Genomic DNA, 288,358 nt, shown 5'->3' on the forward strand with positions numbered 1-288,358 from the left:
GATTTCTGACCCTGAGAAACTATGAGCAATATTGAAGATAGGAACTACAAATTAGATCAGTTTTGTCCTTGCCTCCAAAAGACAGGCACAACTATGGCTAGGGATAATAGGTGATGTGTTCTGGGCTTCACAAGAATCACCTTGATAAATGAGTTCAATGCACTCCATTTACCCTTTTCCAACAGGAAACAAAGGAAGAGCCCTCCTTCAAAACGTTATGTGTTTTATTAACCAGGAAGTACATAGATACAAATTTTATTGAAATATCTATTCACCACAGTTTTGGAGATTAATAACAAAAAGTCAAGCCACAGCAATAAAAAAAAATCCTGAATTTTTAACATAAAGAAAAATACAATAACTTGTCATAGATTCATATTCCACCTGTCATATTTGTGGTAGTCACAGGAGCTAGTAGGTTATTAGACTAAAAACAGACTTATCTCACAGGGTTTTTCTCATTCTATTACAGAAAAGTGGTATTTCAACTATGAATAAGTGCCACAAATTTCTAAGTTTTGAATAATTGAATACTTGGAGTTAATAAGAAAACTGTATCACTTTTAACTTGGTCCTAAGCTTTAGAAAAAATACATTATTCAATCCAGATTAATCTTAAGGTTTTTGTGTACAAATTTTGCATGTCACTTCACATCTCTCCTTCCTTGACTCCAATTTCATAAAGGCTGAAAAAACTATCACCTGCCTTATGAAAATAGTATTGGAATTAACATCTGTACAGTGCTTTGGGATCTTCTCATTAAGAATGCTATGAAAAGAAAGATAAATATTTTACTATTTTACATAAATAGAAACTGAATGTGTACAAACCTTCTAACACTAACTGGGAAAAGGATCAGGTACTTCTGACTATTCTCTTCAAGTTTGGGTACTATTCTGCCCCCACTGTGACCTCTGTCTCTTCAATGATGGAGTCATTTGGACCACTGAAGTCACATGCCCCAGAAAGCATGACCCCTTTGTATAGCAAGACAGATCAGAAAAAGCTACCTTAAACAATGCAAAGAAATATAAATCTCAAAGAAAAATGTGTTTTCTTTTTAGAATCTATTTTAAGTTAACCAAGATTTTCTAAAGTTTTTATTTTGTTGTTAGTAGCTCTGCTCATTGGTATGATTTCTGTAAAATTGCTTGCTGCCACACAAAAATTAAACTGTGCTCATTATAATTAAGGAGGAATAAGTTTCAAAAGAAACTTAGCTCATCGGAGGCCCAATCAAACATTTCTACTCAGTAACCGATAGTTAAAAGCACAGGTTTGTTCCCTATGAAAGGAAATGTTTACCAGTCTCTTGCATCTCTGTTCCACATGTTCTAATGTAGTCTTAGCTGCCTTCTTGACTACTTTTATTTTACATTTAGAGACACCTAGTGGCTCGAGTCTGATTTGCTCTGGAAAACAGAAATGATTTCTCATTTCTGAATGAACTTTGGATGTTTTCAGGTCTTATTTATCTCTTAAAACACAGTACAGTAAACATTTGACTTTACAAAAAAAAAAGTACTAAAATACAGAATTGTATTTCATAGTACACATGAAAAGTTTGAGATGACAAAAAATATTTTGTCCCTTTTTTCTTGATTTAAATACACACCTGAAGAGTAAATGTATCTAGTACTTTTTTTTAAAATTACCCTAAAAATGTACCTTGTTTTTTTCTTCAGAACATTCAATTTTATTCATCTTATGCATCAGATTTGTTACTTTGACCTCTGTCTCTTCCCAAACATACATCTCAAACAGATGCCATTTTTTATTGTTTCATGTATGTTTGTAAGCATACCTCTGAATTTGTGATTTAGTGGAGTGCTTGGACCTAGCCGGCTTTCTTGGTGACAGTGCAATTGCTCTAAATGCAAAAAAGGTGGCAGAATAAAGCCCCCATCAAGAAATTAGGTAAGGCTCAGTAATTCTTTCATCTCCACTCTTAAATGAAAAAAAATGTTGCTAAGCAAACAGACTAACAGTCTTAGTTTGACTACTCTGTGATTTAGCAGAATGTTTTCTAACCCAGTGAGCCCAGGTAGTCTTATGAGTCTACAACTGGCTACATATGCTGCAAATTTCATGTTCCTTTTCTCCATGCTTTCAAAAATTCTCCATTCTTGGGACACTCAATGATTACATTTAATTTGTATGAGCTCTGTACCCATATTTTTAAAATTGTAATCCTCTCTTCAGCTCACTTTAAAAATATTTGTATTCAAGAAAAGCCATGGAACCATAGCGGAAATGAAGAAGTATGAGATATCTTTATTTCCTGTATCTCTGTTTAATGAACATATAGGAAGTGCTTAAATGAATAGTTCTAAAATATCTGTACTAGCTTAGCACTTTCTGCCTTTTCTTTTAAAAAAATCACTTTATACCCTAAAGCCACACTAAATACATATTACCAGAAACCCAAATTATTTCCTATCCTGCTTCTGTAGAAAGACAGAATAGGTAATTTCTTGCTCCTGGATTCTCATGTCCCACAACAGTAAGAAGTGAGGAACTCCTAGAAACAAATATAGCTGCCATAATTGCCTACATTATATGGTCTTACCGGAGCAAGGATACTGGAAAAGGTGTGGTTATATACTTTTAAATTTTAAAATAGGGAAAATTTGTTGTGAAAACTCCCTTATCTTTTTTGCTTAAAAATATAACTTAGTATTCCACACTTTTCCTCAGAAAAACACAAAGAACAAAAACTAAACCCATTTTATGCAGATAATCTTGCAAGGCAAAAGTGTGAAGTGAGTAATTATAGCAAGGAAAAAGTCTTTTAAAATATTTATGAGAATGACAAAACAAGAAGGTTACTTCTAAAGCTTAAAATGTAGTTAAACTGTAATTCAACAATAACAGATCACGTTTTCGCATTCTACGCACAATTAAGCAGTTAATAGGATTTAGCTTTCCTCCCTGCTTTCACTTTGCTCCCTCTAGCGTCTCAAAGGGTATATTACATTCTTTTATCATTACAATAAATAAGCCAAAACGTAGTTGTTACTCATATTTTATAACTAATAATATTGTGAAACTAGCCTATTGTTGGACCTAGCGGCTACAGCGTTCTTATTTTCTGGAAAAAAGAACAATAAAGTACAGTTTGTAAATCCAGTAAGAAAGACATTAAGAGATTGAATTCTGTATTAACAAACACTGCCTTGCTTTAATTCCAGAATGTAACAAGTATAGACTTATCTCACCCTTTTATCCGATAGCAATTTGTGAAATTGCATTTATTCTCATAAAAGCACTGATTTAATCAACAGCATTCTTAAGTCTCCAGAAGTATATCCAATGGTGAACATACCCATAGCTTATCTTTGCAAAACAATAGCTCCATCAACATGAAACATGACATTTTTTCATCAATATTTCATCACATTACATATAATACAATAAATTCTCAGTACTTGACAACTATCCCCTAATGTAATCTAAGCTAATGCTGTTCCATATTTCAGTATGTGACATCTGTCAACAATGTTGCTAACCACTAATTGCTCTTATTAATCTCAAAAACATGCCTTGATTGCTAGTTGAGGCCAGATAAATATTTTAGTTTATTGAAGCTACTTTGCTGCCCATTCAGGTAAAGAGAAAAATCCTTAAAAGGAGCTGAAGAGAAGAAAGCTGGAGAAATTAATTATTGGATGACAATAATCATAACAGAGACAGAAATTATTGTATGGTCTGAATGGTTAATAAATTAGTGAGCCGACATTATTTTTTAGTGAGAAATAGAAATGTACACGTACCTACACAACCCCAGATCATAAGAAACAGGCCCAACTTTTTACATTTATAAAAGTTTTTTCAAAGTTTTTTTTAAAGTGCTTTTCATTAATAGATTTCAAGGCTTTTCATAATGGAAGTAAACATCATTTTTATTAAATTACAGTTGAGGAAAATAAAACACTGACAGGTGAAATTAACTGCACAATGTCTCTAAATAGACCAGTACCCAAGTCTGCAATGCAACATGGCATTTCTGAACCTAGCCCTGGCTCACCAAGCCAAAATAAACCCTCTTGAACAAAAGAATCTGAAAAATACTTCACAACACCTCATTTTACCCCTTCTAGTACAAACAATTATGTTTGGATAAAATGAGATGAAGTGGTCTGCATGTCAGAACAAAAATTAGGAAAAGAACTAGAACTAGAATGCAAACCTTCTGTAACAACATGTGAAAGTAATGCCCAAAGAATACAACTAGCAGCTGATGACTAGCTTTGACACAGAAAGTTCATTTTTGAAAAGAAGTCTTATTTCCTTCAGAAGAGATTCTTCCCATGCCTAAATCATTCACTGTCTACACCCTTTTCCTTTGTGTACATATTAATCTGTGAACTGACCTTGTGGAGATCCAACAGTCCAGATCTCCTTTTTCTCCAACAGAAAGAAGTGATCTCTGTTGAGCTCAAGAATGTGGTCAGTTTTAATTATCTCTTTGTGCATATTCTCCCTTTCTTTACCAGTTGTCAGCTGTGCTATCTCAACTTGTGATACATTGAACTTGGACTATGATTCATTACGGATTTCAATTCAAGGATATTCTGTAAACATCAAAAGTTATTAATAAAAAGTATTTTGAGTTAAGGTAATTCTTACAGTTTGTTTTCGTGTGCAAGCCCAGCTGATATCACAGCAGGTAGGTTGATAAGTCTGCGTTCATTCTGTTTTTCCCATAAAGCAGGTTCTTGCCAAGAACCAGTGCAACACAACAGGGAAATATATACAAATACTTAATCTTTGTAATTTTATCTTCTTGTACAAGTGTTGTCTTTGCCACAACACTTTTTTCAATTTAATGTGTATATGCACTTATATAAAAAAATATTAGAAGTTTTTACATAAAGAAAAAATCACTGAATGTCATAAAAATAATTAAAGGATCACATCTTTAACCTCACCTAATTACTTTTCATACTACTGCTATGGCCTATATGGGATTTGACAGCGGCACAACAGCAGCACCCAGTGATTCTCTTTGCTCAAGAACATAATGAGATGGCTAAACCAGGGATAGTGAGAAAGGGACACAGGGAGCACTTTGCAGGAAAAGAAGAGATAAACCAGAGTTCTGTGAATCTAATCATCATATCAACACTTTCAGAAATAACATGCAAAAGTTATGGTAATGATTCCAGTAGTTGGTTCAATCTCATACTTAAGGCAAGTCCATTATTTGGCATTATTCTTAAAATCCTAGATTCTGTTCTTGAAATGTGCATCAAAATCTCACTTTCTAATTTCGTAAAAGAAATTACGACAAAGAGTTCCCAAACCTTGAACAATGTTACCTTAAAAATCTTGTGATATCTATAAATCATGCAATTTATTTTCAGAATCAAATCATTATTTTTAAAAGAGTAGTGGTACATGAATAGTACAATTTTCAGCAAAAGACTTTTATTGCCTACACTGTGATTTGAAATCTGTCTTACCTGAGTACTTTTGACGTAAGTTACATCAGTTTAGCTTGAGATATAGTGATAAATCAATTTGGCTGTAACAGTATACTTTTGTTTGTGGGCATTTTATACTGGCATACATCTGGTTTCTAGCAGTTTGGTACAAGTTAAACTATTTTTAAGCAAAGTTAAATCATATACACAAAACTGCTGTAGGTTTGAGAAAACTGTTCAACATCACCCCTATTAAACTAGTGCAAAGAACCATACTTTATGTTAAGCTACTACTGTAAAAATGCTATTTTAATCATTTACCTATTTTAGCTCTGTAACAGTTCAATTGCTCTTTCCAAAATGAATTATTAAAATGAAAACTTTATACAAATATTACACAAGGTATGGGTGGTTTTATTTTTAGGTAGGACCAGTGCTTTAAAACAAACAAAAAAAAAAAAAGTAAAATTTGGGATGCTACCACATCCACCTTATATTAAAACTTTTTTCATTTACAGCAGATGAAAAGCTATGTATTTTTAAACACAATGCTTCATATTGTAGAGACTGGGAATGAAACAAACCCACTTATTTTTTGGGGGATAGTTCTTAAAAACTGGAAGTAGTATATATGATACATATAGCTTTCATAACCAGTATTTTTAATGTACATCTGTAAATACATTTAAATGGTATGTTATAAATATGTGTGCTACTTTTATGGAATGATTTATTTTACCAAGATAACAAATATGGTGTTGAAAGACAAAACAGAAACCACACAGTTTCATGACCCTCTCTGAGCATAAGATGCAATTAAGGTCTTTGGAGTGACCTTCCCTTTGTGTCAAGTTGTGCTAAAATGTATGTGACAGTTTTTCTTATGAAAACCTCCATCTATTGATGACTAAGGAGAGGCTGTCAAAATTATTTATTTAGGTTCACAGGCAGAATTCACATGAAGTGCCAAAAAGCACAAGCAATATCTAGTTTATCCATTAGGTTACCTGGTCTCATACAATTATTTCACTTTCTTGATAAGCATCTTTTGACTACAAAAACTTCAGCTGAGGTTCCAGGAATCACTATTGACTTTAAAGGGCCAGTGTTCATCTCTTCTGAGAAAAATAATATTATGGCTTTTAAAGTAAGTTGACTTGTATCATCTCATTTTGCTTTCAATATGATTACTACTAAAATGCCCAGAAGCAAGATCAGAAAAGAGGTACCTTTGTAAGGTTTCACCTAAGATACCATATTTCAGTGTTCTTCACTTAGCCTGATGCAATCTAGCCAAACATCACCCTTTCCATTAAAGTTCTATTTTCAGGGTTTATAACTTGCCTACATAAAGTTATTCATAAGGTGGTTTAAGAAGTCTCACCTTTAAAGGTTTTTATTTTGTTGTGTTAAAAATCTTCTGAAATCTGAACCACAGAACTGCTAAAACAAATAAAAACAAAAGTTTGGGAGAAATATGTTCTAAAAGTTTACAAACTTTATATACCTTTTTTTTTTTTTATTGCATTCACTTACCTCTAAAATGTAGCTCATAGATACAGACTATAATTACATTAACATATTTTAGAATATTACTATTCATCTCAAGGCAGATGCCTCAGGGAAATAGTCTTAGTATAAATGTGAACTCTGTAACACTAAAATAAAAACACCACATACTTTAGCTACCATACTTATTGTATTAAAATAGGAGAACCACAGGCACTAAAAATACACTTAGATCTCTTAACAACCTTCCAAGTCCCTGTGCATTTCAAAGTCATTTCAAAAAAATACCAGGCAAACAAATTTAAGAAGTCATGATTTTAGAGAAAATAACTTTTTTATAGTGATGAGTCTCATACTTTTGTTTGTAGCCTTACATGTGACTCTGACTAAGTATTTAAGCAGTTAAGATGAACTCACATGTACACTGTACCACCAGTTCAGCTTGGCTCCTCAGAAGAATCTTCCACAGAGCATAGCTTCTCTGGGACTAACCTTTAGAACAAAGAAGAGATAGACTGTTCAACAACTAGACACCACACTTCTTTTTCTTACTGTACTGATTCACTATAGTTTATTTATTATTTTCAAACAGAAATACTTGAAGTTAAGAAACTCACAACCTCAACACAAAGCCCTCACACCATGAAGCACCCAGCCCACCGGTTTACTGCCCTCAAATACAGACACCACAGCTGCTGCTGATTGCCACACCTGTGCGAAATCAAGCTCCACCCTCGGAGCACCTGGCTGGAGGCTTGCAAACGCCGGCCTGCACCTGGTCCACCTCGCCTTAGGAGAACCACCACCGCCTCATCCGCACCTCCGCCCGACTGCCGCAAGCGGAAATATTCTTTTCACCGTACTTAAAGCAAGGTGGATACTTGAAAAGTTTCCCGTGCCCCGTCACCGAGCAGGCAGTAATCTCTGAGGGAAAGGCTGGGCCTTCAGCTGCCCGTCCCAGCCGGGTGGGGTACAGCTCCGCCCCGGTCTCCAGGGCCGCGAGCGGGAATGCAGGGGGGCGGGCTGGCTGCAGCCCGGCTTTAACCCCGCACGCTTTTTCTCTGGCTCCTGTTTCCCCTTGGTGTTTCCCCCTGAGCTGTCAGAGCAGACAGCTGCCGCCCGAAACGTTTCCCTCGGTGGGCGCTGCAGAGCGCTGACAAGAGCGCGAGCTGCGGGCGGCGCGAGCTGCGGGCGGCGCGAGCTGCGGGCGGCGCGAGCTGCGGGCGGCGCGAGCTGCGGGCGGCGCGAGCTGCGGGCGGCGCGAGCTGCGGGCGGCGCGAGCTGCGGGCGGCGCGAGCTGCGGGCGGCGCGAGCTGCGGGCGGCGCGAGCTGCGGGCGCTGGGGAACGCGAGCTCGTGCCGGCCCGCGCCGCCCTTGCTCTGGCCGCCGCGGCGCGGGGGGACAAGGAGCAGCCGCCGGTCCGGGGCGGGAGCAGGGCTGGGCTGGGTGTAGCCGGTCCCGAGTGGGATAAAACCCGTCCCGGCCCCCTCCCCTTCCCCTCGGCGCTCTCGCTGCTGGCGGCTGGTCCCCCCGCCCCGCTCGCGGTGCCTGGGAGCCGCTGGAGGTAAGGGGCTGTGCGGCGGCCTCGCCTGCTCAGCCCGGCTCCAGGCACGGCTCCTCTCAGCCGCCTTCCCCCGCCGGTCTTTCTCCCCGCAGGCTTCCAGCCTGGTGCTGGCCTCCCCGTCCCGCCGGCAGGGCCGGGCTGGGGGCGGCATCGGCGGCGCCGCCACCGCGCCGGTGCCCCGGCGGTGGGCGCTGAGGCGGCGGCGCGGCCCGGCGCCCTCCTCGGGGGGAACCGCGGGCGCTTGGCTGGGGCCGTCCTTGTGCGGCCGGGCCGCGCGTCTGCGGCCGGGAGGCTCTGCTTCCTCGGGCGCCTCAGGAAAGCGGCTGAGGGTGGGTGCTAAGCCTGTTTGGCTGGGGCGGCGTTTGTTCCTTCTTACTTGGCCAACTTTCATCCAAGCTTCTGGGAGTTTTGTTTGGTCTTCTGTACGTTTAGCCTCAACTATGTAACTTCATTATATTTGAACTTTGGTATCTGATGTTAGATGTCTGAAACTTCTGATTCCAAGATAATCTAGTGAATTATATATATTCCATAAATTGTCTTAGAGTATACTTATTCACTGGACTTCTGGGAGAAAAGCAGCAATGTGAGAACACATCAGAGTTCAAAATATTATCTCACTGAAATGGGAAAATGCTTTTGTGTTATTTTAGTGATGCCTTATTGAATAGTTGCAAAGCCTTAGAGTAGAAATAACTTTACAGTTGTTTTACAGCAGTTCTGTTTTCTCTTGAAAATAGTTCTGGTTAGGGATTTTTTTTGAGACTTGCTCAATTACAGAATTAATGAGGATGGGTCACTTGGAGCCTTGTGGTGTTTCTGTCGTGATTACTTTTCTAGTCACTGCTAGGAACAGTAGTAGTGTTTTCTTAAAATATAATGAAATTTTAGCATATCAGTAATGCCAGTGGTACAGAACCATGATCTTTTGGGAATACTCTTTGCAAAAATGGCTGTCACAGTGAGCTAGTTCTGCTCAAAAGGTTTGTGTTGGTAGGATTGATTACATGACAAGAGCAGGTTTTTCTCATTAAAATTTTTCAATGTTAAAATTAGAAGTGTACTGTAACGAAAACTGCAATCCATGCATTGCAATGCATTGAATCAGTATTGGACTTTGATTCTGTTTCATAATAAACAGTGTCTTTCTACTTAAGCAGATTTGACTGTGTATATATAATAAATCGTTCTGAGTTGTTTACACTAAACATCTGCATGTCCCATAGCGAAGAACACTGCATAGAGGCCTGTTTGGTAATTAAGAGTATTCAAAGAACAAAATGGAAAAATAAGGAGTTCTTGTCAGAGTTTGGAAATCCTTATTATGATGCAATTGGTTACACCACTGATTAGTGATTATTCCATCACTATCCAAAAACTAAAGGCTAATGAAATGTTTTAGTTGTTTTATTTCCAGCATCAGATTCCAATTTTGTTTGTTATTTAAACATTCCAGAGTACAGTATAGCTGAACCAAAAACATCACCTCTCTGATCAATGGGGTTTTTTATCTTACATGAGTTCAAGGTCACTTAAGGAAGACAAAATGAGTGACTTAAAGCTTTGATACATATTCACAGCCTCTCAGTTTGAGGTTTTTGTAAGTTTGGTTTGTTTTTTTTGTTTTGTTTTTTTTTTTTTCTTTCTTTTTACGTTTCATGTGTCTTGACCTTACCAGATTTTAGATCTTTTGTGTTAAAGCAGTGTAAATAAGAATGAATTCTGTAGGCTTAATTATGGCTAGTTCGTTATAGAATCTGTGATATTTCATAAAAATGAAAGTCTATCAAAGCTCTTGTAGATTACATATGACTTCTGTTTGCATCTATGGGAAGTCTTGACACAGACTTAAAGTTTATTGCTCTCTAAACTTCCCAAGTTATGTAGGCCATAAACTTGGAGTTGACACCACCTTAGTAGACCCTGTGATTCATGTGGGATTACGTTGTGATCATTGACTCTTTAAAGGACATAAATGTCACTCTGCTCATAAGACAATTTATAATTAAGAAAATGTAAGGGGCTGTCTCTTTACTAGCATGAGGAAGCAGCACTTTCTCACGTGGAAAACCGTTACTTTCAATAAAGATAGGCATAACTTGACATATATAAAACTAAGGTTAAAAACCAATCTTTAAGTCAGTAAGATGCAATTTTGTAGAAATCAGAGCTTACATTCTGGAGAAACTGATGGCCCTTTTCTGTCCTGTGCTTTCCTGTAAGAATTGATGAGTGAATGTCCTAAGACCTGCTTAAAGCGTTTCTCCATTTGAATATGAGTAACTCCACTGAAGTGACGTAAGTGATACTATTTGTATGCTTAAGGCTTTGGAAGTGGCAAATAATTCACATATGTAGTTCTGTAGAATGCTTAAGCAACATTTCATTTCCTGTGGATAACTATTCTTGTAGTTGATAGGACATTCAGAAGCTGTATTTCAGGCAGTAAAAACAAACATGGTTGTTTTTTCTCTAAAGACATCTTTTATGGCTTCAAACAGGCTTGTATAATGTATTTCTTTTTCAAATAGACTTTGTATATATACAGGATCCTTGATAGGTGTGATTTAAAACCAGGTTAGCTAGCTCACATGCATTAATTATTGTCTAACATGTTTAAACAGCTATTGATTATTGTTGTTGTTCTTGAAGCCTTTAATGACGGTGAAAGAAAGTGGGAATTTATATTTTTGCAGGCATGTTTAATTTTTCTACTTAGCAAAAGAGCACCTCATGACACTTTTCTAGCACGATTAAAATAATGTAACAGTTTATGGGGTAAACCAGTAACTTCAGGGAGGTGAAGATTATTCTACTGTACCTTATGACAGTGTGTAAAGCATGAGTGTTCCGAGTTGTTGATGTTTTCACTGCCCCATTTTCCAGCTTAGGTGCAACATAAACTATTTTAATTAATATTTTGTCACCAAAAGGTTTTGAGATGGCCAATTGAATTCTGCCAAGATAGAGTCTTTTGATGAAAACATATCTTTATTGATTGTAGAAGAAGAAAATCATTCTTAAAATGAAATCCAGAGAAAAATCATATCCCTCAGAGAAAATTTCTGAGTGGCAGGCTGAGATTAACATCATAAAATTGAATTTGTGCTGCAAACCTTTGATGTAATCAGCAGCTGGGAGATGGTGTTGCCCTTACTGTGCTCCTCCTGATTGTGGTGAATTATTGTGTGGAATGAAATAAGTGTTTCTTGTGTCACTCGTTCAAGAAATACAAACAAGGTATTACTAGGTGGTTCTTGCTAGTTAAAATGGGTTGTATTGATTCCTGGTCCCAGTCTCATGCTCCCTTGGACTGCAAAAGCAGTACGTTCACACCCCAGGGGAGATCTGGGTGTCACTCAACAGTGACTCCTCCGGCCGATTAGGGTGTAGCCCTGACAAGTCTCGAGGGAAGGCCCATTAAATCTTAAACTGGAAGTGCAGTGGCAGACAGGCAGGGTCTCCAGGATGGAGCCGCAAAAAGCAAAGTAGAGGAAAAGATGTGGAATACTGAGGGTTCTGGCAGAATATATTGAAACACGAGGAAGTGGGGCATAGGATAGAAATGTTGATTACTGGAGTATTTGCTTGTTGCCTGTTACCTGATTAGATCTGTTAACTAAAATATTTGGAATATAGAAATATTTTTGTTGCTGTACCCACAGAGAGCAGGCTCCACATCTTAAAGGAGCCAGTTACTAGTTCTATTGTATGATGTGCTAAATACGAACTAGTTTTTAATTATCTTTTTAAAAATCTCTTGATAAATCTTTTATTGTTTTACTTTTTGTTATTAATTACTTCAGATGTCTTTTTGTTACCTTTGTCTTGCCTTGCTGTGTTTAGTGTAATTTCTTTTGTTGTCATTCCCTTTTCCACTTACCTAGCCCCATATATCTTTTCTCCTTTTCCTACATTGCATACCCTGCCTTCTCCCCTGTAGCCTCTATGTCTCCATTCTATTTCCATTTCTCTGTTAAGCATCTTTCTCAGCGTTGTATTTCTCTTTTCTAATTTATTCTGTTTCTCACACCTATACAAATGTGCATGTACCCTACTGCTTCACAAATTGCAAAGTATTGTTGACCTGTATTTTCAGATTCATGAACACAATAGGCTTCTGAATAGCAACTTATATAAATAGTAAATCCGCGAGCAGCATCATGAGCATCAATGTGGTACGTCTGCAGGCTTACAAAGACAGCACTATGTCACTTCTCTATCTTTAGATTTTGTACTTTAGATACTTTTATTGAGTATTTTGTAAATGCAATATATTTTATTATTTATGCCTCTTAGATGGAGATGGACTTGCTATATATTGTGGACAGTGGGTGAATATAATTTTTTAGTTTGGGAAAGGTTATATCTTTGCTGTTTACCAGAGATAATATACAGCATCCTTAAGGAGAGTGCAACATTTACATCATAAAGTAAATTGAGCAAATTGTGAAAGCAATACGGAATGGATCACCAGACTGCAAGTTAAACCTATTTTTAAAGAAAATTATTAGCGTTTTATTAACAGTACAAAAATATTCATAGAACTTGCATTTTCTTATAGAGACAGAAAGAGAGAATGTGTCAGATAAAGCCAAAGAATAAACAGGAATAGGAGAATGAGATAGGTTAGGAACAACAAACCTTAAGAATTTGTCATGAAAACCTACCAGGCTCTGCCTAAAATTTACTTTCTAACAGTTTACTGCAATGATAAATCTAAAGGGGTGTGTGGGAGGAATTTATATTGTTTTACTTGACTATCAAGAATATTGAAGCCTGGGCAAATAGAATTTTGCTGCTCTTATAAAATCGTCAATAATTGCTTTTAATCATTTTGGCCCATCTGTCCTGTTTTGGGTTTGTTTTGTTTTTTTCCTCTCCCAGATATTTGCATTTTTAATCCAATACATCAGTTAAATGCTGCCAATCCCTTAATATTTTCAGGACTGTAAGCCAATTTCTGTATCTTTTTTGTGCCTGTGCTGATTGCCACACATGTAACTGGACTTTGAAGCAACTAACTGATCTTGTATTGATGGTTTAGGATGCATATGAAACATGAAATAAGTATGAATATAAATGCAGAGAAGGATTTTTGGCAGGTTGACTCTTACCTGTATAGTGATCTTTTGTTGCACAAAGTCTTTCCTTCTATAAATAAGCTATAAAATCCTATTTGGTAGCTTTTGTTATGGGCTGTAGCTACGAGAAGGAGGTTTCTGTCACAACCAGTGTTTTATTATGTGAAATGTTTGAGATTAGGTCTCTGGGAAGTTCAGTACCTAGTTTTAAGGGCCTTGATGTATGTAAGAACTGATGAATTCTGAATTAATTTAAAATTCAGGGTATACATTTTCTTTATCAAGAAATGTGATTATTATAACTGTAGTTAATAGTTTAATATTGTTCAAGATTAAACAATAGTTTAATATTGTTCAGGTTTCTTTATGCTTTTGAGAAAACTCTGCATGTAAACGCGAGGACCAATAGGGAATGTGAGCTGCAGACTTCAGTGGGGGCAAAACAGAACCCAGATTTTTCTCTTCAAATCACTCTGAGCACATGTGCATGCATGCTCCTAAGCCCTAAGTGACCCTTCCATTCTAACCTATATGTTCCCAAACTACCTGCTTTAGGATTATAATTTTTATTTTGAGAGAATGCAGCACAGGGATGTGTGCCTGAGGTTAAGCAGTAATTATGTGGCAGTGACTGGAAGGTCTGAGATGAGCCTAATAGAGAAGCTAACAAATTTTTTTTTTCTTAAGGTCAGTAGAGGAGGCAGAGTCAAGATATGCTTACTGTATTGGAATTAGGGCTCTATGGGGAAAGCATATGTTGAGTTACGATGGCTCTGTTTCTTTATGGTATAATCTGACCTTTTTCATTCTACTCAGTCCATGAGCAGTCCCAGTCAAAAAAGCCAAGTGATGAGGAAAAGCCCTTGCATTAATATGTGCTTAGAAAGGCATTCAAGGTCAGACCTCTTGCTCTCTGACCCTTTAAAGCTTTTGACTAGACTTTTAAATACCTCACGGCTTCTGTAGAATAAAACGTGGTGTACTCAGCTTTTCAAATGAAACTTTAATACTGTACAAATGTTCCAAAGTTGCTAAAGTAGTACAGCCAAAGTCCTTGTAGCTGTGCAAATTGAGATAATTTTCCAAGTTAAGAGGTTTGTGGTGTGGTTTCAGTGTGCAAAGTGTTCATAGAACTAGAGACAGGATGGTATGTGTGTGACACATTAGTGGTGGAATGAACTGGTATGGTTTTACCTAAGAACAGGGGAATTTTTTTTTTTACAGTCATGAGGGAGTTCTTTTTAACAATGTGATCATAAGGACAGGACAAGCAAAGAAGTTCGTTAGGTTGTAAGCAGGGAGAAATGGGGAGTAGGACTGAGGAACTTGATTTAAAGTTGAATTATGGGTTAATACTGTGAATAGGACATGCTTGAGTGGGCAGAGCTGGAGGAATTTGACACGTGCTGATAAGCTACATGCAGCTCAGATATGCCTTGGGCAATATTTGACTTTGTGGAAACAGTTTTTATTTTTTTAAAGGAACAGTCTGATAAATATCTGTTAATTTTATTTAAAAAAGTTTGCTCTGGATGCCATCAGCATCATTAAATAGCTTTGATAAAGCTAAATATTGTCAGACAAAACGTGGATATGTGCATGTGTGCACATGAGTGTGCAGTGTTTCTAGGGAAGTCATGGTGTTCTTAGAAGCAAAGCTTTAATGCCAAATACTGATCTGGTGCATCAAAATATCTTGATCCAAAAGAAAAGTTAACCAAGAAGCAAGAGAAAAAAACCTTAAGGACTGTTGTATTAACATGGAAGTTCATATACCTTCTGTTTTCTATTTCTCTTGTGCTTCAGTTGTAATATAAAGGAAAAAGTACAAAATGTTCTTGTAACACTTCAGTCTAAATTCTCTTGTATAACCAATGTTTTGTCTGTGGTAGTAGCTGCTTATTAATTCATGACACTCATGGAAATCTAAAACAAAAATGTACAAATAGATCATCTATATGTTAGCAAATTCTAGCAATTTTAGTTTTTAACTTCTGTTGATCCTTTTTGAGTTCTCTGTTACTCATCACTTGCTCAGCAGTAGGTCTTCTGCTAAGAATATTGATCTTGATTCTATGCTTCTCTTACAAGAAAATGTAATTTATGACTTCATATTCAATGCAGTACAAACCTGAATTCTGCTGCCTTATGGTGTTTTACACTAATTGAACACTCCCTTGGCAGAAGTATAAATGACTACATGATACGCAAGAAAATGCATTTTAAAGACTCAGGATTTGGCTTATCAAACTGTTAACTTGGCAGCCACCATTTTATAAGCCCTATGAAAACAGTGAATTTTCTTTGTTTAGCTGATACCTAAAAACGTATCATTAGAGTTTGGCTAGAACAACTTTCATTTCAGGGCATAAACTGCAAGAGAAAAGGACTTCAGTGTTCACCAGTAAGCATAATACTTCGTATGAGTGGAGATTTTAAAAAAAAAATAAGTTTTAGAAAAGTCACATTCTAAAGCTGAGATCAATGACATCTCTCAATATTTTGTGATATGCCCACAAAGAGCTTTAAAATGAAACTAAATGTGATTTAGCCTAATAAACTCTTGACCTCAATTAATTTTCTCTTAGATTTCTCTTCCTCTGCCTTTCATGTTCTGGCTGAGGTTGCATGGCAGGACCTTGATAGTCTGCCATACCAGTCTTTTTAGCCCTTTTTCTCCATAGCTGAGCCCTTCATCTCCTGTTCTTGTCAGGAAGCAAGACCATTCCTCTAGTTCTGTGTCACTTAAGACTTTTATTAGTAGTAATGAAGATACCTCTTGTCTGCATCCCTGCTTTCAGCTGCTACTGTGCTGGATTTAGCGATAGTTTGTATTACAGTTTCTTTAAATGTAGCTTAAAAGGCTGCTTCTGTGCTCTGTTTCTGTCCTGTGGTCTTTTCTGAGTTACCACAGGAACTTGTCTTCATGTCACTTTGCATCATTCTTGTATTACTTCCTTTGGCTGTCATCTGCTGCCATGCATTTTGTTCTACTCAGTTCCTATCTCTTCTCCCAAGATTTCAGCTTTTATGTCTTGTCTTTTGGCTGACCTCTTCCACCTGCACTGTTCTAGCACCTTGTTACTGGCACCTGTTTCATTTTAAATATCTTTCCTAAAGAAGTGCTAAGGGCTCTGTTGTCTCCCCTTTCTCCAGGACAAATAGGAGCACACCTTCTCCAAAAGGTGAATTTTGCTTAGTTGCTGCAAAGCAGCTGCTCTGAAGTATCTCTTCAATGGTATTATTGCTGTTTGGATAAAAAATAGGTGACATACAATATTTTTAAGAGAATAATTAAAATATTTTTTAAGTGACCCTAGGCAATGGTGCATCTGAAGAGCTTAAAATCTGTTTCTTCTTGTTCACTCATGCTTGGGAATAACACGTGGATGTGTGCAAACATTTTTGACATTGCTCAATATCTGTCAACTGTCTGTCCATCACCTACATGCTGGTGGTAGTCAAAACTGCCCTCAGTAAAGTTTAAGAGAATTTCAATTTTCAGAGGAGTCACTTCACAGGCACAAGTCAACTTCATATCCTTCCCCATCCCTGACAACAGTTAGAAGCAGGTGACAACAATCTTCCGGCATTTTCTCTAGAAAGCTGAAATGGAAGGGAGTTAAACAGATGCTTCAGAAGCATCTGTACAAGCTTTCTGGAAAAATGAAGAACCACCATCATAGGATACAGGGAAGGAGTGCTGGAGGCTGTTACATACTCAAGTTAATAATGAGAGTTTTGATACAGCTGACTTGTATATATGGGAATTGTTTGCATTTGGCCTGTGGTAGACACTGGCAGCTTAGTGTGGGGCTCTTTCATGTAAAGACACTGATCCTAAAGATGTTGCTCATTTGTGTCTGTTTTTAGGAATCAACCATTTCACATAAGCTGACGCAAAGGAGACATACTTGTTGGGTGTGTTACTAGGTCCTCTGAAAAGTCTTAAAAAAATTCATATATGTCCTGTTAGGTGAGTTGACTAGTTAAGTGCCAAATTATTTATATTCAGATACTTACTCTTTTTTCATTTTGAAAGTATCATTGGGAATACTCCAGAAATATGGGAGACACTTACGAACATGTGAATTCAAACAGCAAACAATGTGACAGAAGGCTTGTGAGGTGATGGAGAAAGCAGTTTTCTCAAAGCTTTTGTTTGAAGCAAAACAAATACAGAATTCAGCTAGTAAGCAGGGGTGGTTTTAAAAGGAACAGATATCAAATTTAAAAACAAGCGAAGTAGAACTTTTTTAGAAGGAGGATTTTAGGATATTTTGTAAGTACTGGTGTTTGAACAGACACTGAAATAGTTTCCTGGAAATGCAGTCCATGAAAATCTATATTGAATTAACTAATGACCAGTAGTCATTTTGGACAATTCCATTAAATTGTTTTTTTTCAGTAGTGACTAAAATCTGTTATATGATAAATTTTTTGGACAAGGGACTCGTGAGTTGAGCAGTAGAAAGCGTCTGTTTGTTCTGCCTGTTTCCCAGCTTGCAACTCTGCCTTCACCTTTCTTTTGGGCCTTATCTCTAGGAGATGCCGCTGAATGGTTGAGGGTATAGTGCTTTGCTGTCCTGGGCATCATTTTTTTTTTCATCCCTGACCACCACCTGTTCTCTCCTTCCATCCCTATTATCTTTTTCTCTTGCGTTATCCTCCTAGGAACCACAGACTCTTTATTGACACCCTTGCTCCCATGTCATCTCAATGGTCCAGCAGTTAGCTGCTGAGAATGAGCAGCACTGCTGGTTGGAGGGAATAGGGGAGGCATGGTATACTCCACCAACCAAAATTAGGAAGAAGATAGAGTGACATCAGAGCTAAGCCAGGTTGTGTGGGGCAGCACACGGCTCCTGTTGATATTTCAGTATTGTGATCGTACTGGTCCCTGGTAACTCTGGTCCTGTTTGATACTGCCTGGATTTAAAATAGTGGCACATCACTGTCCTGCTGTATATTTAAGCTATTAGTGGATAGCTATCTTAATGAAAGTGTTAGTGTGATGTTGGCAACAGCTAGAAAATGTTTCAATGCTTCATCAAATTTTTTGCAGCAGTATTTTGTAGTTCCCCATTGCGGATGTTGATTAAATTGCCTTTCTCTAAGTTGGTTTTTTTTTTTACATTTCATGTTACTTGGAATCATCATGACTTGTTTCTGTTTTCAGGTGCTGACTATGAAGGTATCAGTACAGGCTGTGGCAGTGTGGGGGAAAACAGCTCCCGCTCACAGCATCACTGCTATTATGATTACAGATGATCAGCAGACTATAGTTACAGGAAGTCAAGAAGGACAAATATGTCTCTGGGATCTTTCATCAGAATTGAAGGTCTGTGTCCACTGTGCTACAGCCTGCCAAACAGACATATTGGAGTTTTATTATTAATGATGGGATTATCCAGACTTGCACTTACTTAGATTAAGTTTTAAAGATAGTGTGATATTTGTTATAGGAAACTCATTAAGAAAAAGTGTTTGAAATGCCTATATGAGCAGCCAGTTATTTGCAGACTTTCGAAAATTTTTTTCATAGATTATCGTGACCTCTGGATTATAATTTGAGATTGTGCTGTGAGTAGTGACAGCAAGTAAACATACACAATTATGATTCCTATCGTGTAAAGTCTTTTTTCTTTTTTCTTTTTTTTTAAAAATCAATTGCTGAGCATGGCCTGTCATTTAAGGAAAAAATATATATTTATAAAACTAGAGCTCTCTACCAGGTTAAAAAATGGAAAAATTTGTAGAAAGATGGAAGAAGTAAGATGAAATACATATTTTTGGTATAAATAAGATGCAAACCTCCTGGCATATTATTGCTCTTGCTCTGACTATTTCATATTTATTGTCCTGAGAATGGAACAGAGTCAAAGCAGTTCCAATTTTTTATTTTGCATTCCTAGAACTATGGTTCTGTTCTTTTTGGATTTGGCTGTCCCATTTGTGCTCAAATATAGCTTGAAACTTTAGTTTGCACTTCAATGGGGCTACCTTTTTCCATTAAGATCTTTGCATGCAATGAAGCTAAACAAAGGGATTACTTAAACATGTTGTTATGAAACACATGCTTAAGAGCTTTGCTATATCAATTCCCTACTTCACTCTGCCACTTTTGCTGCATGCTGTAGGGTGAAGGCCAGAGATATTCTGCATGTTGCCTGTTTTATAACACTTGACGCTCCATAAATTCTTCGGAAGGTGCAATTTTTAGACTACACTGAATACAAAGACTGTACTTTATGCAAACTGCATAATCCATCCACATCTTTGTAAATTCCAGAAACATGACTGAATAAGAATATAAAGCAGATTGACAATTACTCATTAATAGAAACATCTACAAGTAGTATTCTCTAGCTTTTAGATCTCTTTAGTTTATACAGAAAATATTATGTTTAAGTTAAACCATTGTATTATTCTCCTAGATTTCATCTAAAGAAATTCTCTTTGGCCATACTGCTTCTGTAACTTGTTTGGCAAAAGCAAGAGAGTTTGAGAAACAGCCATATGTAGTAAGTGCTACTGAAAATGGGTAGGTAACTGAATATTCAATTATTCATTTCTTAAATCATTAAATGTATGGCAGGTGTAGGTCAGATTCCGCATTTGGCAGAAGGTTTTTAATCTACTTCTTCCATGATACGAAAAGGATAACAGCTACTTAGGATAATGACTGTATTGCTTATATACAATAGTCTAACTAAGAGCTCATCTCTTGGACAACAGAAGAGTTTGGCAGATTCAGATATCCAGTTAGTAGTCAGTAGAATGACTTGTTCAGAGGGTCAGCTAGGCCCCATTCAAAGGGAGAATAACGGGCTATTAGAGGGAATCAGCAGGTTCAGAAGCATATTAATATCATGGTGCTTTTTTCTTTTCCTTCCTGAGCTCAGTCTTGAGAATTGAATCCGTACAAGAGGCTAATGTACTCTGATCCAGGTTATGTTTGCTCCGTGGGTAGGTATGGAAGCACAGAAAAGACTGCCCTTGAATAGAAGGCATATATGTTCCTTGTCTTTGTTTAAGTCTGACTTTCTATTTTGGAGTACATCCTTTTAGAGGTTTCTGATCTTGCAGCTTTTCTCCTATGTGTTTGTTGTGACCTGGCCCATCACTTGAGTCAAACTAATTTCTGCAGTTCTGCTAGGTTAGCATTAAAGAATTTTTTTTTTTTTTTTTTTTCCCTCTCTGAATATTTGATAATCTTTTCAGCTGGGGTCTGAAGCCCATCTGTTCAGGATTTCAGCTGTTGAAAGTAGTTAGGGCTAGCTTCTTACTTCCTTAAGGGCTTTCCTTAAACAATTTTGTCTTGGTGCTTAATGATATTCTCCTCTCATTTTGGGTTCATCTTTTCCAGTTAACAGGATGGCTCTGTTAAAACCTCTTCCTATGAAGAGTTCCTGTCAATTGCCCTTCTTCACGCTACACCTTCCAGTACCTTAAGGCTATTACTTTCTCACTGAGGAGCTTGTTTATCCTTTCTAGCTGCTAGGATCTCTGTCAGATTTTCTCACTCAATCATGAATATACAAGAAAGGGATAACTTGAACAAACTGGTTCAGGCTTCTTCATCTTCAAAGGTTAGACTGCCCCACTGGACAGATAGTGGTAAACAGTTCTGATTGTTATGTGCAGAAGGGAGGGTGAGAAGTCTACAGAACTGGTTTTGTATTGACCTCCTACAATTCTACTCAAGGATTCAGAGGTGAAACTATTTTTCATCTTCATTCTGAAGTTCTGTTAGTGCAGTACTGTTTCCAGATCATACTGGGAGGAAAGATACTGTATTTCCAAAAAGCTGGGGTGAAAAGCATTAAGAATCAAATGAGGTTTTTGCTATAGATACACCATACAGAGAGATGTTTCACATCCTAAAGGTTCTGCCTCTGAAGGGATCATCAGGCTTGCTTGGAATGTGTATAGGTAGGACTGAATAGTCTTCCAGCCCCTTTAAATGTTCACTTTTACCAAATTACTGCTGACTTCTCATCTGTATTATGTAAGGGCAAAGCATCCATCACTGATCCCTGGAAGGCTGCAATGTGAAGTTGAGATAATTACAAATAGGATGCTGCATCTTCAGGAGATGCAGTGTTTGTTGAACTGCATTTTCTGGCTTATGAATCATTCACTCTGCCATTTTCAAGCTTCTGTCTTCTTGTATTGAGGGTGGAGGAGGTTGTATGGAAGATGATACTCTCCCCCCATCCCGCTTCAGAATCTCTTAAGTGTTTGTATAACTAACTTATCCCAGAAGGATGAGTATTGAACAGTATATTTTTACTTTTTATATGGAAATCTATAAACTAATTCATAATGATGCAGAAGTTCTCACTGTCCTGTGCATGCATATAGCATATGCTGTAGGACAGGTTTATCAACATGTGGTATCACTTACTCCTTGTTAGTACACACAGTAAATTAAGTGCAACATGCAGAAGCTGAAATTATATTCTGGTCTCATTTGTGCATGTTTGCGTGTATGTATCAACTTTACTGCTTTAGCTATGTTACTGTAATTGTCATTCTGATATAAGCAAGGAGAAATTCACTGCCTTGAAATGTTTAACAAACTGTGTAAGTGTTCTGTTTAAGTTACGAGTTTTGGTCTACCAATTCTGATGCTACACTACAGAGGTATAGATTTCACTGCTTAGATTATCATAAAATGTGAAAGTGTGTAGATTAAGATGTAAATCATTAGGTAGTATTTCTGATATAATATTTTTTCCCCAATGTGTTCTTTAAGTCCTCATACAGAATGTCTCAATGTAATTTCAGAAATCATAAAATGGTTGTTTCAACTGTGGAAGTAATGATTGCTGTTTAAATGAAATCTAAAAGTATCAAAGTTTTAATATTCATTTGCTGAGCTACGACAACATACCTCATACATCCTCATTTACAACATTTAATTTGATTCTGTTTCTGTTGTACTCTAGTCCCATAACATGTTTAATAATGTCTAGATGAGGAAGACTGACTAACGCATCTTTCTCAAACATTAATTGTAATTAGGTGTAGCTAGAATGTTGCACAGACATTTAGGTTGTCAAGAGGGGAGTTGCTGTATCGATAACAGATTTCGGGAACAGCCTCATGGTGGCACTGTTTCTTCTTAACAGAAGTTGCGGCTCCTCTCAAGAACTGAAGCCTGATGCGGCAGATGCATTGTGTTTTTCAAAATGTGTGGTTTAAATTCAGTGAAATGAATCATTTTCAGGAGGATGTAGTTCCAACGACAGATAGTTACAGTGACGTGTTGACGAGCTGTAATGGCAGTATACCTACAATTTGTTGTAGACCAGAGTTGGCCTTAAAGTCAGGTTTGCTGCAAGGCAGCAGGGTGTAATTACCAAAACAGAAAGAAACAGATACTGTGTGTCATCCTCTGCTAATGACCACAACATTTTCTTACCCAGTAATCTGTAACAAAAAGCCGCATAAACGACCAGACTGCACTTAAGTACAGCACTAAAGAAAAACTTGGTGGCACAAAATTATTCCAGCCAGTTGAGTGGAAATGATAGAGAATAATATAAAGTTGTCTTTGGCAGGGAGATGTGTGTTTGGAATGTCACTAGTGGACAGTGCATTGAGAACGCAAAGCTTCCTTATAGGCATACAGCAATCTATGTAAGTATAGCAACTTTTCGTGGAATATCTCTGCTCTTTACAAGAGGATTTTTGCTTTATTAACATATTTTTCAGAAACATACAAATTTAAATGTATAGCTCATATCATACTTAATAGGAAAAAAAAAAAACCCTTGCAATAAAGTAGTTTTATATCTGTCATTTTTTCTTTTTTGACTTCCTTTTAAGAAAAGAACTGAGACTTTTATGTTCCTCTGAACTCCTTAATCAAATCAAACATTCTTTTTAAGCCACAAATGTCTGGAATGCAATATCAATTAACTTATTGTGAAGTTTGGGCACTGGGTAGCAAAGTGAAACTGTCTTAATCTCTATTCTTGTCCTGTGTTAAAATTGCATGGAAACGTGAAGTTTAATGTTTTGGCTTTTTGATGACATATTTTAGAAGTACAAGCAGTCTAACTAAACATCGTGAGACAGTCTGCTGAAGATCTTATTTTTAAACATTTGAAAGGTTTTGATGCCTAACTGCTGACATCCAAGACTCCTCTGCCCCACTTCCAAAAATACACTTTCATTCATCACAGAACTTGGGACCGATCACTTATTTTCAGAGGCCAAATTGTTTTAAATATTACTTCAGATAATTTCAAGTGTCTGCTTTGAACTCTATCCAGATACACTAAGCATCTAGATGTTGGAGTGCGAGGGTGTGTTTGAAATACGTGTGTGTATATGATTGAGGAGCCCAGCACATATGGATTTGATTCAGAGAGATAGCTTATTTCTGGATATATTAGTAGAAGAGCTCAGGGCTCCTAGGTTAATTAAAATGCTGGTTTTCTTCAGTGAGGAAGTCTAGGGTGGAACTAAGCCTCCAAATGATGGAAGTCTGAGACCTCAGGTGGCTCAAACTACGGCCAAATTCAGAATCCAAATGTTTTAAAGCTTCCAGAAGAAACACTGTTTTTCATGACACTGTTTTGGTTGACACGATGAATTAAAACACAGTTGTTAATGATAAAGGGAAGAGAAAAAGCTTGGGTAAATTACTATGTTTTACATATATATACACACACAGACATATATATGTAAAAGCATAGATTGTTAAGAAGTTATTCTTCTATAATTTTTATTTGTGTATATGTTTAGAGCGTATATATTCTTTTTATATATATATGTATATACACACAATACAATGCCTCAATTATAATGTAACAGGTGCGGTATGATGTGCTTTGTGGTATTGCTTAATTAGATTTTAATAGTTAAAGTTATGGAGGAGTTCTGCAGAGAAGTAGACAGATCTGCATTGTGGAGATTTTTGTGGAGATCAGAGGCAGAATCTTCATTCTTATCCTTCAAGTTAGGAGCACCAAATACTTCTAGAAAATTGTTACTTCTCTATTAGGAGAAGTGAGCTAAGTCTAATTTTGGTGAGATAATGATTTTTTGTTCTATAACTTGGACAAGATGGCTAAAGGAAAATAGGAACGTCTAACAGGAAAACTTTCTTAGGAAAAAGAATAGATGTCGCTAGGAGGGGAAAGGCAACCTTTATTTATATATATATATATATATAGACACACACACACACACACACATAATAAATTGATTTTTTTTTTTGTGAGGGTTTTTGGGGGGGTTGGGTTTTTTTGTTTTATTGTAGGTTTTGTGGTTGTTCCATGGGGGATGATTGCTTGTGGCATAATAGTACCTGAGAGAGTATAACTTCCTACAGAATGTTGTTGTCTGGGAGGTTTAGTGAACACTGATTTTGATAGCATCACCATTTAAAATCATTGCTTTATTTTTAGTTAATGTTTTAGTATGTTTTAATTAAACTACTAACCTATCTGGTCTAGTAGTGTCTTTTTGTTCAGTGTAGATGAGTCACCTATAAATGGCAGATGTCAAGTAGTGCAAAACGAATATTTGCCATTTGAAATGAAGTTTAACACCAGGGTCAACTCTTAACCATTTGTGGGTCTTAACCAGTGTGGGATTTTCTCAGAGGACTTGACTGACTATACAAATCTTCCAGTTCAAGCCTAATTTAAGAGTAACAATAATTACAAATGGGTCCTACTGCTAAGCATTTCTGTCTCTGATCATTCATAATATCTGTGGTAATACTTATCCTATTCCCAGTTACTTATGCTTCTTTTGTTTTCAGACTTCAATTAGTTAACTGATAGACCAAGAATTGTTATCTAAGCAAAGCTGAATGTACAGAAAACTTGCAGTAAATGAGGCACAATTTTGTGGGTCTATCTGATATTTTCCTCTGACTACATGATTCTTCCCTTTACTTTAAGGATACTATTTACTTGTAAATTCCACTTGAGGTGGGTGCTTATGCATTTGTAGCAATTATGTGTACAGTTACAGATAGATATTACACAAAATGCAAATGTCCTTGCACATATAAAACACCTAGCAAAAAAGAGATCTTCATAGTAACTGCACCTCTGTCATCTCTGTTCCTTAGTATTTTTCTAATTGTCTGGTTTTTCTTCTCTTTACATGATTGTTGAGAAGGAACAAATCCTCAGAACACTAGGGCATTTAGTTTCATAATGAAGGATATCTCACGGAGGGGAAATTCTTCCTGGGAAATAATGGAAAATTAATTATGAATCTTCTGCATTTTCACCTGATTTTTTCATCTTTATGTACCTCTTGATAACTGGAGCTTTATCAGATGTTTGGAGAGAGATGAGACCTGTCAGAGAGACAAGTCCCAAACTGTTTAGCAATTTATAATGAAAATTAACATCTTGATTGCTTCTAAAAAGCCTAATATTTAGGCAGGGCAGATACTGCTTTCAGTACAAAGTACCGCTTACTGTATGCCTAGATTAAATTGTTATAAATGTATGTGAAATGCTTGTGTCACTAGCAAAATTGTGTATGGTCTCACGTATGCAGTACATTTTTAGTAATGCTACAAGCGTTGATTACAATTCCAAGTATGACATGCTGAATGTGAAAAATATGTGTGCGTATTTGTGTAGCTCTGTGTGCTGACTTTCTTCTTTCTACTTGCACAGTATTACCATTGCTCGTTCCGAATGACAGGTGAAGGCTGGCTTCTTTGTTGTGGAGAATATCAAGATGTTCTTATTATTGATGCTAAGACTTTGGGTGTTCTTCACTTTTTATCATCATCTCAGTCTTCTGATTGGATAAATTGTATGTGTATTGTACACTCTGCAAGAATTCAAGGTATACATTGTAGATGTATTTATGTAGGCTAATAATGATAAAATATTTCTGTATAGACAGTACAATCCTGCTAGATTTAATATCTAATGTTTTACAGAGCTCTCATACACAAGATGTTAACGTTTCATTGACATGTGTAAGAAGCTGTTTTTAATACTCCTAATGTTGGTCATGATTCATTTAATATGTTTCTTAAAGAAAAAAACAAGCAGCCTCTACACTGATTCTAAGCAGCTCATTTCTTGGATATGAGCACAAATTAATTTTGTAATATCAGGGAAATTAAGGGCACAAAACCACTATTCTATGCCTTCTATTGAAATATATCTGATTGGTCAAAATAATTATTCACTACTTGCTTGCATGTTTTGTATTTCTATATACCAATTAGTTATTTTTGTGTAGAATTAGTATTTCATCTAAACAGTGTCCTCCAGAATCCTTGTTTTAGTGCTGTATAGAATACCAGTGTCTATGCCAAGGTTCTCTTTTGGTGTTAGGCACTGTTTGAACTTGGTTTCAAGTTGACTATATCACTGTTAACTTTTCACAGAAGACTCATTGGTTGCAGTGTCTGTAACTGGAGTTCTTAAAGTGTGGGACCTATCTTCATCTTTAAATAGCATACAGGTCAGTTTGTATGAGGTATGAAACAGTGGTTTGGATGATAACATGAATGTAGTAATATTCTCAAGTAAAGGATACATTTAAGCAGAATATGAATAAATTAGAATCTTCTGGATATGTATTAAACAGAATTGATAAATTTTGTCACAAAAATTCTGAAAATGCACCCTCATATTGCTATTCAAAATTAGTTAGGCCATTGGACAGCTCTTGCCTTGACAACTGCAATGTCTTTTGCTTAGGCTTCATGTCTTTCCACATTCCATGATGCTGAAGTCGTAATGCTTTCCTTCCATCCTGATAATGTCACTCTATTCTTTGAACCCCTTCACTCCTTCCTTTAAACTCAAAGCTCTTCAACATCAACCTTTGTACCCCCTCTTCACCCTTGTTACTTTCTTCAAAATGGTCCTTTAGACTCTGTTTTCCTCTGTCTGCCTCCCACAATGCTGTCTTCACTTGGAAGAGACTCTTGCTTTGTCAAGTGCCCTATTTCTCCATCTTTAAACTCACTTATTCTGTGCAACTTTTCTGTCTTAATATTCTCAGCAGGTGTCACTTGACATGCACAAGTATTAGAATTGGAATACAGTGTTTTGTGTTTGGATTAAACTGAGAGCTAGATTCGGAAAGGGACTTCAGTATTACAGCTAAGTACTATGAATCATCAACAGAAATGGCAAAATGTCAACAGTCTTCTCTGAACATCCGTAATACGTTACTGCCTTACTTGACAAAATGCAGAGCGTGCCGCAGCACTACTTGTTAATGGGTAGAATCAGGCCCCTCAGGAGAGCCTGTCAAGTTTGATACCATACCGGTGTTTTTGTGATGTTTTTGGTTTATCTGCAATGTTTTGGAGGGGGTCTTTTCAACATTCCTAGGGCAAAGAATACTGTCATGCTGTAGAAATTCCGGGGACTGTAACAACTGATTACAGGCATCAGAGAAGCATATATGGTATGGTGCCATCCTTTTACTGCTTGGGGCCTTCTTTTGTGAAGGAAGGAGTGCAGAGTTAGTAACAATCCAGCTACTTCATCTCTTAAAGAGCAGTATTTTAATAAATATTGTTAGATTTAATTGGAATTAATTGGAGCTGCAAGGTGTAGTGAGAGAATGGTTTGCAGTTTGATAGCCATGATTCCGTGACCAGCATACCTCTTCCTTGAGAAGTTTTGGTACTGGTGGTATCTTTCAAAACAGAAAACATCAGTTTTCAGTGATTTAATCAATAATTAATAAAAATAATTCCAAGATAATAATTTTGAGCATGATGGCCTTGATAAGTCCTATATTCACACAAACAGGATGAAAATACATATATTTTTAAAGCCATCCATACATTCAGCAATACAAAGCTAAGAAAATTAATTATTTTTCCACTACTTTTTAGAGGTGTTAAGTTCAAACAAGACATGACAACACCATATGTCTCAGACTGTCCTGGTTGCAACAAGGATGAGTGGGGAAAGCAGAATATTCATCAGCCATTCTGAATCTGATACCATCAGTTTATAGGTTGTTGTAGCTATTTTTTTGACTGAAGAATACTTAGCAGATATTCATTACAGCAGATGCTATCTATGACCTGCCTTTAGTCCTTCTCCATATTCATTATCACTACTTTAAAGTGAGATCAAGGTCTGAGCCATGCTGAATGTCTTCTGTTTACATGGTACTTGTGAACCCTGCTGTCTTCCTATCTCACTTTTAATTAAGAATTATATGTTGCTTTGCATTTTTAAAGTATATGTTAACAAAATTATTTTCACTGGTTTGTTTCTGTCCTAAAAGTAAAAGCTCAGATATCTAGAATAAATCTTAAGGCTTTTTTCCTCTGTGCTGTAAAGGAGAGACAAAGTGTGTGCGAGAAGGAATCAAAATCTCTGGACTGTATGAATTGTCAAGCAGTGCGGTTTTGTACTTACACGGAAAGGCTTCTTCTAGTTGTGTCCTCCACATGCTGGCAGGTACGTTATTGAGCATTATACTTTCTTTTTAATTTTATTAATAATTTTGAAAAGCTAATGTGATTTTTACATACAGATACTTTTTTTTCTCCCCAGTTTAAAGAAAAAGCGTTCACTAATCGTCAAATATAATAGTGCGCTGTATCCCTTCTCTGCTTAACTGCCTGACTGAGATGAAATGTTTATTTTTTATTAATGTATTTCTGCTTTAAAAGTTTAACGTGAAGCTGGCTGGGTAGAAAGGGGATTACTTTAAGTATTAGTCAGTTTTAGGGCACTGGGTGCATTATAGTCCCCTCCACAGTGCATTTCAAAAGGACACAAAGATGCACAAAAACTGTTTAAGTATGATGGAAGTAATCACAGTTGGCAAGTCCTTGGTAACCAGGGGCCTTTGTTGCATTAGGGCCAATAGCCCGGGTTCCACTGATGGAAGCCAGCAAAACTAAAGACCCCAGACTTTTTCTTGTAGCTGTAAGAAAATAAATGCGGTGTGTTCTTACTGAAACTGTTATTAGTTTATTTTAAAGTTTAGTTAAACTGAACTTTATTGTAAAAAATTACGTACTTCTTTTCCCCAGTGTTACGACATTCCTCTTAAAATAATCTTGAGCTATTAGTGCAACATACATATCTGATCCAAACACCCCTGATGGTGGGGGGGAGGGCAGAAATTTCACATACACCTGAGTCAACTTTGAATAATACAGTTGTAGGGTATCCTTGAGATTTCTCTTGGGCTATTTAAAAAAAGTCTGTACAAAAGCATTTATAAAGAAATTCCATGTATAGAATGTATAGGCTTTTCATGGCAAAAAAAAAAAATCTGTGTAACATGCATTGTTTTCTATAACATTTTTCCGCAAGAGGTGCACGTTTCTTGTAATATCTCCATTATGCATTTGAATATTTATATTTTACTGCTTAAAATAGTGTTATTGATACATAAGTCATGTTGGATTTTCAACTTCTATGTTTCAATGAATATACAGCTTTAAAATAAAAGATGATGATGATCTTCTTAGAAAGGTATGTGATATGTAGCACAGGAGAGATTCACATGTGTGTTTAGAGTGGCTCCTTAATCCACTTCTGTAGTAATGAAAACATAGAGCAAATTGGCTATAAATTAGCTAATGAATAGAAATTGTATAGGAATAGTTCATAGAAAGTCTCATTCTGAAATCTATTTCCTCACACTGCTGGAATAAATTATAAAAATGTGGCTATGAATACTCTCTCCATGAGACCACTAGGAATGTGAACAAGCAGAAAATATCCTAGGTTGCCCTAGTCATATCCTGTTTAAGCTTAAAATGGGAAGGTCAGAGGAAGCAAACAAGTCACGTAATTTTTTTACCAGCTCCAGAAATGGAAGAGAGAATTCTTGCAAGCAGAGGATTATATGTTCTTTGCTTTCAATTAATTTGTGAAAAAGAAAAATCTCTCTTGCTCCCCAAAGAAGAAAAGAAAAACTCTGCTTTGTTATGTGCTGTGAGTACACCAGCAGATCATCTTTTAAAGAATACAGACAGAAGCATTTATAGTTTCTATCAGTGTCTTCAATGTCATATTTATGTGCTCAATTCATTAACTAACTCTTTATAAGAAATTAATAGTCCAGTAAATATTAATAATGAATGCAAGGCAAAACAAATCCCATACAAAATCCTCTAATATAACTAAAGGCTCTAGTGCTGCTTTTTTTTTATTGTTGGTTTCTTTCTCTTTGAAATATATGGTTTCATTCTGACTTTACAGTAGTTTGATAGTATAAAAACTGCTTTGGCTTTAAAAGAGGTAGTCAAACTACAATGAGTCAAGCTAATGTTCTACTTATTGATCTATTGCCCAAAACCAGCTTGAATTACAATGAATGTGCCAATACTGTTTGTTTATATTATATTGTTTTTCTGAGCTTAGGTATATGATTATTGTGATTTCTCCTTGCTTTGTACTGAGTTCTGTAAAAGCGGTCAGTGCTTTGCTGGTGGAGAAGTGCTAGCAGCTTACAGACTTATCATCTGGACAGAAGATGGCCGCAGTTACATCTACCAGCTGCTAAACAGGTGGGCTCAGATGGGAAATTCACACAAAAAGTTCAGGTACAAGATGAACTTTGGGAGGTTTATTATGGAAAATCTCTGCATGCTGCAAATGATCAAAAACCAGAACAAAACCACTTTGGCACTCAAAGATTTACCCTGAGTTTGACAGCCCTCAGTCTTTGTTGGACACAGCAGGGGACACAGGAATAAGATTAGCCATGTAGAACTTGGGCAGCTGGTGCTGTGATTTCAAAAAATCGCTTGTAATTACTTAATTGGTAACTTTTAATTGAACTTGTGAATCTTCAATGTTACTGTTCTGCTTTCTAAAAATATGACTTTCTAAAGCTTTTTTTTTTTTTTTTTTTTTTTTTTTTCAAATTATGCAGCAGGCTTTCTAAAAGCATATATCCTGCTGATGGGAAGGCGCTGAAAGAAACTGTTTATCCTCATTTGCTCTGCTTTACTGATGTGAAGGAAAATAAGGTAAATTCATAAAGGTTTATAGTGAGCTTCAAAAGTTCATTCATTATTTGTTTGCAGTTACCTGAATGATGCCTAAAAAGTTGTTGAATTTATCAGCAGATTTAATTGTTCTGTGAAAACAACGAGTAAGACTTATTCCTTAATTTTTAAATTTTTACTTACAAACTTGGAGATGCTCATAGCATATTTTGGTCTTAAATTCTGGCAATATTTACTTTTTTCACAGGGGAAAAAAATTCCTGTATTTTCAGCTATAGATAGGCTAATTGTTGAAGTGATTTTTTTTTTCCTAATTTTGGCAAAAAAGGGAGTGCTTTTTTTTTTTAAGTTAAAGGTAGTCTAAAATAGCTTTAGAAGCTTTTAATTTCAAATCTGAAAAAAAACCCCAAACAAACAACAAACCAACCAACAAAAAAACAACCCACAAACAAAATGTAAGCAAGTTCCTCATTTCTTGTTTTATTAAGAAATGTATGCATGTTTCAGTGTAACTACATAAATAGGTTGTTTCCCATGTGTATCCATCCTAAATTGAAAGGGTTTGTATCTGTGACATTTTATCCAGAATACTGTTATCTTGAGCCTTCAGAGGCATAATCATATGCCTAACTTTCTTACACTGTGAGCAGAGACTGACAGTACCCACAGTGCATAAAATCAGACACATGTGACTCTCTTCAGAACCATGGTCTCTGCTTGAGGAAGCCTCCATGGTTAAGAAAAGAGGAAGCTAAAAAAGTAAGTGATCTTTATACTTCTGATTGAGAATTCACCTTTAGTAGAGCATGTCACACCAATTTCAAATTTAGAAGTTACTGCTTAGACAAAGTAGCTCAAGTGGACTCAGCTATGCTCAAAAACCTGCATCTTGACTCACTTTTTGAGTAGTGCTTTGTATGACCATAAAGAAATAGGTAAGGAAAAACAGTTAATTTAAAAAGTAGAAAATTGATTAGAATTAGGAAGTAGGGGGAAAAAAAATGTGACAGGGGTTCTTATTTGGCAAAAAATTGAACCAAAACAAATATAACAGATTTTTCTGTGTAGCTTTGGTTCTGGTTTTGTTGCTAAGTCTTACTGCTAATACTGTTTATGAAATAGCAGTTTTTGGAAGATGTGGATTTAATTCCTGCCTGCAGTTTCTTAGTTTGTTTGATATGTATTTGCATGAGAACTCAAGCAGGTCTTTAAACAGTTTCCAAAGATACGCAACACTGTCAAATATATACCTATGTGAGGTTTTCTAGTGTTCTTTTTTCTTTCTGTTGACAGCTGTAGGCTCTTAAAAGCATTTTTGTTGCATACACTTGCAAAGCCTGACAGATTTAATTTTCAGTTGAAGGGCAATAGCACAAGCCATTCAGCTTTTCCCCTAAATGCTGTGATCTAAAATCAGATAGGATAACTGCTGAAGGATGCCAAAGGGTCAGATATCGTGAGGGAAAAGAAATAGCCAAAACCCATGGCTTAGCAAATAATAGGGTTACAGTGGTAGTAGAAAGCTCAGATATGTTTCCCCCAAAACGTATGTGTTTTTTAAATAATGTCCCGTACCCTTTTCTAATATTTCTACTTTAATATTTACCTTACTACCTGAATAATTTTTATAACAGATTTGTGAGACAGCAAAACTGACTGTGTGATGATCCATTTTGATCTCCATTCTTAGATTATAAACTGAACCACATTACAGTACAGTTGTTTATTGTGGAATTTACTCCCAAACTTCAATGTTGTAAATAAAATATATCCAACATATGGGGATGTTATTAAAATGCCTTGAAAGAGCAAACGGAGTCAAGCTGTGTCTACACTAAGTAAAGGTGATGGGTGGAACAAAACAGTTTGTGCTGGTGACTTTTCATCCACACTACCTACAGTACAGGACGTGCTTTTGGGGTTTTTTGGTGTGGATTTTTTTGTGTGCTCCTGCACACATCTCCCAGTTTACTTTCATGCAAAAAGAATCCTGATTTGGTGCTCCAAGACAGCTCCACAACACAAACCTAAGCATTCGCTTCCAAAGCACACGCCTGGTGTAAACTCAAATATACTAATGTAGATGTACCTGGAGATTCCTAATTTTCTTGACTTTTGTGAGGGTTTTGAGCAACTGGAAGCTTCCCCTTAGACACCTCACCTATTTTTAATAGTTTGATACTTGAGAATGAAGCTTACGTAACAACTAAACAGGGTGTTCTTGGCAAGTCACCAGTAGATTATCACATAGTTTGGGTGTTACTGACGTGGTGATATAGAATTATCTGTGGCGTTATACCTACAGGCAAAGAAAACCTACAGACTTGTACTCTTAATGGGAGAATAAAAACATGGTGTGTGTCCGAGATAAATATACTGCAATAAGTTTTACTGTTGACTAAATGAAACTAGGTAGATGTTAGTAAGTCTGTTTATCAATGATATTATACCTCTGTAGTATCTAGCTTTTTCCAGATGACCGAATGATGGTGTTTTAGACTATTACCTATCTATGTAAAAGCATACTACTTATCTTTCATTGTTTGTAGTAATTTAAGCCATCATGATTGAAGCTTTGTTGAATTTGTTTTGATGTGAAGATTATCAATGTTTCACTACGCTTTTTTAGCCTGATCTTGGTGCTTATGCTGCCTTTTTTTTTTTTTTTTTTTTTTTTTTTTTTTTAAACACTGGTGATACTATAATAGATTCTCCATTTAGAGACTGTAAACCTACGGAGCTCTCCCATTCCACTTTTCCATTTGGGATGTAGGCTTAGCCAAGGATACTGGCAAAGCAGAGGTGATCTTTGAGGGGCTTGTACCAGGCAAAGTAGACCTGGTCTGAGCAGAACTTAGTGACAGGTGGGGGATCAACCATTATTTGTTTTATTTCTACAGCTTTTGATGTAACAACTTTGCATTTGCAATTAATTATTACATTATTTTATCACGTCTTTCATATCAGAATATTGATTTACTGTTATTTTTGGCAGAGCTTTCCTTTTGTTATGGGCTTCATGAATGAAAGAAAGGAGCCTTTCTATAAGGTTCTTTTTTCTGGTGAACCTTCAGGAAGGATCACTTTGTGGCATGTTCCTGATGTCCCTGTGTCAACATTTGATGGTTCGCCAAAAGGTCTGGCAATTCTGTGCTCTTGACACTGTCTTTTTAATTATGTCTTTAAGTCAATTTTCATGAAAACTTAAATTGTCATGAAAATATTTTCACACTAGAAAGTGATGCTCGTTCATTCATTGTGTAATGATTGCCTGTAGTTAGAAGGAGCAAGACACTAACAAAGATGAGTGTCTAGAAATTCTTCCTGGAACTGAACAAAAAAAGTTCCTGTTTGCTTACCACCTGCTCATAAATGCTTCTCTACCAAATATCATGAAAATTTACTTAGTTGGTCCTGCTTATGGTTGTTCATAGGGAGGTATAAAAGAGAAAGGATTTAGTGAGATATGATCTAGTATTGGAATAGCAACTGCTGACTTTCCATCACTAGGCTGCAGAAAGGATAAGTTAGGGGAAGTGATAAAGAGATGAAAATGTATGTTTTGCTTTGGATTTTTATTTTGTTTTGAATTAAAAAAAATTTAAAATTCCTGACTTTTCCCCCACCCTCTAGAGATCCCAATTACAGCAACGTGGACTCTTCAGAGTAATTTTGACAAACACCATTCAATGTCAGAGGGCATTATTGATCATCTTTGTGCGTCTAACGATGGAATCGAAAGTGCAGTTGTCAGTTCCTCTGTATACATACCCAGTCTCGATAAGCTAGTGTGTGGATGTGAAAATGGGAAAATTTTTGTAACACTAGGTTTAAAAACTGCAAGAGCAAGACTTTTAGAAAACATATCGTTGCTGAAAGGTAAGTTTTAACAATTTTGTCCAAATTCATCTCAGTCAAGCACAGAAGACTGCATACTTCTGACATTCCCTCCAGTGATCCCAGTAAAAATTCTCTGAAAAATAGGGGTTATGGTCAGGGATTGAATGAGGAGAATGGAAGATTATGATCTTCTGTCTCCATCTGTAGCTGATCTATTGGATCACAGCCTAGTACTGCCAAGGTGCTTTGCACTGTTAGGAGTCCTGGAATGGCTGTGGGGATGGAGTCACCTGGAAGTGAGATATGTGGGGTGTCACGATATGGGTAGTAGCATTGTGGTTTAACCCCAGTGGGCAGCTAAGCACCACACAGCCAGTTGCTCACTCCCTCCCCCCTGGTGGGATGGAGGAGCGAATCAGAAGGGGAAAAGCGAGAAGATTTGTGGGTTGAGATACAGACAGTTTAATACGTAAAGCAAAAGCCATGCATGTAAGCAAAACAAAACAAGGTATTAATTTACTACTTCCCATTGGCAGTCAGATGTTCAGCCACCTCCAGGAAAGCAGGGCTCCAGCACATGTAACAGTTACTTGGGAAGACAAACACTATCGCTCCGATTGTCCCCCCCCGCTTCCTTCTTCAGCCCCCAGCTTTACATGCTGAGCATGACACCATACGGTATGGAATAGCCCTTTGGCCAGTCTGGGTCAGCTGTCCTGGCTCTGCTCCCTCCCAGCTTCTTGTGCACCTGGCAGAGCATGGGAAGCTGAAAAGTCCTTGACCAGTGTAAGCACTACTTAGCAACAACTAAAACATCAGTGTGTAATCAACATTATTCTCGTGCTAAATCCAAAACGCTGCACTCTACCAGCTACTAACAAGAAAATTTACTCTATTCCAGCTGAAATCAGGACAAGTAGTCATCTGTCATTTTCCCTCTAAAAGATCATCCAGCTGAAGGAATAGTAGATGAAGCTCAGAGTGCAGACCTTTGTCCTCCCTTTTAGGAACATGTCCAAAATTCTTCAATCCCATGTAAAGGATTTAGTCTTTTGAATCTCCTGACTTTTAGCAAATGTACTGTAAAATATGGAAACTCTATTCTTAAAGAACAGAAATAATTTATGTACCATCTTGTTTCAGATAATCTACCTTATAAGGTTCTGAATGGTCATAGTAGCAGAGTCACTTGTTTACTTTATCCACATGATAAATCAGTAAGATTTGATCCAAGCTGGCTGTTATCAGGGGGCCAGGATTCTATCGTGATCTGCTGGGATATATTCTCTGGAGGCATCTTACAGCAATTTAGTCTGCAGTCTGGTCCAGTGAAAGAGCTCTTGCGATCTCCAGAGAACTACAAAGTAAGTAAAAGCATAATAAATGCTCAAAAAAAAAAAAAATCTCTATATACTTGTGTATTGTGTATATATATTTGTGAGAGAAAAAACTATCTGGCAATACTTTTATCCTGCAGCACTTTATCCTTAATTTACATTAATTTGTCTTGTTTGAAAGCTGCTTTTAATTTCAGGGGGTTGATTTCTTGTTAGTATTTAATTTCGGTGATTCAGAAAAACTATCCTAAAGTAATGACATATTAAATTCAAGCTTTTAACATTCTAGTCACCATTTTTAATATCGTGATTGTCAATCTGAAGTTAAAAAGTGTAATCAGTAAGGCTTAGGTGTTTGAACATAGTAAGAAAAGATTTGAACCAGTAGTATTTTAATCTAAATGTGTATGCTTGATTTTGGTTCCTGACCCATCCTTGTGGTCCTTTGCATATATCCTTTTGTGTTTTATGAGATTTAGAATAATTTTTTATGTTTTTCTTTAAGTGAATTTTGAAATAAAAATTTAGAAAATTTACTGTACTGAATGCTTTATGAAATTTTGTTGAAAAATTCTGTCCGCGTTGTATTCCCTGGGGCTGGGATTTAATCTTTTTCCTCTTAAAAAGCCTGTGAAGACATATTTCATACTTATAGTTGACTCAGAGTTCACTAACAAGCCAACATTAAGTAGTCCAAAAGATGTTTTGCAATGGCATAAGTTCTTAATGCTTGTAAGGCTCTCTTTAGCCCTTTTTCTGGAAACTAGGTAGGATTTAATGCCTGCTTCGATGGTGTTTCAGTTCTCTTTACAAGGCTGAATTTTTCCATAGGGTGAATTCCTTTGTGTCACCAAAAATTACTTGCAGGAAGGGAAGGCTTTGCAGAATCAGATCCATACAGTGTGAAATGAAATTGTAACATACCCAATTTTTTGTTAGAAATACATTGCCCTTGGCTTTTGTGTCATAAGACCAGACATAATTTTATATCACATGAACAACAGTTTGGTTTAAGGTAATTTCTTACTACTTTCTCTTCTAGGACAACTGCTACTGTATATTTGGATATATAATAACTGCTTTGATAGGCTAAGCATTGTGAATAAATGGTATTTAAATTATTATTAAAAAAAAAAAAAAAATCTAAAAATCAGAGGAGATTGTGTGTTTTCCTGTCAGGAGATCAGTTGTACACCTAGCCTGTTAAAAACAAGTTGGAGATGTAGGGTGAAATAAAACATCATTTCCTAAAATAAGTATGTTCTGGGAAAGAAATCAGTGGACAACTTTTACCAGGCTTGTTAAAATGATGTTGTTATGACTGTGGTTACAGTGTTGAAACTGAAGTTCTTTCTGTTGTGCAGTTGAAAGATCACAGCATAGTGTGCTGTGTGTGCAGTGATCACTCAGTAGCAATTCTACACCTTCAGAAGAGAGTATGTCTCTTACATGCCAGAAAGCATCTGTTTCCTGTGAAGAAGATAAAATTTGACCCTGTTGAAAATCTGCTAATTATTGGATGTGAAGATGATTCAGTTTATGTTTGGGAAGTTGAAACAGGTAATAACACAGAGGTTTTTTTTGTTCACTTTCCTTAAGTTTTGTTTGTCTGTCATGTGGTGTTATACAAACCTAATTTATAGAAGACCAAAGCAGAAATATTAACACATTGAATGTATTAATTAGAGTTTAAACATTTATATAAACAAGAAAGAAATAAAATTTTCATATGGTTCAAGGTATGTCACTAATAAAATACAATAGCTTAAGTCAGATCCTGACAATCAGATGGTTAGCTGACATTGCAGTGAATTGAGTAGAATATTTCTGGAAGCTATAAATAAAATGTAAGTTATTCTCTTTAGTTCTTACAAAGAATGAAATTCAATCAATCCCAAGTTAGAGCACAAAGTTCTGATTTCTTCAGCAAAATCATAATCTGAGAAACCTTTTGAGTTAATTGATAATCAGTTAATAGTGGAAGATAATTGCAAAGCTCACAGCTGTGTAGTCAGGAAAACTAAAGCTGAGTGTTTCAGGTTAAACTGTAGATTCCCAAGTGACTTGAGAGTGTAATGCTGATTCACAAGGGTAATAAATGTAGTTATTTGAACTTTGACCAACAGAACTGTTAGAAGCTGTAATGGTACTAGACATTACAGTGCAGTGTTTCCATGCAATTCAGAGATCCAGGGAGGACGGAAGTGCATAATGAGTCTAGAACCACTGAAATGCACGTCATATTAGTACTCTATGAAAACACAGTTTTACTAATGTAACATTGAGGTCACAATTTACTTTACAAGTTATTGCAACATGCTGTCTAGGCTGTCTGCTTTGGACAAGAAAGTGCCTTGTTTTAAAGTACAAAATATCTGTTTAATGAAGGACTTGGCAAAATGAGTACAGCATAAATTACAAGCCTGTTGTGTTAGTAAGCTCTTTAGTATCATTAAGCTACTGGCATGGGAAATGCCTTTGGTACTTATTCTTTTCCCAAATGTACTGAGTTGCTTCTTTAAAAAAAGTTTAGAATAAAATTAAGCTGAACTAACAATTATAGTAGTTAAAACCCCTTGTTTTACACTGGTGTTTTTTTCCTACAGCTACTAAAAAAATATGAAGTTATCTTATGAAGTTCACATATTTTTGCATTGCATTTTGAGATTTAAAAATTCTTTTAAATATTTTTGTTCAAAAATTTCAATAAAAAAATTAAGAAGAGAACATGTGACCTCACGGGAGACTGTTAGATTGTATATAGTGTTGTACTTATTTTTCTTTGCTGTCTTATTGTTGCTGAGTGACTATGTGATGGTTTTGCTTAGAATTTTAGATTTAGGTGCGCTGCTGGGTTGAATTTTCAAAAGTAAATACTAGACTCTGAGTTAGGATATTCTAAACTTGTTATCCTGCGTTTATTTGTTGTTTCCTGTGTAACTTTAAATTCTGTTTTCTGCTAAATATCTAAGATTCTTCTTATGTGTGTTCTGCTATTTATGTAGATGCATGTTATTACAGTTTTCAGTGCATTTTCTCCGGTCAGGAGGGGACATGGGTTTTACCTGTCTGCTCAATCCTCTTTCTGGAAGGTTTGTGGAACAGTACTGCCTTGGGATCCTTCTTCCTGTCTTGTCATTCCTCTAATCCCTTCATTTTACCTAGTCTCTGTCAGCACATCTGCAATATTGACAATGGTTACTTTCTTCTCCTCCCTGTAAAAGGAAGAATGTTTCCTCTCCAATGTGTTCTTTTCTGTTCCTAAAGGTATTACTAGATCTCATGATTACTCCCCCCCGTAATGGCAGCATGCGCTTTGTTTATGCAAATTGTATTTCTGTTAACAGTAAAACCTGTAAGCTATATCTGCCCCATACTTTAGCATAAAGTAAATAAAACACCAAAAATGAAAAATTAATTTGATTCTTATCATTGCCTAACTGCTTGTTTTGTAGCAATTGCCAGAAAGTAACCTTTACTAGTGGTAAAGTATTAAAGGTAGAAGGGAAAGATATTGTACTAGATCCCTGTTGTAACTAAGGGAAACTAGAGCAGGCATCTAAATGCTCAGCAATCATTAATAAATACACACATTTTTATGGAGGAGTTTGTAACGATGCTACTAGTCTCCAGCTGTTCTATCTACATCTTCATTGCTCTTTTAAAACTAATGTTGAAAACAGTTGAGGAAATTTAGATGGGGGAAATCTTGATATAGAATGTTCTCTTCACAGCTAAAAAGGACATTTTTCAAAAACATACAGCTGTAGGTAGGCTGTTTCTGAAGTACATATCAATTTGAGAGTGAGACATCCATGAAAGTCTTTTATACGTAAATGTTTATTAGCATTTCTTGTAGGGTCATCTTTTAACCAAAGAATTAGCATGCATTTGAAACTCTGCAGTAAAATTGAGCAAATAAATGTAACAAAGAACCACAGAATATTTTGTTTCCTTATAAATCTATTGTCGTATCTATCATTTTTAACTGATTTGCATCTGTTATTTTCTATCAGAACTTAATGACTTTGTTTAAAGAAGGAAATAGACAAGATATTAAATCTCCAAAACACTGATGTTGAGCATGCAATGATACTTTTACGATGCATTTTTTTATGGATCCATCATAGTCTGTGTTTTTTATATTTGTAGGATACAGTGTAACAGCTCCTCAGGTGCTCCTATGATGTGAATTAAGGTTAAAGCGCACAAGGTGGCAAGTCTTAATGTACCTCTTGGCAAGATATTGGATTCTAAGGGGACTCAGACCCCATATTATGTCAATGCAACACGTAATTCCCTTCTTAAAGAACAAAGAAAGAAAAAAAAAAAAAAAAAACCACAACCCAAACACAGAAACCCCTCAAACCAACCAAACAAAAAAAACCCTCAAACTTTAAGCAAAAATAACTATGCTAATGACATGAGAAAGAGTATAATTTAATCTATCAAAGTACAGAAAGTTACTTTAAAAGTTGAATTATTAACAAAGCTGTTCTTACAGCTGTAGAGGCATCATGAAAAAATACACTAGTTCATATCAAGGCATATCTTTAGTAAGACTTGTGTTGCACACGAGGGTCTGCAGGAGGATAGAAGTGTACAACAGAATTGTTCTTGTGTTGTGCACTAAGAAGGGGGGTTATGTGTTGTACTTAACTTTCACACTTTAAAGATAAACGTAAGATCTTTATTTTCTCTGTTTCAGATTTTTCACAGAAAGTGTGTATTCTCATAAAAAATTTTGAAGATTCAGGTATCCCACATAAAAAAAAAAATTGTGCGAGTTCCCAGCTTTTTACTTTTTCAGCCTTTCAGTATTCTTATTACTTCATGGAACATATACTATTAACTAGAAATAGTTCTGACACATCATAGGTATTCCAAACTTCTGGGGCTAAGTAAATAATTTCTAAATAATTCACTCTGTCATTTTTAAATTGAAATTTTTGGCTGTTGATTTAAAGAAGTCATCTGTGTAGGCCTGAGAAAAGGCAGTTCCATGGGTGGTGTTAGAGAAGGCCAGGTCTGCACTGCTCAGAAAGGTATCTTGCAGGATTAAATGGTACTTAGGCAGTGTATGCCTTTGAATTAACTCCTGACAGTGGGGATACTTTTATCCCCACAGTGTGGTGCAATGAAGTTCTTGGTTAAAAAAAACAAACAAACAAAACCCCGACCAAACAATCATTTCTTCCCTAGATTTCTGGACAGTAAATATTGTGGAGTGAATTCAGTGCAGCTGCTGTGTGTGCTTAACAACATGGAAAATGACTTGAAAATTACTTTGACTCATTAATTCTATAGAGATGCTAGGCCAAAATGCAAATTGCTGCACTCAACAATGTAAGAACTAATAGTTTCTATCACCATACAATGCCTAAAGCAGCCCGAAGAAGTTAAGGGTCTGGAGACAGAATTACATCTCAGATGTAACTTTATTTAGTACAGCTAGCTAACTTCACACTAAAGTATAATGAATTCTTTGTAAATCAGTGAGATTTAATAGCATAAGACTGTAATGGTACCATAGAGACAAAAATCGGAGTATATTTTTAACTCTCTCCTTTAGACTTAAAAATGCTGCCTATTTCAAAATTAAAGACGAAGTAAAATATGATTCTATGATGCCACTGCTCATGTATATTACATATTCAGAAAGGGTGCAGATAGTTAATAGTGTGGTTTTTAATTCCTGTTTCTGTATCTTTTGTTGCTAGTATCAAGCAAGAATGAGAGCTACAATCACCACCTCTTAAGGAATAGCTGTAACACAAGAAGGGATGCAGTTATTTGCTACATTAGCAATTAACAAATTAATTTATTTTTATTCCTGTTATGCATTGGTAACTAAAAGATGCCATCTAGGGTGAATACCTGGGAAAGCTTACCTGGATATACTGTAGTTCGTTTAATGTGAATTGTATCTGTGTTGTAGGAGAACATGAGAGGTCATGGCGTTGATTCTTGAAATTGGCCTGACCTAGATTAAGAGCTATGTAGGTGCTTCAGTGCCACTCAGGCAGACAAAGCATTGTTCAGACGTACAGGAAAGATGTATATGGCATCACAGACAAACCTCTGCAGAAACACAGCAGCCTTTCGTTATGGTTTTCATCTGTTGGCAAATGAACAGGCAGCCATGCATAGTACCACTTGCCTATACAGTTACCTGTGAGCATGTTCCCCGACTCAGTTAAAGAGGATAAAGTTTAAGTGGTAGCCTTGTGCTTGGATTCCATAATGGAAATGGACATAAGATAAAGTTTTTGTTGTTTCTATAGTCAAAAACTGTTTTTCTTTATTTTTCTTCTGGCTATGCAGTTAGCTTCATGACTGACGCTTTGCCTCTAAGTGAAAGTCAGTGGAGGACCTGATTTCATGTCAGACTCATATATCACTGTTTGCAGTTTTAAAAAAAATCTGAACAGTGTTACTGTACTAGAGGTAATGGATAACTGGGAAAACAGCCAGTCTGTTTATAATTTGAGGCTGTGGATTAAGGAATTTCCATGAATTTTTCAATATTTACACTGTTATAGAGTAAGCAATAGTTCTGTTGAATTTGATAGATAACTTTACAAAAGTTTAGGGGCATATAGTACCTATGACTGTCTTCCACTTATACTAGTTTAGCTCCAAAACTGTCCTTCCACCAGGTAATTAAGAGGATGACCCCTTAAGCAGAGGAAAGACTTCATTATGCATAACAGTTCATTGTCCAGTTTCCTATGACAGAGGCTGACACACTTCTTCAAAAAGCATTCTGAAGTTTTAAAAATATTTTAGTTGTCTTTTAGCAGGCTTTCATAAGCAGTTTTTAACACTTTATGGGGTGGGAGAAACATTGTCACACAGATTAAAATCTAAGCCAGTACTACTTCATGTGCAACTTGTTGCTCCCTCTCTTCATGAGATTGCCAAAGATACCTTATTTTACATGGTCAATGGGAAGTTGCCTGAGTACAATGGCCTGACTTTATTCCAAATAAATAGGCATTTCAGCATAGTTTATGCTGAAATGTGTTAAATATCAAGAGTATAGTTGACTTCAAGTGGAATTTACCTTATCTAACTTGAGACTTTTATCTATACTTAAGACCTCTACCTATAAGCAAGTAGTTCATGTTGGTTTTGTAATGAGCAGGAGGAAGTAGGAATAAGTAAAAGTCTGTATCTTTTCCTCATTGGCTACAAGGGGAGTCTAAAGAAGGGCAGGGGGGAAGCAAAGCTAATTGCCTGCTGCTGTTACAGGTCTAGAATAAGACAAATTGAATCCCATCCTTTTAGTCCTTTGGTTTACAGAACAAAGTAAAATTATTCTAAGTTTAAATGTTGTTATTGCACATGCATGTGAGTAGTGATATAGAAAACAATACAGAAGCCATGAACTAATATCTGTGTAGTTTAATGTATTTTGCCTAAATTTTAATATATGGATATGGCAACTTTCCATTACAGTGGAATATCCTTCCATGACAATAAATATTGATCTAATAATACATTTGGAATATTAATATAGCATGTGTACAGGATATGTTCCAAACTTGTGTGCTAGAAGACAAATATGAAAATCAATAACAAATTTTATTCTAATTAAACTGCAGAATATTTCTTCCAATAGCCACCACTTGAAATCCACTTCAATAAGGAAATTAGCTGTTATCTGTATTGCTTTTACATTTCCTAAGCAGTTGGTATCTTTGCTTTTTTTTAAAAAGGTAAATATCAGTATGATAAGATGTAGTAATAAAAGGATCAGTGTTCTGTTCTTTTTTTTTTCTTGCTGTATACAGCATATGGCTGCATGTCCACTGAGCCACATTTCTATCTAATATGTATTGAGAGTGAGGAAAAGAATGGGTAGATGTTAAAGAGCAATCTTCCTTGCTCATAGGTAACAGTCTTTATCAGAGGTAGATTTAGTCTTTCAATTAGTACTAGTTTAATATGAATTTATTCCTTGAAGTTCCTCATGCTTGCAGAATGAATCATCTACTAATTTCTTGTTATTTTCTTCTGCCTTGCAAGCCTTGTTCTGTTTTATTGTTTTACAACACGCTTAGTGTGAGTTTAAAAATAGAATAGCATCACTTAATAAAACTTTTTGTTCAGTTATCATAGTAATAGGGTTAACCTTACACTGGCTACATTGTATTTTTATACTCACCCAGGGAATGTAGATTTTTGAGAACTTCCTTGCGTCATGCTAGCCCCAACACAGAAAAAATTTGAAACATATGCCTAAAGAGTATTTCTGCTGAGGTCAGATCTCCTGTATAGTCAAAATTAAGTGTATACTTCCAATCCTTACTAGAAAGGGTCAAAACCATCAATAAATAATAGTTTGGATTTATGTAGCTAACCATGTTTTTAGAAGATTGTGTCCAGTTAAGTCATTCAGATGGCAGATGAAATACTTTGAATAGAGAGTATGCAAGATATTAAGGCACATGAATTAGGAGATGTGTTGGGCCATTACTGCACTTCGGTTTGAGAAGACGTGGTGGCTTAGTTGTCTTACAGGCTTCTTATCTGAAGACACTGGGGATTGTCTTATTGCGTTGTTATCTATGACACTGTCACTGGTGTTATTGGTAATATGCTATATTAGAATAAATTCAAGTACAGATATGGCTCACTTGCATTCATAGTATTGGTGTAAACAGTACCCCATGTGATGAGGGAAATCTGTCCAAAAGGCAGAAAACATTCTCCTTTCCTCTTTTTCAGAGGACCAGTAAAGGTGCTTTCACATGTTATTGTAGTAGTGCCATTACAATTTTTCACTACTTGTTTAGAAGCTGTTTTTTAAAAACGGTTTGTGAGCTCTGAAAGCGAAGTTCAAAAAACTTTGTGTCATATTCTGAGCCCCTAGCCTGGGGGATCTTGCTTTTTACATACAAAGGGCAATTATGTTTTTTTCATACACAAAACCCGATTTCTTAATTTTGCAAAAGCGCTGAATAACATGAAGGATGATCCAGTCCTTCAGGAACAAGAAACTCCATTAATTTTTCTGATTGAAACACATTTTTACAAAACACTTTAGATAAATTATTCATATATTAATTTCAAATTCAGTGCAGTTTTTTCCACATTGTGCTTGCTATCTGTACAAGAGCTGTGGTGATCGTGGTGATTTTTAGTATGTAATCTGTTTCTCTTAATGGCAGTGGTGATTTTACTGTACCTGCTTGAAATGTGCACTGGCTGGGAAATATAATTCATAAGATGATATTTGATTATCAATGTTATAATAAGCTTTTTATTAAGCTAATTACCTGCTTGACTTTTATTTTCCTTTCGATGACTATCCTCACCTCTGAATTGTTTATGGATCCTTATCTTTTGTGTGTTAATATTCTGTACCAGTTAATTACATACAGGACAATTTAATTAAAAATAAGGGACATAACTAAAGTTTTCTACATAAAATTGAGTTGCTAGAGATGACAAAAAAAAGACAAAAACAGATTATGAAAGTACAGTTATATAACTAACTACACTTAAGATATGTGTTTGAAGGAAAAGAAGTTTATGAAGTTCAGCTTTGAAAAGCCCAGAGATGTTAAGGTTAAGACCATTTGTGCAAATCTAATTGCACAAATCTAATTTGTGCAATTCTGCATTTAGTTTTCTTTTCATGTACCTCTTAACTCTTGAGGACAATTACTGAATAAATATTTATATAATATTTTGGTTTATCCCCACTATTTAATGTGGATTGCTTTCCCTGTTTGTGCCCTATTTGAACCCTTTTCTGAATATAATACTACTTCTTGTATTTTGCCATGTTGGTTATCACAGTATCTGAGTACTTAGTAACAATATTTTCCTGTCAAGTGCAGAAGTGTTATGATTGTCTTGGCTTCTAACTTCTGCATCTAAGCAAAGCAGGAATCCTAAAAATGACAGTGCTTTCTATGGCATTATTCTTAAACGCTCTAGGTGTTACATAATTTAAAAAAACACGTTTTGATGTATACAGTGCACCAGAGACTTGCATAAAAGTGCCTGCTACCTCAATTCAGAGACTTTCTTCGCTTTTACTACTTGTCTTTGCAAGCTTAGCATCATGTTGATACTTGTATATCATTTCTATGTGTTTATAGCTTGTTTTTTTTAATAGCGGCAAGTGAAAGACTATCACTTCCATTCACTGTAATAAGATTGACTTCTCTATGTTGTCATGTGGGGTGGATTCTGTATAGACCTCTCTTGCTTCAGTAAACAGAAAAGGTAATGGTGCTTCAGTTAAAACTGTCATTGTGGTGGGAACAAGACATCAGTATTGACAGTGAATTTCACAGAATTGTAATGTTCGGCTTTGAGTCCATACTTTAAGGCATGAAGATTTTCTGAAACACCCATGTGTTTCATGATTTTAACATGAATGATAAATGGTTTGAAACACTTTTGCTGAGAAACAAAAAAAATTCCACCAACTTAAAGTAGCTGTTAAGCATAGAAAACTTTAGCTCAAGCATTGAAAAACTACACAGGTATCAGTAAATTAAAACGGGCTTTTAATGAGATTGGCAGCCCCCATAAAATATGCAGTGTCTAACGTTAGTCAAATCCATCTGTATGATAACTTCTATTGCAAAAAAAATCTTTATAAAAAATAGACAGGAGTTCAGAAACACTCTGGAAATATTTCTTGTGATGTTAATGTCACATTGAGTAATTTAAACTGTTATATAAAACCTCTTCAATTTCAGAAGCATCCTTGCTGTGGAGAGTATGAAATTACTCTGCACGTAGTGGTGTTATAGATCAAACCTTTGATCATATTAATGGTCAAACATGCTGGAACATTTTCAAACACTGTTTAAAGATAATTTGTATGTAGTTATATATGCTCCAATATTTTTATAATTGATGCCAACCATAATAAGTCTTCTAAACCTCTGGTAAACTCTATGCAAGTATCACTGGAGTTGCAGAATATGTGGGGTTTGGTTTTGTTTTGTTTTTTAAGTAGACCCTCATTTAGTATGTCTGACAGCTCTTCTCATCTCTGAAAGAAATTAGTGATTTAAACTGTTTAAAAAACTAAGGTTTAGGTTTCAGCAGGTGGCTGTGAGGAAATGTACGGTTTTAATGAAACTTAGAACTGTATCAAAGTAAAGTCGGTCATTAATTACTATACATCTATGCCAAGATAATTGTAGAAAATTGACCCTTTTGTCCTTGCAAAATTTAGTGATTTACAGTCTCTTTTGATATCTCTTTCATTTTCCCTTTCTCTCCCTCTGTCTCTCCATCTTCCTTTTCAGGTCATTGGTCAGAATTAGATTTGAGTGGGTGAGCGTGGCCTAGCTGATAAATCCTGTGGTTGTGTTTCATATGCTGGAGGCTGTGGTATAGCTAGGGTCAAAGTCATTGCTGTCACTGCCTTTTTTTTTTTTTTTTTTTTTTTTAGCCTAAAGATTTGGGCTGATGCAAAACTCAGTTTTAGAGTCCTTGCTAACTACATCCATACTACATGCTTATTTTTTACATGCTTGGGAGCAAAAAAGCCTGGCTAAGAAAGTTTGCCTGTAGGATCCTATGCCCCTGGTCAGAAATCCAAGTCATTTATGTATTTCCAGGACTAAGATGCAGTAACTGTGAAACGGTTTTGTTAGGAAGGGGCACCAGGTCGATCTCTATGCAGTTCATGTGAGTAGGGCAATGAACTTCATCTTTAACCGATGATAAACCATAAATCTTCAAAAGTGCCAAATGGTCAATTTGTGATAAGTGTTACTTGATAGAAATGCTTATAGAGTTGTTTTAGTAAATGTTTGTTAGATATTTGGATAGTAAAATTAAACTTTTGATAAAATTGCCATAATTTGTGTGAATGAAAACATTCAAGGCTTTTGGAGAAACGCAAGTGTTTCAGGAAGAGATGGTATATGACCAATTGCTTCATTAACTTTTGTGGGTTTTTTCCAAGACACTCTGAGGTTTGAGTAAAATTTCTCTTGTTTCAGTCTAACCCTGTGCTTTAAAAAAAAGTGCTATCATTCAATCAGTCTTGTACACACACTCACACGTTCTACACATACTCAATTTACACCCACACAATATCTTTGCTTTCTTTTGTTTTAGAATTACACAATATAATATTGGTAGACAATTTGTTTAAATAACATATTCATCTTAAGTCAGGTACATCTGTGAGTGCACCCAGAATATGAGTCCTAAAGTCTGCCTGGTTATACAAAAACCCCTTTTGTGCATACTCTTTCTGATATTAGGACAGATATGTCTCATTTGATATTCCTAACAGTGATCTCTCAAACAGTTATATTGCACCTAATTTCATCATCCCTTGTAAAACTATAAAGAATAGCCCTTACAAAACTATGGCTCGAATATTAAATACCCTGTTGCATTACTAGGAGGAGTTAATTGAAGACTGTGAAAGACTTGTATCTCCCCTGTAGGGAGCTTTTCGTATTTGGAAAAAGGCTCTAGTGATTTAGCTCTTCTGTTCTTAGGTCATGGTCTGACCTTCAACATTAATAGTCAGGGCAGACACCATGAGGGCTGAGGTCTTCTTGATTTCTCTCCCCCCTCCACCTTCATGGTTAAGAGGCATCCTTAGAGAAAGGGAGAACCTGCAGGGAGTGAGCTAACCCAGCTGTGCACTATTGAACTGAGACAAGACAACTTCTTGGGCCAAGAGTACTGTAACATTTAAACAATTAACACTTAATGCAACATTAAACAATTTCTGATTTAGATGGTCTTTCTCTAAGAAAGTAGCTCTGTGAAGAAATTCAAGGTATGTTAAAGGTAACGTATGTGGTACAAATGATAACATGCAATAAGATGGAAGGTTGCCATTTTACTGTAGTTTCTCTGCATATCTTATGCTGTCACTTAAATCCCTTTCTAAAAGACACAAATGATGAGGAAATGTTTGTTAGCGTATTTTGAAAATGTGAATTGTTCAAAACAAGTCCTAAGCATGAATATAAAAGTGTTGTGGAAGTTTAGTGTTTGGGTTTTTGTTTGTTTGTTTTGTCAGCCTTAACTTAAAACTTTAACTAATGTTTTGCCTTTTCTTAAGGCATCTTATATTTTATGCATGTAAGCTTCGTGTCAGTCTGTAGCTTGCACTTGAATATTTCATAGTTACCTAAATTTCGGTCATTTTCAGTAATTTCTTATTGATGTAGAATAATAAAAGGTAGTGGAAAAGTCTGTCTCGGGGAAAAAAAAGGCAATGTCATCGTTTGCCCAATTTGCAGAAGCTAAGGACACACTCTTTTATACTGAGAGTAGTCAGGTATCTTTATATGTATACATACACATACATAAATGTATGTACTTTATGTATACGAGGTGGAACATGTATGGAATTGAGCTGTATGTGTCTGTGTTTAAAAGGATCAATTTCCTATGGTTGATAATTGATCTTCATTCTTACCATTAATAATGAAGTAAGATTATATATATTAAAACAAACAAACAATCAAAAAAACCCCAAACAAACAGTGGAAATGAGAACTGATTGACATGGTCAGTGCAGTCAGACAGAAGACTTATATCAGGGAGGGTTTTCATTCCAGACATTAAGGGACAGATTCTTATCTTCATTCCATGTGTCAGATGGTAATAAAGAAATAAACAGAAACTGCTCACATCTCTTCCAAGTTCAGAGCTGGCCACTTCTTTTGTTCAGCCCAGTTCAGCACATTTACAGTATCTCAGCCATTCCTGTTACAGGATTATTGTCCTTTGCTGTTTAGGATAGCTTAGATGGAGTCAGGGAGAGAACAGGGGAGTTTTAATGTTCTTTCTTCTGGGGTGTTGTGTCTGCAGCAGAAATCCTGAGATGAGGACTGGCTGCGTTGGAGAACTGCTCTTTTCACCTACATATGTAAACTTGCATTATATATGATATTCCAGTAGCTTTCTTTGAATAGTTCTTCATTGCTTTCTTTAGCTGAAGGATATTCTGATAATAGTTTGCTAATGCTATTCTGAAAATTTATATTCTGAAGAACGTCAGTTATGTATAGCAGTTGGACTACATGACAGAAATCTTCCAAATGCAAAAATCGTTATGGAGTGTCTGCCAAGACACTCTACATGCTCTGGTGTACATTGCTGTAGTCACAGGGCATCTCCATTGTTAATCTATACCTATATGTAAAATATCCTTTTAAAGATTATTAGATTTTAATAGGCTGGGTTTTGTTTGATCTACCCCATTTCTATTTGTTAAATTGCATTTACTTTTGTCTTGATACTGGTTGGAAGTACATGTGCTTACTTAATGCAATGTTTGTTCCATCTGTTTTGGGCCATTTGATATTAGAGTGGTAGCACTAGCAGTTAGGGGAAATTTTTTCGGTGAAGTGCTTGACCACTGTCTTGGAGCAGGATGGGTAGACTTGCAGAATTCAAGCATCTTCTAGTGAGGGACATAAGATTTCTGTTTGCCTGACTCTACCAGCGTAGAAGAAAGTGGGTGGGAGTTTCTTTTCAGATGAAATAGGTATTTATGGAAAGGAAGATCTTGACAGAAAATAAAACAGATCTTGACGGAAAATAAAACAGCTAATATTACAGATGATACTTGTTCTGAAAGGTGAGTTTTTTGTTTTGACTACTAGTAAAGAAAAGGATTTGTTCTTGACCATGTGCTCTTTTTAAATAAAATCAATTCTGAAACCATTTTTCATTCACAGATCACTGTTATGCTGTAAGATTCAGCTGAGTTATAGGTCACAGCAGCACAGCAATATTGAGGATTTTCAATACTTTAGCTGTGACAGCAACCAGAAAGCACTGGAGCCTGATGATATGGCAAGTCATGTGATGTCAGTGAATACCTCATCTTGAGGCAGGATAATATGCATGACCTCCCCAGTAAAAGCACATCATTCAGTAAGAGCAGAACCTGGAGAACTGTGTGGACAGTGCTAACACGAAGAGACACAATTTGTAGTACTTGGTCCAGAAGAATAAGATGTTGTAACAGTCTCTAGCCGGTCACATCTGGTGGTCCAAAGCTGCCCAGGAGAGTGAAATACTCCACTCTTGTCTGTTCCTGAGACTTGGTTGCCATGGTCACAGCACTAGAGAGATAAAGACTTTCTTTTCCTGTATTTTGTATGTATACTAGGGGGTCATAGCAGTAGTGTTGCTGCTACATAGAAAACCCTGCCTTTTCCATTTCATCTATTGTTATTTTATGCTCCCCAATCAAAAGCTTTTGGGCTCATTTGTGTTTAAAATACTTCAGGTTTGAGAGTTGTCTTTATTTCTGTCCTCTTTCCTATACTCCCATGTACAGGCTCTTTTTATTTTTATTTTCCTTTTAAAATCAGAGACAACATGTTCCTAATAACTGTTTCTGGAACAATAACCACCCTGCCCCAGTATTCTTTTGACTGTTTGCAGTGGTCTGAATATCTGTGTCACATACACATGTTTCTCTATCCTTCTCCCCCACCCCCTGTTTGTTTCTCTTAAATATGTATTCAGGAATCACAGAATACAGATATCTTCCTTTATTTTGTCTCTGTCACCTACTCACTCTGCAAATGAGTATTTTGGGCTCTTCAGAACTGTAAAGTACACTGGATAAAATAAATACTTTGTAATACTTTCATGATCACCCACCCCCTTCCATCACAGTCATTTTTCTATGCACTTTGTGCCCTTTTATTATGGCTCCAGATGTATGCACAAATCAGTACATATATATATACACAGAGATACAGAGATCCATGATTAAGAAGTATATGCAAGCAAGCGTGTTTTTAAGAAAAGAACCATCTTCTAGAAGGTGCTGCTTATAAGGTATTTGAGATAGCCGTTATGAATGATACATGAATGATTTAAAGAAGGAACTCTAAGTTTTTGAAATTGATTTTATGATATCATAGCCTTCTGTAAGTAAGAAGCTAAGCTGGTTGTCCAGGGCATTGTTTTCTAGTCAATGTTCCTGTCTATAAATGTGCTTTAAAAAAAAAAAAAAAAAGTAACTCCTCTGTGAGAGGCCGAGTCATATTTCTTGCCTAGTATGAACGCAGAAGGGATTTTTTTTTTTGGTTGAGAAGTTAATTTTCTCTTCTCCAAATGTACAAAATGGTATACTTGCTATGCCATGATCCTGACACTGACACTTAGAAAAGAGTTTGGTAGGTAGCAGAAGTGTTCAGTTTGCATCCATAAGTCTATAATATGTAGAAGCACATCTGTCAGCAGTTGAAAATGAAATGGGGGTGTGTGTGTGTAAAACATAAAATATTAATTTGCTTTCACATACATTAAGGCTACCTGTTTATTCCATTCAGGCCATGATCTTCAAAGGTGAAATGCTGCTGTCCCCATTTTCTGTAACTTTTACCACTTCTTCTGGTCTGTTTCTTTTTCTTTCAACTAAAGATTTTTCCTTCAATCAGAAGTTGAAAACTTGGCTCTGAAGCTGTTGCCAGGGAAGAAGCTCTGATATATGGAAAATAATGCAAGTCTTAAATATATTTTCATTTTTACTCCTAAGTGTATATGCATATATAGGAGGATAAAAAGTCAGGCAACTCAGATCTTTATTTTTGTTGGAAACATGGTTTTATCCTCTTTTGCCACTGTAGTATGATAGCCTTAATTAAGTGATTGTATTCTATTGTATATCCACAAGATTCTTCCACAGAATAGTCTGGCTCTGAGGGATGACTGGTGGTGAGGTGCTCATAGATGCATCTGGAGCTGACAAAACCCATTTTGAATTTTTGAAGTTCTGTCTAATGCTAAAGAGTATGTATAATAAGGTCTTTGAAATTTAATACCATGGCCCCAAAATTCTTGGATTTATTAAAAATTTATTGTAATCTCTGCCTTAGTTCCTTGACCATAAAGATAACATGATACCCTGTAATTTCACAGGGGTTTTATGATAACAGTCTTTTTGAAGCACTTGAGTACTCTAGTAGTGAATTGCACAGACAAAAGTGATACAGAAAACAAGGATGGATACGCATGTGTGTATACCTATAAATATTCCCTGCATAGTGGACTTGCTGCAGAAGGTAGTAGAGAAAGCTTAGTCCTTCAAACTTAACGAGGGAGAACGACTACTTCATTGGTGACCTTTGTTTATCTTCGGCTCTGAATGATGCAGGGAGTTCTGTGAGGAAACAGGACGTGCTTATAGCTTGAAAGACTACATTGGACATATAAAGAGACCAAAATAACATTAGCTGAGTGACTGTATTATTTCCAAATTTCTTAACTTTGCAAACACTATAATACTTTTAAGAATGTGTGTTTACTCATGTCTAGTATGAATTGTATAATACTTCCTTATAGGCATCTATTAACATAGTTGTGTTCCTGAAGTACTGAAATGTTGCAATGTTGGGAGCTTTGTAGTCAGTATTATTTTGAAGTGTTTGTAGACAGTCCGACTGTAAAGATCTTTGGGCCACTTGCTTTTCTTCCAGTAAATATTCAGTTCTGTAACAATCCCTGACACTGGCTGCAAACCCTGGGGAGGGATGAAGAAAATGACCTACTCAAAATCACTGGGGCTGATCCTTATTTTTTCAGTGCATTATTATAATGATCTATGGTATTCAGGTGATTTTGTAGGGGACAAAATCAGTTGCATTACTTTCTTCTGCTCTGAATTCAAAGACTCTCGGCCATATAAATAAGAGGTGATAGTACAGTGAACAGAAATGGATGAGTTTCAGAGAAATAATTTCAGATAAAGAGATTTTATACACACATACACACACAAACACTTATCGTATGAGATCCCTCAATCCCAGTCCAATATTTTTAGCAGGTGTTACTGATAGAACTTCACCGTTACACATTTTTTCTGGTAGCAGTGAAAGGGAAAATTCATGTTGTATTACTTGAGGCTACAAAGAATTCAAACTTAAGGGAAAAAAACATTTCATGTTATAGCAGATATTTAATACTTTTAAAATCCTTCACATGTCTTTTATCCCTGATATTTATAGGAAACATGCCATTTCAGCAATTTCTTATGAGTTTAATTCCTATAGGAAATGTGTAGTATATAATAGGAGCTCATTTCAAATACATTTAAGCTCAGTTTAGATATCTTTAATGTTAGTTATACATTAAGTACTATTACTAAAATTACGACTAAATAAAATTCTTACTAAAATAATATAACTGGGTATAACGGTTAAAGGAATCGGATTGCCTAGAGCCACATAAGTGATGAAATAGTCTCTGAAACATTGTATTCATATTCATGACTACTAAGCTACACATAGTATATTCATGTGTTTAAAAAGCATCAGGGGTAAAGATGGTTTTTAGGAACGGAAGGAAAAATTTGAGCTTTCCCTTGCTATTTGTAATCTAGAACACTAGAGGACAGCACTAAAATATTACATAAATGTGTTATTGTTTACACTGTTAATGATACATGCTCTGTGAGGGCTTTGTGAGAAGAAAACACATGACTGTTTTGAACAGAGTTAGGGCAAGTGGTATTCTTCTGAATTTCCTTTGCTCCTTTTGAAAACTATATCTGACTTCACATATTATACAAAATAAGTTTCTTGCAGTCTGAATCTAAGGTATTTGCTGCATTTTCTTTAGAAGTTGATTTCTTTAGAAATTAAGCTTTATTTTTTTAACATAGCAACACTGTAGAATACTCTTGTGTAAAATTATATTTTTAAGGTTCAAAAATGAGGAACGAGTTGGCTCATCTGTAAATGTTTCATGATTTATCTGCTCACGTGAGATGTATTATGTTAATACTATGATAATTATGCTGAAATATGAAATAGTATAGTTCCCTGAAAAAATTACATCTTCTATTCTGTTCTTCTAGGCACACTCGAACGACATGAAACAGGTGAAACAGCAAAAGCAATTCTTACTTCCATTGAAGATTCAGAATACTTAGTGGCAGATGCTCTGCTTCCTGTATCTCAAGAGTCAAAAAGAAATAAAAATGCTGGATACAAACCCTCTAGCTCTTATAAGCACGGCATGGTCTCTTACAATCTTACTCATACAGAAAAATCTTCAGATAAGGTAAGAATGAAGAGTAGAGCGTTTCTCAAGAGCAATGAATTGCGATCCAAATCCGTTACCCTCTCACCTTCACTGATGCATAGCCCTGTATAAATGGCGTGGAGGCTTAGTTTTAAGTTTATAAAGCCTTGTTCTGACTGGCTCAGTCTTTATGCCTTCAACCCCAGTTCATAGAACAAATGGTGAAGATGAGGGGAGTGCCTTATGCAAGGTCACCAGTAGATCATCTGAGAAGGATTTTCCTCAGACTTAGCACCCATAGTTAGATCCTATTTCCTTATGCCTCTGACTTATGACTGCATCTATTAGCAGTAGCCTCAGAACAATTGAACCCACCAGTTCTGATGTATATGTCTTGAGAAAAAGCACATCATGGCATAATGCTACTAGCCTTTCCATTATTGCTTTTCTATGAAACCACAGATTCCTGTTCTCATTCAATCGTAGTTTTTATTGGGTATTTGTTTTCTGTTAACATCATTGCAGAACAGAGTGCAAGTGCCTTACATTTATATTAGTGCAATTAAATTTGGCACCTTATAGGTTAAAAAGAGGATGGCGATGTTTCTTGTGGGATACTGGGCTGCAAATAGGTATGACAGTCTTCAGGAGAGATTTGATCAGGCACTGTACTTAGCTTTATGTAACAATTTTTTTACAGAAGTTGTTAAACCAAATAGTTGCAACTGATGGAAAAGATGTGCTTTCTTTGTTTTCAAAAAAATAATAGATGGAAATGCCATACTGAAACTAAAGTTAATGTGCTGTTAAAGGTGTGAAAATGAGTACAGAGACATCATATAATGAGAAGTAAGGTTGAAAATGCAATAGTCATTCTATTTGCTTGTGGCCTAGATATATCTATGTTTTTCAGTTATTTGTAGATATTTTAAAAGCCTATATTTGCTAAATGTAAAACCAGTTATTAAAACTGTCTCAAATTTAATACAATCTAAATTAAATGAAGTAGGTATTACCTTATTCGGATCGGAAGATAATGGTACATACACTTTTCTGAAAACCTTCTTTATGCATCAGGAGCAAATATATTCACTGAGCTCTTGATATGGGTGTATCTTAAGAATAGGGACTCAATGTTGTTTATTCATGTTTACCACTTTTTAATTAATGGGGTTTGGGAATTCCATTCTCTGCAATAAACAGGAAGTCATGTCTACTATTCCTCACCCCTGAATGTAGATAAAAATATCTTCCCACGAGTATAGAAGGTGAAAAATGCGTTCCCTCAACTCATGTGGAAACAGCCTTCAGAACGGTCTCTGGTCTTTTTCTGGCTTTATTAATTATGGTAAATGAAATACTGGATATTCCAACATTCTGTCTGATAAAGTGCAGCTTAATCCAAGTCCTCATTCTTGAATTTTCTTTTCTGGTCTTTTTCTTTATTGTACCTAAAAACTTGCATATAACTTTGAGGTTATAATGATTGTTGTTTAACTCTTAATATTTGTCTTTGACCTTTTACTAACCTTAGTCTGATTTCTCAAGTTCTTTTTGATCCCATTTTCTGAAAAGTCTTATTAGAGCGTAATCCTGCTGAGCATGTTGTGGGGCAGATGGTGCACTAGTTGGCCATTGACACAGAACCTGATCTCACTGTTAGTTTATTAAAAGGAATAGTTTTTTCTTGCCTTTTTAAATAGGAACAACAGAAAAAGTTATAGTAGTTGTGTTTGGAGTGTAGTTTTGGTCATACCTATTACATTGAAAATTGCATGGATTTAACAAAGTAGCTGGAAAGAGAATGTGCTGCTCGTGGAATATGGGAAAATAGTTTTTTTGCTAAATTTTAAAGTGTGGAGTTTAACATGCTTTGGGGATTACCATGATCTTAAATTGGAAGTAATATCACAATAGGCGGCAGTGGAGTTGTAATAATAATTTATAGCGCTTTTCTTGATCAGACATACATCTCGGCTGCTCTGATTTCTCAATAAAATATTCCTTTTTTCTTGTTTAAACTTTGTTCATTAATTATCTTGTCCCAATGAAAACTTTTTGTTGAGAGAATATTACTGATGTCTCTTAGACTTCCCTGTGACTGTCAAAATACCTTTTTTTTTTTTTTTTTTTTTTTAAATTTCACCTTCTTTTTGTCATTATAGTCATGTTATTTTAGTCTAATTTCCTAACAAATGAAGTTCTATACTTAGGAAACCACTTTTCATTCATCAAAAATCCGTCATCCATTACATCTGGTGCTTCTTCCCACCTCCATCCCCATTAGATCAGGTTCTGTAGATTGGTGTGGGAGATGCTGGAGGCTAAATGTATAGGGTGTAGCTAAACCTGGGAAGACTATAACAATGGAGGTCCCCTTAATGCTATTCCAGAAGCCCAATGTGGGCTACACAAAAGGAGCATGGAGCTCTGTAGCTTTTTTTAACACTGTTCTGTTACTGCTGAAATGAAGGCTTGTCATGAAGTCCGCTGTTTTTCTTAGTTCTTATGCAGGAAACTTTTTATTTCTAGTTTTTTTTCAAAAAGTGCTGTATTGGCTCTTCTGGGTTTTAGCTTCTTGAAATAGTCTCCTGAAATCCAGATCCCGTGAAATTAGAGAGAGTTCTGTGGCTATCGGAGAGTTCAATATTTCATACCATGTTAATATGAGTATAATGACCACAGAGATGAAACTTCGATGAAACTTCCAGATTATCAAAAGGTTTTAGTATGCATGTATACAATGAGTATTTCATTATCAATTTGCTTTTTTGGCAAATTGTGTATTGGAAATCTAACAACACGCTAAATTGTTAATAACATTTCTACTTCAAAAAAAAAAAAAAAAAAAAAAACCAATGTGGTTAACTTTAGCCTCTTTTTTAAGAATTCAGTTTCTGATTTATGTAACAGAAAAAATGAGGGCTAGCTATTCTGTTCTGTTGGTATTACACTTGTGAGTGATCCTTATTTTGTACAATGAGATGATCCACGTGAAGGTCTGCAAGTAAGATTCAGTATTTTTTCTTAATGTTTATTATTACATTGTTTTATCACTGATATTATATTTAAGACAAAATAACATTTGCAAAGTAATGGTCTCTCTTTACTCCATCCTAAGAAGAAAAATATCCTCACGTAGCAGTCCAGCTTCAAAGGCTTTTTTTCAAAACATTTGTCATCATGTAAATCACAGATACAAAAGCAGAATGCTTTGATTTCATGGTGTTTTGACCATTTTAATTCTTTTATTGTGCTGCACGTGCCAGTGGGAGTACCAATAACAGATGACTGTGACAAATGCAGTTAACACAAGATCCATATTAATGTTGTCAAATCCCCTTGATATATTTAAACAGATTTTAATTATTTTCAGTGTCAAAAGACCCAAAATATATAGCGTAATAGTTCTTGAAGAAAGCTTTACTTAATACGTGAATGTAAAACCTCTCATAAAAATGAAACTTTTATATTGGCCTTAGTCATTGACATAGGGTATTCATCAAGTCAGCAATTTGTGTGGCAAAGTGCCATTTGAATAGTGTATTGTTAGAATACTTATGGTCCACTTGACAAGGGCTCTTGCTGTAAATAGTGCAATTTGACTCCAGCTGTTAAAGAGTGGCTTTGACAGCAGCCAAATAGAATGGAGATGCTTTACTGCACCGCAGAAAAATCAATATTGGGTTCTTGTTCATAGTAACCTGTTTTTTTCTTTTTTTGCAGATTTATACAAGACTATCTAGAGTTCATTTGTGGAAGTTTAAATATTATTTTTTAAAGTGGGTCTGTTATTTTCAGATTAATGTTGGTGATGAATGATGCTTGTGTTTAGGAAAAAAAAAAGACAGTACTTTGTGGATACACATAAACAATGTGGTAATGTAGCATTATTTCAACTCTCAGCTTATATGGATGGATATTAGGATGTGGGTGCATAAGTTATGTAACTAATGACAAAAAATGGTCTTTCCTTCATCTCTGTATTTTTTCCTTTTTGTAGTGCTACTGTACTATCCCTGTCAATTTTCTAAGCATAGGGTTTTTTGAAACAGATTTCTTTGTTGGTCTCCCTGTTACAACCCCCACAGATGTTGACAATCTGTAGTGCCATTGTAGATTTTCCTGAAGCATAGTCTTGCTGGTGCTGAACAGTTTTCCAGCAGTATTCAGTGACACAAGGTTGCTATGATACCTGGCCAGTAGCAATAGGTATTGAATCACTGGTCTTAATTACAATAGACTACACACTAGATTGTGCGCTCATGGTGTTTATATGGAACTGGCTCTCATTATACCTTTAAGTCATAGTTATATTTGAAAATTAGAACTGTGTGAAAAGCTGGTTTAAGAAAAAAATAAAATGCTTCAGTGCATCATATGGAGATTTCATTGATGCACATAAAAAGCTGGATATGTCTGGGAAGTGTTTTCCTGATGTTCCAGAAACCTCTCTTGTTAGAAAGTTTCCTAGCTTTTCAGCTTAAATAATTTGGATATAAATCTGTGTTTATCATGCAGTGATATTTCTAGTGATTTCAATAATGTTAATTAAAGTTTCTTCTGGGTAAAAATGTTGGAAGAAGAGCAGCTTCTAAAATCTGTGCAATAATTGCTAAACCTTGGACTGCTGAATTATACTACTGAAGAGCTAGACCAGAAAAAGGAAATTTTTACTGTGTGTATAAGACAAACAAGACAGGTGACGGGGGAAAATGTACTTATTTATGTATGAACTTTTATAGGAATGTTAGGTATATTTATTGCTTGATATATTCACTCGACAATTTCTTAAAGTACTGTTCTTTGAGCATTAATGTATGGTGCAGAAAGTAGAGTCAAAATACCTAAATAAGGGTTTACACAAGATCTGTAAAAATTCATTTTGATTTATGCAGTTATTAGAAATAATTATGACCAAAGTATTTAAGTACCAGTTACTGTAACACTTGTAAATGCATTTTAAACATGTTAAATTGTCATACCTAGTATTAATTGTTCTAAAGAACTTATTATTCGCTTATGTAATAGCATACATATTCTGCTGTAAACAAAACATGTAAAGGCAAGATGCTTCTAAAAGAGATATTTTCTTAGTAGGAAAGCCAAAGTTTATATTTTTATAGTTGCTTAAAACAAGAAACAAGAATGTACAGAAATTATAAATAACAAAAGAAATATCTACTTTTATGTTGCTGCACAGAATAAGTAAAAGACAAATGAAAACTGTAAGATAATAGTAGTTATTTGTTTTAGTATCGTAAAGGATGCAATTTGAAAATAAAATTGTTATTGGAAGCCTGGAAAATCACTACTAGCTGAATCTTATTGATGGAAAAATTGATAGAAAAATGGCAATAAGTTACAAGCACAAATACAAAATAATACTTATCAAACATGAAATCAGGACTGGTACCGCAAACAATGGTGTGTAAGACATGGATTCCTTTTATTTCTTTACTTTTGTAATATTTAGGGTATTATTATGAGGAATTACAGGTCTTGATCATTTGTATGAAGTGGATTATTAAGAACAAAGTGAAACAGAAAGTAGTAGAACATTTCTCCTTAAAGTTGGTAACCTTTATGTTCTTGCTGCCAGGGTATTTCTATTTTTTTACTGGGACTGGTGTTCAGAAGCTATATTTAGTAGTATATGAATTAAGTGTAACAGGAAAATGAGTGAAGAAACAAAGGTGTATGTGTGTATATATATATGTGTATATATATTTCCTGTAACTCAGATGCAAATCATTTCAGTACTACATTTCCTGTGAAATTTCACAATTAAGTATTTTATCAAGGGACCAAGGTAGCAACATAACTACAGTGAAGTAAGAAGTTTAGAGTTATGAGATTAAATTGGTACTAGTTGAAAGGCATCATGATCCTGAGAGATATTGATAGCTTGGACCACATGTCAGCTTTGCTGAGAGTCACTGCAGTTTTCTGAATTGGTCCACCAAGTCAAGAATTTGTTGATCGCAGTGTTTTCTTCATTGATTACCTCAAAGCAAAATGAAAGCAAAAAGCTGCCATTGTGATATTGTAGCACATTTTACTCTTGCAGATGTGGATAGTAAGAAACACGGGCTGACAGAAATCTGAGAATAAGCCTTAACTATTTATTTCAATGCTTTGGACACTGTTTCTGTATACCTCTACAAACTTTTTTCTCTGTTGTTATACTGAAGGCGACTGACTCTAATTTTTTGTTTTCCCTGCCTGGACAACTAATTGGACCCTGTGCTAAAGCTAAAGAAGGTGTTACAGTGTTCTACTAGAAATAATTCTAAGGCTAATATCAATAGTCCTTGCGAAGTATTTCACATTGAAAGACCATTTATTGAAGCTAAGCTAGCTGTTACTGTCTTCATCTTCTCTGATGCCTCAACTGTCATGCTGCAATTCCCTTCTCTGTCCTTTGGAAACTAGCAAAGTTTGTATTTTGTTTTTTAGGGACATATCCTTATGGATAGAAACATATAGTTTCTATCCTACTGAAGTCCTGTTCGTGATATCTTATTCTCCACTTATGATTGTTTCTTTTTCTTCTGGATATGGAGTCATATACAGTTTGAATTTTCATATCTTACATTTTACCATTACTACTTTCTAGTCCCTAAAATGCAATTTCTTCTGTAGATCAGCCAAATTGATTTTCCTTCTAAGTGCTCTACCTAATTCTAATAATTCTAAAATAAATTACATCATCTTTGTTATAACCTTTATATTTTCACATTGTCCAGTGGTGTTCTTGAGAATTCTTCACCATTCATGACAGGTGGATGGTGAAATCTTTACACTTGTGATAATCACCTTTTCTATTCTAAACATTAAGTTCATGGCCTCTTATAGTTTAATTAGTATTATTTTCTTGAAGAAAAGTATCAACAGGAATTCAGATCTGTGAGACTTTCCTAGGTTTCAGCCTCACACACCTATTCAAAAAAAAGAGCAGTGACTTTTTCAGAAATGCATCTTAAATACAACTGTAGAACTAGGATTTGCAACACCAAACCTTACTCTGCAAAAGAAAGACTTGCTATCTGCTAGCTTCATTCTGATAACTAATTGAATCTCTTTTCTCAGTTAAATAGCAGAAATAAAACACTAAGCTAAACTGTGCTTCAATTTAAAACAAACAAGGCAACAGCAGTGGTTACATTTCCTTTCTTTTGATATGTTTTTCTACATACTAATACTCAAGTCTTAATTTGTTCTGGTGGTCAGATTTGGTTCTTGCAATACTTGTGGGACAAGATGAATCAGCCAACCAGATATGTCTGAGAATGTATGTTTGCAAATACTGTCCTCTTGGAAGTCTATGCAGTTCTACTGCCTTCAGTAAGATTGAACAGCTCTCAAGGGAAGAACAGTATGAAATCTATGGATACAGAGACTGCTGTCCTGATACATCCTAGAATGATATAGGATCTGATGAAAGTCCAACTTGCCTCTTCCTGAGTTTCCAAGAATGGCATTTTTCTAGGATAGACAGGATTTTAATATTTAAGAATTTAATCCCATGATTATTTTTTTTTGTTCTTTCAAGTCACTTGCTTAGGATTTGATCTAGTACTTTTTATGTAGATAAATTTTATGGGTGGGACTCTTATAATCCAATATGGGAAATGCACTATCAGAGCTGCCGAGGGCAAATATGTTATTTCAGTTGGAGTCAGCAGCCAGCCTTGGGTTGCTAACTTAATTTTTATATATATCAATCCTTCTTAGGACAAAGCAATACTCTTATGCTTTTACCCTCCTTCTAAGGTCATGTTGGCAGTATCTCTGTGTTCAGCATTATTCTCACATATTTGGATGTTCATTCATCCAGTAGATTGTTCAGTATAATAATTCCTAGAGCCATAAGTCAGTAGTCTGTGTTTTGTGGATTGCTGTAACATTGTTTGTCTAGTTGATGATGTAGGAAACATGTGAGATGTTCCTTCTTATGGCTTTTCTTCCTAAGTGCTGAGTAAGACTGAAAATGTTTTTGCTACCACCCATCACTGAGCCCTATATATTTCTAAAGATATGGTTAGGGAATTTACTTCTACGTTCAAGATAAAATAATATATTAAGATATAGACAGAGAATTTGAATATTGAGTATATAAATTAGTAAGACTTCATTTAAAAACACCTTATCCTTCCCTTCCATCTAAACTTTTCATAGTGCAGACTGTCCATGTCAAAGACCAAGCTTATTTTGAGATGAGTGGATCTCCAGTTCATTTTTATGTTCTTTCTGTAATAAAAATGTTAGAAGAGACTTTGTCAAAGTTATTGTATTTAGAATTGCCTTTCTGGTAGAATGTGCCCAGACAAGTAGTGATATGAATTCTAGAGCAAAGCAAAAGTTGTCTGTATAAAGTTGTGTGTGTGTGTTATATTTCTTCAAATATTTTCCTGAAAAACAAGATGTAGACTTTTTCCTGCTGTTGAAAACTGATGTGAAGAATATTCTGTATATTAGCTTTACTTACTAGTTCTTCTTTGATACCATGTTATGATTCATCTCTAGGATCACTTTTATATGTACACTTGCATTAAATCCAATGAAAAATTTTAAGTTCAGTATTTGTGATGGAGAGACAGACAGACAGTGTGGACATGAAAACAAAATATGAGAAACATTAAATTTTCATACTAGGTCTCTACATTGAGCAACAGATGTATTAGCAATTCTCCCTGAACAATTAAAAATTTGCTGTGCCCAGTAGATCCATCTGGCCAACAGTCTGACAGTGGTCTTCTATACATGATAAAAAGGTGGGTTTATCCAGTTGCTTGGTCTATTCATCACACAGCTTGAGCTTGAAGACTCCTTGGCTTAATTACTTACATTGTGCCACAGACTCATCAGGAGTGATGCCAGAATTACTGGTAAAAGTGCTGCAAAGATAGTTACATTCTCCACTGGGATTTAAAAAAAAAAAAAAAAAAAAAGGAGGGGGGGATAAAGATTATAGTGTTGGAAGGGGAAGGAGGTTGACCCTGCTTATGTTGCAGTTAAATTGATAAACGGTGATGTAAGCTCAAAAAATATTGTAGCGTTTTCTGTGTGGGAGATGGATTCTTAGGAGGATCTGGGCATCCTCAATAATATGAAGTAGTTGTAATGAATAATATAATAAAAGTAGTGTAAGGCAAGTTCAAAGCAGTTTCTTTAAACTGGTGGATATGGGAAAATTCATCATGAATTGACACCTTTGTTTGGGACTCTGTTGTCCAAATGATGAAACCTCAGGTCAAGTATAGATTGCATGTGAAAGCAAACTGGGGCACCACTATTGACTCCAGGCTTTTTACGCTTAGTTCTTTATATGTGAGTACTGAGGTTTAAAAAGAGTAAATGAATAAGAAGAAAAAGTTATGAATGCCTAGGATTCTCTATCCTATGACCAAGTGAAGTGTCTGAAGGTAAGGAATATGAATGACCTTGGTGTAGTAACACCTTTACTCTGTATGATCCTCACCCTAGGCATAAGGCTGGTATTACTTTGGAGAGGGTAGGCCTGACCTGTCTGCCCACTTTGGGAGGCTATGGATACTTTTAGTGTGAGAAACTGTTCACATGCTCCCTAAACTCGAAGCTTCAGGAGGCAGGAAGGGTTAGACATAGGAGTGTGCATGTGTGGATTGCTGATAGGAGCTATATTGGATTATAAGATGCATATGGTTTTTACATGGAGATGAAAGTGTAGCTGATAACTTGCATTCTTTCTTGCTATGTGGGTTCTTTTAGAGACAGTGTATGATGTATGTTTAAGAGCTGGTTCAATTATATACCCGCTGTTTGTAACTATTTTTAACTAAATGTATCTTTGCACATATCCTGGATTGTTCATCCTTTCAGCTGGGCAAGAAAATAAGACATCAGTGTATTTGTAAATGACAGTGGGTTCATTGTTAGTAAGACTGTTTTGAATTGTTGGTTGAATTGGGATGATATTAGAACGAAGGACTAAAAAGTGTTTTGAGGCAGTATTCCTATGAAACATCCATAACATCCTGCAGAAGGATGCAGATCAGAATTTTACCTCTTGGGAATTTATTCTTCTGAAAACCAAGCCAGGCTTAAAAAACAAACAAACAAACAAACAAAAAAACCAAAACCAAACAACAACAACAAAAACCAAACCAAAACAAACTCCCATGGTTTCATCCAATTTAAGAAATTTTCAACACTAAATCTAGTTAAGCCTGTATAACATTTGTTACTTAAGGTTATGAACTTAACAAGGCAGGTTTGCTGATGTGATTGTAGCTCAAACAAAAGACCATTCAATGTTATTGTTGAACAATGGATTATTTTTTTGTTACAAATACATATGATCGCAAGACTGCATTTGTGTCTATTACCAGTTATTCAAGCATCATCTAGGGAATTTGAAGCTTTCTCTTGTGTTGTATGGCAGTTGGTGCAGTAATTTAAAGAGTAAGGGCATTTAAGAAACTTAAGATAGGGAAATTTGAAATTAACGTCCAAGCCTTCTCTGAATGCTCTGTACTATCCAACTGTTTTAGTATTCTTCCACTGAATGATTTGTTTTATCATGTGCTGTATGGTGCTCTAACTGACTGTCATGGTAAGAGACTATATTAAATTTTCTTCTTGCTTATCTTTTAGTGATTAAAGTAATTAAATTAGGCTTTCTAAATTCAGAAGTGACTTTGTACTAACTAGACATTTAAGTTATATCAAGTTTTTAGTTTTATCTGTAGAACCTACAACAAAAACATACAATTTCCTAGTAGATAAAGAGGTGTTGTGTTCATGGTATAGGTTTAAGATGTGCTATTTGAAATCGGAGATTTTTGTGGAAGTTGCTAACAATATTTTATGCTCATAAACCAGTTTGAAGCCCCAAACACAATTTCATTTATCTTTATATTCTGAGCTTTATAGAGTCTGCAGAAGTGTCCATCTGTTCAGCTGAGATTGCTTCAAATAGTGAGTGGTCAGAGAGACTTAGCTGATAAAGGTCAAAGGAGCCTCTTGACCCTGTGATACTTGCCAAAGCAATTGGAGCATAGGGACTGATATACAGTTAGATATAGCTTGCTAACGCGATCTCCACTTTAATTGGTAATGATAGCAGGAATACACAGTAAAGTCATTGCTGAAAGAAAACAAAAAGTATCCAATATAGTAATTTATTACCAGTCAGTGGGTTTCACGCACTAGGTTGTTTTACCCCTGCAGTGGTCAGAGAAAGCAAAAAGGTACTCTAACACTTAACTGAAAATGGATGCCCTGCTGCTATCAGAGATGCATGGTGGTCAAATGATTGCCTGTGCCATTAGCTTGGTAATGTTTTCTCTATTGTAAACTCAGCTCCCCATGTTCTTCCTGTGCATCAGCTGCAGATTGAAGGCTTTCTCGTTTGTCTTCTATTTGTGCTGCCAATCATCAAGCTGCTGTCCACCAAGCACATTTCAAGGAGGCAATTTTTTTACTACTATCGACTACCATCTCTAGCAACCGAGGGCTCAGAGGATTTAGAAATGAATTTAATGCTTTAATTTGCACTGTGCCAGCCATTTCGTGCATTGTTTACGTATTTGTTTTCTGAGACAATTACAGGTTTCCTATTTTGCAAAACTATGCGTGAGATAGCACCCGCAAACATGTCCCCAAAACATAATTCTTTCTCTTGTGTATATTATATATAATGCTACTGTTTTCTTCAAAAAGGTTAAAGACAAAAAATATCTATGCAGGTAAAGACATTTTCTAAGCTATTCTATATTTTAAAAAAAAAAAAAAAAAGCAAACCCAAAACAAACAAAACCAAACACACTTATTGCTTCCTACCATCAAGGATAAAGTGTCATGGAGAATAGAATAGAGCTGTCACTGGCAATATAAGTTAATGTTTAAGACCCTTAGGTGTGGTAGCCATGCTTCAGCTACAACAGTTCTTCCAGCTCCATGAAGTACAAATGCAAAAGACAGGGTATGAGGAGCTAAAGAACTTTTACAAGCAGCTGTATGACATGCTTATTTTTTGTGAGCCTAGAGCCAGACCAATGATGACACGTGATTCTGAGAAAAGTTAGGAGCTCTGAACTTCTATTGACATCCCAGTGACTGGCATGATCAAGACACAGAAATTCTTAGACCTCAAGACATTTTGGTTGGCAAATTCTACTGCCCCACCCTCCTCTTTCATTTCTGTAACTGAGGTTCTTCACGTTTTAGTTTTTAAAAAAACAAGTAATCCCGTTTCTTGTCAATGTTATTGATTGCCACAGAAGTAATGGACAGTAAGTGATTGAAACATGTAAATACTCTTTGAAGTTTCTGTTGTCTTTGTAGTGTAATTAAAGGTCAGATTACAGCAAAGACATGACAAAAATCAGTGTTAATTTCATTGATAGAAGTATATTGATATTGTATTCTCAAACTTCATTGTGATATTTCAGACATTATCATATCGAGAAACTTCTTAAAGACTATAAGATGCAGTGGTTTTAATGATTCTATATTGAGGTTTGCTTAAAAATACTTGTTTGAAAGGGTGAAGTACATGTACTTTGTTCACAAGATGTCTTCATTGAAAACACATGAGCAGAGAGTAGGATGGTGGTATTTTACTGATTAAATTAGCAGTTTTCTTTATAGTAAGTATATTTAATAATGAACTAATTACTCTTTAAAAGAGGAAGCCTTGCTTATCAGACAGGCTTTTATCATGTACTTAAGTGCGCTGTTGTATTGGGCCTGTATTACAAGCCAATGATCTAATGACTATCAAAATAGAAAAGTATAAATCTGCCAAAAAATCTCAGACAAATAAGAGATAAAATCCCCCACCCCCAAAAAATCAGCAGCAGTGCATCTTCTGTTAATGAAAGAATCTTCCAGTCTTGTTTGACAATACTTCAATTAAGCTCACCCCCACCCACCACCACCCAAATCTAACTAAAATTTCACCTAAAAATAAGTTGTTCAATTTCTGTCTAATATTTTCTTGAGCCTTTGTGGGCAGCAAGTAGTCGATAAAGGAGGGGACTGATCTTCTTTCTGACTTGTTTAATGTTAATGGATCAAAATATACTCTCTCACAAGAGAAAGCTCAAAGGAACACAAACCCCTTGAGTATTACATAATTTAAAAAACTGATTGGAATCAGCAGAACAGCTCACATTTATGCTTTATACAGCATGATTCATTCTGCAGGCACTAGGAACTTTGGGGCCAATTTTCTGACACTTTCCTCCTATTACATTTGGGATAAAGAAGGCCAAAAGTCTGTAAGAAAAAGTCACGTTTAATACTTCAGGACTTGTTTTACATAGAAGTTGATACTACCCATGCTCTGAGAACTGAGCAATTTCTTTTCAGTGGTATCAAAGTGATAACTAAGTATATTTTGAGTCTGGTTTGCCTTCTAAAAATCTACCATGTGATTTTGCCACTTTATTTCCTTTATGTAAAATGAATGTCAAGACCATTCTTGTCAAATCTGTTTTTAGCACAAAACCCGCAATAGAATGCATCTGGTAAAGAAAGCTGCTGTGTGCAGAAAGTACATACATAGAGGAGCTGAAACAGTATGGGAATCCCTGCCAGCTAATGGAAGTATGTATTTTAAGTGAAATAGTGTTCCTAGAACAAGTTGGATCCCAGTGGAAAAAGGCCTTTAGAGCTGAGAAGGCAGCTAGGTAAAATAACGCTCGAATTGTACTTCCCATGAAATTTTTATGTGGTATGTCTGTCTTAAACCTGTTAAAGATAATGGCATGTATTTGGGGGGCACAGGAAGGATAGCCCCCTGCCTCCCCATTCCCATAGACATGGGCAAATTTTTCCTTGGGTGCTAAGGTGGTTTGGTAAAGATGTGTAAAGGGAGAATAAAAGAGGTAGAAGAACAGGCTTGTAAGTTATGGAACAGGAATGGATTCCATGCCAGAAGAAATCAATTAAAGTGAGTCTTCAAAGTTTGTTGCCCCAGCTTTAAGTTTGTTGCCTCATCCTTTAAGGAGGATATGAAGGTCCTTGAACGCATCCAGAGGAGGGCAACAAAGCTGGTGAAAGGGCTGGAAGGAATGTCCTATGAGGAGTAGCTAAGGACTTTGTGGCATAAGGGCTTATGCTTATCTAGTTTGGAGAAAAAGAGACTGGGGGGTGACCTGATTGCTCTCTACAGCTTTCTGAGGAGGGGAAATGGGAGGGAGGTGGTGAGCTTTTCTCCCTGGTATCCAGAGATAGGACATGGAATGGTTCAAAGCTGCATCAGGGGAGGTTTAGACCGGACATTAGGAAGGATTTCTTTACCGAGAGGATGGTCAAACACTGGAACAGGCTTGCTAAAGAGGTGGTTGACGCCCCAAGCCTGTCAGTGTTTATAAGGCATTTGGACAATACCCTTAACAACATGCTTTAACTTTTGGTCAGCCCTGAATTGGTCAGGGAGTTGGACTAGATGATGGTTGTAGGTCCCTTCCAACTGAAATAGTGTATTCTGTTCTAGCTCTTGTCTTGTCCTGGCTCAAACATCTTCAGTGGCAAACTAGGAAGCTATTACAGAGGTGATAGTTGCCATGTGTGGAATATAGCTTGCCATTTCAAGGCGTCCCTGAATCCTACTGTTTCCTGGATGTAGAAAGTTTGTTCTGCTGTGGGTCAGTCAGAGATGATGCACAAGAGGTTCATGAGTCTCAGGATATAGTTTTGGTCTGTAGCCAGACTTCTTGCTTCTTTAAAGCTTTCAGGTGAAGGCCTTGTATGGAGCCTTATCAAGCAGTGCAGATCTCTCTAAGCAGTAAAAATGTTCCAAGTTCCAGTTGTTAAACAGGAATGATAAGCAGAGAAATGGCTTTATTTTGAAAAAAGGAGTTCTAGCCTCAGTAGTAAAATATTCAGCTTCAGTGATTTGTTAATTCTAAAAAAAAAAAAAATTAAAGTGTAGGCTATTTTAGTTTGGGATTTGGAATTATTTAAGATTTAATAGTTACTTAGAGAAGCTTCATGAGATACTTATTCAACAGGTTTTGTTAGGGAATAGCCAATATTTTAACTGAAATGGCTGATGGTGCTATTAGATTAATTTTGAGATAATGCATGCAAACACAAAATAAAATTAAAAAGTGGTTCCTACTTCTCAGTTTCCAACAAAAATAAGTGGTAAGCTGTATAATGATAATAAACACCTGGTTTTATCCCTGAGCATGGCAATTTTTACACTTTATGAAAACTTGACTTTTATTACTAAAGTTTTCTTTCTTGACTAATGTAACTTCCTTCTCCTTGTTAGACTTACTGCTAGTGATGCACAAAAAAAGAGGTAGCACGTTCTGCTAATTTCCACAACTGAACTACAGCAGAGGACCTTAACATTTATAGTTATTTTAGATTCATACACTTGGATAACCACAAAGAGGACAAAGATCAGCTTTCAAAATCTGGATAAAATTACTGAAGCTGTGAAAAGTCATGCAGTTTGCCCTCTCTGTAATAGTTTCCAGAAGATTTTTTTTAAATAAATAATTAAAAAAAAATCTTTCCAGTTTTTCAGCTAAGTAATACAAGTAGATTGAACATTGGTGATCAGGGGAGACCTGTAAATAGGGAATCAGAAAGCTGGCCATGTAAAAAATAAAATTTAAACCTAGCAATGGTAAACTAGAAAAGATGCCTCTGTACTGTCTCAGAATTACAATTATCAAAATCTGTAGGTTGTGTTTAGTACATCATAGTGTGGTGATCATTTAACTTGCAGAATTGAAGGAAGCCTCTGTATTACTAAATTAATTCTTTTTTGACATGGTCATTTGAAATTCACTGGGAGAACAGTAAGGCTTGAATGGCTTGGTATTTGGATATATACAGTGCTATCCACTTAAGCAGTTTGGGTTTGAAAGACAATCCCATGATAACTGAGTCTGAGTTGAGCAAAAATTGTCAGAAAAGAAAGAAAAAGGGATCTTTTCATTACTGGGGCCTGTGTGTTGGCAACAGGGAGGCCTCAAAGTTGGACTGCGTGGTTCAGAGACAATTCATGCTTTGCTAGCATTATTAGCCTAATTTTTGCCACTGATGTGCTAAACTCTTAATGTGTACATTTGAAAAAAAAAAAATTAAAGTTAATGGCAATATTTATCTGAATGCAGTAGGATTTATTTTTGTGAAATACTTCCAGAACTTCAGGAAACGCACAGTACAGAATGTAAATATCTGTTAATCTGCTTTTCAATATCCATCATCAAATGCTATTCCCAGCTCTCTAGTTCATAGTTAGTTTTATGGGTTTCCTTCCATTTTCTGTCATCTTCTGTTACAGAGAAGAGCTTGTCCATATTTCCTAAATAGTGTTTTATGTCTAAAGCTTTAAATGTCCACCTTCTTTCATTGGAATGAAATGCCTATGGCAGAGAGCTAAGATAACTTGGTAGATGCTTTTAGGATCAATGTCAATAAGCTTTCATATTGCCAATAAACATTTATTGTGACTTCACACATAGTAGCATCACCAGATGCCTCAACAGATTGACATTGTCACAGTATTTTCCTTTGTTTAGATGGTGGTTTTCCTAAAGGTTTCTAAATGTTAATCAACCAAGTATAAATGTAGAGAACAGAGAAAATGAAAATGATATGCCAAGTAATAACCCCTGCTATTAATGTCAAAGCTAGCTTGTGAATTCCAGTGTTTGCATTCCATGGGGTTTTCCCTATGTATTAGGAAACAGCATAATTAAAGATTAAAATAATCCTAGTGCTTAACTACAATGTATTATTTTTTTAAAAAGGAAAAAGGGAAGGGATAAAAAGAAAACATGAACGAGCGGTTATAATCTCTTACTTATGACTCCCTATGGAGATCTTTAAATAAGATTATGTATTTAGAGTGCATCCTCATCTGGTGGGAGCATCATTCTCTAAATAACAGAAAGCCTAATTATATTATTACCCAAAACTAAATAGTCAAATAACTTACAGGTTATAGAGAGTCAATTTTTTTCCTTGTGTTATTTGTAATTACAATATTAACAGTTTAAAAATAGCTAATCCTATAAAATCATAGTTTGTACCATAAAAGGAATTAGGTAAAGAGTGGTCTTGAGAAAGATGATTTAATCAACATTGCATTCAAGTTAAAGCTAGCTGTTGCCCTGTTTACTAATACTTGATGGTTTCTTTTAAGATTCAGCTATTTTCAACAGAAACAGTTCTTTGCATTAGTGGAATATTTCTAATTATCACAAGAAAATTAAAACTAACAGTGATCGAGAAAAGTCTGTATCACTTGTGATATGGAAACTGGCATTGTGGTTTGCAAAAGTATCACTGGGCTGAAAAGTTGCTTCTTGATGCTATCTTTCTGCTTGTACATGCTTGCTTGTAAAGGTGAAATAGCTAGACTGAACATAGTGCTGAGAGTATAGGCTTGTGCAGAACAATAAAAACATACAAGTCTTAAGCACTTAAAGAAAAGGGCAAAAGCATCAATGAGGAATTTATACTCCCTCACATCTGCTGTTCCTCTGAAGGTAAAAGATACCTCCATAATATATGCAGCAGGATTCTGATATAAGATGTTGTGTCACAATCTCATAACTTTACCATTGGATGATCCTTCCAGTGCCTTCATGGAATGCTGCTTGGTAGTGCGGTATGATGATTCCTGTGAAAGAAAGTAGTTGCTCTCTACAAACTCATCTGGAATCTCTCAGACAAAAGTTGAGAGTTTTGTCTTTATAATGGAAATTTATTGGAGTATTCTTAAAGATTCAACTCTGTCATTTAGTTCAGTTTCCGATATGTTTTTTAGTTGCGTGCAGAAGTAAAAGGATTTTTGTTCCCCATTACAATTGGATATTTGTCATGGTTTTTTTCCTCAGAAAATGAATTCTGAAATACCAGCAGTTTCATAAAAATGTCAGTGACATGAAAGTCCGTAGAGCAGGAGGTTTGATGAGATGACGTACAGGTTTAATGAGTTGACCTTTTCTGAATTTGCAGATGTGTAAGGCAGGAAATCCACTCTTGTAAGTAGATCTTGATTGGAATATGAGGTAGCTTGCTGTGTTTCCTCTCCTTAAAGACTCTCAGAAATTAGCTGGTGCAGAAGGACAAGGCAGAGCATCTTTCCTGAAATATTCATGGGAAACTGGGAGTAGGTGAAAAGCAAATATGGAATGTTTTCCATATCTAGAAATATCCCAAGGGCTACAGGACAGACTTTGGAATTTCCCCCTCTTGTTCATCTTTAGGATCTTATTCCTGCCTGCATGTATCCTCCATTCACATGGCTTTATATGAATATTTTTCTTCATTCTTGTATTTATTCTTGCTCTTTCCTTCTTTCCACATGTTCTACTTAGAGAGTATCTAATCTATAGAGTTTGTCCTAATAGAGAAGACTTCCTTATCTTAGTTTATCTTCTCACATATTGTATTCTTTCTGTATGCTTAGACTACATTCTGTCTAAGATTCTAATGGCCAGGACAGATTATTTGATGGTCATTTGTGTGGGCAAGTTCTTCTTGATATCTGTATAAGGACCTGATTTTTAATGTGTCCAAAGACATCACCTCCTCAGGAGGTTGTCACAGTATAGTATTTACCCTATGCCAAGGACACTGGCAAAATAAAAAATAATTCTAATTCTAGAAGATGTAAACTTTTGTTCTTAATGGTGATTTATCATTTGACTAATGAAACTAGAAGAATAAAACTTAATTAAAAAAAAAATTTTTAAGATTATTTTGAACATTTCCTTATGTTCAGCTGACACTGTATTACAGTTCATCATAATTAGGTTACTGTTAACATAGTTTAATATGTCAGTCTAAAGTTGTACGTAACTGTAGCTGTTCTCAAATCTACATTTCTGCCAGATTTTAGGAGGATTCGTAAACTATTTTCTTTGGGTATTTATTAACAGCAGTAATCAGACGTGTATTTATACCAGCACGATTATCACATTAATATGTGGAACTGAAATGATACTCTGCAAATCTGTTGCCGTGAATGGCCTTTAAAGTTGGTGAAAAAGTATGGGGAATTTTAGAAAGATCTGGGTTGGAAATAGGGTGGCACAACATGAAGTCATAGGTTCACAAACGTTGTAGTAGCTCTGTAGCATTTATCTCTCAATTATTTTCATCTAACGTAATTAATTTTTTTAACTGGAGATCTAATTACAGAAGTTCTTTATTTTTGCTGATAAAGTATATACGACTTAACTCAGAATTAAGTAGCTTTAAGATAGTTTTGCATGTTTTGAAATGGCAAAAGGTGTAGTCTTTCTCTCAGACGTATTTCAAATTGCTACAAGGCATACAGATTCTCAAGGTTTGCAAGAATTTTGCAACATTGTAGGATTTGTTTCCCTAGCTTTATTTTTGAAAAAAAAAAAAAAAAAAAAACAAAAACCCAACTGTATTCTTTAAAACTTTCTTAAAAGCCTTTCAGCTTGAAATAAGACCCAGCAGAAGAAATACCAGCCTAGAGTTTTGGCAAAGATGTATGCAATCTACAGCATGGCTGTAGCATGTTGTTGGGGAGCCTGTATTATAGTATTTACATGTGTACATCTCTGTGTGTCTTAAGCTATTTAGAAGAAAATCCTTCTTCCTTAGTAAGAAGTGAATAAATATAATTAAGTTGAACTTAATGGAGTTAATGGATTTGGTCTATTCCATATGCAGTTCTATGTTGATATCTTGAAAATTACAAAATACTATGGATTTGTGTTTGGACATTTAATGTTTTTCTTTCAGTTAACTGATACCAGCTGCATCCAACAGCCCTTTACTATTTTACCAGTTAAGACAAAATGGAACAATGCAAACTTTCATGTTCTTTTATTTGATCTGGAAAAACTTGAGGAACTTCTGCTGTCATCTCGACTCAATGGATTAAAGTCATCAGATTCATTTCACACCTATGACACTCTAGAAAGAGCCAAAAGTACTACTGAGAAAAGGCCACTGACGTTAAAAAGAAATAAAACTGCTGGCTCCGTGTCTCCAGTGGATGGGCAAGTAGATACTGTTTGTTCAAACCAGGTCTGTAGGGATAACAATACAGCTAGGCCTTTGGAAGAAAGCGGTGGCATGAAAAGACAGAAAAAAATGAAGAGTTCAAGAAAGATTAGAATGCAGCCATCAGGAAACATTGATGTGAATGTCACCACTGATACAGCTAAACTGCTTTTGTCATGTCTCTTACCATGGGGTGTAGATAAAGAAATAGACAATCTTTGTGTTAGACACTTAGATATCTTGAGGCTTCAGTGTCCTGTTTCTTTTGGACTTGTGTCAAATGAAAACCACCTATCGCTAATGTTGCCAGGATGGAAATGTACTGATTGTGGTGTGCTAGAAGAACATGCAGTAATCAACTTGTTTTCAAAAAGAGTGCTTGATTTATCAAACAAGTACCTTGCTGCAACTGAAGGACAAAATGGAAAGAAGGATGGACCCAAGAATAATGTTTATGGAGCAGAGGGATTGGAAACAGTATTTTTATTTAGCAGAATAGCTTTAATCAACAGGATAATTACCATACCTTCAGCAGTTACAGTTGAAATTGAAAGGTAAGAACCTTTTCATTATGAGTCTTTTCTTCCTTTATAGTGGTTAAAAAGTGAAAAATAGGAAACAGTTTCCTTAAATATGGACTTTTGCAGTAGAGTTTACATTCTTTCTCTAGAGCTTTTCTATACAATGTTCTTTGAACAAAAGGGAGATCGGGATAAAGTTAAGTATCTTTATATTTTTTCTATTTAGCACATGAGAAAACTGATGAAGAGATTTTTTCAACAGAACAAGAACTTGAATTATCCAGTTTCACACCCTGTTTTTCCAGACATCACTCTTTTCCTCGCAGTTTAAACTAAGTAGAATAATGAGGTCTCTTCAGGCACGTTTTGATGTGCATTAGTGCATTTGTGCTGTTTTAACTTCCACTCTCTGTAAGCAATATATACTTCCTTTACCATGAAACCCTCGGCTCCACAGATAAATAAAACATGAGAGACAAGAACAGTCTGTCCTAGTTACACTGTCTAAAGTACAACCCCCCCAGTAACAATGGTAGCTACTGGGAATGAATGCCTCATCAGCCCTTATGTTGTGAGAACCATCCCAAATAACATTTATGTTACTCACAACAAATTTATTGACTAAATGCTTTTTCAGCATTAAAGGAAAAATAGCATGCTCAACATTATTTGACCAAGCCAAATAGAGCATACTAATCAGGCAATGGATATTGTCCGCAGACTTTTGTTCAGCAAACCCAGATTGGTCTGTATTTAGCATTTTAGGGACAATTAACTTCAGTGTTGGTGATGCTATGGCCCAGAGGCAGGAAGGGGGACAAAAATAATTGATCCTGATGCTGCAAATGTCTGTGCATCTTCCACAAAGCTCTAGGCATTCAGCATATCTTGAAAGATATGCACTATCCGACAGGACAAACACACATTTCTCAGTTACTTTTACTGCTAATCACATTGCCTACTGGTCCATATTCAACACAAGCTCTTATATGAAAGGTTGTTTCCAGGATTCCAGCTTGACCATGAATTCATTCTCATGCAAGAAAGGACTTTATGCTTGCATTGTGTCTTACACTACTCTGTTGGAAAGACATTGTGTAATTGAAGTTAGTCGTCGTACCAGAATCGAACATTTTTCCCAGACATACACGTTCTGGCTTTGGAACATATCTCCCATAAAATTATAAGTATTAAAGTTGTTGCAAGAAAAAATGCACAATTTTTTTCTAGTGAAAACTGTTCTATATAATTTGAAGTTTTCTCCAGAAAATATAAAGCTATAAAAGCTAGCATCTCTTGTAGAAATAAGTGAATTTTTGTACAAAACAGAGGGAAAAAAATTGCCATTAATTTGGGTTACAAAAAAGTTATTAATTTTATTCAAAGACTCTGAAATGTTTTATTTGGGATTTTGATATGGTTTGGTTTGGATTACCTCTTTTTCCAGAGCTGAATAGTATACCTGTTTATAGCTGTCTTGTAGCTAAGTTTTAGTTTGGTGCCATTTGTGATGCTCTAACATGGGCTGTTGCCTCCCAATGACCTCTTCTGGATAAGAGCACTTGAGTTGTATCCATTCTTTTTTTCTGTTTTGTTTTGGGTTGGGTTGGGTTTTTTGTTGTTTGTTTGTTTTGGTGGTTTGTGGGGTGGTTTTTGTTTTGGTTTTTTTGGGGGGGTTTTGGGGGGTTTTTTGGGGTTTTGTTTGTGTTGTTTTTTTTTTTTTTTTTTCTTTTTTCTGAGCTGTATATTTTCCTCTTGAGTTCCTAAGCAGCAACTGCAAGTGCTATGGGTCTGTACAGAGACAACACACAATTCTTTCCTGGCTGTACTTCCACACTCTTGCCTACTTTTGAGGCTGTACCTTCTTTGTTCTTCATCTCTTACACATTCAGGAAATAGAGAAGTAGCCACAATTTTTCTGTGTTATTGAAGGATAAAGTGTTCTTTCTTGGGGAACTTGAGCAGAACTAGACTGTATTTGCTGCATTTTTATCAACACAGATCTCAGAGGTTTTAGTCACCTGGACATTTTTCTGTTTACTGCTGGTGACAGGAAATTTTTTTCCTCATAGTGGCTCTGTCCCATAATACCACAGAGTTTATCTTTTCCCCTACCTTCCAAGAACTGTTTCAGAACTTTAGATGTCAGTCATAATTCACTTTTTATTTTTTCCCCAATAAAAATAAAGGTAAGAACAGTTGAGATATGTAAAGGATTTTGTACTGTTTCCTGACTTCTGTAAAACTGCAAATGATGTCCCACTGCAGTCAAGAACCACCATTTTCACGTAGAATCAAAGTTGTGTGGGTAGAACCAATGAGATGATGTTACTGTGGCAGCATTAGTGGGAGAAGTGAATTAGAGCCATGGGGAAAGAATTTCATGCTTCAGACATCTCTTTAAAAAAAAAAAAAAAAAATTGATTCCATACATGATGTACTTTCATGTGATAATGTTATCTTTGTGTCTGAGTATTAAACGCATAGTTTTGCTATCTGAAATTGCTATCTGAATGTATCTATACTTTCTGTATTGCCTCAAAACCAGTTATGTGTATGCAAAGTTATCTCCCTCTTTCCACCTAGGGAAGAAGCCCCTTTCCTGTGAAGTTTGCTTTCCCTCTTCCCCCTTCCCCAGTAATCAGCATAGCATGAATAGGACTTGTCCTATTTGCCATGATCTTGGGATTCAGCCTTCATTTCACCTCTTCCTCTTGCAAATAGTTGGGGTCTGAATGAACTATCATAATCTGTGTTCATTCATTCATTAAATCTTTTTATATGGTTTATTCTTATTCATCATTTACTCTGTATTCAGGGTTGGAATGAGTTTTCTTTGTTATGCTGAGCTGTTAAAAAAAATGTACTTTTGCCTAACTAAAAGTTTGAAAGAAACCAAGCAAATGCTATTTTGTCCAGTTTGCCTTCTAAAAGTCCAGTATGTAGCCACACCTGTTTGGGCAATTGGTTTAGTTAAAAGTACAGCATGCTCAAGGGAAAAAACTAGGTATTGAATTCTAATGTGCCACAGCATTTGCAGAAGGAGTTAGTAGGACAGCTTTCACAGCTTGTAAGGTCCTGGTCTCCTAAGTATTACTGCAGTACAAACAACTCTTACTAATTCAGTTACTAATATAGGAGAGAAAATACATTCTGATTTCCTTTCAGTAGCTTATCTGTCAGCAGAGCCATGACTGTTACTCCATCCTGTGACGGTTTACTTTCTATTAGCACACTGATACAAACTCCAAAGCTTTTAAACTTTTAACTTAAAACCAGCAGAAAGAATATCTGAACTGATTATCCAGTGACTAGGACACTTGCTTAATGTGTATATATTCATAGTTCTGCCTACTTTGATGATGGAGAATGGACTTGTATGCTTAGTCCTTGCAATGCAGCACAGTGTCTAATTACTGGTTTAGTAATAGTTTTGGGATTGTAGCTTTCTTCTATTAATGCTGGCTGACTTTGCATATAGCAATGAAATATTCACTGGGCTGTAAGGAGAATTGTTTTAGTGTCAGTCAGCTATGGCTTTGATCTGTGGAATGTGATAATAAAGTTTAAATCCCTGTTCTTTGTCGTATACAATGATTTTGCTGTTACAGGAGAGTGAAAGGAATTTCTTTTTTGTTAAATAAAATACGTATTTACATACTTTGGAGAGTCAGAACTGGAAAAATTCATTTGGTCAATTCATAGTCTATTGGTGATTCTTGGATGAATCTGGTATTCTCATTTTGAGTAGAAATTCTGTCTTTGTCAGCATGTGTGTATATGTATGTTTCTGCTTAAACCATGGGCTTGACAAATCATCATTCCCCAATGAAAAACATTTGATTGAAAACTCCTGACTAGTTGCTATCGTAAGTTTTCAGCTCATGTTTTGGATCAGTAAGCTTCAGGTTATAGTATTTCTGTGGACTGTTAGCTATTTGATAAATAAAATTTGTGGAATATGAAAATAGTGAACAGTGAATGACATACTTTAAGCACACAGTATCAGACCAGTACTAATCGGTTGTTGTTTGTTTGTTTGTTTCTAAAGAAAAAAAAAGAAAAAAAAAAAGAGTATTTTTTTAACATAATTTGAAAATTTGTCAAAAAAATGTTCATAATCCAAAAAAGAATAAAGTATGAAAAACATGGCTTTGGAAAAACTTGGACCTGAGTCTATAAGCTGTTGTTCATAAATGTATTTGCCTATCTGTTAGTTTTCTTGCAACTTCACCCAGCCTGTGAAAATAAAGGAACCTGCAGTAAAATGTGTCTGATTATAAAAGTATGACAGAAATGGAAGGAAGCTAGTAAGAAAAGATCTTCAAAGAATTTTTATCCTGCCTTTTCAGATTTGTATCTGTAACTTAAAGCACTCAAGCTGAAAACTTCCAGAGCTGTTTAGTATTTCAAAGCTTTTGAAATATTCTGACTTACTGTTGATTGTAGTGAATTTGGGAGGTGAAATATATTATTTTTAAATGACACCTAAATATAGCTTGTGCAGGGTCACCATAGCAATGTATTTAAAAGAATTAGTTTAAAATAATGCAAGGGTTTGGAGAGGTTTTTTCCACTTCCTTTCCCCTCCATCCATATCCTTTGTCTTCAAGGCTTAGGTTGCTGAGTTAGTCAGTGACAAAGTACTGAAGAGCGGTAGTTGTAAGCACTAGTCTCCTAAATTGTAGCCATCTACTGAAATCCCAGGTATTGCAAGAATATCCTAAATTATTTAACACTGAATAAATGGAAACCTATTAAATAAAACTGCTAGTTTCCCTTGAACTTTTTTCCTATGTAATAGAAAAAACAGCAGAAGTCCTTTGAAAATGATATTTTGATTCAATTCTTCACATATGACTTTGTTTCTTTAATACAATGTGAAAGTTAACTATAGTAAGTTTTGAGCCAAATATAAAATTCCTGCATATGGATGGTACTTTTCAGTATTTGTGTACATGTGAATGTTTCCGTACCAAGTTGTGGGCAGAAGAAGGCAAGTGACCTTTGAGGAGAAACTAAATTGTGGTTGATTAGTAATTGATAGCAGAGTACCTACTTTAAAAAATGTACCTTAAGACATAAGATTTTTGTAAGCATGTTCAGGTTTTGTTTAATAGTTTCATATTCTTTTAGTCTACAGAAATCAGAATCTGTACATGACAAATGGCGAAATACAGAAACAGTAACACCATTCCCCAGTTTTTATGCAGAGTTACCAAGCAGTAAGTATACGGAGGAGTGGAAATATTAGCTTTTAAGTGTTATTTTTTGCATGGTTTTGTTGCTAAAATACATCATTTAACTTCAATAATGAAAAAAAATTATTTATATTCTTCAGCGTTGAGCAGGTCCAGTTTGCAAATACAGAAATGGGATTACTCTGTCTTCTTCTGTGAATATCACAAAAGCATGTAAACAAAATGGAGACTGTTAAGTAATACTGGAATCAAGGATATTTTTTCTGTGATGCCAAAACTGAGTTTCTAAAGACATTTTCTAGCAATCTGAAAAACAGAAATGTAATAAGACAAACACTGTTGTCTTCCCCCTCCCCATCTCCCTTATCACCATTACATGCCCAATAATGCATACAGCCCTTCAAGCAAACTGTTGCCTTAGTAATATGAGAGTCATCTTGACTGTTCAATAATGCCCTTAGACTTTTGGCTTAGGGAGGAATAAAGTAATCTCTTGATGTTAATGTCCCACAGGCAGTTGTTTGCCAATCTTGGTTTTGCAAGCCAGTCTAAGTTTATTTTTACAGTATGCAATTAACCAAAGAATATTTAAATAAAAACCTAAATAGAACATGAATATTTGTCAGTATACAGTACCTAACAAATGTAGTGTTCCTGTTACAGACTAAGTCCTGTCTAGACTGATAACACAAATTCTTTTAAGTCAAATCTGGACCCTCTACTGTGTAAATGAGCCTTAATATCCCCAGCTAAAATCAGTTTTTAGTGTACTTTTCCTTCTCTGACTCTTATATGCGCCATGACTGTAGAACTTCTGATGACAGCAGAAATGCCTGTTAGAAGAAAGAGATGGAATATAAACTAAAATGACAATAGTAAATAAGTAGATAAAAGGCATGGGAAACAGCATAGAGATGACCAAAATGTTTGTGGACATAAAAGTAGTTTTACCGAGTGACCTAAAACTTCTAAAGTAATCTAACTCATATACCATATCTCTTAGTTCACGCAGTTGTTTCGATTTGTGAATTAAAATCTTATCTGAGACTTGCAGATCTCACAGACATTTTAGGAATGACCAGTTCTATAGCATCAAGGACACACTGGACAGCAGAACAGGCAATGTTAAATCTCGATTCTGCTGACATTTCTGGACTTTCTGTATATATTTACATGTGTGCGACCAAAACTAAATTAAAAAAGGAGTCTTTAATGCTTTTCTGCATACATGCACATGAAACTGAAGTACTGCAACAGAGGACAAGGCTAGATGATAGGCACCATATTAACTGTACTCTTCTTGATCAATGGGGACACTTGCTGAAAGACTGTTTTGTGTTTAGATCAGCGTAGCCTCAGGTTAGCTCTTGAGTCAGTAAGAACTATAAAAGCTATTAATTCAAATTGGCATTGCTTGAGTCTTTCCTCACATCCAAGGTTTTGGAGAGCTGGTTCTATCCCACAGGATTTCCCCCTAGGGGGAACTCAACTGCAAACTCAGTAGGTTTGTACTAAAGAAATTAGCTGTAAACTGGGTGGGGAGGTTTGAAAATAACAACATTGAGCTTTGACACAGCAAAGTTTCCAAAATGGCAGAAAAAAAAAAAAAGAAAAAAAGCAAAATTCATCCTGATCTATAAAGAAATCACATAAAATTCAAATTAAAACATGAGGAGGAGAGGTTTACCTTTGTATGATCAGTTCTGCCTCTCATTTTGTCATCCCTTTTTGTTTTTGTATTAGCCTTTACATTTTGTATTATGGCACATGCCATGTCAGCTATTAGAGATAGAGGATAAAATGTTTTTCAAACTTCAGTCTTTGCTGCAGGAATCCAACATTTAAGCGAATGACTATGCATTGGGTGATCAGGATACTTGTGAACTTTGGTGTTACTGAAACATAGTTGCTAGTTACAATTCAGTTTCGTCTTCTCAAGACGTTATATGGTACTGGCAATCAGAGATTCTTGTGTGGATTCAAAGGATTGTACAACCAATTTACCCAACTTACATGTCCGGCAGCAAACACTGTAGTAAAATACTGAGATGCCACATTTGTCTATTGAAGTCCAAATGAGGAAGAAGTGGACTAAACCAGCACAGCTGCCAGTTCAAACTGTGCCTTGCTTTGAAAATAAGCTGAAAAATCAGGATGGGTAGTAATAAAACTCACATGCAAATCCATAAATGTAACATCTTTCTTAACTGCAAGCATAACTGGTGAGCCACTGGCTGTGTGACATCTTGACTGCACACCAGTATTGTTGCCCTGTAGCAGAAAAGTAAATCAGGTGGAACTGTAACTATACAAAATGTTATTGAATGTATTTTTGCACAGACTGTACTACTGTTTTAAAGGTAAAGAAACACATATTCAAGTAGTTTCAGAATTTACGTAGTAAAATCCATAGTTAAGTAGTCCAAATCAGAAAGTATTCTCAATATCTTTAGAAAATTATGGTGAAAACATACTCTGTGCAATATCAGACCTCTGTTTAAAAAAAAAAAAAAACAAAACCAAACAACCAAAAAAACCCAACAACAAAAAACAAACAAACAAAAAAAAACCCACCACTAATCTGACTTAGGATAAGAATAAGTGTTCAAACAATATATTGTGTGAACACTTTGTGCTTATTGCATCAGATGAAAGCATATTCTAAGAAATTATGCTTTTTCAGGTCCTTTCAGGTATGTTGCTGAAGTGAAAAAGTTGTTAAATATCTTTCTATTGTGTTCTTCTATGTATATTGTCAGTTCATAAATTATGTATGTGTTTTTCAGGTAAAAGCAGATATCATTCCCTGGACTTCAGGAGTGTTTCATTGCTGAAACTCATTTGTTGTTGGAGTGACCAATCTATAAAGGTAGGAAACAGCCTGTGTCAGTTATTGCAATGTAATCCTTAAGTAACATTGGCTGTAATTTAGTATTTGGAATCTGTAATGTGACATAATAGTTATGGATTTATGGTGACATTATTACATAAATTGTGCAATTTGGATCTATGGAAAGCAGAGTATTATTTCAGTATGAAGTGTGGTACTCATGAAACTATTTTGCCTTACAGTACATGTTTACATATGGGAAAGTAACTGTACTACTAGGCTTTCATCTAGGTGATCTTGTTCATAGCATGCATTTAAAAAATGAGTTACCTGTTCTCTAACAACCAGATGTAATTTACACTACAAATGCCATTTTATGCTCCTGGAAAATAAAGGCCAAAATAAGGTCAGTGTCATATACCAATGTAGTATTATAGAAGAAACAGAAAATGCCTTCTTAATGGGATAAATAATTAATCCCAAGTTCTTTACTTATTTGAACACTCTTCAAGAATAATTTAGAAAAGTTATGGGTTCCCAGATCAGATGAAGCTCATGCCAATTGTTAGTGAAGAATCTGATGTCTTGACAGATAAATTACTGTTTATCGAGATGGCAGGTAACTGTGAAATAGTCTGAACAGTGAAATCTAGAGACCATTTTCCATTTTGGAAATGTGCATTTAAATAAAGTTGTGTGGTTGTTTGACTGAGTTAATGTTCAGGAGTACAAAACTCAAGACAGTATAGTATGACCACAAGGGATTTTACTCTGGAAAAGGGAAATACCTGTTACAAGTTTATTTTATGATGTTATTTTTAAAATTGAATGCAACTCTGTGCTGCATTTCAAGCGCAAAGAATACTTTCCACAGCTGAGGTGTGCAGGGGTACTGCAGTGATAGTTCCCTGTTCTATTCGACAGACAGTAATGGTTTCTGCAAATATTCGCATTCAATTGAATTCAACGTTTTATCTTGAGCTTGTCAGTTGTTTATTATATCCCCATGGTCTGTACATCTTCCATATTATTTCAGCATTCTTCTTCCCTTCCACACTGTTCCCCTTTCTCTTACAATAAGATTGTTTCCTTTTTTGAATCCTTTTAATAAAAAAAACCGAATACAGGACCTCAGTTTCAATAGCTGCAATTGTCATGTGAAATCCATATAATCTCTTGCTGATCTGGTCAGTCACTGAAACTCTTTATAGAGTAGAGGTGTATAGCCATGAAACTTGTATTTGTAGCATACCTGATTATGTGAGATCTATGTATTTATATTTCCAATGAATTTAGTGACTAATCAGTTCGTACAATGATAATGGTCTTATCCACCACAGGAGGATAAGGCGTGGAATAAGCTGCCTCACACTTTCTTCATCTGAAAAGACTTTAAATTTAAGACACTAAAATTGTCAAGTACTGCAAATACCATGCTATCAAAGCTTCTCAAATTTTAACATTTTTCAGACACAACTTTGTAGTTCCAATAAGCTTTGTTAACCTGCTAGGTAGTGCAGATTTTGGGTTGTTTGCAGCCAAACTGCCATAAACATTTTAACATTCAAAATAATTCATGATGTTGGCAGTAGGTATGGGTATTCAGCAACCGATGATTTATACAAAATTATAGGTTTTGTTGATAGTAGGATGGCTTTGTTAAAAGTTTCTTTATACAAATACAGATTTATGGTCAATTTATTAATCCTGAGCGGCATGATTAAGCACTCATGTACACTTACCCAAAACATCGCTAGTTATCCTGCTTTTAAAAACTTTTTTTATTGTTATCTTCAGTGGAGGATACTGACTCTCAGACATGACCCAAAGGACTTGCCATTTATTGATTCCTCATCTCCTTACAGTACTGTAACAGATTCTGTGCAAACAAGGAAACTGAAAAAACCTGCTGCAAATGATTGATCGGGGTCTACTGACTTGTTGAAGTTGAAGGGCTGACGGAGGTCTTTTTCTGTCTTAAATTTTAAAAATCTGTATATTTTTTTAAATATTTTTCTAGGATTTTTTCCCCAGATGATTTTAAAGGAAAGGTCATCTTCATGTGTTTTTCTGTTCTTTCAGATAAAATATAGCTTGTTGTTGCCACACTCTCATCCCGCCCAGAAATTACTTAAGTGTGCTTGTCTTTTCAGATAGATAGATATTAAAATAAAAAAAAGCTTGCCCTGAAACATTTAATATGAGGAAAGAGTGGCTGCATTTCTGCCCTTAATTGTCTTTACTCTGTATTTAAAATAGCTTGTTCCTCAGTTATATCTGTAATAGGTATTTGGTTATATTTTAATTATTTTTAATACTACTACTACGCTATTGCGTCGTATGGAACCTTTTTGGGCGAAAGAGTGCACGTTAAAATAAAACTTAAAAATAAAAGTTATCAGAATAGTCAAACTGCGGTGCAATCAAAACGTTTTGCCTGTTGTTGACTCTAGCAGATATAAGGATATTTTTTTCTGCCAGAAGGATTTCTTTGATATTATTTCCTTGCTCTTCCTAGCTCCTTAGTCTTCAAATGATAGATGTTGAAATGCCTTCTCCCTATACTCCCTACATTCAGGCATTTCAAGTGGAAGAATACAATAGGAAATAGTTTGCTTCCTTTTTTCCTGCTCTGAGATCTTTTTAAATCTCATTGAGTGAAGTCAGTTCTTGTTAGGTTGACTTTCTTGAAGACTGCAGTCCTTTATCTATTCACAAAATTATTATAGACGAAGTAAGCTTCCTTCTACAATATGTCTTACTCCCTGAGCTGGACAACCATTTGCAAAACAGAGTAGACGACCCTGTCTCCTTAGCTGCCCTCCTGTTTTCAGTGCTAATCTCAGCAAAGAAATTCAGTACTAAACAGAGCAGTGAGTTTTGCATGAAACTTCAATAGGTCGGTAATTCCACTAACAAAATGCTAAGTGTACAGTCTTCACATCTATTGTCAAGGATTTTAGTTACATGACAACACGTGGGCAGTCTGTCATACTCACAGGGTGCCTATGAGTCTATGGGGCTTCAGCGTTTTGCCTTTATGTATGGCAGTATCAGGGCTCTGTGGTGTGACATACCTGTATAGAAACAACTGAGCTTTACCAGACTTGTTACTAATGCCTTCGCGATCAGTAGGAGCCATGCATCTGTTCCTCCTAGTTCTGAGCTACCTGGACATGGTAACCTTCAAGCTCTAACCTTGAAATGGTCCTGTTGTATAGTGCCAAGGAATATATATATATATATATATATATATAAAATAAGGACTGGGTAGGCCCCCTCAGGAGCATTATCAGAAATACAGTTTATACAGCTTCAGCCTACAACATTTAGGTCCTGATTTGGAAGTCCTCTACTGCCATCCTCATGTTGCAGTATTCCTTTTCTGTACAAGAATATTTGTATCCTCTGTTATCAGCTAGCTACTTACCACAGTCTCCCCTTAGGAAAACTGTTGATGACCTATTTAGATCTCCAACGTAATCATCTGCATGAGGAATGTAGTTGCTTTAGCCTCCCTCTTTCACCAGTGGAAAAAGACAGACGCTGTGGAGGGACTGCTGAGATTTTAGGAGGAGTTCATCATCTCAGGACTTTCTCATCTCTTTCTATTGATTCCTGCAGTGCACCTGTTTTTTTTTGTTTGTTTGTTTGTTTGTTTTTTACTTCAGTTACTTCATTTCCATTAATATCTAAAATAAGGTGGGATGAATCTGAGATATATTACAAAGGGCTTCACTTTCAAAGAATAAACCACTTCATGTTCAGGCCATTGCAGAGAGTAGTACTGATAAGCTAATACCTTCTTTACTGATGCCCAAGTTTACAGTAATTTCTCTAACAAGCTCTGAATGCATTTGTTTTTACAGTGTTTCACTCTACCTGAAGCCAACTGACTTTGATATAAGTGTCTAGACAACTCTCCTGACAGTTACTATCCAGAATTAGAGGAAAGCAGACTGGATAATACAAGTCCTATGTTTTGATCTGTATCTTTTTGCTTCCTGATGTGACTGTGTTATGGAGGCATCTGGGAGGCAGTTTCTGCAATGCCCAGCCCTATAGAGGTTATGGCCTGAGTAATAACCAGGAGTGATGTCTATTGACTCCTCTCCTTAGACCCACTCATTATAAAGAGAATAGTCATCCTTGGAAGTAATTGATAAAGTGTAGAAAGGAAAGCCAGTGTAACTTAGTATAGATGTAACAGTACAGCTTGCCTCAACTTTTGTTCACTTGTCTTTTTGAATTGTTCTCTAGTGTTGCTGCTGGAGAGTCAGAGTCAAACAATTACTTTTCACTCTTTAATATCTGTATTTATAGTTGGACAGATGCTATTTATACTTTCTCAGGCATAGCAGAAGCATAATTTCTGTCATATTTCACAATCCCAACTAAAAAGCAGCTACTATTTACAACAGTGGTTACAATTATGGGGAAAAAAATGAACTCATATATTAGTAGCCAACAAGATAGCCAATGTATATGTAATCCAGAAGGATGCTAAAAATAAAGTGGAGACTATCAGAGAAAATGAAATGTGATCATGTAGATTTGTTTTGTGTTAGGCAAAGCTTTTGGAGATTTTTTAACTTGGTGATAATGATAGATGACGTATATGAATTCTTGGGGAAGATGCAGTGAGAGGACAAAACTAAACACGTGAAACCACACTGAGCATTGTGGAAATGCAGACTGAACAAAGTGATAGACTTGTAGCATGCAGAGATGTACAGGTGCCTCTACGATATCGTGTTGTGCCATTTGCTACAGTTTTTTATTTTGTTTTAAGATGTTAGAGCAAATTACGGTACACATGCTGCCTGGCTGGCATACACAGCAATGGTACAAGTAATGAATATCTGATCCATATTAGTGACAGGTTCTTAGCAGATCAGAACACCATGAAAATCACATAATGTGTGCTATTCTTTTGTGTATCTCTGTAAGAATTTTTTTTGTAAAAAATTTTCCCAGGACAATGACAACACGTCTGTTTCCTTCTCTTTCTTAATTATTGTAGATATATTGTAGGAGTCTGCTGTAAAGTCAGGACTGTAATACCCAAAGCTCAGGGTTGTGTAGATGTGAGGAATTGGAAACTGCCTTTGGTTTCCCCTGTAAAATAAAGTGCTATTATAACAAGATGGAGGTTTGTGCTATGTTAAAACACATACAGCTGGGTTCACTAGCTGTGAACTTTCACACTGTGGACCTGACTATGGTATACTTGTCTACAATAAAGGATTTTGTCACAAAGGACACCCACAGCCTTTGTTCTTAATGATTTGAATTTACAAGGGCAGCTAGAAATGTGATTGAGGACAGCCCACGAATTCACTGTACTTGATTAGTGAGATGAAACTCTCTCTCTTCCAGGCAGTTTGAGGGAGCCTGCTTATCAACTTCAATTCCTATTAAACTTAAATAATTTTTAATGGGTTGTTTATAATACACATATATAAACACAAAATGTTTATAATATAAACATATTTAAGTTAAAATTTACATATTCAATTTAAATTCATATTTAAGTTGAGGTGGAGTGCACTGTCCTGGAAACTTTAGATTCTCTCTGTCTTTCAGGAAATTTCTTGTACTTGAGAATTAATACCTTCCTGAGGGGGAAAAATTGTATTTCTTTTCTGAAGGAAATACCAAATGAAGAGAAGGTATGCATGCTGCCATTCTGCACCATGCTGAAATTTAGACTGAGTAAGGATTGTAAAAGTTTGGGTCCATTGTGTAAGGTCTTCATGTGCTTTCTAAGCGTCTTGGGTCTTTAAAATTTCTCAGTTCTCTTGGGGCTTCTCTGCTAAAGAGAAGGAAAGTAATAACTCTACCATACAGTCTCCACACTGCATTGTCTTAACACCCATCTGTGGTGCATCAGCTATTGCAGGTGCCATTTATAGGCTCTTCATAATTCTAGCAGAGGTTCCTTTTGGATAAAAGGAGTTTAAGGAATGGTATTTCTTTGTGTTAGACAAAAAAATCCAGTGTTACCATGTTTGAGGTAGAGGAATAGAGAATCACCACTAATAAAACATTCTTTAAGCTTTTCAGAGAGACTAGACACCAAAAATTCTAAAAAAAGTCAAAATACAAGGTCCTTATTCAGTCTACGAAGCATTTTTGCACACATCATGGAAAAAAATTAAGATATTCCTTATTAGCTGTTATCACCATGTGCTTTACTAACATATATTGTCAGGACCCCTTGAAAACAAGGAGGCAGTAGACAACTGATTCTAGTTTTGAGATGAAATAAAACGAATGTTTAATTAGTGGGAAGCAGTCACGATTGACAACTTGCACCATTTTATTGCTATTCAGTTAACATTTATTTCTGAATACATATGTAGGGACACATGATTATCCCTGTCTGAAAGTGTTGACTTTCTAATGACATTCACTGGAACAGTCTTAAAATTTTGTAGTAGTTATTTAAAATTGTCAAATGCTTAGATAAATAATTGAAGTCCTGATACCACCCAATTATAATTTGCATTTATGACAGATTATTGAGGCGATGCAAGCAGTGCTGCTGGCAGAAGTTCAAAGGACTATGAATACCTTGAGAGAGACAGCAATCTGCAGAGAGCCATTGGCCATAGTAGAGAATGGAAATGGTAAGTTGCAGACACTGCCAAAGACTAAGGAGAGGGATTTGCAATACATTAAAAAATGTTTCTTTGCCATGTAGGTGGAAAATTTATTGGTATATTCTTTTAGAAGAACTTTCTCTAGTACTCAGAACAAGTGAGGAGTATGAGTTCATAATACATTATTTCTGTGTAAGACAAGCCAAATGGTATATTTCTGACCTTATCAGGCTATGAGTTTTCTCATATGATTGTCAAGAAGTTAAAGGACTTTCACGCTTTCTCATCATCTCTGAACATTGAAGAAGAAAAGGTAAAGTTTCTTTGATTGTATGATATTTCTGGTATTGTAAAAACATTTGCAAATCAGGGAAGCAGTGTGTTTGAAATAGAATCAGTAAATCATATTGGAAGGAAGTTTTACAAATGTATCTTTTTCAATGACATCAGAACTTATACAGCACTAAAAATTAATTGCTTAGATTTTATAACTTCATAATGTAATACAGAATATTTTATTTTTTTTTTAGAAATAACCTCCCTGCAAGGAGATATCAAATGCATTTTACAATTAGATCATTTCATTTTACAAGAAGCTTACTCTTTGCAACTTTACAATGGTGCTAATGTTTATGGTAAAAAAGATTGAACCTGAATTTATGTTATGAAGTTATACTTTTTTTTTTTTTAGCCCATTAGCTGAGTCTTAAAATTAAGTGACCTAAATTTTAGATCCAATCTTATTATGAGCCTTCTCTTGGGGAAACTAATTTATAATCTCACTGAGTGAGTGTGTCTGTCATGAAAATTTGTTACCGATCTGCTTGTTCCAGGATACTAAAAAATGATCAGTGACGCTTGCTTCAGGCCATGAAACAAAATGGTGTCTCTATAATTTGGACTGTTGGAATATTGCAAAATTCCAAATACTTCAAATAATTGTCATATATGAGTTTATACTTTGCTTACACTGAAGATTGCTTTGAATCATTTTATTTTTATGTGGTTTGGGACAAGGTGCATTGTAACTAAAACATCCCCAGCTGTAAAGTTCATATATGGATTTGATTTCAAATTTCGTGAATTTTCATAGTGTATTTCAATGTGGTGTTTTGACATGGGTTACAACAAAAATGGGACTAACTGGAAGTTGCAAATGCAGATATCTGCAGACTCCAGATGTGTTTAGTTATTTGGGTTTGTTTCAAAACCTTCTATACTAGATGAAAAAACATTTCTGTTATGTAAAGAGTTCTGGAATGATTACAAGGGTCTAGTAGTCAATTGTTTAATTCTAATTAAATACTAAGGCTCACACAAGTTATGAATTCAGGGGAGTTACTTCAGCTTTCCACTCTCTGAGAGGGCGATCTGGTTGTTTGTATGTCTAGTGAAAGATTTTTTACTGTCATTTTGTTTTTAACCCTATTATTTGAAGGTCATTCAACAAAAAAAACTAGAAAATTGTTTTGTTAGAATGAGCGCAGTATTCATATGCATTTATACTGGCTAGGACTTTTTTTCATACTTCATGATCTGAACTACATAAATATAGCCTGTAAAGCAGAGTGGATTTTTGACATATCATTGTTTAGCAAAGTAATATATTCTGGAATAGACAGAACACATACAGGAAGACTGGGAAAGAGATGTTACACTGTAAGTATTTCATATCATATTAACTTTCTTTTTGTTCTCGCTTCCATTCATGTTTTAGCTTTTTGCATTGTTTATCACAGTATGTAAATAGCACAAATATTCTTGTTTTGGTTTGTATGATTTTCTAATAGGCACTGCAAAACTTGATGTGTTTATTGAGAATTGAACAAATTTTTTTTGTGATTTCTAGTATCTTAGAGTAAAACTATTTGTGGCATGTAATGATATGCAGAAATTACTAAAAAGCCATCCAGGAGTAAGTCTATGACCAGTGTAATTACTAAGTCAAGTAATTATGTCTGGTTTTAGTCATTCATCTGATAGGTATGTCATCTTATATCTTACTAAATACTCTGGTTTTGGGTTGTACAGTAGCTGTCATCTTGTGCAACATCAAGGTAAAGGTTAAATATTGTTTCAGGTTTAAGTCATAATTCAAGGCTGGGATTATGCACTCTGACCCGAAGTAAAAGTATCTGAATCTTGGCTGCCATAATCATTGTACTGTATTGCATTTTTGTTTAACTGGAATTAATAGATTTGATGTGGAGATGTTTAACCTCGTTTAACTCAACAAATTTCCCCTGAAGTCAATAGAAGTTTTCTTAAAAAAGACAAACAGAGCTTTCAGGATTTGACCTTCACTTTCTATTATCTTTAAAGTTTATAGTATATTATATAGTTGTTCTTTTAGAAAGCTCCTTAGGAAGCTCCTGCATCCTTACTTCATGGTTAAGGGTGATAGCATTTACAGAACAGCTTCACTTGCTGAATAATTTAAAATGCCATATTTTTCTCTGTGGTTCCGTACAGACAGAATTGTTTAATTGAATTAAAAAAACAAACAAACAAACAAAAAAACATAATATATTTTTCTGGAAACAAAGACAAGGAATTAAAAAAGCTATTCATGAAAAGCATGCCAGAGAAAGGGTTAACTGTGTTCTGTCTGAGTACATTCTCCCATTGTTGCTAAAAGGAAATATAAATGCAAACAGCTGCAATTTCTTTATGTTAATGTCAGAGATAATAATTTTGGACCTGTTCCAAACATATTGATAGCAATCTTACCATTGATTTCTACAAGCTTTGCTTCAGTTCCTCAAAGAAGCTGAGGTTTTCCCTATTTTTTTTGACATTCATCATAGTTCTGAAAGAGTATATTGCACTTTATCCCTTCTTGCCTTTTTCCTAAACACCGATAATCTCAGGTTAATGGCACCATTTAACAGGTTGTTGGTGCGGTATTGTTTTCCACTGCCATGTGAGTCAGAGGCAGTGATTTTAAAATCTTAAGAATGTAGTTATCGACTTTTATTTGTATAAACTAAGAGGAATTAAGTTTGCTGACGTTCTTCTTTCATTTTTTTCATTTATAGTATTTGATCTTATGACATACACACCTAGTCCATACCCAGCCATGTGCAGGATTTCTTTGAGCAGAGGAAAAATGGTGGTAAATACCACTGTTCTCATTTAATAGCCCAGTGATTGGATACAAAGAAATTGGATAGTCCCTCCTGTAGTTGACTTGAACCCATATCTTCCTCAACAGTAATTCATTGCTTATCCTCAAGGCATTCTGCAGCTAGTCATCTGCAGAAATTGTTTCACTTTTCATGGAAATCTCAAAATACTTGCAAGGGTAAGAGTTAGAAATGAGATTCCCTCACCTCCAGGTCTGTGTTGCATGTAGGACTGTGACCTCCTTTTAGCTACTGTACTAACGCAGTTTGCTATGTGCTGTCCTTGGACGTCTATTCTTTCTAATGCATAGGGAGCCAAAACTATCTTATCTGAAACGGCATTATAGCATACAAGTTCTTCTGCAATTGTGTGCCTCGATTTTTTTGTAAAATGTGAAGAACTAGATTTATTTGCCTTTTAAGAAAATTGTGAGGATAAATGTGTTTAAGATGTTCATGCTCCGATATTAAATTGAGGAACTGATGGATGTGATATTCCAGGAATGCCAAAAACTGGAAAAGTGAAAGGAAAGCATAGAGACTTTATTCCTAAATACAGAATATTATTTTCACTGTCTCTTAGATTTGTGAAAAATTTAAATGTGAAAAATCACACCACTAAGACTAGCTTGCAATAAATTCTGGTTTGCACTTAAAAATTCCTAGTTTAAGAAACTGCTAATGATTCAAGCTTTTAAGTATATTTGAAAGCTATTAGCTATAACCTCATCTTTTCTATGTGGTTTTGGAGCTCTTTAAACTATTCAATTAAATAAATTGGTTCTTGCAGGAAAAAAGCTTCTGCTGATAAATACCAGAGTGAAATTAATGGTGGCCAATTGAATTCCATAGGTTAGTGTAAAGAATTGTCAAAGACTTATCTAGAATATAACAATATGTTTTGTTAAAATGAGGAATCCATTCAGTAATGGTAAATCAATGAAAGGCGGGATATAACAGCTTCTGTTCACTAGAAGAGTGTAGTGACCTGCAGCAGAGGGTTTCAAACACTTCTGTTGTCTGGGTTTCAGAAATCTGTCCAGTTGCAGACAACTTTTTTTATGTCAACTCTTAGTCATTCTGTCACTGTGTCTTTCTGTATAGCAAATGAATCTTCTTGCCTGCCTGCAAAGTCTTAAGGTTTTGTCAAGGAAGTGCAGATAAGGAGAAGGGTTGTTCTGTCTGATATTTTCTTTCATATTGTCATCTTGTTACAACCTACTGCCTTTTCATATTAGTCCAAATATGCATACTGACTCTGTATTTAAACAAAAAAAGACCCAAAAGACAACCCTGACTATGAGTGTTAGTCTACTTGGACCACTGATATCACAAAGGTTACACAAGATTTTAATGAAAACTTGTTCTTGGTTGCCTGATTGCTGGGGAAATAACTTTTAGGGGTGTAAAATACATTGATACTCTTATTTACTGTAACCACATTAATGTAATTTGTATTGTTTGTGTTCTGGTGAAATACTACATGCCCAGAAAGCTTGAACAACATCTGAGGAATCAATTTCTGGCTTAAAATTTTACGTTCAGGTAAATGTATATCTGTCCTCATATCCTTACATTTCCCTTAATGTGTTAGTTTCAAGTTTGGATTTGGGCTTGTGAAGTATGTAATGTATTCAGTCCTTGAAACTGCTTGCCTTGCTGTGGCTGGGTTCCATATCCGACATGAATCAAGTAATCAAGCAAAATCTGGAAAAAAGTGTCCAGGCAAAATGTGCTGGAGTCCTAAAAATGCACATAACCAGAAGACAAAAGCTATCTCTGCAGCTCTAGGGAAATCTTTCTTCTCTTGTGGACTGACTTATTTGTACAATCAGGGATTAAGTCGGGGGCGGGGGTGGGAGGGGGGAACTCATGGGAGGATTTCTGATAAACAAAAGAAGAAAAGGCTAAAGAGAAGAGGAGAACAGGATATAAAGGAACTGGAGGTAAAAAGAAAAAAGTCTAGGAAAATGGAGAAGAAAAAAATTATAATAGAAGCATGGCAATGAGAACGTACAAAAGGTTACCAGCTTTCCAATGGAAATCACAACCAGGAAACTGGTTACTGATTAAAAAAATTCGAGAATATAATTTGATCCCATTTCTGGTATGATAAGGTTATGATAAAGTTGGAACTAGGAAATGAGGAAATGTTGACAGCGTGCATGATTTTGGATTGAAAGAAATTGAGAAAAGAGATCATTAAATGCACAAGCAGTTAAGAATCCACTTATCCCAGCAGCATGGGTTTTGAAGAGCATAAGAGAAAATGCTCCTTTTTTAGCACATTCAAATCACATGAAAGAAAAAAGACAATTCAGTTGTCTGGAAGAAACCCAAAGACAATAAGAAGCATCTTAGATTATGACAGATATCCTAAAGGAAAGCAAGTGAAGGGTTTGTGTTGGTTTTTATAACCTATTTGGTAAACTCACAAATTTTATTCGTGTTTTTTTTTATATGCAGATATTTCAAGGAACCTAAGGTGACTTACCCTGTGCAGGCTGTTTAAAGATTTTATTGCTTTAGAGGCACCAATAGTACTTCCTGCTGTTTTCTCAGACTAGTTCAATTTTTCAAGGGTATTGAGATTAAGTACCTTCAGTTTGGCATATGAAGATCTAGAGTATGTCTCCAGAGCTTATGTTTCCACTGGCCAAAAAGTAAGTGCAACAGCACTAATAGGTTGCACTTAGTAGTGATGAAATTACCTTTGCATGAACCTACCCTAAATTCTTTTCAAGAACAACATTTCTATATTATATCAATATTCTGTTTACAAAATGTAGTGAGAGCTGATCTGGTTAGGTCAAAGTAGAGTCCTGTTCATGTAAGTTGAAATCTGAATCAGGCCACTGTTGTCATGAGATAAGCATGGGTTTTGGTAAAAATGAGTGAGAATGCTGACATGAAGAAATCTTTACACTTCAGGAATTCTTTTCATACATGGCTCCTCTAAAATGTATAAACTGAAATGTCCTTCTGAGCCTCACAGTATCTGTGATGAAAACATGTAGTATTTCAAATGAAATTGATCAAAACTGTCCCTCCCTCTTCCTATGTGGTGTCACTGTGCTTTGAAGTATTTCCAAACTTTAGTTTTAGAGCAACATCTGAAGCAAATGTACGTTTGTATTTTCTTGCCATTGTTACTTTTCAACTGGTTTGACTTTTGGCTTCAGATATCTTTGTCTGGCATCTCTCACGTTTTTCCAGTTTAACCCTCTTCTCCTGATGCATGTTACATCTTCCACCTGGATTCTTCCAGCCTGTTTTATTCGTTTACATTCTCATTTTCCATTTCCTCTTTTTCCTGACAAACTAGAATGTTAAAAATTATCTGCCAAATGAAATTTCCTTTCTCTGCCCACTCCGTATTAGTGCAAACACTTCCACCAATAAGAAGAGAGAGTTTTTTAGATGGAATTGAAGTTTTGTGCTCTTGAACAAGTTCATGCACGTAACAAAATTCATTAAACCCTTAGACTTACTTAAGGCTGTTTTAAAAAATTCTCTAGCAGGCCAGTTTTGTGTGTTCGTGCATTAGCAATAAGCAGTGTAAGATGATTGTATAATCAACATTTCATCACTATTAATGAGAATTAGATTCATCTGTAATCTCATTTTAGTCCGTGAAACAGCAAACCAATTAATCTAGCATTTGTTTGATGAATGGACTTTGAGTATAAGCTGGTGACAGCAGTAGCTTTCCTCTGTACTGAATATGCATTAAAAATGAGTGTATTATATCCTAGTTTCATATTACAAATATTTCCAGTAAAAGAATACAAATCAATGTTATATTTTAGCATCTAACCTGCGGTTTAACTATACCACTGTATCATGTCCTATATATCCAATTAAAACTGTATTTTGATCCAGTAGTCTTTAATATTAGTGGTCAAGTACTAAAGGAAGTAAGCTTAAAGACTCATTCTAGAACTACAGCTTATTTCATTCTATGCGTCATATATTTTACCAGAGAACTCCTTAATGTAGCAGAAATCAGATTTGGTGTGTATTTTTACACAAAATCAAATTGTACAGGCGCCATCTCAGACTCCTCCAAAACATTAGGAAGGATAGGATTCACTGGTCAAGGAGGCAGTAAGGATGACATGTATTCTAAATTCAAATGCACAATATGGTTTGGACAATTTTGTTTTCTATGTGCTTTTTTCAGTGTTTACTAAATGGGAAGAATCTGTAATATACCTTCTATTTAGATCTTAGAAGTAAACACACTTTTTTGGGGCTGTTAATACAGACATAAAATCATCATTGGTTCATTTTTAGTCTCTACTGTTTATTTAGAAGTTCATTTGGTACAGGCAAAGTACAACCCAAGTCTTTCAAAGGTTTGAAAGCTGGTTCTGAGTTGGGGCTTCAAAATAACAAGTGGAGGAACTGCAAGTACTCCATGTTTAAAGCAGTGTCCCCAGCTTTTTTGGAGCTAAGCCTAGTCTCCTCTGTCTTCTACTGTTTTTTTGAAGAGCTGCTCCTTGTCACATCTTGCTTCCTTATTCTGAATGTCTCCTTGCCTATATTGTTGTTCTTAGTCAAACAGTGTTCAGACTTGCTAATAGCATATAATTTGTAATCCTTATAGTTTAGTTGGAACCCTGCTTTTTTATGACTAATTTAGTATACAGAGCCACGGGTCAAATAAACCTCCTGATGTTCCCTTAGAGCTGGAAGAGATGTCAACATACCATGGAAAATAAGTGTGTAAGTTACAATGTAATGTTTTAATATCTTGTGTGTCATACTTTCTTTTCATAGAGCTGTGCCTGTATAACATGAGTTGTGATTTCATCCAAAAAGGTAGAGAGAACAAAACCTATTGTTTTTCACCCTGGTTAGGTTATGTTTTGAAGTTTGTTCTTCTACTATTTTAACTTAGCAATACTCAGAGTCTTTAATGCTCAGATTCTCTCCTGTCCATTGTCCACGCTATTAAGTAACTCACAGGCCTTAATGGTGTTTTCCTGCACTCTTTATTGGTCCTTCTTCCACTCACCCAGTTTCTGTAAAAGCTTGTGAATAAAACAGCAAAAAAAGAATACTTTAGTTCTAAGTGTAACACTTCTAGAATTTGTTGTGGTAATAATTCTTGCAAAGCTGGAGATTTTCTGTTATGGGTCTATTACGAGAAGCAGGTGGGGGAGGCGGGGAAGTACTTCTATGTGTAGTGCATTATTAGTACTGAAACTTAGCCCTGTGGTAGTAGCCATAGAGCAGAACAATACAATATCAGAATACCTTGTTTATATTTATAACAACACTCCATCTAGAATTATTCTGGGCTGTATTGATGTTCTGTAATCTCCAGCCTCCTGATACTATTTTTATTAATTTCTTCCTATAAAATTTCTTTGCTGTTTGATGTTCATGTACAGTGTTATGGGTACCTGAAGGTCATGAAAGATTTAAATAGGTCCTACCCTAGAAGGATTAGAGAGCTGGATGGCTTTCTGAGAAAGGAGTGGTTCAGGAAAGGATGGATAAAGGCGATGATCCCAAGGTAGAAGAGTTTTCTTCTCCGTGTTATGTGATTATACTGCTGCCCTGCTTGAATAAGGTCTGCAAGAGTTTGGCAGTATTTTTTTTTCTTTGGGCTCTGTTGCCTGGCTTTTGCTTGTTGTGGGAAATAAAATCTTGCTGAGAGGTTTTGATTGCAGTTAGCTATGGCTTGTATTGTTTCGGGTTGTTGGGAAGCCAGACCAATCTGCAGTGTGCAGTTAACAATTTTTCCCAGGCTTTGGTTAGTCTTCTCTTATGTGATTGGAAAAGCATTTATTTAATTTTTTTTCTTAGGATATGTGAAGCAAGTAGCTACATACCTCCCAATTTCAAATCTTGTATTTTTGAATCTTTTAGAAGATACAGAATTGGTTCCTGAACCTAGTCTATAACTGTATTTGAAATGTTCCTGTCCTTGAATTTCAGAATATCTGACTCCCCTAACTCATATGAAAGGAAATCATAAAATTCAGTCAACTCAAATATTGAACTAAACAGTAGTACAATAATTATCTGGCAGTAAGAAAAGTTAAATGCTTTAATAATATTGCTTGTTTAAAAAAAAAATCCTTGCAGAAAGAGTGAAGTAACTTCAAACTACTGCTAATAGTTTTCAGTAAGATGGAAATTTTCCATTATGTGTTTTGTGAAAAACACATTGAAAGGTAGAACTGCTTTATTTATACAAGTCTTCATTATTAGTATTGAAGTTGAGAGTCTACCTAACGCACTCACCCAGCAGAGGAACGCAACTGAACAGTGCTTGTCTGTAATAATAAGAGAGCAAGACATCCACCTCAGCAAACAAAAAATGGAAATAACTCAAAAGAAGCCTTTCTTGCCTATCAAGCTTATCAAGAAAATATCGAACCAGTTGGAGGTACATATATATCCATCACTATGTAGAATGTATAGCAACAGAACTGTTAAATTTCAGGATGGAGAATGTGTTCAACTGTGTGCACTTCTGCACCTTCACACCTTTTTAGAAGCCTTAGTACATTCATTTGTATTTCATGTCTCTCATGTAATCCAGAATCTATTTTGCTTTTTATATAAAGATGACCTCACTGTTGTTTCAAAGCAGATAAACATTATTGATAGAAATGCTATTTCATATTTGGATGGTACATAGAATTAATCAGCACAAGATGACTTGCAAATGCTGAAATTTAATAAGTATATTGTTCAGTATTTTCTCCTCTTATACCTCGTTCATATTTAGTGTTTCAGCATATGCTTTATTTTAAGGCCTGAAGTTAGATCCACCAAGTATCCTATCTTGCTTCAGCATTATATTTTAGTTCTTCAATTGTACTTACTAGTAAAGATGGCAATTCAAATGTTAATACAGAAACCTTTCCAGTACATCTGAGGAAATTTTTTCTCAAATTCAAAGTGTATCAGCAGAAGATATTCCCCACCCCCTGGCTTGAAAAATTCAACTTGTATCACACTTAAGATACCTATCGCTAATTCCCTAAAGACCAGGTGCCTGTATTGTTCTCATATGATGGATGTTAGTCACATCACCTGCTGCACTACTAGAAGATGCTCAGATAGCCTAGTGAAGAAGGTGAAGTAGGACCCTGAATCCAGGAGGTATTTTCTGTAGAATAATTAATAGCTAGTCCATGTATTCTTTTCTTTTCTACCACTGTTATATCAGGATAGGTTTGGGATTTCCTTTTTCCTTTCCTTTTTTCCTTAAGCTCCAGAATTAAATTTAAATAGAAAGAAACAAAATATATCTGACATAAGTAAAGCATGCCTGCTCAGTTTTCTGTACTGATCAAGTTCTATTGCTAAATTTTCTGTTTCTTTTGGAAATGGAGTGCTGTCAAGGTTTTGCATCTCACCAGACTGGAGTGTTTAATGCTGACAATGAACATAAATCTTTGTCTTGACTGAAAAGAGAATCTATTTTTTTTTAATTGTTGTTTAAGTTAAGCAGGCACTGGTTTTAATTTGTGTTTTCAGGAAAGAATAGCATTTTTATATAAGTTATTTTTCAAATAGGTGTGTCCCAGATAATTTTAGCAGATTAAGGCCATCCTCAACCCACAGGAAAAAATTCATTATTTAATTAGTATGTGCCTCTTGGAAGGTTCAAAAGGACCCCCTTTCACTAGTGACCATTGTTATCCATGTCAAGGCATGATATATGGTATATTATATGAATTACACTGCTGGCAATAGACTATATTGTCTGTGCTTTTCTGTAATGAAATTTAATGGTTTAGTTGCATGGTTAGGTATGTTTTAAAATAGGACTTGTATGTGGTTAAGGACTTATGTCAGTGACAAGCAAGCTAGAAATAAAACTAAAGCATCAGTAGAAGGTCTAATCTAACAGGCATAGCAAGCAGATCTACCTCACATGTACAGGGACAGCAAGGCATGTCACAAAAAAGAATAGACTGACAGACAGGGCAGAGAGAACAACTGTTTCCAGTCTTCTCGTGATAATTCCACATAGCAGCCATATTTGCAAAACAATTTCTCTCATGTTTCATGGCTTATAAGGGAGTAATTTCCCTGCGCCTGGAGCAAGCTGTATTTTGTGAAGGGTCTTGAATGGTCAGCACAAATGTATGCTGCTTTTTAGTTATGCTCTAATATAGCTCAGAGATATTATAAGGCAGTGTTCCTTTTCACTCTTTGACTGTGCCTCTTCAAATGTGCCTTTCACCATTTGTGTTCTACTACCTAAGGATTTACAGGATTTAAGGGGTAGGGCTACTCTGGAATAAAAACCTCACTACCCGCCCACCCCGCCACCCCCTCCAAGTCCCACCAAAGTTCATATTGTCGTTTGAACCTTAACTGTGTGATGTGGATGCATTTTTCCAAAATTGATGAATGAATAACATGATGAACATAATCTACTTTATGGAGAAGCAAGATTGATAATTTTGGGATCAGTGGTCAAATGTATTACAGTATATTTTCTATCTTAAAAATAGATATTTAATGTTGTGTTATATTTATAGATCCATTAGATAGGAATATAATACAAAATGAAGAATTTTCAGGATTTTTCCAGCTGTCTGTGTGATATTTGCAATTATATATGAGATTTTAGAGTAGAATGTGAGGGGGAGCTGTCCCTCTTATAAAAGATATTGTTGTAGTGCTCAGTGCTTTTAGGAGTCGAGCAGTAAAAGCCTTGCGACAAAACAAAAACCCTTATGAACCTTGTTTATTGAATTCTGTTGGCTAAAACTGCCAAAAATAAATTAATAGCTGTTACCACTGCAGTGTTTTTTTTTTTATTCACAAGAAAAATATCTTGACATATTTTTTCATTTTGTGATTGGTGCACATTTCAAGGGTATAAATTAATCTTCAAAGGATCCTAGGGAATATCTTTCCTGGACACTTCACTTATACATCAAGTTGGCCATGTTAGCAATCTAATCACAAACCTGTAATTCAGTGGACAACAATTTCTTATTGTGAACAGCGTAGCAGCTTTTACTATCATTTAGGTCAGCCTAAGATTGCTGATGCACCATATGTTTCAGGCCATGGATGATGGATGGTATCCTCTGGTGCCCATCCCTAAGTGATTGGAAAGATTGAAGACACACAGTTCACTTAAGCTTGCTTACTATTACATCAAGTAATCAGCGTGATAGGCAAACCTGTGCTCTTTATGTCACACTGCCCAACTTTCTGCAGGGACATTGTGTCAAAAAAACAATCTAAGAACATTTCCAGATGACAGGCCAGTTACTAGAACAACCATTTAACAACTGGATTCATCTAAAAAGCTTAATAACATGGAAAAGTCAATACAGGTTTTTAAAACACCTTTATTTATATGAACCAGATGTGGTGTTTTGTTTTTAAAGGTTTTTTTATTCCAAAATTGAACTTATGCAACAGAAAGATGTAATAATGCAATTCTCACAGTTCAGCCTTTAGGATGTCAAAACATAGTGTTCCCAATATTAATCAGAGAGAAATGCTACTTTGAAATAATTTTAAATGCTTTAGAAGTTTGTTTAAATTTTTGTGGTTAGAAACACACAACATCAGTTTAAAGTTTAAGACAGAAATCTTTATTTCCCAATGCCTGTCTCTGCTGATAGCAGTCAATGTGATCTTCATTTTCCCAAACTCCATTGGACCAGTATCTAGCCCAGGCAATTGAGAGCATCTTCCTTTTTGTCAGGTTGTACTGTGGTGAGGAGTCTTTTATATGATACAGGAGGAAAACCCTAGATGATACTCTAAATCTCATTTTGCATAAAAACCCTGCAAGACTTGAAGCATGTATGCCATCAATAATAATAAGTTCAGCCAAATAATATCAAGTGAAGTGTTTAAAATGTTATAATTTAAAACTGCTACTGATGTATGTTATTGTATAAATGGGTATTTTTTCTGTTGTAAAATAACTGAGTTGAAAGCTGAGTACATAGGCAGAAGTATATAGATACCTCATAAACCATGAAAAAGGAGCTAGGCAGTTCTGTACATTCAAACTCAGTAAAATGTTCATATAGCCTGTCATTAATAAACATATTTTTGTATACGCTTTTTCTAATTAAAAAGCATAGCTACTGCATGTACTTTGATTAAATATCTCAGAGTTACAGAATGTTTTCCTGAAGTAACAGACACTGTTTATTTTGAATATTAAATTCTGCCAGCTATTCTGCTGCTATTTTTTAATTTTGTCTCAACTTCTTTGCCTTGACTTGATCAGTTACTAGTTTCACAGTTATTATATTGGCCTAGTTAGGTCACTGTGGCCTAACACCAAAATAAATACATTTTTCATTTTTGAAGTGTGCAGTTAGTGGGAAGTGCTAGTAAAAATAGTTTAAAAAACATTTGAAAACTAGCCATTCCAAAGTCAGAATTTCAAGGCAGCCTTCCTCTTGTCAGTCCTTTGATAGCTGAGACACTGAATACCATAACCAGAGATAATTTAGGCAGCAGCCTCTAAAGTAAATATTAAACTAAGGTAATGGAAAGAAAAAGCTATTCTGAGGAAGAGAGTTTGGGGAGCAGTGATTAACACTGACTTTAAAACCAAGGCCATCAAAGAGGTGTGGAGGAAATGTATTGATATTCGTAAGGTTTGTCACTTAACTGCAGAGCAGAAATTGTTAGAAAGCTGAATAAGAATAATTCTTTTAGATGTTGCCTGAATACCTGTCCATGTTAGAACTGTGCTTTTTGCAGTTTCCGATGCTTTGGTTGCTTACTGAGACACCTCCTGGGGAGAGATAAGTTTACTGAGCTTTACCGTAACTTGTTCTGATATGAGGATGCTCCCACTTAAACCCTTACGCTCACACTGGAGCACTAGAGCTGAGAGAGTAACACAAACTGAAGTGTACAAATGAATGCAAGGATGAATGAAAGCATTTCAAATATAAAATGCACTAGACTAGAATAGTTCAGCTGGAAGGGACCTACAACAACCGTCTAGTCCAGGCCACTACTTTGGCCTTGTCAATGAGACAGAGACCTATAAGTAAGGAAAAAGAACTTAATGCCTGAAAACACATTTTTCTTCAAAGGAGAGTTGATGAGAGTGAATGGGAGCCACTTCTGGAAAGTTGCTTTAGCAACCCCATAAGCCAGATATGCAATAGGAACTTTAGTTAAAGTAGGGCACAATCAGAGTCAAACTCATCTACTCTGAAAAAATATTTGTGGAATTCTTTGCTTTTCTAAAATCAGAAGTGTCAGTCAATGTGAAAATGCCTACAGGAGAAACAGTTGTAGTCCCCACATCTTTTCTTTCTTCTTTCCAACTCTTCTGACTTGGATAACAGTGAAAACATCCTGGTCATCTTCATTTGAAAGTACCCTGTAGAAGTTAAAACCAGCACCTAAAAGGGCATTGAGGTATCCAGAGTGAAGTGTGTGGAGAGAGAGGGCTAGAATCCCTCTAAACAGGGTTTAGGTATTTAAGCAGTGAAGAAAATCTCACTAGCCTCCTATACTTGCATTAATGTCGGAGAATAACATGGGGCTCAAGCCCATGCATTCATCTTAAATGTTGTGGTCTATGTTTGCTTCACATTATGACTATTGGGTGAGAATAGTGACAAGGATGGGCTGGAGTGGGAGAGCCCATGCCCAGCATGTAAGAAGTCTGGAAGTGACTGTGTCATAGCATTTGGCTCTAAGTTGAGGCTTTCAAACTAAAAAGGCAGTACAGCCTCAGCTAGCGTGAATCACAGACAGCTAAATACCTTTTAAAATCTGAATAAAATATCCTCAATTCCTAATGTAAAGAGAAGTCACTGCTCTCACCTGAATTTAATAGTGCCCCACAAGTCAGGATTGTTCAGGTGACTCTAAACACTTTATGTTGGTCAGGCAGTGTTGGCTCTTTTGCTTAAAATGAACGTTTCCTAGATATCACAAGCATAGAGATAAGCATTCAATTTCTGCTAAAAGCAAATGCAGTGTCATAATCCTCAGATTTTACAAATACGTATTCTATCAGTAGCATCGTGTTGGTGAAGAATGTAACCACACCTAAGTCATTAGGAGGACAGAGATTACATTTTGGGAAAAGTAAATAACTTCATTTTTGAGGGAAGCAGCACAGCAGGTAGATTCTGGCTGTTATGCACAATGGGCTTTTTTCTATATCTTTTAAATGAGACACTTCTCCCTGAACAATCAGCCCTATCATTGCAATAAGAAGCCTGTGATAAAACTGATTATATTTTTTCAGTCACTGCAGTTAAACAGAAAGGAGGCAAAGCTTTTAACTACTGCAATCTGCTGTCCCTTCTAAAATCCTGTAAAGATGGCAGACACTTATGTTAAACACAGTGGATTGTTGGTAAAGTTAACCGTGTGCATCCAAAAGTGGCAGAATATGGACTAAGGTGCAACCTCAATCTGTGCTGTAATAAAGTAGCTGTTCATCTGTGGTCAGAGATCGTCATGAAAGACCTTGAGTTCCTTCACTTTATTTTGCAGAAAGGCCATCAGACAGCTTTGCATCATCTAACTCTATCAATCAAGGACCTCAACCACTGCTTTCTGCTGAAAGCTTTCCTGTTTGGCTCTGTTTTTCACAGACAGCTCAATAACTTGTCTGTGGAGCTGTGATAAATGTACCATGTGCTTCTAAACTGTCTCTTTAACACTGAACTGAATTTCAACTTGTAATGCTTGTGACTAATTGTTTTAATCAGAAACATTTTATTTATTTCCAATTATTATTCCTTAGTCATGATTATCTCTTTTTCATTTATTCTCTGGCAATGGTAACATTTGAAGGCTGCCCTGCATCCAATGGACTGCTAGAAAACTAGATTTTACTCAGTAAATAAGCTGCATAGTATAAAGAATAAAATTAAAATGAACCTGTATGAACAAGAAGTATAAATTTCTAATCCTTTTTTTTTTTTTTTTAGCAAAGTACCTATTAAGCCCATTTTTAAATCTAAATTTTCTTGCCTCTGATTTGTGAGCCAGTCCTAAATGAAACATTTTTGTGGGTTTTTTTTCAGTATATATAAAACAGGGCTGGTATCACAAAACCTCATGCTATTTGGGCACAATTGTCTGTTTTTGCTGAGGAGGCCCAAAATAGAGCTATTACAGCAAATGAATAACTTCTCACACTGAAAGAAGGTGGTTCTTTTAGATCAGGTTGTAGGTCAATGGCAGGGCAGGGTGAGGAAACTCATATCGCAGCTGTCTGCAAATGAGCTTCACTCCTGATACAATATAAAAAGGACTTCAAAGTTGGTAAAGGTTAAAAATTGGATATTGGGACAAATATGTAAAATATGGGGAGGCAGAAGAGTTTTCATAGTTGGACACAAACTCCACAGGCAATTGCGTAGCTCATACATTTTTTAGCACTTATGATCTTACAAAATCCGAAAGAGAAGACTGAAATTAAGTGCAGTTTAATGATTGGGAAAGTATGATGATTTTTGGCAAAGAAGCATGTAAAATGTGTTGTGGTAAATTAAGGTCCTAATAAGGAATGCAAGTAAAAACCTTATGTTTTGAGTTGTTAGACATCTTGGAGTTTATGTGCAGATAAAATGTTCCTTTGAAATAAAAAAAAAAAAAAATGATTGCAGTATGCTTATCACCGTGATAATATGCAAGTTCTACGTAGAAAATTCTCAGGTGATTAGTTCAGGCAACTTGCAAAACTGTAGTATGAATTCAGCATCAAAAACATCTTTCAGGGGGAAAATGGCATATGAAATGACTTCTTAATAGAAAATAAAAGCCACAGATGGCAGAATTTGTTCTAGGATGTGAATGTGGCTCTTAACAAGCATAATTGTGCTAAAAACTAGCAACTAAGGCTTCAATTTGGCCCAAAATTAGCTAAAACATGCCAAAATGAAGAACTAGTTTTCTACTTTTCTCTGTAGTGGTTTCAGTAGGAGAAGAAGAAAGAGCATAAGGCATGTTAATTGCTTTTGGGAATACGCTATTCGAGGTTAAGAAGAATAAATATTGTACACTCTGGAAAGCATGTTGATTTTTAGTGGACAGTACTAATTTACACATTCCTCATTTAGAGCACAGAGGTAATACTAAAAATGGATCCTTTGGTGGGTGTAGTAAAAAAATACATATATTGGGACAATTCTCATTGTCCGTGTCACTGCATAAATGCGCAGAATAAAAAATAAAATGGAATGTCGTTGTTGTACTGCATGAAAAGCAGGACAAGGGGTGGAAGATAGCAGCCCACCATGCATTAGCTGTCACTACAATGGCACAGGGGCAGAGGGTACATCAGAGCACAGCTAGGAGATTTGCTTAACAAATTTAGTGTGTAGGACCTCTTTGGACTGATTTTCTATAGGAGAATTATTTCCTGTTACTACAGTGCCAGTTGGGTACAGTAACCTTTCGGACTTCTCCTTCCCCTACTTACACCCTTGCAAGCCTATAGTGAGATCCACTCTGTAGTATGCATCTTTTGCTCCTGCTGAGCAAAGCCAAATAGAATTTCTGCTTATAGGTGAACCCACTAGGCAAGTCTCTTGAGCTCCTCCTTTCTCTCCCATTAAAGCATTTTCAGTTGTTGGTTATGAGACGTATCTCAAAACTGTGAATCTAATTCCAGACTGCACTGTTCTGCTTCACACTGTTTTACCAGTAAACAATTAACATAAGCCTAGTTGATTTATGTAATGGAAGATTTGCTCTGCTAGGCAGAAGCTTCTGCTGGTGCACAGCCTTGTAGGGTCTTGTCAGGGGAAAATGGGTATGAAGCTATTGTGAACAGCTCTGTGTTGACTTCCAAAATGACTTGTACTCTCATAGCCATAAAATAGAGCAGCCATAAAATAATCTGGCTGGGTTTTTTTTGTTTGTTTGTTTGTTTTTACCTTTTATGATATTTTCCAAAGTTTCCAGATACATTTGTTTCTGAAGAGAGATGTGCCTTTGGAATATCAAGCCACTGTTCAGGAAGGGGGAGCAGGGAAGGGGTTAAATTAGGAGCACAACCGTATATTAGACACTGGTTGCCCACTATAGAGCTCATGTCGACTGTAAAGCAGAGTGAATGTAATGTTTTTAAGGAAATTTAGCAGACTCACAAAAATACACATACTATCTACTGGCAGGAAAGAAATCAAAGCAAGACTGAGTACATCTTACTGACATACTGGATGCAGTAAGAAATTCTTTCCCTTGTGGAGGCTACTGCTGTCTTAAATACATCAAGCAAAGCTACAGGCAGATTTTTGAGCAACTTTTATAATCTAATCTGTTTATAATCGAATTTTATTTCAATTGCATGCAGGCTGGGAGCGCAGGAGCTGGTTACTGTTACTGGTTACCTAAATGAACGCACTAAGATTTAGAAGCTGGGTTCACTAACAATGAGTTTAATTGGTATCTACACACAGTACTGAAGTCCCCAAATTGTATTCCAGGCACACACTTGACTCAGTGAAAAATTGGGATAGATTATGTAGAGACAGTGTGTAATTCCCCTTGCAAAGTCGTCACAAGTGCAGAGGGAGGACGTGTGGTCAAGACAATCCCTTGCGCTAGCTACCCTAGCTATTGGCTGCTACAAGGTCTTTAGAGGCAGTGATAAATTTGAGGGTAGTCATCTGACTTGCCTTAATCAGTACTGATTAAAAAGATCTAAATGGCTCCTGGCAGCCCCTGGATCAGAAGGATACAGATGCTCTCTCCCTAGTGGTATGCTAGTCACCACTGTGGAGGTAAATTCCATCTGTGAATGTCAGGGGTAACATTTCAGTCAAAAGTTGTACAGTGGCACTCAGAAGAGCTGATACACTGTGAAGGTATAAAAAGAATGTAAATAATACTGCAAATAGTACAAAGTTATTGTGTACATTGGTTGTGGGGCCTTTTGGGGAGGTGATGTTCTTTTCTGTTGACTCTCTGAAAAGATACAGCATAGAAATACAAATTGTTTGGCAAAAGCAAATCAGCTACTTATTCTTTTTTATCCTTTCTCATAATTCAAGAACATGCAGATATGAGGTTAAATTGAAAGGCTGAAGCTTTAAAAAGCTTAAAAGAAAATGTTTCTTCATGATACCTAACACCTCAGATTCCCCTTCGATGAAATGGGGCAGCATTTTTTACTTCATCTCCACCAAATGTTGAAAGTTTCCGAGTTCTTAAACACCAATTGCTATCGAAGTTAAAATTAGCTTATGCAAAGTAATAGAGAATTGAATAGAGCACAATAACTTTTCTGTAGTTTTTAATGTAGCCTCTAGACTTCAGTGTCTAAAAGACATCCTCTATAAAAGTAATTATGGTGACTTTAAAAAGACATAGAAAAGCTCCTATAGCTTTTGTAGTTCCTGTAGCTAATTGTATTCACGGTGAAGTATTTAGACATCAGAAGAACCACAGCAGTTATCTTTCCTTACAAATCAGATTTCAAGAAACCTCCAACAGTGGTATGTAGAAATTTGGTCTTACATTGCTAATTTGCGCAGTACATAAGCAAACATGTAGGTATATTCCTGCAAATTCATACAAGCAGCTGTAGCATACCTGAGGAATGAGATGGCAGTTTGTGGAGCTCAGACCCAGCACCTAGGGTGAAGTCAAAACACAGGCTCTCCACAGTCTGGAAAGGAGCAGTGACCCTAGATCATTTGCACAGTGAAATCTAATGGTGGGTGAGAGAATGAATTGTAGTATACTGCCCTCTCTTCTTCGTGAACCATCTACTTTGTAACTCTCTCTGAGTGGAACTGTTGAAGTGATCAGGAGAAAATCGTTCTTGGCCTTCATGCTCTAGGCTTGTCTTTTACTCACTGAGGAAGGAATACGTTAGCTTGAATTTAAATAAAATAAATTTAAACTTATCTTAAAAGTAATTTTTGTTGACTTGTATTAAATGAGGTGTCAAACAAATGCACTATCAAAGTATATCTCTTCAAAGTACATCCACTGAATGGGAACCATATAAGCATGAAGAGAAAAGACCTTAAAGGAAATGTTAGTCAGGTATTATATTTTGTGGTTAAAGGCCATCTAGGAGGAGCAGTAAAATAATTGCTGTAGTGAGGATTATGAAGTATGTCATATTACACCTCACTGTAAATATCACTTTAATTTTTTATGGCACAGATTATTTGTAAGTTTATTTTATATACTGCATAGCACTTAAATGTCACTGGATCTAAAACCCTTATCCAGGAAGCTCATTAGTTGAGCTGTCTGCGTCTGTATATCTGCCATCAGCATCTGGTGAGAGGGCTGCTGCTGACCCTGCCAGACTTGGGTCATGAGGTCAGCAGGTCTCATTTATTATTCAAAATTGCTTTCTGACCTTTTATCAGCTAGGTCAAAGAATGCTGCATTCTCCTTGGTCAAATTTTATAGTGAAATCAGTATCATGCACAGATAATATAATTACCAATTCATGTGAATCTCATCCCTCTCTCTCCAAAAATGTACTCACTTTGAGGTTGATGAAGTTCGAAGAGTTGCCTGTACAAATGAATGTATGCTTCAAGACCATGTGTATACTTTGTCATCCTTGTGAAATAACACATGTAGCTTCACATCTAATTCATGCTTCAAATTGTGCATCTACTTTCCACTGTTGTGATACTGAGACAACTAAAGGCAGAGCTCTATAGTTAACAAATGACCTCTCATTTTTACCACTCCCATTCTTTTAATAGATTCCTTTTCACTATTTATATATTCAATATACATATTCAATATATTTTCAGTAGTAACTATATCTCCCCCTTTAGCCGCACACATGTGTCAGTTGAATATAGGAGAATTTAGAAGAACTGTAAAGCAAGAAAAGTCAATAAATATGAAGATGGTTTTCTTGGACATTATAACAGATTCTGGAAAGAAAAAAACACTGAGGCTCCAAAATATTTTGAAAATATTTTCTAATTGCAGATGTAATCTAGATCTAGGAAATCCCTGGCTGGCATGATTTCAGTCGCAAACAGAATCAAGGAGGACTCTGGCAAAATTAACAAAAAACTGATGACTTGAAATTTCATTCTATGGTGAATAAATAGGAAGCATAAATGACATTACAATAAGAAAAATATTTTTGGAATTTTAGAACATTAAACTTTGAAGAGAAAATTAGCCATCAGATCTTAACAAGCCATGCTACAGTATGGAAAATTGGAAGCCATAAATGGCAGATTGATTCTTAAAGGGAGCTGTGCAGTCCAGCATTATTCCTCTGGAATGATTTCATCCTTTTTAAAAGAAGGAGCCAAAGGTCACATTGGTCTTGCCCTTGAAGCAGACAATATGAGATGTCAGCTTGTGCTTTCTGGCACTGCGTATGATGAATAACCTTGACATAGTAATAAACAAATAACCTATATTAACGTTTATAAGCACAGTGAAGTATTAATGCAATATATACTTCAACAGTATTTTGTGAATATACAGCTTTCATAGAAATGGATTTCCTCTAGTAATAATGTAGTAAATTTATGGTTTGTTAAATATTGCTGTAAAATACATATTCTTCAAGTAGCAGAATGTATACATATCTGAAATATGGCCAACCATATATATGTAAACTAAGAGAAATACTTTAAACAAGCAGGCACTGAATTAAAATTATGCAAAAAAACTGAACATCTGTATTCCTAGAGATACTCAAATTGTTGTGAATAGTTTATTTTTAGTGTTTCAAATACCCGTAGTCAATTGTCTTTGTAAGTGCAGGTCTGTCATAAATCAGTATTCAGTAAGGTTATCGGCTATTCTCTTTTTGTTTTTCCAGTAGCAGAGAAAAATAATTGTCTACTGGTAAGATGTCAAGGTGTACACAACACTTGGTTGGAATGAGCTGTTTTCTTCTAAGTATAGGAAGCTGGGAGTCCAGTTTTTGTGGGGAGAGTTATAACATGGTGTAGTAGTCCTTTTAACAAATTCCTTAGCTTTAACAACAGTCTTATACTCTTTATAGCTGTCTTGATGGCACATTAAGGTTTTTGTGGTTGGTTTTTTTTAACTGAAAATTAAACAAAGCTATTGGATATTAATGAAATGCAAGCTAACATTATAGGATAGTACTTAGCCCTGTGCAGAGTTTGAAGTACAGAGTTTCTCTTGGTCATAAGTAATATCTGTATCTTGTAGGTATTCGGTAATTTTATACATAATTTTTGTTTGCTATTAGCTACACACCATGCACCCAAACAAATAATCTATTTCTAGTACAGACAAGCTGTGTTGAGATTTCTCAGTATTCTTTCTGAATCTTTTAGAGACAAACCCGTGGACTGTTACACGTGAGTTAACCCTAGGTCCTACTCCAGCCTTTATTATTACGCAAACTCTATTATAATCATGGTACAATAAATATTCACCATATGTGACAGTTTGATAAACACCTCCTATCTTAACACTTGCAAAACACCCTAGCACATATCCCGGCGTACTTTATGAAGTGAAAAAAGGCATTTGTCATTCCTCTTTCGGCATATTATGAATGTCACATGTCCATGAAAGATAGTTTGCAGGAGGTGTGTGTACAGAAGAGATCAGGGAAATGTTTCATAGTATCATAAAAATGTTTCAAAAGTTCTAAATTTAGGTTGGAGAAATGTGGAGAATGGCATGCCATTGCTGTAGATGAAAGAAACCAAGACTGCTCATTAGAAGTCAAAAGCAATTGTACAATTACACTGTAGAGATTAAATGAGAAGAAAAATGCATAGAAAACAGTACTAAGTAGATTAATGAAAAAAGTTTTCTCTTCCTCCTTTAACAAATATTTAACTGCTCAGAGATTGACGTCTTTACATGTATCCATCATTATGCCTATTGTTAAGTAAAGTGCTAGAACTAAATGAACAAAGAGAAAGGACAATCTCTCTATTGTCTTTACATTAAGTGTTAAGTGAAACTTCTTAAGAAGTTAAAAGTAAAGGAAAGAAAATTAATATACATCCAAAAGAGTGTGCAGTCCCAAAGAAACTAATAAAAAAAAATCTGCTTTTTAGTGGGTGGCATTGTAACAATAAAAAACAAGACAACAAGGAAAGTAAGTCCTGACTATTCATTTGCCCTCAATAGCTGTCTTCATGAACTAGATCAAACCAGGTGGTTGGTTCTTCTAAACCACATTTTCACTTTCCTTTAGCTCTGAATGGCTCTGAGTGATTCCCTTGGAATGGAGCCTGAAGTGGCAGCTCTGAATGCAACCGTAAAAGCGTCAGATAGATAGAGATAATGTGTTTTATAATAATACAATATGGTAATACTGCTGTGATCCCAATTTTGTAAATCTGAATTTAACTCTTCACATAGATAGAATTATTTTAATCTGTTCTTTAGCCTCTCAGTTTTTCCTAGGAACAAAGTGTGTCTCTAAGTGAATTAACAAACATAGGGCTTAAATGCCTTACACAAACAGCAAATCTGTTTGCATACTCTTGAAGTCCAGTAGGCCACATGCACTGTAGATATTCTTTCGTATACTGCCACAAGAATTCTTGCAATTCTGTAGCAATGTAAAAATGTAAAGTGGAGCTCTCTTGGCAGAGGTAGGCTGTTCCCTTCTGGAAAAAGCACTGGGCTACGGGAGCAGTTTATAGGTAGAAGCTCACCTGCATTTGTCATTTGGCTGTGATAAAGCATGTGCAAAGACTGGGATGCCTATGAGCTTCCGTGGGCTTTGTGCATATAATTAATCATTGAAATCAGGTATACTGCTGTGCTACAGCTGTGTAGTCTCAAATCGTTGGATGAAGAAGGCTGAGGCTTTATTTTGGAGCTGAGAGTTTATTTGGGTTATTTTGGAAAAGATTAGGCAGATTCCAGAGTGCCAGTTATATTCTGGTGAAAGTGAACTTGTCTTCTGCTCTTTTGAATGTAGTTATGGAAAGTTGTCTTCTACAATATCTGTTCTAATCTTTTTTACATATCCATTAGATTTTCTATACTGCTTGCTTCATCTCGGCCGCCTTGGCCAAACTCAGGTTGTGGTAAATCAAGAGCAGCTCTATTGCTTTTTATAAAAGTGCACCTAGTTAACACAGAGATGAACTCAGGGCCCTGAGCAGGGAGTGAGCATTCTGTGATTTATTTTACAAGAATGCTGTGTTCTCTGTTAATTATGCCACAGCCATTGCACTGTGCTTTTGAAACTGCAATCAAGGTCCTGCTGCACATTTGTACCTTTTTTGTGCAGGAGCCCTTTTGGCATTTCCACTTCACTCATCTTATAAGCTGGTGTGCAACCTTTAGTGGTCTCCTGAACTGGCAGTTTTGTTTCCCGAAACACTAAATTTGTTTTTATCCTTCCATACGTAGAGGGATATATATGACTGTCCCTAGATTCACCTCTGATTGCGCAGACAAGCTGGTAGTTGAAAGCATATAGGAACAGAAACAAATCAACCAGTAAAAGAATACCAGCAATACAATTTGAAGTACCTGCAGGAGACAGGTAGGACACTTCCATATGGAATTTCTTGTTGAGGACAATGGCAATTACGGCAAATCTTATGGTACCTTGTGTGTTTCTTTTTTGAAAGTCCCAGTTATTATAGCAAAGTGATAATATGAAAGTATTAACTTCCACTAAAAGTAAAAGAAACCCAGAGAAAATGACATCTTCCTGAGGAATAAAGGCTCAACACCCAAAAAGGCTAACACTTAAAAAAAAAAACAAGTGAAAAAGAACCTAAATAAAACGGTTTTTTTTAAACGTCACATTTCTGAAGACTTGACTCTTATGCTGAAAGTGGGCAGTACCAAAACTGATGGCAGACTTTTTAAGTTTGGCTTCATTGAGCAGCATGCTCCCGTTACATTTGACCAACCTTATTTAAGTGAAGTGCAGTGAATTTGACATTTTAAAAAATCCTGCCACTTCTCCATCTAGATTGGTTTTGTCTCACGCTCTCATGTAGCACTTGAATGCACCAAAGAGAGCATGGAAGAGCTCACGCTTGTGTTACTCCTTGGTTCTTCATCCCCCCATGGTGCTTAACTGTAGTAAGAACATGGTCTTGTACCATGTTTCACCTATTGACAGCAGATCATCTGCGTTTTTTGGAACCATGCTTTTTAGTTTCTCAGACATGCGGTTTCACACAGCCTCTGAACCACAGAGATACTTGTCAGTCACCTCCTTAGATGCCCATCTTCTTGGAAATCTCTGTAGTGTCTTTCTTACCTGTTTATTACCCATCTCGAAGTAGAGGTCCAGGCTCTTTTGTCCACTTACAGATACATCTTGCTGAAGTCCTGAAGAATAAAGTTGAGCGTAGGTGGATGGAGTGAAGGTGCAGTATTAGACAGGGGTCATCTTTTACCCATTAAGTACTTCACAACTCCTTGCTTATCTACTCATTTGAGGGAGTGCCACATTCATTTTCTGGAGATACATCCTGTGGTGTTTAAGGGGAAGAGTCTGTTTCCCAAACCTGTGTCTGTTTTGTGGTAACTGAAACAGATGGTCCACATTCATTACAATATAATTATGTATCATCCATCAGTTCAACAGTGCACCTTTCTGATACTTATACATATCAACAAATATTGCTTATTAATTCACAGAATAGCAAAGTCCAGATTTTGTTCTCAATTGCATCAGGAGAGTAGCTGCCTTAAAATTAATCTAGATTTATGCTTCTGTAACACAGCCCAGAATCATTGTCCGTAGATTTCCAGCTATACAAACAAAGGACAGCAACTCCTAGTAGCTGGTGTTTGGGAAAAAATACAAAATTCTATAAATTTGTCAGATGCTGGTTTGCTGCCCTAAACACCAGTTCACTACAAATCTTAACCATGTAACTGAAAATCATTAATTAAATCCTGTGCAGTCAAGAATCATGCATAATGTAACGCAGCTACTGCAAACAATTCGCTCCTGATCATTTAAATTTCCTTCTTGCTCTTACAGACATGAGGAGCCTGTATTTGAAGTAGTCTCTGATGAGATTTTGCTTTTACATCCTTGGAGAATGTCCTTGTGCATATTTATAGGACAAAGTAGAAGGATTACATACATGGATTTTTGCTTTTATGGTATTAACTGTAATCATTTAAAAAATACATACCTTGGCACAATATGATCACATGTGCACACCTCAAAAATCTTTTGACCGTATGGAAAATAAGTGGCCTAATGCTCTAAGCCTTCAAGTAATAATACTATGATTGGGCCATGTGCGTGAGATAGCCACTCTGAAACTGAACATGCAATTTCATCTGAAAAATAGGATTTCCATATTTTCTATTAATTTTTATGAAGAGGAATTTAGTAAGCAGCGCACTCTGTAGGGCAGTGTTATTTCTATAGTGCTGTCACGTTAGCGGTGAGAATAGATAGGTTGCTACATCAGTACTGCTAATGTTCAAAAAGGCAGTTTGTTTGAAGGACAGGGACAGAAGAAGAAAGAATTGGACTTGCACAGCAGTTTCACTGCACACCATCTACTAGTCATACAGTACTATCCAATTAATCCATTACTCTTAGAAGAGGAATCCCTGTATATCCAGGTACAATCCTTGCCAAATATCTGGACACAATCATAGGCTTTTAGGATTACAAGTAACATAATAAAGGATAATGATCAAAAATTAAGCACACCAATACAGAATGCTTGGGTTAACTGGGCCTGCCATGTGCAGTATAAGGCAGCAGTCTGTTAGGTTTAAAGTGAGATTAAGGAGTTGTGTAACCTGCAATTATGCTGTTTTTCATTAAAAAAATAAGATGATTGAGCTCAGTAGGGCCCTTCCTTATATTTACCTCTGTTTAATTGGATTGGGAACTGCTTAAACATCTTTGAGTTGGAGCTTATAAGAAGATGATCCCAGCTGTTTTTCGAAGCTTAAGACAGCAGGCAGACAACATGATCATGTCAAGACTCATACTAAAGCCTTAATCCTACTTTTTCATCAACTAGCACTACAGCTGAGTCTTTAACCTCCTAAGTACTAAATGTGCTTTGGATCTCTCACAATACATTTGCTGTCAAATGTTATTGTCTAATAATATTAATTTTTGCTTCCTTTCTGAGGACTTTAAAGAATAGTCTCTGTCTATCTGAATTTGGAGAGCTATAGTGTAAACCTGTATTTTCAGTCCTTTTAAAAATACAATTTATAAGCTCACACTTACGGAAGTCTGTTGTTCTCTATGGAGGTGAGGAATTGCATTGACCTGTACCTCACCTTGTTATAACGTAAAACTCAGTATATTGGTAACTATTTTTCATTGTCCATGTATCACTAGATTGAATATAGTTTTATTTTCAATAGGAAAGAAATGGTAAGAGCTTTAGATTTATTCAGGTCTTTTTCCTAGGAACTGTTAGCATGACCAAAAGAAATTTTCCAGATTCCTAGCCTCAAAACTTGCTAACCAGAGCACTATTTAGTTTCATAATCCTGGAGTTGCATAAAGATTAAATTTTCTAATGAGTTTTTCCTGCATCTGTTAATAGTATCCATGCAACGCAATAATCTCTTCTCCTCAGTCATGTTTTCTTTTTCTTTCCTTTTTTTTTCCTTTTTTTCTTTCCTTTTTCTTTCCTTTTCTTTCCTTTTTCTTTTCTTCTGTTGGGTAGTACTCCGATTTGTCCTAGTGACACAGGGCTGCCAGCAGGAAAGCAAGCGTAGTTAATGCTCAGCTGCTCAAACCAGTCAAGCAAGCTAGCAAGTCCCAGCTGTGCTACTTGATGTTTTTTGATTGCACCTAGTCCTCAATCTGTGAACTGTTTTCTGGACTTAGATTCATCAAGCTCTGCCGCTTTAAAAACTCATGCAGGCAGGCATCCTAGGATATGCCATTATAAGCTGCTGCCAGGGGATCTTCTAGGAGATAAATGGAATCTGTGTGAAGTAAATTAGTGTGAACCAGTCAATCTGTGTGTCAGCCTTGAGCCACATCCATGGGTAACTAGCTTGCTGACTGAAAAGTCCACTGTCTTTTGCCAATCAGAGGTCTCAGCCACCAGGAAGCAGTCCTATACAACATTCGTTTCTTGGAATAATGCCTGTTTGACCAGCTAGTGAAACTCTTCAGTATACAGTACTGTACTGCCTGAGTTTACTTATTGCTTACAATTGAACTGAAAATCTTTTAAAGTCAGATAACATTTTAACAGTAGGGAGCATCACAGAAATGTCTTAGAAATAAGTACTTCCACTTTCATACAGCAGCCTTTCAGCAGTCATGCTGTGCTGCAGTTGGCTTTACCTCCCTATCAGTAATACATCTTCAAGGCCATAATGCAAAATAATAACAATAATCTGGCCAGAAGAGGTTAATAAAGAGGCTCTGTGTATATTTTTTTTCCCATGGATTAAGCTATTTGGACAGCTTTGATCGAGAGAAGGGAAGAGTATGCGAGCTGTAACATTCACATTATGCACAGGGATATGTCAGTGTCATAACTGTGCTGCACACTTTTGTTTCATTTTGGTTTTAAAAGCAAATTGAGGCAATCTACAGCTAAAATTTCTCTGTAGAAATGGACTGAACCAGAATCCTCTGAAAATTCCCTGATTAATGGTTTTAGGCTTGAATACCAAATCAGTCTACTGTCATGAAAATAATCATGTCAATACTGTGAACAATGCAACTTTAAAAATAAAAAGTATTTGTTTATTTGTTTGTTGTTTTTATAGAAGCTACTGATAAACTGATAGCCAGTCATATCTGCAATATGTACTCTCCCACACCATTGATCTAATGTGCAGAAACCAGGGAGAATTTTGCTATATGTTTTTAGAAAATTGGATAGGTGAGGAGATGCTATATACTTAAATTAAAAAAAGAAACTAATTGTCTAGTAACTACCAGAACTGAAATTTGGCCTTCTTTACTAGTTTCTGTAAAAATTGTTTTTCTGTTGCCTCCCAGTTACTGGTTGAAAAAAAAAAATAATGAGAGAGGGATAAATAATGTTGATCGAATGTGATCAAATAATTCAGTCTTACACCATGTTTGGTTAAAGTATGCACTACCACACATTTAGGAAAATTGGAAAAAAGAAATTTGGGCTTTCTAGCCAGAGAGGACATTGAGAAGAAAAAGCAGTGTAAAATGATAGAAGAATTAAATAAAGATGGTTTGGGGTTACATTTTCCTTTTTTAAATACTCCCAAGTTTTACAGAAACATATGCTTCAGAGTTGTGCAGTAAACGTTCTGCAGGATTTTATGGGAAAGTATTTTATTTCTTGCAGCAGAACCCACTGAGACAAATTCAACTAGTTAGGTGGTTTATTATATATACTACACAGAATACATGGACAGATTCTGGTATAAATCACAACTAAGATCAAGACAACTGCTTTAAAATTGAGTGAATGTTTCATTGCACTAATGAAACAAAAATGGGATGTCCTTTGAGAGCATAATTTGTTACATGCCATTATATTTTAGTTGAGAGAAGTAGGGAGGTCCCTCTGGGTGAATAAAACTTGAAGGTATATTGGGAAAAGAATCACTGAAAATTTCAGTTTTCCTGTCTGGAGTAATGCTGTCCTCATAGATATGGGGAGGGAGGAAAGTGGAGTTTCAGGAGTTTTTTAATTTAAGATATATGAAAACCTTAAAAGAAATTTTACACTTACAGAAGGAAAAATGTTCTTTAGTTGCAATTCACTTAGCGAGTGGAATGAGCTTTGTTTGCATGTGACTTTACAGAGTGCAAGAGCAAGCTCAGGCTTCCCCAGGTGCATGGGTCAGTATTTCTGCAAACTGAGCTCTGCAGTGTAATATTGGGTCCTACTTCTGCATGCAGTGTAAAGGATTTAAATTACTGTAGCTTCCAGTTTGACTTGTTCCGTACTGGCTTATTTCAAGGACAGTTCCAACTTCCACATGCTGCAGCGTTCACTTTAGAATAATAATGTGTTTCTCCAGGTTAATTTCTTAATCTCTCTTTTTAAAATTAAAATGTAATGAAAACTGGGCCAGTATGATATTTAATCATCAGAAGATAACAACCAGCCATTCTCAATTAAATGACAACTACATACATCAGTGCAGGTTGTTTTTTTTTTAAAGGACACTAAAAATTATGAAATGACCAGCAACTGATGTCTTCTGTCAGTGAGATGAATTAGTGGTTTATACGGCCTGAGAAATGGTCTGGAAAAAAAATAGGGTTCAATTCAATAAGGACGATAGCAAGGATCTAGACTGAGGTAGGATTAATCTTCTGCAAAGAGAGAGGATGGGGAAGAACGAGCAAGGTAACGGTTTCTCTGAAAAGAATCTGGATCCCAAGCTGAGCATGAGTCAACAGTGTTCATGCTGTGGCAACAAAGGCAAACACCGTACCAGGCTCTGTAAACGGGAGTATCACCTGTAACACCTGTGAAGTAATCCTTGTGCTGTACTCAGCACTGGTGCCATCAAGGGCACATCCCCAGCCTATCTGCCTCCCTGCCTGCTGGCATGCTGCTCAGCCGAGAGTGCTACCACCGTAACGGCAGGATGGGGGCTTCATACTGGCTGCTGTAACGTCGTTATCTGCCTTTTCTGTTTCTAGATGATTGTGGGGAGTGCTGCTAATATTTCACTTGCCATTTCATGAATGTTTTCTGCAGTTCTTGTAATAGTAGTGAAATAATCATATCCTTTTAGGTTGGCATCAAAAAACGTGGAAAAAGCTAAGTAGGATAGTAGTCCTCAACCTGGAAAAGAGACGGTTGAAAGAGGATAAAACAAAGGACTGTTTAATCACCAGTGTCATGGAGAAAGTGCGCAGGGCTCGTACACGTGCTTTTTCTCATACAAGAATAAGTTTCACGTTAAGCTAATGAGGACATGCGCAAACAAAGCAAAGGAGATGCCTACCTATGTGGTAAAACAATGGAGCTTGCCATGTTAAGGCAAGTTAGGGTGTAGGATGTTAAGGATACAAAAATTTTACGTGTTTAAGGGAAAACTGGAGAAGTTTGTGGAACAGAAATCTGAGAGTTATTAAATGTAAAAAAAAAAAACAAAAACAAAAAAAAAAAACCAAAACTTTTGGAATTGCCCGAGTTTCAAATTGGCATTTATGAGAAATTTCTGGTGAAGTATTACTGTATGGTGGTTGGACTCTTACACTGATGATATTTGGTCTCAGCAAGTACAGCTGTTCTTATGCTTTTTATGATTTCTATGAAATGTGCTTTTTAAAATGCTACTCAAAGCATTTATTGCCCAGCTCTCCATCAAGCTTCTTAGGTATAATACGGTAAGTGCCTCTAGATCCCATACATCCCAGAAGTGGCATTGCAGCACAATCGTTCTATCCATTTAGAAAAATAATTAAAAAAAAAACAAACCCAACAGCATTTTTTCTTTTACAGCTTTTTTCATGCAGTTTTATTTAGATTCAGGTTGCTTTGCGTTCTGTATTGGATTTTAAATATATTTATCACCTATAGCCTATCTTGCCTAATATTTCTGAGTGAAAAATATTTTTTGCTACCCTACCCGCTTGTTTTGAATGACAAATAAGTTCTTGTTTTCTCTACAGGCAGACTGTCTTTAAGCTACTAATCAACCTTATCAATAACAAACGTATCTTATCAGAAAACGCTAACTGGTTTATTCACCTGTGTTGTACAAACTTCTTTCTCCAATGGGTCTGCCCTCTGAAAACTGGTATGCAGAGCAGGTTGTTTAGACTTTAGTGTGTGATATTTCCAGAGTGGAACAAGGCTTTTCAGAGTTTAAACAGAACATAGAAATAAATGATAGTGGTGAGTTGTTGCTGTATTTAGTGATTAGTGTATATTCACAAAGAACAGCTTATCGTTTAACAGTTCGTTCACATAAAGACTGTTCTTTCACATCTCTTTTGGGAAATAATTTGGGTTTATTTTGTGGAATTTGAAATATTTTGAAAATATTTACATAAATGTTTCATTGAATACCATGATCTTATGACATTCTTTTGCTATTCTAAATTCCATGCCTATTTTTTAATGTCTTTTTCTGTTTCAATAATGTAACAGAATGGGTATCAAGTTCAGTAAACAACTCTTAAGAGCTTATTAAGATGTATCAGAAAAAATTACTACAATTCTCAAGAATGATCTTGTACAATGAAGATTTATGTTATTTTTATATGCTAAGTTCAAGGTCATTTACCTCAATGAAATCTGTCCTTTTACCTTACTTCCATGGTAACAAAGGTAATTTCTACTGTCCATGTAATAATGGAAATTTTCTTGCACTGAATGGAAAGAGGATATCATTGGAGTTATTATATCAGAAATTGTTTTTTCTTAACTTTTTCTCTGACTTGTAGATTTGGGACTCATTTATGCTGCAGACATTTACATCACTTTGGCTAAACAAATTAGCTTTCAAATGGAAGCAAAAGTAATTTTAAGGTCCATTTAAACCCAAAGTAGGACAGAGTATCCTCAGAATGAATAAAGATCACCCTGTTTATGTTTAAATAACTTAAATTCCATCAGCATTCTAGGTATAAGCAATTCAGAACAATATTTCCCCTATTGACATTTGAACATAAAATCCCTTTCCCCTAAGGGAAAGTACAGTAAAGTAGGTGTCAGTGTTAAGATTTTTTAAAATTTTTTTTTCATGATTACATAATGCCATTTTTTACTTTCATTCTTTATTTGGGCCAGACTGTTCTTTTATGATATTTTTAAAGATAAAAATATCTTCAAATTGAGCATATAACATGTGATGTTTTAAAAAAGAAAGATCTGAAGGTCTCTGCCTAGGTCCCTTTCTTGCTCACTGCATACACTCATTATGTAACTTCATAAACTAGGGTATCGTGAAGTTTATTTGCCTGAGCTTTGTCTAGGGAGGTATGTGTGCTTCTGAGTAAGTGACAAGGTTAAGATACACATCCTTCACTCGCACCAGTGGCCTGATCCTGGCCTCTGCCAGCCTGTCTCCTCATTTTCTGAAATATGCACTTTCTTCCCTTCACTCTTTCGTGCTGAACCTCATTCTCCAACAGCCCTTTTTACACAAGCTGTCTAGAGGCCTGCTTCTCTGTCCCTGTGAAAACCCTTTCCATCCCTGCTTCCACTCCCCTTAAACCATTCCTAATGACTCCTTGCCACCCACTATTAATGTGAGTGTTTCATCATTGTTTTTTGTCATTTGTCAGCTATATCAGCTCTGCCTGTGATCCCCTTTTTCTCCTTTCTTTCTTTCTTGGCTTTCAATGACTCCATCATCTCCTGAATCTCCCTGAATCTCTGCAACCTCTACTCAAGCATATCAACTGGAGATCCTCCTGCTTTGTCCAAGGATGTTGCTGGCCTGTCTTGGTTTCTTGCTTGTTCACTTCACACCTTCCTTCTGATGTGTCTCATCTGTGTATGGACCTGCTTCTAGCTGTCTTTTATTCATTGTGTTCTGAGTTAATTCAGTTCTCAGCTGAATCTGGTACCTTCCCTAAAAACACTGCTCAGCTCTGCTTTGTTGTAAAATCAAGCAGGTTAGTTTAAATTATATGACTTATGCTGACATGGTCTGGGACAGAGGGAGAGCACTTGAACAGGTTTGTCCTAGTCCCATTCAAGAGCAATTACAGCACAGAATTCCAGCAAGGGAAGTACCTGCCATCTCCTAACTGGGACTGATGCTGGGTGCTATGAATGCATCTCCCTTCCTTGGTTCATTGTGAGAGTTCTTTGCTGAGTGACAATACACCATTCATCTGGAAAGGCTGATTCTGGACTTTTGGTCACTGCTATGTCGTTTAGAGAGGACAGCTCTTGTGATTTTTCTCTTTCTCTGCAGAGGCATAGCCATGCTTTTTGTTTTCTCCCTTTTATCCCAGTATATTCTGTTGGAAATTTTCCTATTGCTCTACTTCAGAGTAGTTCTGACTTTTAAATTCACGCAGCTGTAATGATTCTGTCACTCGGCACGGTAGAGCTGACTGCTTAATGGGAAGAACTCTTTTAAAAAGAACATTCTAATAAATTTGGCACAAACCTTTTGTCGTGGTTTAACCCCAGTCAGCAACTATGCACCACCCAGCCACTTGCTCACTCCCCCCTGGTGGGACGGGGGAGAGAATCAGAAGAATAAAAGTGAGAAAACTCATGGGTTGAGATAAAGACAGTTTAATAGGTAAAGCAAAAGCCACGCGCACAAGCAAAGCAAAGCAAGGGATTCATTCACTACTTCCCATCGGCAGGCAGGTGTTCAGCCATCTCCAGGAAAGCAGGGCTCCACCACGTGTAACAGTTACTTGGGAAGACAAACACCATCACTCCGAAAGTCCCCCCCTTCCTTCTTCTTCCCCCAGCTTATATACTGAGCATGACATCGTATGGTATGGAATAGCCCTTTGGCTAGTCTGGGTCAGCTGTCCTGGCTCTGCTCCCTTCCAGCTTCTTGTGCACCTGGCAGAACACGAGAAGCTGAAAAGTCCTTGACTAGTGTAAACTCTAGTCAGCAAGAACCAAAACCTCAGTGTGTTATCAACATTATTCTCATCCTAAATCCAAAACACAGCACTATACCAGCTACTGGGAAGAAAATTAACTCTATCCCAGCTGAAACCAGGACACCTTTTTTTTTTTTAAAATAAAATATGCACACTTGTATTTTCCAATTTTTCTTTTTCGAAGTGGGAATCCTGGCCTTCAATTAGTGTATTTGAAAATTATTTAAATGTTGTAAAAAATCAGAGAAAAGCACAGACATCTTTGAAGACATTTCTTCCTGCACATATCATAGCATTTTCATGTGTGAACAAAAACATTTGTTATTTATTGTAAGTTGTTCTTCAGTATCAACTCACCTCATGCAGATTATCATGTCAACACTTTCATGGCAGAGACAAGAACTAAAACTCCTCTTCATGTGGATAAATTGACCATTGATACAAATCTGCTGGCTTTTTGTAAGCTTAGAAATTTAACCAGCGTTCCTGCTCTGCCTGGGCATGTTTTTATATACTGGTTAGTTGCCATCCAAGGCAGATTTTTTTAAGGAAAATTTACTGGCTTTTTTTTTCAGGTGAAATGCATAGTGTCACTATCATAATTTTATTATTCATTATGTTTTAATATTGCATTATAAGGATCTAGTTCCACAGTTGTATTGAAGCCCTGATTGCTTCAAACGGGCTCTGTTTAGATGCAGGAGTTGAGAACGGTGGAACCTTTTGGTGACCTGGGATCAATAGCTGCAAACCAATGGAAAGCGCAGAGCGCTGAAGTGGAATATGTGTCTTTTGAGCTCTTCCTCTCTGAATAATGTCCTGAGGCCTTGTAGATTCACTCATGATTTTGGAAAATTTAAATGGGTGTTGAATTAAGTAATCCTTCAGCAAATATTCATTTGGTAAAAAAAATCCATCAAAAGTTATAAGGGAACAAATTTCTTGTTTTGAAAACAGGACAAAACTACACTGAGATTGTGTATAGCCATTGGTATTCCCATCCACACATCGAAGTTCGGAACCTTGCTTAGTTTTCTAGATATTAGAAAAAATTAAGTATTTTCTAGTCACCACTGTTTTCCTAAGAAGTGGGATCACCTAAGAGTTTTAATGGGACTGAAAAATTGAGGTCTAGTCTTTACTGTGCTGTTCTATAATATGTTGCTTAATAGTTGTACTTTATCTTCAAGCTGTATTTGTGGCTCCATATGGAGATATGGAGCAGAAGAGAGGGAGATGGACATTGACAAGGGAAATACCTCTTCTATTCAGGAAAACTTATGTGGGATTTGTTCAAAAGCCCAGTGAATTAAAAATTCTTATAGAGACAAATAATTGTTTCCATGAAAATATTTTCCTGCTCTGAAATTAAAATGTTTTTAGCAATTAAGTGAAAGAAGAAATCAAATTTGGTAATCTCTAAACTGCAACTCAATCTGGTTTTTACTGCACTTTGGAATTATCACTAATTTTATTACACATTCTAGCTTGTTATATACAAAATATTTTCATCTTAAAAGGAACACCATTTCTCTCCCTGGTGAATGACTCCAGTAATTACAAAACCACCTAATTGATCTTTTATAGTTTACTGGCTTCTTTGGTGAAACAGACAAGCACTTTTTATGGCTTTTAAATTATTTTATTATTTTGGGATTCTACAAGAAAAAAATATTTTTTTATTTCAAAGGGATCACATTTAAGCCGATGCTTCAAACTTCTCCCTGAATGAATTCTTGTCTACAGATTTTTCAGCTGTGCTATGGTTGCGTATAAGTACTTTGAGTTTCTGTTTTATTTCAATCTGTTATTTGTGTTTACAAATTATGTCTTCAGCGTTGAATGCTCTGCAGAAAAGCCGGAAGTGTTTGTTTCTGAATACATTACATTTCTCCCTCCCCGTGTTTTTATTCTTTTTTGCTCCAGTCAGTGCGCTGAAGCATGACAAGAGCTCAAACTCGGCAAACTTCCAAGATGTGGAGGATACGCCTGACAGATGTGTCTTGGAAGAGTCTGAGAGTCCAGGTGAGAGGCATTTAAAGACAGTCACCAAGTATCAAGTGATAAATCTGACACAGCTTTTGGGTCTGTAAAAAAAGCACATTGTAATGCTGTTTCCTTTTTAGCAGCTGCAATGTCAAATTAATGGTCACCTCCAGGGGTCACAGTGTGGAGCTGTTATCCTTTCCTCTTTCATCAAGAATTCAGGTCTTAGAAAGGATAAAGGCTTTATGACCAAAAAGAAAGCTGACACTACTAGTTCATTACAATTAGTTTTGGACTACACTGCTTACTTAATATATGTACAATGTCTGACCCTTTGAAGGTAGCATGAGATTATGAAAAATTAGAAGAACTGTATATACTGCCGTTGAATGTAGCGGCGGACATTCAAACACTGTATCTCTGGAGGAAAGCAAATTGGTAGCGTTAAATAGCTTGATTCTTTTCTTTAAATCAGCTCACAATCATTATTTCATTTTAATGGCTCTTAACATTGATTCAGCTAAATACAGGAACATCCATAAAGTGCATTCTTTTTGGTGACTAAAAGATTTATCTTCATGTAGTTTCATTATCTTTCTCGTTATGGAACATCTACAAAATTTATTAAATGAATCCCAAAGGGAAACAATTAAATATAAAGTGTATCGAGTCACAGCTGATTAAAAACATTCTGTGCGACTAAATACTAAGATCTTTTAAGCAAACTGTGAGCTTGACCCACATACACCATATACGTAACCTGTACGTAGTCCTCATTAGTGAAAGAGTTAAACATCTATCTTCACTTGATATTTTCCTTCCCTGCTTTATCTGGTTTCTGTGTACCCTCTTGCATCTTTCTGTGCTCATCCGTGTATCATATTTTTGATTCATCGTCTCTGCGGCCTGTCAGCTTAGTTAAGAGATTTCCAAATCTTGCAGCCTGTGCTGACAGGGGGCAGCTGCCAACAGTCCCCTGATCCTTCCCCAAGGAACACTGCTGAGATTTAATTTTCAGTCAAAGGGTGCAGTCTGAAATCCATGTCAGGTCCCCAAAGTCATCTCAGAACCCAGATAGGACCCATGTCTGGGGGATTATATTTCAGCACACTCCACTCCTGCAAGATTCCTTGAGAGTTCAACCACTGTCATATACCCGATTTGAACTTCATTCCCTTTTCATCTTTTCCACAGAAATGAACACCAGTATATGTTAGAATAATTGAAACCAATGAATTGTAAATCTGTATTCATTTTAAAGCCACATAGGCTTGGACTTAATGCTGTATGGCAGAAACCAGCATGAGATTTAGGAAGAAATGGATAATCTGCTCGGGAAGGAGGCAAGTTTAATTCCTTACCGCACCTACAATCTGTGGTGTATGGCACCTCCTTCAGAAACTGTCTATAGTCCCTTCAGCAATGATTATGGGCAAAAATATGGATTGTCCAAGTTCCGATCTGTTCTGAAGTGAGAAAGAAAACAAGGTGGCACTAAAGTGTTCAGCTGAGAATTAATGTACCTTAAAGATAACATCAATTTTAACCTTAACTTAATTCTGTGTGGCAAAGTGTACACGTTTGGACGGGAACTTGAATATCCAATTCCGCACTCTGCATGTCTATATGAAGTAATGGAAAGAATAAAAGCCTGTCAGGAGGTGAATATTGACTGGCAAAAATACATGTTGATAAAGCATCTAAACTTAAAAACTGAGTTCCATTCGGTCCATCTGACATCATTAAACTAGTAATAAACAATGAATTACTCTGGCTTTTGTTTCTGGCCATTCCTGCATTTTAAGACATCTTGTCTTATAGGTCTGAAAACCTCAGGAGATTTCACTACTGGTCTCACTGCTTTCCACTGAGAATTTGTGGCTTGGTTGTCATGGAGACATCGTATTTCTCCAAGAATTGCTCATATTGATCCGTGGACAGGCGTAAATGGCCAGGCGAATGTGAGGAGTAAAGGGGGTTGGGCAGTACTATAAAATGACCAGAGGTTATGGGTCGGAAATAAGCTCATAGCAAACACTTAGGTAAAGAGAAAGAAACAGTTTTATTTTGTTTCAGGGTTTCGTTTTTGCACTTTATGCCATTGTCTTCTTTCACTATAGACTGAAAGAAACTTGTTAGTCACTTGTCATGTCAGATCTTTGGTGCTTGTCCTGACACAGCTGTCAGCCTTCCAGCTCTGTGCAGTTCAGGGACACACAACAAAGAGCTAGGAACATGAATTATTTATTGCTCCTTGTGCGGATGAAATTCTGTGATAAGAAATTAAGACACTTCTGACAGAAGTGCTTGTTTGAAAGGAAAGATTTGGTAACACAATACATTTACTTAAAACTTACCACTTATTTTTAGTAGCAAACATTGAAACGATAATAGGACATTCAGTCGGCTATCATTTTCTCTAGTATTTCTCAGGTGCTTTAACTTTGAATCCTATCTTGGAATTTGAGAGTGCCTGGGAGGTCAGCATTTGGTTTGGTGAAACCTGTGACTTTAGAATCTCTCTCACACATATTCAAAGTCTGGGCAAACTTACAAACTTCACTTATAAGTTTTAATTAAAAAGTCTATATATGTGTTTTGCAGAGCCTTTTGTGCTTCACTTACAACACGTTGTCATATGTGCAAAAGTGATGTTAAGAAATCTATTGATTTTATTATATCTGATGATGAGGAAAAGGTGAAAATATGACAATATACTTGCAAGGAATTCTAACTATTCCTAGAAGGGGTTCTTTACCACAACTTCTACCAGAATCAGGAAGGCAGTGGAGCAGCCATTAACAGACATATCTGTGCATTGTGTTTTCTAATGGTGGAAGGTGCAGTCTCTAACCTTGACATTAGACTGAGAGTTGTTTTCAAAGTGATCTTAATTTTCTAAAATCACATAAAGCGTACTCTGCTTATTTTGCTTTCACATTTTCTATGTGTCTGCACATGTTCTCACTGCTCTGGATGTGGGCCTCCAGCAATTGTAGAAAAAGGCATGTGCTCAGATGAATAGCAGGAATCCATTTGACTACCCAAGACACCAATCTGAGATTTACCTGTGATTTCTTGTGTTCAGTGTGTGATCTGAACTACTCTCAGATAGGTAATGAAACCCCTCAACCTGCACTTTTCTCTTGGATAATTCACAGCAAACACTTTTCACATGTGATGGACACAGGTAAATATCAGACTGCAGTTTCTTGTCTAAGTGAAATGGATTTTAGTTGCTCCCTTCATGTGCCTACAAGCTGCCATTATCTGTGATAGTGGCTCATGTCTATTTTAGCCCACACACAGAGGAGATGCTGGGGCTTCTCTCCCAGATGCCTAATAGTAGGTTTATCACTGCCATTTTCCCCACATGCTGAGGACTACTTCTGTTTGACATGCAAAGCCTTGGCTTTTCAAACTTGCCTCTGCTCTGGCCTTGAACATAATAATCAGATAAGAATCACAACAGCTTTTTGTAGAACTTGACTTTTAATCATATCAGCCCCTTGTAAAGAATTCACCATCCCTTAGAGTGCTTCTTTAATATAAGTAAACATTCCCAGCAGTGTTTTCCATTTTATCAGACAAATTTTCCATGTTTAGAGAAACTGAGAAAAAGGCTGAAACTGAGTGAACATGGAGGTATAAGTTAGACTTCTAGGTCTGAGCTATTCACCCAAGTTTTCTTGTACAAACAATGGTGGAAAATTCACACCTCCAGAGGGCACATCATCTTGTCCAAAGGGAGTTGCTTGAGGTGGGTTTTAAGGGGTTTGAAAATGCTCTGAATTTTGTCAGTCAAAATCTAAGAGGAATGTAGCAGAACTTGACACAACTTCAGGTGTCTTAGCTTTCCTATGTGGTGCAATGCCACTAAGGAGGGTTCTGCAAGTATAGCTTTTATGAGAAAAAGGAATAGATTTGGGCTGAAGTCATGAGAAACAACATAGGCACAGATGCCCCTCGCCTCTTATTTCCCCCAGCAGAGATATTGCAGTAGACTAGGCAACAGACTATTACTTCACTTGGTAATAGAGGGAAATTGAGCCTCCCTAATGGAAGATTGAGCTGGAAGCTGTAGACGGAAATTAGCGTGTTGTGTATCTTCTGGATGAAAATCATGTAAATCGTAAGAACCCTATATGCTTATAGCCTTCAGTAGCCAGACAGTCTTTGCCTGAGACAACTGGTCCCTTCTGAAGCTCATGATCTCTCCCATCCCTTCATTCCAAAAACATTGTCCATATTAAATTTTTCCCTCTTCATCTTTTGACTTTTCGGACAGAATGTAATTCTGGGTGTATAAAACATAATAGCGAAAATCCGAGCAGTTTTCACAATCTTGCTTAGTTGCTTGTTCTAGATGGACCTTGGCACAGAGATGGGAAAGATCCCTGACTGTCCCTGGAATACGGTCTGTGAGAGACAGAACTGCAGCAAATAGAAACGCGAATGGGGACATGTATCGAGAACAACAGATTCTTATTAGCCACAGTGAGCTTAAAAATACAGCACTAAAATTGTGACTATCTTGTTATCAGGCAAGTTATAATTACTCTATTGAATATTCACTTACCAGCTCCAAGTTCCATCCACCGGAGAGTATATTGTTTAAATCAGCACTGTGTCACTTCTATGGCTGTTGATCAGTACGCAGGCAGAATGTAAAAGTAAATATTCAGTACATTTCCAAGTATGAAGCACCCTAGAAAAGCATGATTTTCTTTTTTCTGTATTTGCATCATCATGAAAAGTAGGTAGCAGTAAATGAGGACTGATTCAGGAATGGAGTGCTGGAGGTTGATGATGGTGATGCAGGAAGCAGGAAGAGGACGCAATCTAGGGACAGCCCACGGATCACGGGCACAGATAGCCCATACTGCTCAGCGACTGTGTATAAAACGTTAGTGCCTAGGAACTATTCCAGAAAGATTTTCTAGAATTTCCCATGTAGGCACAGATGAATCTGTAAGAATTTCACTGCAGTAGCTGTAGTGTCACATCCTATCAGCATTCTGGGTTGCTAGTATCATGACTTATAGGTTTGGTTTTGGTTTTTTTTAAATATTAAATCAAACTGTAAAACCAGAAGACTACATAGTGGACATCAAGGAAATGTGTATTTCTCTGTGTGTATGACACAGACAGAAAGATGATAGATAATAGATAATAGGACAAATATACAAGATATCCATTGGCCTGGGACAGAAGAGTGTGTGCTTCTTTCTCGATGTTCATGTACTCGTGAAAGGTTTTGTATCTGTTTAAGCAGTGTTTCTATTACAAGTAATTTTTAAAATTCAGGTTGTAAATATTGCCATACATCAAATAAGAAGAAATCATGAAGCTAAAACCTGATGACTGAGAGTCCTTTTCTGTGGAGTTCTAATAAGCCATGACAGAATTAAAATATAATGCCTTATTAGTATAACTTTCTCTTACTTCTGTTTACAGCTATTGTACAATTAGTCCTGCTGACAGGAAATATATCTAATTTAAAAATTATATTTGCAGAGGAAACATAAACAATTATTAATTTAAAACAGAAATTATCTTTCTGTTCATCTGCTGGAATGTTTTCCTTTAAAACAAAAAAGGAAGAAGAAGGAGAAGGCTGTTTAGGAGAAAAGTTTTGAGGAACACCATACATTCTCTTGAGCTGTTTTGGGTTCCATGTTGCTTCTTGTAGTACATCAGTTATAACGTAAACAGTCTTCCAGAGGTAGATTTGTGATATTTTTTATCACTAGCATGTTGGTGCTAAAAGTTTTCATTCCATTACAAAAATTAGAGAGTTTATTACTCTATAAAAAGATTGTAAAATAACTTATTTTCAAAAAAACAAAATCTTGCCTATTACCTCAAACTGTAAAATCACTAAGCCAGATGAATACATTTCTTTTTCAGATGACATGAAGCCACATCCCTGGATATCTAAGGTGTGCTCCTGTAAGGTGTGTTAAAAAACCCTGCTTAGCTGAAAGAATTGGAAGATGCACAAGAACAGCCAAGAAATGAGACATGTGTGGCGTGGAAAGGAAATGGCCTGTTGTATTTGTTATTGTATACTTTTAATAATTCATTTGCAGAAGAAATACCTTCCATGAGATCAGCTTCTTTTTGCTGATTTATTGACTTCAGTTCACACTTTCATCACTAATAGATTCACATTTATTCCATTAAATTTAGATAGTCCTAACATAGAAAATATCAACTCTTTATTTTTAGATGTTTTTCACTAGTTTATGTAGTGATCCCGAATCTTACAACTTTGATTAACCATAAAACATTTGCATCAATTTTAATATTCTTTTATGTACATCAAATTTAAATTTTTCTCTCTCCTTGCTTCTGACTTTTATTACCAATAACATTTTTAACACTGAGCAAAACTAAATGCATTTGAAATAATTAGAAAATTTGTTTGCATTTAAAGGAAAATGCACATTTTGAATTAAACATGCGATATTTAGAAACAACTAAAACACAAAGACTGTTGTGCGCACAGGACAGCATGGGAAATTGATTATAAATCTGGTCATGTGTAGGATGTAAATTTTCCTTTTCTATAAATACCGCCATCGCCATCATCTGTAGAAATGTAGTACCAATATGAAGTTGGAGAAGCCCATTGGAGTCATCTTCGGAAATGATATACTTAATTGAATTTCTGTTCGTGCTTATTGGGAAAAACAGCAATACATTTTTGTCTTTTAAAAAATATATCATTATGTTTGGAGAATATTTGCAGCTTATTAGACTCATTTATCACCTAATGTTCTGGGGGATTTATGCTGGTTTGACAAAGAATGGCCACTCAGAGCAGTAAGCTCACTTTCTGTATTGCCAATAGGCAGAGCGCTAATGAAGTCAAAGGGACTTGAGGATGTGCTTTTTCGAGTCTGTGTCTTATGTCGGGAATCACAGTGTGATGTTATCCTTCCCGATTGTCATGTTGGCCATAAGCTGCCTTAACTGGGAGAGTGAAGATTTCTTCAGTGTGCAAAGATTCTCTGGCAATGAATCTCTTTCTTACTTGTGGGGAAATGTCATGGCTGCAGGAGTGACAAAACCAGGTTCCTGTTGCCATACTATGGCTTGAATTTGGTTAAGCATGAAACAGACATGAAACCTTTCTTCAGCTTTTTAATATCCCACGAGTCATATCTCTTAAGTGCAGCGAGGTCCTCAGAAACATTGAGTGGAAGGGCCTTCTGAGAAGTAGTATTTCAGCTTTTATTCAACTAAAGAATATGTCATTAAAATAGGCTGCAATCTAGAGAAGATAAACGTATTTAATGTTATTTTTCTGTAATTGTAAATACCATGCAGAAAAATGACATCTTTTAACAGAAAAGTCACTGGTTTTTACACATTTGGTATTTTTCAGAAACAACTTCCCTTAATCTTAGAAGGCATTTTCCTGTGTAAAATGTATCTTTTGTTTGTATAAGCTTGTATTTGAATTATGGTGACTAAACAATCTGGATGCTGAGTGTTGTGGCTTCATTCTTTCACTTATTGTGCTGGATGTCTGGAATATTTTCATTGCCTTATTTATACTTGTACAACACAACTGAGAGCAGAATGTGTCTTTAGCTGACATATATCCTCTTCTTAACTTTTATGGTTAAATCAGCGTTGCAACCATCAAGAAGGTAAAAATAAAATTGCAAATATAACTACAGGAACTTGGTAACACTACAGGAACCTTGCAGACAGTAAAACAAAAGGAAAATAAAGGATGGACCTCACTATCTCCTTTGCCACACATCCTTGTCAACAGTCACCTCTAGTTTGCTGCAGTAGTCTTCCACTGGCACGGAAAAGTCCATTTCCCTTCACAGCGAACCTTACTGCTTTGCATCAGCATCTGCTCACTTGGGCCAGCTCTGTTCTTAGTGCCAGGGTAACAAATCTCCTTAAAACTATTTCTACTAGATATTTTAAAAACTGATGTGTTCAAAGAGGTCTCATAGCTCAAGGAATTGGCATTGTCCATAACACCCAGTACTGCTGTAGTAGCAATTACATTTGTGCAACACAATATTTGATTGCTTGTCTTTAATTCTGCAAAGCAGTGCACGTCAGCAGACTGCCAATACAGACAGCCCTTTGGAAGGGTTTGTGCAGTGATGATTGGTGTTTGGCACATGCTTATGCGTGCTTTGTGCTAATTATAATTACAGTATCAGTAAGGTAAGGCAGGAACTTTTTTTATTAGGTACATTTATTTCCCAGTAAAGCAAATGTATTTCCCATGTGGTCTAGATGTCTTTCAAAGAACCAACTTTACAGTATATGCTCAAAATGAATTCTTGCTTAGAACAATCTTTTTGCATCAAAGTCACAATTTTAGAGCTATATACAAAAATATATATTAACCTCCTGCAATTGTTTCTTGTAAGCCATAACTGAAGAAACATTTCTATACTAATGCAGTCTGACTTACCACTGTATTCATGCTTATGGAAATTGATTTTACAACAGAGTTGCAAAGTAATTAAGAATATATTTTTCTTTTGTGTTACACTGAAGGAATCCTGTCAAAAGGAGTAATATGCTAATATTTTAGAGTAGTTGTCTAAATTTTAGAGATGGGGTAAAAAAAATTATGAATACCTAAACTGCTTAAGGAGCAAGGTCGCTTAAGGAGCAAGGTCTTTTTTTTTTTTTTTTTTTTTCTCACCCAGAAGTCACAGGGTCCAATAAACTGTATGGCTCAAGCTCTGGTTTTGTAGTCAGTTTTAAGCAGTGTTAGGACAGCCTGCCACTAAACAGGGCAATTTCTCCCCGCTCCAGCCATATGCTGCTATGTCTCCTCACTTCTCTTTGCACGACTGCTTGTATGACCAGGCCATGGCAAGACAAGCACTGGCCTCAGTGCAAAGAGCAGAGGAGAACAAGCAAGCCAGGGTAGGAAGAAGGCGGAGATACCACGTAGGTGTGGGACAACCCACACAGACATCGGCATTATCTCAGCACAAAGTTGGAGTTTTAGGGTGCTATATGAGGGGTCTTTCTTGCAAATAGATTTGCAGCTTTCAAATTCTATAGGCATTCTTTACATTATGTGCATAATTCATTATATTATTTAAAAAAAAAAAAAAAGGGAAGTTACTGGTCCTTTCGTATAAGCCTAACCCAAAACTTATAGCTGTCTCTTTGATTTGTGGGATTTTGAGTTTTCCAAATGATTCATACTTGCTAAATGGTCACTGACCTAGATTCCTGCCTGGAAGCATCCCTAAACTTTGTACTGTTAATTTATGGCTCCAAATCCAAACATTATATTTTGAAATCTCTTGTGCTACTTACATATTTTAAATTTGATGATTGAAATCAACTGCTTCCATTTCTGGGTTGTATTGTGTTGAGCAATGCTCTTCCCCAATCCAATGAACGATGTTCTGAAAGCAAATTGGCATAGAACTTGAAATATATATATATATATATGAGATTCAGCGTTTTTTTAAAAAAGAGACACTTTAACAAAACCACTATAACAGCGCTGCAAGCTCCAGACACCACCAGAAATCGAGCAAGGGAAATGATTTTGCAAGTCTGACTGAGCTGAAGTGTTGAAAATTTGGAAAAGAACGGGACAGGCGCAAATAAGCAGCATTACCTCTCTCCAGGTTTTTACTGCTTTGAAAGAGCATGTTCTCTGAGGGCAGACTGGGGCAGTGAGCTGGAGCACAGATCTCAAAGTCATTCTGCCAATGCTGAATAGCTAGCAAGCATGCACGTTCCTGATGGGGGATCTGTGAAGACAAAGTCCTGCTTCTTGCAATGGATATTTCTGCTGAATTTTGCAGGCCACTCTTCTTGCACAAGGAAAGGACGCAGAGGAATTTGAAGGGCTGGTCTCCCCCTTTTTTCTTCCTCATAGGATACGCAGCCCGAACTGCTAGGCAAAGCTCTGAGGATTATTACTAGAGCTTGAGTTGAGTTATGATTTGAATTCTTAGATCCCCAAAGTGAAAATTCAGCAATCTTATTTTTGAAGAAATAATACTGAACTTGGATGCAACATAAAATTCACACAATAACCCAGGACTGTGTTATTGGGGACCATGGGAAGTTCGTTTCTTGAATGACACCTGCTGGAAAGTCTAAAGTGTGTCCGAGAGCTGTGCTGCGGGACAGAGGCACGTCACGTAAAGACTGCCTTCCCCGTCTTCCAATGAATTTGAGTGGCCTGGATATGCTGTGATGGGTAAGTACAAATATAGTTGTCAAGGTGAAGCAGTGCAAGTTGCTAAACAATATTAAACATTATGAAACTTAACAAACATCTGCAGAGTTTTTTAGAGCGGACTGTGCGTTTGATAAAATTGTTACACCGTACCGGTTTAATTGCACTTATCTTTTTCTTTCATTTATTTCTAGAAACCTTAGCTTGAGAAGACAGAGTTTTGCAGTCTGAATTTACATTGTGTCTTGCAAACATAGGGATAAAGGCTGTTTTTCTTCCTCTGGCAATACTCTCAATAAGATAGCTGTGAAAAATAGCATCACTGGAGTAAGTAGTATATGTCATTTCATTAAGTACATTACTCCCTCCGTTTTTACAGCAACTGAGAGATCTTTTTTTTTTTTTTAATAGGATGTGAAAGCTTAATACTCAGCAGAAAAATATTAACAATATCCAGCACTAGAAAAATAATAATATTTTCCTTATTTATTCTCAAATATTAGCTAAATAATGTGTAAACTTCTTGATAATAAGGACCTGGAGAAATTGTACTCTAAATCATTATGAATTTTCCACACAGAACCCCAGTGTAATAAAAGATTCTGTTCGGTTTCAGAACTTTTTTTTCTATAATCACACTGGCAAGCAGACTTACAGCTCTGCCCCATAAATGCAACATACATATTTTTGTTGTTTGTTTTGGTTTATAGTCTTCCTGCCATGTAGATGGCAGCAGCACTCAAGCCTTGAAATTCACTCCAGCTTTTTCTTGAGTTTATTCCAAAACTCCATGTTTAAGAATATTATTCTCGAGAATGAACTGAAAGCATGATTACTTTAAAGATGGATATCGGCTTAGTTATCTATACCTTTAAAGAAGCCTGTAACTTCACGATATCAGTGTTTAAAAAGCAATGTGTTATATCCGTCTGTATGAATATAGATGCCACTATTTGTTTTTTTGTACATTATGACATATTTTCTGTCTGTAAATTAAATTGCTAGTATTTTTTCTACTGCGCTAGATTTCAGGACACACAGGGTGTTTCTGAAAGCTCAAAAATGTTAACATTTACTAGGATAGTCCCCACATTTGTTTCCTTGCAGAATGAGAAGCAGCTGGCAGGTGCTTGAGCAGGAAGGCTGTTGACTGTGGGCATCCTTGTCAACAATACAAGGAGGAAGGACAGAGAAAGGTAGTGGGATACACAGTGCGGGATTTTGTGCTATGGGCTCTACTAATCATAGTGCTTTATAAAAAATATTATGAATTATCCTGGAAAAAAATATTTGAAGGTCCAAATATCTTTAGCTTGGCATAGAGTGGAATTGTCTGCACTCTGACATTTACTTTGGCTAAGAAATAGAGAGAGGTTTTGAAAGAGAAGCAACAAAACTGAGACCCAGAATCAAAGCTGTCTGGCAGCCTCAGTCTCGGCAGCATCAGATGAAACCTCAGGGAGGCTTTGTGGGATCATCTCCAGGCCCTGGGAGATAAGAGCAGGTGTTACACACGTGACTGTGCACAGAGGAAAAAACTAGCACAAAAAAGCATAATGATGGTAGTTTCTTGAACTAGGAAATACTGTTTAAATGCTGTAGGCAAATGGTAGTGTTTTCGTAAGCTGTCATATGAAGTAGATCAGCACTAACTCCCACAATGCTTCTTAACCAGCAGCAGCTGAAGTAACGGGGAGATTAAATATCTAATGGACAGCATTTCTCATTCTGTAGGATCCTGCCTGGGGATGAACTTGGTGGAGGTTTAATCCATACTGAGCATGGAATCAGCTAAGGTAACTGGGAAAGTGGGAAGACTGTGGCACTTAACCATCCTCATCCAGCTGCCACAGCTGCAGATTTGGACAGGTCTGTTCCAGCCTTGTGCAGAAGCTGGGAGATAAACAGGAACCTATATCCCTCTGATGCCCTTGTTATGTGATATGAAGTAGAAGCCCTTGGCCCATTATATCATCCAGCCATTTGTAGTCAGGCAGGTGGTCTTCAGAGGATGGACTTCCACGCTGGAGGGTCCATTACAGCTTCAAGCTGCATTCAGTGGACGATCTGTGACCAAACAGGCTCCTAATGCCTAATGAGGCTATGACCAAAAAGCCGTTACAGATGTTGTGATAGCATTCCTCCTGCTTAACTAGCGCTTCAGGGAAAGGACTAACAAAGGGAAAGTATGAATTTGTGTCTGATAAAAATTGTGACAACAGTAAAAGTAGAATTAATGATGGTGAGAAAAGTGCAGCAACAGGACACTTGGCTCATTAAAACACTGGGATAGCCAGCTTTTGTGTCTCCTGCATACCGCTGAGTACGATGCTACAGCTGCTACATTGGACAGTGCTAATCGGAAAAGCACTTCCCTTCTTAAATCTCTTCCAGATAAATACATGCCTAGAGCAAATATATCTTAACTGCTTATAGGGTATGTTTTGGAGATTTGGTGGTTTTTACTCTCCACTTTATAGCATCCATTAAATCAATCTTAGAGTCCATCCCAGTGAGCTGATATTTGTCAGAAAGCTGCTTCAAGGTCTCCCAAATTCACATGTTGGTTTTTTTTTTTTTTTATATTTTCAAAATGATGCCACTGCTTAAGTAATAAAAATATCTTTTCAGCTTTCCTCTATCACACTGGTAGTACACTCAATGTAGTTATGGGACAGTTCTGTGCCTTGCAATCAAAAATGCATTTAAATTCAAACAGAGTTCATATTACTGCTGATTGTTCATGAGCTATAAAGAATACATATTTAAAAATCTCTCAGAAACTTAACTTTCTGTGTATTAGTATTTTGTCTGTGGAATGGAAATATTTGCAAGGCCCTACCTCGGAGAAGTTTTGTAAGGATATAGTGGGAGGTCATGGCATTTTGTAAGTAAAATACACAACCAAAATTATGTAATAAAAAGCTTGATTGATTGATAGATTTTTGTTATCCCTGCCCAAACTTGTTAGGCTGAATCAACAAAACTACCTGAGCAATATGGTATAGAAACTCTGAGAACTACCAAACATGGCTTTCCTTAGATATTTTTGCAGAATCACCTTGGAGTATAACTGCTCCTTAGAAACTTGAGATTTGCAGCAATAAGATTTCAAGCTTTTAAAGAAGTTGATGAACAATTTTAATGGATTGGATACTGAGAAAAACATCAGAGAAGACATCACAAGCGCAGACTCATTCCAGGCACTGTTTCTTATATTTGTTGCTGTAGTTATATGGAGTGACAGCCCAATGAATCACGGGGTGGTCTTTTGGTCTGACAATTTGGGTATTGTCCGAGCAATTAACAGGCAGTCAGCCAGTTGCAGCAGCTAGTGATTAAATTACAGAGGTTCTTTGGTGGTTTCCATAAAGAAATCTCTGGGAAGAGTTAGGTGGATCCACCATCTATCATATGATGAACATGTGTCTTGTTATGTTTACATGTTTATTCAACTAAATACTTAAGAATATTATGTCACTTGAGAAGAGCTGATATTTGAAAGACATTTCCTGCTTTTGGTTTCTGCTGTGCTAACCCTGTTCATGAGGAGAATTTATGATACTGTTGGGGTAAACCTTTAGCTTTACATTTTTTTTGTAGGAGATTTCAGGAATGTCCTTCCTGACGTCTTAAGTCACATCTCTGACTAACTGCATGAGTACTTCACTGGTTTCATTCTGGATTTTTTATTAAAAATTGCGTTCTCTGTTATTTAAGTCCTTTAAGCAGATATTATTGGCGTTAACTGTTTGCTTAGCCCACAAAACATGTAGCACTCTGTGTTACTCCACTTTTTTACAATGTCTAAAACTATAGGTGCTCATCTGTATTTCTGCTATTTGGCTGTTTCTTTTCTTCCTCATGTGCGGGACAAATCTATCACACTCTTCCCAGAATTTTGAGTTTTTTCTTCCTCCCATGATAGGCAGTGGTTAAACTTCCACAGGGAGAGAACAAGGTAAAATCAGCAATAAGGAAAAATAAAGAGAAGTAAACTCTATTAGCAAGAGTAAATATACCAGCATGGCCAAATTATGATCACACTGACCTCCAAGCTGCACTCTGATCTTTTATGGTAATTCTGAACAGAGCTGCTGAAGGTAGATGTAAATGTCAATACTCTAGGAAGACTGGGAATTTCTGGGAATTTGCGTACGATACATATGGCCATAACCACAATCCTGCAGGTGTTGGGTACAGTACCCGCTGCACTGAGCTCACACGTGGCATTCTTGAAAGGGGGATGGGACTATAAAATGAATCTCAGAAGCATTAAGTTTTCTTAAGCATTTAGCCCTTTTTCCTGGGGATAATCTTTCTGGATTAGCCAGGAAAGTGCCCTTGCTGGCTAGCAGGGAGGGGAGAAGGTAGTTCTGTACATTTTAATGCTTTTACAGCTTCTGTACTAAAAGACACTGGGAATAAGAGGGAAGCTTGCATGGCTTCCTTAGAGATAGATACAGCTCCCTTTCACACAAGGGTTTTACCAAGGTTTTGACAAAATGAATCTCCACAGTAGATTACTCCTGTTTACCTATCCAGTATTCAGTCCCGGACCATATCCTCCAGCAGCTTTTATTCAGCCAAAGCTGCTTCCAAAAGGGCTCAGGGGCATCACTTGGTCAGCAGCAATCAGTGGGTTAATACAGCCTGGCTTCTGCCTCTCTCAGATGTTCAAGAGAAGATAAAGAGGCAGGGATAGAGCCTGCAGGTTAATGAAATACCCCAACTGGAAGGCAGAAATCTGAGAGGAGAGACTTGGGAAGCAGAAGAGGAAGGGGGAATGTGAGGGTCTTTATATCCAGGTGTTACTCAGTTGAGAGAATTGCTGGGGCAGGATTGTTTTCCAGTATTATAAAAACCATTTGATTTGTTACAGCATAGCTGAAATTACTCATCTACCTGGCAAAAATAATCTGCCTTTTACACTCCTATTCAAATCAATACTGGAGTATGTTTGGAACTCTGTTATGCTAAAAAAAAAAAGTGCCCCCTTCCCCAAACCCCAAACAAAACACCAAAATCCAAAGGCACTCATGTTAGCATAAACAGCGGAATCTCTCTAACAAATTCTAACTAGTGCTTGGGTAAGCATTGTTAGAAACATCCATCGTGCATTTGAATAATTATTCATAAATTCTATTAATAAAATGAATGAGTAGAACTTAGACAAATATAGAGAGGTAATACAGTAAAACAAGTGGCACTACTACAAGAAGCTGTTGTACTATGCTGTTTTGAATATCACCATGAAAACAGCTTACCTTTTTGCTGAATCTTTTCAATAATCCTGGGCTGTAAATGATGCAGCCATGTAAATAGCTCTGACGGTTGCACTTTGACCATATAATATGAAAAATAGCTAGTTCTCCATAATTGCATTGTCAAAAAATTCCTCCTACTTATCAGTATGCGACCTCCTGTTACAGACAAGCAGAATGCAGAACAATCTACACAGTCTGCAGTGTTCAAGATGCTATTCTTACTGTTATTATCAGCAATGACAATTATCTCTAAATGTTCAACAGTAAATCCAGAGGAATAAAAGGAAACATTTCTCCTAAGTGGTGTATAACAATACCTGACACCTTTCATCTGTAAGAAGCCCGAAGTGCTTTACAAAGTCTGCTGGGATCACTTCACCCACCACTGAAATGTAGCTATCTCTATGGTGAAATTCAGCTTCTATTCCACACCAATGCCATTGCACAGCAATGTTTTTGAAAAAAGTGACAACTAAATGAAATGCATTGAATTGTTCTTGTGAAAGCTATCATAGGATCCTCAGTGACAGCCAGTCATTAAAGCTTTGGTTTGGCATCTAGAGCAAAAACCAGCAGATACTTCATCCTCCTCTGCCCTCACACACTTCCTTCCCAGCCAACACACTCCAACACACTTCCCAGCCAACACAACAACATTTTCTTTCTGTTGTTCTCAGAACACTCTGCCCATGGTGAGAAGAGCAGCTGCAAATACACTGACAGCGCCCAGGTTTGACTATGCTTCTCTTACCTTTTACCAGCAATGACTATCAGTTGAAATACTACTAATGAATGAAGTTCTACTAATGAAATCACACTAGTAAGTCCGGGTGCCTGAAGTTATCCTTAGGCAGTAAGTAATAATGGAACTAGAATGCTTAAAAGTTTATAGGAAAAAAATGGGCATAACTATTCTACGACTGTGGTTCTCTGACAGCCTTGGTCTGTTTAAGCCCAACTCTGTGAAATTAAGTACTAATCTGTTTTTCCTTATGAAATATTTATATTATTTTTCATTATTTTAGTACTATATCTATGTATTTATATGAGCAGTTATGCCTGGGCCCTCACTGTAAGGTGACTGTAGAAACAGATGCTGTATCTGTACTGGTAAATTAGAGTAAGGGAACATTCTCGGGTATGGGAACTCATATATACAGATAAAATGATGGAACAACTTCCATGTTCTTGATCTACAACAACTAATACACTCCTGATGACCATATCTGCTAGGAAGCGTTTGAACACGTCCATGCTCTTCTGGAGGGTAAAAGAGTTTTTCACACAAACTTTCTTTCAGGTCTTCCTCTAGCAGTTGGATTTATTGCCAGAAAACAGTCCAGGGCACATTTAATTTGCTATTACAGATAAATATAAGGGGTATGTACAGAATAATAAAGTTTATATTAAGTGTAGTATTTGTACATTCCTGGATGTCATAAAAGTTAGTATAAAAGTGGATTGAATCTTCTTCAAGAGAAATGCATGCTATGCAGTATGAGTCATCTTGAAAGTGCTCTACCAATATGAATCAAATCATGGAGCTGAAAATGCATGTTCCTGCTAGAGTTTCCTATTACATTTTCATCTCACAGAAGGATGGGAGCAAGCCCAGGCAGGGGATCTGAACCCTGCTGAATTTTGGAGAGCTTAGCTCTTGCTGCTGATACAGATTTGATCCCTCCAACTCAGGTTTATGTCTGTAATGTGTCACTTTACAAAAGCAAGGTCCCGTATGGGTTCATTCCACTGCAGTATTACTACTTTACCTTACATTTCATCTCCTCTATGGTCTTGGCTGTTCTTTGGCAGAATGTGAGTTCCTTTTCTTGTAAGCCTGGGGAAACACTGGACATATGTCACCACTGAGCTACAGAGTGTGTGGGGAAATCAGCTAAGTGGACAGAGCCATTTTACCACTCAGAATATGGTGGTCTCTGCTCTTCTGCAGCTATAGACGAGGAAGCGAATCAAAAGTGTTGTTTCAGAAGAAGTTACAGACCTCTCTAAACCAAGCTGTTATATTTGTTTAATAGAACAAATGCAGGTAAACCGCTTCATCTAAGTTCTCATTCTGTACACAAATGTAGACAAAATGTAAGTACTGTATTTGATAGGACACACTGCATAACTAGAGAAAGGTAGCTTTTATTCTTGATATTGTTATGTAAATGAGAAAGTTATGCATGTTTCATTACAGCTTTTACTTGGTAGCTATATAGCAATAAAAGGGACAAAACAGAAGTGAATGTAATATACTGTAGCAAGTCACTTTAAATGTAACCTGAGCATACGAACAGTTTATAAAGACATGCTCTTCTTCTGCACTGAAATTTAGAAGACTTGAGTTTTGACTCAAGTTCAAGCTTCTCATCTGCTCTTGGGCAAGCCATGTGAATCTCTTTAAGTCTCTGTTCCCACATAAATTGAGGAATAATTTCCAGCTTCGTGGGAGTTTTGTGAGTGTAAGTACATTAAGGTTGGTGAAATAGTTACATACTACAGTGGGGTGGGGGCTAGGTAAGGATGTAGATAAATAAAATATCAGTGTTAGATGCTATCAACCACTTATTACTGTAAAAGTAAGAGAAACATTATATTAAGTGCATAAATGTAATTTTTCTTCTCTCAAGAAGCTTCATCATACTTTTAAAACAGAGACAAACTGAAGAGTGAAGCCTGAAGTAACAGCAATAACTCTGAATCCACGATGAGATATTCTGAGTGGTGTCTTAAAAAAGCACGGTGTGAATACACTATCGAAGTTTATCTTGCACATAAATCCAAAAAATTCTATTGCCAGAGAGACAAATTTATATATGCTTATGATGAATGTTTGGTTTCTGAAACATATATGTTAGGATGAAAGATATCTCCTATTAGAGATGCTAAATTGTTTAACAGGTTTTAAAATGCATTAAAATTTAAGGTTGTAAATTTATATTAAAAACATCACATTTTTTTGTTGTGGCCCCACTGAAACAGGCTCACTGATTCTAAAGTATTTTGAGTCAAGTCTTGTATCTATGTGTGTATATACATATGTGTGTGTGTGTGTGTGTATGTATTTACTTATATCCGCCATTGTATATTCCATATTGAGTCCTATTTTAAAAGTGAATATGAAGGTTACAGTTACATTATGAAATGTCAGCTATAGGACTGCAGAAAGAATGGATGTGGCAACGCTTAACTCTTCCCACTGCACGTATGTATTACACACCAATCTTTATGTGTATTAGCCCATGTCCATTCATAATCAATAATACTGCCTCATCAAACTCTTCTATACTTTTATATACACATATGTTTAGCACTCTTAAAGATATTTTAAAGATAAATGGGTCTAATTCTGGTCCTGACAATCAGACCAGAACAATACAATTGATAGATTTGGCTTCACATTTGAAATGTTAACCCATTACGAGGCAGGTCGTAGCAAACATTCCAACAAACAAAAAAATAGGAGAATCTTACCACTTATTATTTTCCCTGTCTTCAAAGACTTCATCTTTGAGGCAGAAATTTATAATTCTGCTTTCTATTTTAATTATCATTTGACTACTGCATCTTCAGTAAAAGCCATATCCTCCTTAAATTTTCCAATTTTTTTTTTCTTTAGTTGACAGACAGTTGCTAATCACATGTATAATACCCTGAGCAAATTTCAGGCCATATGGGGATAGAATAGCTTCCTGCCTATTTTGCCCCCTTCCATCCTTATTTTTTTCACTTTATATGAGAGGCTGGTTTGCATTTGTGAATGAATGCTGTGGTGTGTATTGTCTGTGATAAGAAGAGGGATCGTGTGGATGTTAAGCCTTTAAATGTAGATGGTGAAGTTTAACAGAGGCTTTCAAATTCACATGTACAAAGACAGCATTTACTTCTCTCTCTGCCTGCTTTGAAGCACTCTGCAACGAATCTGCCGAGTACACACCATAAAATACTCTTTATATCAATCCTGGACAGATATTTTGCAGTTTGCCTGGCAGACAGAACAGGGTGTCACGCTGTCCTCTGGATGCTGCACTGGGCTTTACTGGCGAAGTCTTTGCTGTTGTGAGCACAGGGGTATCAGAGTCTTTAGCCAATGTCTAGCAATGACATGAGAGCTCCAGAGAGATTCCTTTGAGAAGAATCATCTGCTCCTGCGGTTGGATTCAGTTAAAGATTTGGCATATGAATTTTGATCTCTCAGTTGCCTTAACAAAAAGCGAATTCCATAACTTCCTCTGCAAGGTCTGTTTGACTTTGCTGGAGGAAGAACTCTTGTTCAAAGCTAGCCCAGCAAACATCATTCATCACACTGTCAGTCACACTCAGATACCAAGGTACCTTCAACAAACGTTTTGTATTGTAACCTCTTGGTTGGTTATTAAATAAGTGTTTCCCACAAAGTTCCAGTAGTCATAGGACATTTTGTTAACTTTATGGGATTTATATTAACTCATAGCAATCTTTACAAGGTTGCCAGAAGGTGTAAAGAAACTAATGATTAGCTAGATTCTTCTTAGTAATTCAGAAATATTGATGAGTGCTAGTTCAAGTTGCTGTTACCAGCAGAGTATTACATGCAATGCTCGACTCCTGCTAAGAAGGAAGTCTTCTACACTCAACACGATCTTACTTTTCCTTATTTCATACTTCTTAATGTGCAAATACTGTTGTTATTATATCATCTCTGTCAAAATTCATTTTCAGCAGCTGCTGAAATCTTCAAGTCCTGCCAAAGACAGTTATCAACTATAAAGTGAGACCTGAGTCTAAAGCAGGTGCAGTATTCTCCTCAAAAATTATTGTAAGTAAAAATAGTTACAATAATTATCACTAATATTGAAAAGGGTTTTTTCTTTTAATCTAGTATCATATGAACTAATTTCAGAAGCAGTTAATATGAACTCATAACATGTATGTAGGTTATCTTAAACTGTAGATTTAGTCTTATTTTAGCATACGAAGAAAAGTTTAAAAACATCTAGGCTTTGTTCAAACACTGTCTTGTGTACAGTTCAGGAAAATGTACATATCTGATAACGTAATGACAGTACCACATGCACCTGTTCCCAGAGAAGGGTGTTTACTTAAGGCCTGAAGCAAGGTTCAATTTTGAAGAAAAGTTGACAAGGACAATTTCTTACTTACCTTTACTAGCTGACAAAGCACAATAATAATAATGATGGGTGGTTGCATTCCAAGCTTTCACTCACCTGAAACACCACAGAGCGATTTATATGTATTTGTTCTTTGCTTTCACCATAGTATTACACAGCTAGGTGGCATTTCCAAAGAAGCCCAAGAAATAAAGCATTCAGCTCTCAGAAAGAGTTACTCAACTGCATGAAGCTGTGCTTATTCATCCACAGCAATGCTGAGTTTTTCTGAGACCCTGTGCTTAGGAGAGGGAAGAGCACACTCCTGGCACTTCCTTGCATCACTCCTCTCTCTGCAATATTGTCGCATGCATCGGGCACTTTCTGGAACTGTACATGGGTTTCCTTTATCTCCTTACCTAGAAAGGCTCAGCCAATCCTCTAGAGCAGTTTTGCTCTTTAATCCATCCTGTTCCTCCTCTTTTCCCAATATCTAAACCCTCATGTCCTTCTGCCTTTTGCTGCATTCACTTAGCTGTGGATGTCTGAGGCCTATGAGAGGTGCTTTCCCCTCTGCTCTCTGAGAGGTACCAACACAGAACCGCTCCCTTGAAACCTCGTCACTGGCAAGAGAGTGATTCTCTGATATCTGGCCCTGATCTGTATATGGTATTGGGAACAAACACTTTACCCTTCCACACACACTCTCTCTGTGCCCAGTTAGTTCTGAATTACAAATACAAGAGGTCGACGTTTCCAGGTCAGCTTTTTCATGGATATTCAAAATATCTAACAAATAAAAGGGACATTTATTTAGCTCTAGAAAATCTGTTCATAGGTGTTTGGGGTTGAAGCAAAGTATTTTTTATTTGCTTGTGGAGCTCTCTAACCAGGATCACATGCTAATCCAAAACACTGAAGTATCATTGCAAGATCTGGCATATCTGCATTTTTGCCCCATAATCTTCTACAGAAGATAGTTCGGTGTCGTAAGTTTAGACCTTTATCCTTTATCTGGACAAACAGCCCTGGAGAGTAGTTGGTTCCTTTGTGAAGGAAGAAATATTGCCTGGGCTCCCTAACTCACCTCTTGTCACATTCAGGCAGTAAGGTGCAGGATTTTAATGTAGTTTCCCGCACTTTTCAGTATGTGTTTTCGTGGTTTCCCACAGGCGCTAAAATCTTTCCATGGACTGACCATTTTTGTATGGCAAGCTTGTGTGCCCGTCTGACTGACCCTCTGGTTTTGAACTGTGGATCAGTTTTTCCATGATGCCTTTTGAAAGACCAAGGTATCAGCTGAGCAAACCAGAGCAGGCAGTTTCCTGTAATCATCTATGCCATCATCTGCGCTGGATCATGGCAGCGGCTGATCAATAGAGGAGTATTTAAATATGTTAGAGCCTGAATCTGATATTCTACATGTTTAACTGCATAAACAGATCAATGGGACAGGATTGATCTCCATTGATATTTGGCAGTTTTCAAATACAATTAAACCACATTTGGAGTACTGAAAGCACTTGAAATAAACAACTGGGCACTATTTATAATTTAAAGAGCTACTCAAAAAATTTAATAGATCAAGTGGTTGTTTCAACAATGCCAGTGTCAAGGGAAAAGTTGAAATCCATATGCTGTATATAAATAGCAAACTGAAATTAATGGCAAACTGAAATTCAATGTGTTCTTTAGCACATATTATTATATACAAATATTTCAGTATTTATGATGATAAGGACATGCAATTAAATTGTCATTAACTGATCTATATGAATGATTATGCCTGAGCAGAATCTGAGGTTGGAATTATTTGTACAGTAGTGGCACAGATTCTTCAAATGTATAAATGGTGCCATTAACAATTGGCTTAAAGTGAGTAAGTAAGTTGCCAGTTTATAAATGAGATACTGTTGATAAAATGGCAACCTCAGTTTTCTCACATCCATAAACCAGTGGAATGCAAGAGTTAGCTACCCAGCTGGTTTTTGGTTTCGCTGATCCCTGTTGGCTGTGTTCCCACTGTGTCTGACAGGGCTCCAGCAATTCCCTGTATTCCAGAGCACCTCCAAGAGCTGACACCTGGCATCTCTGTTGTTCCTTCTGAGAGCCTGGCACCAGCATGCGTTTAGGCTACCGTCAAAACCTATCTGCTTAACTAGTGACAATCTAGGAATGTCCTTGGGTTGCCTTTGAGGGAAATGTCATTGTCACCACAAAGGAACATCAGATAGCCAAAGGCTGCTCAGTGTTTGACCCATTGACGTGCCAAGGAGATAGATACTGAAGGTCATAAAAAGGACCAGTGCCCACAAGTTTTCTCCCTGACCAATTCAACTGAGTCACACCAAAGCTGACCAGAAGAATATTCATTTTGGGAAATAAGATTTATTGGCCATTCTGGTCCCCCTCTGGGCAGTTTTACACAGCAACACAGATGCATTCATAATGAAACCTAGTGTGAGAGCTGAGGAGCTGATCCAGAACATACAAGGTGATTAGGAGGTTTACTTTCTAAAGAATTCTTTGCAAAGAAAGGCTTATGGTTTAAAGCAATTTGGAATACATAAAGGAAACATGGATCTGTAAGACTACACTCTGCTATAAACCTAGAGCACAGCGCTGTAAACCCCGATTTCTGTAAAGACATAGACTTGATTCATTACAAGGACACTGAATGTCAGCTCAGTAGCACATTTACCAGCCAACTTCCGTGTGAGCATGGGGAGACGTATTTTTGCACTTTATGCTGACAACATTCTGAAATATATCTAAACAGTATCAATGTGTTTTCCTTTCCCAGACACTTTGAAAATAATCCCATATGTTTGTGCTAAGGTCCCTATCCTGAAAAGCTGAGAAAGTGATTTCCATGTATACCATTTGCTTAATCCAATGCCAATGTAAAAAAAATAAGGCTTTTCTTGTGATATGGATTGAGAAGAGGAAAATATAGCAAGCTCCTTTTGCCCAGGAAGAAGGACTGGTTAAGCAGCATAGAGACAGTAGGGATTCCCAGCGTATGTTTATCAGAGTTGGGACACTGCAATCCTTGGCTCTTCAAACCTTCCCAAACCCCTCCTAGCTTCTGGAGGGTTCAGAACATGCATATGAGTGCGTACACTTCTACTGCAAGTACATACGTATCATTCCCAAGGGAACTGCTTTTCCTGTTAATGATATCAGAAATACTTTCACCTGAGAGGCTATTACAGGGTAAGCTTAAGAGGATATATTCAGTATTAAACTCTGCACTGTTCCAGTGGCCATGAGTACATCTCACTACAGATCTGTGTTGCACAGAGCAGCACAGTGAAAACTGTACAACAGAAATACTTTGGCATTTCACCTGAAGAGACATGGTGATGACTTACAGTATACCCTGAATAATATTTCTTCTCTGTGCTTTATCTGGACCAATAAATGCTTATGCTTCTGGATGCAGGAAGAGCTGTTTGTTCTCCTCAGCTGACAACCCATTAAAAAGAAAATAAAGTAAACATATCAGAATTAGTCCCCTTAAGCTTCCATCAAGCCTTCTGCCATGAGCACTTTGCTGTTGTTTTTGGTTTTTTTCCTTTGCCAGCTTTTGGCACTCAGGGCCAATCTATCTTTGGGAGAGAGAATAGCATCACTCTTCTTCCCCAGGATGTATGATCCAAGAACTAAAAATAGAGGCTATCCAGAACAATATCAGAGGGCTGCATAACAAATAAGTAGCCAAAATTGTTGAAGAAAACTTCTTCAGGTGGTGAGCAGTACAATATACTTTAAAAAAATATACATAGCCTTACAGTGAACAATTGTGAGATAACTAATAAAAAGTTATTTCCTTACCCCACCCAGTAGTGGTCAGTTTAAATCCTGAAGCTGGGGCAGTTTTCCCAGGATAACTCTGAGGAATTAGCTGACTTTTGATTATATTTCCTAAAAATAACATTCCAGTTTTATTGTTCTTCATCAGAAGGTAAAGAAAGAAAGAAGCATCACCAGCAGAAAAAAAACACGAGGCACTGTTTCACCTGAATTTTTCTGTAATGACTGTCAAGCAATGGGCTTTAGGACCTACTGGAAATGCAAACCCTCTAACAGCTTTCAGGCAAGCCCTTGTTTTCAGCTGATCATTACTAGCTCTGACCTTTTAAATCCTCTGCTGCTAAGGGAGAATCTGGTCTTTACAGAAAAGCTGTTCTGTATTCCATTCATAGCCAATGGAGAACTTAACTATATTTACTGGTATTTAACATACGGAGCATATTTGCCTGGAAGGTAGATGAAATCTCCTGCATTTAAGATCAAATCAATTTGAATTTAAGGTCACATTTGCAGAAGTCAATGTTCCGTAAAATCAAAGAAGAGCTTAATTCTACTATTTTTTTCTCCGCCAATCAACTGTATAGTTTCACACAGCGCAGTTCTGCGAGCCTTCCTCCCCAAAGGAATCCTTGTGCGCACAATCGTTCAAATGGGAGACAGCGGCTTGGCTTGGATCTTACTCACTTGAGTGGAGCTACGAGTGTTTAGGTCCAAGACAAACATGAACTGCATTCTGTAAACTTCATATTCTTAATTCTCACTCCCACAAATAGTCTCAGTCATATTGCTGAGACTGCTCACACAAGTATCTTGCCTGCATAAAGTGAGGCTCTCAGGATCAAACCTCTTTTCTTAAGATGAGATGTATCCAGTTTGGAACATCTAATTCATGTGCTTCCAGGACTAAATAGAGAAAATAGGTTCATGTGATTTCAAGGTGAAAGTGTGTGTATCTTCATTCATAAGCAAGTGCTACTACTTCAAAGGAGAGGAGATTTGCAGGAATCAATGATCTGCAATATCTTTTTGCTTAAGGTGTAATTGCCATCTAACAGCACTTAGGGACTTCGCTGTTGCAGAGGTCTGGGAAACACAAGCCCAGAATACAACTTTCTGGTTGGGAGATTTCTAATATTGGAACATTGTCTTTGCATGCTACTAACCTACAGCCTTTTCCCCTGGAAGTCTAAACAGGAGAGGAGAGAATAGGAGCTGCTGTTGATTTCCCCTTCCACTTTCCCTGTGAAAGTGCGATACAGCAGCTCTGAAATGACATTTGTGTTGTTAATAATAATATTTTTGTCTTCATTTTTAAATGAAAATATTGATTACTTAGCCTTGATAAAATAATAAAAATATATAGTCAACGTGCCGTGGAAAAAAGAAAATGCAGTAGTACTAATTGCTCCGCCATGGTCTAAAAGAAGAAGGATTTTTTTTTTTTTAACACAATGGAAACAAGAACAGAGAAATAGTGCAGAAAAGTGGGGAAAATTCACAAATTCTTAATGGATTTTTAAGTGACGTTATTCATACTGCATATGGGATAGCCAATTGAAATGTGTCTAGCAGCATTTTCTGTTCTGATGAAAATTTGTCAGTTACTTGAGAAAATGATTTTGAAAGATAAAATAGAAGAGGACAAAGCACTAGTATCACCAGCACATTGCTAACAGGTTCCGGAAAAAGTTAACAGAAGCATCTTGCTGGCTGCTACTATTTAGGTCTAGGTAAACACATGGCAAACTGTAAACTTCTCTTTATTACTCATGTTGTTTAATTGTTAGGTTTCTTTACTAGATGAAATAACTTTTTATTTAAAGAAAACAGCTGTTTGAGCATATTTTGGTAAGATGTCTTGAGCATTTTTGATCACCAATGATGTCTTCAAATAATATTTGGGGGAAATAAGCAAAGAAATGAGAATTTTTGAAAGGAAAGAGGGAGGGACTTTTTTATTTTCTGTATGAAATGCCATATATTTGCAAACACATTTCCGAGCCAAGCCTTCTTCACTTCTGGGTGTGCCTTATCTTTCAGGAAAATAAGGATTCCACTTTTATTTGCAATAGCCCTTCCTAACCTAGCATTCATAAGAAACCTTCTCTCTTATTGCGGAGTTGACAAACCACTCAACTCATCCCTGGCTTCTGGGACTTGAATCTGTGTTTCATGCAGTCTTGCAGGACAAATTCACCTCTGATGTAAATGAAGTCAGCCAAGTTGCTTGCTCTTGCACCAAGGCTTAATTTGATCCTAGATGTTCAGATCACTAAGCTATCCCCTCTGGCTTAGCAGTTCTCCAGTTGAAAGATTACTTTCTAACCATGAATGGCAATAGTCTTTTTATTCTTGTAGCTGAAGAAGTAATAAGTGCATATAAGGGTTTCATGAAGTGCTTCACAGGTGAAGGGAGACAGCCCACTGCGTTCTGGAATTGTCTCTTACCTTTCAAATGAAGAAGTCTGAGTGAATGAAAAGTTAGTGTATTTTTGTGACTTCTACATCAAAACCAAAAGAGATTGGACCTTTAGAGACGAGGGGGACCATTGTAACTCGTTTCCCTACAGCACTCATTCAGCTCTGAATCAACAGAGTTTGTAAACCTCTGACATATAGATCAACCTGAGGGGGAAGAGGGAAAGAAAGATGTAATTGTGCCAATTAATCTGGAAAGGCATCTGAGAGAACAATGTCTTTAAAGAAAGCTTGATAATAATCTTGCTTAGACTAGAGTAAATCTAGAGTAATGTCACTGAAATCAAAAGATCATCCTGTACGTGTTGGTTATAACCTGGGTCAGAATTTGGCCCGGAACTGGTTATTCATCCTGGACTAGCCTTGGTAATTCTAATCACAGCTCGCTAAGGACAACATCAATGGTTGAAATATCAAATATTACATAAAATAGCAAATACTTTCAAGTGCATAATTAAAAAACGCCAATGAATTAAGAATGCTGTTTCGCTGCTTTTGCATTTTGCTACAAAACCCATAACATATTTTGAGAAGAGATTTGTGTAGTGCTCATCAGGAAAGGAAGCAGAATCAGTAATGTGTACAGATCTGATTAGTAGGTTTATTCTAAGACCTGTCTACAGAGGAGTCAGGACATCAGAAAGCAAAGTAACGTGACCTCCAAAGCAGAATGAAGACAATGAAGACAATGACATCTATCATTTTTATCTATTTTACATTAAGAGATTAGCAAGTCTGGGAAAGAAGGCGGCAAGGGAAAGAAGAAGTCCCAGGGAGCTCTACAGCTAGAAGTAAGAGGAGCTCTCCTATGCTGCTCCATTTATCCATGCCTCCTGTCCCATGGACACAGAAGCAAAGTCAGCCTATCATCTGCTCACTTCTCCTGTAAGAGGGGCTGCAAGCCAAGGAGAGAGGTGCAGAATCCAGTCTGTGGCCTTCGTATGTACCTACAACACAGAGGAATGCGAGCAGGTGCCTCTCATCCTTCCAGTCCCACTTCCTGATGCAGGATTTACTGGACTTAATGGAAGACACAATGACAGCAAAGCCATAGCTAACACATAATTTAAATAATCCCTGATTAACTAGTGAAATGATAATTTTAGGAAGTATTGAGTGAATTGGAAAGTGTGGAGTCCCACTGAAACATAATATTGATTTGATGCCTTTTAATTTGTTGGAGATCGTACCTAGCAATTCTATTCACCTATTTACTCTTCTCAAGTTATTTATTATTGACCAGAAACAGGTCTGGATGAGAGCTGTTAATACAGAAGTGCCAGATACTGCCTAGATCTGAATGGAGGAATGAATAGTTGGAGGTGAACGTAAAACAGATCTGGGTTGTAGTCGAGGCTGTTTAGTTCCATGTTTTCCAGGCCTCTCCATTTTCTAACCTGCACATTGCAGTTTCTTGGAATAGTCTCCACATAAGTATAATTGTTCAAATGTAAATCAGAACACTATGTCTTAGCCCCAAGCCACTTCTAACACCCTGGCAGTAATGATAGCCATTGCTGGAAATGTTAGAAAGAGAAGGCAGAGCTAGTTGTTCTGCCTTCTCTGATTTTGAAATGATAGTAAGCTTTTCAATCAGAGGTTATGTTGTTTGGTGGAGAGGAAAGGTTTGGGAATCCTAGATTCTTGGCTGCCTTTAGCATGGTCACTTGTATCGATTCATTTGCTTCATGGGCAAGGGATCTAACATAAGGTGCTATAACCAAAACTTTTCCACTCACTGCATTGAGGATTAGTCCTAGCTGATCAAATTGAAGCCTCTGGAATGGTGTGAGTCTTTTAGACTCAGTGGCTGCTGCCATTGTTTCTCTGACATTGCCAGACACAATGAGACATTAGGTCTGGCTTTTAATCCACCTCTTTTCTTAGGAAAAATGCAGTTGGGAGATTTAAGATCTGACCCTGTAAATTCTGCCTCACATGAGCAATCTCACTGCAGATTAAAGACTAATCATAGAAGGATTTGGAGGATTGGGCCCTTTGATTTCGCTTCGTGCTAAGGCTCTCTTTTATCTGGATCATCCTGTTGATTATCCTTCTCCATCTTTTGCATATGGCTTTAGAAATAATTAGAAGGAAATAAGATTTTCTGACTTTAACTTAATCAGTAACATGTGTGCTTTGAAAAGTTACATTTTTACATGACAAAGAATGCATCATCCAAAAGCAAATATCTCCAAGGTATTTGGACTTGCTTCTAACTGACAGCTTGGACGTTATCACAACTGTGTAGCTGCTCTTTGTTCTGACTCACAGACACTGTGAATGTTTGATAAATGTTACCTTTTTAATTCTTGATAACATTATAAAAATGTTAAGAAATGTTACAGCAGATAACCTTTCTAGACCAAACAGCCACATTAACCATGTGAAGTTAATAACTGACTACAGGACATTTACTTAATTTAGCTTTAAAAAAAGTTTTGCTCACACTACTCAAACTTTCCCTTCATTTTTATCTCCTTTTCTCCAAGGCCACAGATAAGATTTTCCTCTTACTTACTTGCAGGTCAGCTTTCCATGACACTCAGGTCTGCCTACAACCAAAACCAAATATTTATGGGTATGTAGGTATGAAACACCATAATGATAAATGCATGATAATATACCAGAATGAAAAGATTTCAAGACAACAGTGTTTGCTGTCTGAGCTGGACATTTACTTAGTCTGTGTAGCCAGGAGCAGGTACTTTGATATAAATCAGATGAAGTGTTTTTGAATGAATAAGTCTATACTCTGAAGTATGACTTCAGGGATCAGGACATATGGGTGCACAGGTGTCATTTTGCAATGAAAGCTGCTAATGCTTTCTGTGCATGTCTAAAACACTTTGTTTCAAGGTTGTGCTTCTGAGGATATAGCTCTGCAGGTTTCTTTTAAAGAATGAAGTGCTGAATAATGGATTAAAGGCTAAAAAAGGATTTGAAAGGTCTTCACTGTATTTTTAGCACATTTCAGTTATACTTTTTACTCCTTAGAAGCACACTTCTAGACTGTATTTAAATTTGAAGCATGTCATGGCATTGCATATTCTTAGAATGATCAGATAGGCTTGGAAAATTTAATGTTTAACCTTCATCAATTATTACACAGAGCTCCTCATCTAATAAAGCAGATGATTGCTTTTAAGCACGTTAGTAGCCACACTAGTTTTATTCTTAAACACTTTGCCAAACTGAGGACATAGTGGACTTTCATGAAATTCACAATAAGTCCCGCAAAAAATATAAACATATTCTTTGTTTTATGCAGATTAGTAATGACTGCGACTACCAGAGTGTTTAAACTAGATGCTTTTGCTGCCTGACAACCAAAGTAGAAAGTCTCTTCCTCACTTTTGTCATTAATAAGAACACAAATCAGGTCCTTTCTCTCACTACCTCTCATAGGCATTCTCATGGGAATCTGACAGTCAAAGCACAAGTTTCACTTGTGTTGAGTGTTTGTGAACGGGGCCTTGTTGCAATGAAGTGCTCTGCACATGGAGCATGGGCTTGTTCTACACGGGGGAGGCTAGTTTTGAGGCTTTAAAAAAATCATCTCTCTTCAGCTAAAAAGAAAAAAAAAGAATAATGAGTTTTTGCAGTGTTTATCTGCTTCTACTTCTAGTATTAGGGGAAACCTCAGTAGTACAGCAAGAAGGAAGTGATAGTTCTGTTGTTAATTGAATTGCTAATACTAGCTGTCTTCTGTCATCCTCATCAGCAATGTACTGACTTCTTGCTCAGAGTCCTTATACTGCAATAGCAAGGATTAAAAATGTCAGTAATTGCTAATTGTCCTACCAAATTGTTACCATTTTATCCTGCCGTGTGAAAATGGCTTAACTTACCAAGGAAGCATTTTATTTCCAGGCATGATTAGTTGATTTCCATAATTAAATATATGATGAGAAATATGCTTGACCATTGTTGCTCAAGCTGTATTTTGAAGAACTGATAAACTTCCATCCTATTTTTCAAGCAAATATTAGATTCACAGTGTCTATAATTGCTGACTGAGCTCAGGTCCTATGTTTTTCTAAACTACTAATATTCAAAGAAATGTTCTTACGTTTAGATTTGACCAAAATATATTTGATATCATTTATTATAATGCATGTTGATCCAATAATACCAGGGCTCTGTTCCCAAAAATATGCTGATTCAGAAACCTTACTTTCAGAAAAGGTTATTTCCTTTAACAACATAATGTAGAATTTATAATTTACTTGCTAAGAATCACCGTGTCTGTTTGTTTGAATTGTATTTATGGCAATTATACTATAGATTCTCAGGGAACCTCCAATATACTCTTGTATTACAGAAGCTCAAAGACATAAAATGCCTGTCACCTCATAGAGTTAGTTTTATGGAAGTTTTTTGGTTTGTTTGTTGTTGGGGTTTTTTTGGTTTTTTTTTTTTTTTATTGTAAAGCGTATAAAAGAGTGGCTGTTTGGTAATATAGTACTTGGATTTACACTGATGGCATTATTCCCCAGGCCTGCAGATCACTGTTTATTTTTGGACAGTAGTATTCCATTTACAGAAACAACGGAGGCTTCTCCAAAAGAAATTATAGACACAGACATGTCAGGAAAAGCTATACTTTTAGGTGACCACAATCTGGTGCTGTCATTTCTTTTTCATATCCTGTTATATAATTGTGCCAGTTTACGTCACCTTACATAATCATGCCACTTGGGACATATTTGGAGGGGGTAGTTTGAGGGTATGGGTCAAGCACAACCAAGGAAAATCTTCCTTCCTTATTATTCATCCATGTACTATACCTAACAGTGCTTAACTGGTTCTAAAAACCTAGCCTTGAAAATCTGGGGCCAGTTTGATGACATCTTCCTTCAAAGAGTCTAACTCATTTGATGATCTGATACCATTGATTTTGCTCTTGGATCCCACGTAAGCTCATAGGCATGCACAACCTACTAGATTTGCAAAGGTAAAGACAGTTATTTCCAGGTGTGAATGTTAAGGCAACTGGTTAATAAGAATGATCTTTCAGGATTTAGCAGTTAGGAACAGTAGCAAAGTCCAAAAGCATCAACAAAGCTATGGGATATTGAGCAGCCCTAATTTTCTTTTTTGTCCCCTCTCTGTCTTAAGACAAACCTTATTATAAGAATTTCTCAGCTTGTTCTGTAAGCCCACTGCCATTCTTGCAGCATGATATGAATGACACCATCTGCTCTTTAAATTTTTGTGAAGTTCAAAGTACAACAGAGCGAGAAGAGCTGGAGAAGATGATAGTTTTATTTCCTAGAAACTACTTACTATCCGTTACCACCAGGGCTTGAAGGATTCTATCCCATTTACATCTCTTTAATGAATTAAAATTGGGATTGGTATCTGTTCTCATTTCCAGTGTTGCAGTCCTTAGCCTTTTCAACTGTAGTTTCTTGATTTTCATTTGGCACCATTTAAATTTTAACCTAAAAAGCGAAATGATTTCCTTTTGTTTAACAGAGTTCCGATTTACCTTGCATATACTACTATGGCATCACTGGAGATGTGCTTAACTGTGGTGATGTATTACATCTGTGGAAGTGAACATCAAAAGACCATTTAATCACTTGTAATGTTTTCTCCTTGTCTGGGCCAGGATTTTGTAAGGGTAGAGTTCTGCTAATGCACACTTCTGCCGGGAAGCTTCCCAAGGTGGGGCACAAGAGACGCTAAGTGGCAGAAGGAGGATGAGTAGAAGCCATTAACATTTCCCCAGCAAGGTCAGATTTGATGTTTCCTTTGTTTATAGTATCCAAATTAAGAAGATGCTTCTGTGCTCTGAGCGTTGCCTCTACATAAACATACTCCTGGGTAATCTCAGGCTGGTCACATCTCCTTACTATTAGCCACCCATTAACAAGCTGATTGAAAAGGACCTAGCACAGCTTACACAAAGCACTGACTATTTTCCAGGAAGACCAAATTTCTCATCAGCTTCGTCAACACTTCGGACTATCAATATACAAAATAAAACACTCTTGTTCTGAAAGGCTGTGATCACAGGAGAAACCTTTGCATTCTTTCTTCTTTTTTTATTGCAAACTTGTTTGGGAAAAAAAAAGGTGTTATCTTGCCTTTTTTTTTTTTTTTTTTTTTTTCCTGAAGCCAGTATTACCAGCCATTTTACTTGTACTTTACTATTATTATCTAGGTGATGGCTGTGACATGTTGATCATAAATGGCAGTGAGAAAATTGATTTCCCTCAACAGAAATGCTTCCAATTTTCCCTGGGCCATAATTTTATGTCCACAACAAAATAAAAGGGTCATTTTCCTTAAGATGAGGGAATTGAAATCTTTGATAAAAGCCATAGTAAATGTTGTACTTTTGATTGCGGAAACTGCAGTTTTCACAAACATCTCTCCTGTCTGTTCTGTGCGTATATGTGTTTCTGGGGAGTACGCGGGGGTGAGAAAATGAGAGAGAACGGAGGCAAAAAAACAGCTTTTGGAAAGACTGAAGTTGCTTTAAGAAGTTCTGCAAATCTACAAATTCTTCCTGGACACAAACGTTTGTTTCTCAGGGAAAATTTAGGACTTTATTGCTAGCTTTCAGTCAAGCTTCTCCTTTTCAAAAATGACTCTAGTTAAAGCCATACTTCTCAATCACTTGTTTTTAAATATGCTTGCCTAACTTTCTGGGATGATTTTAAACAATAGTTTTGGAAAGTCTTTATATAAATAAAATTGTAAAAAAATACATTTCTTAAGAGACTATAATCACAGTACACCAATAAAAAAAAATTAAATAAACTTTTTTTTTTTTTTTTCTGAAGGAGGATCTCTTGTATTCTTAAACAATCCTATAGCTGTATTTATTGAATTACCATTTCTGGGAAAATACAGGAGCTATTGGCTGATAAGACTAAAAGCTACTTAAGGCTGATTCTTCTGTTAAAAATTCTCTAAATATATAATAGACTTTTTTTAAAATGTTTGTTTCTTCTTTGAGTCTCTACATTGGCAAGTAGAGAAGGTCTGGGAAGTTGACCAGGCAATCTGCAAGCAGGGGTTTTTTCATTTAAATTGGATTTGTTCAACGGTCTGGACAAAATATATGCTGAATCCTGGAATATTCAGGAAATCCTGAAAACTGACCTTTTGGTACTCTTCTACATTGATCTTTTATGTCCATAGTCCCATGTGCGACTGTAAAGCATGTGATGATGTCTCACTAGAAGTTTTTGCCTCTATAAAACTACACTCTTTGATACCTCACTTCTACAAGATGAAAGATTCCCGTAATTGGCCTCATCTCAGTGTGCTTTGCGGAGTGGCAAGGGAATTGTGCCCAATCAAAGTTGTGCTTCCAGAATTTACAGTGAAGGAGTGTTTGAACAAGAGCCAAAGCATGAACAATCCTTTCCCTATGAGTCTGATCTAAGTCTAGTACCTACAGCCAGATATAAAGAATAGCCATTATTTTGACTGAAACACAGTATCAGGTAAATATGAAGTTTTCTCTTGCTTTCATATAATTGAGACAGGGTTTACGCAGTTTGATGGCTTGATGGTTTTTACTTGGCTGCATTTCTTCATAAATTTATGATACTCCATGATTTCAAAAGCTGGTGGAAATTGAAGGGGTTGATATCCTTTAAATCAGATTTTTTTCAGACTTTTCTCTGCTTATAGATAGGGACAATATATGCAAGAATTCAGCATACAAGAAACACAGGAGTGCAAAAGTTAATTAAGATGCTAAGGTGTTGCTAACATCTAAAGAGAATAGCGGTTTGAAAATCTGGCCTGTCCTTGCATGTTATATATGTATTGTTCGCAATATCCAGAAGATGTGTATTTGACAGAAGAGTTAATCTTGTGATCTCTTTGCTTATTTCATCTGTACTCAGAGGGAAGAGAGATGGAGGTCAGTTCAGATGGGTAGGCTGTGATCCTTTCACCGTGGGCATAAACAGGAGGCAGTAAGTCATGAAACATGGGTAACGCTGAAAAAAAATTCACAACTACTTTTTTTGAGACAATAATTTTCACAGAGCCAAGAAAAGTAATTCTTCTTTCTTTTAGACTTGGAAGGTACTTTTTGACTAATATCATATTAATAAAACCATAGTTCTCATAATTTTCTTTAACATCAGTGGATTAGATTGCAGCAAGCACTGAAAACGAAGAAAGATACCTTTTACATAGCTAGTGTTGGGAGGGCTTAGTTTAGACTTTTGCATTTTGTGTTCTCTGCATGGTATATGAGAGAATAGATGGGACCAGATGTCTGAGTTACTGCTGATTTTTGCTTTTTTATTGAGGTACAACACACAGGTTTCCCTGTGCATGATTTTCACATGATGAACTAGTGGAGAATATGCAGAGTCAAGGGAAGTACCTCTTAAGGACAAAGAGAATTCTGCATTCTGTTTAGAAGCGTTGAGAAAGAGACACCAATAAAAATGGAAAGAGCATGTGCAATCAAAAGCAAGAACCACTTTCTGGGGGAGTGAGCAAAAGAGAGGTAGATGGGTTTAATATGACATTATGTCTCACCAGACAGAGCAAGCTCTGTACTATAAAAAGAAGGCACTTGAGAGGCAGAAAGAGATGCTAGAATGAGGCTTTTCCTTTTCTTCCTAGAATAGACACACTCTTGAGCTCTCCTCTTAACCATTACTTCAGAAAATAGTACAAGAAAGAAAAAGTTTAGCTCTGAGGTGACACTGATACCAGCAGTGACAATATTGGTGGCTTTTGCTGTCCTCCCTCAGAGAAAGGAAGGATTGAAACACACTGAAATGTTCCTGGATAGCCAATAACAGCCTAATTCGATCTTGGAGACTGGCAAACGTGTGTTACGTGGACTGTTTTGCCACTCTCTGTTAACTGATTGGAAATGTAAATTGGAGTTTATGGTACACTGGGAGCAATCACCCATTACAGCTAGGAGAGGATGATGGGAAATGAGATGGCAAAAGGGAGCAGACAGTGTCTGCTGGGATGCTGAAACTGGCCAGAAAAAGAGTACACAGGAGCCAGGGATGCTTCGAAATCTTAGAGTTATGTGGTTATGCATAGTCCACACTCCCTATCTTCTATTCCCCAAACTTTTTAAGGGAGACCTTTTCTTGTTGTGTAAATGCAAAGCCATTTTGGGGCAGTGTATAGCACTGTGAAAATGGTTTTCAGTACTGAGGAGGCCAGGTTCTACCATCAGTTGCATCTGAGCAATTCTGTTCACTTCAGTGAGCTCACACACATGTAACTGAGAATGGAACCTGGACCGTCTCATGTATGGAAATCGATACACGTTTGTGATCCAATTGGACTCTGGCTCTTTAACAGATCATTTCTACATGCAACAACTTCCTGGGGATTTTTCCAAAAGACAGGGAACGTAGTTGTCAAAGAGCAACTCTTCAGGGCTCCTTGGAGCACTGGAGACTACACAGTTTCACCCAGCAGGGAGATTTTTTTTTTAAAAACTAAAGCTGATGAATATGAACCTCTATTATTTAATAAGGTTATTGGTTATTCCTAATTCAGCTCAAATTTACCACGTTAAGTCACCTAGATCTCAGATTTGTCTGGCCAAATTCCAACAGCCCTTACAGGAGCAAAATTTCAACTAGCAAATGTTTTACAAAAAGCATTGTTTCTTTGAATATAACTGTGATATAAATAGCTGGTATTCATAGTCAAAATAGGACAAATGCGTTGAAATAGAAGTCTGAATTGAAAGGGTAAGAAACTGATGTTCTGGAAAAGTAAAAAAAAAAAAAACATTTTGCTACATGGTTATGCAAAAAATATTTGTGAAAGTGCTGCTTTTCAATGCTTCCATTCACATCCTATGATATCTCCATGAAGGAAAGTAAAAATATTTGCCATTGTCATCCTTAACATTTGCCTGTTACTTTCCTCAGAGAATTTGCATTCTGAAATCCTGGATCATTTCTACTAGACTAAGGTTATTTGTCCTTCCTTTTCTTTTCCTTTCCTGTATATTTCCCTGCACTCTACAGATTTAGAATTTGGTAAATCCTGCTTTCTCTCTCAGATGTTTTTCCATCATCAAAATAAAAAATGCTATTTATTAAGGATCAAATCCACACCTATATGGTGATAGCTTGAGAATCCCACAAGCAGAGACAGCTGATACTGCCTTACTAACATCTGCAGAGATTTTCAAGCTTTCAAGAGTGGCAGAAAATGGCAGATCTTAACTGCTTTTCACTAAAACCTAGCTAGACAGCACCCCAAATTGAAACAATTCTATTTGAGATGCAAGTAATTCTTCGGCCCTTGCAGTTCTCCATACAGAGGTGGATTTTACCCAGAGAGTTATGATAAGTAAGGGTTAATCATAAACACAGATATTAGTAAAAAACACCCTTTTATCATACAAATTTGATAACATGAAAGTTTTGTGTATTAGATCATTGTTTTGCAAATAGCATAGATTTTCAGGGACATATTTGCAATAAAAATTTCAGCTGGTATGATAGATTTTTTTTTCCCAAAGTCTTTTTGTTTGCAAGGCTTACTTCCCTAAATGAAACTTATATGATGAGAAAAAATATATTTAGAAAAAGAGAGTATGTATATATTTAACTGTGGCTGTTGCCAAGGCAATCTCTCCTTTTGGAAATTAAGTCCTGGAAGTCAAATATAACATATGCAAAAATAAGCTCCACCCAACAGAGCTGCTTCTGAAAGTTTAGGTCTGACTAAAACATAGATCATCCAAGCCAGAATCAAGGAGCAGAATTTCCTGGTTCCCCGTTTTATGCTCAGTTCTTCCAGATATATTTCTTGGTGAGCAGTTTGCCAGCATGGGATAATATTAGCAGACAATATTATTTCTCTTAGTAGCCAAGTGAATCACTGAAACAAAATACATTGGCGAATGAAAAACAAACCATCAGGCCACACAACAGCTACCCTGAACAACGGTGAGGAAGTGGTTGGCACAGCCAAGATAAGAATCAAGAAAAAACATCAGAAAATATTGGAAAGACTAGGACAAAGCTTTTTCCAGAACTCTTGCAGGGTTGTACTTTACTGCAGTAGGGTACTCCACCTGTGACACAGGTCCCCTCCCTCTCATCCTTCTGTGGAAGTTGTGGAACATCATGGGGCTACACAGCAAGTGTGGGCCAATGCAGTAGACTGTGTTGCACATCCATGTAAATTATTTCCTCTGTATCTCAGCTAATCACATCTATTAGGTTACTAAGCCCTTTCTGCTGATGGAGCAGTGAAAATGGGACATAATGGAAGAGAAAATTTAACCCCATAGCAGTAATAATGTTATACCTATGTCTCTGTATCCTGCTATAGTATTACAGACTGTATACTGTTTCATGTTTATCTATTTTAAACAGTGCAGAATTTGGTACCTTTTATAAGAATAAGGCTTTATTTCTTTCATTTTTAACTGATTCCTCTCTGTTTCTCCTCAGTCATCTCATCCAGCCATATCTCATAATTCTGTAGCATCAGATGTGGTGAAATATTATTGCATATTTTTCCTACAGATTGCAGATAGAGATGGTGTATTTGGGCCAAGTAAAATGTGAAATTATTGCATAAGGAGCTTAGAGTGGTGGTCCTACCATCAGGTATGTAGGTACACATTTATACACATGAGAGAAGTCTGATGGCTTACTCCTTACCATATAGAATAGAAATACCTAAATTCAAAGCTGGAGGTTGGAACCAAAAGGACAATTCCAAAGCTAAAGCAAAGTCCTCTACCTTTCCTTTTTAATGGTAACAGGGCTCAGTGACTATTATTAGAAGTGATTTGGCACCTCAACATGCAATAGGCATACAGTGAATTTTTTCAAAACCACTACACATCTAATTTACGTTGACTGAAGATCCCATGAGACACCTAAATACCTCTGGACAACCTTACTATGTCAATTCATAAATCTCGCTTATCTTCCTCTTTCTCACATTGTGCAAACTCCTGATTTTTACCATGTGAAACACTACAAATTCCTGTTCCCTTGATTAGGAGGCCAATTTTACATGTAAACAATTTTCAGCTATTATGGTAAACCTTTGTAAGCAAGGCTTTCTTTTTCTTCTAATATTTGTTGCAGTTCTCTGCAGCCATCCCGCTGCTGAGCATGCGGATCAGATTCAGATCAAGACAGTGTGATGCAACAAGCTGAATTTCTTGACCGACCTTCAGCTCTCTCCCTCTGTTGTGATACACAGCTTTCTGTTCTGCTAAGTGAAAGTCAGAAACAGGGGCCAAGTGAAAAGTGATTTTTTTCGCTCTTTTGCAGAAACAACAAAAAGGTTGCTTCTTTATGTGACAAATTCTTTTGCTCATCTCTACTGGAGACTGAATTGTTTATTGTATTGACTGCACATCATTGTGGGCTGGGTTTTAACAGATACGATCTGTATCAAGGATTGGGGGGGCTGTTTTGATACATTAAATACCTTTGCAATCATTTTTTTTATGTCTTTCTTTTTTTTAAGCACTAAATCTCAGCATGACTGTATCCTGCAGTGGAAAATTACTACCCATTCAGAAATGTGCCTTGTTGCATTACAGTCGTATATTTGAAGACTCAAAGCTCTATCTGGAGCACAAAGGCAGGCTCAAAAAATGACTTAGCATCTTTGTTCCTTTATCACAACACTTCATGGCAGCATTTTCTACTTGTTATGATCAAGGTATACTTGTGAAATAAATATTTTTTTCTCTTTAGCTTATATAACAATTACGCATCTTCATTAAAATGGGATATTGCAGTTAATATCTATCTGAAATCATTTCTAGTACTGTCTGAATTATTCTCTGAATGAATGAATGAATGAATGTTTTTACAGCACCAGGTGACAGAATTTACCGTGTCCTTTCTCTTTATCAAAAAGGTTGCCTGGGACAATGTTTAAAATAAGTTATTTTTTTAGACCAAATGCAGAGAGGCACATTCCTTGTCAGTTCTGTATGTGAGATGCAAAAGGTAAGAGGATCCAGCTACACCTACCCTTTTGGGGGGTTGCTTGTTAAGAATTTCTCTCTCAATATGCACTTGGATCCACATTAGAAGCAGTCGGAGGCTTTTAAGGGGAGAAAATCTCAGGACAGTGTACAAAATCAGAGCCAGGGTCATGACCTTGACTATTGATCCAGCCTCTCTTATTTCCACAGCTTGCTGAGGCTTGTTCTTCGAACCTGCTGGTGTACATTAGAGCAGAAATCCATAACATGGCCATGTTCATCCAAGCACAGGAAGAAACTAAATTAAATGTTAAAAAACAATCTGAGGCTAGAGTTGGAGACAATTCATCATGATCCTAGACGTCAGGCAGGTAGGATGACCAAGAGTTCCTCAGCCAATAGACCCCAAACGGAATATGGAGGGACCTCACTGCCTCATTTGTCAGGTACAGAGCAGATAGTCAGAAAAACACTGAGGAAAAAAAAGTCTACCGAAGGTCAGTGTTTTAATTCCCAACAATGCACAAATATTCATCTTTTGGAATGCAACCTGTAATTGAGGTTTAGGGGAGAAAGGGAGGGAGATAAAAAGTTATCTGACATTAATACATTAGCAGTCAAAATTAGGAGAAAATAAAACGTTGCATGGAAAAAATGTACTAAAAATTGAGTCCAACTGAGTTCTTACAACTCTGGAACCCAAGTTTATGTGAGAGAATTTGACTACAGACTTGAGTAACCTATGAAAATCAGCAGTCTCTTTTTCACTTTCAGAAGTTATCTCAGTGGAGTGCTAACCTTTCTTCTTGATGAAAGGGGTTTAAAGGTATATAATCTGTGATGCATAAAATGAACGTAGCATGTTTAATAAGAGAGAGATTCTGTGGGCTGGCTGAACTGTTGAGAAACTGCCCTTTGCTGCTTCACAAGCTGATGTCATTTGTACTGGACATATATGTCCCTTATATACTCATCCAAAACATGTAACCTAAATACTTCTCAAATGGCAGTTTTTTCTTCTGGGAACTACAAAACATGCATACCTTGAAAGTACTGTGCAAATATTATTGCAATTGAAAATAGTCACAAACCCCACTGCAGTCCGCACAGCTGCTGTTCTAATTTAGCTAGCTGGTGAAAAGAACTTGCCAGTTTTGTGAACATGAATTACATTTCCTGTTGTGGTTGAATTGTGTTCTCTCTCAAAACATTGATAAGCAGGTATCTGAGCTGGAAATAGTCTACTGCCCTTTAATTTTATTCCTAAGTTATGTTACACTATTTGTGCGTTATCAGCATGTGCTGTTAAACCTCATCATGCTGAATGCCAATCTGATGAAACATAATAAGACATAACACAGTTTGACAGCTAATATTTAAAGAAGAAATCTTATCTCTCACTATCTAAATAGCAAAGGGCTCCCATTCCGACACTTACAGATTCTTAGTGGATATCTTGAGAGAACAGTTAACCCGAGCTTTCTTGGAATGGTTCCCCAGTATAGACAGCAGCTGTGTATGTGTGCGAGCTTAAAACAAAATGCACTCTTATAGATTGTTAAATTCACACTGAACAATTTCTGAACTGCCTTTTTAATTTGTAGTACTCTAAGCAAGATTATGTAGGAAATATGAGTGACCTGATGGAATTTTGTTCCCTAGACCTCTTTTACCAAATACTTTGCAATATCCAAGTCGAAGAATATATAACAAGCCAATAAAAACTGAGGTAATTTCCAGTTAACGAAAGTGGGGAAGATTTTACATATCTTAGGTATAGGAGTTTGCTGAACATAAATTCCTGGATGCTGTGCATCACAATTTGCTCTGTTTTCTTGCCTGGCTGTTTCCAGTTAGGCCAGGGTGATTATAATTCCATTTTCCTGCATTATTATTACTTGTCATTCACACAGGCTTAACAAAGTACTTGTCGGTCTACATAGTGACAGAAGATCTGTGTTCTACTGTTAAGGGTTTATGCTTTGCCATATTTTTCAAAAGTGTCTCAGTTTTTGGATTCTTACTTTCATCCATCATTAGCCTGATTTTTACCATGAAAAACTAACTTACAGTTAATGCTGTTAACTTACAGTAATTTCAAAGTAAAGGAAAATTATGGATACTTATGGATACGTATCAGGGCAAAAATACCTTATGTTGAGCACTTGATATAGAAGCACCTCAGTTTTCTTTATTTGGAAAGTTTGACTTGAATATATCTGAATTTCATGATTAGTTTTTTAAATTGTAAAACCCTTCGAAAGTAGTCAAGTTGAAAAGAACTTCAATACTAGTAAAAAGATCCATCTTCTTCCCAAAGTGTTTTTTTTCCTTTCTGAAAATACAGGATCAACTTTATACCTGGCACAATCAAGCACGTTGTGTCACATGTACATCTACTGTCACTGAATTTCAGAAATACCCCTAATCCAGACTGAATAAATGACTTGCATGTCAAGACTCTCTGATAATCTCTGTCCAAACAATAAGTTGTAGCAAGGGCAGTGCCCATCCAGAATACCACTCTGAGAGAAGAGATGTCAGCATGCTACCTCCTTGCGATGCCTATTGCCCTCACCTCTGCTCCTGCTTGTCCTAGCCAGCATGCACACGCAAGTACCAAGCATCAGATAAACTTGAATCCTTTGAAAGAGTAGAATCAAAAAGCAAAGCCATTCTCAGTTCAACCAGGTAGGATCTGTTCTTGTGTCAGTTTTGCAGTATGCTATAAGAAAGGGGTACTTTCCACTTGTGGTAGTCATAGAATCATAGAATCATAGAATCATTTAGGTTGGAAAAGACCTTTAAGATCATCAAGTCCAATCGTTAACCTATCACTGCCAAGTCCACCACTAAACCATGTCCTTAAGCACCACGTCTACCCTTCTTTTAAATACCTCCAGGGATGGGGAGTCAACCACTTCCCTGGGCAGCCTCTTCCAGTGCCTGACTACCCTTTCGGTGAAGAAGTTTTTCCTGATATCCAATTTAAACCTGCCCTGGTGCAACTTGAGCCCATTTCCTCTTGTCCCGTCGCTTGTTACTTGGGAGAAGAGACCGACCCCCACCTCACTACAACCTCCTTTCAGGTAGTTGTAGAGAGCAATAAGGTCTCCCCTCAGCCTCCTCTTCTCCAAGCTAAACAGCCCCAGTTCCCTCAGCTGCTCCTCCTAAGACTTGTGTGCTCTAGACCCTTCACCAGCTTCATTGCCCTTCTTCGGACACACGATAGTAGTGCTCCATGGCTGTTCCCTGCAAGCCTTTACTCATGACAGTATTTAACTTTCTAGTTTTCTAACAATCAAATAACAGAGAACCCCACCAGCAGGGTCTGGGATACTCTCTCAGGGAAATTCAGGTAAATTTGAACAAATTCAGCAACCCTTTGAAATATTAATTTCCCATAGTACATTAGCAGCTTGAATCTACGTAGGTGTTTGTGTTGTGTTAATGATGATTTTTATTTTTATATATTACTACTGTATTTGACTGAAAAATAAGATGCAAAATGAAGCAAAAATTTGTCAGAAATTGTGGCTCTGAGAAACCACAGAATAGCACAAGCTAATAATCTAATATTTAAAAAAAAATTGGAAACGTGTTTCTGAGAAACTTTATGGTATATGCCAGCCCTAGACATAGATAGGTTAGAGGGATAAAAACACCAATGGCACATGGCCATTTTGCACTGATTTTGCGGTTACTGTTAAACCATATAAATCTACATTTTAATAACCTTAATCTAGTGTTTATAACAGTTTAATCTGAAGGATTTTGGAAAGTTATCTATGCAGTCTTAGGGTACCTCCAGCTGTGCTCGCTTTCCATAGGGTGAATGTGATCCTACAGGTTGCTTCACCCAGTCCTGAAATAACAAAATAATACATGAATGACACAGGCATTGGTTAGCTAAATGTAAGATGAACACTCAAAACTAGACTGTATCTTTTACTGCATCATATAAAGACTCTTGGACATTGTTATTTGATCATATAGATTTCTGAAATACCATAAAAAACATTTTCCCATTTCATTCGGAATTGGTATTCTTAACTTTTATACCCTGTTAGCATCTAAAAAAATAGATCTGAAAATAGATTTGTGGTACAGTAGTTAGAATGAAAGTCTCCAAGGACATGTTATTTTAATTGTTTGCTTAACTTAGCTGTGAAATTTGACTCGCCTTTTTATCGCACTTGAGCCCACACTTCCTCTTCCAAATACATCAGTGCAGTTCCCTATTGCTTAGGTAACAAGGAATAGTGTATCTGATAATTTACTTCATTGGAGTCCTAGTATTTTATTTCTGGCATGAAGGAAAGTAGCATCAGTATTTAGGTGTGCTGCATTAGAAGCAGAACAAGATTTAAAAGACAGACCTTAATTCATTGTGGTCTCTTTATGGACTATAATCCAGTACAACTCAATAATATTTTGCAGTGAAAAAAATACCATCAAAAGTAATGTTTGAATCTTTTTATATAGTATTGCACAATTTTGATTGTCTTTTTTAAGACATCACAGAGGACTTAAAGGACCATGACAGATAAATGCAGTCTTTAAAGCTACTCATGCATTCTTAATGGACAGCCTGTTAATTTGAGGTCTAGGTCATGAATTTGAATGCCATTCACTAAACACCTCTTTGTCAACAAAAGCTAGTTTTCCCTTAGGGTAAATTGTAATTCATTAATTGTAATTAAATTAAACATATGCGACAACTAGAAAACCCAGGGTGCATTCTGTGAGGAACATTGGTCTAGCAGTCGATGGCTGAGTTCTGGGATGTTCAGGGGTTTTGCAAAGTGAGAAGAAAATATAAGACTATAGTTTTAATAACAGGTTGAATAAAGAGGGCAAGTAGTTAATATCTTGCCCATTTAATAATTTTTTATTAATTATCCATTGATACTAAATCTAACAAAAATTTAACATTAAATGTCAGTTGGTTTTTTTTTCAAGTTTAAGCCAGTAATCATGATATTCAAGGTATTTTGCGTCCTGTATATCAACCCTAAGAAGATACAGCTGGTTTTAAGCCTGTATTTATGTTTATAGTAGCAATTAAACTGTGTTAACAGCAGAAGCCTTTGTATTTGGAAGCTCTGTATAATCCATCCTCAGGTCCTAAGTTAAATCAGTTTGGTTGTCAAAGATGAGTCCCTAATGGGCAATGGTCCACATCACAAAGCCATCATGTAATTGCCACTATTTGGCATATTTGGCAGTTCCTATTAGGAGAGGCTCGCGACTGAGCTAGTACACTGAAGCGTTACATCATTGCAGATTGGAGACAACAAAACAAGAACTAGGATGAAAAAGATATACTGGTTTGGACAATTTTTTTCAGTGAAAATGTGGAAGCACTCTTTTATTCAGGAGATTTGCAGACTTTTGCCCCTTTTCTGCATGTTGAAGATTTCTTTTTTGATCTAAACTGAAGTTTTTTAACATTTCAGGTTTTTTAACATTTCAGATTTTTTAACATTTTCATTTTTACAAAAACTTTTTTTTCTTTCCAATTAATCTGCTAAAATTGTTAAAAATTCATGAAATGCTTCACACATGTTGGGGGGAAAGAATGTTTTTATTAGAATGTTTAGTTTGCTTTCATGTGGAAAGATATAGTTGGCTGAGTATCAGCGTGCTGAAGTCTGATACACATGAGGAGAGAGATAGCTATGCTGAAACTGCATTTGTGATCCAAACAGTAAGTGGTTAACTTGAAGACTGAGGACATTCAGAAACAGTAGATAACTGACCTTGTATTTTTTGTTCAGCTGAGATATGTGCTTATAAAAATTCAGTTAACATGCTCTCTGCAGTTTCCTAGCTGCAACTCTGTTGGGAGCACATGTCTCTATTTAAAACACGTGTGTTGTTTAGCATCGCTATTTGTATCAAAATCCCCACTGTGAATAGTCAAGTGACAAATATTAAAGTGGGGAACTGTGTATAAACAGAAGTGCTAGGCCCCTTTGAATGTGTTTGGAGAATGTTAAATGGAGTGTAGGGGGAAGATATACCTCATGGAGGGGAAGATACACCTCACCTCTCCTCTATGTTATTTACTCAGGAGAAACCTAATAATGTGTGTTATTAATGAACACCCCAGTATTGCAGATGCATGAGCTCTACATGAAAACTAATCCATGAACTCCTGCATCTAAGGCTTCTTTCACATTACTAACTTTACAATCCAAGGATCTCTCTCATCTTCATGATTGACCTAGTCGTGAGGAGAAGAGTGTCTCATCAGCAACGGACATAACATTTCCAAAGTTCTGACTCAAAGAGGCAGTTTGACTAACAGACTGCCAGCACTGTAAAAAGAGTATGAATCTCTCCCTGCTGTATAAAATGCAAGCTACTGTGCAAGTGATATGCAAGGGAAATGCAAATTCCCAAAGAAGGCTGCAAAGCAGAGGGAAACAGGAAGATAAGTATCAGGTTTGCTTCCTTCACTGGCATTAGAAACATAATCTTGAGACAAAGCCATTGCCTGGAAGCTAAGCAAGCCTTGATGCAAATACTGGCTCTGTCACAACTTACTCCTGAGGTCGTGGAGTTAAGAAACCTACCTACCACAGGGAGTTACTTTTTCCTGCTTCAAGTTGCAATGTAGCACTGCTTAGATAATACAACAATGATGGCCACAAGAGCAGGAATCATTTTATAGTTGACAAAGCTTTGTCCAGCTTTTATTCAGCTCCTGTAATGGAGATTGGCATGAACCTTTTTTCTTCATATCTTCTTCTGTTTTCTGCTTACTTCCTTTAGAGAGCTTTTCATATCAAAAACCTTTCTGAGAACTAGCTGTTTAAGCTCTGGAAACCTCTGTTTTACTAACAGATAAATGGAAGCTGAATGATATTATATATATGCCAGTCTCAAAAACACCTGTGAAATTCTTTGCTGTGCCCTCTCTGTGGTAGGCTCATCTTTCCCTTCCTCTATCAGGGATCAGCGTCCTGTTCGCTCAAGTCTATAACCTGTTTTACACATTGTATTTGTGTGACTGAGTGATGATCAGGAGGTGGCATACCTGTTTTGCTTTCCAAGGTGTTATGGCCTCCTCATAAAGTGTGTTCTTGCTGTGGAGTACACTGCTGCTTGCTTTGGTCTCTGCTTTTTTTCCCCCTCTGGTTTACTGCATATGAAGAAAAATTGCTTTTTGAGTCCTGACATTCATACACCCAGTCACCTCCTCTCCTGCTACCAAAACCCAAGAGAGAATGCCCCCTCCATTGGACTTCTTGTATTCTCTTAGTTAGAGAATGCACAGTTTGGATCCAGTGATTGGGAATTTGTTAAGTGCTAATGCAATACATAGTGTGAGGCTTTGCCATGATACTTGGCCTTGTCTGGAAGGCAGATAAATGTAGAAAATGCTCCTCATAGTTCAGCAGGCATCAATCCTCTGTAGGCTGGTTGAACTGAGAGCTTTATAGCATATTCTGACCTTAGGTGGACACAGCCTTGAAGCTGCCCATCCCTTTTCCCAAACCTCAAGGTTTACCTTAACATTTAGCACTGTGGCAATGGCCCTTGACCACAGCTCCTTATCTACCATATAGTGGTAGTGGCCACTATATGTAGTGGTAGATAAGTGGCCATAGGCCACTCAATCACATTGGCCTTTGTTACTGAAAATTACCTTTACTCATTAAAACATGTCATTCAATTGGGACACATTACAAAATTTAGCTTTTGAGTCCCATTGGGTCTGCTTTTATTGATGTTGCAAAGAAAGAAAAAATACCTGACTGGTTTTAGCCTATCTGGTCATCTCAAGAAAACCCTTTCTTTACCTCTGCAAATACTAGACATCCCATAGCATGTATCATGCCATTTGTAATTACACCGTGATGACAGTGATCATGGCTTTATCACTGTGGTCACAAGAAAATAATGGAGGCTCAGTAAGTGCAAACAAAATACCCCTTGCTGGCACCCTTGAGGGGCTGCTTGTGACCAGAATCTAAAGTCAGGAAGGACTGCAGTGGACTGATGAAGGAGTGGTCACAACCTCCTCCCATCATTCCAGCCTAGTCAAAACCTCCCTCTCCTCCCAGACTGAGCATGGGGAGGGGACAGCAATGCCACTGCTTGTGATATCATTTAATACTCTGTAAAATCGTTCACAGATGTGAAGAACAGGAAATCATGGTTAGAGCTAGTAAAAGAAAATGTTTCACACTGAGAGAAAGCACTGATGTAAGTAATACATCTTACTCATACGTTGGTGTTAGCTTGCTTGGGGGTGTTGACTTTCTTGCTGTCTGGCTATATGATTGCCATTGTTAAGACCTGTCAACTGTTTGTGATTTGATGAATTATGTGAGTGCTCTACTTCTCCATAAAATGAAGTTTTATGCAGATACATCAGTGCCATGGGAGATCATTGCTAGGCTGTTCCTCCAGTGCAAGCATCTCCTGTCCAAAACACCAGATCAGACATCAGCATTCACATTTCAATTGGAAAAAAAAATGTAGTAGGTGTTTTCTATACCTGTAATAAGTCTGAGAAGCTCTTTGTAATCAACAGTATTCATATTTCCTTTCCTGTGTCAAGAATTGATGACATTTTTCTATGGGGGAGTGTGTGTGTATATGTGCATATCTGTTAGACTGCTTCTCATGTCAAGAACCTCCAAGTTTCTTGGCAATTTCAGACAAATCTAATGTTCTTTTCTACTTCCTTAGTTTCCTATTGAGTGATCCCAAATAAAAGACAAGAGTATATGGAAAAGGAAATTATTTTTGAATGTGCAAAGAGAATATTAGCAACCATCTTCAGCAACATTTATAATGGTTTTGCAACACCTGCTGATATTGTCCTATAATGATGACAAATGGTGCCTTAAAAAAATTCACACTCCCAAGGAAGGTGGAACAGAATATTTTATATTGTGAAAGCTATGTACAGGATAAAGGATGCCTTGCTGAGGTGGCCAGCACTTGCTAAGTGCTGATCAGCCTCACCTGTAGGCACAGCTGGAGCTCCCCCATTAACACACTTATACATTTCAAATATTTTGCAAAGACTCATTTCTTCAAAGCAAATTTTTTTAAAAAAATGTAATTATTAAAGTTAGCTAAACACGTTGTCACTGTTACAAATACGAAAATGTTTCCCTGGCGAATGAAATGTGTTAATTTGATGAAATCTCCGCTTCATCTAAGACAGAGTTTATGTGTTATATCGGTACCTGATACAAACATGCTGCTACAACAGCTCACCAGGGGGGCACAGCCAAGGCCCGTGCTCACCCGGAGGCCCACGTCCACCCCAGAACATGCCATGAGGCCCTGCGGGACGCCTAGGGACTGAGGTCCGGGCACCCTGACTGGGGGGCCCTGCCTCCGTGCGGGACTCCCGCCAGCCCCAGCCCGCCAGCCCGGGGCCTGCCTTCACCTGTCAGCCTCAGGCCACCTTGTTGCCACAGCCTTGCCTGAGGGGGACAAAATTTTCAACCTGCTGCAGTAAAGTGTGTAGATCTGGAGCCTGCCTGGCGTGCATGTTGTGCAGGCCACAAATCACCTCAGATGTGGACGGGGGGGAGAAAAGGTACTCAAATTCCAAACGCGAGGGCCAGGCGGGCTTGCTCCAGCTGCTGATTTTAAGAAAGATTATGCAAGCACAGCATCAAATCCTGTCTGAATTGTCACAGAAAACCCCAAACATTCTCAGTGACGGGAACCTCTTCTTTCCCTCAGCTGGCACTGGGGTAACACCCTGCTTCTGCAAAAGTTGTTAGCAAGTGCAAACGAGCTAATGGGCCTTGTCAGGCCTCCCCCTCCCCCGCGAGCACCTGGGGGAGGCTACAAGGGGGAGCCCTGCCAGGGCAGTGGTGTGAGGAGAGTGGTGTGCTCCTGAGGTTGCCAAAGCCCATGAAGGTGGAGGTGCTGCCAAAGGATGGCTGACAGCGGCCTTGGGGAGCTGGTTTGTGCCATGGAAAAATGACTTGGGTGCTCAGCATGCAGCTGCAACTGTGTGGATCCTGCCACGGTGGTTTCCCAGAGTGAAGAGTGGCTGTTTTGCCCTTATGTGAATAAGCTAAAGGGCTTGCTCTGGAGGGCTGTGCAAACCCAGCTTTTCCCACTTGTTCCTGCCAGGCTGCGGGGCCTCACGATGGCCCAGGCTATTCATCTCCCTGCGAGGCCATCGTGACTGAAGTGTGCAGCAGTCTCTTGTCTCCTCTGTCCTGCAGACAGAGTGCTCTCCGTGTAACTTATGAGCTTGCAATAGTGGCCATAATGACTCTGGGACAGAAAAAGGAATACTTTAAGGAGCTACACTGACAAAAGAGGACAGATAAAAGGCATCTTATGCCTTTCCATGGCAGACTGCATAAGGACACTTGAAAGCTGGAGTGGCGTGCAGTACCTGCAACATGGGCTGTCTGAGGAGAGCAGCTGAGACACAGGTAAGAGACCTGTTGGGTGCTGTGGGTGCTCACCTCTGCTTTGGTTCATACTAATCAAATCGTCCTGGATGAAGGAGTGTGCAACTCTGTGATGAAAAGCTGTAAGTAGTGAGGCAACTGATGACAGAAAATATTTAAGAATACAGGGAATTATAGTGCAAATATAGGGAGTAGGACTTTGTTACCACATCTCTAACTCCAGTACCATTCTCATGCTTTGGCTTCTTCATTTTGCTTTCTTGGATGTTTGTTTATGAAAAGCAAAGGCTAGGAAGTTCAAAAGCAATGGGGTATAATTAAAGTAAAGCATTTCACCTGTTGCTAGAGTTCTTGTTTGCTGTAAAGTCAGGAGACATTAAAAAAACATGATCTTCTTAGAGGTTGATGCTCTAGTACAGATTAAGGGTTAAGATATTAAACAGCAGAGATATTAACTGTTTTGCATCTGGTTTTACAAATGAAGATGATAGAGATTTACTTAAACTGCATCAGATGTTTAAGGATAACAGATGAAGAATTAGGAAGTGTGCAGATTAACACGAGTGATGATTAAGGAAAGCTTACAGGCTCTAAACCCTATTAATGTTTCTGACAAATGACAAGCAATACAAGAAGGATATGCACAAATGTGGCTTGAAGGGGCATAGAAACAGGCAGAGCAAGGACTGCTTCGTTCGATTTTGGGCCCTGAACATCATTGCAAGGATAAAATTAACTTTGACAAACTCCTAGCTTTGTAGATGCCCTTCATCTATCCTCTTCTCTTTTCGTGACCTATTAGCTCTGAATTTGTTCATAATACGTCTACTGCTGGTTGCACAGTATGAGAAGCACTCTGTGGCCTGCAGTGTATTACCTGGTTGCTCAAGACTGCATAAAGTCAGACTTGAAAGGGAAACCTGGGTCATCTGGTTTCTAAATAAGAAATAAACCCTGTCCTGGCACTCCATTCTTACTTCAGCTGCAATAAAAAGGACTTATAATGTGGGCATAATGTGTTTTTGAAGAAATCATTGTTGTCAGTGTAAAATACAGTATGGCGGAAGTTTTACAGAACTAACAGAAATATAAGGATTTCTGTGTTTGAAAATGGCACTTTTACCTATTGAGCTAGAAACAGCATCTGAGAAGTCTTACAACTAATATTTGGTAACAGTCATCCCATCTTTTTTCTTGGACCTGCTCTATCACTTCTGGAGAAAGCAAAAGGAGAAGGCTCAACCATGCAGATGGCCTCAGGGGTGGGGGGAATGCTAAGAGGAGCTTGTTTGAAATTTGACAAAAAATAGAAGGGGCTGTAAGAAAAAAGAGTTTCTGAAGATTTGGGGGAGGGAGATGGGCAAGCACATGTGCTTGGAGATAAAAAGCCTGAAATAAAGGAGAGAGATATAAGGTATGTGGCAAGAGGAATTTCATCTACTAGCCATCAAGCCTGGAGATGAAGACTGTAAAGGTAAGAGAGAAAGGCAGCTGCAAGAAGCGAGCTGGTGACTATTGTGAGGAAAGTGGGAAGGAGTTGTTACCAGTATAGTGCTGGCACTGGTCTGGCAATGTTGCTGAGAAGAGGGAAAGGGGGAAGCCCCATGGCAGGGCTGAGGATGCAGTAAACTTTGGGCTATTGTATGAAAAATACTGAGATACAATGGAGAGGGATATTTTGGCGAGGGAATAAACAATGCCAAGGCAGGATGAAATGCTGAGGTAGGAGGAAATGGAGGGGGGGGCGAGTGTCGAGCTCCCCTATCCTCATGGGAGGGAAAGAGGAGTAAAATGGCAAACCCGGTTTTCCTGATGCTTTCTTTTCCTCTCCTCCTTTCCAAGGCTGGATAGTTTGCCCAACCTGATAAGGGCCCAAGGGTTGAACTGGCTTCTTTCCATCCTTTCTCTAGTCATAAGCTTGTTTCTTCTGACCCCTTTAATTTTGCTGTACCCCCATCCCTGAAGAGTCCTTTTGTGTCTGTGAAAATGCAAAGTGAATGAAATTTGTGTGAGCAGTCAAGGGTGTTGTCCTCTTGTCCTCAGCTTTCATGTGGAAACTTCTGCTTGCTTTTTCCTTTCTGCACTTAAAATACTACTACAGGGATACAGTATACTGTAAAAATGTTATGCAGCCTTATGTACCCCTTGATTACAACAAATAAAAATTGAAACCCAGGGTGATTGTTACAGCTGAATTCACAAAACTTTTTAAGGCAGTGTTTAAAAAGTACCACAGTTACCAACATATTCTAACAGTTATAGCCAGAAAAATAAAGAGCTGGTTTCTCTCTTGGTGCAACCGAACTTGAGCAGAGGCCCAGCAGTGACTGTCAGGGAGTCCTGGTTCATGGTGCTGATCAGAGGGTTTTTTCTCCTGAGACACCATTGGAAATGTTGCTTCATTTTTGTAGACTGTCAGTCATGAGTCAGAAGTGAAGTAACACTTTCCTTTTTTTCTCCTGAAATTGTGTTTTTGGTAAATCTTTCTTTTTTTTCTACTGAAATTGTATTTTTCGTTCTGTTAATCCAGCCTCTTCGGGTATTACCTATTCTCATGACTGTGTGACACATTAGCTGAGAAACAGAATTATTGTAACTGAGGTTCTTATACAGTCCTAAGCTACACACCCTGAAAAGTTACTCTGATGCTTTTGTTAATTTGCAGAGATAATAGTTTCAAGGGAACTTTTTGCTGAAATGGTGACCAAATTCTTCGTTAATACAAAGAGTTGGATTCATATTTTAGGTCTGATCCGAGAGCTAATACTCTGCATTTTGGCTTGCTGCATTATACTCAACTTACTAAATCTCATTGAATGTTTTAAAAGTAATTACAGTTTTATCAGAAAATGTGGTTTACCAGAAAACTACATAATAGTGAAGGGTTTTCACCCTAGGCCATATGTGCATATGCAGACCATATGTGTATCCAGTGATTGAGCACAGGCTCTCAGTATTGCCTTTCATACTTTGATAATCTTGGTATTTGCATTATTGACCATGCTAAGGGCTATTTTGCCAAATATATGGCGTGAGAGAGGACTGGGGGAAATGGAGTCCTGCTTCCTCTGTGCTGCATACTGGTTTAGCTGGATGCTAAGTGTGGGAGCCTGTGGGAAGCTGTGTCCCCCCCTGTAAGGGGCAGCACTTTCCAACCCTTCCTGTTCTGGAGGCTAGAGGAGGGCAGAGGGTGGCTTCCAGGCTCAACAGCAGGAGGAGGACAAGGCATCCCAGAGGGTATTGGGCTTCACTTTTTAACTAGGGCTGGTACAGAATCTCTCTGCCTGCTGTTCAGAGTTACGGTATAGAGATCCTGGCAGTTCATAGAGCATGGAGATGGTCTGTGAAAGTGAATCTAAGGGTGTTCCTATGGGAAAGTGAGTGTTACCTCATGGCAATGAACTGCTAACTTGGACTACATTCTGCTTTAAGGCTATAAATTACTTTCGGTCTTGGAGAGGTAATGGGAAGTTCAGCTGCTGGGCCATGCTTTCAGAGCACAGAATTAGGAGGAGACATACAGTTCAAGAAAGAAGGTTTTAAACTAAAATTTTTCCACAAAAGTTGGTTTGAAGGGGGGAAGGGAGGTTTAAAGAGAAAATGTAAATGACTTTGACTATTCCATGGCTCAGGCTTGTTGGGGTATTTGGAATGTGTTAAAAAGCTGAGGCAAAAATTCTGAAAGCTCCGCTAAAAAGGGCAATTAAAACTGAAAAGCAAATTACAATACAAATAAGTTTTTTGTTTTTGTTTTTTTTTTTTCTTTTAAGTTAACTACAATAAATCAGTACAGATACAACTTACCAACAGGGTTTAAATATATTTGAGTGGAAAACACACAGGAGAGCACCCTTGTTTTAATTTGAAGTTGCATTCCCTTCTTGGTGTGGCCGTGATTGTAGCGTCACCAAAGACTAGTGACCAGTAATGAATGTGTCGCACTCGAAGATCCCTCCAGGGTTCTGATTCAATCTTTTGAGTTATAGGATCAGGACAAAATGAACTATTTTTCAGGCTTGTAAATATGTGACAAATGACAGTGCAGGAACTATTGATTCCAATCACACTGATACAATGTTTCATAGTCAGGACAGACCCGCTTTACAAATTACTTGCAAGTTGAACAGCAAAGCCATACATAACATGCTTCAAACTGTATCAATCTTCTAGGGTGTTTCTGTCACTAGTTGCCTTCAGATTTGAATAAAGTGCCCAAAATTGAAATGTGTTTTAAATATTTTTCTGGATGAAGTCAGTGCAGCAGTGCTTTGACTTGAAGCCGAATCAGACAGTGGGACTTGGGCCCCTTATGTAGGGTTGGGGCTCTTGTACAGCAGCAAGCACATGCTGTCATTTATCTAATGTTGGCAATGTTTAACCAGCTTGTAGGTGTGAATAACGGACTGTCCTCTCTGTAGAGATTGTTACTGCAATTATTGCAGTACAAGAAATATCTAAAGATGAATCTAGGACACTTCAGCTGACTCTGAGGACCCAGTTAAATTTTGGGGAGAATTTCTTTAAAACAGCGGGCACAACTGGAAAATGTGGTTGAATTTTCTGTGTGTTTCTAAAGGTAAGATTTTTATGTGATGTAATCTTGATAAAACACTTTATACTAAATATCTTAGACTGCAGGCTAATAGAAAATTTTTACCCTCTTGGAAAAGAGAGACAATAACGAACAAAGAAAAAATCATGTTGCATACACATGTTGAATATACAGTTTTCTTCTGGAAGATGCTCAGAGGAGCCAACTGCATGTGTCAAGTTAGTAGTGTCACTTAACATATCAATGAAAGCTGCCTAGATGCTATGGAAATGAAGGCAATATAGTAACCTATATAGAATGGAAGAAATATCTCTAGTCCAGTGTCTGTTGTATAAAAATAAGATTTTTGGTGGTAGTTATTTGTTATACCTAGGGACCTACAGTATTGATGATGCTTGAAATCTCCTTCTGCTGTATAGTGAAGTCAAATGAAAGCTGAAAATGGAACACTTTTGGGTTTTTTTAGTTAGGGATAAAATTACAGGAGGTTTAGAAAAGCTTTTTTGACTAACTGATAGTAAATGGCCTACAATGCTTTTCAGTGGGATATGAATAAATAGGTTCACCTGAGAACAGCTCTTGGTCATTAGTAGTCATCTTCAAAGTTAGTTGCAGCAGGAAAACAATAAAAAGAAATATCCATGTTCCTAATGAATTATTATAGTGCACTTTTGGTTACAGAAAGGGATGCAATAATTTGAGCTATGTAACTATTATTTCTGTTTCCTGGCTTGCTACCATTATCTGGTATTCAGCCTTAGTTCACCATACTTATCACATACTGACCTTAAAGGAGCCCTGTGTGATGATTTATTATAGACCTTTTTCCCTGCTGCTTGAAGGAACAAGCCATCTGTGTACCATAAAGGTATGATAAAAAGCTTTACAGTGTTGTCTGCGAGGCAGATCTAGACAGTTATTACAAAGAGCAGCTCTTGTTTTAGAAGGTACTTCTACCACTATGAGCTCTGCTGGACCAGCTGGGATGTAGTCCCATCCTTTGCTTCACACCCTTTCCCCTCCTTCCTTCTCATCTACTATTCTTCTCCATTAAAGTGTGATAAACCAAAAGGCAAGAGAGGTTAGGGAAACAGTAATGCTACAACCAACCTCTCATTAGAGTCAAGCTCCTGGCAAGGCTGTAATTGAGTAGGGTTTTGTTTGACCACATAACTATATCAAACCATGTCATTGGCTCAGTCTACTCAAGCCAGGTCAAGCTTCATCTACTGACCTCACTAAGTGAAATCTTAGTCTGGAAGCTATTTTAACTGCAGCATGCTGCTAAATCTAGGCTGTAATTGCCTGGAGTTTATTTGGCTGTGCAGGATGCAGTTATAACCCAGTCAAAGCACAAGGAATTCAGCTTTGCCAAGCCAGATCAAGCCAGGCTTGCAGCTTCCCAAGTGAATTTTTCCTCAAGCTGGAATCCATTTTTTTACTGCTTCACTTGGTTGATCAATGGGTCCCATTCAATGATAATATTGACTCAGAAAACTAGCTCAGAATGTCAGATGAAGTTCATACCACTCCAGTCTACAGGAGGCAATGGTAATCATCAGCACTTCATAGCAGAGCAACAGCACAAAATGCAGAGAGGTTTTATTTAGCCCTTTCCTGAATCTACAGGAAGATACTGTTCCAGCGCTTTGTCATAGGTTTAGGGAAGCACTTAATTGCAAAATTTGACTGGCCTCTGTTACTCTCTGGATCCCTGTGCTTGCTATTCTGTAAGTGGCTAGGCTCACAATTTCTGACCCAGTATTCACAGATAAATCTGTTTGGTGTTGTATGCAGCAATTGGTTTTGAATCTGTTGCAATGTGACGTTTCATGTTGGCATCCATACTTCAAAAAGGGAGGTTCACTTACGCCTTTCTGTTTCAAACAGCAAATGAGAATACAGTAGCATATTCCAAATCCTCTTTACAAAACATGTGTAAGGGTTAGAGGAAACCTCAGGAAAATACAAGTTTAAGTATCACAGGTTCTTATCGTTACCTCAGTCGCTTCAGATCCAAATTTGGCATTGTTATGGTAATCTTTATTTGATGTTGGCTAGTAAAAAAACTTAAGGATGAGAATAACTTATATTCTCCCCTTTCCTTTGAGTTGTCCACAGAAGTTTGACATTCCTGAGTTTCTTTGCCTTTGAATGGTACAGTACACAGGGTAATATATACTGATGCAAAAGTGTAAGAAAGAAAGAAATAGAAAATTTCTTCTTACTCCCTTACCATCCTGAATAGTGTTGCTGCTGGTGGAAAAAAAAAAAAAAAAAAGGCAAGCTGCTGTGGCAGCTCCATAAGCAAAGGGATAGACTTAGCTCCACTTTCCCACACTGCACTGGTCACTTCAGCTGATGCACTGGCAGAGTTCACACTATGTGTAAACCTGGTGAAAAAATGTTTCTAGTATGTTTGTGGGAAATCTATGGGAAAGGCAAATAGAGCAAGGTTGTAACCCTTAGCTCTTATGTTCTCAGAAATACATACTGACTCCAGCTGAGAGCTTTCAGGAAAACCACAATTAAACCTTTTTCTACTTATAGGCTACAGAGTATGTATGATCTGTTTGCTGTGTGTACTCAGGTTGGAAATGTTGGTATCAAAAAGCTCTGGGAGGTTGTATGGGTAAACTTGCCATGTCTCATTGGATAAGCAATTTCTGAATCTGGCATCCTGTGTGTAAGATTCAGTTCCTGAGAACTGAATTCTTAATGAATATAAATTTAAAGCTTGCTTAACAATTTGATATATTACTCTTAGAATCATAGAATGGTTTAGGTTGCAAGGTACCTCTGGAGGTCATCTGGTCCAACCCACCTGCTCAAGCTGGGCCACCTACAGCCAGTTGCCCGGGATAATGTCCAGATGACTTTTGAATATCTCCAAGAATGGAGACTCTGTAACCCTCCTTGGCAACCTGTGCCAGTGCTTGGTCACCCTCACAGTAAAAAAGTGTTTCCTGATGTTCAGACAGAACTTCTCATGTTTCTGTTTGTGCTCATTGCCTCTTGTGCTGTCACTGGGCACCACTGGAAAGAGCCTGGCTCAGTCCTGTTTGTACCCTCCCTTCAGGTTTTTATATACATTGATAAGATCCCCCCGAGTCTTGTCTTATCTAGGCTAAACAATCCCAGGTCTCTCAGCCTTTCCTCATAGGAGAGATGCTCTAATTCAGTCATCTTTGTGGCCCTTCGTTGGACTATCTATCTCCAATACGTCCATATCTCTCCACAGTGTTAACTTGTCAATTCCTGGACCCTTGGCCAAGATCTGTGCCTGTACAGCATGTTTGGGCTTCCAGCCTGCCACCTCCTTTCCTTGTAGTGACCCATAAAATTGTAGGAAAACAGGTACATGTGTTTCCTGTAACATTCCATTCCCAGCTGTCGTGCTATGTGCTCAGCCACGTGGATGCTTACTTGCTAAAATTAAGCATGTAATAAAACCTTTAATCTGTTAACTTATCTTTAAACTCATGGCGTTAAAAAGAAAATACAACTTATTCTGTCTTTCAAAATGTGAGATTACAGCCTGGATGCAGCCACACTAGTGAAGTGAATGCTAGGGGTTCACAGCAGTGGCACCCAGAGTCCCACTGCTTCTTGGGCTCATGCTGCTGGTGAGAAGGGATTATGTCCTGGCAGGGTTTTTTCACAGCCCTAGAAAGGATATCTTCTGCCTCTGAGCTGGCACAGAGGGTGATACAATTGCAAGGCTGCTCCATCTGCATGCAAACCTCAGGAGCAGCAGATGGCTGGCTGCTATTATTAAACTGTGTGCATCTTTCCCTGAAGAATTAAGGTTGTCCGAGTGTAATAACCTTTCCTTTTTATCTCAGGATTGTTCTCAAACAACAGTTAAAAGGGGGAAACTGCTGATAAAACATTATCCCTTCATCTTGGCTACTGTATTTAGATCTTTTGTGAATTTTGCATGACATAGCCAAAGAAAAGTTTAAACATTTACTTGACACCAAAATTGGAGGAAAAGCAAGGAAGAAAATCTGTTCAGTTTAAATGGAGATCAAGTGAACTGCATGAATAAAGCTCTGGCATATAGCCTTTCTACAATTATTAAGAAAGGAACATGTATTACTTAATATCACTTTGGTGCTGCCAGGATTTTATAACATCAGTGAATGATCCTCCCATAACCTCTGGCTCCTCTAGCATTTTTCCCCACTCGGAGGGAATGTTCTTTATTATCCATGAAAACATAAAAAATTATTTCATTTGAAATTAGATATGTACATCCTCAGGTGTCTGCTATATTTCATTAATACTGAGTAATGTCACCCTTGTAACTGATGAAATGCAACTCTAATAGAGCAATATTTTTGAAAGATATAATAAAGTGGCCTTTGAAGTGTCCAGTACCTGTAAATTCATCAGACGTTATTTTAATTTTAATGGCATGAAGTCCAGTAATACTCTGTTGCTCATTCACTCAAGACTTCTCTACTGAGAGAAAAATAATTTAGCATAACTTATATTCTCAAAATTCAAATCTGTTTTTCAATTTAGTGTTTCCAGAATCTTGTAATATGTGTATGTAGTGCTATTTTATTCACTGCTTAAGGCAAGTTCATGTGCATGATTTTGCACAAATAGGTAATGTGCCATTACTAATAGCCTACTTTTTACACCATATCAAGCAACTTCTCCCAGTGTGAAACAAATTAACTATTGGGGATCTAAACCAGGAATCATTGATAGATCATAGTCAGGTCTTCAGGGTTAGCTTGAATCATAGTGCTAGGGGTGAAAGGTCAGAACTTCAAATACTTCCCTATTCGTTATTTCCTTTCTTAATAACATTCACTTAGTTACAGCTGTTACTACTTCTAGGCCCAAATGTGTGGCCTTGTTTGATAAAGATAAGATTTCATTCAGGAAAACCTATGTGCAGTTTCTCCTTAACTTTGTAGCTGAAGCACTGAATGATCAAACCAATAGCCAGGTCACTTGTACGCACCACGCGTACACAGCTGTCCAGTGCACCATCGCATGCATTAAATCCTGAGTAGGGCAGGGTAGAATAGGAAGAACTCCCTTTGCCCTTTGGTAATGAACTATTTTTGAGTCTGTTGAACTAAAATTAGCTGAAAATTGAAGGACTTGGGATGGATCCTTCGCTGAAGTGAATTTTCTCATCCCGTTTACAGGAACATCCTGTTCCTGTGCAGGGACAAGTTCATGGACTGCAGGCTGTATTGGTACACAAGCCCTTGTAGAGGTCCACTCTTAAAGGCATGTCCAGGAGTAGAAAGGACATTAGCAAAGTCCAGTAATCCCTTCCTGGCAGAATGGGTCCCCAAGGGGCCAATCCAGTTGGCATATATTAGAGCAATTGGCTGGCTCATCTTGAGTTTTATGAGGCTGTGGAGCCCAGCCCTGAGACTGAAATGGCCGGGGTGCTCTAGCCTGCTCTGCAGAGAAATGAAGTTTTAAAGGGCTACTTTTGTGAACACCTTGTCCTGGAGTATAGGCCTTACGTGTCGCTTCTCACGTTGGAGGAACTTGCACAGTTTGTCAGAAGCAGTATGTTGGAACACTTTTATAATGGAGGTGAGTGGCACTTGTAGGGTGTTTTCCCAAAAGAATGTGGTGCTAATGGTTGCCTTCAGGAAGCAAGGTTAGTTTTGTAACTAGTGTCATAATCACAGAATGGCTTGGGCTGGAAGGGACCTTAAAGATCACCTAACTCCAGCCCCCCTGGCACAGGCAGGGACGCCACCCACTAGTCCAGGTTGCTCAGGGCCCTGTCCAACCTGGCCTTGAACACTGCCAGGGACGGGGCGTCCACAACCTCTCTGGGCAACCTGTTCCAGTGCCTCACCACCCTCTGAGTAAAGAATTTTTTCCTAACATCTAATCTAAATTTTCCCTTTCAGTTTGAAACCGTTCCCCTTTGTCCTATTGCTATCTGCCCTTATAAAGAGTCTCTCCTCCTCTTTTATATAAGCCCCCTTTAAGTATTGGAAGGCCACTATAAGGTTTCCTCAGAACCTTCTCTTCTCGAGGCTGAACAACCCCAACTCCCTCAGCCTGTCTTCATAGCAGAGGTGCTCCATCCCTCTGATCATCTTAGTGGCCCTCCTCTGGACCTGTTCTAAAAGGTCCATATCTTTCTTATGTTGAGGGCTCCAGAGTTGGATGCAGTACTCTAGGTGGGGTCTCACGAGGGCAGAGTAGAGGGGGAGAATCACCTCCCTCGACCTGCTGGCCACACCTCTTCTGATGCAGTCCAGGATACGGCTGGCTTTCTGGGCTGCGAGTGCACATTGCTGGCTCATGTCCAGCTTTTCATCCACCAGGCCCCCCAAGTCCTTCTCTGCGTGGCTGCTCTCAATGAGTTCTTCCTCCCAGTCTGTACTCATGTCTGGGATTGCCTCAACCCAGGTGCAGGACCTTATACTTGGACTTGTTGAACCTCATTTGGTTCATATGGGCCCACTTCTCCAGCTTGTCCAGGTCCCCCTGGATGGCACCCCGTCCTTCAGGTGTGTCAACTGCACTACTTAGCTTTGTGTCATCCACAAACTTGCTGAGGGTGCACTCTATCCCACTGTCTATGTCATTGGTAAAGATATTGAAAAGCACTGGTCCTGAGACAGAGCCCTGAGGGACACCACTCATCACCGGTCTCCACCTGGACATAGAGCCATTGACTGCAACTCTCTGGATGCATCCAGCCAGCCAGTTTCTTATCCATCAAATAGTCCACCCTTCAAATCCATCTCTCTCTAATTTAGAAATAGGGATGTTGTGTGGGACTCTGTCAAAGGCTTTACAGAAGTCTAGGTAGATGACATCAATTGGTCTTCCCTTGTCGACTGTGGCAGTGACTCCATCATAGAAGGCCACCAGATTGGTGAGGCATGATTTGCCCTTGGTGAATCATGCTGGCTTACTCGGATTGCCTCCTTGTCTTACATGTGCCTTAACATTGCTTCCATGAGGATCTGTTCCATGATAGTAGTCTCTTAAAGTAGTATTTTGTCATTTGCCTGTGTGTCAATGCTTTCAGAACTTTAATTTAATCAATAGTTTACAAATGGCTGGAATTAAATGTCAAGTGAAATTTCAAAATCTGGGTAAATGCATTAACTTTAAACACAAACTCTCCTGTTTCAGGTAAGCAATTAGCGCTTGGCTTTCTCTAACTTTGTTTTTCTTTCAAGTATTTTGATTCCCCCCTAAATGTTCTGTTCCTCTTCTGACTGATAGGAAATATATCATGTTTTTAAAAAAGAAAGTGGTATTTTGGTGAAGTTTTATTTCATTTTGCTCATTTCACTCTCAATCCACCAGTCCCTAAGCTAGTAAGCCACTCCCCTGTGGTGCAGTGCACCCACTGAGTGCAATGGCTATTGCTTCCTCCTTGTGAAACTTCAAGGGTTAGCTCTACTTAGGTAACAGGTGAAAGCACACCTGGGTCCTGGCTGCAGCTACCACCTGGAAATTCATTAGATGCCAACAAAACATTGTGTTCTCCAGAGATAACACTTTATTTACTTTCCCAAAAAGGACTTGTAACTCTGTCATTTGCTAACTGCTGCCATAATATAATTTGTCTATTAACCAAATATTGTTTGCTGTTAAAATCTTGGCCACCTCTTGCTGTTTCTATTTAAAGTCCAGATGTGTCTTTAGTCCATAAGAACTGTGTTAATAATCAGTTTAATGAGCTGTACATATTCCTTCTCATTCTTCAGTACACTTGAAGAATAAAATATGTACCCAAGTAAAACAAACTACTACTATACATTCCAAGCAAATTTTTGGAGACACGTCATACATTTTTTTTCTCTCTGCTGAAGACTTTGTTCGTTAAATGTCTTTTTGTCAGATATACTTTTATGTGATCAGCTGAGTGGATAATTCCATGTCTGCTTCTGCCTCTGAATTTGTTTTGCCTAGCATGGCACCCAGAATACTGTTGTTTTACAGTTCAGCATTAATTCCAGGGAGTAGATAACATTGTTTCCTTGTCACTGTGTTACAATACTTCCATTGTTTTTCCTCTTGTTTAGTATATTGACTCTAGAGACGCAGTGAATGAAACTTGCTTCTAGCTTTTCTAAGCAGAAACATATGAAGTGTCATTGGTCAGTGGTGTAGTAGTTATGAAACTGTGAACATATCTAAAAGTTGCATGATTTGAAAGAGAACAGAAGGCTATTGAAACATATGGTAGGTCATTCTGATTGACCTTACAAGCATCCAAAGTGATTTCAGGGCCAAAACTTAATCGATAAATACAGTTTCTCTCTAGAATAAGTTTATTTCTGTCATTGTCAGGAGATAATCTGTGTGCATCTGGATTCTTATCAGTGCTTCCAGGTTTAAAATTTTAGATGCACATTGTGCTCTCAAGCTGAAACTTGGGATGTGACATTGCATTGCACGCAACAAGAGTTGAGGTCAACAGACAAACAGAGCAAAGCTCATGCGCACATGATCAGTGTAAATTGAAACACCAACATGCTTCATTTATGTATAAACTATTCACGCTTGTACTATAATGAAAATATTAATTAGAGTATTAAAAAGAATGTTAATATAAGTAAAGCCAAAATATTCAAGATTAACAACCAACGACTGTTACAGGATAAACCTTTTCAATTCTGATCTCTGCAATATGCAGTATTCTGATTCATTTAACTTCAGAGGGAGAATCAGATAGAACAATACCAGGAACCAAGTCCTATTTGAGTAAAGTAGAAATTATGAAATGAAAAAAATTAGCTTAAAAAATTATTTAAAATTGAGGTTAAACAAATCTGGAGTTTGTAACTGCTGTCACCACAAATCCTGTTTCTGCAGAACAGCTAATGGTCTGAGATACTGAGGAAGCAATACCTGGTTTGAAAAGTTAAACCTTGAAAACAAATTAGAGGAGAAACTAAAGCTACATAATATTTCCATAAATTCTAATTTGTCTGTAAATACACACTAGTGCAAAGACTTTAAAGGAGTCTTTGTATTCATTAATTTATAATGGGATTATTCTAGTGTACACTATAGAAGGGATTTTCCATGCATCAGCTGCTATTGTATGACCATACATAATTGGGTCTAAGTGCTTACATCAGCTGCCTATTACGTGAAATTAATTTTTGGAACATATGCTGTTGTATTTATACCATTGTTGTTTCATGCTAGATTAATTCTTCAAGGGTTATAATCACATGACACTTATCATTTTAATTATGCCTCTTTAGTTGCAACATATGACAGCTTTTGACTTCTCACCCTCTCCTTCTGCATGTGTGACAGATAAAATTATTAATAAATGCCTGTTTATTATGTAGTTATGCTGTACATGTCCACAGGGTGTAGGTTGGCCTCATGTATTTTACCCAGAGTACAGTGTCAGTGGAGCCTTTGTGGTTTGCTAATGAGCTAAATCCCGCTAACACCACACACACTCTAAACTGCCAAAAGCCCTTTACACATTCAAATACATACAAAGACTCAGCTGGGTCCTTTGTATAAAAGATTAACTCTTTATTCCAATTAAAGATGAGCTGGCCTGACTTGGTCCAAGCAATTAAGAACTGGAAGTAATGAACAAAATGATGGGCAAGGTGGTTTCATAGCAACATTCAACCTTGTCATAGTAAGCAGGTATTTTTGCAGATTTTGAACCTGATAGGGAGGAATAAGTTAGGTTCCTGAGAACACTTTTCCTCATGCTGGTCTCCGAGATGAGATCTGTCAGACACCCTGGTTTTGGCAAGTCTCATTTCTAGCAAGAAGCTGGTTTTGGCTGTAAGCAGGTAGAAAGGGAAATGTTCTGGGATAACTTAGTGCACTTAAACCCTGATATTCTCTGCACCATCACTTCCTACTGAGGTAGGTAGCTCTATATGTGAAGAAATTAAAATGCTTTCTGCAATCCTTTTCAGCAATAGTAATGTTGGACTGGTTGATGATAACAGGCAATAACTTTCCAGGCAGAAGTATGATTTCCATGTTTAAGTGCACATAGGTAAGCAACATTGCTTTCAAACAGTGTCTTAATCTGTGCCCAGTGCCACAAGACCCTTCTAAACTCTTGTGCCTGAACTTCATTGCAAGCAACAGGTAGTTGTATACCATGGATTCCAGGTACAAATTTATAGTCTAAAATAAACATAGATTTTTCTGATCTATTTAGACAGCCCTGACCCATGTAGGCAGAGGGATGCCCTCGCCCTGCTTGCTCTCAGCTCATCACGGCCATCAGTCCTGAGCGTCTACCTGCCTTCCAGCTGGGCACCCTGTGGCTCATGTGTGGGGTGGCATGCTGGATCCCCCATTCCCATATGGCCCCCTGTTAAGGGAACAGCTTGTTCAGGTTTTAATAGCCAGCATAAAGTAGGAAAACCTTACAATTATTTTTTTTTAATGAGTAAATATCTGAATAAATAGAAGAATGTTTTTAAAGCTACTTGGCCAAGACATTGTTTCTTGTTAAAGCAACTTCTAAATCATTGGTCTGTCATGTGTATTGATACAGTTCTTGACACGGAACAAAATATTCTCATGTGCATTGCATACTCTTTTAAAAAGCATAAGAAGCATTAACAGAAAGTTCTACACAATAATACGTGATTTGGCAACCTTAGGAAAAAAGGTACCTTGTGAATTAAATGCTACTTTCAGTGAGGCATTTTTTTATCTCAAAAGATAGAGCAAGGTTTATTTGTTCCTTCTCGAGACCTAAAATGGCTACTGTTCCAGTTAAATTTGACTTAGTAGGCTAAAGGAAAGCAAAACTTGTCCTAGTGTGATACCATTTCAATGAATGGAGTTACCTGATCTGAAGGAAAGCAGAAGTTCATGTGTCCTGCTACTATTTGAAACTGATTCTGGTATTTTCCATGTAGTTCTATTTTTTTTAATGTAGTCAGAAAGGCAGAAAATCTACAGGCTGAGCCAGGTCTGTAAAGTTATTTAAATGCCGAGAATGCTGATGAGAGGACAGCGGGCTTTTCAAAACTCTGTCGCTAATGGGAATTAGATGTCTAGGCTCTCTTAAAATCCCACTGGGCACAATCTACTGTGTTAAATGTCTGAATACCTTCAAAAAAAAATCTAGCCTTCTGTATGTTACAGTCAGTGGAAAATTCCTGTGAAATCTAAGATGTCTTAATACTTTCAGGACTGGACATAGATCTCCATTAACTTTTAAAGAAACTAAGTTTTTTTCGAAACTATTTTTTGTAACATTAGTATGTTATTGTAACACTTGTCTTATTTTATAATCACATAATCCAGTAGATTTCGTTGTCACTTTGAAGGGTGGCACCGAATAACCTTCCCAATGCATCAGTTAAAGCATGTCACTGGCAGCTGGGGGGAGGGCTGCTTTTCTTGTTCTTGCTCTGCTTTTTTTACGTGTTCTGTTTTTTCACCTCCATAACCTTGTCTGATGGGCATCCCTCACATTTACAATGCCTGATGTGCTTCCTGACATCTGTTCAATTTGATTTTCTATAATTTCCATTGATGCCCCTGTTTTCCTGCCATTAAACTAGTATATTGCCCAGCTGTATTCTGGGTCAAGAATGGGCAATCTTTTAAATCTAGTATAAGGTGAAATATGACTGTGGAATGGGAAAGGGAGGAGGGGGGAGATAAGGATTATAAAACTGACTGAAGGGCTGTCTGTCCTGGAAAGGGAAGGTGTGTGTTTTATCTGGGAGAGTGGAAGAGAGTTAAGGTGCATGTATATTTAAGGGAAGAGTATAATATATTTGCCAGCACTGGAAGGCTGTGCGTCACCAGCAGCTGAAATTCTGTGCCTGTGGTTGAGATGAATACAAGCAGACAATATCAGCCTTTCTACCCCACAGTGACTAGCCATTGACCTTAACCCTGAAGGAAAGGGGCACTCTCACTAGGGGAATTGCATGCTTACTCAGCCCTAAGCCACATCTGAGCCGAAGCTGCCAATTTTGCCAAATTATGTGTGATGCTTTTGAAATGTGGACTATTGTCCACCAGGGACTAAGCTGAAACGACCGAATTCATTTCACTTAGGTTTTCAATGGCAATAACATTATTTAAAAAAATACCAACTATAAAACATTTATCATTCTGATTTTATTCATCTTTGTCATTTACTTATGTTTCATGGTAGTTTGTAAAAGGCAGTGAAGTTAATGTCCCATTATTTCAAACCCCCAAGGTTAGATTTTCAGGCTTAAATTGAATTTAAAAACCACATGTATAGTTAATTTGTACATTAACAAAATTTCTATCAATCACAAGAGCCTTGAGCTCTTGCAGATTTTTTTCATGTTTTACTGAAATCATTAATAGCTGAAAAAGAGCCTAGAGATACTGAGATAGGAACTCTGAAATGCCTCTGAGCAATAGACACAGAAATGCTTCCTTAGGTGAATCTTTAGCATTCCTCTGCTGTGCAGAATAGCAAAGACAATGTACCTTTAGGTCATTGGTGCCAGTACTGTCAGAGCATCCTCTAATGGTGTTGCTAGCAAGTGTAATAACACAGCATTGTGTTGGCAGTGTGATTTTTTTTTTTTTTTTTTCTTTTTAGAAAACTGAGCCACGGAGCTTTTAACTGAACACTTCGAAGGACTTTGCTAAACCAACTGGTAAATTTTAAAATAGTTGCTTTGTCAGGAAATCTATCTTTTTTTTTTTCCTTTGCTGAGAAATTGTTAGAACTGACTCTGTCGTCATTTCATGGAGACAATGAAAATTGGTCACAGAACTCATTGGTCTTGGAAACAGAATGATAATGGGTTTTGTATTAGCGTTTTAAAAAAATCAGACTTTCTTTTGAAAGGAATGAGATTTTAAGGAAATCCTGCTGTTTATTCAGTTTTGAAAGGAAGTAGAAAATGCTCAGAAAACAAAAGTTGTGCCACAAGCTATGTCCAACACAGGTGGAGAATGACGGTACTGCGTATGTTCTTCAAGGCCTCAACTATGAGTCCCCACACGTCTGGCTGCTTGCAGAGCCATATGTTTGTAAATGCCCATAAAGCTGCCTCTCATCTTGACTTGAGCTGCAGAATTAGGGACAGCCTTAAACTCTGTCTTGCTTCAGCACTCTCTAAACCTGTTTGAGGTCACACAAGCTCTGAGAAATCAATTATTTGATAGCCTATTCCTCTGTGGTCAATTGCTTGCAGCACAAAACTAACTTTTGGCAGAGCTGAGGATGAACAGATGTAGAGGCAGCCAGCCCAAACGTGTTCCATTTGGACAGAGAATGGAATATGGGAACTACCCTGAAACAACCAAGGGACCCAAGATGATCTATCTATGCTTTAAAAAAAAAAAAAAAAAATTGGTCTTGTCCTCAAAACTTCCTTATGTTTTTCCCCTCCTACAAAAGGCCACACTGCTGTCATATTCTGTTTTTTCTGGAGACCTCACTTTGCTCTGAAGCAAAAAGCTAATAACGACCCAGCTGACAACCAGGGAGTTGTAGCTCTTGTTTGCACAATTATTAATGGAAATACTCACACCTTCACTGACCTATTGCCTGTACTCGTTTCCAGAAAATTGTAGCTGAGTAAACCTGTTTCCATAACATCTTGCCTGTTTCCTCTTACCAGCTACATTAATTTCTTGCTCTTGTTTTTATATTATTTTTAGAATCTAACTTCTAAGAAGAAAGGTATATGACTCCTTATGCTAGTCAGCTTCGAGTACTGAGAACACTGCCCAGTAAAGTGTACCCAGGCCACTAATCCAGCAAAGCAGCAAAAGCCACTAACTGTGGCAGGGACTTTCTGAGAACTGATGGGTCATCTCCTGCTGTATGTTATGGTCTATGGTGCATCTCTTTTCATATGAGGAGAAAAAGGATAGAGTTTTCAGATATATAGAAATAAAATTCTCTGATTTGTATGTATAATTATTTTAGGCTTTGGAAGAGAACTGGAAATAAATTACCTGCCAAGCATTTTCACTTCAGTTCATCTCAAAGCCAACTTCTTCTGTAGTTTGGCAATAGTTAGAAGAAAATGAATTTGGCCTCTTGCTTATAATCACGTTTCTCCCCTGCATTACTTAACATTGTGCTAGGACTGAAAATTAATCTCCTTCCACAGTTTTAAACCACCTTGACAATAAATATGTAGCTGGCCTTCGCGTCAGCTGTGCCTTAGGAATGCAAGTGAGATGGTGGTGTCAGGCTGTTTATTCAGATGACCCCTTGCTAACATGAAGCATGTGTTGAGCTGATCTGACGTTGCTCATCCTGATCTCTGTCAGTTGCTAGGGTACATCAAGATCCACCAGACCCTGAGCAGAAACAGAGCAGGCAGCAGCCAACAAATGCTCTTCTCTGAAAAGCCTGAGTTTCATTGTGCGTGCTTCTACTTTGTGCACTGGGCAGTGATGGCAAATAGGACTTTGGGTATGTTAAGGGAGTTGTGTGAAACTCCAGGCAATGGAACACAACGCTTTTTCATAAAATGCATCTTAGTAAAGCTTGGAGGGCAATCTTCCTGTGTCATTGAGGATCCCAAGTCTTATTGTTCAGTTGGTAAATTTTTTCTGCTTGATATTACCCTAAGTTGTAATATAATCCTTATCTATAGTTTAAAAAAAAGAAGCTACAGAGAGGCAGTAGAAGGAGCGGGAGAATGATATGAAGGAAATGTAATTTCTTACCCATCATTTTTCATCATTGAATTACACTGGCTGAAAAGCTTCTATCTATCCCCATCAGAATCTCATTACAGGTCAACTTGCAAAGTAAAGTAATACTCAGTAAAAGTAAAAGTGACAGAATTTCTCAGCTGGCAGACGGCCCAATTCCACAATTATTCACCTTAGGTAGTAGTCATGTGAATAATACCAAAGCGCTTGTTAGTGCTTTACCAGCAAAAGTGATTAATTTGCACAACTACGTGCTGAAGAAATGGTTCTTTGCAATTTGGAAGTGAAGAACGTACTGTTTTCTTACGTATTTAATTTAGATTAACTGAGACATGGTGAATGTAAGAATGGCCACACCAAGATGGCCTTGGGGTCATCCTGAGTCTATTTTCTGGCCTCTAAGAGGAACCAAAAGCAGATACCTAATAAATAGTACCAGAACAGGGCAAGTACACAGTGATACTTCACCAAATTGATCTATCCTACTGTGTACCTATTACTAGCTAATAATCAGAATTTCTTAATCTGTGTTCAATCCAGACGAAACCCGCTTTATAATCAGTGAAATGAGTCTGCCTGAACATAAATGTCGATTATTTCTTTTAACAACCGAACTGTACCCTACTAGAAAGATTCATGGAGCAGATCCAGGGAGGTTGGTGAACCCTGATACTGTCTGCCTCTGAATTGTTCTCCAGCACTGGGGAGACAGTGCTATGCAAGCATAACTATTGAACAATTTTTAAGTGGATAAATAAACCTTACATTTTTGTGTGTAATTGAATGCTAGCAAAGCATAGAAATAAGCAGGAGGCAGGGGACACCATGATTGGAAGACATGGAACATTTCAATCTATAATGCTCTTTATTCTGAGGAAACTTTGGTATAATATTTTAGAAACTAGAGGAAGTCATCTTGAATTAACTGTTTCTAAGGAAAAACATGCTTCCAAGGAAAACAGGAAAGAGAATTTCAGGGGAAGTTTTTTAAGCATCTAAGATCCTATTTCAAGGATTTTGGCTAATACTATTTTTTTAATGAGTCCTTTTTACAGACTAGATTTTCTGTATGTGTGCTCATGTGTACACACTCAATGATTATTTTTGTTAGCTGCCTACAGAAGTTTCTGCCTTTGTAGAATCTTGCTGATTCCCTCAGGTCCAGTTTCTTGTCTGAGGAGAGTGATGCTTCCCCAGAGCTCTGCTGTCTGTCTACAAAGCTGGTTGCTCCCCTAGAGTTCTCCAGCTTCCCCATAGGAATAAAGCCACTTGTCTTTAGGGTTTTGTCTGACTGAAGACATTGAAGGCTTTCATGTCTACAGCCTGTGAAAGTTCATTTTTATTGTAAGGATTACCGTTTGCCTTACTTGGCTTACTACTTTAGACACAGACCGCTTTTCCTCACTACTTTAATTTTGGCTGTAGATGAATTGCCTCTTCCTAGAAAGAAATAAAGATGAAACAATAATAATCCTTCTGTCACAAAAGAATATAGTTTCTGGGGTTTATTCTTACAGACTGAATAGCCTATTTTTTAAAAAGAAAACAGATTGTCAGCCCAGTATATTAGCTTCACTTGAATCTTTACCATTCCGTGGTATTTCTATAAAAGGCAGCAATGTTAACTTTTCTTATTTTTCAGTTCTTAGTGTGCTAAAATACTTTTTCGGGGATGGTTCTCTCTGGTTCTGGGGGGTGCTGGCTATTTGAGTCTACTGTGTGACAGGTGCTGTTCCTACAACCAATTGAGAACACTTTGCTGGAAATATTTTTTTGTTTAATGTGCTAATTGTGAATTATAAAGGAATTTGAGATGCCTTGGTTGTTTCACTTTGTTAAAATTAAAACTGTGCTTTTCTGCCTTTTCTGGGGTCTTGAGAATGTGCCTACCTGCTAACAGAACTGTTTAACTTCTCCAAAAAGCTTTCCATCCCTGGAAAGCCGGTGTAATGGGGAATACTCTCCTTCATAGTGCCTGCTGTTTGACCTCTGCACCCCAGCTGAGCTCATATTCTCCCTGTCACAATCTCCAGCCTCACGGGTAGGCCATGGATATCTTCTGCATGATTCAAAGCACTAAGCAAGGAGTATTCCTCTTTTCCTCTTTAATGATCACATTACTATAAGACAGATGAGATATTTTAACTGTCTTCATTTTTCAAGGTATGGCTCCTTCATCTGTTTTTATCATCTTCCTTGACAGTGACCAACACCTCTCAATCAGGAAACGCAGTGATTACATCGTCCCTTTTTTAATTTGGTAACTTCAGACAATGATACCCCATTGTAAAGAGAGGGTTTGTAAAGAGGCAAGGGTGGCACTGTCTAGAAAACAGAGAGGTGTCTGAGCCCAGGAAGGACTAACCCAATTAAGAGATCCTATAGGGCTGCTCTTGCTTAAGAATACAGTGAGAGAAGCAAAAATTTAGACAGGTGCATGGGCGGACCTCGTGCCTTGTATGTCCTTGGCTCCAATGATCTCCCTGCTTCTTGGTGGATGCTGCGTATCCATGTAACATCTCCCAGGAGAGAGAATTTTACAAAGAGAAAAGCCCCACTTACACTGCAGGGCCCTACCAAGTTTGTTCTCAAGAAGCCTTGCTTCATAATCACAATCTGCAACTCTTGCAATGAATTCAAATACTGTGCTGATGAAAGGATGAACAGTAAAGTTCATCTCCATTACTACTTTGCATGTATTTTTTTGGGGCATAGCATTTCAGGCATCTAAGCATGCTCATTGTTGACTTCAATTTCAAATAAGTAAATTTATGCTACTATCCTGTCTGAGCTACTGGCTGCAAAAATGATGCAGTTTTCATTTTGTTGAGCTTATTTATCATAATAAGGGGAAATGCAGTATTTTTTCCTCAGTTCCAACTTCATAAGCACTCACAAGTCCTTTTTCAGCTCCATTTGAAATCAATGTGAAGAAATTGATTTCAAAGCCCAGTGAATTCAGTAGGAGTTACTCCATTGACTTTTAATGTGCTTTCAGGTGTGATCTGTAATGGTGGTATGATCACATCCGAAACAGGAAAAATTCAGTTTTAAAATATGCAATATGATGATGAAATTCTTTATTAGAATAAGAACTATCCTGCAAGGTGGACTCTTGGGGTAGTGTTTGCCACAATTTTAAGTGTACATAGTCCCCACTGAGGAAATAGTCTTTTTCAATCAATTCAATGAGTGGAGAATCTGAATCCCCAAGGGCTGTGGTAGGCCTACTATAAATTTTGAAAGCTAAAGAAAGTATTCCTGAACTTCAAAAGTGAAGGCAGTACTCTGGATTCTGTCAGCTGTTTTTAACTCACTTTAAGTTAAATTATGTAGCCTGTTGTTCCAGTACCTTTGAAGTGCCTGGGGACGCCTGTATGTGAAAGCAAGTATTGAAATTTTAAAAAATAAAAGAAAAACAAGATTGGGTTGGGTTTTTTTCTTATCAAAGTGGGCTATGCTGAATCCCATCTGTATTTGAGACAAAACATAAGAAAACATTCACTCTAAGCTATTTGGAGTCTCTCTTTTCAGATGAAAATTGAAATGTTAAGGCAATTTTTTTTTGTGCTTACATATTTAAGACCCTGAGCCATTTGCAGAGACAGCAGTATAGCACAGCTTTTAGGGTACTGGACCCATTGACACCAGCTTTGCAATGACACAGATGCTTGTGTTATTCCCCATACTCAGTGTTTAGCGTTAACCCCTTTTGATTTTTTTTCTTTCCTGCACCAGAGTGTACATAACTGTATCTGTAGATTTATTCCAAAGCAACCATTAAATTAGTGCAGTAGGCAGTTGCTCCTTCAAACACTAAAGAGATGCTCCCTAGTGAACAGGGCAAATGTCACCTGTCTTGAATCAGGCTATAGGTTATTGTTCCTTCTGCAATTAAATACAGACAGCCTTCAGATTCAAGCTTATAATAGCTGATGTGGAAATGGTTGTGAACTTGAAGTGCTCAAATATCAGTACAAATAAATATCAGTGCCTGTTACTGGGTTCAACTTTGAAGACTTTCATTGGTTTCCTTTATCACAGGCCCTCAGGTCTCTTAACAAGAGACCAGAAACTTGACTCCAAAAATACTTCCTATCTTCTGTATTACTGATTAGTTTTAAAATAAAGCAACTCGTTCTTCAGACAAATAAATGAGCTATTTTGTGTTGATTTAACTGGAGAAACAGTAACAAAAACTAGTAAGGTTTCCTATAAGTAAAAATGATGGGCTAGTTCTTGTACACACAATCAACTTTACTTTCCTTATGAGTTGTGGAATCAGAATTTGACTTGATGCACATAAGCTACAATCACTTCTCCAAATCCTGCAGGAGAAAATGAACTTTACAATGCCTCCGGTACTGTTCTTTAGCATATGTAATTAAATTTTGCTCTATTTTACCTCTAATGCCTATTAATAGAAAAGATGACAAGCATATAGCACGCTGGAATAGAAAATGAAAATGAGTACTAAAAGGAGCCTGAATAAACAGAAAGCAGGCTGGTTAAAAAAATTATACCTCCAGGCAGTGTTTGTATAATGAAATATGAACTGCTTTTATTGTATTTCTAGCATTGCTTCTGTAAGTTTTCCATGAGCAGACTTAATAAATATGAGAGGTATGAGGGTATACCAAAATTTTTCCTGTTAAAATTGAATTTCAATTTCTAAAAACTGTTAGCCAGTGGCACTCGCAAAAGAAAGACTGGAAGTGTTCTGTACCGCCTGCCTCAGGAAGATAAAGCTTCCACTTGTTTTGTTAAAAAGGCTTGATTTCTAGGAAGTGTCTTAATGACTGTGAACTAGAAATATGCCTAGGTAGATGATACCTCTACACCTTCTATTCTTTCTTAAACCAAGTCTGACCAAAGGCAGGAAATTAGGAAGGACCAATATACTATTTTAAACAAGTTCTAGCTTGAATCTTATTTCACTCAGATCTTCAGATGATCTGTCATTCTTCTGAAGAATAAAAAAAAAAAAATCTCTGAAGTCTGTAATATTTTCCAGTCAACAGTCTTCTAGAGTTCAAGGTCAATATTGTTGAAAACACAAATTCAAGCACTTCCAACATGGAGTTTCTGGCAGATCAGTATATAAAACTAACAATGTCTTAATTCGTGTTGAAATAAATCGTATTGCTCACATTCAAATGACGAGGCCTTTATGTGGAGTAAGGGTTTGCTTTTATTGGTTAAGTGGCAGAAAAGTCCATAAATGCAAAATAAATAGGGGCAAGGAGTAAAGTCTGGAATGAGAGCACAAAGAAACCCTTGGAGCTTAGCCTTGGAGAGGTTCTGTGTCACCACCCGCTGAAAGCTGATTTTCCAGTTGGCATATACCCTCTCAGGGCTGTGCTGGGTAAGGACAGGTTAATGTCCAGCTGCAGACCTGCCGAAGGGAAAGGAAGAAGCTTGTTCATGTAAACACAGCATTTCCATAATGCCACATGGGTCAGTGAGTGTTTGTCTAATACATAAGGGGAAACTGCAAAATGCAGCCTTGGGGCAGCAATGCTTTAGTTACTCCACTAATGCAGTATACATTAAAAAAAAAAAAAAAATTAACTTAGCAATGATTATACTCAGCTTTTTATAGTTGCTGCAGATGCTGTGATATTTATTTATTTTTGCAATTAATAAGCTTGAATCAATTCTTTAAGCATCTTTCTGTTATGATTTACAGGGGATATTGAGCCATCAAACCTATCAAAAGCATTAATCTTTAATACGAGGGCAATTCAGTTATCTTGCCAGAAAATTTTAATTAGAAGGAAATTCTTCATCTCTATGATGCTTAGCTGTATTAATCTTTCTGCATCAGTGTATCAAGTTTTGGCTGCAGGAATGATGTTTTAAGTTAATTAATTGTTAAGGAAAAAAAAGTTGCTCAGAAGACTGAGCTTAGCTCTCGTTTGCTAGACAGCTACTCAGTGCCTCTTCTGCCCTTGAGTAGAAGCTTACTTTTATAAATTGTACCAGTTTGAAAAGTTTTCTTGTAAAGATTTTCTGAAAGCATGTGCTTATAATCTCAGAGTGTGCAAGTGGCTCTGCCTATGCTGGCAGGACAGGGAAGGGGCCCTAACATTTCCAGGTGAGCTCCATAACACTTCTTAATCAGCCTTCTCACAGCAACAGGACTGTAATTGTTACCTAGATCGGGAACTAAGGCCTCTAGAAAGCTAATGAATGTAGAAGGCTTTCTCCAGAAGTCACTACAACAACTGCAATTGTCAGAAATGGTAGTGCAATTAAATCTTTTTTTGTCATGTGATACATTATCAAAATGAGAATTTTTCTCTTTCATTCCAGGAAAACATTTCAGACATTATTATTGTCAATGTATTAGTGGTAAACCTTGATTAAGATGACTTGAACAACAGAAAAGCATATTTCAAAGTTTCTAATTTATCCTAAATTACATTATATAGAAACTACTATTTTTCTTTAGTAAACCAATTGCATAAACCAAGAGAGAACACTTGCTTTTAATGGAGAAAAAAAAAAAAAATTCCAGGTATTTAAAAAAGTTCACAAGGAAAAAAAAATCCCCAAAGAATGATCTAATCCTGGCTATATATTTATCTGTTTCCCACAATAGTGGTTATTCATTGTAATTGCTGAGTTTACAGGAAATTGTTAGTGTATTCCTATCTAATATTAAATAACAGATACGTAATTCTTTATAAATGTTTATACTCAACTCTTTCAAGTGGCAAATTTAAGTGTTATATCTTCCCTCTGTCTGACCACCTTCCAACAGTTAGAACATGAAAATAAAAGAATTCACTGCAAATAAATTTTAAATACCATTTTAAATGTTTGATATGTTATCAGGAGGTTTGTGGCTAAAAGAAGAAAAAAAAAAAAGCTTTCATTCTCTGAAGTTTTCCTCTTCTTGAAGAACCATTGTCCTGACAAACAGATATCCCATGATATTTCTCTTTCAAAATGTGCCATACGAATATTCTTACTTCCTTATGTATTGTAATCTGCTGTTAGCAGTCATCTGCTTGTACTTTACGTTTTCCTGAACACACTGGTAAATTGTACTTGTATTGAAAAGTCCATCTGCAGTTAAGTTTTTGGTTTGATTCCCTTCCCAGATGATGAGAAATATGCCTCATGTCTGTATCTCATCCTTTGTCCAAGCCCTTCCTAACTTGATTTGCCAGAATAGAAAGATGGAGGTACATACCTGTTCTCAGTTGTGTAGTTCTTTGGAGAAGCTGAATATTTTAGGAGTAAAGTTTCTGCTTTTCTCGTGTATGTTTGACTTAGAGTAATTTCTTGCTATAGTCTCTTCATGCAGGATATGCTTATGCAAGCAAACACAGCTATTGTGGAACATCAAGACAATCCTGCACCACCAGAAATTATTTCACTATATCAAATGTGGCTGACACTGCCAACAAAGCCTGATGTGAGTTTTCAAGCAAGTTGCTTGATAAGTGTCATTCCTACCCCCAGGGTATATTCAACTAAGTGTATTTTGTTCTGTTATGTAATACATGTACAATACCTTTTGCTTAGATAATGTATGCTGGAGTACTCATGCTTGGGAGGGAATCTTTCCTTTAGATATGAATGTGTACCTTTCTGAACACTGAGTTACAGCTTTGACAGGCAAGTATCCTTCAGGAACCATTATGCATTAGGTAAAATATGAAGGACTACTAAAACTCAAGAGTTGTATCTAATTTTCTCCATATGTTTTAGGATCTGTTTGGAAACCTTCATATTTCAGATAATGAATGTTTGCTGCTGAGCTAACTGTTGCATTTCAGATTACTGTTCATCTGAGCAGTAAAATGTCACTGAAAAGTGACAGTGGGGCCCAGACTGACTTACCTATATTGTCCTATATTGTGTTATTAGTTCCAACATCAAGCTTTTCAAGAGCCACCATATTTGTTTGTTGTCAGTGAAGGATTAGTACTTGCTTAAGACAATCCCATTCAGCATCTGTTTCCAGAAATGGTATGATTTGAGTTGTGTCTCAATAGTGCGTTATTTAAAAGCCTACTCAAGCTACTGACTGTATGTAGTGTATCTTCAACAAAAGGACTGCCACATTTCCGATTGAGGTCCAGTGTTTTGAATGTATACATCTTGCAAATGTAGTCTTCATGCCCTGGCTGCATCAAATGTCAAGATCTAACCAGGCTTCTTAATAATGAGCTGGGTACACTGCTGCTGTTTTCAGAATTTGACTGTCAGAATGATTAAAGAAGGCATTAGGAGGTGAAGTTCAGGTTCTGGGAAATCTGTGCTGGTGTTGTTTCTGCAGTTAAATGTTTTCATCTAAACTTACCCCAGCTCCACTTGAGGTTAGATTTTTCTCTCCAATTTCATACAACTAAAACTATGCTGTGCCATAAACATGGTGTATGAGGCTATGTTCTATGTATAATCAACTTTTTTCAATACTTCCTTTAAATCCAATGGAATATTGCTACTAATGTGCTTTTCTTCTGGGGAAAAGAAATAATTGTAATATGAAGAAAGATAAGTGTTTCAACTAGATTTGACCTCTGGAGTCAGTCAGTTCAGCTGGTTTGTTAGGCCTTATAGGAAGCTTGTAATAAGGACAAACAACATAGATGGACCACAACAATGTGCTTTGTGGCCAGTGAGGAGCTGACATGGTCTTATACTGAACACTAGACTCCGGTTTGATGTTTGAACATGTCACTTAGGAGACCTCTAAAATGAAGCAATGAAGCTAAAGGAAACAGGACTTCCCAGGATGCGCAGAAATCATTGTTCAGCAAGAATTATTGTATTTGATTGACTTGTGCTTGTGAGACAAACCATGTCTAATGCAGATGAATAGAGAGAAGAAAAGCAGTGGAATCATCTAAAGTTTTCTTTGAACTATTTCATTTTTTTCAATGCTGAAAACTGAGTATCCACCCTTCTTATTCAGTGTTCAGTGACTCTTGCTATCACAATTTTTGTTTTCAGGCTCAGTTTTGCATGCCTAAGTGTGTTATTTGTTTTTTTAATGAGATATGCTTTCAAATGACTTACAATGTAGAAAAAGGGTAAACATGATCTGTAATTTCTTAAACTGTTCTCTATCATATCTATCTATCATCTTAAAGGTGAACCCATGAGTTATCAGTTTAAAAAAGTCACAAGTGCATTCCTTTCTATCTGCACCTCATCTAAAAACTAGGTCCTAGACCCCCAATTTAAGACTTATTTTGCACCAATACATTGTTTTCAGAAACCCAAGTCTGTGAGCTACGAAGAAGCATTAAGATATATGAGGTATTGTTTAATTGTTGAGAAATTAAGTTGTTCTGTAAGGAAGAACTGCTTTTCTATCAGTGGAGAAACTAATGAAGATTGGATTCTTATGAAGTTTGGTCCCATCCATCTCCCAGCACTGGGTATCCCCACAGTCCCAGCTTCCTCTCCCTGTTTGGCTGTTGAAAGCTATTGCTATGTATAATTTGGAATTGCATGCTGTTTTTTTAAAATTGCAGGACCAGCTAGATGGTCTGATCACAAACATTTCCTTAAGAAACCCTGTAAATAAGGTTTTTATAGAATTTTTTTTTTTAGATTTTTTAAATGAATTTTATAGATCCCCTTATTCTGAAATCCAGAAGTCTTGAGCAATAGACTTGTATGGCGTTTTAGTAATTTGAATTAGGCTGCTAGTTGTTTTCTAAAGGCTGTAAAGCTTGTAGTGAAGTTCAGAAGAGGTGCAAAACTTTTCTTCCATAGATCACAGACTTGAAACCGGAGGACTCGTATGGACAGAAGGATGCTACGCTTTCAGTAATGTCAACATCATCATAGCAATATATAGTATTTGTACATTTTCCAGTTCTGAGAAGTTCAATGATTCAAGAAGACTTAACTTTTCTCCCTTCTAGAGATGGGCCCCAGGTCACGGCTGAAGCATGTTGAAATAGCTCTTCAGTAAAGTAGCTACTGTATACTGCGAGCGTTCTCCGTAATGTATTTGCGTGGTGGATCAATGGCTCAGGTTTTCAGTGTCATAAATCTGGAAGTTCAACAGCTTTCAAAAGCAGTGCACGCACTTACAAAAAGTAACCTAATGGTTGAGCAGAGATTTCAGTAATGGGATCAACAGTGCTCATGGAAAGCAAAACAACAGGGAAGGTATTTTCAAGCTGAAGAACAAAACAAAGCATCAATCAGATAAGGCAAACTCATATAAATACATTACTTGGTTTCTAAATGCAGATATGAATGACCCAATACTAAATATTCAAACTTCATAAATGATTGTGCTAGCAGGCACTTACCAAAATACATTGAAACACTTTTGCATGTGTCAAATACCCATAACCTTGAAGACATTTATGTGTTAGCTGAATAGACGTTTAGCTCTTATACTTGTAATTCCTTTGTGTGAATACTTGTGATATGGGCCCAGATGCTGGCTAGAACACTCGGGGATTTTAGGCACCTAAGATTGTATTTAGAACTGAGGTCCTAAACAGGTCTAGCAGCAGAAATATCAAACAATTGCCCCCAAAATCTAAATTATGATAAATTTGTACAAATTTTTTAATACATTCACAGGAACTTAATGTTCCCATCAGTTTTGGTGTACATTATGTTCGTACTCCATATTAATCTTTATGGAGGGAAAATAGTAATAAAACTGTATTAATTTTCTTGGCAAATTGCGTACTCTCTCCAAAGCATGAATATGATACAGGCAAATATGTTCATGTGTATGTCTGAAAATAGAATCCTGCTATGGATTTAATGTGCTGTATCAAGAAATCTTCAAACTGCAATATGTATAGGATCCATCTTCCTTATAAGGCACTTACTTACATTATTCTCTTTGAAATTTTCTGGCTCTCAAATACTGTGCATGAAGGCCTATTACATTCTCATTTATTACAGCAACATCTCCTTGTGACATTCAAAATGCTTGTCTTTCAAGGATGCTGTTATAATAAGGTCCAGAGTGTTTGTAATAAATTCATAGAGATCAATGAGTAGTTCATGAAATAGCTTCACAATCACTTGTGTGAAGCAGCAGTGCAGCAATATAAAAACTAAGAAAAAGCAGCTGCAGTTGCATACAAAATTAAATGCCTTGCCACTTTTGACATGAAATTATAAAAGGTTATGCTTTTCTTTTAAATTACGTATGAAAGCATTACATTGCTGTCTTGAAAAGAAATCCTCAACAAATCGCTGAAAATTTGGAAATGCTGAATGCCACTTTTCTCTTGCTCTGAGATTTCAAGGATTCCCATATTTTGGTGAAAATATGCCCAAAGGAGTAATCATAGGACTATTAAACACTTGGAGTCGGTTAATACAGTAATAGGCTTGTAATACCTCCTGTGACTCTTGACTATATGTTGTTGCTACCAATGAAAATTAGGTGACTTTTATGCCAGGTAATTACTCTTTCACTGTTTCTGTATATCTAGCTTAAATGCGTTAAGAACCTGGTGATGATTTAGCAGCGTCCGTGTAAGTAAGATGTCATAATAAGATTCAAATGCTGTTTTGAAGGAGTATCTTTTTATAAACATACAGAAGAATTTTTACATTTTAGAAAGAACATGCATTTGTGCTGTTGCAGTATACCTGTTACTTAAACTTTTATAAAAAAGACATTCTAAAGTCATTTTATTGAAGCTACATGCTTTATAAATAAACCAAGCAGTTTGACTCATAATGTACTCTATAAGCACATGGTCATGGATTATGGCAGTTAAGGATATTGTCATGCAGGAGCTGCATAATTAAGTCAAAAGATTATTCTAAATGCACAAACTTTGAACTGTGAGTGTTTATTCTTTAGAAAGCAAATTTTATATTGAATGCATGTAGATTAACTGTGCAAAAAGTCAATTTAAAAAAATCGTTTTAATTAGGAACAGCTGAAATCATTCATAGTTAAAACTTTATGAAAGAACCTTCTTCATACTTGGTCTAGAAAGCTAATATCAAATGTGGATATTTTAATGAAATGGTGCTGAAAAAGAAACGCATCAGAAATTGCTTTTCTCACTCATAGTCGAACCCATCACTGTTGCTCTCTAAAACAGCTAAGCTGCCCTTGATTTCCAAAGATGGAGTATCACTCTGCTTTACAATTGCTTTAAGCCAGTTTTGCTCTTTAGAAATCCAGAAGAAAGAAGAATGAGGCTGTGTGGGTTTTTTGTCTATCAGTCTGCATAATCAATAGTTGACACAAAAGGACTAATTGCTCTTAGCATTTAAAAAGAAGTGCTTATTAGCACAAAAGCTGTGTATCCTCTTATTGTAGTTAGTAACTCTACTACTCTGATACTTATCTACACTCACAATCAGATAAAGAGTTGATTTCAGACAGGATCTGGGGAACAACTAAGGACTGTAGGAAGGTAGGAAGAACATAATGTTAGAAGTATAATCCAGTCTGTGAAGAAGTTTCCCTTTACTGTTGTTGAAGGATTGGCTTGATGCCTTTCCATCTATTTTTAATACTGAGATAAAGATAAACTAGGAGAGGTATTTTATATTCCTTGAAATTCAATTAAATAACACTTAGTTTTTAATGTTTTAAAATATTCTGCCTCTTAAAATTTTGTAATTATGTCTGTTCTGCATTTCCTTCCTTATCTGGAATCTAGAAGTGTAGTACAATTATAGTGAAAAGCTAACACCATTTTGAGATGCTTTATTTTACAACAGTGAACAGGAATAGGCGTAAACAAAATGTAAAGTGCCTTCCACTGGCGGACTACATCAGATAATGCTCCAGACAATTGATTTTGTTGTTTGTACTTATGTATGAAGCAATGTGTTGGTCTGATTCAGCACATATGTATCATGAGGTTACGGAAAAGGCTGATTCTACTTACCAAAAGGCTGTGTGTATGTAAAACCAGATCGGTTCACGCACACACAAAAAAGAGAAAATTAGATTGACTAAAATGCTTGCAAATTATGCAAGACTGCTAAATGGTTCCCACTGTCATTGATACCTTAGAAATTTACTGCACCCAATGCTTTTTGGAGTTGTCTCAATTTTAAAAGCTTTCTGTAGAAAGACTCCTGAAATGTTAATTAGCAATGCAGTAACTTAAGTGCCTTCCACACCCAGTGTTTTCATGTTGCTCCACAAACACGCACTCAAGTCTAATTAAATAGAGAAGATTCTTGCTAATTTCTGTGATGTTTTGATCAGAGCCCATGTTCCCTGCAGCTTGTGGCAGGGAAGCAGTGTACAGCTTGCTGAAAGTAGGACACTGTGCAAAAGAATGAGTGTCATCATCTTGCCTTAAAAACATAACTGAAGTATCGAGACGGCTTGCAGGAGCAAGGGTGCAGAACCTGGGTATTCTATTTCCTACAGAAGCAAAGCATTTTTTTGTGCCCCAAAACTTTATTAAGCACTGACGCTTTGTCTCCCTGCTGTGCCATTCCCCAGCTTTCTGCTGTCTTCATTTCCAGGCCACACAGCAGCTTGTGCTGCCATGGCAAGGTAGGGAGCAAATGGGTAGAAACGAGAGGGTAAGGGGTGGGACTGTTAGTAGGATTGCTCCAGAAGGTTGAATTGCAGAGAAACTTCATTTTCAAATTGCATTTGCCTACCACTAGGTGTCTAAAACCATATTTAGATATCTACCTGGACATTATCTGGTAGCTCCCTGCTTCCCAGAGATCCATGAGAACTGTAAATGTACAGCATGCACAAAAATAATCTTGTAGGTTTGAGGCCTGGATAGACTTCAGTCCCAAACTTATCAATGTTGATCAAACTCTTGTTGAAAGGTATCTGAGCTGCTGTTGCAAAGGAAGAAACAGGACTGCAGTACATCAGGACTGTTTCTTCTATTTATTGAGCTATTAAAGCACTACAATGTGCTTTTAGCGGAGGGGTGTTTTCAACTTGAGAGCCAGACCTTTTCTGTTGTAAAATGGCATAGTTTCATTTATTTCCAGATGAGGAGCAATCAGTCCTTATATTCAGGTATTTTTTCGTAGCTTGTTCTCTCAAAACTTCTTTCAAAAGATTTGGTTTCATCAATGTTTTCTTTACTGTACCACAGCCCTGTGCAACTGTACTTTTTTTTTTCCTCACTAAGGTTCTCTGCCCTTTTGTATTCTCAGCTGTTGAGCATTTTGCTGGTGTTTCAAACTTCTTCCTGGGGGTTTCAGGGCCTGTGTATTTTTTTTTAATTTTTTAACTCATTTTGGTTTTCCTTCTGAAGTCCTTCTAAAAACAATGGTTTGGGGTCCTTTAGGAGCTAGATAGAATGAATGCCTAATATTTTTTTCTGTGCCTTTGTTGGTACATAGCATACCTGGTATACAGTTCTGCTGTCTAACACTGTACTTCATGTGACAATGTTGCTACCAGCACCTCTAATTCTAATTGGAAAGTTTCTGCCTTTTCTGCTTGATATATTAATAGAAAGAGTACATAAATTCTTACGCAAAATTATTCAAAGATACTTTAAAACATCCTTTAACTCACATGTTTGGGAATGTTTTCCTAAGCAGCTACTATTAACACAACTCTTAATTTGCTCCAGACTTTATTAAACGATTACACAAAAAAATCAGAAGCCTTGCTATAGAAGTCTATGTAATACAGAATAAATGCAGCTTGTCTAATTCAGGATATGAAATGGAGAAAGCTCTATTTCTTAAAAATAGCTTTTTCAGCAGCACCCCTGCAAAAGTAAGCTTTTTCTCCCTTTCTTCCCTCTTACATTTATTCCTAAAGACTCTTTCCCTCAATGTATGACTAAGTCATTCTTTTATCTTGATTTTTGTGAAAAACTGCTTTTCCCTTATGGCTTCTTTTGGCCTAGAGCCTGTGAACCTTTAGTCTTTGTCAGTATGGAGTGAAGGAATACAAAATTTTCTGCAAATTGCCCCAGTGTATTAGCACTAGAGCTATGTGAACCTTTCCAAGTGTGATTTGAAAGGGTTACTTTCAAATCATAACTTCTGTGGGAGATCCAGTTCATATGGGTTCACAGGCCAACCAGTTAAAGGAAAGGTTGCAGGCTGAGCCGCCCCCTCCCTTCTCCCTGTGCGTTTTCCCATGGGCTGGATCTCATTACAAACCCACAGGCAAGGTACAGGGTCAATCACATCATGTTAATTCATACAGGTTGACTAGTTCAGTGGGACTGGAAGCTGGATTAAAGGTGAGAAGTTTATCACAGCAACAGAACTCTGATCTTAGAAAAACAAACATCTCTAAAATAGGTCTCTAATTATCATATGAATCAAAACCTTAAATAAAAACAAGATCATTTTAAATAATTGAGGGAATCATACAGGGAATCAATCTTCCCCTGCCAGGAATACTCAGAGGTTGGCTTTGCTTCTAACACAACAAGAACTCTGATCTCAAGGAACTATTCCTTTCTGAAACTTGGGTATAATTACATGAGCTGAAATATAAAATAATAATGAGTCAGTTCTATATACCTGGGAGAATTACAGTGTGAGACACAAGTGAAGGAAACATTTTAATGACTTTTCTGGCTGGCGAGGTGAACTCGACTGAAATGCTTTATCTTTCTAGGGGGAGGAAAAAAGTAAAAATACCCTCAGCTGAGCAAAAATGACACTAGGCAGCTTTGATCCCATGCATTAATTTTAACTAATCAGGGAAATGTAAGAAGCATGAAATACTTTTCCTACATGAGCTCTCTTAAGGAATAAATTTGAAATACATTATGAACATCATGAGTTATACTGTGGTTGGTCTGAAAGCAGCCGGTGGTATCCCAAACAATTTTTGCTTCATTTTTCTTCACTTATTAGCATTGTATTAAGATCAGGCTGTATTAAGAGGTTATTGTATTAAAAGGTTGGGGTTTTTTATCTCTAGACCTAAGCAAAGCAAAGTGCAAAGTTTGGATTATTGCTCCTTAGCGGATGTCCATGCAGATTTGTGCACCTCCTTTTTCTTTCTGCTGTCACTTGACTAGACTGTCCTCATCAAAAATGCAGTTGCTTGATTTGGATATGTGCTATGCACATGTGAGTTATCTTTGGCAACTATGGGGATATTTAAAAATGGATGTGTAGTATGTGTGTATATGTACTGTACCTAGCATATACGATACATACGAGCAGCCATTGCTCTACTTTTGAAGGTAGTGCTGTACAGTAGATTTGAACCTAAAATGGCTGACTGGTTTCTAAATAATCCCCTAGGAAACAGTTTAGTCTAGGCCATTATCTTGATAGTTCATAATTAGGTTCAATAATAAAGCTTGTTTTGCTGACCTAGGTCAGATCATGGCGTCCACCGCATCTGTGCGCAGTGACCTTGCTCCGAGAGTGTATTGTTAGAAAATCCATTATTATCATCACATACACTTCGGAGAAGTGGCTGTTTTGTGAATTGATGGTGTGATGTTGCCACTTTAGATAAAAGAATCCATGAATTATTGACTTAATGAGTTAATGTTGCTTGATTTCACAACAAGGTCTTTTTAGTCTGGATGCTATTTACTGAACACATAATCACAACATATGAAGGAAGGCACAGATAATAGTACAGTGCATTTACAACCCTCTTCACTTCTAAAGCAAAGTGTTAGCTAATAATTGTTCCGTTTGCTTTAGAAAACCATTAAAACTTTGGTAATTATAAGCAATTCCTGGTTAAACAATTAACAAATGTTTATTTGTCACTGATTTCTTATCCCTTCCTTCTGTTTGGTTTAATGTCTGTCAACAAGAACTTACTCATTTTTTTTAGAACCTAAATGTATCTTTGTCCCTATGACTAAGCCTAACGCTGCTGCCACATGGAGGTCCAGGAAAGGCTGTTAAAAGTCAATCCATGTCATCCGAAGTTCATCACATTAGTTTTTTTCTTTTAAAGCAGCATTTTCTGGTAAATATATGATATTCAGAAAGCTTGAGAATATAAGCTTTTTATTACAGAATATAACTTGTGAGAGGAAAGCGGGAAAACATACGGAGCATGTCCCAGACCAGGTATTTTAATGGTATAAGCATCAAGTTTCAAATGCCTATGCTCCTTTGATCCCAAGGTGTGAATCCCAGCTCTGTTAACTGCTCGCCCATACAAAATAAAAATAAGGTCTGTGTGCAGTGTCTTATGGAAACGTATGTCCTATGGAAGTGTAACTCGCACTAAAATTGAAGGGAAATTTGTTTTCACAGAGGCCAAGGACTGTAGAATTCATCCACATACTGGTCTTTTGGAGGGGACCATATCAACCAACACCTTCATGTTCTTCTGAGATTTACATTAATTCTTAATTAACTATGCAAAACCAAATAACTGTACAGAATTGTCCCAGTAGGTATTTATCTGTATGTAACTCCCACCCCTAGTTTCTATAGAAATAGGTATGGTTCAAACATGCTGGCCATGTATGACCTAAAATACTGTAATGAGAAAACTTGCTTCTGGACCTTAACTTTTTTTATGTTTCAGGCTTTGAATAGTGTGAGTTGCTTCATCCTTTCTACTGTTGTCCCAGTGTCTAAGGGGCTGCCAGAAGGGATTGTGTCACCAGTGGTGAATGAGCTGATGCTTACATATATGCAAAATACACAGTTTAAGGTCTGGATCTCATGTTTGCTTTCATGATTTTTCATGTTCAGTTTAATATTTTTCTATATGCCACAAAGGGCTTTGGTCTACCTGGAAAATGGATGGTGTGGAGCCATAAGTCCAGCGGTACAAATGGCAATGGTGTGTTGCCCCTAGCAGTGTGGTTGTGTTGGGGAACCTGGGAAGCAGCCATCCTAGGCTTTCTGGAAACTTCTTGGGGTGAAGATGCTATGAACTGCATCCATGCAAAGCCTAGTTGCTAAATCCGGAGGCTAATATTATACTGCAGTCTTGTCATCTATGATCATTGACACAAAGCAAGCCGAGGACAATATCTGTGATGGTACCTAACAAGCATGACCTCTCTCTCTCTGAATCACTGAGTTAGAAAATCATCAAGATTTCAAATCTCTTCAGAACATGTGGCTTGCAAATGGTTAAAAACCCCACTGTTCTGCAGGAATGCAAGTATTAAAAACCTGAAGAGTACACATGGGAGATTTCCTGGAAAAACTAATTGTGTACACCTGACCAGCTCTGGTCACAAACACAGCTGGAAGCAGCCTCTGAAATTCACTGGAAACCAGGATTTTAACTGTCATCATAACTGGTTATAACACTGATATATTATAGATGATACTTACTAATTGTATTTATTTCAAAACCAGGAACAATCTGCATAGAAGTTAACTGAAATACTTCAGTCACAGTGAAACTTTTTTAATGGAAAAAGTATTTCTTTCTAGTCTTCAGTGTTAGTCTATTAATCTCATTCCTTGATCTTCAGTCTTTTAAAATTTTTTGGAAACCTCTCAGCATTACACTAATGTCACATTAGTGTATTGATTACTGTTGTTAAAATGCAAATTAGTTACTAATAAGTATCTAATTATTTTGAAGTGTCATCATAGCCATTTTGAAATACTACTAAGGAGAAGGAAGAATAATTTTTTTTTCACTTTTCACAAACCAAAACATAAAGGGGGAAGAAAATGTTAGGGCTTTAAGGAAACTCTCAAACAAGAATCCTCCCATTCTTGCAGTTACCGGTTCAGTGTTACACAGCTATTGAGGGGAGGTAATTTAGATAGTTACCTAACTCCTGCAAAAGTGGCTAGGTGGTTTTGCTCTGTTCAACAGTACCCCTGGTTATATTAAGATTAAAAAAAAAAAAAAAAAAAAAATCCCATGACGGAAAAGGCCAAGATGCGGCACCCGCACACAACACGAGTCTTCTGAGCGACGGCACAGAGGAAGTACGCGCACGTCAGGTGCCCGTGCGGTGAGCTGCGTCAGCAGGGGCGGCACGCGCCGCGTCGCCGCTCCCTCCTCAGCCACCGCGCGGCTTCCCCGCCGCTGCCCTTCCTCGGCAGGTGCGCGCGCCGGCTGCCGTTCCCGCTCCCTGAGGGGTCGTGGCAGGCGCTCGGCCGCCCGTCTTCCTTCCCAAGTGCTGCGCTCTTTGTGAATGAAAGAGGGCAATCAATAGGGCAATAAGGAAGGAGGACAAGTAGCCTGCTGGTACGTGCTGCGTGGGAGGGTCTGCTTCTTCCCGAGGTCTCGCAGTTTGCTGGATCGTGCTAACTCGCCAGTCGTAGCTCAGGGAAGTAAGATGGACAGAGCTTTCCTTAGGAGTGCGTGTGAGAGCTTTGGAATACATAAAGGCACTTTGCTTGACAGTGTCTTATATGCTTCCATCACAGTGCATTATATACAGGTGGGAGGTGATGGTTTTATTGGTGTTTGTTGAATGTAATCTCTGTGTACAGTGGAGGGATGTGCTGCTTAGCCCAAATTCACAATGAGAAATGCCTGCCTTCTGTTGAGGCAGAACATAGACCTTGATTTCAGTAGTTCTTTATACATGCACCCAGCTACTGGAGATGTTAGCAGCATCTCCTGGTATTTCGTTTATGCCATGGAAGAAGAAAAATCCAAGGGTATGACAGACTGCGTGGACTTCATCTGTACGTGGACCCGATTTGATGTGAATAAACTCAGACTGGTAACAGTAGATGTATTTTGCAATTTTTAAGGATCGTGTGTGTGTGCACTCTCCTCTTTACTTCCTTTGTACCAACCTTCCTCAGTGCTGTGAAGTTAGTTTTACAGGCCTTTCAAGGCAGAGAACCTGAATAATTAACTTTAGAACATTTGAGTGTGAGCTGAGAGCCTTTCTGTGCCTCACAACACTGCAATTTGGAAGTTTGATGGCTTATGATCTGTCACGACTGAAATAAACTTTTACATCTGGTAAAGCCTATATTTAACAATTAGGGGGGGTGAATTTGTAGCTTTTCCCCATCTATATAAACTACTTCTTTCTAACCTTCAAGTGTTCTGAGATATTGGACTTTAAACTTGTCAGTGCTCTAAGAGTGCCCTGAACCTCAGACCAATACATTTTGGGGGCAAATTCCTCATTTGTAGGAAGGAAGAAAACATTTTTTTTTTTTAGCAGGTTATTATCTGAAAAAATGATGGTTGTCTGCAAGCAGCTGATAGGTTTGGAAGGTTAGAGGTAGTCCTGGCAAAGATGGATTAGTGGGCAGAGTGCAGGTGAGGCGGTCAGAGGTGCTGGAGAAATGCAATTTATCACTTGGTTTTGGAGTTTAGTACATGTATGTCACTGCTGCATATATGATGAACGTAATTATTTTATGTAAGGTATAATACTGGTTTTAGCCTTGCTGTAAAGGGAAGTGGTGTCTTTACTAGCATGATGATAGGAATTAGCAGAGGAATTGTAATGATATTAACTGGAAACCTTTTCTGGAAACTCTTTGACCAAGCAGATCGCTATGCTTTGTTAAAAATATGTGACTTTTATTTGCCATTTTGTGTATTTACAAAGCAGAATCTTTGTATCGAGATTTGGGTTTCATTCTGGGTTTGGGTTATATATTCCAAACAACTTCAGTTACTTCATTAGCGATACTTTCAATCGACTCATTGCTTGCTTTCCTGTTGTAGTGCTCTGCAACTCTATGTACTTCCTAGCTACTACATTAGCCAGATTCATTTTGGGCTATCCTGTCTTCTAGAAACTTCAAGTTCTTATACTAGGTTATGTTGAGTATTACTTACTCTCTCTCTAAGATATATCATTTTAAATTTAGATGCTCTTAGTGGAAATATTAGCCACTGTAAGCAAGAACAGTAGAGTCTAGCTCGTTGGATTTACTAGAAATAAGGACTTTTTTTTTTTTCTCCCATTAGTTCAATTGATACCTTCACAGCTGAGATACCTGTCGGGAATCAAGGAAGGTGCTAAGAGCATCAGATGATCTTTCTGCACGTTTCGAATAAAATAATAGTAATTATTGAGAAATCTTCTGCAAGGCTGGCTGTACTGTTTCTTTGTAGTTTTCTGTAGTAAGTGGTCTGCTTTTATAATTGTGGGGAAAAAAAGTAGATGACTGGCACCAGAAGAAATCTTGATAGTAAGGGCAGAAGTTATCAGAGAGACAGTGTTAATGAGAGCACATCTGCTTTTCAAAAGCATCAATAAATTATTCAAACTACTAAAATGCTTCCTGTTCATTCCTACCTATAGCAAAACAGCACAGTGTTTTGTTGCATTTCTCTACTGGTATAACTTTGACATTTGCACGTATTCTCTGGTGGAAATTGGAATCTAATGTAGTTTGTGGACACATTAAACTTATACACAGTGGAAGCAATAACATGTTTGGGGATAAAAAGCATGTAGTTTGGATATAATTGTGTATAAAATACTGTATTTTGATTTTCTAACTGAATTAATTTCTTACATTGTATAACGTACATGTTAGTTTTATTTTTTCAGACAGATGCCCACTTTTCAGCCCGCAAGAAGTCACCTTGTTTGGATCTCACAGGTTTTTTTTATGTTGCTCTTCAGGCAAAGCCTGTAGTCAGACACCTGTCACTCATCCTCAGAAAGGCATTTGACAGCAGCCCTGTCTTTGCAGGGTATGCTCTGTTGGGTATATATTACATCTCACTACACTATGAAACTGCCTTATAGGGGGCAAATGTGTAGGCAGCTGAGGGCATGAATTGCAACTTCGTGAGGGAATTAGTACAGATGATCCATTATCCCAGTGGAGCATGCGTTATGAGCAATCTATTACACATTATGAACAGTGTAATAGAAATCACAGCAAAATCTGAGAAATTAATTTTTAGGAAAAAAGCTGTCTAAACTGTCTAAACACGTTTCTTCAACAGGATCTGTCACCTGAGACAAGACAACACCGAGTGTAATGCACACTTCAGTTCTCAAGTGTCAATCAGAAGCAGCTCTGTTCCTGTTTGTTACTTAAAGCAGCACAAGCAGGGGAAGACTGTCTTCTGGCTCTTCTAGTAACAGTGTAAATGGCTCCTGACACTGCAGTACTGGGAGCCAAATGTGATCACTGCTCCAATTACATTTTGCTCAGACATGGTCCACGCCTGCCTCTGCCAAGCAAAATAACTCTTCAATTACTGGATTCCTCATCCTTTAGTGAAGCTCTTATTTTCACAAAAAACTCAACCACGAGTTCAGTCTTGACCACCAGTGAAACACTGAATTGACTTGCCATAGTCAGGCTTGACTGTAGAATCTTTTTGCAGATGAAGATGTCAAAAGGCAATCTGTAGTGAGAATGACAGCATGATTAACCAGAATGAGGCCTAAGTCAGAAGTAGCATGGACCACTGGGAAATTAAGGCACCAATTTTCACCATCAAGATTGGCTGTGATAGGGCAGTATATCCTAGCAACAGCAGAAACCTTAACCTCACCATCACAGCAAAAACTAATTTTGTTGTGTTATCTGTTCCAATATCTTTTAATCAAAAAAGTCTTTAAACAGAAATACTCACATGCCACTTTTCCTGGAACTTTCTTGTCTAATTGGGAAATCCCTAATTCAGTGAATTAAAGGTTACAGAAGCTTTAACACAAATTTCATTTACCTTACTTGAAAAAGTGTTGTGGGAAAGGCTCAGGATGTCTCTTTGCAGCTGCAACAGGTTAAGAAAAGTTTTAATGGGTAACATGGTTTTAATCATGCTTAGGATAAAATCTGTATCTCAAAACCCATGTTACAAAAATGCATGTTATAGGTTGGACCCATCACGCAAACACTATTTAGAAAAATTACTAGTGGATAGTAAGGACAACTTTCATAAGATAGAAACTGTAGGCTTAAACACTATATCTTTATGAAGGGCATATACTTCACATATGGTGGGGAGTATAGCTTGAAAATCCTTTTGTTTAAAAGATAATGTAGCTGTATTCAAAGAACATGTTTACTTTTTTACTTAGTAAAGGATTTCACAATCAAATAGTCATTAAAGTGCATTACTTTCCATATTGTAAAAAAAAGTACTGTCATGGTCTCAGTGCTACAGTCTGCTATGTTAGCTTTGCGTGACACTGGTAAATCTCGGGGCGGGGCTTAAATCATTTTAGGTGGACTTCCATGATCCTAAACTTGGGTGGACATAGATTTTCTTCAGTTATAGTTATGCAAAATATCTCTGTTTTCACACTGTATTTTTCTGATGTTCATGTGTATGTGTACATATATATATAGGCATGTATATGTGTGTGTATTTATGTAGGTATAATCTGTAAGAGTAAACTTCTCTTCCATGTCCTGCCAGTTCTGGAGTCAGTTCTGCAATGAGAGTGCATGAGGCCAGGACTGGAGGAGCAGGTCTGAAACTCATTTGGTTCCCTTTGGGGAAGTTCCATATCACAATTTGAAAAGTGGGCAAACTTTCAAGTAGAAGGAGAGTTCTCTTGGGTTGCTTTGAAAACCTTTAGAATGTGATTTTATTTTTTTTTTTGTCTGATTTTTCAAGGAGATATGCCAGTATGTCTTAAAATCAGGCTTTCTATCGACTTGATATTAAAGAGGTTGCCCATGGATTACACTGCTATGTACATGGTAACATCAATGATATAAACATGTTTAAACATGGGTATCTAAATGTGGATTCTAATCCCATATTCCTACCTCTAGGTAGAAGAAGCTATGTTTTCCAAGCTGTCAAGTGCCTGTAGTGCTCTGTAATTGCAATAGGATTCATGGGCATGTATCACTCCTGAGATTTGAGTCATTTCTATTAGGAACCCAAATTAGGTTCAGAATGTAATGTGTATTCATTAAGATTTCCAAATTTTGGCCAGATCCCAATAATATAGTATTTCTAGCACACAATCCAAACATAAGAGCTTTGATAGTAGTAGTTGTTGCAAGTCCTATACTGATAAAAAGTAAACCAGATCCTTCTTTTCAGTCTACCAGTTCTGGGACAACAGAGCCACGACTTTGTAAATTTTGCAGGAAAAAAAAATAGAGCCAGAGAAATATTCCACTATTGTCCTGCTATACTGGTTGATTTACATATGGAACATGTATTCCCCTTACCTTCCAGGAAAAGTTTGAAAATCTAGATGTGAAAGTTTGTAATGCTGTGAGCCAGCTGTCCCATATTGATGCAAAAGGGAGAGAGGAAAAGCCAAGAAAATGCTTTAATTGATTCATCAATGCACCAAAGTGTGAACAGGCATGATGAAGTGTAAAGAGGGATGTGACACCAGTGTGGCAGAGCTGTCACGGTGGAAAGGATTTCCTGTAAAAGTGATGGCACTTAAATGTTATCTAGGCCTCCTGTCTGAGCTTTCATATTCCCTGGAAACTCATGTCTTAGGGGAAGTGTCTGACCAACTTGTGAGCAGCCAAGTGTCATGCCATCTCAACAGGTAAATATACACAGGCTGTGAAGAACCCCTAGTTGTATCAAGTTTGGGAGTTATGGGAGGTAAGTAATCTCTGAGAGATCCAAACAGCAACCCACCAACAGATATAATCTTGGGGGAGAGGTGGTGATAATTAGCAGTGACTCTGTGTGGTATCTTTTGTCCTAAAGCATCAATTTAAATGAAGTTTAAATTGGAATCAATATCCTCAGTGTTAAAATGATGCCCCCTCCAAGGTATAATGCAGCAGTTCTTAGGCATTGTATATTAGACTATATTTCAGGATGGTAGGGTAAGACTGTGAAGGAGAGGCTATTGATAGTGAAATATAATTGTAGGAGATGGATTTGAGCCAGAGTATTATGATGAAGGGTTGTTGCAAAGTTCTCCAAGGGATTTTTACTAAAGAGATTGTAGAATAGGAAATCAAAGAGGGTGAAAGCCCTTAGAGTCACTCTGAGGTTTTGGCTCTGGATTCATTTGATTAACTGGGTAGGAATGTTACTGATTTAATATTGATGCTTCTTACAACACCTAAAATCACTGCTGTGGATATATTCAGTGTGTTAAGCCTGCTTGTAGGGGCATTAGATATGTGAATTACTCTGAAAAGGGTTTTGCCACCTTTGGAGAAACATGTTTGCGAAGGAACCCCTACCATTATGGCTTAGGCCATTTGCTTTTGCATTCAGAGATGCACCAGTTTCTTGCTCTGGGAAACCAGAGATTCAAATATGGTCTTGAATGGAAAACATTGGCAGAAGTACAAACGCAAGCAAGTGAAGCAAGTGTGTGTTACTACTACTACAGTTACTCTGCCACTTTGAAAATCACTAGTCAGACTCCATTTGGAATATCTGCAATTCTGCAATGTATTATAGGAAGGACATTGCTGACTGAGCTTGTAAAAGTGCAGTGGAAGGCAAACAAATGCATGATTTAGGGTTTTGAAAGTATGACTTATAAAAAAAGATTGACCTAACCTGTATTCTGTAAGATAGAGAAAAAAGATTTGAAGGAGTGAGGAATACCAGTATGGGCAAAAAAATACTGAAGTCATTTGGAGACAGATATATGTTCTAGTTCCACGCAGATCATATAGCATCACCAAATCAATGGCATGTCTGAGGCTAACGTAGACCACTATTAACTGTATTCCCATAAGGCTGATGACTGCTGATCCAAGACCCTGTGCTTGGTGCTGTGCCCAGCGAGGGACCAGGCAGGAAAATGGGGGGTTGAAAGGTACCTTGGGCCAGAACATCAGGCAGCTGCTCAGCATGGGCCTGAACTCGTTTTATCAAGAACTTAGCTGTCATCATAGGGAATGGGACATTTAAACTGATATTTGGGTGGGGGTGATGAAATCCCTCTGTAGCTTTCCAGATGTTCCTGGGAAAGCCCAACCCAACTGAGAGGGACAACAAAAGAGAGGATGTGCTCTTTGTTTTAAAAAAAAAAAAAAAAAAAAAAAAAAAAAAAAAAAAAAAAACCCAAACAAACAAAACCCCAAAAAACAACAACAACAACTACAAAAAAAAAAACCAACAAAAAAGAAGGTGATGGAATGAGATGAAGAGAGACAGGAACTGACCTCTGGCAGTGAGAGTCAGCAGATCTAGGGAAAATAAGGTGTGCCTTGTAAATATGAAAGGGAAAAGGGGAAAGTGTTTTCTTTTATATTTCAGAGAAGGTGGAGCCAAACCAAGAGTGTTAGAGGAGGTCAGAGAATGTGGAAAATTATCTTGAAGTAGGATCCCAAATAGATACAGTCAGAAAGTATGGCATTATTTGAGCGTTGCTGTGAAGAAGCACAATGCTGGCTAAGAATCTAAGAGTTCAAAGCAGTTCATTTGGTTGCTGCTTGTACTCCAACTAAATAGAAAGGAGAGCAGTCTGAACTGATGGGTTTGTATGTTCAGCTCCCCAGTTTCTTGTGCAATTGTAAAGACTGGTGCAGCAGTGGGGGATAGGTGTGTGTACCAGCCAGCCACGCATTTTATATCTTGAAAGATATGTGTGTGATGTTGCCATTGCTCCTCTCAGAGTGAGATTACGCAGTGTATTTATTGTGTTGCAGCTGTACGTTATCTGTAGTGGGAAAGATTTTTAAACAATTCCATCTGTGATTTTTTTGTTGTTGTTCTGTTTTCACAAACCTACAACAGGATGGATGCTAAACGAGCTTCAAATGACTGGACGTTTGCATCAACATTTCACTTTTGATTTTTCTGAACGTTTAAGGTCTGAATCTTTATGTATATGGAGACAAATGCTCCTGTCCTGTAACGTGGTTGTGATCCAGGTCTTTAAGAATGAGTTTGAGATGCCTAAAAACATTTTTTGCTGCTAAAAATTGATTTCTAATCAGTATGATATCACATGAAATTGAGTCTTTCACTTAAAGTGAATTTGTACAAAGACCAATTACCATTGATTTCTAAGTTCCAAATTGTACCTTTCTTTCAACTACAAACATAGCAAAGATAGTGACGGAGGCATAACCCAGAACTGAGGTTTCTCACTGTCAATAGTAAGAAGATAGCTCGGGTTTCCCTGCTGTACAAGGAGCTGCTGCGTGGAGATAAAATTCCTCACCCAGCCATAGGCTACCTGCTCTCTGTCAGAAATGAGAGGCATTGCTAGAAAAAAGCATGAAGACAGGTACTGGGAATGAAAATAGGACGAGATCACACAAAGGGCGTGAAAGGTCTTTAAAACTTAAGGACTGCTGCTTAAAGTAAGATCACTGCTTTACAGAGTTGAACAACATTTTCACGCCATGTGAGAAGCTGGAATTTTAGGACTTCATAAAGATATTTGCATTCATCTGAGGAACAAAATCAGTATAGACAATCTGAATATCTAGCTTTTTCTTGATTTGATATTCATCAATCTTAGGAATAAAATGGTCCCATTCCAATAATATCTGAATATTCTACAGATATGAATATCCAGCTCTGGGAAGTATTGATATGCTATTTTTCCTTATTTGCTGTCTGGAAAAGTGGATGGAAAAATGAGATGGAGTGACCACGATCACTCAAAAAATTGTGGCAGATGGTATAGCTTACTCAGACTAATACCCTGTCTCCCTTCACCATCATCTTTATGAAAAATGCTGATGTATCATTTTGGGCTAGGGATTTCATGACTGGTAAAGCACAGGTACAGGTTTAATGCTGATAACATCAAAGAACTGTGTTCTACTTTTTCTGTCATGTGTTCCTATCCATCTATCAAACAAAGCAGGTGAGAACCAACTGGCTTATAGGCAAGAAACTTAACATACATCACCAAACTTGGAAGGCACTGAGAGAATAAATGGCATTTGTAACGTGAAAACACTCCAGCAGCTGAGGTGTGGTTTCAGTTCATGAAACCATCTGTAGTGCAGAATTTGTAACAGGGAGCAAGCATCTGAATGTGTTGTGGGTAGCAAGAGCACAAAGCAAATTGAAAGAAGGTCTTTATTGCTAACAAAGTGCAACATCATGTCAGCTTTTGCCAATGAACTGGCCTATATTAAAGTGGTGTTTTGTCTTCTATATTCAATTGATATTCCTTATGCTGCATTAATAAAGGAGATGGTTGGGGTTAATGTCTAAATCTGCTGAAGCCATGAAATCCCCCTGATCACTCACTACTTCTGCATGGCAGAGCTTCACGATCTGCAGGTGCAGTGTGGACTCCTTGCCACAGTATGAGTTACAGGACTTTACCTCTTCCCTCCCACCCACAGAGGAGGGGCTTCTTCCCATGAGAAGAAGTCCTGCACTGTCTTGGAGAGTCCCTGACTATAGAGCCTCTCCCAGGCAGGTCTGAGCTGACTTGGGATGGAGGAGAGCATCCAGGAAAGAGCTGGGGTGAATCTGAGGTTCTAGGATCTATGGCCATGGACAAACTAGGCAAATACAGAGTGGGGCAGATTTTTGCATGGTCCTTTGTTCCAGGGACAAAACAGGCTCAGCTGCTCTAGAATAAAGGATTGGCAAATCCTATGCTGCTTAGCTCCTGTGTTGGGCGCTCCATCAGTGCTATGTTCCTTCTATGTATCTTTTTTTAATCTACAGGAAGCTTTTCATCATTGTTGAACTCAAGCTTTGTTATCCAAGTCAGTTTCCTGCAAGACATGCTTCCTGTAAGGACACTTATTTGTCCCCTTTTTTTTTTTTTTTTTATTTTGCATCACACATTTACACAAAGGGAAAGCATCTACAGCTTTTTAAAAATCTACAGAAATGTCTCTGCTCTGTGGTCATGAAGAACCCCAATCTGTGAGCTAGAAAACAGGTGACATTTTTTCCCAGCAGGTCAATAAAATGATAGATGGATTTGAGTAGAACTGCAGTAGAGGGCACACACTTCATTCTCTATAGAAATAGCTCAAAAGACAAGTTTATACTGAAGTGGGTAATATTGGACTGTCTTGCAACACACCAAAATAAACTAGAGAAAATTGCCAGAACTATGCATATTCACTTGCATCAGCTTTCACATCTCTATATAATACACATTAGGGTGAGCGGCAGATTTGGATACAATCTCCAGTATGTAAAAAGTAATGGTAGCTAGGTTTTGGTAAATGTAGTACATGTTGGGTTTATATTCATATATGTCAAAGTCTGATTTTCCTCTCTCTGTGATCGACCTCTCTTGATTTCAGAAGAGTTATTCCTGATTTATACTTGTGGTGAGAAGAGAATCCCACTCCTGAGACTGAATTTTTTTTCCCATTATCCACATGCTGAACATTGTTGTTGTTCCTGCCAGGTGCTGAGCCCCTCTGGGGTTGTCTCAGCTCTCACTGCAGTACCCAGTCCATGATGAATTCTGCATTTCAGCCCTGCCTAATCCTGCAGTCCTATGAAAATGTACAAGTGGTAGAAGATTAGCAGGCAGTATTTTAATTCAACAGTTTATATTCTACTTGGTTGTAAAATAAAGAATTAATGTTGCTGACTTTTCCATACACTGTTTTGAAACTACTAAATATCTTTGCATATAACAGATTCTATCACAACATTATATCAACAGCAAAGATAGCTGACTTAAAAGATTAAGGACTTTTATAAAGACTTTTCTCGGGCACAATCAGTGCTGACCAGTGATGAACTCCGCTCTCCAGGGCAGGTTTACAGAACATAGGCATTTTAAGATGTCAGGGAAAATCCATGGTAGATTGGCACAAATGTCTAAGCAGACACCTGTCGGCCCTCTTAGGCACTTGCATATCTTTAATTAGTGTGGCTAGTCTACAAATGTATTAACTGAGATAAGTAAAAGAATCATATTTGAAATATGTCAGTATAGATCCTCAATTGAATGTGCTGGATATAAATATTTGTTAAAGTGTTTGAGATAGCAGCATAAGCTAAAGTTACAATTAAGACCTATATATGTCTTTCACTAAATCTTTCACTAAATATTTCTATTTAAAAATATCTAAAACTGAAAACTAAACTCGTAAGCACTAAAAACCTAAAAGTCCTTGTGCTGCCTCACTGGAGAAGTCTGAAAAGTATTCAGTAGGCCTCAGAACTCTCATTTCTCGCCCTTAGAGTGCTGCTTTGGCCATCAGACAGAGCTGCAGATTAAAACAAGTAGATTCCTATATAACCTCTGAAATGGCAAAAAGTAACCTTAGAGGCTGTGGTGGTTAGTGGAGCTGGTTTCGCTGTGGGTGAGAACATTACTCCAATTCAAAGAGGATTTCAGCTACCATGTGCCCCAGGTGCTCAGGTGACAGCTGCCTACCTTGAGCACAGAGAAGATGCTGCAGTGGCAGGGCTGCAGCATCACTGCCTGGGACCCAGGATGCAGTGCAAATACATTAAAAAAAGGCAATCTCTTTCCCAAGGAGCCTCTAGGGCCTTCACAGCACAGTTCATGTGCTGTGACTTCAAGCTGTGGAAAAAAGCTCTCAGGTGTTGTAGACATCTTGGCTGGCATTTGGTTCACTTAATAGGCTGACAAATGCTCCAACTCTTGTGATAATGATCAGGACTGAGAGAGAAAGTGGGTCCTGGGACAGCTGCTGCAATGTGGGATGGGGATCTGTTAATTCAGTGCGATTCCTCCAAGAGATAGGTAGAAATCAGTGGCGGGTGCATTCTAAAAACCTCATACAGATGGAAGCGTTTGTTGTTCCATTTTAAATTTGCAGATTGGATTTCCTGAAAAAATGGCAGCTGCAGCTCCACCTCTTAAAGGGCAAACCAAAACAAAGGAGCTGTTTCTGTGCATCTGTAGACTCACACATAGATATAGGAGTTTCATCTCCATGAAACGTCTCCCCCAGTCTTTCAGGTAATGGAGCTTATGTTTGGGCGGTTTTTTTCCCCCATTTTGTCTGTTCTGAATATCTCTGCTCTTGATAACCTTGATAAAGGTTGTGCATCTTGTCTTGGATAGTGTCTCTAATTTGGAGATTCTTTTCTCTATCGCCACTGTATTGCAAAACTTCCCCTGTTTAAGGTGTTGAGTTAAGGTAATGAAGAATAAAATGTTGGCCAGATTCCCTGTTAAAATAAGCAGGTAGAGCTCCACTGACTGTAATGGTTTCTGACAGTTGTGAATTTGATCCCATACCTTTCCTGAATAATAAGATTTAAAATAATGTGAATTTAGGGTAGGACAGGAAGCTCTGGATGAAATATCTTACTGCATTGATTTGTCTCTTATTTTCTGTCCTATGAGAATACCCAAGTCGCAAATAAAGGGTCAAGAAGGACATTTAACAATATATGGTCTATACAGTATTAAAAGACCATCTCACAGTTAATCATATGATTAATTTCTACAACAAGGCTCCACTAAGTCTGCAATAAAAAGCAGTAATGAGGTTTTATAATAAAATTGAAAAGCCTCTGCGGTGCACACAGAAGTCTTTTAAATAGAAAGGTAAGAAAAATCAGCTGTCTTCCTTTCAGTCCATAGATTGTTGCAATAGCTTTCTCCATGAGGGCTCTTGAGCTCTGGAATGATATCTAGCCCTGGCTTGAAATGGCGAAGTTATAGGGCATGTTTTAGGACCCTTTTCCTTTTGCAAGATGTATTTAAAGAGTGAGAGGAGGTTCACAAAGTGTCTAATGTACTGTTATTAGGTTACTGGCATTTTATAGTAAGAGTTGCTGATCTACAGGAGGGTTGACTCTGAGGTGTATAGGATGGTACTGTAATTGTGTAAGAACTGCCTGGTTCCTCAGAGACTATGTGGAGGCACACATTCACGGTACAAATGGCAAGCAATAAATCTTACTGTAATGCAACAACAGCCATTGTTGTAGTGACTTGGCACTTATGCTCTGTATTATAAGGATTTTCAGCAAGCACGTTAAAATGCACTGAAAAACTCAAGATGAATATAAGGATACCTGCTTTTCTGAGGATGAGAAAGATCAAGAATCTGTGAAAAATGCATAGCTGAAGCAGAGGGCCCAGAATAAAACAGTTGAATACTAATCTACTGTCAAACCATGCTGTAAACTGGTTTTACTTCGAGTGCTACAGCAAACTGATGGGAGCTCACGTGTACGGAATCCAAATCATGAGGCTGTAGGGAGAGAAACCTGCAGCTTGTGAACTTGGCACTCAGTCAGTTCTCTGCTTACCGGAGAAGATGGCAACAGTTGAAAACATCAGGGAGGTCTTGTGCTTTCTGTTGGGGAGCCATCCAATAAGGTATTTTAGAGCAGCACATCCTCACAATGTGCCATAGTTGGTATTTCAGCTCATATGAAGCAATTTTTCTTTCAAATCATGTTTGCTGTCTCCCCATTGAGGCTAGTAATAGGCTTGACAATGCACTAGTAGTGCAGGTGAACCTGACTTTAAGGTCTGTTAAGTAGATTTCAGTAGCAGGGTACATTTAATGTGTTGGGGTATACATTTTGATAGATTTACCATGTCAATCTAGTCACCAGTGATTAGTCAGTATATAATATTTCCAGGACAGCAGTTACTGTGCTATTTGATTTTTATTTTTCCTCTTCATACGTACTTAAGCTCTCTTCTGGATATTATGTCAATTTAGCTCATTGTAGGTAATCAAAACAAAAGCATATCTTGTTTGTGCCTTTGGCCAGTATTTGCACAGAGGCCACTATGTAGAACATATTATCTGAAGTTATCAAAGTCTCCCAGGCTCCAGAAGACCAGGCATTCGTGACTGGAGCAAGCCATTAATTCAGTGGCATCCTGCTTGGCTGTAAATGGAATAGTGAAAAATCTGCAGAGACTTCTAGTCTGGTCCTCAGGGAGGAGATGTTCAGTTAAGCTCCGGCCTTCCTCTGTTCCTCGCCACGACCACTGGAAACAATCATTGCAGTAATAGCACGATCTAGGACTTGCTTCGTAACATCTCTAAGCAAAATCATAATCATATGATTGTGCATTTTGCCCTTGTCATGGGAGGACATTCGTAACAAATATGAAAGAGCAAACTGATTTCTATAAGAATGAATGACTTCCAGTGGCCAAGTAGCAGTTACAGGCAAATTTGGATCTAAAGCGTGGGAGTCCTATATTCTAGTTTCCTGCTTTAAATTTAAGGCTGCACAAATGAACATGAATGAGAGCATGAGGAAAGTGGAAACACAAAAAAGTGCAGTGATGTGTTAAATTAGCAATTCAAGTTAAAACTCAGATAAAGGAAGACCAAAAAAATAGTCATAAGGCCAATCTGACAGTCCCACTCATTCTGACTCTGAAATTCTTTTGGTTTATGGACATGAAGGACTTCAGGCATTTCTAGAGTCAAATACTGCTCAAGAATTAGCAACGCTGTGCACAGGAACCAATTTTTACTACTTGGAATCTTTTCTGATTTTTTTCCTCAGCATAACTTTGAACATAGCCCCTTGACATGAGCTTGTTGTAGGGTTCTCCCTCTTTATAAACACAATATGCTGTTAAAATAAAAAGGACAGTTTCTCACCTTTTATAATGTCTGCATAATTTCCGAATTTCACTCATGTAATGTCATCTGTGTAAACTTGCTAATTTTAAACATCTAATATAGGAATAACTATTTCAAGATGTATTAGCTTTCCTTATTTAAAAAAAACAAGAGTTATTTTGACCTATCTCTATGTGCAAGAAGTATTTTGAACAATACATGTGTTTTCTAGCAAAACTCCTACACAACTCCAGTTCTAAACCCAAAGATCCTACTTAAGTTTACAGAGTCTCTTTTAGGGTGAGAACCTCACTTGAAGTTGAAATGTGCCTTATTTTGTCTTTTGGGAGGAGTTCAGGAGCAGGAGGAGTGTCACGTTTTTTGCAAGTAGAAAAGTCTTTAGGGAATTCTGTGATAACTCTTCTTCAAAAAGACCATCAGATTCTGACTGATTCATGTAGAAAATGTCTTCAGGCAGATTAAGTTCTTTGAGAACCTCTACAAACTTCCATACAAAGTTTCTCCCTTTAGTTTACCCTAAAACCTTTTTCCCTCAAAAAAACCCAAAATAAAGGTAGGTCTACAGAGTTCGGCAAGCTAGAATGAAAGCATTGCAAATATGCAACCAATAAAATAAGCAGTTTGAGTGGACTAGCCATATAGTTGCATGCAATTCCAAAGATTTACAATGAAACTAAGCTAAATAATATTTTAGAAGCAACCAAAGAATTGCACAGAATGTCAGTGTCTGCAGGTCTCAGAAAGCACTTACGATTGAATATCAGGCAGAAACTGATCTCTGGATTTGTAGTTTTGTTTGCTATTATGGTTTTTACAGCATGCTGAGATAAATTGATGTTTCTGCTAAAGGGATTACGTACCTTGGAAATCTCCACTGCAGAATCTGCCTTTAAGAAAGCATTTCTTATGAGATCTACCCTAATACACTAAATACCCTTTTAGATTGAGGGCAGACTAGAAGTACTCTATGATCCCTCTTCTGCGTTGCTTAATAACAGTACGACAAATCCCAGAGTCCTTACAAAATCATTACTGAAATCATTAGGCATTTTGTCTGATTAGGGATCGACTGTAAACTGACCAGAGGCTTCATGACTTTTCCTCATGGGACTCCGAAGGCTGATCAAAGTTAGATTACTAATGCTGTGTGACTTATTCCCTTATGACTAAAATTTAAAGGGCACAAAAATAGGTTGAAACAGGAGACAGTCATCAATTCTAAAATATTGGAAAACCTCTTAATCTAAGAGGCACAAGTGAAACATATGCATATGTATTTTATTTTCATGTGTTTCATACATGAGTAAACATGCATGCATTTTCATTCTCATCTTTCATATGTCACTGTGAACAACTAAGCATGTGAAAATATGGAAAACGGACTTACTATTACATTATCTGCAATACTGATTTTGATGAAATACTAATACTGAAATACATAACAAAACAATCACTGCCACAAAAGCATCAGCCATACAGTGTGACATACACCACTTCAAACTATGGAAAAACAGTTCGCATGGGTCAAAGATTATGGAAATTTTCCTCTGTGTATATGTAAACTCTTTGAATTGCAGTATAAAGGATGTAGGCAGTGTGTAGGATAATAGCTTTTGTGGGTGAAATCCTTGTCCATTGCTGTCAAAGGAAAAATTCCAATTTGTCATAGGCATAAAACTTTATTATTTGTCATTGCATCTGCCCTGCTAATATTAACATTGGCTGCTTTCCCCGAACTACATGAAGATGTAAGCAGTTGGCAGTCCTGGTGACAATATGTAAATTACTCAGAGTGAACCTAATCTTGTATAATAAATGCCAATTTGACTCTAAATTTGTTAACAATATTTTAATGTGGTAATTGAGGTCAAGGGAGACTCCAGTTAAATGCTAAGCTATCTATAACTGTCAATGTTAAATAGTACTTAGATATCCTTGCTGAAAATCAGATATCCAGGTTAACATATATCATTGGGTTTTTGCAGCCAGAAATCAAATAAAGTGTATTAGTCTTGGCAGCATGTAAGTATATTAGTTTATAAATGTGCAGCTGCAACTATCCATAGCTTTTTGGACTTGTTTTGTGTTGCAACAGACCAGTAATTGCATTTTTTCCTGTTCTGTATATAATTTTGATTAGAAATCAAGTAATAAATACATGCCTAAAGGCTTCTGGAAATTAACTGGCATGTTTCTGTTCTGTCAGCTGATTGACGAGGTTCAATTTTAACCAATTTTATTCACGGCTTCACTTATCATTGCTTCTTTAAAAAGCCTTCCAACATTGTGATAGGCATGCAAGTGATGAACTTCTATAGCAACTACACTGGACTGAAAGGGTTTTGTCTATTAAAATGTTCTGATTTTCCCTGAAGGTGTTGGCATTCATCAAAAACATGTAGGTAATTGTGAGTCAGCGTGTGTCCATTCTCTTGTTACAGCTTGGATGTAACTGCAGCAGGTACGGGGGGAAGTTTTATGCAATAACCTCCCTCGTTCCCCCTCCATTTAGCATGGACTGTAAACAGGAAGGGTCTTACCTTTCCCTGATACCCAGGAGCAAATTTATAATAGGTAATATGAACAGCTTTTTTTAGGCTCAAGGATATCTAAAAATTTCTTTTTTAAAATGTGGAAAAGGTTGGGTTTTTTGTTTGTTTGGTGCATTTTTTGTGAATGTTCCAGCTGAGTGTTATTTCCACCAAAGCAGACTTGTGCCAATTTCCTTATCCTAGTTTTGTCCCTTGTTAAATGGTCGCTGTGTTCAGCATAAGAGAAAACATCATCTCCAATGGAAACCAGCCTCCTTTAGTGTCATTAGCCCACCTACTTGCAAGGGAAATCATCAATTGAGAACAGTAGCTTGTCTCCTTACACGACGCATGGTAGCATACACCATAGCTCTGGGACAACCAGTGCAGCCTCCCGCACAATGTGTGTGGAAGAGATTACATAAAAAATGTGGCACGAGTCCCTCACACATAAGGAGAATGGTTTCCTTGTGACAAAAAGGCCTGGGAAATCCCCATGCAGTCCTTTGTGCTGGCAGGGACTTTGTGGGCTGTGGGACAAGTTACAGAATTTCTTTCCACCACCCTCAGGGATGAGAAAACGCAGAGCTATCTATCATATTTTACCTGCACAGATACTGATCTTTAAAATAAGTCCTCAGATATTTCACATGCTCAGATGCAGGGAGCTACCGATGAAGTGGACACAAGGCTGTGGTGGATGAGAAGGAGATGGTTTTAAAGTACTACAGAATGGCAAGGAGTTTAGTAATGGAAATAATTTTAAAGTAATAGATGTGGAGAATGTGGTGGTCCTAGCTCATTTGGTTCCAACAATGCCTGCATGGGACAGACAACAGCTTCTTCTCCAGCACTCCCTGCAACTGGAGCCCTGTTCTTAGTGGAGGACTGCATGTGTTAATAGCCTAATAATAATGATTTCCAATAGGTTTAGAGGAATTAGTGTTTAGTCCAGGATTTCAAACCTTAATAAACAATTCCTATTCCATTTTGATCCCAGGAAGGACGGGCAAAATCTTTTTACCTGACCCTCTAAACAGAAAACATTGTCTTCCTTTCAGAACACTCAGGACTCATACTTTGTAGGTGGCATTATCACATATAATAATACCCTGAAATCTATCCCAGTTAATCTGGTTGGTTTGGGTTTTGTTTAGCACCTTGTGAACTTTGCAGATCTGATAGGTCTTGCTGACTGAATCACCAGATAAGTAATAGCTTCAATACAATCTCCTCTCATGGAAACACTTCATGATCAAATTTACAGAACAAGTAAAAAGGTTCTGTATATAATCCGTTCCCTCCTTGTTAATGGTCATACAGGATAACACTACTATAAAGTATGTTTATCCAGTGAATAAAGGTACTGCATGATAGACCAGTTAACAAAAAGCGGAGGGATCATTTCTACTTCCACTGATTTCAGGCTCCCATTGCAGGCAGTGGGGATGTTTGTCCCGGGGAAGAAGGGAAGGGCTGGGCAAGGATTTTAGGATTTAGACCCTGGCCTTCAAAATGGATTTACTAAAAACAAGTAATAACCTGCAATGCAGCATAAACCCTGCAAGGTATAAGGAGAGAGAAGGTTGGCTGAAAATGACTGTACTTTTCAATACCAGGGTAGTGCGGACAATTCAGAGTTAACACAGTAAACCTGGAAAGTCTGATTCAAATCCCATTGAAGTTAATGCTTATTACGCAGGCTTTGAATCAGGTGGGTGGTTTGTGCATTCACTGGTCAGCATAAGGTTTCTAGAGTTGTCAGTCATTCTGTGTTAGTGTGGTTATAATTTCACTGATTCCCAAATACATTAAAAATATAGCATCACAGATGTTAACTGTTAGTTAGTCCTCATCTGCCTGTTTGCAAATTACACTCCTTCAAGTATTTCTGTGGCACCTGAGCAAAAGATTGTGATATCATCTGGAGAACTGGTACTATCAAAATCCTCATAAAAATACACCAGGACTGAATGCAGTGTCTTGATTATCACACTTTCATATGTCGTTTAAGAGTAATGTCCTTGTCTTTATTGGGAGCCAGGGCTGACATACAAAAACATTATTAGTAGCTAGGCTAGAGCAGCTGGAGCAGTGCAATGGCACTGAATGCAGAAGAAGCAGTTCAGGCACAGAGCATCTTTTGTCTAGTGGTATTTCCTGCTCATCCTCAGGGGAATCCAACTAAACCCTGGACATTCAAACCCAGAAAATTGCTCTGGCCTTGCTAGACTAATAGAAGTCAAAACTTCAATCAGGCACTTATTAGTTACTTTGCGCACGTGATATAAGGTGCCTTTGTTGGTGGCAAACAAGTGCAATTGCAGCTTGGAATTGACAATGAATTTTTTTGCTATCTTTGACTGCTCAATATAAGGTTAGGATTGGGTCATGTACCAGGGCTTTTACCAAATTAATGCTATCAGGGGAATTACGCTTAAATGGAATTCTTTCTATCTAAACAATTTCATCTAGTTTTTTCTCTGCATTTTCTCTTTGTCAGTTGGTATGAGCATATAAAATAATTCAGACAGGTCAACAAATGAAACAATACATAAAATACCATGTTTTGAAAGCGAGACAATGGTGTTTGCATCAGATCTTGTGCTGCTGCTTCAACCTGAAAGTTCTAAGCAGCTTCTGCTTTTTATCAGTCTTTGAATAAGATTTTCCAACTTGCTTCTTGATATGAGATCCAAGTTTAGGTTAAACCTAGGATGTTTCCCTGAATTTAAAAAAGATAATTTGCAGTTTTATTGAGCCCTAAGCAACAGCATGAAATACTTAGCGTGAGCAATTCCATACTGCTACCATGAGAAATTATTCACACACAACTTGGCTAGATGCCACTGCAAAGTTGTAGCCACGTAAAGACTGTTTCTTTGTAAATGATATCTGCAAGAATGCAACCGAAGCTGCACCTCATGCACTTGCCCTTCAGGATGATGCTTGATGAAATGGCAAAGCTGTTCTTGCCCCAGAGGTTATTCTGGGAGTAGATGATTCCCAGAAATAGGAAAGAAAAATAGCATATAAGCAATGCAAGTATTTAGTGAAGTTCCATGACAATATCTGACTTCAGATTCCCAGATTAGAAGAACAGATAAGTTTGAACATAGACTTTCTAACTTCATGGTTCATGGACTGATGACTCCAAATCCCACTGGAAGGAACTGAGGATTGGTATCCCTTTAGATCTGCCTGAGACAGAAAGAAAACCTTTTGAAACCACCTTATCAAATGCTTCATGCTGACCACAGAAGTCATGGTCAATGCTATCAAAAGGAACCTGTTGGAGTTGTTTAAGTCATCAAAGCCAGTTTATCTCAGGTGGAAGTTATAACTGATATTCATGTTTCCTTAGCTGCATCTCTGCCATCTGAGGTAAGATTGCCAGGACTCTGCAATATTCAAATGGAAATGGGTTTTGCTCACAATTACATGTTTATCATTTTCTTAGACTTGGGGTTTGCTTTGTATCAAACTCATTTTTTTTGATAACACTTACATTGGCAATATACAAAGAGAACTCTAAGCAACAGTATAAGTGAAGAATATTTCTAATAGAAAAGGAGAATAATTTTCATTTAATCAGCAACAGGGAGGTAATGTTATGGAGGCAAATTGTATGCTCTGAAAATTTAAAATGAAAGGAAATTGGAGAATAAAAAGAAGTCTGGGTGATAAGGTTCATAATGGTTTTTCTACAGATATAGCATAAAGCTACCTTTCGAAGGCAACAATAGATAATAAAAGGTACAAATGCTCTATCAACAGAAGCTCACATATCCTAAATGGCAACATACAGGTTTTCTATAAGTGCGGTGTTTCTTCTTTATTATATTAACAACATTTTGCATGTGTTTAATCAATGGACTTTTAATCAGTTAACTTTGATTGTATTTGTGTGCTTATTTTGATAAATTATTTTAATATACTCTAATTTTACCTATGCAAGTATAGGCTGGCAGTCAATGATCTTTAATTTGAAAAGAGTGCTTTCACCACTGACAAGAATTTAATTAAGTTTTTATGTTCTTCATGACTAGGAAATAATCCTTTGTTGTCCTACAACCTGAATGAATTGTACATGATTCTGGAACATAGCTAAGACTTTTCTCTCAAAATATCTGACAATTAAACTCCATCAACAAGTTCAAGTACATCTATATACTGGTTTTTGATTGATAGCAGTTCATAGATTGCTAAAAATTTCTGTGAAGATGACACTACATAAATAATACTCTTCATTAGAATATGATACTACTTGATTATTTTGTTAAATCATACTTGATCTTCTTTGGAATTAAAAAAAAAAAACATTTTTACTAACAATATTTATGTTAGCATCTTCTCCCAGAGCATGTGAAATAATTTTAAAATGCTTTTAGAATATTGCCTTTAGAACGAGCACTTCTGTACAAGTAAATGTGAACATTTGCAATCTAAGCAGTGAAGAAATGCTAGAAAATGCAGGGGAAGAGTTGGAATCAGTTGTAGGTAATTTCTCTCTAGGTATATTTTCACACTGCATACATAAAGACAAGATGATGCAACTGTTCCTCAACCCACCTTAAAATGCTGAACTTCCTCCATGCATCACACCACAGAAGAGGTAGTGCGGACAGTAGTGTGGTCCATGTGCTCTTATCTTCCTGCACTTATCACAGACTTTCTCACCCTATTAGTCTCCATTTCTCAGTAGTACAAGGATTGCTGAAGAACTTCATTTAAGTCCTCATCTGCTGGAGTTACATGCTGGGTCTTCACTGCAGCTGCAGGTTTGAAGTATTGTTCTTCCATGTGCTCTAAGAGGTTCTCATATGCTTCTTGACTGTCATCTGGAATTCTTCAGGAAAGAAGGGAAAGTCTGACTTCTCAGACTCCTCACGTCTGCAGTCCAGACAATATTTTTACAGCCAATTCTTAATCTTTCTGTTGTATGTCTTATCTGGACAACCATAGAAGGATCTTCAGCACTTCTTGTCACTTGTCAAAATGGATTTCATGGAGTCTGTCCTCATCCTGGATATCTATAAGATCCTCAGGGACTAACTTCCTTTTTTGTGTTTCAAAGTTTATCAAACTAGGATGGGTTGGTTGACTGATTTCTATTCCCTCTAAGAGCTACTCTGCTGAAGAGGGTATGCCTACAAAACCTACTGTGAAAGAATGCTCAGAGTTGAATATAAGGCTGACATTTAGCAACAAAGAGGATGTTAAGGTTATCCAGTGAGAAACAAGTGTGTTTAATACTAGTTTTGTGATATGGGAGTAGGAAAGAAACGCAAGAAGAGACTACAGTACCTAATTTTGCGGTTTTGGTAGTTTTCCTTAGACGTTATTCTTTTCAAGGTTTTGTGAATTTTTTTGCATTTCTACTGTCTTCTTCAAGCAATAGATGAAGTTTATAATCGTTCATAGGTTTTGACAAAAATCACTATGCAAAGGAGCTATACTGCATATTTACAATATTTACATATTTACTTTGGTCACCTCCACACTGGTGCAGGTGCGATAGGTATACCTTTTCAGATCAGAGTGAGGATTATGTCTATTATTGGCTGTTAATTATGGCAGTAGTATGACAGGACCTATAAAACTCTGACATCAGACTCTTTTTGCATGAACACCCCATGGTCTTGATAAAATTTCCAAGGCCATTATTTTTCACAGTACTTTTCTGTATTTCCTTCTCTAATTTCCCTTTTGTATGTATCCCAGGAAATAGATCTGTTTGGAAGTAAAGGTGTTAGTTATGACAATTTGTACAGATTTATTGACTTTCAAAACATAAAATGGCTTAAAGTGTTGATTTGAAATATCAATAATGGGTGTTATTTTGCAATTATCAGAGCTGGCAAAGTATAAAAGGAAACCTCTTTTACACTAGTAATAAACTTCTGCAAATTTGTAATTAACAGCTGCACCTTGAGTACTCACATTTTAAACGACTTGAAAATTTGCCAATTTGTTTCCATGCGTGTAAAAAGGAAAAAAGAAAACTACCAGAGAACAACCTGGCTCCAAATGCTTGCCTTGAAATCTAGTGCTATACAATGTGGTCTACAGACATTATGTCCAAGTTTGTAATATTTGCTTCTTTGATAAAACTTGATAAAAGTCAAGTTTCATCCAATATTGAATTTTTATGACTACTTAGAAATGCCTGAAAGTTTGTTTCAGAATTGCTGCTGACAGACCTTTTAACTACAGAAGCGCATTAAATTCACTATAATCAGAATACAGTTATTAGATTTATATTATAAAACAACTATGTTACTACCTACAAATAATAGGAAAGAAAAAAGGAAATAAAAATTGCCTATCTTAAATAGTAGGGAAACAGTGATTAATCATCCTGTTCATGTAAACAGGGTTATTTTTCTTTTTATAACATGACATCGAGCCAAAAGTATATGTGATTGATTTTATAAATCAGTCACTACCCTGTTCATACCATCGTTTTTTTTTTTTCTTTTAATGCACTCTGCATTAATATCCTGCCTCTGGCTTGTTTCATTTAATTTCTTCCTTGCCAGTAGAAAGTAAGCAGCTATGTACATTTGAAGGCAGTAAGCACTTCTCTGAAAAAAGAAAAAGAGAAAAAAAAAATCACTAAAAAAAGGAAGAAAAAAAACACAAGAGAAGGTAGAATTTGGGGAGCTTCCAGTGGGAATTCAACGATAAGCATGATAAGCTTGGTTTGTGTTTGGAACTAAAGAGTTAGATTTTCTGTTAGGCTTTCAGAAATTGCTCCTGCAATAATAGCTTTACTGCTGTTAAACCTCTCACATAACATGCAACACCTTTCTGACTCTTTATAAGGATTTCCAATATCTAGCAATGGTAGATAACACTCAAGACCGCATCCTGACCTTCAGCTCTATGACTGACTAGGCCATTTTTTCACTGTCCTTGCGTCCTTGTGAAGCACTAAGCTTTTTCTCAGCCTTTGTTTTTATTCTGATTGCTAACCAGGCAATAATTCAGCTAGCTTCTTACTTGGTCATAGAAACAGGTAATTTCAGCAAGGCATAAAGCCAGAAATCCAACCAGAGGGGATTTGAACTACAGTTTGAATTCTGTTTTGTGTTAAACTACTTCTTGACCCTCATGTGCTGGAGCTCTTCAGAATCCATTTGATAAATTCATAATAATCATCATAAATACTTAAAGTACAGATTTGTTTGTTGTCACTGGCCCCTTTTTACTCAACATAATTTTTCTCGATCCATTAGTAAAATGTTGTTTCTAGTTTATGTCACTGTACCCCTGGTCTTGTAGGAATGAAGGTACAGGGAACTTTAGCAAACATTTTAATAGCTGCTGGATCACGAATATACTGATGAGAGTTTCAAATCATTTTCTGGTATAGTCTGTAAAGATCTTTTAACACCTGTCATCTACTGAGACCATCTACCTTGGCCTGTCTTATACGTTGATATGCATTGCTCTGCTACGTTTCAGTTGCTTCTAAGGTTTCTCTGGGAAGTCCTCTTTTCCTCACAGTTGTCCATTTGCATTAAATAACTTCTAACTCTTTCTACCAGCATCCAGTGTCCACATCCTAAATGCACTCAACATGTCCTCCTAATTCTGGAGGAGACAAGTTGTTGGCTAGGATTTATTGAACTTCTTTTGTGATGAAGTCTCTCCATTTAACAACCAATACCTTTCATAAGTGCATATATTTTAGAAGATGTCTTGTTCCCTGCCTAATGTTTCAGTAGATCTCCACTTCTAACCAGCTGTGTGTTAACGTTTGTGGGGTCAATAATATAGATCGGTCGTGGCACTCAGCCCTTTCAGATGTCCTTATACTGGTCTGTCAAGTCATGATGCCTTGGCTTAGTTTGTTGTTGAGACTGCAAGAAACATCTGGACTTATACTGAAGTAAACCTGAAGAAATGAAGTATAAAATCAGTTTGCAATTCTTTTACTGTATATTTCTATAAACACCATGGTAAATGTATTGCATCAAAAATCTCTCATTCCATTTTAGTAACTGTATGGTATAGTGTTTATCTATGTATTTGTGTATTTTTAGAATTTTCTACTTGTTATATCAGGAAATTAGTCTTGTTATGTGCTAAGAAATCTTCTTAATTTCACATTTCTTATAGTTTGTTAAAAGATGGTGCTTCTTATAGTATTTATTTTTTGTGTCCTTTTAATTCTTCTGTCTTCAGTTTCTGGCCACCATTCTGAAAGCCTACCAATCTCTGCTCCACATGATGGTTATATAAAAGCTATTCTTCCTCTTTATCTTGTGCTACCTTATACTCTATTATACCCCTGGATCTTGTGAAAATTATTCATTTTAGACCAGTGACTTTTCCACATCGTTCCTTTTCCTACACCTGAGTTTTGTACCTTGTAGTGCTTCCAGAACATTAGTTTTGCTCTTGACTCAAAACTGACTTGGAAATCATTTCCATGCCAATTTGCCTGTATATGTGCTCATTTCTTCTTTTTTCCTAGACTATATGATACAACGTGCACGTGCCTTTCCTTATGTTGCAGATCCCTCAGATGTTCTCCCCAGGAAAATATGAGCCTGTTTCTCCATTAGTCCAGCTGCTTCATTGCCAGGGCAGTTGGACAACATCTGGTGTGTGTATGTACATCCAGTGAGACTAAGATGACTGCAGTATCCCAGCTGAGCCAGGAACATTGTCACCATTTGGAAAAGCCCTTAGACCTTTGTCATTCACACAGTATACAAAATGCCTATCACTTTTAATGTAGTGCTGTGTACATGCTCACATCCAGGAAAAGTAGCCTATTCCTCTTCAGTTATGTATTGTTCCATTTCATGGGCTTATTTAACATCTTCTGGCAAATAATTTTTACATAGCAAAAGCAGGAGATGGCATGGTTGTATTAGAGTAGCATGCCATTTTTAAAGGTTTTATGTTTGGAATGGAAAAAAGGCCAACAGCTTACTACTAACCACATGATCAGAGTAGTTAAATGGACAGCCCTGGACCACGTATTTAAAGCTGTGGCAGTAGATGTGGGGCTGTTTGTTCAATGCTATCCCATCACAGAATTACACAGCTCGCTGTGGTTGCAGTCTGATAATTATTATTGATTCGCTCTCAGGCTGTCAATCTGGGGACAGCGCTAAAGCAGTCCATGATGGACAGAAAGAGGATTGGACAGCCACCATCCAACGAGGAAACTTCATCTTGAAAATGAACTTAGATGAGATGGTGCTAGTGGATAAGGGTAATTGATGATTGTTTCAGAGTGGAAGAAGGGGAAAAGGAGAGATAAAAAATTCCTCTTTGGTATTCATCCTTAGTGTCCTGTAACACTCCAGGGACTGTCTGCAAACTCTATAAAGTTTAAAGTTTCTGTTTTCAATGATTAGCCAAATATACTGCTCTTACTATAAGTAGTGATTAGCTTAGGGTCACCAGGATCCATGACAAAGACAGAACAGTACCTCAGGGAAATAACTTTTCCCAACCCAGACATATCATCTTGATCTACTTTTGAGTTCCTAAACACAAGCAAATCTTAGCACTTTAAAACGTTTAATACTTAAGATGTAGATATTAGCACTATGGATCACTATACTAAAGACTTGCACCTGCAGTGATGAGACCATTATAAATTATGTTTTGAAGCATCCATACTTGTTATATATTTCTTTATAAATCTGCTCTAATTAATTGTCAACTCATGAGAGAGTAAACAGTCATAACAGAAGTGCTGGACAGTGTAAGCTAGCCAGAGTCTCATTTTATGATGTGGTCAGCCTTTGTATTTTTAAAACACCATGCAAAATGCTTGAGATGGAGAAATCAGTGCAGATGAAATAAAAACCTACCTACACATCTTGATCTATCTTTTTAGCTGAATTCTGCCCAAGCCTTTATTTCAGCGCTAATAACACTGGTTGCAATTTCTTCTGCTCTTTTGCTAACTTAAATTGACCCATTGTGTTTCAGTTGGGGGTTTTCCTTGTTGGTCATCTTGCACGAACAGCACATCTGGGACCCCAATTCTCCTATAAACTCCAGAAACCACAGTGTGTGTATTCAAAAGTGCCAGCTGGAAGTAAGCACTATTGATGTGGCTGCCAGCTGGCAGAGAGTACCTCTGAGTCTGTCCTGAAAAATAAACCTCTGGGCAGAGGAGAGCAAATGAGGGCCTTTCCCTCTTCAGAAACACCAGATTTACTCCAATATGAGTGCTGTGGAGGGAAAATGGGATAAGCAGTGTCTTTTGCCAGCTCTGATGTCTTCAGCAGGCGGGGAGTGCTCAAACCTCCTCTTCCATGGCAGGACAGCAAGGAGGTTGCTCGCAGCCCCAGGGTTTGGGGTGAACACTCCTGGCGTGCTCGTAGGGGTGACTTCTTATTGGCTCTTATGTATGAATAGTTTCTTCTTGTTACATTTCAGCCTAGCAGCCACTGCATTAACATAAATATTTTCTCTGGTATTTCTTTGTCATTTGACTGCTGTAATATTAAACATCAGTCCTAACTGAAAGGCACCATGTATTAGGGAAAATTCACTTGGATTCTCATATAAGCCCTCAAAGGGATCTATTTTGAGTGTCTACGCTATGAGGCCAGGCTCCCAAGAGGAAGAGATGAACTTCTGCAGAGGACAAGTCTGAGAGTGTCTAATTTATGTGACCTGACTCAATTCCTTGAAGAGCTTTTCTCTCTTCTCATTACGTGATTAGAGATTGTCAGTAAGAGCAGAGATCTTAAGGCAGCTCAGATGAATAGCAAAAGCAACCCTTCCTTTCTGGTGTCTTTGTTTCCAACCAGTGATATCATCCTCCACAAAACAGTATGGAAGAGTGAAATGCAACCAAGAGTATGCATTCCCCTTCCTGCCCCATCCAGTAGACATGAGGAAGGGTATGTCCACTCTTACTGGTGGTGGAAGGGGAAAAAAAAGGATTACCTCCATGGGCTTTCCAGGGCTACAGGGCTGCCTAAAGGAGTGTCAGCAGAATGGAAGGTGTAAGCCTGGTGAGAAAGATTTATAATCTTCTTTGCAGGTAGCGAGGAAGGTTTATACTCTGGGATATAGCTAGAAAATGGTTAATCCTGCTTTCCTTCTATATTCTTTCTCTTTAGATGAACTTTCAGATAAAGCAAAATTATATGAAACTTTTCATTACTGTACCTCAGAAATAGCAGAAGCAGAATATTTCAAATCTGATAAACATTTGCTGTCAATCTGGGACTAATTGTACCAGCCATCAGCCAAGAAGAATAAGTGTATCCTCAAATTCTATGATAGAGCAGATAGAGCTTTGAAATGAAATTGCCTGGATTTACGTGGGAAAAACGAGGACTATGATGGAGAAGACATCATTCTTTCATTTGTGACTCTTCAACATTTCTAGGGTTTACCTGTATCACCTGAAGAATTAAATAGGGCAGATGATAAGGCAAGCTCTTCTGTGTGGCCACTTTTTTCAGGTATCTCAAAGGCTTCTAAATCCAGTTGTTTTCTTAACTTGGCTCCATGATCGGCTGCTGTCCACAGTGCAGATTAATGTTTGGATTATTCCTGCCCTTCTGCTTAACATCATCCTTGGGAAATTAATGCTGTCCACAGAGGAACACTGTGCAAAGGTTCTCTCCTATCTTATCCCTTTGAATGCTGTCCCTGCAAAGGATGAGGATGAGGCCAAGAGAAATTTTCCTGTGTGCATCCAGGGAGAGTCACATAATGTTTGCTCTGGCACAGCACCTTGGTTGCTGTCAAATCTGCCACGGCCTCACCAGCGTCCCCAAAGCAACAGAGTTTCAGCCTTCAGCAGCAGAGAAGGGCCTGAGCAGGGCGTGAGAGGAGCCTTGTTGTCACAGTGGATGTGGTAATGCCGTAGCCCATCAGGATCCTTGTGTGCACAGTGAACTTGCCTTTTCTAAAAGGGATTACAGAAATGTCATATTGGAGTGAACAAATCAAGCCAAGCTTCCCAAAGATTGACTCCTTTAAACCTGTTGTAATCAACATGCATTTTAGGTGAGATGTGGAGATTATGGTGCTGTTTGTATTTGGATCTTCTATTTCATTGGCCCTAGGTGGTGCAGTTTTACTTCCCTACTTTCTAGTTAAAGGCAAAGCTAGATGCGGTGTTAGCAAGAATATGAGACTGGACAAAATGGGACACAGCTGGGGCGTGCAACAGACCATGCACTCCGTGATCGGAGAGGCTGTCCAAATTTTGATGCTCTGTTTACAAGCTTTTTTAGTATGGGTCAGGTGGTATTTTGAACTCTACCAGGCTGCCCAATTTTGTTTGTGTATACAACTGCTTGTATTTAATGGCCGTGATGCCCTGTATCTTACAAGTCCCCCTTTTACTCAGATTTGCTGACTTTCACGGTCACGGCAAGGTCTGTCTAATCTTCCGTCCTTTCCCAGAAATTGTGAATTGAATAAGGCTGTGTAAGTTGAAGAATTGTTTCTCTGATAAGATTGTGGTTTTTCACTGTTGATATTAATTTGTAACTGTATTATTTATATTAACTAGCTTTCTTGGCTATCCCTACTTGTGGCAACAATAACTGCTGGTCCTGGTCCTAGGCCAAGCTCTGTAAATGCCAGGAGAAAGCAGTCAGCTGTCCACAGGCTATTTGTGTACCACTCAGAAATGGCTTGAATATCACTTTAGGTACTGCAGCCTTGGAAATCTTGGCTTCGATAGCTTGTCTTATGACTGGGTTGCCTTGTGACACAGGTTATTGGTTTGCAGCCCCCTGTTCCAGCCAGGCTGCAAAGCAAGGAACTGAGCTCTCCTCAGGGCACATCAGAGGGAGTGTTGTGGCTCAGAGAAATGCAGTTCCTCCCATCTGTTATCTACTGGGCAGCAGAAAGAATCTATGACTCTATAGATGTTCACTTCTAGGAAGTAATATCCCATCCTGTGAGCTTGTCAGCCTGGCTCTGCCCAAGCCTCTCCAATCCCTCCCAAAGTGAGAGAGCTGAGGGTCTCTGGGGCCACATGAGGATATATGCTGTGAGGAGCAGCTACAGCGGGCTACAGCAACACGCTTTACTCTCCTGCATAGGTTTATAGCGCAGGTCGTGCTTTGACTTTAGGGGCCATTTTCTCAAGTTACAAGATGTGGCTTGAAGACTTCAGCAGGAGCTAATCCCATGTCCTGGTAAATTCCTCCAAAGGCAACATAAAGGAGTAGAGATGAAGGCATGGCAATAGTGACGATGGCTGTACTCCCAGTGCTGTGCCAGAGTAGAGGAATAATTGACTATATTGGGCAAATAATGGGAGATTGCTGTGCTCTGACAAGGAAGTATGTGACCCTCTCACTCATAACCACTGGAAATGGAAAGTGGTGGGTACTCACTGAAACAAGTAATATGAGGAAGAGACTGTTCCATCACTTCTTTTGAAGAACACCAGTGATTAGTGGGTGTCAGCACCAGTATTTTCTCCTAGCACAAAGAGTGTCTGTGTGCTCTTAGCTGCGAGGGGTTACAAACTGGTGTGTGGGGTGCATTTTCTGGAAGATAGAGGCCTGCAGTTGCTGGGAAGAAAGCTGCAGCTGAAAATATTGAATTTCTTTAGATCCCTAAGTAGCCCTGCAGGTACAATAATTGATCACAGAACACTGTAGGCTGGTCCAAGATGTGCAGAGAGAGATGAGGCAGAAAAAGGAGCCATTCCTCAGCTGCCTCGTTCTGCTTCTTTCTCCGTCGCACTGTTTGTGTCACATCTCCTGCCCTAGGTTCTTAAAGCATCTCCCATGCCTCTGACCATCGTGTGACAGCTATTGCCAGATGATGACCATCACTAGAGGCTGGCCTTTATATCTGTGTGCATATGCATTTTGTTAATACTGTAGTGTTTTAGATGAGTCCTTTGAGACTGACACACCACTATTTTTCTCTTACAGTACCAATATAGTATTCTGTGCACTCATTAGGAAGCAGGAATTTTTTAGGAATTAGGAAGCTTTTTGCATAAGGCTCAGTGGCCTAAAAGTAATATTCTGTACTGAGTAGTTTAATAAGTTTCAATAGTTTTCTAGGAAGTAGCATTGCTGCTCTCCTAGTAACAGGGTAATAATCCAAAATAAGACTCCTGTGCCACTGTAGGTATAGAAACCAGTGTGATATTTATTCCTTACATGTTGCAACTCTGAGTAGTCAGATCTTCCACAGAAGCGCCATCTCCTGATTTCTGACCCGAGTCAGGGTAGGGGGTGGGTACTAGCCTCATGAAAGAAGAGCACGATAATCCTATAAATGGTTGGGACACACTTGTACATCATTTGAATGAGACTGTGTCAGTCAGCAGGTAAGCATTTTTGTAATAGAAAAGAAGCTGGTTTGCGGGAGCTACCCTGCAGTCCCACCACTTGGAGCAGGTGTTACGATAAGATAATGGTCTCTTGTAGTAACCCTTGTGAATCACAATCCTTGAGGAAAAAGTAGGGACAAGCCCTTCAAATTGGGTTTCAAAAGCATATAAAGAGTTGACCTTACAGAGGTAGTTCAAGGAATAACCTAATCTTTCTGTCCCATATCCCCCCATGTACAAAAGCTTGCCTGAAATTGAAAGGGGAGGGGGGAGAGCTTGTAAAGGCGATGTTGATACCAAATAAAGAGACCGGTGTCCCCACAAAATCATTTTACAGCCTCTCTCTGCAATCTGCAGAGGATTACAGGTTTGCAGCATGTTTATGTCTGGCTGAGACCAAGGAGGGTTTGCTGCAAAATGGTTATCAGTGTAGAATTAAGGCATAAACAACAGCACCGAAGTAGAAAGCCTAATGATTTGAAATGAATTGAGTGGAAGAAATGATGCATTTTAAAGACAATGTTGCCTGAAGAAAATATATTTTCTGCTGTGTTTTTGTTCCGTTATTAAGCTATGGTAAACTCATGTACACTCACAGACTTGCCTTCTGCAAAACTAAAATTTTAACAATTAAAGATTGAAGTGTGGACTTCTGAGATGATCCCTTATGACCTACACTTTATTAGATTTATGTTACGTTTTGATATGTTCTATTTGCTGGAAGCCCCAGCATCCTATCATTATGATTCAAACAGGCTTTGCTCTCTGCTCACAAATAATTGATGCTCCCTTTGCACAAAGCATAGTTTTCAGCTGATAAGCAGCAGGGTAATTGGCACCTTCACAGGATATTAGGCAGAAAAAAAAGCATCACACTTAGCAGACAGGAAGCAGACAGGAGAAGGTAACCAAATAATTGTGGTAGTGTAAGCAGGGCTAAATGCTACTTGACAAGTTCTATATGTTTGCACTTCCTGTAGTAAATATTAAGATTTCTATTTATCAGCAGAGGGGTGGGAGTGTGTCGGGGGGTGCTTTGCAACATGAACATTTGTAAGAGACGTGCATTGTTAGCAGTATCTGTATTGAATATGGTTTATTCATTTAAAGCCAATGTGCAGTTTTAAACACAGCTACATGAAGCATCTCTGTGGTCCCATGTTAGCTAGTGGGTGTGACATAATTAACAGCACTGTCATATCAGATAGGTGGCTATGAATAATGCTAAATTGCAATGCATTCCTGTGCAGCAGCGTGTTATATGTTGTGTCGTTAGGCTTGCAGCCCTAAAAAAAAAAGGTGTATTTGAGGGAGCCAAGAAATGCTTTCAAGTCTAAAATCTTACTCCATCCAAAGCAGATAAAAAGCTTCTTGGCTGCAGTCACTGGCAGTGTCACTGTGCCTCTCGAAATATTTTTAGTTTGCTTGACATTGCAATGCTATTCTGGTATGACTTTTGTGGTGTCCAGAAGCTAATAGCTATACATTTATTTTGAAATTATCCTTTCAGGTTCAGCCATGTACCTGTTAAGACTAAAACCATCGAACAAATGAGTCATATCAAATGTGCAATCCCATCAAATTTAGCTTCTTAAGCTTTGGCTAGTATTTTTAACAAGTGTGGCATTTCTCACCGGTAATTGCTTTTTCTTTCTTTTCTTTGTATAGATTATGGGCTTCATAGTAAATGTATTGGTGCATCTTTAATCTTGCAAGTCACTCAGATACTTCACTGAGTACGCTGGAAATGTGTATAAATAGAAAGTTTAAAAATAAGTGTAACTATGTAATGCCATGCACTATTTCTAGCAAAAACATTTCTGTTTACTAAGATCCACTTTTATTAGCTGCTGCTTACAGCTTCCTTATGTGCTGTGTAAGTGTGTGAGGGGAGGAGAATGCTATATTAACAAAATATGATGATAAACTAGATTCTATTTTCCGGAAATAGGCCGATTCTTAACATTTAATAGTTATTAAAATACCCCTTTGAATCTGTATGGTTCACCAATATATATGTATGAGGTTTAATTATTACTATAGGGTTGCAAAGGCTGTGGCAGTGTATTTTATTAGAGAAGAATAAAGAGTGTCAGTGGAAATAAGACCTATCACATTATACAACAGCTCGTTCCCAAGACAAGCACTTGTGTCTGTCCTGATGATGGTGTTGCAGTATTTGTTTTCCAATTACATCTTGAGTGAACTCAATAGAGCACAAGGCATGATGGGAGAAATCGCCTTTCACTGCAATTACTGTTTATGGTCTGCCCAGAAATAGGTGAAGAAACATTCTTACTTACCATCCTTACTTGATTTCTGAGTACATTCCTTAGTACTTGCACCGAAATATGAACCTGCAGCAGAAGGAGCCACTTGGCAGAGCTCTCTCCGGTTCAGTCCTATTTCTCACTCGCATGCACAACAATTACACCAGAGAAGAGGATTGATTTCTCCAACCAATTATGCTTAAACATGCTAAGCTTGTTATCGAGCTACGTTCTTGTTATGTAGAACACTGTGCTTATGTGGTACAGCGCTTTGCACCAATACTAATTATGAAATGAGTTCTTGCTGTCTTCACAACGCACAGATGGTGACAGTCTAGGTCTGAGCAACACACATAGGGAGGCAGTGTGTGATAACTCTTCATATAGCATATAGTTTGGGTAATTATCGCAGTGCCTGTCTCACTGTAGTACTTGTCAAACAGAGTTAGTGTTTTAAGAGCTCATAAATTTGTTACAACATCAAATTTCACTGAGTTTTTTCTGTGCATTTAACATCTCCAGAAATAACAATCTGTTTTGAATCAGAAAACAAACGTTCAATTTTTCTCTTCTGGGCAGAAAAATAAATACCAGTTTTGTTGGAGAATACTCTCAGTTGCTTTTTTAATATTATGACAATTAAGTTTTTTCTCAGAGCTGTGGAGTGTCTAGTGTAATTATAGAACCTTCTATTCCATTTTTTAAATTTTATTTAACTGCCTTATTATGATCAACATTTTTGGCCTGTTATAGCACGTTATAGATGGCCCATTTGTATATACGTTTATCTTGTTTATGTGTGCAGAAGGGCCTTTAGTTCATAGCAGTGTCCAGCATTCCCTAGGTACTACACTGTATTGGTATCATCCTCGTGGTACTTGACAACCCAGCTGCTGAATAACAATATTTCTGCAGCTCCGATTTCATGGACTCTACCAATATCAGCCCATGGAAAGCCTTGCTGCCGTAGATCTTCAGGCCACCGCATGAACCTGTACCCATGGTTCACTGTGATCTGCTCCTCCAGAGCCTGCTGTTATCCCCACTGTGGTCTGAGAAATATGAGGCTCCCATAGTATTTCTTGAATATCCCTGGAGTCTGGAGGGTTTACTATAGCGTTTAGAGAAATAAACCCTACCTGGATTAGTCTCAATCTGCTCTACTCTTCCGGAGCAAGTCTGTTACTTAGTGACATTTCTTCCCACTTAGTCTGTCCTCCTTCTGGGGCTCTACTTGGCAAAAGTAAAGTGTACACAGAAAGAAAAAAACTTTTAGCATCTACTTGGATGGGGAATCCTGCCTCACAGGACAGAGCACCTCCCCTCCAGCTGGAAAAGGACTGAGGAGACAAAGCATCCAAGTCATCAGATCCAGAATGAGATGAGTTTCCCTCAATCCCTGCAGCCACTACTTATCTGTTGCTACCAGATGCTTTTTAGCAACATAAGCCAGTGCTAAAGTAACACCAGGCTGAACACATGCAATATTGTCTTCTCTGTCTTGTTGAATTGACCATTTGGATGGAGAAACAGAGCCATGGGAGTTGCACCTAGATTTTTGCCTCTAATTTGCAGCATATTGATGCCTGTGGCAAGCTGAGAAGTATCTTTTAAAATATATGCTCTGATGTGTTAAATTAGGAGGAGGACTTAAAATACAGCCCTGTGGTGTTGGTTGCTGCCACAGATGTAACTCTACATTAAGAGACTGTGTTAATAAAGGAAATATCACTTTTCCTCGCACAGGACATTAACCCTGTGTTGCTCAGACAAATAAAGCCATAAATTAAGGTGTCATTTTAGTTAGGAAAACCTAGCCTAGCCTAGCCTAAGGAAGAAAAATCTGCTTGAGATGTGATCACAGCATCTGCCTTGGACGGCTGAGGTTGAAGTTACAGCCCCTAGTAATGTCCAGACTTGTAGCACTCCCCATTGCTGTTGGCACAGCAGGGGCCTCTTGCCTTGAGGTATCAAGGGTTCCAAGACTCACAGCTCTAAAAGGGTCCCTGTGCTTTGTCATCATTTTCCTGCTGTGGCTGCTGTTTTAGGTAATCTTCTGCAGTATTTCTCTGTTGCTGGCAGGAATCTGAGTCAAGATATATATTGTGGCTATACTCCACAAGCAGCCTCCTAATCCGGTAAAAGTGACAGAGTACTTAACAGTTTTACATTCATTCATATGTTGCGCTTTTTTTTCCCTACATCCTGAGTGTGAATTAGGACTATACTTTCAATGCCAGAATGACAATTTGGCATCCTTGATGTGATGTGCATTATTGGAACAAGAGAAGGCAGACCCTGTCTGTTTAGATCAAGAGAACACTTAAGAGGATACTTACTGTTCTAATAAAGTCATCGTTAGGCTCAATTAGTATTTGTTAAGTGGTTTGAGATTTTTAGGTGAGTAGTATGTTATTTACCTACTATTACCATTTATATGGTAATAGAGAGGAGGGCTGATCTTGTGGTTGAAGCAGAAGCTGTAGAATGAGGAGATGTGGCTCCACGTCACAACTCTGCCAAAGATTTTTTTTTTTTTTTGTGACAAGTCATTTAATCTCAGTGTCTCGGTTCTCCAGCTATAAAATGGGAATAATAATGGTGCCTTGTTCCCAGCTTTTGCTTGTCTTATTATTGATGACTGCATTCTCTTTGGGGGTTAGACTTTCCCTTGCTTAAAGGCTTAACACAAAGAGATCCTAATCTCAGCTACTTTAATACAAATAACAGCTACAAAAAATAGCACTATTACTACCTGGGCATCAGCATGACTCGTGACATCAATATCATGCTGACAAGCTCCTTACCTCTCAGGATTTGCTTTGCCCATCTCTGCTCCTAATCCTAATGCATTCGGTCCTGCTGGTGTGGAAAAACATCTTCATGGTTAATACTCCTCCCTCATGAAAGGAACATTACTCTGGTTTTCTGCCTATCTGTACTTGTCAGGATGAGCTGCTGGCATTATATCCTGCATACATCATTGCTTTGTTGTTATACTCAAGGAAGCCTTTAGTTAGTCCTGGCATTTATTTCTCCAACATGTCTCCATTTTTAGAGGTTTGCTTCTCTTGAAAAGTGCAACTGCCTCTTCTCACTTTTAAGCATTTGCTGCAACACCTTTCATTAATGTGGCACAATACTACCAGCTCCTTCTTCTCCCCATTCACTAATCATCTTTAACAGGTTTACACAGGCCTTTCCTCTAATGGCAGAATGAAAATAGTAAAAATATCAGCATTGAGCTTATCTATTTTTTCAGGGCAGAATTCCTGAAGCTCTCAGTTGAGAAGACTGCAGTATCCTTCCTGGAGGTTCTTGAGGATCATGTGCCCTATAATCAGCCCCACAAATGCAGCCACCATCTCTGGGTGACTGGGCACCAGGAGTGGAGCTGGGCCTCTGAATAGGTCCCATGGTTGCAAACCTGCTCTCATTTCTGCATTAGTGACCTGCAGGATTTCAGAAAGGTCTATTTGGTCTACAGCATCCTTGTAGGCAATGTGTATACTGCCCTAATACACTGGTGATACAGACTGTAGTAATCACATCTAGTAACAGGATAGTTCTCTATAATCCTCATTAGCAAGAGAATGAAACACACATTTATTCAGGAGTGGATTTGGCTAGCAAGGCTGGTGCACTAAATGACAGTGAAGTCCACCTACCAGAAAATGTATTATAGAGTCTTAAAAGATCTGAAATAATAGAAATGAAAGCCACCATTAAAGAAAATTTAGGACCAAGTTAAATGCTTTTATGATGGGTAGAAGTATCATAAATTAAAGTATTTCATAGTGTTTATTACAGTTTCAGCCAAAGGAAATAATAAATGCAATGACTGGCTGATTAAAAAATATCCTATTATTGGCTAAATTATTAGTGGGCAGTGACCCTAATTAACAGGGTAATAAACCTGAAGATTTGCTTATGATGCAGCTGTTGAGACACCATATGCTCCAGGTAGAGTTTGCCCTGAAAATGAGAAGGAGCCCAAGGTTCCTGGAAGAAACAAACCAAACAAAAAAATGGTTGATGAGAGTCCCTGGGTTACTGGAACTGCCACTGCATTGTAGGTTGCAGACCATAATTGTCCTGTAAATTTATGGCTTGGGTAATAAGAAAAGGCTACAACATAGTTCTCGCATAATGCACCGAGCAAACGTGGAGGTCAGATAACAAAGTTCCTGTCCAAGCGCAGGTTCACTTGCTGTTCTGGAAATAAGACTGACTTCTCCTATTTTCTTTATTCCATCTTGCAATTAAGCAGATGAGTAAACATGAAGTCTTAATTGTTGCCTCGATAAAATACCTTACACAAGTCATTTTTGAAGGGGCGGGAAAGAAACAACTGTAATAACACAATTCAGTGGATCTGATCTGCTTTGCACCCAGTCTCTCCTTTTTGGGATGTCTCCCTTGCAATCTCCCTTTTTCCTGTCATTTATTTGCCTAGGTCTTTCTTTTTAGTTCATAATCTGATCTAGGTGATCATTGCATGGTTTGTGCAGTGCCTGGAACAACTGGACCCTATCCTAATTAATGCCTTCTACAGGTTTTTTTCAGCAACTCACCCTGAAAAACCCAGAGGAATCTTAAGTTTCCCTGCTTCTCTGATAAGCTATAAACATTCTGGGAATTTTTAGAAGAGCCCAAAAGGGGTCTCTGAATGCATTTTATCTTTAGAAATAATGGCAAACTTTAAAATTAATTATTTGTGCAGGTTTATAGATTCAAGTAAGGGATGATTAATCATGCTTAGATGTCCAACTATCTGATTTGCATGTTTAATCTGGTCATCAGATGTCTAAGGGCTATAAAGTGCTGCTGTACTTACTCTGGGTACAAAACTGATGGATAAAATTAAGGTCATTTTCCAACATCAGGCCTAATTATGTGCAGGGTGGCCTTCAGGCAGCAAAATTAATCTTGTACGTTCAGTGGGGCAAAATGAAGAGCACCAAACCAGAGGGCCATCTCACGGCTTAAATGATTTGTTTCACCACAAAATAATGTACAAATAGGAAATTCCCTGGTTCTCTGCTTTCTCATCTGCTCAGGGAAAAAAACAGTTATCAGACAAGCCTACTGCATGGATAGCTATATGTTTTTAATTTTTTTAGCCATTTTGTTGTTTGGAATTCTTCCTGTTTGAAAACAATGGGGAAAAATAAAGAATTTTTAATTTGAGCATTTTCTGTATTTAGGGACGGGAATGATCCTCCACATCTCTGGGACCTGAACCAAATTCCACTTTTGGGAGTTTCCTAACTGCTTGCGAGTGGTTTTGGAACAAGCTATCAGTGGTCTGAAATGAAAGCACAAAATTCCTTAGCCAAAAGTTAGATGTGGGGATAGAAGTTTAAAACTCTACTGTTGTTCACAAATTTACTGATAAATGTAGAGGTTTTTAAGGCAAACTCTTTAGAATATGGGTGATGCCTTATCTGTAAAGTAATCACATGGTGGTTTTCCCCACAAACATACCCTATCAAAAAAGATCAAAGGCAAACCAATATTTTCATTGTACCCCGTCCTTGGCAAAAATCCCTGCTTCCCATAATGCCATCTGACATTGCTTGTCCTGTGAAATTTTTATTGCTACTGTGATTATTCAAAGGGACTGCCGTAAAATATGCATGAATTATGGTCAGCAGTCACCCTTAGTATTTGGGGCTGTGATCAAACATGAAGGCTGTGTGTAATACATTTTATTGGTTTCAGGACCTTGCATAAGAGGAGGGATGTACCTGCTGCATCCTCCATTAGGAATACAGGCATGGCGGAATCTTGTACTGTATTTCCCACACCTGGTAGCTAAGGCTTGGCTTCGTCCTAAAATTTAGAGGCAACAGAGCATCATCTTCTCCATCATCTGTGTGTGCATGTGTATATAAGTATAATAATGTTTGCAAAGCTTTCCTGCACTTCCTCCCTCTGCTACCTCCTTCCCTAGTGATTCAGTCACTTCATATTGTAATACTTTGTTGACTATTGATTTTTGGTTAAGGTTGGAGCCCAATACAACTGTATGAGCATTCGTTGGCTTTAATTTGATGTTATGCTGCTGCCTTCCATTCCATATTGACAGGCATCCTCTTATTTTCAGATTGGTGTCCATTCACTGATGAACGCGCACTAGGGGGATCATGACCTTTTCTCTTATCTGGACAGCTCTTGGCTTCATGAACATTTTTTGCTGCAGGGTGTTATTAACAACAGGGTGATAGAACAAAGAAATGAAGCAATGGGAAGCACATCAATGTATGAAATTTGCTTTATTAGGATTCCCCTGAGGCCAGAGCAGTCCCTAATTACAGAGGTGTTACATCCCTTCTTGGAATAACAAACTATATTTTTAGCAGTAATGAGAGCATGATTTTGAAATCACTGTGTGGTCATCCTCCCACTGTACAGATGCTTGTTAATTCACATTTTCTCAGATACTGATTTTGAGAGAAACATACAACAAAAGAAAAGATAAACATCTGTGAAATTGCCTACTACCGATTGAATAAAGCATCACACATTTCAATATATGTATTTTGAATTTTGAGCTTTCCTGCCGTTCTATTTCACTACATAGGAATGCAGTGTAATTTGTAAAATAATCCAGTTTAATATGCTTATGCAGAGACAAGGCCACAACGTATTAGTGATGTGAGTCTGAATCTCTTGTAGCATCTGGATGATCTGTTTAGATAAATACCGGAAAGTTTTTTTGGTTATAGAAATCTTGTCTGAGCATGCCTGGGAGATGAGCTGGCATACTGAATTCTCAAGAATAAACCTTGGCTGATAATTCCCAGATTCTTCTTTCCATCTTGATGTGAATTGTTTCGAGAATATCCTATTTCAATCTTTTTTTGGTCCTTCTGCTCCCAGACTTCTGGGACAGACCAAAGGTAAAATGAAAAGCAACCAAAATATGTTTACTCTGCATACACGTGCTTATTATAACCCATACAGCTCTTAAAAATAGTGTGAGCTCAGCAGAACTGATCTGCTGCACAAGCTGGACGTACTCCCAAGACAGAGAGACTAAGAGGCCCCGCTGCACGTGTAGCCTGCTGATTACCCAAAAAAGCAGCCCTTACGATATCACCACAGCTTCTGACCTCTCATGTCAGATGTGCCTGGCAGATTGGTCTTTCTCAAGACTCTTAGTTTACAGATCTAAAAACAAATGCAGGCAATCAAAAACAAACAAACAAACAAAAAACCCACCCAAAACACAGGAGCCAACATTAGCAATTCAACTATGTGAGTACTCCTTGAAGCTTTCTAATTGCACTACTCTTGCTCAGTCCTGCTTTGTCCCTTCCTTCTTACTTTGTGCTAGGCAGCACCGTGTGTAATAGAGGCTTGTCACTGAAAATAGAGGCGGTGGTTTTCAACTGAATGGGCTATGACCAGCTTTACCATCTTCGGTGGGGTATGGAGCAGCTTCCCGTCAATGTATCCCATTGCCCTCTGTTGGGCTGATCCAGCACTACTCTCTTCTTGTAGCAAACAACTTCGTCTGTTGGTGAAAGCAATTCTTGTTCAGAGCAGGGCCTTTTGGCCAGATTTCAGGGCTAGATGGGCACAATAGGTGGTAAAATGACAGCTCTTGTTTAATCTGATTTCAGAGGTATTTCTTTATTTAAAACTGAAAAATTAGAAAATCTGCTGGCAAGGACCTTTTAAAGTTCTTCATTACATCAGGATTTACTGAAATATACCATTTTCCTGCCACTGTCTCTTTCATTTGCTGTTAATTAACAATGTTAAAAAAAAAAAAACTTTAATTGATGAAAAGTTTTATAACTGTTTCTAACTGCATTGTAAATTGAGGCTTATCCTGTATATTCTTCATCCCATAAATGCTTTTTCTCAATAATAAACAGATCATAAAGGATGGAAGTGCTTCAAAACTGTGATTGCAATGCTAGTCACTGCTTTGTAAAAATAATCAAGCACTTGTCTGGCCAGAGAAGGGGAGAGAATAATTTTTGGAGCCTGATAAGTAGGATCCTCAGTTGGCTAGGGGACAGGAATTCCTTTGCCTGGCTTAATGTATGCTTATGTATACAAGAGAAAAAAAGTTTTGAAAGGTGAGATCATAGTGACCTCACTTCCAAAGGCCCTGGGAGAAGAGGGTGAGCCGCTCTCCTGGGAAGTGAGAAGGACAAGTCCTTGTCCTTGCCCTTGCCCTGGAGCAGCCCCAGAGACTGGTACCTGGGCTCTAGCCCTGTGTTGCTGCCTTCACCCAGCTCCCCAGGGAGCTGCCTTTGTGTCTCCATCACACCTTCTTCCCTGCTTAGAACAGGTTTCTTTTTCTTTCATTTCCTGGCATTTGGAATAAAAAGTACTTTGGAAAAAGAAGTTTTGCTCAGCCTGAAATTTTTGAAAATGGGAGAAAAAGATGCAATGTAAAAAGAATCTTGGTGGTGTTTTTGTTAGATGATTCAACTTACTCAGAGCGCAGGGAGGGATTCACATATACAAGCATTGCTCTTTGCTTATTATCCTTTTTAAGGACCCTGGTATTTTTTTATATGTGCTGTATACTTCACCACTCAGGATTGCATTGCAGGCATTTCCCTCTCTCTGACAATAATTCAGTCAGACAAATACAAATCAAAGGAAACACTTAAGTGACTCGTTCCCTTTTAAAAGAAAAATTATACCAATAAAAATATTTGGCTTTAGCCCTTTTCTGCCCCAGAAGCTCCTTTTAGTGTCTTTTGCCTCTCCCTGGATAGTTGTTTATTCAATATTAAGCTCCCCTTTCCTAGAAGACCGAAGCATCCACATTCACATTTCACCAGCAGCGTTGTGATTCAGTAATGAGGATGAAATGCTTTCGGGATCCTGTGCTCATTGAAAGGCTGAAGCTAACCAATCTACTTGGTAAGAAGATGACTTTGTTCAGCCAAGAAATATCTCTTTACTGGGCTCCTAAAGCCCAGTCTAACTACTAGAGAGAATGCTAATTGAAAGATGAAGGTGTAATTGCACCAGACAAGTAATTTTTATTGAGTAATTTTTCAGTGTTAGGTGGGCAGAAACAGCAGAGTCTCCTATTAGCGTTAAGGAAAGATGCACAGCTGAATCCCAGAACCTGATAATGAAAGTTTTCCTCCTTATTGTAACAGTTAAAACACATGAAATGCCTCTGCAGTTAAATTACAATTAAATGCTTTCCTTTTCTAGATGGCTGACAGATTTACAGAGCATTTTTTCCCTCAAATAGGTATCTTTGCGCTCTGTGTACCTGTGAACACAGCATTCAGTGGCATCCTTCAAAGTAGGGAAGGAAAACCACACATACTCATGGCTGAAAGAGAGCCTTAGGTGGCTGATCTTTCAGATAAAAGTGCTTCTAGCACTAAAAGGGAAGGAGGCAGAGGATGTACAGCATCTTCTGTTGTAGTATGCCTGTATTGTGTCATGAAAGGAAAATGGAGAAAGCAAGGGAAAGATAGCAACGCTTCACAGTCAGGTGGTTTTCTCATTTTAGGGGGATAGTCTGACTTAAAATCAAAGTCTGAAGGCCCTTGTGTTTAAAACCATTTGGTAGGAAGATTATATTGGAGCCAAGGATATGCTCTAGAATCTATTTTACTGTAATGCAGTACAGCTTATTAAAGCAACAACATCTAAGATAGCAGGCTCAAAATTTTATCTTAAAATGCCATAGGACATTTACATTGTCGCCTAATAATCACACAAACGTGGGAAGTTTTCACCGTCTAACGTAATAGTTAAATATCAGGGGCATATTTAACTTTGAGGGCTCAGGTCTGTGTTTGATGAAACAAAAGCCCTTGTAAACACAGGAGAGAATTGCCGTGTCCTGTTTAGGCAGTGGGCGCTCAGGGAAGGCAAAGAGCTGAAAAGAATATACTGTTATTTTCTGAGTGCTGGCAATATCTGCAGTGGTGGACTGGGTGCATGAGGAGATGCTATTGCTTTCCCAAGAAGTTCACAATTTAAATAGGCAGAGGCGACCAGGTGGGACTCTGCTTGGAATCTGTCTGCAATAACATCATGGGCCAGCAGGGCTTCTGGAGTACAGAAATGCTGTGATATGCAGCGGTATCCCCACCTGGGTGGATCCCACTGGCAGAATATGTCAAGGGAAATCACACCCTAGGCAGCACTCACCTGTGGAAGAAAGGTGTATCAGCTTTTCATAAAGTGTAGTATTGCTGTGTGCTAATGAAGAAGGAACAGAAACATGTTTATTCTATAGACGTTAGGCAAGTTTCAGCAGGGAGGATGAAATTGCCAGAATAAGAATTTGGCCAGGTAACTGGAGATAATGTTCCCCCTCTGTCAAAAATAGCCACAGGAACTATAATGAGTACAGCTGGCAGAGAGGCTAAAAATAGTACCAAGCCCACTAACATTATATTGAAATATTGGCTCAGCACTGATTAACTCTCTCTGCTTCTTACCACCAAGTATTGAGCCGTTGCAGCTCCAGTGTCTTCCTCGGCCTCACAGCAATATAGAATGTATCTTGTTAAAATTAAAAACTTTGCTTTGGGTAGCTAAAAAGTAATTTGTTTTCTATGCAAGAAAACACATATAAAAATGAAGCATCGTGGAATTTCAGATGTGGGCAGGGGAAAAATCCCCCCTCGCCTTCCTGACAGGGTGATGCGGGGAATCATTCCTGTGATCACTGAACATCTGCAGCACCTGGCATGGTTAGTCAAAGCTGAGAGAGCTCAGTGTCTTGCAAGGTTGGACTTGTCTTGAAGGGCCAGGGGTGAAGGGGAAATGGGCTTCTGTAGCAACTGTCTTGTCATCTTATAAACAGCCTTAAAGCTGTTTTTCACTTAAAATGGACAAGCATTGACAAAACCAAGAATCTCTTGGTGCCAGATACATACAAACAATATCTGGTTTTCAGGGCAAGTTATCCTGTATTGACACATTACAATGAAATACTTGGAAGTTGTGGAAGATTCACCATGTCCAAATTAAAATGGGATCTTCAAGAGCATTATTATTCTTGGAGCTCCTGAAGCTGCGCAGTGCTGGGACTGTTGCAAAGGACAGTTTGTGATGAACGGAGGCAATCCCAAAAGCATTTGTTCACTATAGAGCAAAGATGTTCACTGCTTTAGGGGAGGGGGGGGGTGTGGTATTTTACTCTGTGCATGTTGTTTTCAGCTAGGACCATGTAAAGGTTTTGTAACAAAGTCTGAATACGGTTTGCACTCATTTTGGCTTCCATTGCAAGTGCCAAACTTTCACACGGACCGAGAAGCGGTGAAAGTGAATATGGGGTTAGTGACAGCTGACCAGAGGATAAGAGCAATTGTGATGCGGGGAGAGGGGAAAAAATTAAAGCTAACTCAGTAATATCCAAGCCAAAAACTTCCTGCTGAAGTCTGAGATAAAGGCATTTGTGTAAATTGACAGTGATCTTACACCATTATGCGGGTGGCCAAAAAATGTTTGCAGTGATGCAGTGATGCAGATTTCTAGAAGTGCCTGAAACAGGGCCCAGTTATTTTTCTTCAGCTTCTGAGTTAAACCCTTCAGTTTGCTAGCCACCTCCTTCCTGATTTTGTTGACATCAGAGAAACTCAAGGACAGTCAATGCTCTCAGGATATATTGTTTTCAAAGTACTCAGCATTGAATTAAATGGTTGCCAAGCTGGCTAATATTGGGTATCTTGAAAAATCTCTCTGCAGCTACAAGTTATAAATATCAATTATTTTGTAATAATTATTGAAAACACAGGGCCTTTCCACTATTCTTCAGCTGAATATGATCGAAGGCAACTACAAACAGGGTAGCTGTGCTACCAGGAAGTTGATTTTGGTGCTGCAACCTCCACCGCTGCAGTGAGAAAGGCTGTGCAGATCGGGCACGCTGCGGGCAGAGGCGCCGGGGCCCAGGAGCAGTCAGCCAGGGAGAGAGGTCAGGAGCCTGCCTTGCACATACTGCAGCCCCTTCTCTTTACATCTACACACACGTGCTTGGCAAAATTAGGCTGCTATGGTCAAAGCAGCACAGAAAGCATCCTTTGAAATCATTACTACAAACACCATTTTAAAGCTTATTTTCAAAACCAGATGCTATGTTTTAATGAAAAGCTTTGAAACTTAGCCATGACAAAGCTTGGAGGGGCTTTGGGCAGATAGTTTATGAAAAATATGCCACACTCCAATAAAACTCAAGTATACATACCAAATATCCAGTCTGTCTTCCCAGCATTAAATTAATCATGTCCATCATTTACTCTACATCAGCTAACGTTTGATAGTCTTATATTTTGCTTTACTGCTAGTTCCACATGAAAGTTGTGGCAGTGAGCAAGGGGTAGCATGATTGGTCCTGGTCTGTGTGCATAGTTATGTTTATGTAGACAGCAGTATTTACACCTCCTTATCAGAACTGACATCAGTAGAGGAAGCCATACAAAGGTGCACGAATAGATTGGCGCTGTGCTGAAAAGGATTTTTTTCTGACTGAGGTACTTGCAGCTTGTGCCTCTAAAGAAACCACTGCAAAATTGCTACTTTTGAACCAAGTGATTAAATACCAGGTTTGAGGTCTGACATTCATGTGACATCTGTAACATTTTGTTGAGCTTGACTGAAACTGTTGAAGTTCTTTACTGCACTGTGTTGTACAGAGAAAATACGTAACAAAACGTGCTACCTAGGGCTTCCCCCGCATTTGTCCTGCATCTGTAAAACCTCGCCAAAGCGGTCTGCTGACATGGCTGTAAAACAAAATTAAATACAAGCATACGAGTGTTAGAAGTAAAATACCCCCTAATATCTCAGGTAATTTACACGTTAAAGAGCACTGTGGAATGAATGACGATGTCATGTCAGAAGCCACGCTTCAACCCCAAATCTGCCAGTCATTATAAAGCTGAGTTTGTTGGGCCTTAGATACAGGGACCTAGCCAACTGCCTCAGGCAACATCCATACTTATTAGACAACATGGACCCCAGGGAGCTTTTCAGAGCGTGGCCCTCACCACCTGGCTAAAGCAGAGAGTAATGAAAGGCAGCAGTACAACAAAGCACTAAGTGACTACAGCCCTGGCTGCAGAGCATGAATCCGGTGCCTACCAGGGCAAGTAGACTCGGTCCCAGGGGACAGGCAGACATGTTAGATTTGTTTTTCACGTCCTCTATTTTTAGCACTTTTGTCAGAAGATATTCCAAAATATTTGTATCATCCCTGTTTCATACAGTGGTGAGCCTGCGGTCTTTGCTTGACTTTGCAATTCCTGCAAAGAAGCAGCAGTTTCCCTTTAGCTGGGTGGATCTTCTTGGGGGGTGGTTGTTGCTTTGTGGTTTGGGCACGGGCAGGTGTAGGGTCGGATTATTGATCCGCCGGCGTTTCCTCCTGCTGTGTTGGGTATCAAAGCCTAGAGGGAGCCATCTACGCGGGCTGCGCTCCGAGGAGGAGGAGGAGGAGAGATTTCAGCAGGACGAAGCATAATGACAGAGCTGAGATTTTTCTGACCGTTTTCTTTGCTCTTTTAGTAGAGCAAGTGTGAATATTTTCAAGAAGAAATGCCTGCTTGATGCAGGTTTTGCAGATAATTCTATACTCTGCTCAGGCAAAGGATTGGAAATAAATCAGAAAAGCAATTTTAAAAGCTGAAAGAAATATCTAAAATTGTCACCCACGTCATAGGCAGCAGGGATACTTTCTTTCTATGTCTTTATTCGTTGTAGTGTAGGGTACAATAATATTTACAGATTTTTCTACCCTGGTTAAAGCAGTTGGTCAGTACACTCTACCTTTTTTTTTTTTTTTTTTCTCCTGCAACCTGCTTTGTAGTATAATGACTAGCTTTAAATCCTTCAGAGAGGAGGACTTAAAGGTAAAGCCTAGTACAAAGCCATATTTCAGCAGTTCAGACAGGGAAATCAAGTAAATTTTATTTTCTGTTCCGAGTGGGCTGGGGAAGAGATGCATCCATAAGGCAGGAAGATACCACGCTGAGCACAGGGGCTGTCAGTTCTGCTTCCTTTAAGAGATCACCTTAGATTTTCCATTCTCTTTTGAAATGCTGTGGGAAGCACTTGCTCCTTCTCTCTATGGTTTTTGCACATAGGTATTCATAAAACCCAAATCCAGTGAACTGTTTGTTTATCTGTTATGAGATTGTAGCCACAAGCTATATTCAAAGCATTGCTGGATTTAATCTTCGGGAGAGTGTGAAAATAACGAAGATTACTTAAAACACTTATTTCCACATTTAGCCATATCTATATGTATTTTTAAGTATATATCAACAAGGGGACGAATAACCAGAGGTAGTTAACACTTCCTGTCTGCTTTTTAAACCTTCCCATTGCTGTTCATCAGCCTTTCAGAAGCAGAAAGAGCGTGAGCAGGATAGCGTGTGTGTCTGCGCGCGTGCGTGTGTGTGTGTGAGAACAATTCTATAAAAGATTATCTTGCACACAAAGCAAATGGCCCTGCCCCCATTGTGAAGGCAGAGATTCCCCCGAGATTAGGCGAGAAGGAATTGCTTGTGGTCAGCAGAGGCGGGAGAACAATAGAGCCCAAAATGGGCAGCAGCAGGGGCAGTCGCTGAGGTGGGTGGGAGACTGGCCAAATGGCCATTGCAGGCTACGTGGCATTGTCAGTGACACCAGAAATGGCTAAAAGGTCTCAAATTAGCAATTGTTATGATTAGCAGGTGGTTTGAGAGATAGGAGGTCTAGTGAAGTGATTGGTGGTTTAGACATCACATGCTCTTTAGTCCGAAACACTCTTCACTTGCTCATTAACAGAGAATTATGAAATTACTTAAAGGAAAACAATTCTAATGAAATATAGAGGGCTATAGCAATCAATTCTTTAAAGGGCATGTGACTTTTTATAAAATTATTACAGTTCCTGCAGATTTTATTTTTGTGAAGGAATTCTGTCAGAAAATCTGGCAGGGAAACCAATGTTATTCAACAATATTTTATTTGACTAGGAAAAGCTGAAAAAAATTACTCTAACAAACATATGCATTCCTCTCATGAATAACTGGTGTATTTAGACTATGCATTGGCTCTTTGGCTCTTAAGAGAGGTCGAAAGACACAGGATTCAAAAACAGATTTATAAGAATCAAAGCCCAGAAGTGTTTCGGTCCAGAGGCTGGTTCAGTTTAACCCCCTGTACTAAAGGAAGATCACATAAACAAAATGTGAATCCCCTTCTATTTCCTGACTTTGAAAATAAATTCAAGGATGTCAGGGCCATATTATCACTGGCTCTTTTAAAAGCTAGGACTGGAATCTCCAATTTCATGGATGTGCAGATACCAGTACTCTCCTGAGGACTGTCTCTGTTCCAGAACCAAAATCTGGAGCACAGCAAGTCCAAAGATGCTCTTGGAATAATATCCGTTAACACATTAACAGTCTGCTCTTCTCTTTCTTAAGACTTATACTACCTACTCCTATTCTCACAGCAGAGAGAGTAATGACTTGTACCCAGCTTCAATGTCATGATCACTTGCTGAGTGATCTGCAAAATCCTGTCCTGGACATGCTAGGGGAGTTAATTCTGTCAAAACATCTCTAATTAGGGACCCTGACCAAAACTAAATTTTGGTACAGTATTTTATGTTTAATTGTGATTTTGCTGTTCCTGAAATGTTGCAGAAAATATCAAGCTGACTACATTACTGCTGGGCTACATCACTGCTACTTATTTCATGTGCTGCAGGCCACTGGACAACTACAAGATCTTTTTTGTGTTTGCCAGGACGGTGTTTAAAAGTATACTCTGAAGGCAAAAACTTCAGTTCTAAGGAACCTGACAGTAATTGGGCTGGCATTATCTCAAGATAGAAAAGAAACTAACATATCCATTACTGTTGGTTGTTTTGGAAAATATTAGCCCTGCTGTCAAGAAAGTCACAGCACACTGCTCCCAGGTCCTTCTGGATACAACCACCAGGAGTGTGAGAACAGCTCTGTGGCACACACACACACAAGCAAAGTGGGGAAAAGGGTGATAGCCCAAGGAGATATTGTCCTTTAAGTTATAGAATAGTTGTGTAAAATAGAAACACAATATCATGAGATGACAATTTCTCTGACCTTGCAACAAGGGGAAAAAAAAACCAAACGACCCATAGTCTCTATTTGAATCTGCAGGCATATGACTTTTCAATAGCTCTTCCGCTGCCATCACAGGGGGCTGGATTCAGGGTAGCTGAGACCTGATTATAGACACAGCTTAGGACAGCTGGGGTCCTGAAGTTGGCACTCAGGCATCTAAAATTTGGCGGCATGAATCTGCAAAGGGAAAGATTTCAAGGGAGAAGAGATAAGGACAGTTTGGCAAAGGAAGGTTTGGTTCCAGGCTCATTGAATAACCATAAATAAACATTTGGTCCAGGCTCGTTGAATAAGCTGAATAAGCAGTCCAGCTGCCCATGCCGCAGAAAGTAAATGGAATGGGTTAAAAATGGAGAAAATAAACAATGTGAAAGAGGGTGAAGAAATGTCAGCTTTTACAGTCTTTGTTCTCATAATTATAGCTTTGCCAACATAAACAGTGCAAAAGTTGTGTACAGCTTATAAAATTACGATATGGAGATTATAATTGTGAAGGTTTTTAAAAATGTCTTAGAATTAAATATTACAGAGTGTGCAGCAACCCTACCATTAAAGATACTGTGTTTCCTAAAGATGCCTTTTGGTGAAGCCACCATGACAAACCCTTTGTTTTACATTCAGTGAAGCCAGAGGTGTTATTTCTCACAAATGAGATCATTTCTAACTCGGAATGATATGTGCATAATCATATATATTCTAAATAAAATCTTGTCAAAAACCTGCAATCTCCCCATCTTTCTGTCATATAATTTATACTTGCAGCTTGAAGACAGAAAATTACACTGCAGGTGCAGGTCTGAGTATTTTTTCCTTTGCTGAGAAGTTGGATGTGAAGGTATCTAGATTTGTACCCATAAATGAAGGGCAAGAACTGAAAACCCAAGGCAAGTAAAGTGAAAAATGCCACCGTCCCTTTTATACATCTGAAATAATATACTATAAAATAAAGCTGTAATCAAATGCTGCTAATAAAATCTTTCATGTCAAATGATTTTTATCCTTGCTGTTAATTTCTGAAATAATTGTTCCAGCTTCTGTTTTATTTTCACTTGGAGGGAAAAATACTGTAATGGTTACAGTATATCTATAAATTTTTTTTTTCCAATTTCTTTCTGGTAAATACCAGGAAGCACTATCACAGATTTCCAGTGCATGTTCCTGTTTCCCTTCTGATCGGGGCGGGCACAGAATATCTCTCTGTCTCCATTCCCATCCCATAACCACCCAGGTGTCCTCAGGTACAAAGCTGAGAACTTGGGCTTCTTCCCGATCCTCCACTTTTCCTTCTTGTGGTTTATTTGCTTGTTTTATCAACATACATACTGAACATAGGAAAGCATGCAGTAATTTTTTTAAAGCTGTTGTAATTTAAATGTAGTTTTTGTATCGTACCATACCAGAGACAACTGATAATGAGGAATGAGGCAGAAGGCTTCCTTGTTGCTGTTGCACTTCTCTAAGACGATGAAGTGCAGCAAAATCTGTCAGCTTAATTTTAAAATACATGTATTCTGGTGGTCATTGGTAAAAAAAGCCATGGAATTTCCCACCCAGCCTGCATTCATAAAAGTTCCCAAACCTTGCAAAAACCAAGCTGTGTACAACTCTCACCTTTTCTTCTGTGGTAAAAGAGAGGAAACCTCACCGGAGAGGCGATACCAAGGGCACCCAGGCTGCACAGCGTGAATGAGAAAGATGCCTCAGTGACACGGAAACTGGTGCTTTAATCTCTTTTCTCTGGCTTTAGTTGGGCACCTTTCTTCTGTTCCTTTATTTCACCATGTTTTATTTTGAGGTTTGGCTGGGTAGAAACCTGCAGATTAAGCATCTATCTTGTTGCAGAAAATATCAACCAAGCCTGGGAAGACAGATACACTAGAATACAAAACTTGGATCTGATGATTTGGAAAATGGAAATTTTTATGAAGTACCTGGATGTTCATGTTATGCCATTCTGTGGGAAAGAATAACAAGGATTTTCCTTAAAAACAGAAGAAATAGGTTTTAACTCCTAATTCAAGAAAGGAGTAATATCCTATTAAAAAATTTATTTACAGGCACTCGAAATTTCAGCCCAAAAGGATGACCTTTCCAGAAAGCTGTAGAAAAAGTTAAAAGGGAAACTGCTTTGCACAGCTGCAGTGCTGCAGCTGCTGATATGGGCATCCAGTAAAGTGTATAGAATAAAACAGCACTGATAATCCTCATAAAAAATTTAGAATGGATGTAGGGTTTGAAACTTTTGTATCCTGAGTGGATTTTATTTGTTTGGTCCACACTGGAATAACTGTCTGAGGGCTCATTAAATGACTGAGAATAATAAATAAGGAAGTAAGAGAAATTACAGTTTTTCATTACTCTTTAGATGGTTGAAATTATTTCACTGTTGTTGTAACTCTTCTCCGCTACTTTGTGTCATATTGAATTCTGTTTCTGTCAAAAGAAGCATACAAAAAAGGAAAATGATTAGAAAACTCAGCTTGCTAAAGATAATTTGCTGCCATCTATGGCTTTTCAAGCGGAACTCAAATGAGTTGCAAAGAATTAAGGCAAATACTTTCCTTGTAAGAAATCTGGATGTGGATGAGATGTTTGAAAATAATTAATAGACTTTAAGTAAGGCATCAGGCTTTACATGTTTTTTTCCCCCAGAAATTTTACATACCACTTCTCATATTACTGTCATTAGAAGATGGCTAAAAATTAGATGGCTTTGTGCTTTTTGTGGCAGATGCCTCTCTGCTTTGTCAGGATGCTGTGACAATACAGAGAAGCTGTAAATTTTGTTCACCTGGAAGTTTCCCCTTTTGAAGGAGGTAGAAGTAAAATTGGAATGAAAATAGGAGCTTGTAGAGGAGCTCCCAGTCCTCCAGGGTGGGGGGAATTGGCAGAAGGATGGTGCCTGAGCTTTTCTGTATTGAGAAGTTAAAATACATTCAGAATTTAAAAGCAAATAAAGAACATTTTAAATATGAACAAGGCTCTCTTGACTTCAGCAGCTTCTGTCAAAACGTAAGAGGGGTAAAAGTTTTCAATATGGGAGGAGAGAGTGAAATCAGGCAGGAACCGGGTGCAGGAATGAATCTGGAGTGCTGCAGGGGAAATAGGAAGCTCTGGGGGTGCTCAGCTCAGGAGCAGCATGGAAAGCAGGAGGAGAAAGTGCAAAGAGGACTTTATATTTTAATGGCAGGGAGAGGATTCAGAAGAGCACTGAGGTCCGAAGAAGCTGGGGAAATAAAGTTTTTCATTAATGAGAGCGATATGGAAGGTGAAATGGAGGCATAATGTAGAACCAGAGTGTTTAAATGTGAAGATTAATCCAAAAGGATTAAAATGCATAACACTGGAGTTCAGTTAATACCCAAAGAACAGTGGATCTGATTAGGATCTCTCTTGTTCTCCATTTACACATGCAGAGCTGCACTGACTTAATGCAGCAAATTTGGTTCAAATCCCTGCTGTTGAGAATTTCCTGTGTAGGAAATTCTTCAGCTTTTTCAGAACTCCAGCATTAGGAAGGCTGAACACCAGCCGATCAGAGGCTTTTCAGGTCCCATTTTAAGATTTCACTCTTTGCAATGAAGTAGGACCTTGCTTCAAAAACTGTGAGATAATACACAAATGGTCAAAACAGGAGGAAAAAAAAGCATGAAAGTAAGCAAAAACTGGAGTTTATTCAAAGCACCCAGTTCCAGTTGGTATTCATGGAGTTACACACGTGCTATATGTGCACATACATAAAAGACACATTTATCTACACATGCGGCTAGTGATGCTTTGGTTTGAAAAAAAATATGTACTTTTCCTCTCTTTTTTAACCTTATCTGTGCATTCTTGGGTCATGTAGCCTTTGTGCTGACTCTGGACAAAAATCACTCTTTGATGGAGGATACATGCTGAAAGGTAGAATTCTGAATTATGTTCTCTAAATTATCCCGTGCTCAGAGAGCAAGTATTGATTTTAAAAATGACTGAGCCAGACCTCGCACTGCAGTCCCCCCAAAGCACAACAAACAGCAGTCATGTGTTCAGCTACCAAGAGGCCACTGTGCTGGCATTGTTTCAAAAAATCAGAAAGTCATCAATCAACAAAATAGTAATCGGAATAAGTACATGGTATCTAAAGACACATTTTATCCAGTTACATGCTCCAATTCAGTTAGCTACGAGGAGAATTAGAACAATATTGGACCGATTAACAAGTCTACCTTGGGAACTGTGAGCTGTTAAGTTATTTATTTTGCTGCCTTGTATAAAAGAATGAGCAGAATTTCATCTGCATAGTTAAGCATTCAGTACTTCCCACAATAAATAACCTAGCATCTCTTTGTGCTAGAGTGTTTTTTATGGAGCCTGATTGAGAACACAGAATTTTACTGTAATTGGTTTCTGTAGCTTTCAAATGGTTTGGACACAATTGTGTTTCAGGAAGATTTTCATTTTTTTCTTTAGGAGCCATTAGTCATCGGTGCTGCAATGGAACTTCACAAGCAGTAAAATTATTAGGATCGGTGTATTCAAAACATCATTGAGTATTATTTTAATGATACGATTTAAGGATCAATGCAAAAAGCACGGTTTAGAATTTCAGTCTTGCACAATTCAATTGAATCAATAATCTACGGTGTTGCTATGCAGGATGTGCTTCACAATAATACAAAATATACCTTTTCTAAAGAAATACATGACTGAAAAATACACTGCTCAAGTGAATACATCCAGTTCTGTATACTTACAGCTGTCTTTTGGGAGATACAATACAGGAACAGACAGACTATACAAAATGCTTTGTAAGTTAAGGTAATAGCTCATACAATTAAGATGGTTGAATTTTTCAGTACTGCTATATAGCACTTCCCATAATGAAATCTCCGATTTTTAGGTTTAGAGGTTTAGAACTCCCAGGCTTAGATTGCTATTAAACATAGCACATGGTTTTCAGTATAGAGGAAATTAATTTAAAACTATTTTAATTCAATAAATCTAGAGTTTACTAATGAAACAAAAAGAAGGTACATGTGTACTTAAGATGCTATAGTATTGTCTCATAAGACCTAAGCTGATTTTTACATTTAAATTTTACATACATTTTCAGGGTCTGGAGGAGAGGATGTTTTTCTGTATTCTTACTAATGATAAATACAAATGAGTTCATGTTTTCTTTCCTTAGAGCATCCCACCTGTCTGTGTTGTGTAATTATATATGAAGCCTGCAAGACACCATTTACATTAATTTGTAGGGGTTTGCTGTAACTCAGATTTAGTACGAGTTTATATCACACAGCCACTCCCTGCTCTTTGTTTCCTTAGCTTTCAAGAGACAGCAAGGTTGGAGGTGTGGAGCTTTAATTACCTTCTCACTGCAGAAAAGGGTGGCTTTTCTAGGTCTGAGCTTACAAAATGGAGCTGGAAGGATCAGAATTAATCTGTATGATACCTGGCCAATGTATTCAGCTACTTGAGGATCATCATATTAGCATGCTGTCAAGTCCCATCCCTCTCAAAAGCACTTACTTCTGTCCTTTCTCCTTGGGAAAAAAACAGCTTCTAGGCAGCAGTGCATTATTCAAGCCAGGTGAATAAGCTTGACAAAGGCAATGGTGATAGGAAACATTTGAATCTCTGCTTTCCATGCAAAGATCACTGAGGGGCACAGAAAAATATGCAAAGGGAGCATTGCCAGTTTGTTCAATAGGCCTGTATCTTTGGGAAACAACATCTAGAAAGGAGGCAGGTGCTAGTTCTTCTTCACCATTTTCAGTATAAAACATTTTTAAGAATCTGTCTAAGGTGAAGTGTAAGTAAATTGTTCAGGTCTACTCAGGAGCTTTTTGTTGCCACCTCCTTCTCCAGATGTGTAAGCACAGTGGAAAACCCAGGCTTCTGTGACTCAGAAGCTCAATCCCTTTGTAAGCGGGTATGATTTTTCAGTAACTGTAGTGCTCTTCAAAGTTCTAGTTCAACTAAATACACATCAATAATGAAAACTAAATAAGGTTTACTTTTGTAGAGGCATAAAGCATTTTCTCTCTTTGCTAATTAGCTAATAGGTCTTGTTTCAGGGGCTTTTCCTACTCTAATGTGTCTGTCTGTCTCTTTGCTTATGTTTTTCTGTCTTCACTGAGATATTGTCAGAATCCTCTGCCCTGTTGAAAAAAATAAAATTCTACTACACCTGTAGGACACTTGAAGTATGGAAATCAGAGCTCTTTTTTGGCAGTTAACTGTTATTAATACTGTCTTTACAACAATGAATGAAGAAATACTTGGGCCACATGATAATTATCCAGACATTTTACTGTGCATCTGCTTTTTGATCATATGAATACTAATTAACTGGACAGACAGCTGTTTTGGTGTGTGTTTTTTGGCAGTGGGAGCTATCACAGGGCAGGACATGTTGCTCAGCTTACAGATATGAGAGCTAGAAATCATTACAGGGAGTATCAGTTGCAACAGGGCTCATCTTACTAGAGCTCATCTTACTTCTAGAAAAAAAATTATCTTTATTTTGTAAAAAGAAATACAGAATTTTAAAGATTCACCTTTGCTTTCCATGGAAGTAGATTTCTACAGTATGTTCCACTTTTCTGTTTTCCCCCTTCTACAGTTTGAGGAATTAGCCATGAGAAAAATTAGTCGCTACATATAGTGATTAACCTTTATGAAAAATAAAGTTAAGAAAGCCTTAGAAAATCCTGAATAATAGTGCAGAAGCTGTTCACCGTGTGCTTGTGGGGCTTGTCAAAAAATGCAAAGTGAGACCCACTTTTTAAAGGACAACTGGCTGATAGTCACAGTTTTTCTTCTCCTTTCCACTTCACAGCAGACATTTTTTCTCTGCCTACGGTGTTAAGCTGACAGGTTTTTCTCTGAAGAAGTAGATTTGTAAGAGGTTTGAGTTTTTCATGCACATGAAGTAAGGAGGGCACGAACAGCAGAAGGGAAAAAAGAGGACAGTGTAATTCTTATCTGTTTTAAGTCCCATATGCTACCTAAAAATAGCTCTTTGCGGAAACTAGCTGCTTTTCAAATACCCTTAAATTGCAAACAAAACTTACATGAAATCCAGGGTTAAACATGGATGCAGGGTTGGGTAAAATAGGTATTTTCCACTAAAGTAGAACTCTTAAAAGTTGATGACATAAATTTAGCCAAACTGATAAGGGCAAAAGCAAGTCCGTGACCAGTTACCACGACCTGCAACTGCCTCGTCTGCCTAGGCCCATTGGCGAGTATCAAATAGCCATTAAGGCCCCCAGACTTCTCTGTTAGTTTGATCCAGGTTTGTCAGGAGAGCGAGAGGTAGGACCTGGCCACATTCCCACACCGAGCCTTCATTCCAGGTGGATGGCTGTGAATAGATTCATGTGGCAGAGAAAAGGCCAAAACATGTCAGTCCCATGTATGTGTGTTTTCTGTTAGTTATTTTATTTTTATTATAAAATTGGGACCTGAAGGTTGAAGGAAGGAGGGAAAGGAATGCAGAGAAAGAAATCTGGATTCTTTTCGCATTCTGCCAATATTTTACTGCAGCCTAAAGATAAGGTCATAAAATGACTTGCTCCATTTCTTCACCTGCAAAATGGGAAGCAGAGGAGTTGCCTGTGATATTGTGAAAGTACAAATGTAAAGCCCTAGCCCTCAAACTGTTCCTCTTGTATGTTGCAAGAGGTTTTTCGGGTTCTAAAAAGTATGTGCTGCAAAATACATTTGTCAGAAATAAGCCAATCTACTTAATACTTCGATTTTTTTCAGAAAAAAAAAAAAACATTAAACTATCCTACGTCTGTTAGCCACTTTAATTGTTTGTTTACTTATTGCTGACAGCCTATATGAGTTATAAAATGTAGATGAGGAAGTAAGAAACATGCGGCTGTAGCCAGCTATGGCAAACCTTTGTTGGGAGTGAAAGTTTGGTTCATGTTCACATTCCCAGTGGACTAGAATAACATTAAGTGAAATTCACATACTTCAAAAAGGTTCCTCATTTGCAATTTATGAGACGGAAGTGCATCAAAGGCATAAAAGCCAGCAAATGGTCAGAAGTTAAAAGTGAGGGGTAGCCAGGCTTCAGAAAACTTAGTTAACTGGTGATGCCATTCTAGGAATAAAATAACTTACCTCAAGAAATCCATAGTCAGACCATCTCCCTTCAGATGAATATCTCTATTCTAATGCAGTACCCTGCACTGAAAATTGTTTTCAATGTAGTTTGCTCTCTTCTGTAGGAAGGTGCAGGAGTCACAGGTTTGTGGAGTGGCCGAGTATGGGCCAAGTACTGGCTTCCAGGTCAGCTGAGGAACAACTCCGGGCCAGGCAACGGCTGTCCTCAGTAATCCTAGATCACTCGATTGACTCCTGGTTTTGCTTCCACTTCCTTGACTTGGAAGCCAAAAGCAGTGGAGTGAAAGAGTATGCAATAGATATAATATGTCCCTGATTTCCATTCTAAGTTGTCCACTGAGATCTGACATAATTCAAAGCTTTTTCTGTTCTAGTTTTTGCAATAGGACTAGATGCTTTGTTGCTCTTGCTGTACAGCATGGATTTTGGTTGTTATGACCCTTGGCTCAACCTGCTGTCTCTCCTTCTACTATAATTTAAAGCTATTATTGTGGTTGGTGAGTTCAAGTTCATATTGACTTCATATTTCAGTCGGGGATTTTTTTTTGTGTGAATATTGACCAATATTTTATAGCGCAAAGAGGAAAATGCTGTTTAAGGGGGTAACAGCACTTACTTGCAATGGTCTCTTGCACCTTTTTATGTAGGGGTCCAGAGTTTGGGTCATGTCTGTTTTGCTCTCTCTACGAAGTGTCTAATGGCAGTTACTTAGGTTACAAACTCTCTGAGACAGGACTGTCATTTTGACCTTAGTTTTAATGAAACCATCCCTGTGGGGTCTGTGCCTTTGAGGTGACACAGGAGTGGGTATCTCTATCCTACATGGTATCACCGTTCCTGGATGTTTGCAACTGCAGACTGTCCAGCCTGCCTGATGCTCCACTGGTCTCTCATGGAGAATATCCCATCAGCCATCTATGATACTCACTTTCTAATCTTATTTTCCTGCTTCTCAATGTACCTACTAGATATTCTCAGAACATGCCCAGAGGAAGAACATTTTTTCTCATTTTAAGACCATATTTGATAAGAGAAAGATTAGGTTTGGATCAACTACTGTCTCTACAGATGTGTTTTGGTCAGAATATGAAGGAAAAAATTATCCTGTAAAAGGCCTTTACTTATTCACTAGGCTGCTTATTCAATATCCACTCAGTAATTACTTCTATCACTGCTTTTGTCAGTCTTTTGTTAGCCTTTTCTGTCCCCATTATTAGTGTCAAGATCAGTGCTACTGGGTGGGTTTTTTTATTCTAAATAAAAGCCTTTTACAGAAAGGGTCATCCAAGTCTCCCAGCGACATTCACAGTCAATGGCGGGATTGCATCAGGACGCCAGGAGCTGACTGTCTGGACCCAGCTCACCTGTTTCTGCATATTTAGACAAAGACTGCTACAACCTGATTTGTTCAAATCAACATTAATTCCCTCTGCACAATAAGATGCCCTAGATTTTTCATGGGTTTCATATATGTTTATTTAGGGACTCTGCCCTTAAAATTCATGGCAGACGCTTGAGAGGTTATGTCCTTTTCATGACTCACTTCAGGGAGTTTCACAGATGTCTTCAGTTTGTTCAGGCAAGATTTCTACCTCTTACTCTCCAAGCAGAAGAGAATTTCCATTAGCCTTTTATACTAGGCTTAATTGCCAATTACCACCAGGTAAACAGCCTCATAACACTGCATTGCTCCAAGCTTATTACACTTTGCAAAGGAGTCCTGTGCAGAGAGATCTCTGCAGAAAGAGGGCTAAAGGGCATTGAAGGACCTCCCCATTTCTTCCAAAGTTTCCAATACCTCCTTGTAGGATTCAGAGCTCCTCATACATTTAGCTGGAACATCACAGATTATTCCTGTTAAAAAAACTCACAGTGTCGCCATCTGACAGTAAGGGCAAAAAGCATTTAAAATAATTGTCTTTCACAAAATAAAACAAATGTATTTTGAAAATTGCATCAACACAAGCAAACATAATTTTCCAGGTGATTTTTGAAAAATAAGAAACTGCATATGCAAAATGAAGTAAAAAAAGGAGCATCTGTTTTGTTCTGGTTTGTTTAATCCCATTTCTCCATATTTTAAGCAGAGCAGGTCACAAGCACAGTCCAGTGGGGGAAGTTCAGTATATTAAATGCACCAGCAGTTTTCTCTTGCAAATTGATTATTTAAATTGAGCTACTCTCAAGTAATGGACAATACCCATGCTTACAAATATGAGTTTGTGTGGAGATTTGCATTCCAATCCATTGTTCTTTCCCTCTGTGCTACCAGAGACATCCAGCTTAATTTCTTTGTGCTTATCTCAGCACTTACATCTTAAAATTAAAACTTACTGGGGGTTCATAAATTACTGTAAGGATTTTTTTTTTTTTTACTCCTTTTCTCTTTTCTGCATTTTTTTTCTCTCAAGACCCCAGGCCATACTGACACATACACATGGCTGCATGCAATATTTTTTTTTGCTGATGAAACTAATGCAGAAATTTGGGAACATTAAAAAAAAATTGCTTTGACATTTTGGCTTAGCTACGATATCTGTAGTGCAGGACTGGAAAGTAGGGAGTAGTGATGACTCTTCCTCCAGGAACTAGCCCCAAAGTGGGAGAGGCCTTTTTAAGAGGAGATAAAGGAATCACTGGGAGTGGGAATTCATCCAAAGATTCTTGGAAGGATACCCAAGCTCTAGTGTTTTTGCTGCTCTGATTTTTGGAGAATTCATGAGCCAAACTAAGCTGTTCTCATATTTCTTGCAGTATCCACTGCTGTCAACAGCATCATCACAAATAGAAAGTAATTGTCTCATTTTAATTAACCACAGACGCTCCTGATTGCTCTAGCTGGACAGAGCTCTGTACATTCAAACCTGCCTGTCACTGCTTCACTGAGGAGTTTGGATGTGAATCTCCTTCACTACGAACAGTAGAACAATCCTGTTGGATGTAAATGGAGTTCCCATATTCCTCAGGGTCCGCCCACAAAAGGCTGTTCTGCAGATCTAACTAAATTTCACTGGAAGATCTTGTCTCAGTTATGCTTCGTTCCATTGAGGCTGCTTGGCAACTTGGCCATATCTCATAAGCCTTTGCTTTTGGAGTTAGACTTGCCAGTGCAGCTTTAAACTAAATGGGGCTGTAAATCAAAATGTCCTCATCTACAATTCTTCCCTGAGCATCTGATTACAATCATGCTGCATGCTATTTGTACAGGGATGTTTAAAACTGCCTATAAAACAACAGCTAATTGCTGATCTGCTTAATTAAAGAGAGACTTTTGTTGTCACGTATACAAAGATAAATGAAATAATCAGCATTGGACTAATGAGAGATAATTAGATTATGCAGTCCGATAAATAAAGACAAAAATCCTGCAGATTGCCACTGTGACCTGGGCAGCTGAGATCACAACAGGGTTTAGAGGTGCACTTTCCTCTCCTTTCTACTTCAGCTATAGCGGTTTGGATTTTTTCCATCCCAGAGTTAACACAGTGATCAGAGCTCCCAGGCATTTCCCCTGCCAGCCCCTGCCTGCCAGCGGCATTTCCCCGAGTTTCTCCAAGACTGGTTTCCACAGCTTTGTGGGAATAGCCGGCCAGCTCTCTTCATTCTTCCTTTCATTTGTGGTCTCTGAAGAAATAACTTTAGCTCACCAAAAGATGCTCTTCAGGCATGCACCTAATGCATGCAAACCATAGGATCAGACTATACCTGCAGAAAATAACCTCATCACACAGCTGTGTAGCATGGACATCATCAGCACCAACTGGTTTATTCTTCAGATTCACTTCTGTTATGCTGCACTACTTGGTAATATCGACAGATCCTAAGATCTCTTGAACAAACTGGCAAAAAAATAAGTTAATTTCCTTTTGAATATCATTTTCCATGCCACAGTTTTATAGCAGCTCTGCTTTTCACACAGCATACGTGTTGAACTCAGCAAAACCTTTGTTAGAATGGGGGTATCAATAGATGACAACTTTCCCAAGCAAGCATAAATGAGATGTTTCTCCTGAACATGGTGTTTCCCTGGCAAGTCTCTGTTTACAGCTGGATTCTTTGTTTTCTTCATGGAATTGGGTTTTGGTGTCAGTAGCCAACACACAGAATAAGCAATGGTTGTTTCCTAAGTGACAGAGGTATGAACTTCTTGGAGCCCTCACCCACATCATGTGATTGTCAGCAAGTAAAGACCAGTCATTTATCACCATTTTTGTCTCATTTACAAGGTTGAAACAAAATATAATTTTGACAATATGTCTTCCTACATACATTTATGGCTAAAGCCCAGCCTAAAGAGTGTCCTAAATCTGTAATCAGAGGCTCATGCTTCCGCTGTGGTATGTGAACAATATTCTAGTGATTTTAATAATTTTCACAGTATTTGCTAGTTAGATTAATTAAATATATGATTAAACAGCTGCTTTCTGCTATCTCAGTGCTCACCATCCTGGTCCCACAGCCTCTACGGAGCACTGTGTGCATGGGACACTCATGGGGCTTCATGCACCCCTCAAGGGGTCTGATCATGATAAGCTTCCCTGCATACAAAAATGCATGCATCAGCCTACAGGGAGAGCTAGGCATTTGTCCCATTTACAGGATGGTCTGAAGAATGTTACTTGGCATATGGAGAGTTATAGACATTTTTTAGTATCTTTTCTGATCCTGAATCATATCTGTAAGGAAAAAAAAAAGAAAAAACAACAACAATAAAAATAAAAAAACAGAGAATAAGAACTTTGAAATTAGATGTTTTGCTAAGAGGAGGTTTAGTTTATAATTTTTAAAGGGCTTGGTTCACTCTGACCTGTAGGTTTGAACACTCCCAATGAAAACTGCCGGGAATCCATGCCAGGCTGTGACCTTTTCTTGTATTTTTGATAGCTTGAGTCCTATAGTGCTCTTCTGAGACAAAGTTAATGCTATAGTTGCTTCCCACTATTGCCACATGGCACTGCTGAACTGGAAATCTCTCCTGTTTCACCTCCATGAGAGCTCTCCCCTGCTAGAAAACACACATGCTTTCTGCTGCCATTAGTGGTAAAGCATTTCACTGCTCTGCTTGTCTCAGACACATCTTGATGACAAAAAAGGTCCATTGCTTCCTTCTTTCTTGCTATTCATGAGCTTAGATACTCTGCCTCCTCTTCTCTCTCTGTGCACAGAAAGCTTTGGTCAAGGGGGCTGGCTGGATATTCACCCCTCTCTTTAGCACATTTACAAGACTGTAAATGCTGCTCTGGGTCCTGTGGCTGCCCTTGGTTTGCTTCTTGTAGGGACCAGAAGACTGTTCAGAGTATGTTCTGACCGTGTGGTGCCTGTTTCTAGGCTGTCTCCTATTGTCTTGCTCAAGTCTGAGAAGCCAAGCAGAGGTGTGATGCTGTGTGCAGTGTAAGACTGAAAGGACAGTAGGTACTCATATCTCTGCAGTATGTACTGGGATGCTTGCATGCTTCTTCCGTGTTTAGTATTAAGGTCACCTTCACAGGATATACTGTCACACTGCACCTATTTTCAACCTATTTTTCAAGCCTCTTAAACCTAGATTAGACCAGTTAATTATTTTAATGCCTGCACACTCAGAGTTAGGATGTTGCATGGTATTAATGCCCATTTAATTAAAGACAACCAGCCAAATCTTCCATTTAAGCTTCATAAGTTTTGCCTATTAACAACACTGTATTTTGTCTATCCTTACATGGATCACGACACAGACGCAAAGAAAAAAGGTGGAGAAGTACATTTAATTAAATAGCAGGCATAGGTCAAGTGTCTGCCTCATATGTCACTGTATACCAAAGACGACTGTAGGAAAATCTCAGGAAAATCAGCTCCCCAGTAAACCAGGTCTGCTGGAGAGCCCTGTGGTCTCTCTCCCTTGGAGAAACCAACCACAGAGCCTCCTGCCCTGCCTCCTACTTTCATCCACATTATGTCATGTTTGTTTACTCAGGTAAGAGAAAGGAAGCAGCAGGACCACCTGAAAGGGAGGATGTTGCTCATCATGAGCAAAAGAAGCCAAACTGGACCCTTTGTTACTGGGCAACAGCCTTTTTTCATGGATTTTTGGGCAGATCTATATACAACACACATCCTCCCTCATTAAAGGCAGCTCAAACACTTAGCAAAGGTCAACTCCTACCTGGGGTAGAGCTGTGGGGAGACAACAGGTTAAGGTTGGTAAAATTCCCATGATATCTTATATGGAGGTGAAGAGATAGCATATGAGAAAAAACCAGAAGAAATATCATGTCCAGCTACTTAAGAGGAATGAGCTTTTAACTCTTGAAACTTCTGCAGTAAATATTTGTCAGCTGATATCTGGACTGCTAATCGCTAGCTACTCAAAAACAATCCTCTAGCAGTTAGTTTCTGAGAAGCCTTTTTCCTCTTCTCTTTATCTCCTGAAAAGCTGCTGTGCTGCTGCGGGAAGCCAGCCCAGTGCTCATTCATATTATCTGGAGGCCTCAGTCCTGGATCAGGACTCCCTACTGACAGGTGCCACCCAAACATGGAGCAAAAAATCATCCCTGCAGCAATAGTTTGTGAACAAATTATTCTTACACAGATTCTCCTTTGTCTGTGGATTATGGTAAAGGGTTGTATTATATTTTCTTTTCCTTAGAGATGGGCCCAAACTGGAATCCCTTTGAACTGCAGATTTAAAATAAAATTGCAGAAAGCAAGTGCTCCCTTACATCTTTCTTTAGATCAAGATTTGGGATAAGCCGTTGCAAATTTGTAGAGGGCAAATATGTGAGGAGAGCTCCATCAAAACCAGCTTTTGTACTTGGTTGGGAAAGGTGATTTTTTCTTCACTAATTCCTCAGGGGTTTTGCTGATGTTTCTGGTCATTGCAGAATGACTCCCATTCTCTGTACAGCTGAGGGGATCTGATGGTGTTTGGTGTTAGTGGAGTCACCAGCGCTTGGCACTGCCAGGATCTAGCCTTTCTCCCTCAGGGCTCGGCTGGGCATCTCAGAGAGCGATGGTGTAGCCAGCAGGCGTGTCCACCACCAAATTAACAGAGAGCACTGCTATAGCTTTGTTGAAGGCAATGGCAATGCCCCAATTAATAGGACCAGCCCATGTAGATTGAGAACTTGATCCTAAAACCTAGGAAGAGCCAAAAACCCCAAGTCAAATCATCTCTGTAAATTAAAGGTCCTTCAAAGGCTTTTCTTTTTTTCAGAAGTTCAAAACTTGGTATTCATATTTCCTTCTTGATTTTCTGTTTTTGCTTTTCCCTGGTTTAGCTGTATAGTTGGACTCTTCATGCAGCAATTCAGAGATAATAAATGTTTAGTGGCAATTTGCCAGCTTGAACTCACAAGTGCTGAGCTTATTCATTACTAGGAAATAGTGGTTCTCTGTGGGGAAATGTCTCCAAACATGATTAGCAAAAAAAAAAAAAAAAAAAAAAAAAAAGAAACCCTTATGAAAATTGCGTGCACTGCTAATCAATGGCAAATAGTTTCTTGGTACATTTCCTGACATGTTTAAAATGCTGCTGAATATGAAGAGCGAGGTGGGAGAAGTGGGGAGGTGACACCGTTTCTCACAATAGGCTTTTGTGCAGATCAGCCTGGAATGAGCGATGAGAGTGCTGGGCCTCTGCAGGAGCTTGTGTGTGTTTTCAAATGTTCCCATCCCCAATTTGTCTTTTCCCACACACCTGTGAAGCCAGTTGTGTTGCAACGTTGACTTTTTCGTTTTGAACACACTCATCCCAGTAGGATGAGAAGGTGTACTGGTTAGTGGTGGGAAGTCTCTTTTTACCTTCCTGCATGCTTCTAACTTTAGTCTAACCTAGTCTCGAGGAGCCAACAGCTCAGTAAAAGAATTAACCCTTGGCCTCTTCCCCCAGCAACATCAGAAAGCGTTGACACAACAGGGGATCCAAAGCACAGGGAAGAGCCGCAGAGCAGAGTCTGATGCAGGCGTGCAGAATTAGACCAGGGTTGCTGGTGTAAAGATGAAGAATATTTATAGTAAGCTAAAGTAAACGTGTAAGTGTAGTTGTGTTTGAGATTTAAACTAAGATGAATACGCTTTTCATTATCTTAAAAGCACATTACTAAATGTTTACAGTGGTATTTTAATTTAGATCTGTCCACAAATTCTCACATAGGACTAGGGTTCATATTACCTGCCTTCCCACCAAAGCTTTCCTAGAAGCAGCTGAATCCTGACAGAAAGCAAAATCCATTTGAGTTAACATGGAAACCTCAGAGGAACTTCAAAATTATTCTTGAATAATTTTAAAATCTAATTGTATTTACACTTCCAACTGCTATAAGCCCTTTTTCAAATTCATTGGCAAACACGTGAAACACGTCTGAGTTGTATGATTTATCACATGAGATTTCATCAAGGGTAGCACAGCTGAAATGAACTGCATATTCTCAAAAGCTAACAGGCAGATCCTGCCCCTTTGGGGCATGCTGGAGTTTTTGCCAGTGACTTTTTAGGGGGGGAGAGTCTTATTTGTTAAAAAAGAAGTGCAATCCTCTAAAGAACATTTAATGTCATGACTTCTAACATTTGCTGCTGGCGATGTTTTGCAAGATACTGATGAGAAAGCAGGATATAAATTATTAGACTCACAATTTCAATATTAATAATTCTTTGCATTCGCACAGCACTTTTCAACCTAGAAACTCAGTGCACCACTATGCATAGAAATGTGTGTGGCGGTAAGCTAACAGAGCAATCATGTAAGGTAGTGCTTGTTCCTCGGAGGCCAGCTGCTGTTTAGCGAGGTGAAGCCACAGCTCACATCCCTTGGAAGGGGATGATGACAGCGAGAGGCAGCAGCCTGCTATGCTGCCTCGTCGTAGGAGGGTAAAGCACTACCAACTCTCAGTGCCTCCTCAGTGGTGGGGCTGTCAGCAATCCTCGTTCTTCGTAGCTCTCAATTTTCAGGTCCCTAACGAGGGCCCTTCACTCTCAGTAACCAGGGAATATTCTCTGGAGACAGAGAATCTTGGCAGTTCATATAATAAAAGATTGTCCCTTTCTGTTTTGGTCCCAAAGCACTGCATTCAGCATCTGCTTTTTTAAGCACTTAGTTAACAGGATTTTGCTCTTATTTGGGTGTGTACAGCCGTAGATGGGAATGCAGACACAAGGAGGATTTGTATCTGATCTGCAGAATCAATTGCATGCGTACAGAGACCCAGAAACAAGCTGGTCCTTCACAGATTCAGCAAGACACATTCAACAATTCTGGGTTGTAAGCACTACATCCAACACAGTATTTATGACACTGAGTGCTCTGTAATTTTCAGTAAAAATTCAGTAAAATAATTTCTGGTGCAATTTAATGTACATCGTGGTAAACAATGCTTTTTCTGTCTTGCAGCATTGAGTAGTGCTGCTTTAGCTTTAAGGGGTAAATAAATCAGTATACATTAATTGGACCAGATGAAACTTGCAATTAGCAGATACGAAAAAGCTTAATTATTACGTTAAGCACATGTAAAACTCACAAATAACTGTGTTGTTACAACATTATGGCTGTACCGATATCACAAAAAGAAAAAGCTAATACAAAAGTAAAGGTTTTAACGCAAAAGTTAATTCAGCTAGATTGCGTATTCTGCCTTTTTCTACAGGGCACAGGATAGAAGCTAAGCTGTAGTAGTCATTGTACTGCTCCTGAGTCAAAAATGCAGGAGCACTGGACACATGGGACAGCCACAGTAACTGAGATTCTCACAGCTTTGCAGTTCTCGCATTTGGTGATTGATTGTGCAATTGTATTAACCCTATGTTAACCTGGTATTATTAGCATTTAGTTTTCTTTTTTATTTTAAAGTCTGAGTGAAAAAGAAACTGGCGGTATTGAATTTTATTCACTTACTGCTACCATTTGCTTTCCCAAAAGTTTGCTCTGGCAAATACGCACAAATACACATCACATAACTTACCCACCAAAGACCATTGACTGCAGCAGAACCAGTCACAATATTAAGTAAAAATGCCTGCAGATGTTTTTATGGGATTAGACCCCTAACATTTAAAAGGAATCAGTTAAAATTCACATCTTGTTTGGTTGAAGGTGTGTGCTGAGTCACCATTTGGATGGAGATACTTTTCATTTTGCAGGGTGATGTCGTTTGGTAACAGACAGGAAACAACTTTGTAAAGAGGAAAATCTTAGCAGCTAAGCAATAGTAATGTAAAACCTTGTAAAGGTGTCGGGGCGGGGAGAGGTCTTGCTATAGGTGTGTAATGAATGTTTTTCAATCAGAAATAAATATTTTGACTGTAGGAACTCTCTGAACGTGCCATATTTTTCAGAGCCCACATAGTGACCCAAAAAAGAAGACAGAGAAATCTAGTCTTATTTCATAAACAAAAACAGAGATGCTGATACAGTGGCCCAAAAAAATTTCTGGATATTTACTGGTCTTTATTTGCTGTGTTTCCTGTAAACCAAAGTCCACATTAGAAATGTAAAACTGGCAGATTTCAAAATATCTTTATGGTAGTATTGTCTTTTCAGCACATATTTCAGCTACTTCTTGGTCTACTTTGAATCACATAATGATCATAAACAGAACATGTTTTCTGTGCCCACCAACTAACATACCACTACAAGAGGGCAGCCCATGGGGCCTTCTGGAATCAAGGAGCAGGATTTTTTGTTGCTTTATTTACTGGTTTACTCTTCCGTAGGAACAAAGCACTATTTGATCCCCTTTTTTTTTTCCACTAAATCTCATTTGCTCAGTAGTTTACCCCCATCCATGTGTTCAGCAGAGGTATTTACAGCACTAATAAAAGCATTTTTCTATGAAGGGTCAAAAATCATTGCTCTTAATACATTTGTGGATCTGCTTTTGAACATCATCCATTAGTCATAGCAGGTATATTACAGCGGAAACTTAAAAATACTTTTTTTAGTGTCAGAATTAATTAATAATTCAAGTATATTTTAGAAAACAGTCTTTTTCTTATATCAGTAATGATACAAGTGACCTGAGAACTATTGTCTTCATACATCTTATTTTAGTCGTCTACCTGCAGAGGGGAAAGCTACTGTGTTCTCTCTGCTTAGCATGTAGGAATTTAGTGGTCTTCTCTTCCAATATGTTATGTCTGCAGATTAGAATAGACACAGACTCATCCCTGGCCAGGAAGCTGCTGGCTCCATTCTCATTATGGCAGATTGATCAATTTATACTGATTACAGGAAATGGCTGTTAACTGGGTGAATAAATAACACATCTGTGAGCAGGGATTATCTTAAAATTTATTATTCCTTTCTCCAAAAATGTTCATGTGGAAAATCAGAGGAGGGGCAACAGTGTTCCATTTGATCACAGAAAGATTTTCTTCATTTCCAATAATGGCGGATGTTCATTTCCCAATTTACACAGAGGAAAAAGTAAGCATAGTTTTCTGTCCCTTCAAAGTTTTCCTCACAGACATGTTGTAACCCAGCTAATATTAACAGCTATTAGCACATAGTGCCCCTGAGTAACTACTATGTCATTTTGAGGAGGAACAGTAGATTGATACTAAAAACACAGAAGAGTTGCACATTACCTGGGCTGCAGGCTGACAAAATGTCCTGTACCATGCATCTGCCTGGGACACTGGTCAGTACTTTCTGAGTGGGCTGTTTTGATTTGGGGAATGCTTCCCATATTGTGTGGTGTGGCACAGTTCTTGCACATACTTCCCCAAGAGATGGGGAAAGGCTGGTGAGAAATGCAAGTGCAAGTTCACACACTGCAGTTGTCTGTCCTGAAAGCAATCTATTAAACTGACCACACTATCTGTGTTCATTTGGGAAAGAAAGTTTAGTGGCCTGCACTGGGCAAGAATATTTTACTCTCTTCGTGTTTTCTCACTTGTAAAAAAAATTATGTAAGTAAACTTTTTACATTTGAACCATACTTACCTATCTATATTTTAGCATTATTGTGTTCCTTATATCCATTTCCAGTCTCATTCACAAGAAACCAGGTTTTTGCATCATATTACAGTTATTTGCTTTACCAAAAGCATGGTTAAAGTTTAAAATAAAAAGAAATTCAATTTTAATATCACGGTGAGTGTAAACATGTTGTTTGCAGTAAAGTTTTTCTCTCCATTTGCTTTTGGTGCTTATTATAACTTAATAAGTTTTTTATTCAGTTTGTAAAGTGCCCCTTTTTAGCCTCTAGCTGCTGGGTGACACCATCTGTGATTTCCAATGAAATTAAATTAAGTGAAAATTCAATCAACAAAAAGATTGTTGCTTCCACAACTTCACTGAGTGGCTTGGGATCATATGTAAGTGACATGTCTTTCACACGGGAAGCACAACCGCTGCGTGAGCCGGTTTAACATAAAGGAGGCGATTTCCCAGAGAATGGAGTAGTTAACGTACTATTTCCAGTGTATCATGCCCGGTTTAATTAATGATTAATTATCATTAATGACCCTGGCTCAGCCCTTCTTGGCAATAGGCATGCAGAGTGACCTCTCCATTATTCTTCAACAAGAAGCCCGTCTCCAGGTACATCTTTATTATGTCCCCTGTGCTCTGAGAGCACAGGTTTCGTTACCTGAGCAGTCCCCCTGCACGCAGGCAGGGACTTCTCCAGCTGAGGTAGGCTATGCAGAATAACGCGCTGAGAAGAGGGCACAAGTGTTTTGCTTAGAAACTGAAACATGGAGAACGTGACACCTTTGTTAGTCTTAATATTCCTGAAATGATTGGTAGGATCTGAGATTGGTGCAAGAGCAAGGAAATAAGGGAATTACAAAAAAATGGTTGGTGTAATTAAGAAAAGAAAGAGATCTTTTTGCACCTGCCATTCTCTCCTTTTCCCTTCTGCTGAGATGCACTTCATTACTTTGTTTTCTCCTTTCCCATAACCATATTATAATCTTCTCTTTAACCAGTTCATAACAGAAAGCATAACGACTGAGAGTTCAACAAAATACCAGTAAAAACATCCCTTGGGAAACAGTTAAGTGGTCAAAGCTTGGAAATGTGGTTTATATTATTGTATCTGCACTGACGTTTTGCCCGCCTCCCCATACTCTTTTGTGAACATATCTAAATAAGAGGTATAAACTAATTCCCCTTCCACCGTACTCCCCTTTGAGTCAGAAAGACATGTTTATTTTTCACCACCTAATTTTTACAGGATTTTCCAATAGGACTTTACACAGTCCGTGGCCTAGATGACTCATACTGTAGTTACCAAAGAACAGAAGTAGTGATTTCCACAACAGTGGTGAGCTAATTTAATAATGGAGACAAATGATAACTTACAGAAAGAGAACATCAGAGTACATGACAATAATCCCTGCACTTCCCAGCAAACACCTTGAGAAAGTGGGGATCAATGTTTAAGAGTATTGGTTATTATTAGTATCTTCCTGAAACATCTAGCTTTTTTTCATCTTATGTAATACAAAAATGAGGTCCCTTTGAGAGTATTTGGCAGAGAAACTTTACAAGAAATGTTGGAGGCTTGGGTGTTCAGCGGTTTTAAACTAGAATAACTTCCTATTTCTAACCATATTTTGCAGAATCCCTTCCAAAGAACAGGGAGTCCTTAGCTCAGGGAACGTGCACTACAGAAAAAGGACTTAACCGATGGCAGCATAATTTATTTTTCATTTTGTATTAGTTTCTAGCTACAAATTTCTTTTCCAGGTGGACTGTGTGGTCTCTGGTACATCTCCTTGAACATGACAGTACAGTGGGTAAGCCATTTGATGAAGGTTAGCAGTGTCAAAAAGAAAGACAAACGCAAAGAATAAGACATCAATCCAAATTCTTTATACTTGAATGTTCAGTTTTATAGTTCTACCCCTGATAACTTAGCATTGGTTGGGAGTTTTCAGTGAAACCTAGTATATTTGGAAAAAGAGGCGTGTGTGGGCATAAGCAAAACAATAGGCGTCACCAGGTGTCACTCTTACACGGGTTTTTTCTTTGTGTGTGAGCAAATTGCCAGTTTGGGGAAGATGTACCGTATTATCAGTTCCTGCTTAAGCATTTGGTATAGAGCCATCGATGTGGCTAGAAAGGGCTCTGCAAGTGCAGGAGAACTTGCTCTCTTCTCTGAGCTGGTGTCTTCCACATCATTGATCACTGGGAACAGGGAGAGTCACTGGGCTGAGGTTCCTGCGAGAGGGAACTGCCCCAGGTACTGTTGTAGCACCTCTGTTCTGGAATTAATATGAATACACATAAATAAAATGAAATGCATTGTAATATCTCCCATAAACACATCACTGCATCTTCTTCACTGACAAATTGCCTGCAGAGGCCTGATTATCTGCTGCTACCTAGCAGAAGATAGATGTAGTACTAAAACAAGGTGCACCACTCATGTGTGTTTGCTTTACAAAGTTGATGTATTATATATCAAACAGAGAAAACAAGTGTAAATATTTGGAGAAGAAATGGTAGACCACAAGGACAACGGTGACTGCAGACTTACTTTTACTATAAAATTGTGGACATGGACTTACCTTAACAAAGAATAAATACGTACTATATTTGAAGCAGGGGTGTATCTTTGTCAGAGGATACGATGTGACTTCCCACAGTATCTTGCATTTCAGAAATCCTAATTGATGTGTGGGTAATGCACTGACTGATTCTCAGATTCAGCCTGGGCTAAAGCTTTATGACAAATCCCACTTGCTTTCACAAGGAGCGTGCAAAGAGCCCCACTTCTACCTTGCCACAGGTGGGAAAGGCATAGGCAAGCACAGAAAAGAGAGTTTGGATGTTTGCCGAAGGAAGCAATTTTGCCTAGATATTGCGTGAGAGAGGTAGTTGTCTAGATTGGTATTTGTATACTACCATTGAAGCAGCTAGCATAGCTGCAAACATTTGATAAGAAGTGAGGTCAACTAGTTTTGAGGAAGCTTTAGATTCAGCCTGCCTGATGGCCACAGGATGGTAAGGAAATGTGCCTCTGCTGACCCCAGGGCTGAGCTGGGTGGGCAGCTCTGCAGAGAAAGCTCTGAAGTACTCCAGA

General features: G+C 37.6%; 1 protein-coding gene across 1 annotated transcript; it reads left to right on the forward strand.

Moving 5' to 3' along the window:
* Positions 1-18,772: 18,772 nt before the first annotated feature.
* On the forward strand, positions 18,773-133,359 carry WDR72 (WD repeat domain 72; the record flags this gene model as incomplete). The annotated part of the gene is made up of 19 exons (XM_082321669.1): positions 18,773-18,925; positions 20,022-20,128; positions 23,154-23,232; positions 26,247-26,421; positions 26,975-27,051; positions 28,902-29,021; positions 30,945-31,090; positions 31,459-31,555; positions 34,530-34,671; positions 35,168-35,413; positions 36,518-36,738; positions 38,076-38,271; positions 55,547-55,752; positions 75,457-76,274; positions 81,378-81,466; positions 84,229-84,311; positions 90,793-90,904; positions 127,334-127,432; positions 133,304-133,359. 19 exons carry the CDS (start codon positions 18,773-18,775, stop codon positions 133,357-133,359), a joined length of 3,222 nt encoding a protein of 1,073 aa, XP_082177795.1.
* Positions 133,360-288,358: the final 154,999 nt, after the last annotated feature.

This window comes from Platalea leucorodia (assembly GCF_965183815.1).
Source record: "Platalea leucorodia genome assembly, chromosome: 9".
NCBI lineage: Eukaryota > Metazoa > Chordata > Aves > Pelecaniformes > Threskiornithidae > Platalea > Platalea leucorodia.